This window comes from Sciurus carolinensis, chromosome 5, assembly GCF_902686445.1.
Source record: "Sciurus carolinensis chromosome 5, mSciCar1.2, whole genome shotgun sequence".
NCBI lineage: Eukaryota > Metazoa > Chordata > Mammalia > Rodentia > Sciuridae > Sciurus > Sciurus carolinensis.
In genome coordinates this window covers 41276462-41563837 of record NC_062217.1, presented here as the reverse complement: position 1 = coordinate 41563837, position 287376 = coordinate 41276462, and the positions used below count along the sequence as shown (strand labels likewise).

Sequence of the window (287376 nt, the reverse complement as noted above, 5' to 3'; positions counted from 1 at the left end):
CAGCTCTCCAGCTTGGTCACAAATGAGCCTACCTGACAGGCGGATAACTGAGCATACCTACCCAAGGATGGCACCTGACAGAATGTATGTGACCAGATGCCCTGAGGCAGTGCAGACATCCTGACCCAGAGTTGTGGGGACCAATGACCAGAAAGTAGGATTCAGAAGTTGTCTTAAAGGGTGAAAAGTGAAAATCAGAATATTCGATATCACTCTTTGTAGGTTCCACAGTTTAAAGTCAAGCATTCTGCACGACTCAGGTTGTCAGTGGGGTACTAAAGGACAATATGTAAAAGACAGGAAATAAGTCAACATGGACTGGCAAACCAAGAAGAAATTTTTAAAATAAAATAATGGAAATGAAAAAGAAACAATGATAAAAATAAAAGGTAATTTTTCAGCTTGTCCAATTAATAATTTGTCTTTCCAATGCTCTAAGACTAGGATATATCCATTCTGCATTTAATTTCCAGAAGGGGATTCTGAGTTCTGCATGAGTGATTGTATGTCAAAAGTACAACAACTAAATCTTTTCAAGACTAAAGAAAAAGAAGAGTGATTTGCATGAAAACGTCATGCTTTGACCAGTCCTCTAATAGATTTACCAGAGAACTTGACGGATCAATTCATCCCTGCACCTCTCTGTTAGTAGAATGTAGAAGCTCATTTTTGTTCTGATAGACCTGACCAAGTGTATCAAGTCTACCAGAGAGACTTGATCAAGTCAAGAAACTCATTAGGATCACTCAAAAAGAATAAATCTTGTCAAACTATCATGATGCAAATGTTAAGCTATTTTAATTTATATTAAGCATTTTAAATGTAACATTGAAGCTATAGGTGCATTTGCATAACATTCTGCTTTAAGAAATTTACCTTCTTGACACTGAAAGACAAATTAACTATTTCACTTTTGAATAAGAATATTTTTAACTTGAATTAATTAGCAGCTTATGTTGCTAAGAGCTGTGGGTGGTCCTACTTTTTCTAAGAATTCAAGCAAAGTTCAACAGCCGCTTGTAGGTAGGTTATAATGTGCACATGAAGCATAAATTAGCAGCATTTTAACATTTTTTTGAAAAAGTGAAATAAAGCCCAGAACCATCCAATGAACTTTCCTTGCTAAAAGGAGGGAAATACAAGGAAGAAAGTTAGAAAGAAGACACTGATGTTAATATTTATTAGGCAACAATTTTATACTAAGAGACTTCACAATAATAAAACTCATGAGGAAATTGAGTTAAATGCAGATCCACATATCTGTTAAGCTTTTACTGTTTCCTAGTTCCACTATGCTATCAGTCAGAAAATATTTTCTATAAAGAGCCAAATTGTTCATTTTAGGTTTTTTGGGCCACAATCTGCCACAATCATGAGACTCTGCTATTATAGTGAGAAAGCAGTCATAGGCCATAAGCAAAAAAGAGAACATGATTGGGTTCCAATAAAACCTTTACAAAAATAAGCTGTGGGCCAGATTCAGCCCAGGGACCATAGTAGACCAACCCCAGGATTATATACCATCCAACAATATTAATAATTACAACAACTACCACACATACTGCTGCTACTATCCCATTTGAACCGCCATTGAATGTTAAGTCATGTGTTAGTTACTTTAATCATTTCACTAAGTCTTTGTAACACTGATACTGCATACTTTGAATTATCATCTCCATTTTATATGCAAGGAAACTAGAAATTAAGGAACTTGCCCAAGCTCACACATAGTCAGTGACTGAGCCAGGTTTGGATTTAACACCCTATTCTCAGCGACTTGCTGTTTCCCCTCCTACTCCTGAAGTGTCAGAGCACAGCATCACCCAGGCCTGTCTCACGCCTGTGACTGGTTGGCCTAAGTTTGACTGAAGAGTGAAACTCAACAGAGCTCTAACCTTGGGAAGAACCCGTTCCTCCTGAAGTCTCTAACTTACTATGCAGGGTAAATTAGACTTTGCTGCATAAACATATTTTCAATCCATAAGTCTAGCTGACTGTCAGCATGACTAATTCTCAACATAAAGGATAATTCTTGATCTGATTTGACAGAATTGTGGCATGTTTGTTGCTGTCTCTTCTCTTGGCTCTTCTCCATGCTCAGAGAATGTATCTAACCTTAAGTTCCAACTAAATGAAGGAGGAAATGCTTACATTCTGTGTCCTTCATGCCAGTAGAAAGAATTATGTTCAAAAAATAAATGATATGCTTTCTCTCCTTCCTAATCAATAAAATAATATGGAAAATAATATTTTAAATGAATATTCGGTAAGCTAATCAGGAAGACTGAAAAATCTCCAAGTTGCTTTAGAGAACATGGAGTTTATTGTCAGGATACAAATGGCAACCGGTAAATAGGAATCACTGATGTCAAACAGACCTTACAGAAAGGCAGAGAGACCTAGCTCACTTTACACTAAATCCAAAGGTGCCTGAGGGATGCAGGCACAAGTCCCTTCATTTTCAACAGGGACCTCAACCACCCTATCTCACCCTGTTCCTCTCTTACTCATCTTCCTCCTACTGAATCCTTTCCTTCTACCTTCTTACCTATAACATGTGCTCACTCATGGTCTGCCATGACTACTCTCTACCTGGTGGACTTTCATCTTCAACTGTTGCGACAAATAACTCTGTACAAGGGACTACTTCCAAGAGAGGGTTGATCAGGATCAGGTTCTCTGCATAGAACAGATTTTGTTCTAAACTCCGCCACGCCCCCCACTTTGTAGACTGCAGACCAGATTCTGGAGGATGCCCTTTCCAGTTTGATCAACTGTGATGGGCTATGTGGAGTATTCTCCCAAATGGCCCCTTGACAGAAGTGTTTCAATACATAAGGGACAAGAGGCGTCTATCACTGGGTCTAAATACTAATGGATACCTCCTCTGACAAAGGGGAATCCACTGACTTGCTGTTCTGGTAAGGGTAGCCATCTCTTTCAACCAGTCTTCCCATTTTTTTTTTCCTTCGAGTGTAAGTATTTCCAATTTCTTGTCGAAAAACTAGTCTGCAAAACAGAACCTTCACAGTAGTTGACTCTTTATTAACAAGAAGTAAGTCAGCCAATTTCCTTTTATGTGGCAATCTGTAACACAGTCATCACTAAAAAAAGATACAGAAGCTTGAATATGAAACCCTGGGGAAACAATGGAGGGGAGATGAATTGGGCTCAATGACGCTTCTCTGATGCTTGCCCTGAGAATCACGATTCGATGACCTCAGCAAGCAATCACAGCACACTGTGATTAAAATAGCCACATTACAATCTAAAGAAAATTGGACAATTTAGGAAGAAAAATCTGCCAAACCTCAGTAGAGGAGAAAATCATTTGGTAACTGAATTAGAAACATTTATGTCATTGGGTTGACAATAGCCCTCCAACCACCGGAGCCACTGATGTTACAACCTTTCAGACAAGAGGAAAGGCATACAATGACTCCTGTGCCTATGGCCTCTGGGGAAAATGCCCAAATTATACCTGTGAGCAGAGGGAAGAGATTTAATTCTCCACAGACCAGAATTCTAAAAATAAGTGAGAGAATTGGACAGTAATAGAAATAAGGAAATAAAATGTTTCTTCTGTAATTCAACAAAAAACGTTTGAGCTATTCCATATTCTTCGGGTTCACAAGAAAAGAGTGATATAATAGAGCTCAAGTAATTTATTTTTAGAGACTATCACAATGACTCAAAGTTCACAGGAATGACATTATGCAGAGGCTGAATTTTAAATCTAATGCTAAAAGGAGACCATGGTCTTAGAAGTTACATGGACAGTACTTTAAATTCTGTCTCTACTACAACTTACTGACTGAAAAAACTGAGCCTCACCTGTTAAATGGGGGATAATTGTATTTGGTAGAGTTATAAGAATCTGATTGTTCCACATATAGTAGATTGAAATCGAATCCCTATATCTCATCCTATACAAAACTCAACTCAAAGTGGATCAGGGACCTAGGTATTAGACCAGGACCCTGTTCCTACTAGAAGAAAAGTAGGCCTAATTCTCCATTAGGAACAGACTTCCTAAATAAGATTCCTAAAGTGCAAGAAGTAAAATCAAGAATCAATAATCAAACTAAACAGTTTCTTCACAACAAAGGAAACCATCAAGAACGTGAAGAGAGAGCCTGCAGAATGCAAGAAAGTCTTTGCCACCTGCCCCTCAGATAGAGCACAATCTCCAGGATATACAAAGAAACTCAAAAAACTTAACACCAAAAAAAATAAATAACCTAATCAAAAAAAGGGCAAAGGAACTGAACAGGCACATCACGGAAGAATACAAATGGTCAAAAAATATGCGAAAAATGTTCAACATCTCTAGCAATTAGAGAAATGCAAATTAAAACTACATTGAGATTGTATCTCACTCTAGTCAGAATGGCAATTATCAAGAATGTAAGTAACAATAATATTGTCAAGGAAGTGGAACTCATATATTGCTGGTAGGACTGTTAATTGGTGCAACCATTATGGAAAGCAGTATGGAGATAACTTAGAAAACTTGGAATGGAACCACCAATTGACCCAGTATCCCACTTCTTGGCCTATACCCAAAGAACTTAAAATCAGTATACTACAGTGACACAATCACATCAATGTTTATAGCAGTTCAATTCACAATAGCCAAGCTATGGAGCCAACCTAGATGCCCTTCAAAAGATAAATGGATAAAGAAAATGTGGTATACATATACAATGAAATATTACTCAGCCATAAAAAGAATGAAATTATAGCATTTGCCAGTAAATAGATGGAACTGGAGACCATTGTGCTAAGTGAAATAAGCCAGTCCCAAAAAACCAAAGGCTAAATGTTCTCTCTGATATGTGGATGCTAACCCATAACAAGAGAGAGTATGGAGGGGAAATATAGAAGTTCATTGGATTAGACAAAAGAGAATGAAGGAATAGGAAAGACAGTGGAATGAGTCAGACATAACTTTCCTATGTTGGTATATGAATACATGACCAGTGTAACTCCACATCATGTACGACCACAATAATGGCATCCTAATTGGAATGGATTGTACTCCATGTATATATAATGTGTCGAAATACACCCTACTGAAGAATGAAGGATCTTTGGATTGAACAGAGGGGAGTGAGGGGAGGAGTGGGGGTGGGGATGGGAGGACAGTAGAATGAGACAGACATTATTACCCTATGTACATGTATGATTACACTACTGGTGTGACTCAGCACCATGTACAGCCGGAGGAATGAGAATTTGTGCTCCAGTTGTGTACAATGTGTCAAATTGCATTCCACTGTCATGTATAACCAATGAGAACAAAATAATAATAATAATAATAAAATAAACAAATAAATACACCTTACTGTCATGTGTATCTAAAAAAAACAGATAAAAAAAGAAAAAGGATCAGATTGTTCAGGAAGCTCTTCTTGAACCAGAGCTGGCTCCTAACAGAATATAATATACAATGGGTAAGAGCAAAGAGCTAACTCTGCCACTCCGTAACTCTTTTCAGGTGGCCTCCTAACGACATTTCACAGACAACCAGGACCAAGATAAGGGCAAAGGGACCCTTGCAGCTAACCAGCCTGAGGAAAGTGGGGTCTGGCAAGCCTCTCAAACATACCCATCCCCCTCTTGATTTTCCCTTAGTGTATCTACAAGCTGAGCTGCCAAGGGGGGCGGGGAATGACAGGATGTCACTTATATATGGAATCTAAAGCAATCAGACTCATAAAAGCAGAGGGTAGACTGTTGGTTGCTGGGGACCGGGGAGTGCTGTTAATGGGGAGACACTAGTCAAAGAGTAAAAACTACCAGTTATGGCATGAAGAAGTACAAGGGATCAATCACACAGCATGGTGACTAGAGTTAGCAATACTGTACCCTCTATTTGAAAATTTGAAATTTGTTCTTTCTGCGTACAGGCACACATATACATATAATCAGTAACTTTGTTATGATCGTCATTGTGCTAAGTAATTTGACTGCAATAATCATTACACCTGCATATGTAAGCTAGATCATCACTGGGTACACTTTGAATCTATATCACTTTTGTCAATTATACCTAATAAAACCAGAGAAAATTTTGAAAAACAATACAGTTTATCATTTTTCTGGACAATTCACAGTATATATTTATATCATAAAGGTTCTGAGAAATCCTGCAATAAAGAAAAATGTAACTTAAAAACATTATAGATCATTGTTTAGGATTCTTTTCAAGGCCTGAGCTTAAAGCAGACACATCTCCTTTCTCCATCTCCTTCTATTTCAAAAGGTCTAAGGACTCCTTCCCATGAGGAGCTGGGAAATACACCTTTCCGACCCATTGAGTTGGTTTCATATCCCAAGTGATGAACACTGAGCTTTAAATTAGTTAGTGTAACAGCCTGACCCCAGTGCTTCCCGAGAACTGTAAATCTGACATTGAGAGTGAAGGACAGAGAGTGAAATAGCAACGGTTAGGGTAGAATGTCCAGGGAAGGGCCAGATTGAAGGCAACTCCAAACTGCCTAGGAAGAGTACTGTGAGCACTTCTCCAAGTGAGAAAGCTCTGCACCCTGCTCCATGCAGGATCCTGGAGTTAATAAAGCCTCTGCGAGACTGCCAGTGAATGTCAGAGGACAGAAAATGAGATGTGCTGGTCAAAGAACTCCAATCCAGAGCCTGGCATGGAGGGGTGGACTTCCCAGCCTCCCAGTGTCCCACCACAGGGTCACAGGCAGGAGCATCTGGATGCTTCTGCACCATGACCTTTGCCCTCATAAAGTGAGGGCAAAACCAGATTCTCCATCAACCTCCAGGGAAAGCTGGAATCAGACCCAGATTTACTGTAATTTAGAAAAATAGACTGTTTTTCTCTCAAGTTTCATTTATAGTAATAAGAAGGATGAAGTGAAGTCACGTCTCCTTTTCAGATCTGACCTGGATGATGTAACAGGTGCAGAAGAAGGCCTCATTCCTTCCTGGCTAGGCCATCCCTGGGCAGTGCCATCCCCCATGGAACAGAGGTCATTGTCCAGCACTGGCTGATTGGCTGGGCATCAGCTGTCAAGCATCCAGCCCTCCAGAACAGAGTTAAGGAGAATGGAGGTGAAAGAGCTTCTGAGCAGCCAAAGCAATGTTGGTCCAGCTCCACGGATTCATGTCTGCCCTTAATTCTATAGAAAACCTCCTCTTGTCCTGAGGGGGAGTCTACAGAGGAATACTGCTACCCACAACATACAAACTGGAGGTTGTCAGGGCATGAGGAGCTGTCAATTACTGTTGTCTGGTTAGACTGGAATCAGAAGACTGGAGAATAACGTGGAAAGAGGAAATAAAGGACAGCTGAGGTAAGTGACTGCCATTGTCAAGGCAGGTTGGGGTGAGGGGGCAAACCACAGTGGGTAGAGAAAGAAAATAACTTGAGGTCTAATAGTTTCATTTGGACAATAAATCCCACGTGACTCAAAGGGCCCTAGCACCATAGTTCTCAAATCTTCAGAAAACCTGGAGAATAGATTTTAAGTGCAGATTCCAGAGGCCTTTCCCAGGTATTCCGTTTGAGGGTACCTAGGGTCAGGTCCAGGAATCTAAAGCTTGTTCATAATTCCCTGATGTTTCTGTAACAGTTAGTCCTCGGACCCCTTTTCAGGACACACTCACGTAAGGGTATGAGGACACCCAAGTTATCCATCCCTTCAACGATATTTGTTTAAAATGCATCTGGGAATTACAGAGAGGGAGGTAGCAAAGGCATAGCCCCGCCCTCAGGAAGCCCGCAGTTTGCTTGGATACACAAACAGGTCAATCAAATCTTCAATAGTGGGGTCACTGCTGCACAGACAAGGATGTGTGTGTGTGTGCTGTGTGCACACTCACGTACCACGTTAGTAACACAATAAACCCTACTTTGGCAGGTCTGAGAAGCTTTCATTAATGAGGCGAAGCTGGAGCTGCATGGTAAACAGGATGAGTTCACCAGCTGACATGAGGGAAAGAACATTTCAACAAGTAGGCCCTGAGGGTAAGAAAGTGAGGACATCAAACTGAGGTTGAACTGTAAATCTGACATTGAGAGTGAAGGACAGAGAGGGGAATAGCAAAAGCTAAGGTAGAATGTCCAGGGAAGGGCCAGATTGAAGGCAACTCCAAACTGCCAACTTTCGTGTGAGGAAGCTCTCTTGTGGGCAGTGGGGACCACTGACATTAGTGTAAAAATGACATAATCAGATTTGTGCCTTTGCTCACTCAGACTCAGGTGGGATCATACTGCTTGTGATGAATAATCTGAATCGTCAACTTGATTGGATTAGAAAATGTCTAAGATTAAAAGCCTTCTGGGTATCTCAATGAGGGAGTTTCTAGGAATGATTGGCATGTGGGATAACAAACTGAAACTGACACCCAACCTAAGTGTGGGCAGCACAGTCCACTAGGTTGGGGGCTTGGAGGGAACAAAATTTGGAAGAACGAGGAAGCAGCAGCAGACACAAGCTCAATTCTTGAATGAGTTCTTAATTGCCGCTGTGATTGCCTGAGAACATTGTACTCTGTTCTTTCACTTGTCCAAAACAGACTCTGCCAGTGACTCTCCAGGGAGTTTCCATGTCTTCCATCCTGTGCTCAGGCTACATGATTGATCCTTCTTGTTCTAAGGCTCCAGCTTCTTGAACTGAGCAGCTATTGGATTCTCCAGTTCTTCAAGCTGTAGATGGTCATTGTGAGACTATCCAGCTTCTGGTTGTATAAGATGATCTAATAAATCCCTTTTTTATAATCATATATATATATATATATGCATAATCACATATCATACATATGTATACAATCATATATAGGGGTGTGTGTGTGTGTGTGTATCCTGTTGGTTATGTTCCTCTAGAGAACTCTAATATACTACAGAAGATAAAGATACTGAAGGTGAAGTTGATGCATTTATTTAAGTAATGGTAATGGTGGAGAAGCACAAGATGCTGCAATTATTTGGTAATATAACAGATGAATTGTGGCTGGGAGAACTGTTGTATGAAGCCCTTGGGAAACCATCGTACTACAGGCCCACAATCTTTTAACCTTAATTCCAAAATTATATATCCTCCTCAATCCCAGAGCCAAAAAGTTCTGGAAAAAAAAAAAAAAAACTCCAAAATTATAATAATTGATTTGGTAGCAGCACCTGACCTGACCTAAAGCAATTTGTGACAAAACCTGCTTTGATCTAAGATTCTGACAATTTTTCATTTATCCCATGTAGTGTAATCATTCATATATTTCACTGCTGAACTATTAAAGTATTTGGTTTCTGGGAGCTGTGTTCTATCTTGTTGGGGATGTTGTGAAACACATGGTTTAGAGCCCAGATTTCCTTTCTAAAATCAGAACAATCCGAATTCACATACGCATTGGGCTACTGCTGTTTTGGAACAGGAATTTTGGATCTGTGAAAAATAGAGCAAAGATGTTGCCCCTACCTAAACACCATAGCATCAAATCAACGAGATGCGGACCTGGGCATGAAGAAAAGGAAGGAATCTTATCTCTGGTTTTGGTTTAGGACAACAGAGACTATCACAATCCCGAATGAGGAAGATTAAAGAACATTCAGTGGGAGTTTAGACTGAAAACTAGGAATTTTAAAATTTAATTATTGATTTTTAAAAAGTGTTTAAATGGGTTCATTACACATGTCTAGAAAATCTACCTGTCTTGGAATACCTCAAACTTCTTCGAAACTACATAAATTAATAATAATAATAATGATGATGATGATGATGCCTGACTTTGGTAGGGCATGTCAGAGCTTATCCACCACTTTCCTAAAACTGTTTAATTCAGTTCTAAACAACTCTAAGGCATTTTTGTATGCATGTGCTCATGGACTGAGCTAAATCTTAATTTCAAATGAGAATTCAGCTTATTTTTACATATGCAAGGTTTCAAAAACTATATCACAACCAGAAAAGTCTCTACACACAAGGAAAGGTTTGATATCCTGGAGGAAGGACTCTGTAGAGCCACGTGGGTTCTGACTATGTGGACCTCCACACCAATGCAAAAGAAGTCTATACAGAGTTCATCAAATAATACAGCTGTGTCAGTCAGCTTTTCATCACTGTGACCAAAATCCTGAGAAAAATAAAGGAGGCTAGATTTATTTTGGCTCATGGATTCAGAGGTTTCAGTTAATGGTCAGCTAACTCCATTGTTTCTGGGTCTGAGGAAGGCCATTATGGCAGAAGGGTGTAGCAGGGAAAAATTGCTTACCTGTCAACTGAGAAGCCCAGAACAGAGAGTGTTTTACATCCATGGGAAAATCTCTCATGGTCCAGACATCATAACTGTAGCAGACACCACTTGCCAAGGAGGCACTTTGATCCTCAGCACCACATAAAAAATAAACAAATAAAATAAAGCTTAAAAATTTGTTCAAAAAAATAATCCATCAGTCAACCAGAAATTATTAATCATCTACTACTTAGTACTATGCTAGATGCTGAGTAACACAAGCAAATGTGAGAATGGGTTCACAATTAACCTGAGATTGATCTAAGAGGCGAAAACATAGGGCGTGCACACGTGAGGCAGAACAGAGTTTCTGTTAAATCCTAAGTGTAGAGGTGGGTCAGCATGGGCCAGACTGAGGGCTGTGCTCAGCAGTACCCGGATGGAAACCTGGCTTGGTTGGGAGGGGGCAGACTGGGACACAAGAGCATTTTAGGCAGGAGAAAGGAGCAAAAGGGAAAATGAGCAGAGCCAGAGGGAGGGACAGTGAAGAAATTAGCTTGGTTACAGCTGAGGACTTGGTAGGGAACTGTGGAAAATAAGGTTGGACAGGTACAGCATGATATGATCCCACTATAAAAGCCAGGCAGAGGCATTTGAACTCAATGTAATAAAAATAGGGATGGAGGCAGATTTTTGCCCTATTTTATTTTGGTAATTTTCAAACATCAAAAACCTGAAAGATTTGAACACTAAACACCCTATGTGCATCGTATCATGTGGATTCTCAATCTACACATTAGCATGTTTATTCTTCTCTCTTCATCTCTGTACCTATTTATCAATCCATCTTGATTTTTTAATGTTTATTTTTTGCAGTAGATTTTTCATTCTTCTTCCAGATGAAACCTGACTCATTTTGCCAATTTCCGCAAGAATACCCTCAGAATTTTGATGAGGATTACACAAAAGTTTTAAGTCCATTTGGAAGGAATTTACAATTTTTAACTATTTACTTTTCTTCCCAGGAAAATAACCATGATGTTTTATATTTTGAATTTTTTCCTTGTATAGGTTTCTCAAATTTATGATCCAGCTTATTCTTATATATTTTACTGATGATGTGAATATACCCCACCCCCATTTTTTGCTTCTAACTGGCTGTGCAGATCTTTTCCTTCACACTCATGATTAACCAGACCGTGTTCATCTCATGAGCTTCTCTTATGCAGGATGCCACTATAACCTGACCTCCCAGTGCCAGATACAGAACAGAGATGAGAGGCAGAGTTTTTAGACACAAAGCAACACTTCTCTCAACAGTCTACTTTCCAATTATCATAAAAAAGACATTTTTCAGTATGCATATACTTGTTTGCTTACCTTAGGGACAACAATTCATTCAAAAACTTAAAAAAAGAGTTAAGAGAATAAAAGGCCCAAATATTAATAAAAATTAAACAGTTCATAGTAAACATAGGGTCTTCTTTAATTGTTGGTAGCTTTCATTTCCTGAATCAATTATTTATTTCTTTACTAAAAGCTAGAATACAGAGCATGGCTCTATTAAATCAAAGACAAATGATAATATGTATGATAAAATGCCCATTTGCACCTAAAATAGAAAAGTGGAAGGAAAGCTCAGTGGCACATAATCACAGCAGCAGAAGGTCACCTTTTGTCATAGAACTTGATTCAGCTATGAATAAGCTGGTCTTTCGAAAATCAAACAAATATAATTAGGAATATTACTGCTTCCTGTTCCCTCACATTCACACTCTGGAGTACATAAGCAGCCCCTTTTTTACATTTTGTATATCCTTCCAGTATTCATCATTTTATAAAAAGTAGCATCCTGCATACATTCATCTATTCTTTGTTTTCTCTCAAACTAGAGATCAGTGTACATTTGTAAACACAAAACTCCATTATTCTTAAGTGAACCTGCCTATATTCCCATTTTGTGATGTACCATTTTTTATCTAAAGAGGCTTTGGTTGGAAAAGACTTGTCCCCCCCCCCCATTTTGCGATTAAAAAACAATGTTACAACGAATATTTTGACGGGATAGGATTTCATACATTCAAAGTCATGTCTGTAGGAAAAAGTCTGTCAGTATTGGATCAAAATACTAATGCATTTGTAATTTTGATATATGTCATAAAAATCTATCAGTATTGGGCCAAAATATCAATGCATTTGTACTTTGATAAATATCATTTATAACATCACAGTGGTTTCCAGCATCTGTTCTACCTTGCATTCTCACCAAGAGTGTATAAAAGAATTTGTTTCTCATGACCTGGCTGCAGAAAACTGTGTGTTATCAACTTTCAAAATTTTGTCTAATAATTAGGTAAGAAATGGTGTCTGGGTGATTTTAACTTATACTTTCCTTATTATAGGTGGAATTGGGCATGTGGAGACCTAAAGAAGCACATGCATTTATTTTCCTGGGACTAACCTTTTGCTCCCCAACTGTTTTATGTGTTTTGGGGCTGAACTTCTTCCGTTTGGTTTCTAAGAGTCCTTTACCTATTAGAGAAAGGAAACCTTAATTTACAGTACAAGTTAAATACAGTTTTCAATTTTTTCCTTTTGATTTACTTATGGTGCTTTCCCCCTCTGCAGGACTGTTATTGTTAGTGCAGTCAAGTTTAACACATATGTTTGATACATACGTTTATTTTTGTTATGACTCCTAAATTTGGATTTATGCACAGAAAGGCCTTTTCCACCTAAACAGTACAAATAATATAAATAACATTTTTATAATTGTCTATTTTTCCTTGAAGTACTTAATTTTATTTTTAAAATTTAAATCTTCAATGTTATCTGTTGTTTAATTTTGAATTAAGCTTATTTTTATTTGAAAGTTAAAAATTACTACCTAAAGTAGGTAACTATTTATATTACTACTTTTTATTATTAATTTGAACTCTATACATGGGGAAATGTCATTCACTGTATTTTTTGTTGTAAAAAAGACAGTCCTCTGAATGTGACAATAATAGTAATCAAATGGGATACTTTAAGCATGACTTGCCTGTATTGTTAAAAAATGTTAAAGTCAAGAAAGATGAAGAAAATCTGAGGAGTTACTCTGGATTAAAGGAGACTAAAGAGACATGATAATTCAGTGCATGGTCTTGTGCTGGGAGATGTAGAACACACACAAGTGTACAAACACACATATGCACAAACACAATGCACACTTCAAATAATCAAAAAGAAAACTGACATAATTTAGATATAAGCTATGGAGTTGATAATAGTGTTAATGTTATTTTCCTGATTTCTGTCATTGTTTCAGATCATTCAGAATATAAGAATTAGATGTCTCTAATAGAGCAAAAAGGACAGACAGGAATTTTTTGGATTATTTTTTCAATTTTTACGAAATTTTAAAATTTTGTCACAATAAAAATTTGCTCAACAATGAATATCCCAAGTTTGCTGAAATCCCTTTAAAGTCTCTTCTTCCATTCTTACAATAATACCTCCGTAAGACTGGGTTCTCTACTTTGATGCTAGTAAAACAAAAGCACTTTGAACAGTCCTTTAGCCCCTGTGGGAACAGGATTATTAATCTATCCTAGATTAGATAGAGAGACACAAAAAGCAAATTCATTTGTCTCATTAAAGCTTATAATATAGATATGTATCAAAGGTATGCATGTAGGCATTTAATATGTGTGAATCACTGATTCAACTTTTAGCTCACTTATGATTGTGGAATTTAGAAAGTGACTGGTGCTTCTATTCATTCTCCATGAACACATCCAATAAAATAAATTTTCAGTAATTATTTTCTTTTTTCCTCTTTTGTTGTTCTGATTATATTTACTGAAATGTAATTGATATCTGTTGACATCTAATCATTAAAAATTAGAACTTATATTTCTGCCTTTGTGGGGTTTTTTTAATTTTGTTTTTTCTAGAAATCCATTTTTATTATATTAGTCCATGACACCTGAAGTTATACTTACATATCCATCTACTCCAGATAGTTTGAAGTACTGACTTTCAGGACTAATTAATGCATAAATGATCCAGCTTCCCAGGAGCTATTTGCTTTCTGGAAGGATTTGATCTCTTACACCAAAAGAATGAGGTATCCAATATATTGGTTGTTTATTTTTGTTCATTTGGGCAAGTATTCCCACTATCACTGAATTATGCTGGTTTCTATGCCCATCTTAAGGAATGGTGCTAAAAAAGCCCACATCTTTGAAAGAAACTGCTGTCTCACAGATTGTTCAAGACCACAGACCGCACACACAGAACTACAATCATCTCACATACACTAGTAACTATACTGTATACTTAGATCAGTATCTGAGGATCTGGGGAGTGGGAAGTGGGGGCACTGTTAGGAGGTTAAAATCATAGACTCTTAAAATATATTTAGAAATTTCTTTTTAATTTTGCTTAACTGTAAAACTTTTTCCCAAGGATTCTCATCAAAAGTCTTAAATTTCTGCCTCTGGTGGTATCATGCTAGGCCTTTCACCTGGCAAGCTTAATCCACACAATTTCATCTCCTCTCTGGTACCAAGTCCCAGACATGGTAGATGTAGAAACAAAGCAACAAGCATATTGGTTAAATACATACTCCCAGTGAAGAATCAGTTACTACTGTGAAAAACTGTCCAATGTTTTAAAATAGGCAAAAGAGATTACTGGGAGTTCACTCAGCAGATGTGAGCATTGTCCAGTGGTGTGGGGGTCTTAAGCCCCCTTGCCCTTCTCGACCAGCGGCAAGGGAAGGGGACACTCCCCAACAAGGTCAGATCAGGATAGGTAGGGCCGACTGACCGCCCGCTCCCAGCCCTCCAGGCGGAGGACAATCAGACACGTCAGGGAGACCCATCTCAGCAGGAACTCCTTTATTGAGCTTTTATGTAGGGTGGGGGCTAGGCGGGAACCAATCAGTTTAAAGGTCAGCAAGGCATGGGGTGTTAGCGCAGGCAAGAGTCCCATTGGACTATATGGCAAGCGCGAGCTGATCACGTTCCCGGAACTGTTGTTAACCAATCCCTGACCGTGGTCCGGTTTATCGTCATGAACCTTTGAAACCTTTGAGGCCTTGATCTTGCTCACTTGACAGGGAGTAAGAAGTCAGCCTGAGTTAGTTAACGTGTTGTTAGTCCCAACACAGTGGGTACTCTGGGTGTTGTCTGAATTATAAAGATGCACACCTGTGCCTGACTTTCTATTGTCCAGACTGTTTTGCATCTGTGACAGGGTTGAGATTAGTTATAGAAAACAGAGATGCAAATGATTCCAGTTAATTGCAATGTAAATTATTCCTATTCACAGTAATGCAAATTCATTTTATCTACTGGAGACTCAATTACTTATATATTTTTTAAATTATTACTGTTCACAGTAATGCAAATTCATTTTATCTACTGGAGACTGTGCTGTAGTTTGGATCTGAAGCATTCCCCAATGACTCAAGTATTAAAGGCTTAGTTGACAACCTGTGATGCCATTGGGAGTTGATGGAACATTTAGGAGGTGGGGCCTAGTAGAAGAAAGTTAGGTGTGAGCTTTAAAAGGGATATTGAGACCCCAGGCTCTTCCTCCCTCTCCCTCTCCCTCTCTCTGCTTCCTGGCTACCATGAGGTGAACAACTTCCTCTCTCACATCCTCCCTCAATTCTCTACCATGATGTGCTGCTTGCCACAGGCCCCAAAGCAACAGTCAACAATAATGAACTGAAACTTCTGAAAATATGAACCAAAATAAATCTTTTTTCCTAGCCTGTGGGACTCCAGAAATTTTGGCAGATTTTCAAGAATGGTCCTTTCTATACATGTCAACCCAGACTAAATGATAAAACTATCACTGTTTTCCTTATTATTTCCAAAGAGTTCAAAATAATCTTGGCATTTTTTTTCTAGTTTCTTCTAGTTTGAATCATGTTCCAATCTATAAACCTCTCTTCTATTCACACATTTTTATCTCATGTTATGTCTACAAACTCAATTACTCATATATTTTTTAAAAGTCCTTTCTCCTTCCCTTATTGATTCCAGTAAAAGCATTTTTACATCTGCTCATTACCACTGTCTCCTACTCACAACATAATGCTTCTCAAGCATTCACACAACATTGCTGACTTCCAGGTTTTATTGTTTTTGTTAGTAGGAGGTAGATTGGAAAAGACCAGCATTTAACAATTACTGGGAGATAGAGGCTATGCCTCCTCAAGTTCAACTGAACTAGTCTAGGCTTGATGTAGTGATTGTCAAACAGTTATTAGGGTTCATTCCATGGGACAGATGTTACTTCTCTTGCAAGACTTGGTCTGCTCCCAGGAATTAGATTCACCCAGTATTTAGTTTGGAGCCAGATTACTCGGACTGATACTCAGTCCAGACCCTAAATCACTAATGTTACAAATCAAGAACATAATTTTTATAGATTAATTTATCAGTTGACCATTTCTCTCCATCTTCTAAAAATGATTGAAGGAATATTAAACTCAATAAGAATCAAACATCACCTATAAAGGAGAGAGAAATAAGGAGGTGTACTCAATTGTTGGAAAAATAAACTTTTATCTAGATCAGGAGAAATACCTGTAGTATACCTTATTAGCAGTCATTGCACTATTGTATAAATACCATTCAGAGTTATTTCAAATGCTATATATTTTTACTTCAGATATGTATATATGAAAATAATACCAAAGCATTGTTCTCTAAATGTATCTGTGGAGGTGGCAGGGGTATAATGGCAGGTGATAAAGTCTAAGCCTAGAGGTTTCTATTATCATTAACATATTGTCCACATCAAAGAGACACTGCATTCATCAGACACTCCATTCCCAGAGAATTACAACTAAGAGTTAAAGAGTTCTGTGTGATTTATGAGTTTCTACTGGGAATTTGTAGTAAAAGTGCTTCAGGTTATATATTACAAAATACAAAGTTTCCACTATAGAAGAATATTGCCTGATGAAAAGAGCATAAGGAGATAACAGGATGTGTTGGTAGAGAAATAATATGGCATAAATATTCTAGCTGATATTTTGGCAATCTGTATCAAGAGGTTGAAAAAAGAGAATGAATTTTGACTTAGCAAGTCTACTTCTAGGACTGTGTCTTCAGAAAATTATTAAGAAAGTGGACAGAAGTTTACTTACAATGGTAAACATCATGAAATTATTCATAATAATAAAATTGGGAGCAACCTAAATGCTCAATAACAAAGAATAGTAAAATATATTGTATGGAATACATGGAAAGCTATTCATTTAAAAATTTCTGGGTAGAAAAATATTTTTTATCATGGAAATATGTTCAAATAGAGATCAGTGTTAGAAAAGGAATGAAGAAATATTTTATTTCATATGCTGAAAAGAGTGAGTAAACTGTCAAAGCCTGTGAGACTAATTTTAGGTAGATCTATCAAAATTCTAAATGTGCTTACTTTGCAGAACAGCAATTGTATTTCCAGGAAATATACCTTGCAGGAATACTTGCTGTGTGCACAGAGTGGTTAAATGTGTACACATATACATGACTCCAGTTTGTGAAAGTGAGAAAGAACAAATACTGCATGAACTTTCTAGAAAGCAAATTGGTGGTACAGTTCAAGAGCAGTAAAAATATCCAAAACAATTCGCCCAATAATTCCTCTTATAGGAATATATCTTACATTTAAAATTTTAAATTCTTATGTAAATCCAAGAACTACTCTGAAAATGTCAACAGAAATGGAAAAAAAGAATCAAGGGGAAAAGAGAAAGAGTGCAAATACTCAACACTAACATAACAAGAAGAAATGTGTGATAGACAAAGATGAGGAGATATTTTTAATAGTACAAAAACACAAAATCTAGGTAAAATCAATTACCTTTTTGGAAAACATAAATTATCAAAATTTACCAAAAAGGTATTTTTAAATTGAAATAATCATGTTACAAAGTTAAAAAAAAAAAAAAAGCTTTCACTGCTTGCTGCTTCCAAAATATTGTCAGGTACAAAACATTCTGTACGTAAGAGTTTTCAAAACTTAAATGAACTGAAGAACTATTAAAGAAATTAAAATTAATTTCTCTTTCAACAGTATGATTATTGGTGATTTGATCAATTTTATTGCACTATTCTACATTTTCTAAGTGCTCTACTTTTCAAATATATTTCTGCTATTAATATAATTAACACTACATCTATTACTATAAATAAAATTTAATTTAAAATTGTAATGGAACTAATTGAAATCATGAAAGTAGGGAAATATAATTTTTATTGTATTTAAAGCATTGAAATACAGGCAAGGGAAAGGTGGAACTAATTTGAAGATTTTTAAAATATATTTTTTAGTTGTAGATGGGCAAAATGCCTTTATTTTATTCATTTATTCTTATGTGGTGCTGAGGATCGAACCCAGTGCCTTACATATACTAGGCAAGCGCTCTACCACTGAGCTACAGTCCCCGCCCTAATTTGAGGGTTTTATAAAAAGACAAGGACAGCAATGTACCCTAGAATCAGGGGAGTGGGGGCCAGCGCCAAAAGCTCATGGCCAGGGCATCATAGGACCCTTCTTTGATGGACGCCTACTTTTTATTTTTTTAAAAAAAGAACATGTATAAATCAAAATAATGTAAATGACTTAAATTAAACCCAAGTCACTTCACTTCATAAATTATTTATTTAGATCTCTACAGTTCTAGATATATGCTATTCAATACAGTAGCCATTAGCCACTAATGGCTATTTAAATTATTTAAAATTAAATAAAATGAAAACTTCAATTTCTCAGTACACTACCAAATTTCAATTTCTTAGTGATTGCTAGTAGGTCTATTGGAGAGTACAGATACTGAAAATTTCCATTATTTCAGGAAGTTCTCTCAGACAGATGTGCTGAGATCCCCCACTTTATCTTATAATTTATTCTGACCTTTCAGAAATAAAAACAAAAATCTATGACCTATTAATTTTTACAGTGTACTCCACTGACCTGCTATATAAAAGATACAATATGTGACTCAAAAATGCATGTCACCAGACCAAGCCCTGAATTTATTGATTTTCCAAGCTAAGCTTGTATTTTAGCACAGGTTACTAAACTTCGGTTCTGGATCTCCATTTCACATGTCACCTAGTAGATATCTGACAATGTCTAGACATGTTTTGGAAATAGAAGCTTGTTGAGGGAATTTCTGGCTTCTAGCTGGCAGAGGCAAGGAATGTCACTAAATAAGACTGAGTAAATATTTGTGATCCCCAAAATTCATAGATTGAAGCCTACATCCCTAATCTGACAGCATTTGGAGGTGAATCTTTGAGAGGTAATTATGGCATGATGGTGGAATCCTCACTAATGGAACTATAGTGATTATAAGAAGATGAAGGGTTCAGAACTTGCACCCTCCCCAAGCCAGGTTATAGGAAGAAGGGGTCCCCTCCAAACTAGGAATAGGTCCCTCACCAGAAACAGAATTAGTGGGCTCCTTGATATTGTACTTCTGAACCTTCAGAATGGTGAGGATTTCATTTCTGTTAAGCCAAACAGTCTATAGTATTTTTGTTATAGCAGCAATGGCTGACAATCTTCTTTCCCACAGAGTTTAAGTAGACAAGTTTATCTCACTTTCATTTCATTCCTTTATTGTCTTCCTAAGATTGTAATCTTACTCATTTTAGTTCAAACTGAGAGTTCCTAAATCTGTCACACATTTACAGATACTTTTTGGATTGGTTCTTTAGTAGTTAATATTTATCCATTTATATATATTTTTTCATTACCAGAAAAGTCAATCTTACTTTCTGATTTCAGTTTACTTTTCTTCCATGTCCAAATAATAATATATATTCCTAATATGTTAAAGAAATAGAATTTTTGGATCTATTATAATTTTATTTATGCTTAGTGAAAGAAATTTTAGTTCTGATTATTATCACATCACCTTGACAGAAGTATCCTGTAGGAAAGGATTTCATGCTTAAGTAAAATTTTTCATCTCAATGCTTTCTTAAAATAAGAACTTTATTTTTGCTTAAACATCATTTCCAGTCTGAGTCCCAATTGATCTGCAGGTCTACAAGGTAATTCAGTATAAAGGTCATTATGGCAAAATGGACCTGAGTCACACAACAGATACTGGCAGGTAATCTGTGTGGCAGCTCATCCATATTTATGTCGATTTCCATTGAGGTCATTTCACCCACCACTTCTTATAGCAAGACCAACTACATAATTTGCACGGCCCAGAGCAAAACAAAAAGGTAAGTCTCCTTAAAAAAAAAAAAAAAAAGCAAAAACTATTGTGAAAATAAAACCAAGCATAGGGTCTTTCTGACCTAAGGTTCTTTTTGCAAATGCATCGGTTGCCTGCCCATGAAGCCAGAAGCAAAGATCTATTAGTCCAATAGTGAAACAAGACAAAAAAACACACTTTAGCCCTTTCGAAATCATGTTTAATTTTTTCTCAATAGGCAAGTACACTGACAGTTAGTTGGCTTAAACAAGAAAAGCAGAACGTCAAAGGGGGATTTGCTAATCATTAACCCGCAACTCCTGCGCAATTCAACTTTTAATGAGGGAAGAAAGGAGATCATTTTGACACTGACGGAGCTCCCACTCCGTGTCTGCCACTGAAGATTTCAAATGCCTCTTAATCCATTGACCGAGAAGGTGAACTAAAAAGATTCGGGGGTGGAGGGTAAGGGATCTTAAACTATTCTTTGGCTTCTAAAAACCGTACAGTGGTACACAGAAACCCTTTCCACGACTTAAGTGGAGACAGCCCTCAGGTTGTTAAAGCCTCAGTTTCTTGCTGACTTCTCCCGGAAGGGTCAGCGCGCGCGGACAGTCCCTGGATTAGGAAATGGAGTACAACCTTTGACACCCTCCACTGACCCTGCAGCGTAGTGGAAACCGGAGGCATAGAGGCTGCCAGGAAGAGCGGAGGAAGGGAGCGGGCGGGCCCAAGGGGGAGGAGCCGCGGGGGTGAACGGAAGGGGGCGGGCCCTAGGTGGGCGTGGCCGAGCCGGTCCCGGCGGCCATGTTGAGGCCCCGCCCTCCCCTTCCGGCCGCCTCTTCTGTCCCCAGCGCCACCCCTGCCGCCGCTGTAGGTAAGACTGGGTACGGGCACTACAGCGAACGTCCTCGGCCAGCTTGGGTCTAGGTCAGCAGCTGCAACGCGGGCTTGGTCGGGCAGACGCCGAGGCCTGCGGCTCAGATGGCGGCGGGCAGGAGACTGCGGGCCAGAACGCCACCACACCCGGGCGCGAGGCCAGACTCTCCCGGGGCACGGCGCCATCCCTAATCCCTTTACCTTCGCCGAGCTCCCAACAGTGTGTGACCTGGGGCGCTCGGCGTGCTGTATCCCAGAGAAGCTCCCGTTTGCCTAGTCCCGCTACACCGTACAGCTTTTCCCTTTTACAAAGACCGTTCCCGCTCTCTGCATGCGCAGCCACCGCTCCTAGTAGAAGTATTCGCATTCATTCTACGGTGGAAACGGGCCTTGCGCGATGGTGTTGCCCACGGGGGTCCAGGAAGTAGCCGAAGGGGGGCTCCACAGACCTCCCCAGGGCGCGGTCAGGCACCTGCAGAAGGAAGTGCCCTGGGGACCCTGCATCTCTATTCAGTGATAATAGTTCAGGTTGTAAAAGGACCTCAGAGTTCAGTAGGAAGCTGGAGACCATTTGTGATGGGGTCATCAGGGAGACAATATTTAAATTAAAAGACTACGATTTTTCGTGTAGGTCCTGTTAGACCTGAAGATGAGCTACTTATAGGGCTCCACTATAAGTGGATTAAATTTTAAATGGATTAAAATCCTAGATTAGGATTGTAGTGGGACATACTAGAAGGAAAGTAGAAGGCAGAGTTTTAATTTCTTATATATAATTGGGATGATGGTAGTGGGAATTAAAAGAAGAAAGGGCAGTGTTGAAACATTTCAAATATGAACAAATAAATGGTAGCCAGCAGTCGGGGCACTGACATGTGTTGATTTGTGAAGACTTGTTTAGGTTAATAGCCAGTAGAGTGGGACATACTGAAAATGAAGTGGATAAAAATTCAAGGAGTCAAAGAGAATAGTAACCAAAAGCACACGTAACAGTTGAGTGTCCCTTATCCAAAAAGCTTGGAACCAGAAGTGTTTTGAATTTCAGATTTTGAACTATTTGCACATACATAATGAGATATCTTGGGGATGGAACCAAAGCAAAATTCATTTGTTTCATATACACTTTATATACAAAGTCCAAATGTAATTTTATACAACATTTTAAATAATTCTGTTCATGAAACAAGTTTCATGGTGCAGAACTTTCCACTTGTGGTATCATGTAGGCACTCAAGTTTCAGATTTTGGAGCATTTCAGATTTGGGGATAATTGATGCTCAGCCTGTAGATACATAGAAAACTTTTGAGACTCATGATAAAATGGAAAGAATGGGCAAAAATACAAAGAACCTGGATTTCTGGATGACATTTAGCTTCAATAAGAAAAGAGAACCACAAGATTTGATTCTTTGACCTTTTAGAGAATGGATATGTTATGAATAAACTATTTCTTTAGGTATTTTACCTGATTGGCTTGACTTGTTCAGCCATGTTCAGTGAGTCTTTCTTTTCCAAAAACTCTTTTATGAACTTTCTAGAACAATTGGATATTCCCACTGGCACTGTAAAATGTTTTGGTTTTGAAGTTTTTTGCGGGGAGGAGGAATTGGGATTTTTTTGGTGTTTACCCTGTTCTTAGCACCCCATCTATCTTACAAAATCTGTTCTAGACCTAAAAGAAACATATGTATCAGACAAAAGACATGTGATACTTGGGGATTTCCATATGTGTATTTTACTTAACATCAGCCACTTTAGCATCATTCATAAGTCAGTCTTATCACCATGCCCATTCTGTGTGATCAAATCATAAAACTTCAGCCTGCCTCTCTCCTTCATCTCTTTTTTCCTTTTTCCTGCCCACATTACAAATTTGACCTACCACTCTTAGCCAGATAAATCCATCTTCCTCTATTCTCTTAGTTCCCATTTCTGTGGGGACTTCACTCTCAGTAGTTGACTACATCTCACATTAACACTTTAACACTTTTTTTATTTGTTTGAAAAAGAAAAAAAAAAAAGTCTTCCTAGTACTTACTCCAACAAAGGTTTTGACCAGTCACTGGGGCTTGTGGCAAAATAGGTGCAGTGGTGCATTGCTTAACACTGGGATGTGTTCTGAGAAAAGGATCCTTAGGTGATTTCATTATTGTGTGGATATCACAGAATGTCCTCACACAAACCTAGATAGTATAGACTGTACTGTACTCCTTGCCTGTGAACAGCATATTACTGTAAAGGTACTGTAGGCAGTTGTATCACAATGGTAACTGTTTGTATATCTATAGGAAAGGTACAGTAAAACTATTTGTATATATCTAGGAAAGGAACAGTAAAAATATGGTATAAAAGATAAAAATGGTATACCAGTATATGCTACTTGCCATGAATGGAGCTTCCAGGACTGGAAGTTGCTCTGGGTGAGTCAGTGACTGGTGAGGGGATGTGAAGCCTAGGATGTTGTATATACTGCCATAGACTTCCTAAAAAGTATTTTTCTTCAATAATAAATTAACCCTCGGGTCCTGGGGTTGTGTCTTAGTGGTAGAATGCTCACTTAATTCACGGAGGCCCTGGGTTCAATCCTCAGCACCACATAAAAATAAAATAAAGGTGTTGTATTCACCTGCAACTAAAAAATAAATATTTTTAAATTAATTAATTTAGTTTGCTATAATTTTTTTACTTTATAAACTTTGTAGTTTACTCTTTTGTAAAATACTTTAAAAACAAACATGTTGTACAGCTATATAAAAATATTTTTTCTTTATATCCTTATTCTAGAACTTTTTCTAATTTTTATTTGTTTTTTGTTTACTTCTTAAACTATTTCATTAAATATAAAGGCACAAACACATTAACCCAGGCCTACACAGGATCAAGATCATCAATATCATAGTCTTCCACCTTCATATCTTATCCCTCTGGAAGGTCTTTTAGGGCAGGAACACATCTAGAACTGTTGTCTTACTGCCTTCTATGTACCTCCAGAAGGACCTGCCTGAGACTTCTTGAGAGGTGTCACTTTTCAGAAATATGTTCATGGTGATTAACTTGGTTTTCTTTTTTTTCTTACTTTTCTTTTTTAAATCATAAATTTGTTTATAAATAGATAATACACTGTGAGCATTCTCTTAATGAAAACCTTTTAGTATTGGAGCGCATGTTTTCAAACTTCAAGGAGTTTATTGAGGTCTAGAAAAGCTACTAGATCCTTCACTGTGAATTTTCTTGAGGATTCTTTTCCTTTTTCTGCAGTTTCCTTTTCTCTTGCATCTTTAGCTCTGTGTGCACTAGACAATAGGACTTTTTCAGCTTCATCATAATCTTATGGGATCACCATTGTATGTGTAGTCTGTACCCTGACCACACACATACTCGTTATGCTACATATGACTGAATTAAGGTTATTAGATTAAGGGCCAAGGTGAAATGGTACTACATTTTCCATGTTGCCATATCCAGAGTAGAATTACCAACCTTAAGAGAAGAATGTCTCTGCTGGGATTATGCAGGTAGCCATAACCTCTGCAACCTTGCTAAAAGAAACTTTGTCATTTATAATACATTTGGTCTTTTTTCAGGATCACCTGCCTTGCTGCAGACAAAGAAAAACAAGTAGCAATTGAACCGGTAAACTTAATTTTCATAGTTCATGTGTTATTACTCAAAATTAAATGAAAATATCTAATAACTTGGTTTAAAACATCTATTGTTTTTTACATAGAAAATTTCTATTGAAAAATATAACTACCTAGTGTGTTATAATCACGTATCATATCATATCTAATTCTTAGCTTACATCCCTTTTTTTTTTGTTAAACTTAACATTTTTCTTAATTTGTAATTGAAGGCAGTTTACAAAACAAATTATTAAAGGGAAAAAACTTTAAAAGACTGGGGTTTTTTAAAGCTTTGTACTAATTTTTTAACCAAGTATTTTAACCACGTTTCTGACCGGATGAACAGTATTTAGTTTTGAATTTTAATTAAGGAATATTCACAGAGTAGAAATAGACCTCTGTGGTTTATTGAAATTAATGAATAACAAAGTATAGAATAATACAAATAAAGGACAAGCAAATTTTTTAGAAGTTTCACATAGTATCCAACAACTTCAAAATAGTATTCATAAATTTAAAAAATATAGTAATTATTAGGTGCCTCTTATGTACCATGTATCCAGTGTACCATATTTTGAGAAAACCTACATACTTCCTGTAGCTTTAAGAAAATTTCCATGTAGGATGATCAAGCAGATTTTATTCTTTGTTCTTATGATGTGTGTATATAAAAATTATACAGTGCCACCCTGTATAATTTTATTGTTTAAGGTAGGATCATGAATAAGAAAAACTGAAGTAAATATACAATAAGAAATAACATGGAACAATTTGTCATTTAAGAATTTTTTATTAGATTGAAAACAAAAAGTAATGGAAGAGATACTAATTTCTCATGTAATACCCTAATCCTATGGAATCAGTCAATCTTTGGTTGTCTTTTTAAAATTAAAAGAGTATTTAATGATCCTGTACAAGGGTAGGACAGCAAAACAGCTAAGAGTATGTGCTCTGATGTCAAACTTCCTGAGTTCAAATCCCAGTTTTCTAATATAAGACTACATATTTGGACTTACTGAAGGAATTGCTTGAAGATAGGATTGAAACTATTCTCACTTAGAATTTTGCAAAGACATTTCCAAATTTGCTTTTTCAAAATTATCATTAACATATCTTTGTAAGAATAATCCTAAAGCTTGCGGCTGATCAACCTATTAATACATTTCACTGAGAAAAACATCAGAGAGGTAATATTGGATCCTGGTATCTGAAGCTTTTTATTTAGTGTGTAGAACTTATCAATTTATATTTTAATGTAGTGCTTCTAGGAATGGGAAGGTACTCCTCCCTTGAGAAGCACACATCAGAATCAGTTTCATTCCTCTTTGCTCACCGGGTAATGATAAAAGTAGTTTCCCAATTATTTCCATGTATTTACTATTAAAAGATATTGTGTAACATTTTACATGTAACTTTAAAATTACTTTTATATGAAAGTTTAAAAGATCCATTGGAGAGAAAACAAGTGCCAAAACTTCAAAGTTTCCTAACAGCAAGCTGTTCTTTTTATTCCCTAATAACAGATCTGTGTTGTACTTCTTGATTTGGTTTAAAAGGAGAAATATTAGTCTAAAATTTATGTATCACTTTTTCTCTGAAGTTCTCAGAGGATGAGTAATTTAATCTGGTTTAGCATATTGAAAAATACCTATCATACTATAAGTGACCAATAATGTTTTCTGTAGTTATCAGTATAATTATAGGTACATCATCTTCATCCTGTTTTAAAATCAACCATAATTAAAAATACCAGTTTCTTGACTTCTTTGTTACAGTTGACATGTAGACTGTTGATATTTTTTAATCTAAACTAGTCAATTAGTAACTTGAGATTTAAAAAAAAAAAAAGAATTTGGGACAGTCTGCAGCAATAAATTATTAATGATATGCCAAGGTATTAAAATTTTCTAGAAACAAGTATGGGTAACAAGTATAAATGTGAATATGAAAGTTTCTTAATATTATTTATCAGAGAAAAATGGCAAGTGAAAGTGAAAAAAATTATAGATGGATGACAGTTGTGTGTTTAGATAAGTGATCTGGAAACAGTTTTGTTTCAAGTTTTTCAGAAACTAAGTCTTAAAAATTAATGAGATTAATCTTCACTAATAGGAAAAGAATGGCATTGAAACAGATTTCCAGCAACAAGTGCTTTGGGGGATTGCAGAAAGTGTTTGAACATGACAGGTAACTATTAAGAAGATGTAGACAACTTTAGATCTCTCTCATTCAATTGTATTTGTTTTGCCTAATTTTAAACAAATCTTTATATATTTTGATATACCATTTCACTTTTAAATATGCTTTCTCTTTCTCTGGTTATCTATATGACCATTTTACCAAACTTAATTGTGTAGGGATTGGACTGTGGAGTCTGACAAAGAATACCTTCAAGTTTTGAGTTGATAGCATTCTAAAACTTTATGACACTGTATTGCCATTAAAAATTCTGAGAACATTTTTAGCTAACATGACTGGAACTTGCTACATTGGATAGTAGAGATATAGAACATTTTCATTACTTTAGAAAATTCTATTGGATAGTACTTGTTTGATGGAGGTTTTATTTTTAGAAATGAAATAGAATTAACTGTATTTGAGAGGAAATTTATGAAACTGGGGGAGGGAAATTTGATGTTGAAGTAGTGATAAGATAAAACTCATTATAATTAATGTCACTGGGAAAGGGTTCAAGGAGGTCCTTGGAAGGAGGGAACCTCAACTCGGGACAACGAGATCCTCGTGTCTCCAGCAAGAATTTCATAACACATCAGTAAGAGGCACAGGCTGATTTATGAAGCAGAGGCAAAGCAGTTAGTAAACACCCAAAGAGACAGAATTGAGTGGAGACATTGAGGAGAGATGCTCTGTGTTCTTCAGCTTAGAGAATATGTATGGTCTCTCAGGTATTCTAAGATGCGTGACCTAAGACATTTGTCTAAAGTTAAGCTTTGAATTTTACCATCGGTTAAGAAGCTTATAATTACCTTGTGGTGTTTGTTTTTCTACCTTGAAGTCAGATCATTTCCTCTTTCTAGTTAAGCAAAAACTATGAACTGAGTTTCTCTCTGTAATCTACTTATTATGTAACCTGTGTCATTTAGAGTTATTGTTTAAGAATTGTGCCAGAATGTAATCTGTTGTGTGTTCCAGGAGCGTAGAAATGATCTAATAGTTTTATTTCTGCTCTGCTCCCTTTGAAAGTGAGGGTCCTTGAAGAGAGGTACAGCCTTAATTTTTGTGCCTGGTTGCATATGGCCCAATCCTTCTCCCTCTCCCCATCTCAATAGCAAATTTCTATGTATGACATTCTGTTCTTTTAGTAATTGAGGAGCATTGTAATGACATGATGGGGATAGAAGTTTCTGGTTATTAGATAATTCTGGGTTTTTTTTTCCTTTTATGATAGTGATTATCATACCACTGTTTGAAATATGTTTCAGACCTGATTTATTACAGAGCTGCTTGAGATAGGTGTTTAAAAAAAAATTGTATTGTGGTAAAAATACTTAAGATGAGATCTACCCTCTTACCAGTTTCTTTTGTGTGTGGCACTTACTTTGTGTTTCTTTCTTTTCTTAACATATTTTTATTGCTCTTAACAAATTTTTAAGTTTACAAGAAATGTTTTAAGGCACCAACTATCCTGGAGCACGATTATGCACTCTCAGTTTGGCCAGTTGATAACAAATATCCTGGCATTGGTCATGGATCTGATATGGTATACCATGAAAGAAGACATCTCAATTTCCCTAAGAGGAGTTGAAGACCTAAAAGCAGCTGCCAGAAAAATTTTATGACTTCTAATCATCCACAGGAAAAGACGTTTAAAATAGGGTAGAAAAATAAAATCAAAACATTTGCAGAGAATAGAAGGGAGCATACAAAAACTTCTCAATAGCATTGATGGGGCCTTTGTGGGAGTCTGTACCTAAAAAGTCAGCACAGTCAAGTAGCAAAAAGAATTAGAAACTCAGTGAAACAAAAAACATTAAAAGGAAAGTCAGGAGGGATCCAAGATGGTGGACTAGAGGGAGGTTGTGTTCCTTGTCGCTCCATAACTCCGGTTTCAAGCAGAGGATATCCGTTTCTTGGTGAGGCAGTTTTTGCTGCTTATCGATTCCCTGGTGTTTACCCCATTTGTCTGCTATGATGACCTGCAGTCTGCCAGCATATTGATGCCTTTTCTGAGTGCAGATTGCTCACTGTCAGGCGCCTATCATCCGCCATTTGCCTGCCTCTGGCCAGTCCATCGCCTGCCTTACACCTATCCATCACCCAATGCACAAAGTTCACCTCCCGACCGCCAGCTGCCTACTGTTGCCTGGAAATTCTCTGTTACAGTACCTGCAGGTTTGATTACATGTGGCTGCCGCCATTTTGAGACAACAGCCAGGACCTGTAGGACCCCTGGCCGGACTGACTGAGCCCTGTCTCCAGGATCCCTCAGCCCGACCAGTCACTCCCTGCCTCTGGGGCCCTCACATCGACTGACTGCTCCCTGCTGCCAGGACCCCCAGACCAACCGACTGCGCCCTATCACCTGGACCCCAGACTGACCGATTGCACCCAGCCTCCAGGATCCCATAACCACACCAAACACACAGGACCTCCAGGACCCCTGCCTGACCAAACGCATCCCTCCTCCAGGACCTCCAGCTGACCACGTCCACACCCTGAGCTGCAGCTCCCCATTTGCCAACACATTTTGAAGCCAGAGCAGCCATCTTGGATAATCCTGGAAGCCATAGCTCCGATCTTTAGGTGGGGTAAATCCCATCCTGAGATGCCTGCTGGAGACTTGAAGCTCATTGTAGGTACCTCTCATGCATCAGGCTACTGAAGACTGGGAGGTTTCATTACTATATGACTGTTATACTGTAGATTTTCTTTTTTCTCCTTAGAGAAAAAATTTAAGTTTTTATTTCTTTACTTTTCTTGCTCTCTTTTCCTTTTGTTTACTTGTTCCCTCAGAGTCTCTTTCTCCCTTTTTTGCATGCTAACATCCAATTTCTTTTGATTACACTCTCACCCTTTCTATTTTCTAGAACTTCTGCATAATCTTTTCTTATCCCATTAACAGCCACATTCTGCATCCCTCTGCATCCTCTTTGTCCTTCATTAGAAACTGCAGACCCTATTGCAAATCTGTTTGTTTTATTGAAGATAATATTTTAACTCATTCTGTTTATTATGACAATTTTGTTATTGTCCTCATAGGGGCTCTTTGGTCTAGGATTGCATAGTTCTGAATTGGGCACTGCTAATGTTGATCTCCCCTTAAAGAAAGGGTTTTGGAAACCTGTAGGGCCACTATAAGCCTATAGGGGGAAATCTGCAATACCCCAGATCTGCACTGCTAGAGGGGAAGATATGTGAACAACATGAAAAAACAAGGGAAGAAAATGATCCAAACAAATCTAGATTCTATATTAATAGAATCCAATGACAGTATGTTAGAAATGTCAGAAAAGGACTTCAGATTATATATGATTAAGATGATTCGCAAAGCAAAGGATGAGATAAGAGAGCAAATGCAGGCAATGAATGATAATACCAATAAGCTGAAAGAGCACCTGCAGGAAGAAAAAGATCATTTCAACAAAGAGATAGAGATTCTCAAAACAACAACAACAACAACAAAAAAAGAAACGGAAATCCTTGAATGAAGGAAACAATAAAGCAAATAAAAAACTCAATGGAAAGCATCACCAAAAGACTAGACCACTTAGAAGACAGAACCTGAGACAATGAAGATAAAATATTTAATCTTGAAAATAAAGTTGCCCAAACAGAGAAAATGGTAAGAAATCATGAACAGAATCTCAAGAACTATGGGACATCATGAAAAGACCAAATTTAAGAATTATTGGGATTGAGGAAGGCACAGAGATACAAACCAACCAAAGGAATGAACAACCTATTCAATGAAAAGGAAAGTCAGGTAGTTCTAGCATACTACATGGTCCATCTCTGAATATCCATTTATAACTTCTTAGTATTGATCAATGAAAATTATATATTGAGAGGATGTAGGTAGGAGGTGCAAAGAATGTAGGGAGGTACAAAGAGCAAAGGCAGGGAAGTTATTTAACTAAAATTTTTCCATGCTGGAAATTCAGTAAATAATAACTAAAACTGAAAAAATCAAGGAACAAATGAAGACCTATTATTTAGATATAAGGGTAAATGCCAGAAGAATTAACTACAAGAGGTAAATTGATCACCTTTGGAATGTGACAAATGAAAAGGTTGTGGGGTAGGGAAAAACTAGTTTCTTGCAGAGTTTGTACAAGTATTTTTACTGTTTGTTGTTACTATCTAAAGTATATGTGTAACTAATTTTTAAAAAGATAGCTATTCTGAAGCAGTACATTTAAAACTACCATCTGCGAGGTCATGGTTGTATAAATTCCTGTTTACATGGCAATGTCCTATGGTTTTTATCAAAATTATCTTATTCACATGTGATAATAGTGATTATGATAAATATTAGTGATGAAAAAGCAGATTAAGGATGTGGAACATTTCAGTGCTCATGAACAAGCATGTAATTTAAGATCTTTGGAATTAATTTTTTATCAAAGCTGATATATTTCATACATTCGTTTAGAAATAGGAACAATTTTTCTTTTAATAATAGAAGTGCTACAGTGGGTTCTACATTTATTTTTAAATTTATTTTACCCAATGTGACTATGTGCCTTTCCAATCAGCCTCAGGTTGGTTGATCAGTATGCTAAATAGGTTTTGTTTTCTTTAAGGGACAGTATATTCATTAAGCCTAGGTGAAGTACTTGGTTTAGACATTAAAGCACTTTTGAACCTATATTATATGTTTTACTTTTTACATAGTCCTTAATTATTTTGTCTCTGTCTTGATTAATAAAGGGCATTAATATTTTGTTGTGGTGGTTGTTGTTAAAACTATAGTGTTGAGCTGAACTGCAAAATGAAATTTGCTATCTACTTACCACCAAAAGCAGAAAGTGGAAAGTGCCCTGCACTATATTGGTTGTCTGGTGAGTATTATACATTTGAGTTTTATAAAGCAATTTCCTTTTAACTGGCTTATCTTACCTTTTTCACTTTGACTTACCGGTGTGCTTTCTGAGCCTCTTATAAAATAGAGGCTTGTCGTTGTCTGCTTTGTAATTTTATCTTGAGAATATCTTCAGACTTAAGGAATTACATTTATATCACTCCTTTTTCAATTAGACCAAGTTACTTGGTAGAGAACGTGTAGTGGTAAGGGTAAGGGCTTAGAAAAGTTACTTAATTTGTACCTGCCAAAGCATTTCTGCAGTTCATAGAGGTTTTTCCAGTCAACTAGAACAATATTAGATGGAACCAGAGCACCATGATATGCTAATTATAGATCACAGACAAGTACCTCCCTCCTGTGTTCTCTGTAATATTTTAAGTGGCCTCTGTAGAGCTTCTCTGGCAACAGTCTGTAAAGTCACAAAGAATTCTAATACTTCTTAATCAGTGGTTAATACTCCTAATCATACCGTAGAATAGATTTGCGAGAGAGTAAGACTTTGACACTAGTAGTTTTGAATTTCTATGCTAATTTCTCTTTCATAAGCTATTAGCACTTCATATTTATAAGGAAAAATTACAAGGAGAAAGTTATGGTACCCAGATTATGTCACGAAGAGTTCTTGTTTCTTCAACGTAGGTTTTTACAACATGTATATAATAATTCTTCCCTATACATGTTTCATCATGGAGAAACCCCAAACACCAATTTGAAATGAGAATAAATGTTTCACTTTAAAAGGTAAGGCTTAGTTGTAGATCTCGTTTTAACTCAACAAAGCATCTCCACGACCAAATGAAGACCACCAATTTTTCTAGGAAAACATTAAATATTAGCAAAAAGCAACAGCAGCTAAATTAGATATTTAATTGTTTTAGAATACATAGTAATATGTAGCTAGATATCATGTCATTCATGGAAAGAAAACTGAGGCCCATAGAAACTGAATACTGCCCAAGGTCACATACCAGTGTAAGGTTGAGCAGGTTTTCTGACTCACAGTTCAGTTCTAGTGTATTCAGCCTTTTCTTCTGTTCTTTTTGCATTATTTCTGATGAGGGCTACTAAAGTTATAACTTTTGGTTAAAGACTTAATCTCAGATCAGATTAATTTCTGACCAAAATTGAAATGTATAAAGATGGATTATCTGAGCTTTATGAGGTAAAATATAGAATTTTTGTTTGTTTACATTAAGTGGCAGAACAGTTTCCTTAGTGAGATGCTGAAGAACAGGTAAACCTTGGAAATTAAGTCTTGATTTTCTAAAAAAAAGGTAAGATTGTCTGACCATTGCACTTGAGAAATGATGACAAAAGGATTTCAGAATGTTTATTTACCAATAAGTTGCTAAAGTTGACAAATTATCTAAAAATCAAAACGTCTAAAGAAGTCCTCAAAGATAGTCCTCTTTGGCAAGTTGAGATGACTGTCACAACATTCTTTCATTAGCTATATACCCAAGATAATTGCAAACATATGCACACACAGAAATATAAATATTCATAGCACATTGTTTGTAATTGCCAAGAAGTGGGAACAAACCAGGTGTTCTGTCAGCTAATGAAATGATAAATAAAATGTGGTATATCCATATGATAGAATATTATTAAGCAACAAAAATAATGAAGTCTTCATATAAGCTAGACTGTGGATGTACTTTGAAAACATGCTAAGTGAAAGAATCCATCCACCAAAGATGACATATTGTTAAATTCCACGTACGTGACATGCCCAGAATAGGCAAATCCAGAGGGACAGAAAGTAGAGTAGTGGTAGCCTGAGGCTTGAGGCCAAAGGTGGACCAAATAGGGAGTGGCTGCTAATGGGCATAAGGTTTCTATTTGAGATGATAAAAATGTTCTAAAATTAGTGGTGATGGCTGCCTAGCTGTGAATATATTAATAATCATTGAATTGAATTGCTCAGTAAAGTTGTTACCAAAATAAAAAAATTCTCTCTTCATACAGATGTAGTTGATTGAGTAGATTTTTTTTTTTTTTTTTGTACACTTAACCACTGAGTCATATCCCCAGCCCCTTTTTTTTTTTATTTTGAGACAGGGTCTCACCAAGTTGCTCAGGGCCTCACTAAGTTGCTGAGGCTAGGCTACCTTTGAACTTGGGCTTCTCCTACCTCAGCCTCTGGACCTGAGTGTATTTAATTAGTAACTTATCTATGTACTCTTGAAGAATAATCCTTCTGGTTGAATTATCTTCATTTCTTTGCCTCTGCAATTCACTCACTCTACTTTAATCAAAGAATTTGCATTCTAACTAGAAAAATAAATGAAATTTTTCTCTGGTACCTCAGAGATTTACATTTCTCAAGTACAAGGTACTACACAGTCTGTCCCAGACACAATTCAAGGGTCATTACATCTAATCACATTTAATCTTTTTACGACATAGAAAGAGGCAGTACTCTCCATTTTTCAAATGAAGGAACTGAGGCTCAGAATATTTTAAATTGGTTAATAAAAGGCTAAGTGAACTTACACTTAGAAACAGATCCTATCTGAAATCCAAAACCCATGCTTTCTACACTATTACCCTTCCTCCTTTGAACACAGTTACATTGAGGTCTGCAAAATTTCAAACTTTTACAGTAGTTGGGGCAGTTCTTCATCATGATATGGCTTCATTATCTGGAAAACATTGGCAAGGAATGGTAAACAAACCACCTTGTTGTTCTGCCATGACTGGTAAAAGTCTGTCCTAACAGAGTTTAAGCATAAAGGCCCATAATGATAATTGTAACTTTGTGTTGTACATTGATTATTAATCTAACCAATATATATGGGCAAACACTTTTTAAGTCTCTGTGCTCTCTATTGTGGGATAATTAGCAACTATAAAAATGATTTATAGCCAGTTCATATTACCTTATGCATATCAATAAGCTTTGATGTTGCTAATTATCAGATGGAGTAGAATATTTAGCACTGACTGCTAGAAAAGGGCTACAATACCAGGTGGTATTTATTTCAACCTTTTATTTCTGGTTCATTCTTGGTTATTCTCACATCATCATAGTCTTAGGTACCTATGGTAAGAGAATGAAATTATCCCTTTATCACATGACTTGAAAAGCACAGAACTAGGAAAAATGAGAGAAATTGTTCTAAAAACTGGGGCTAAAACAATTTAAGAAAGGTTTTAAGCTTACTATTGTTCTCCTTTTAGGTCAGTGAGAAATTAGAATTTTTTGCTGAGAACTACCTGTATATAAAAAATATTAAGTTCTTTGTGTTATGATGGCCATAGTATTAGCTTATTTACTGTGAATATTTAAATTTTTATGCAGATATAATAACAATTTCAGCTTATTTATCAATTTTAGTAATATAACAATTGGTGTAATAGTTTTGTAATTGTTTTCCTTCAACTTGCTGGGCATTAAACCCTACTGGGTTTGTTTTCATGTTGGGCATATGCCCCATATTGCCATTCTACAGTTTGAAAATTTCTGATCCAAAGAATTTCAGTAATTGAAAATTTAGCAAGTGACTGTGAAAGGATAGTGATGGAATCATTTAACCTAAGATGGTTCTTAGATTTATACTATTATAAATTTTGTTAAGAAAGGGACTTAAGTCTTACTCAACTTATATCTACAGCAGAGTAATAATAAGTGAGCTTGTTTTCCTGTACTATAAAAGGTTAAAGTTTGCTGGGCACAGTGGCGCACGCCTGTAATCCCAGTAGCTTGGAAGACTGAGGTAGGAGGACTGTGAGTTCAAAGCCAGCCTCAGCAAAATCAAGATGCTAAGCAGCTCACTGAGACCCTGCCTCTAAATAAAATACAAAATAGGGTTGGGGATGTGGCTCAGTGGCCAAATGTCCCTGAGTTCAATCCCTAGTACCAAAAAAAAAAAAATATATATATATATATGTATGTATATATGTATGTATATATGTATGTATATGTATGTATATATATAAAATATTCATGTTATAACATGAGATAACAGTACTTTTGATCTTCAGGTTTAACTTGCACAGAACAGAATTTTATATCAAAATCTGGTTATCATCAAGCTGCCTCAGAACATGGCCTTATTGTCATTGCTCCAGATACCAGCCCTCGTAAGTATTCTTACTCCACAGATTCTCTATAAAAATTTAAATCTTTAAGGACTAAGTTGTCATCGGTACTGTATACATTATACAGTCTGTGTCATAATTTTGCCATTATTTCTTAATCTTTCAAGTGACATCATGACTCTAAAATCCCATGCTCTGAGTGAAAAGGGGAAGCAGAAAGGAATTATTCCAGAGCACATTAGAAGACTTTTTCTTCAAGATAGTAAATTGAACACAATCTGGTCACAGTAGTAATGAGGAGAAGTATTGGTAGAGGCAGGTCATTAGGGAAGGGATCTCCATATAGTTCTGAAAGATAAACAAACCTCTTTATGGCCACTTACTATAAAACAGTGAGGAAACATATATTCAGAATCCATCGATGGAATGTCATCAACAAAGAAAGATAATGGGCCTTCCCTTGGCACCTGAATTGTTTGTCAGGTCATCCCCTCTCACTTCATTGGCCGGAACTAGTCACATGGTCCCCATTCAAGACCAAGAGGTCCAAGATGTATAGTACTACCATGTTCTTCAAAAGACAGAGAGCTCAAAATATTTGGTGAACAGCTGTAATGCAAGTGGATTTGCATATTCATCTAAAAGTACATTATAAAATAAATTACCATAGAGTGGATAAAAATACCAGGTTTTTCCTTGACAGGTGGCTGTAATATTAAAGGAGAAGATGAGAGCTGGGATTTTGGCACTGGTGCAGGGTTTTATGTGAATGCCACTGAAGATCCTTGGAAGACTAACTACAGAATGTACTCTTATGTAACAGAGGAGGTAACTTAATTAGTATTGTAATTATTGATGGGTAACTGTCAAGAGTTTGATTTTAGACACAAAGTTCTTCTAGTCCTCAGAATTTTAAACTAGGGTATTGGTATTGGCGAATCTATTTCATACATTTTTAGGAACTACCTTTATGTTCATAAAGTTTACTAGATTCCAGAGTTTACTAGTGTTATATTTGCTGTGGTTTAAATTAAAACTAAGTATGGATTTAAAGATTTTAATAATTATATTGAGAATGCATATTACCCAGTTTATCAAAGAAAATAGTATAAGAAACAACCTTGATTTCTTGACAGATGGCTCATTCAAATATATTTTATAGTGATAAAACAAGGCTTAATTAGGATAAATGGTAAAGCATTACTTTTATTCATAATATTTATGTATGGTTCATACATTTTTAAAATTTTTATGATTTTATTATATCATAAAAACTCAAACAATAATTAAAATTTTAATAACAAATAAGTCTTACACCCTAAATAATTGTTTTAGTATGTTGCAGACTTTTTTCTGTGACTAATTTTCACATAATTATAAATTTTTTATGCTATTCTTTAATTGTAGAAAATATTATTCTAATTTTAGTAATTAAATAATATTCTGCCAAATGAAATCTTTTATTTTTTCCTAATTTAGGATATTTATGTTTTTATATATAATTAAAAAAAATTTTTTTAGTTGTAGAGCAACACAATACCTTTATTTTACTTACTGATTTTTATGTGGTACTGAGGATCAAACCCCATGTCTCATGCATGCTAGGCAAGAGCTCTACCACTGAGCCACGACCCCAGCCCCTATATTTTTTTACCATAACAAATGATACTGTATTGATTATCTTTGTACAAAATTTTTTTTCCCTAGGGATTTTTCCCTTGAAATAGATTCTAAAAAGTGAAACTACTAGGCCAAAAGTTGGAACATTTTAAAGGTTCTTTCTGCATCATCTTCCTAAAGTTGCTTTTAAAGAAGTGTATGCCCTGTGTTATTGTTAATAATCATTGTTTACCTGAGTTTTTATTTTTGTTTTCCAGTAATCTTTATCAGCTGAAAACATGTTAACAATGTAATTTGGAATATTGTGTAATTATTTTATATAACTTTGAAAAAGTATAAACTTACTTTCTCTGATAATTTTTGTCATACTTTAAATTCTTTCTAGCTTCCCCAACTCATAAATGCCAGTTTTCCAGTGGACCCCCAAAGGATGTCTATTTTTGGCCACTCTATGGGAGGTCATGGAGCTCTGATTTGTGCTTTGAAAAATCCTGGAAAATACAAAGTAAGATTACCAAAGCCTAGGGATAAATATTTCTCTTAGTAGTATATATTAGAAAACTCTCAAATATGAAAATTATGATAATGTTGTAGTATTGTAACTAAACTTTTCCTTATTGTTGATAATTTCAGGAGGTATTAAATTTGATGAGATGACATGCTGTAGAATCAGAAGCATTGGAATTTCTTCAGAGTGGTTTCTTGTTAGCCTACTAAAAGTATAAAATGTAGCTTATCTTTTCTGTTACTTTTATTCAAACTTTAGTTTTGAACACATTTTCTCCCCAAAGGTTGTTATATTTGATTAATGTTATTGTGATAATTTGTGTCATTTATTTATACTTTTGCCAGGAATGTTTGGAAAATTAACTTTTAATTTTTTGAGATAGAAGAAAATACTCATGATTTGTAGAAATTTGAGAATTTAATGTTCTTAAGGTCTCTAGATGAAAATTAAAATGGAGCTTGATTGAAAAACATCATTTTCAGCCTTTCCCATTATTTGAAATTTTATAGCTTTACATTTTTGTTTGTTTGCTTATTTGTTTAAGTGATCCAAGGTCAGTAACCACCACATGCAGAGTGTCATTCTGTGCAAAGTGTATTACAAGAGTTGAAAAAGGAAATGTCAAAGCATCTTAAGATTACTCCTGTTTTTAAAATCACAGGGCTACTCATTATAGCAAGGTTTGTTTAACCCATTTAATTCCCTTAGTGAAAAAGTCTTTTGTTTATTTCTCTTTTTGTGATGATGGGGATTGAACGCAGGACCTTCTACAAGTATAATAGAGACTACTTACTTTAGAAGTGCTACTGAGAAATGAAAATATTTCTCATAGCAATTTCATAGTATGACAGTAGAAAATAAGAATTTTATTTGTGAACATAAGGCATTTAGTTTATTGTGTCTGAGGTAGAAAAGTAAATTTAAATTTTTTGTCCTTTTTTTTTTTTTTTTTTTTCCTGGTACTGGGGATCGAACTCAGGGCCTTGTGCTTGCAAGGCAAGCACTCTACCAGCTGAGCTATCTCCCAAGCCCCAAATTTTTTGTCCTTTATAAAGATTATTAGATATTGTTAAGTATATACATTGATAAATATTCTAAAGTTGAGAGATTCCATCTTTGTACCTTTATCCAGTGGAAGACAACATTGTACAGAACACAAAATTTGAGATCACAATTCTGTCATGTTAAAAGTATTCCTTCTCACTGCTTTCTTGACACTGTTTAAGAGAAATAATGTCTCAGATGTAATATGTTCACTAAGGTAAGGATGAGCTATTTCATATTATTATGAACAGTTTTTAGGGAAAAAAAAGTAATAGAAACTCTGAATATAAACTTTTATTTAAATTATAATCCCATGGTTTTATGTTATTTTGGCACCTATATTTATTAGCTGAGTATACAAAAGACTATAATGGAGAGGTCCACAATAGAGTCCTGTAATTTATCATAAGGAAAATTATTTATAGGGATTTTCATTGCAAGTTAGTTTTTAAGCCAGTTGCAAATATCTATTCATATTTGATTTAGCAAAATTAAACTCATTTTTAAATTTCCTTTATTTCTGAAGTCTGTGTCAGCATTTGCTCCAATTTGCAACCCAGTGCTCTGTCCTTGGGGCAAAAAGGCCTTTAGCGGATATTTGGGAACAGATCAAAATAAATGGAAGGTAGGTACTGGATGCCTGTATTAGTACTTTTCCTTAAGTTTTCAGATTTTTTAAAAAGCTGTATATACCATAGATTTATGCCTAGCCCACTCAAGTTAAGGCTTTAGAGCAGAAAATAAACTATCACATGCATTGTATAAGCATTCTAGAGATGATTTAAAGAATACAGAAGAACATGTGTAGGTTATACACAGATAAGGAACTTTAGCATCCACACTGGTGTGTATGAGAGATCCTGGAAACAATTCCCTGCAGATACTGAGGGATGACTGTATATAACAACCATCAAAAAACTAATTTCTAATTTTTTTGTATAATGAAAGCTGCTGTGTGGCTACTTTTTGTTCTGCTAATGGTTAATTTATATTTTCATTTCAAAATCACCATTACTTCTAACTTAACATAACCAAGAAATATCACTTTATTACTAAAATTTTAAATCATATGTGTGATGTAATCAGCCTCAGCTTAAATAACTTTGAATTTCCTTTTGATTCTAGCATAGTATATTCAGAAGAATCTCTTCTTGGGCCCTTTTAAATTTAGTTTTCACTATTCCCTCTCTCTTTCAGACATATGATGCAACACATCTTGTGGAGTCCTATCCAGATTCTCAGCTGGACATACTAATTGATCAAGGGAAAGATGACCAGTTTCTTCTAGATGGACAACTACTCCCTGATAATTTTATTTCTGCCTGTGCAGAAAAGAAAATCCCTGTTGTTTTTAGATTACAGGAGGTAAGTACTAGGAAACCTTTGATGATCTAAATAATACAACTGTAAAAAAAAATAAATAAATAAAGGGCATGATTCCATAGTAATTTTTTAGTTTAGAATATAAAGTACTATCTCTAATCAAGATAGTTTATCTATATTAAGACTCTAGAAGTTAAAACTTTCCTATTAAATTCATGATATCTGAGATCAAATTTGATAGAAATAGGAAAGCTTTTGGCAGTGAAAATTATTTAATTTTCTCCCTATTGTCAAGCCAGTAAAAAATGTGAACTTTAATGCTTGAATGATACTGAATTGCTAACATAAGTGGACATATCTTTACACATGTACCCTGTTACAGTAGAATAAGGACAAGCTTCTCCCTTCATTATCTGCATTTCATGTGCACATCCTAGCCTTAGAAGCTGAGCATTGTTCATCTCATATGTGTGCTTTACATTATTTGACCTTTATGCTACTCTATCTATTGTACTACTTGGAACTCCCAGTAGTTTAAGAATAATTCCTGAATTTCAATTGGATTGCAAATTTTCCTTGACTAAAGTACTTTTGATGATTCACTACTCAACTATTTATGTTACTATCCTTTTAAGTAAAGAAATTCTGCTTTTATTTTTTTTTAAAGTATTCATAAGCTTTGGAACATAATATAAAAAGTATTTCAGGGTGAGTAATGAACACAGAAAATCATACACAATCCTGATTTTTGAAAACATTTTTGATTCATCTTTAAGAGTAATGTATTAGCCATGCTGACCTAAGATGTAATTATGATGGTAAATGTTCAAATAAATGTAGTCAGTATATAATGTGGTTTATTATAGTTCACAAAATGTTTTCACAGCTTTAACTTATTTGCAGTTGTTATACCACCAAATGAGAGATCATTTCTTCCTTGTCCATCTGTCTTACAGATGAGGAGACAGGCTCAGAGAGGTAGCCTGTTTATCTAAGGTCACACAGCTAGTATCTGGTAGAACCACGACTAGAAGCAAGGTTATGACTACAAATTCTGTCCTCCTGTTATCTGTCTAGCCATTCCCAGGCAACATGGTATGATCCTAAGGAGCAAAGGAATGGAGTAAGAGCTACTAGCATCAGGAGAAAATGTGCAGAACCTGCTGCCTCTGTAGTTTATGTAGTAGATCTTAGCAACAACCCTGTACAAAGATATTTTGAATATGTGAAACTATATACATATATATTATTTTTTTCAGAAATTTATTAAAAACCATTATATTATATATCTTGTTTTCTCTTGAATTTTCATCCTTAAGTAATGGAATATTTTCTAAATTTATTTGAATATTTATCATCACAATTAACACTTTAGATCAACAACCAACCTTGAGAAATCCAAATATCCAGTTTGATTATAAATGTAGTAGTGTGTTTAAGTATATTAACTATGACTATAAGTTACGTCCTGCACCATGTTTTTTTTCCCCAAATGACCTTAACTCTTGGCATTAGACTGCCTTGTCCTGTGTCAGGAAATTCTGTTGTTTCTACAGACAAAGTTCCTGCCTGCCAACAAAATCTGAAAATTTCCAGAGTTACAAAAGCAGCCTCAAGTTAGGACACAGATGACATTCTTGGAGGGGAAAAAAATAAATCTACCTATTTTTTTCTGCAATTTGTATATCCCAATCCTAAAAAAAAAAAAAAATGTGGTTATCTGAGCCAGGCATGGTGGCACACACCTTGTAATCCCAGGAATTTGGGAGACTGAGACAGGAGGATTTCAAGTTCAAGGCCAACCAGGCAACTTAGTGAGACCCTGTCTCAAAAAATAAATAAATAAAGTTGAAAAGGGCTAAAGCGCTGGGGATGTAGTTTGTTGGTAGAATGCCACTGGGTTCAATCCCCAGTACCACAAAAAAAAAAAAAAATTAGTAGCTGGTTGTACTTACAGGGAGTCAAGACTGAGCAATACATTTTTCTAAAAAAAATAAAGTATTAAATTCACAATTACAGTCTTGAATTCAGTCAAAATTTTTTGTTCACTTTCCTTAGCAGCAAGGTAAGGAAGAGTGAACTACATGTTCTGAAGCAGACTGGATTTGTTGTAATTGGATCAACAACTTAGTGGACATGCCTGAGTAGTGGCTCCAGAGAGGCTCCCTTCAGATTTTGGAAAAATTTCCATTGACCTCAGATTACCTGAGGTCAGAGAGTTTCATCACTGCTTTATCATTTGATGATAAGTACAGTGTAACTGTGTTTCTTTGTGAAATAGGAGCTGTGAGAAAAATAAGCTGAAAATGACAAGGTGTATATATACATAAGTGATAATAAAGGGGGAGAAAGAAAACGGTGCATGATTCCACAAGCCCATTCCTTTACCTCGTATTAATGGTGTTAAATGCTCACAGTTTTTATTTATACTCTGTCAACTATTAAAAAATTGAGAGGAATTAGTGCAGAGGACATATATTAGGTTTTTTTTGTATAATTTTTCTTTTTTATGTCTTGATTTCAGGTAATCTAAACTAAAAATAGCAGATGGCAGCAGAATTCTAAGAGCTGGTATTCAAACATCAGATCTTGGCCTGAAAAGGAAGGGCCTAGTGGGTCTTATCTTTAGTTATTGAAGTTATGTAATGAAAAAAATTCACTGACCTAATACTGACGAAACTTGCAGAAATAGTATTCCCTTTTAGAGACCAGGAAGAGAAGTTATCCTGCCACCTCTAGTCTCAGAACTTTTTTAAAGATTCAAAGGCTATTTTGGCAATGGCCTCTTAAGATCTTAAGATTTGATCTTTGTATACTAGTCATCAGAATTCTGTTGCCTAATTTTTTTCCCCAGATGCCAAAATATAAAAAGGAAAATTATATGAAAAAAAATCCCCATACACTAATTCTTCTCTCTCAAACAACTTTTTTTGACAGTTGAGAAGAGTATATGTTATAAGCATTTGACACTATTAAAGAGGTAAAGGAATGAAGTTGGGTAAATCATACACATGATTTGCCTCTTAAGAGACAAAAAAGAACATGCAGAACACTCCAGAAATATAGGACTTCCACACTGATCTTTGTATCCCCTTAGCACAGTTAGCTAGCATGTGGACTCTCGGTGTTTATTAAGTAAACAAATGAATACCTTTGAACAGACTGCTGCTTAGTACTCTGAAGAGACATAACAAACTGGAGATTCATATCCCAGCTTTTGAGTCTGGAAAATATGTAGCCAAGTGCTCCCTGTTAGAATAAATGTCCATCATAGCTGCTGAAGCACTGCTTCCTTTTTGAGAGTTGAGTGAAGAATGAAAGAATGTGTTTATTTTTATACTCCTGGAGTCAGAGTTTTACTTCCAAGGATTTTTCCATTTAAAGTGTGAGGTGGAGGAGGAAAGTAAGGCCCCTTCAAGTGTCATTAAGTATAGGCAGTTGCACAAGCTGCTTAACATACCAACCCAACTCATTAATCATAAAACTGAAGGTACTAAAGAAAGCCACTTAATAACAACTTTAAACAGGAGTTGAAACTAATCAAGTTGGCTCTAAATGTTTAACTTCAGCAAAATGCCAGTAGTTCAAACGTGTTCTTTTGCCTTTATGTTGACATTAAAAAAAAAAAAAAAAAAAAAAAAACCTTTCTTGGTCCCTCATAGCTAGCATTTTCTATTTTCTCATAAAAATGAATTTTCCTTTAAATATCATTATGGAAGTTAAAGACATTTGATTTAGATAAAGTACTGTTATCTTGCAGTACATTCCTGAGAACTCAAAACTGGCACTTTCTTGTACCCTGGAACTTCTCAAAGAATCATAATAGTAAAAGCAATAGTGGCTGATCCATCATGTTGGAAACTGCAAGGCCCTTAGCATACATGAAACTCAGGGTAAAAACAGGGCATCCCCAGTCCATTAGGGTTTCTCTCACACAAGTCTTTTGAGGCATCTGTTCCCTGCATCTGTGCCTATTTTCTGTCAGATCCATCTTTTTGATGTGTGAAAAATGGCAGATATTATTTAGTCCTGAATTGCAGAGGCTTTGTGGCCTAGAACTCATGTACCTGTTTAACTCTCTAACAATTCGTAAATTTCTTTCTTGATAGAAGAAGCTGCTCTTTAGCTCTAAATTTAACCAACCGGAACTGGCCTGAGAGATGTCACACAAAGTAACTCCCAGGTCTGAGCCTTTATCTTGAAAACTTCCTGTCAGATTCACTTCCACAATAGAAGACAGTTTGCTTTTAAGTTACTTTGATGATTTTACACTAAAACTTTTTAGTAACTACTGTTCCCAAGATATACATTCTGTACAACTCTGAAAGTAAGAGATGGAAAATCTTTACTGATTCATCGCAACCTTGGGGATTTGCCTTATTTCCCCAAAACTCCAGTGATATTTTAGATCTATTTTTATTTCTTATGTTTTAGAAAAGTTTAACTAGTAAATCCCTCAGATGATTTTCTAGTTTAAAACTTTAAAAAAGAAATCTAAGACTTTTATCTCTTTCAGTTTATTCTACCCTTGTTTCTTAATTATGTTTTGTGTGGGTGGCCATCTACAAAATTATTTGGTGTTTAACATCCTTAGAAATTTCTTCCCACCTCAATATTTTTCTTCCACCTTTGAAGGCTGCTACTTATTTCATTCTCAGAAGGAAGGGATTGCCTCTCCATTTTGTACTTTTGTAAAAAATACATATATTTTTTAGTTGTAGCTGGATAATAAAAATATATTAATATATAATTAAAATATATTATTTATTTTTATGTGGTGCTGAGGATTGAACCCAGTGCCTCACACGTGCTTGGCAAATGTTCTACCACTGAGATACAACACCAGCCCTGGTTTTGATGTCCTGGTTTTAATGGATGGGTTGACTGAGCTCTGTTTCAACTGCTTGGCACCCCCCCATCCCCCCACCATCTTACAGTAGTTTTCAAAAGGTTTGCTGAATTTTTATCCAATTTGATATATTGCCAAAGAATGTCAGGGTTTAATGAGTTGCTCCTCAAGATTATGATATGCTTTTACTATGTAGGAAGTAGGGTTCTTTATGTGGCTGTGTTTGGCTTCCTAAACCATAGAGCTTTGGGGCATTTTTTGTTGTTGTTCTTTTTCTGTATTGTTTATATGTGCTTATTTTGTATTTTAGTATTGTTAGTATGCATCTTTTGTCAAGTTAAAATGTCTTGCTCATGTTTCTGAGTTCTAAGTTTATTGATTCTTTTAATCCTTATCAATATGACCATGTCTACTCTGCACATGTAATTAATGCATTATTTTCTCTTTGCTTATACATTGTAGCATTTAGAAAGGAGGCTGTGTAGGATGTTTCATTTTCCTTCATGTTTTGACTGTTCTTTTAATACACAGTGAGAATGTTTAAGTACAAGTATGACAACTTTGATTTTGATTAAACCTTGCTTATAATATTTCAGCTATTTATGAACAAATTAAATAATAAAAGAGATATATATTGATAATAAAATAATAAAAGAAATTAATATTGATGTTTCTGAATGGTAAATAAATGTGTTATCATCCCTGTATTTTGTCTTCTAGGGTTATGATCATAGCTACTACTTTATTGCAACCTTTATTGCTGATCACATCAGACATCATGCAAAATACCTGAATGCATGAAAAACTTCTGACAAGAGAATCTCTTCAAGATTATAAAAATTATAGAATTGATGAGGGAAAATATCTCAAAACATTGGATTTCTTAATGCTAAAAGAACTTCATTGTACTATTGAATCACCTGAATAAATATATAAAATTCACTTCGGATTGAAAAAGTTATTTTACTAGTGTTCACATAGGAAATCTTTAATACTTCATAGCCTTTTCCGTGTAATGTAGAAATCCTCGTTGTATTAACCTCAGGTCACAGAATATGAATATAATCCTATCCAAATCATAGAGTGCAAATTCTGGAACAGAGGATTTAAAAGTAATTTAGCCCAAACTTCATCTTTTCAGAATTTCAGCCTCTGGCTTGGACTTGGTCATGTTCATTTATTATCTCTATTATCTGACAGGTACTTGATCTCTATCAGGCATTTAATAACTATTGTTGGCTATAGAACAGGAAAGTAGGCTTAGAAAAGTGAAGAGAATGGCTTGTTGCTACAGCTATCTGTGACACAGCTAGGCTTAGAAGACAGGTTTCCTAAATGCCAATTCAGTGATTTTTTTTTTTTTCCTTGTTGAACTGAATAGATGTGTGTCTAAATATGACTTTCCCTCACCAGAAAAAAAAGATCACCCTCAAAAGCTCACATCATATGGATCTATCTCAGTGACTTTATTGTAAATAAGAAATAACAAAAAAATGACCTCCCAGTTTTGGGTGCTTCTAGAAATCATCTGACAAAATCAAAAAAAAAACAAAACAAAAAAAAAACAGGCAAAGGAATTTTATATAATCTCCTAGGTTATATAAAAACCATATTTAAGAAATAGTACCATACAGTAAAGCCATCATTAAGGGTAAAGAGGCAAGCTATAAAATGGGTGGAAATGCTTACAATAAACTGACCTGACATCTAGAATATATAAACTCCCACTAGCTTATAGAAACATAAACCAATAGAGAAATGGGCAAAAATTTGAATGGTTACTTCACAAAATAGGAAATATGGCTGATAAGCACATTTACTTAAGATGGCAAATGCAAATAAAAACTGCAGTGAAATGCCAATACACACACCTGAGCAACTAAAATTAAGCAGAACATCCTCCTAAGTGTTGGCAAGGCTTTAAGGCCACTGAACCATCATTGTGCTAGGGGTAGGGGACAGAGGTGTCAGCTAAGGTTGAACATATATGTGTGTCCCCAAACAAAAATTATATTCTTAAGTATAACCAACACACACACATATAAAGCCTGTATTGAAATGTTCACAGCAGCACTATTCATAACAACCCAAATCTGGAAATAGGCTGATTGTCTATGATAGAATGGTTAAAATTAAAGTTATTTATACCTTGAGGTATTCTACATCAATGAAAACACTACAAGTACATGCATCAATATGGAAGAGTCTATTAAATAATCTGGAGTGATCTTGGTATTTACCCTGAAAAATTAAAGTCATCTTACTACAGTGATACATGCATACCCATGATTATAATAGCATAATATATAATAGCCAAACTATGGAACCAGCCTAGGTCCATTAACAGATGAACAGATAAAGAAAATGTGTACATATACACAGTGGAGAGCTTTTTTAAATTTTTATTTTTACAGACTGCATTTTAGTTCATTGTACACAAATTCTTCATTTGTATGACTACACAATATAGATTCACACCATTCATGTAGTCATACATATACATATGGCAATACTGTCTGTCTCAGTCTACTATCTTTCCTTCCCCCACCACCTCCCGCCCTATTTTCCTCTGGATGTAGGGGAAAAGACACACTCAAACATTGCTGGTAGAGTTGCAAATTGTTGCAGTCCCTCTGTAAAGCAGCATGGAGATTACTCAGAAAACTTGGAATGGATTCACCATTTGACCCAGTTATCCCACTCCTCAGTTTATACCCAAAGGATTTAAAATCAGCATTCTACAGTGATGCAGCCACATCAATGTTCATAACTGCTCAATTCACAATAGCTAGATTGTGGAACCAACCTAGATGCCCTTCAATTGATGAATGGATAAAGAAACTGTGGTATGTATACACAGTGGAGCTTTATTCAGTCATAAGAAAAATGAAATTAAGGCATTTGCAGGACAGTGGATGGAACTAGAGACCATCATGTTAAATGGAATAAGTCAAACTCAGGTTAAGAGTCTCATATTTTCTCTCATGTGAGGAAGCTAGAGGAAAAAGAAATGAAGGTGGGGGTGGATCTAAAAATCAAAGGGAAATCAGAAAAAAGGAATCAAGAGGTAAGAGGCAGGGAGGGGGGAAATGGGAATGATATTGGCCAAATTTTTATATTGTGTGCAAGTATGAATATGTAACAATAAATCCCATTAGTATGTATAATACATGAACAAATAAGGGGGGGAAATAATATGAAGTGAAAGAATCTAGATTCCCCCAAAAATATATTCTGCAGAAATCACTTGGTACCATACTTCATAAATGTTCAAGACCAGGCACAACTCATGGATGGTGTTACGAATTAGAACAATGTTACCCACAGCAAAGGTGGGGTCCAAGGGAGAAGTGATTGAAGCACAACGAGAGAGTCCTTGGGATACTGGTGAGAGTTCTCTTTTTTCTTGTTAGATGAGCAAGTTAACTTCAAAAAGTCATCAGTTGGTATACAAATTTATACACTTCTCCATTATGTGTTATGCTTCAGTCGTTATACTCTGATGAAGTAAAGACCTCTACAATGAAAACTACAGAACACTAAAGAAATTAAAGAAAACCTTAGAAGATGGAAAGATCTCCCATGTTCTTGGATAGGCAGAATTAATATTGTTGAAATGGTCATACTGCCAAAAGTGCGATACAGATTCAATGCAATTCTCATTAAAACCCAATGATGTACCTCATAGAAATAGAGAAAGCTATTATGAAATTCATTTGAAAGAATAAGAGACCCAGAATAACCAAAGCAATCCTTAGCAGAAAGAATGAAGCAGGAGGTATTATAATTCTAGGCCTTAAACTATACTACAGAGCAATAGTAACAAAAGCAGCATGGTATTGGCACCAAAATACACAGGTAGAGCAGTGGTAGACTAGAGGACATAGAGACAAGCCCACATAAATACAGTTATACTACACAAAGGTGCCAAAAACATACAATGGAGAAAAGATAGCCTCTTCAACAAATGGTGCTAGGAAAACTGGAAATCCATATGCAGCAAAATGAAATTAAGCCTCTATCTCTCACCCTTCACAAAACTCAACTCAAAATGGATCAAGGACCTAGGAATTAGACAAGAGACCCTACACTAAATAGAAGAAAAAGTAGGCCCAAATCTTCATCATGTTGACTTAGGACCAGACTTCCTTATCGAGATTCCCAAAGTGCAAGAAATAAAAGCAAGAATCAATAAATGGGATGGATTCAAAATAAAAAACTTTTTCTCAGCAAAGGAAACAATCAACGATGTGAAGAGAGAGCCTACAGAATGGAAGAAAATCTTTACCACATGCACTTCAGATAGAGCATTGAATCTCCAGAATTTATAAAGAACTCAAAAAACTTTACACCAAAAATGCAAATAACCCAATCAATAAATGGGCTAAGGAACTGAGCAAACACTTCACAGAAGAAGATATACTAGTGATCAACAGACATATGGAAAAATGTTCAACATCTCTTAGTAATAAGAGAAATGCAAATCGAAACTACCCTAAGATTTCATCTCACCCCAATTGGAATGTCTATTATCAAGAATACGAGTAACAATAGGTATTGGTGAGGATGTGGGGAAAAAGGTACACTCATACGTTGTTGGTGGGATTGCAAATTGGTGCAGCCACTCTGGAAAGCACTATGGAGATTCCTCAGAACACTTGGAATGGACCCACCATTTGACCACTCCTTGGTTTATACCAAATAACTTGAAATCAGCATATAACAGTGATGCAGCCACATCAACATTCACAGAAGCTCAATTCACAATAGGTAGATTGTGGAACCAACCTAGATGTCCTTCAATAGATGAATGGATAAAGAAAATGTGGTATATATACACAATGGAATATTACACAACCATAAAGAAGAATGAAATTATGGCATTTGCTGGTAAATGGATGGAGCTGGAGAATATCATTCTAAGTGAAATAAGCCAATCCCAAAAACCAAAGGCCAAATGTTTTCTCCGATAAGTGGATGCTGATACATAACGGGAGAGGGAGGAGGTAAGGGAAGAATGGAGGAATGTTGGATTGTATAGAGAGAAATGAGGGGTGGGAGTGGGTGGGGGGAAGGAAAGATAATGAAATGAGACAAACATCATTACCCTATGTACATGTATGATTATACAAATGGTGTGACTCTACATCATGTACAACCAGAGAAATGAATAGTCATACTTTCCCAAAATAAAATTTTAAAAAATGTATTAAGTAGTTATTCTGTGGAGATCATAAAGATACTACTTCACAAAGAAGAAAAAGTGCTGATTTTATTATAAAGAATATTTATCTCAGGGTATAAAATTTCCCGAGGCCACATCAATCAGATTCAGTAACATTGTATCTCAAAGCACTTAGAAGTGAAGGCGATGAACCAAAAAGTGTTCCCAGTGATGTCACTGATTTTGGAGATGCAAGTGAAGAGTTTAGATCCAATTATTTCATGAACTCTCAGAATGGAATAACATTTTTAAACTGACATCTAAATATTTTTAAATGCCATATGCAACAAGCTATGACAAATTGACATGATTTTATAATTAGTCATTTATAAATGTATTCAAAATAGCCAAACAGTTGTTTTAGATTTTAGCATTAGAGAAATGCCAATCCCTTCAAGTTCAAGGTCGTTTTGTATTGAGGTTCATTGAGTATACACAGTGCAACAGATGATGTTATTTTATGAAGCTTAAGAAAACAAAACCACTTTATTGAAATTAAAAGTGCCAGGTATTTTTTTTTCTTTTCTTTTTTTAACCTTTCATTTTTGAAATCTCTTTTCCAAGTAGCCAGAAGAATCAGGGTTTGGGTGAAAAAAGAAAATGCTACCAGGGCTCCCTCACCATTGTGGGTAGCAACAGCAGTGAATGGAGAGGGGCAGAGGCCCTGGGGCAAATAAAGATGCAGTGATGGCCACAGCGGCACAGGCCACGGTTCCCATGGATGACAAAGTATTAGAACCTTTAAGAGTTTAATAAAGTGGCTAGAAAAAAGATCAACATCTCAAAATCAACAACTGTCCTATAAATCTAACAGAAATGTATAATAAAAAAACTCCTAGTCACATCAAAAAATGAAAGTACCGAGGGATAACTCAAGCAAGAATTGCATAATTACCTAGTGAGTCTTGGATGCATAGAGAATAATATATTTGTGGAATAAAAGACTCAATATTGTGGAGCTATGAATATACCCATGGTCCATCTATAAATGCAATGTAATCTGAATTAAAATCTCAGTATTGTTAAGGGAACTGGATGAGCCAATTATAAAACTTCCATGGAAGAATATGTCAAGACAGTCTGAGAAGAGCAAATTGCTCTGCGAGGTGTCAGGGCATATTATAAAGTTCTGCTAATTAAAACGGGTTTGGACTCAGAGAAGTTCAATAGATCAGACAGTCCCACCACAGACCCACGTGGGACTTCAGTGTGTGCCAATGGTGGAATCTCACATGAGTGAAGAAAACAAGCATTTCCGTAAATAGTCCTGAAAAATTATTTTTTAGCAGCTTCATGTAGAGATGCAGAAATGGAGAGCTTGCAAGAGCATACATAGGTCACAGCCCTATTATAGTAGATCAAAGGGAAAACAACCAGACATTTATGAATAAAAATAAGCTGCTGAACAATACACCTAATTTATTACTATTGACATTTTTAAACACCATCAAAACAGTATGTATATTTCCTATGGGTACAAACGTATTTCATAGGAAAAGATCTGAATGAAAACAATGGCAGTCAATTCTGGGATAAAGGGGTGGGGCTGCAGAATTGAGGAGGAGAGTCTAAGTGGCTTTACTTCTAATGATGTCATTTTTATAAACAAGTCATTCGTGTGTATTTTGAATTTTAAAATATAAATTTTGAACATTGTTTAGTGAAAACCAGAAAAAATAAAAGTGGTTACACATCTTCAGGATTCTTACTTTGTTTCTACTCCAGAGAATTTAAGTTTTGATTCAAAAACACTTTTTTTTTTTGGTACCAGGGCTTGAACCCAGGGGCACTTAACCACTGAGCCACATCCTCAGCCCTTTTTACATTTTTATTTTGAGACAGGGTCTCACTGAGTTGCTCAGAGCCTCGCTAAGTTGCTGAGGCTGGCATGGAACTTGAAATCCTGCCGTCGCAGCCTTCCAAGCTGAGACTTACAGGCGTGTATCACCGTGCCCGGCCCAAAACACATTTTTTGATGGAATTTTTGCAGTTTACTCTGCAACAGCGAGACTTTCAGAAGAAAACCTGATAAGGGTCTTTCCATTTCAACATTCCAAGGCTGGCTCCTCATCTGAAAGTGGAGTAAAGAAGAACCCCACACCCACTCACTCACTCACCCGGCTGTGAAGCGCAGCAAACAAGACGCCCATAGGGAAGCACTGTCACCTGTGCAGATGTTAGTGACTAGCTACAGCTGTGCTGCTGGACTCCAGCTGAGGCGCGCCTTCCTTGGGGGGTGCCAAAGACCATGAAAGCTCTCTATCAGAGCTTCTGTGATTGTTTTTATTTCATCCCCTTCTGTTATTATGTTTTTGTGTTTGCTTTGTACTATACATAACATATTGGCATGGTACAATATACCATTACAAATGAAAAGCCATATATTGTGGGTTCACATGAAGCACAACTATTCTTTTTTTTTTGCTACAATTTTTTGAGCATGAGGGAAAAACCCTGTGCGGTACAACACAGAGTATCTGCTGGGCTCTGCCTGGACCATGGCTGATGATAGAAATACTTTGTAAACTTCTCATCCTTTAGTAACCGTGGCCAGCCCAGCAGAAAATGTCCCTTAGGTCTTTGGAGACAGAAAAGGAATACATGTCCTCATATCTTGCCCACATCCAGGACTCCAAGAACACTGAATTTCCAGCTTTAGAAGGTGTTGGCCTTCTGTGTGGTGGTAACCAACAGTTCACTTTCTGATCATGGTATGTAAAGACAGAATCCTAACCCTTCCTTTTTTGGATGATACTGGCATACATGATCAGTCAATTAAATTAATATTTTAATCTCATTGGGTTTACTAGACAATTTCAAAAAATAAAGCATGGAGGTAGGAACTGGGTGAGGCAAGAGACTTTTTATTTTTTTAATCCAATATATGATTTTGGTGTGTGTGTGTGTGTGTATGTGTATTCAAACTCTGCATGGAGACTTGTAATATTGAACACAGGTTGTTCAGGCAGTGAATTGAAGGCAGATTGCCTTTTTGGTCACTGATGGCTGAGTAGGCTTATTCTTAGAATTAAATGTACTCATTTTGGGTCCCTTCTGAAATCATTTCTGTAAAAACATTGCCACCCAGTGTTTCAATTAGGTGAAGCACAGCAGACTGTGCACTCTTGAAAATAAAATTTTCCAGAGTGAATAGCCACAGTTTATTCCCTTAGCTATACAGAGAGTCCCTGTCTTATTTACAATAGACCTTTGGGATACATACATTTCAGACCCAAACTGTGTCACTATGTTGTTGCCGTCCACGGATATTTATTACGGCCCATGGCAACAACTGTGTGGGTATTTATCAAAGGTGGACTGGAAACTGAGCTACTTCTATTTCTGAGCTGCTTCCTTCCTTGCTTGTTTATAGAGGATAGAGGAAATGAGGCTTACTTGCTTTGAGAGGAGAGAGAGAGACTTTGCATAAGAAAGAATCTTTGAGGGTAGAGAGACTGAGAGAAAGAGAAAGAAAGGCTTCTACACTTATCAGAGATCTATTTCTTCTTAGGCTTCTGCAGCTTCTTCTTAAAGGTGCATCCTGCATCCTGTGAACTAAAGGTGCATGCTAGGAGTATGTGCTAAAGGTGCGCTGCTTCTCTCTACTTGCCGCTGCCCCTACTCGCTGCTTCTCTTTCTGCTTGCCGCTTTTCTCTGCCTGCTGCTGCTCCTTACTGTCGCGCCCCGCCCACTGCCTGCTTATATTCCCTCCAGGAGGTGGAGGGTGGGGCCACACCGGTTGCGATCAGGCGAGGAGCCAGCTGCCCTATCATGGCAAGGGTTAAAACGAGCAGGCCCAAGCAGGCGCTCCGGAACACCTGTGCGCGTTGTGCACGTGGACTTAACTGAATACGGCCAGTGATAAATCACCTGAGTGCGCTTATGTTAACTAACCTCCTCACTGCCGATGTGATCAGGCGCTGTTCTGGCGCCGACCGCATGGCACAGCCCCCAACACTACGTTAGGTCTATTACAATATCTTCATGCTGGTTTTAATCAGCATGATAATTTATGATGGGTTTAATCAGGATGTAACCCCAGTATAAATTGACCCTCTATAATCAAATATGGCCTGACAGACTAATAGAACATTTCTTGCCTTAAACAGAATAACCCAGCCCATAACTGACTGCATAGGACAGAGAGGCTATCATCCCAGATGTTGGAATGATCCTTTGATTTTAAGCATGAATTCCAAAATAATCCTGCTGAGATCCCAGCTTTACTCAGTTGTTCTGACCTTGTTATAAAAAGTCAAGGCTGAGGATTTGTCACAATTTGATCCGTCCCTCAGTCTTTCTCCTGCAGCATATCCACTCACCCATCAAGAAATGATCTCTAGCACTTTTCTAAGCAACCTCAGACAGCCACCCTTTCCTGCAGGGTTCCCACCTGGGAAAACCGTGTCCTGTGCCTCCCAAAGAGGAAACACAGGTTATTTCTAGGTCAGGACCTGCCCTCTGCTCTGCTACCCCAAGAGCCCAGGATTTGTCAGGAATGTATCAAATACCAGATCCTTATGTCCAAAATTCCAAGGAGCACACACTGCCTTTCTAGTTTCTTCCATTCCATATATGGCGAAGTTATAGATGTTCTCCCCCAATTTCTTTTTACTTTCCAAAATTTCCATAATAAACATGGGTCACATTGATAAACCGGGAGAAAAATCCCCAAATGAAACAACAACATAGAAATAGCTCATTAAATTCGGAGAGAAAAAAATGGCAAGGAAACTAGAGGTCTCTGCAGTAAATCCCTTTTTTCTTTTTTTGCTCTGGTCTTGATTTGTCTCAGCATCTTAACCAGCCCAGATAGGCTCAGTAGATCTGGTTTTATAGCACAAACTAGGCTTTCTTTTGCATCTCCAAAGAACTTATTGTCCAGTATTTTTACTTTTTGAACACTAGAGATTTCAATTTGGCCAGACCTGCCGGAAGCCCTCTGTATAGTGAGAACACACATCTGACCTAGCTGAGATGAAATCTACTTGCTCTGTGACCCTGAACGACTTACCTCAACACTCTGGGACTCTGCTTCTCTGTCTAGTGTGCATTCCTCATTAGAAGTGATAAGGCCCAACAGAAACAGATTTTAAGCTAAAAATCATAGCCCCTTAGAAGTCTTCATGGGAAGTTTGAACTTCAGAAATACAGGGCTTCGTTTTTATTGGACCCAGGTGTGCAAACACAAGGGATTTCTCTGCTGGGTCTTATCCCTGCTTTCCTTTCCATGTCAGTTTTCCTCCCTAGATCTTTTCTAGGTTTTATGTCTTCTATCCTCAGGTACCAGGAAAAGAAAGAAAATCCTGGGTGTCTTAGTTCATTCCATGATGTCATACAGAATACCTGAGATGGGGTGAATTAGAATGAACAGAAATTCACTTGGCTTACAGTTTTGGAAGCTGAAAACCCCAGATAGAGGGACAGGATCTGGCAAGGACCTTCTTACAGCATCGTCCCTGGGGGAAGGCACACACAGGCAAGAGAGAGTGCGCTAGACAGAAAGAGGATGCTGAACTCACCCTTTTTAAGAAACCCACTCCAAATGTAATGAATCTACTCCCACCGTAACAGCATAGTCACGTTTTAAAGGTCACACCTTCCAACACTCTTGCATGGGGATTAAGTTTCCAACACGTGAACTCTGGGGAAACATTCAAACTACAGCATTGTGGACAGATTCATTAGTAAATTGTGAAGTGGCTGCTCCTGAACCAATAAGGTATAGCCAGGTGGGCAGAATCAATGCAAGGACCACAAAAGCCTCAGGGTAGAAGCTTGTGGCATGGGGTGGGCAATCTCATAAATGTCCACTAACTCTCTTCCTCACCTGGTTATGTTTTTTTTTAAATTTTTTTTAGTTGTCAATGGACCTTTATTTTATTTATTTATATGTGGTGCTGAGACTCAAACCCAGTTCCTCACACAAGCTAGGCAAGCGCTCTACCACTGAGCTATAATCCCAGGCCCTATGGTTAAGTTTTTGAACTATCATACGTGGTTTTTCTAACTGGCTTCTCTTCAGTACCGACTTCATGCAAGCACTGTTATAGACACTGGAGAATCAGCAGAGAACAGAGCAGATGGGCAGACTTGCTCTGAAGTTGCAGCACCTGACTCAATAGTCACCTGCTAAACACTGGTGCATGGATGAACAGAGTGGCTTGGAGTGGAGACCTGCTTCACCTATGTCCCCATGCTCCACAGTGCCAGTTCCTAAGAGAATTCCTGGACTTCATACCATCCCCAAGACCCAGACTTACCTGGAATGGATGTCTGCTGGCTGACTTCCTGTGAAAGATGGAAGATTAGGGGTCACTACAGCCAGATCTTTCAGTCTTGCCCAAGAAGAACTAGGCAGCTCCCAGTTGCTGCTGTTAGCTAGGACGGGGTGTCTGGGGCCTTCCCCAGCTGTGGCCAATGCAATGAGCTCAACTGGATGGTCCTGATGCTTACAGGGCCCCCTGCAGGGCACATGCTCTGCTGCCATCCCTCCCTTTGCCTTTCTAGATTTCTCAGTTCTCCAGTCTACTTAAGCCTGATGAGTGTCGGTGAAACACCAGACTTCAAACAGGTGCAGAGGGATGACTGAAATGGTGGAGCTTGGCAAAGCAGCAGCATCTCACATCAGAACATCATGACCCGTGAAGAGACTTTCTCAATGTAGTAGATGCAGACCTTAAATACAGAGGCCCTGACACCTGTCTGTGCAGTCCCTGCTCAGGCTAAGGGTCCTGGGTCCCATGTGTTACAGGTAAAAGTGGGGCCAGAAGATGGAAACCACCTGCTACCGTTTCACTTGACATTCTCACGGAAGCTGCTCTTTGACCCAAGGACTGCTGGATGCATAGGGAGAACAATACGGGCCCAGATTGAGCAGAGGAGTAGCCACTTCATTCTGGGGGTCCAATTCCACAGGAGGCAGTTGAAGTTGGAGGACCTGACCCTGTGGTGGTTTTTACACAGGCTAAGGAACCAAGGTGTCCTTAGAGATGCCTCAGGAGCCCCAACCCGTGACTCTGATGTGTCATAACTATATATTTTCTGATAGCTACGTGTAAATAACTATTAAGAGTCCTATTTTTAATATTTTTGGTGATTACACTTTGATAGCTATATGTGCCAATATATGCTATTTTTCTGATTCCCCAGATTTTATATCCATATATACATTATATAAACATATATATATTTTGCACACATATATAGTCACCATTATGATTGCTACAATCTGTTTTGTCAATGATTTTTTTTTTGTATGTGACAAGAGCCAACCTTTAGATCATACAGGTAAGTCAATCAGGAGATGGTTTACACAAATTCAAAGTTTTAATGGCTGTTAAATAATAAAAGGAAGAAATGTGCACTATATACACTGTCTACTTATGGTACTGTCAGCTGGTCATGCACATTTTATTGCACATATAAACAGTATACAAGGATCTCGTAGACATCTTAGCTATACAAGAATTGGTTCTCAAAGAAAAAAAAGTCATTTTACAAAATAATGAAGCCATTCATATTATACAGCCAATGTCAAAAAATACTGAAAATTAATATCCAAAGAAATATTTTAATTTTGAAAAAAAAACTCTGAAAACAATGATTACAGAACTTCATGTTGCCTTATATACATGTACAAAAATACTTCAGACCCTGCATTCTGAATGCCCATGAAGGTGCAGCCATCGAAATTCCTATTTATATCATCAACCTCTGAATGTTGCTTAAATTGTATATGCTCTTTGTTCAAAATGTCTTTCATCTTTACATCATTACACTATTGACATTTGTGCAGTACAGGAAAAATATTAAAATATATTTTAAGTTAGGTTAAAGTGCACAGTACATTTGATAGGAAATAATTGCTAGCTGCCAATCTAAATTTCCATGTTCAGAAACCTCCGGCCTGCCCAGTGGAGGGCGGCCCTGGGGCTGGTTGATGTTGGTGTGTGTTCAATGCACACTGTCCTCTTGATGTCTTTTCTCTCGCATTCCCCTTTACGTTTAATATGGCTACTGCTGCTCTAGAAACTTCCCATGGCTTTCCACAGAGGTGAAAGTGCAGTCAGCATTCACAGGACTTTGAAAAATTAGTCACCGGGGTCACTGTCACTGCAGCATGAGTGCACATGCCTGTAACTGCCTGACAGGTGTGTGACCCGTGAGGCCTTCTGTGAATCTCAGACTAACACAGATGGGTCCTTCCCTTGGCTGGTTCCTCTTGTCCCGTTCTGTCATGCTTGCGTCCTCCCTGGCCACACAGCCTCACACCCTCCACTTACTTGACCTCTTGGCTTGTCTGTCTTTGTGGTGCAGCTGCCCACGGGCTCACTGACGACCCACCTGGCTTCTCGGGTTTCACACCAGAGACCACGGATCTTGCAGAACTTTCCAGACTATTGTGAAAAACATCAACTACATTATAATAGACAGAGCATATCTACATCTCAGAATCATTTCCTCTTTTAAAACTAGCAATTTTAAGAAGTGCTGGATTCCTGATCCAGGTCCTATGTGCCTCAGGTGATTTCTGGTCACTCCGCTGAAGCTTCCCTTCAAACTTTTTGGTTAGACAATCCTCTTTTTAATCATCCCTACTCTCCTAGATCATTTCCTCATTATCTACCTTTGGTGCTAGACTCTCTTTAATTACACAAATTACAGTGCAAAACTATACTTCAAGACCCACGATGTTAAACACTTATGACTTGGTGTTAAAATGTGAATGTTTTGTGCATAGTAAAAGAAGTATGAATCCAAAAAAATAATTGTTCACATTTTATCTTCAAGTTTAATATGTCTTTTTTTTTTTTTTTAATCCATCACAGCTATTTACAAATAACCTTGGGGTGCTCTCTTGATTTCAGTCAGTTCATTATATTGGGGGACAGTAGGGCTGCTGGAATGTAGGAAACTGAATGGAATGCAGAAATATAAATAAGACCAATGTTCCACAAACCAAAGTGTAACTAATGCCTCCCCAGAAAAGAGTTCTTTGTCACAGAAGCACCTGTTTTTTTGATTAATTTTTTTCTGAATCATATACACCAGAAAACATGATTGAGACCTAGACCTACCGCACACCAAAGAGGATAGAAAATAACTCAATATTTATAATATTAAAATAAAGTGTTTAACCACAAAAAAGCAGTAATAAAATAGTTTCCTAATTTACAATTTGCATCCAAAGGATGAATAACAACTCACTAATAAATAATATTTATATAAATATTTTGTATGTCGAAAATAGTTTTTAAAAGGCAATGGTCTCAAGAAACTTCTTGAAAAATTTGGTGGTGAAAAACCTGATTGTATCCCTCCCCCCCAACATCCATAACGAGTTTGGTTTTAATAAAACAGATGTGTCTTGCTGCAAAACAGCTGTGCTTGGCGTTCTGGTAATGGCAGTCGGTGAGCGTGGAAGGTGACGGAGGTGGAGAAAGGCAATGATGTGCTACTTAGTCCTCCACCAGCTCCCTCACTGGTTTCCGGATGAACACCTGTCGAGTCTTAATGGTGGAGGTCAGCTCTGAGAGGTAGGAAATCCTCCCTGAGACTAAACCTTGTCAATGCAACTAGAGTTGACAGGCGGCGAGTGGGGGAGAGGGTGGAAGAGTCCAAGATCCCGGATGGGAGGACAGTCCCAGCTGACCCAGAGGAGAGGGCTTGGTCTCATGTGAACAGAGCCTTTGAGATGGTGACATCAAGTAATGCTTGCACAGTGATGCCTACTTTGACCAGGCCTTTCTCTTCAAGGATGTGGTGGGGCAGACAGAGTTTCTCCTAAAAGGAAGAAGAACAAATTTTAAATGACTGGACTTGAACTGGAAAACCCTGCTGCATCTTTGATGGGAGCTAAGTCATCATTTGCTTGTTGGATCAGGCAGGCATACGCCTGTTGGTCTGTGCTCCTTCCCTGGCTATTAACCCAGCACAACGGCCTTTTTTTCTGTAGGAAACATCATGATTTGTCACATGTGAGAGTTGTTCCAGAAAGGCTCCTAAACCCTTGAAATCTGCAACGGATCTAGACATTTAAGCAACTTTCACATTAAATAACTGAGCTGCGTAGTTGTTTGGAAAGCACACACCAAGACTATAATGGCTTCTGTTCTTATAAAGCAACATTGCAAATCACCTCTCACACATTTTAAAGGAACTCAAGTCCTCACTTATAAAGACAACACACCATTGTACTGACTGTAAACCCTGATTTAATTCATTTTATGTCCTGTGGTCTCTGAAATGTGGGGGTTTTGGAGGACTGGCATCCTTTCTTCATGATTTAAGATGTCTTACACATTAGATATTTTAACCACAGTCCTCAGTAGCCTCTCTCTCTCTCTCTCTTTTAATTCTTTTAGTTGTAGATGGACACAATACCTTTATTTTGTTTATGTAGTTTTTTTAATGTGGTGCTGAGAATTGAACCCAGTGCCTCATGCATGCTAGGCAAGTGCTCTACCACTGAGCCACAACCCCAGCCCAGTAGCCTCTCTTTTAAGGCTCTTTCATAAAACTGTTCAAGACACAAATGTCCCACTACTTTCTCAAGTTGCATTTTTGCTCTTGGGAAATGTCCAGGACATATTCCTCAAGAAAAATAATCCATGAAACACTTCTTGAGTGTGGAGCTTATCATGCTCCACAGAGCAGTTTATAACATGATGAAATAATTTTACGTTATCCTTTGGCCAAGTCTGACATCATATAAGGAAATCTCCCAGGGTGTATCTCCTCAGCCAGGAAAAGACCTCCCAGTAAACTCTTATTCACCTGAGAATGGTCTGTTTTCCACAATGGTCACCATTTTTATTATCTTTCTGGGTTTTTTTTTTTTTTTTTTTTTTTTGGCACCAAGGATTGAAACCACATCCCCAACCCTTTTAAAAAATATTTTACTTACAGACAGGGTCTCACTGAGTTTCTTAGTGCCTCACTAAGTTGCTGAACACTGGCTTTGAACTCACAATCCTCCTGCCTCAGCCTCCTGAGCTGATGGGATTATAGGTATGCACCACCATGTCTGGCTTCTTTACTTTTTTAATTTACTAATAAAAATTATATATATTTATTGTGTAACATGACATTTTGATATAAGTATACATTGTGGAATGATATAAATCAAACCAATTAACAAATCCATTCCCTCACAGACATTTTTTTCTTTTCAGCGAGAACACTTAAAATCTACTCTTAGCAATTTTTATTTTTATTTTTTTGCAGGGCTGGTTATTAAACCAAGGCCAGGCAAGCACTGTACAACTGACCTACTCTGAAGCCCAGGATTTCTGGGCTGTCTAGATTATTAACTGTAATCACCAGGCTGTACAATGACTCTCTTGAGCTTCTTCCTGTCTGAGATTTTGTCTCCTTTCACCAACAACTCCCCACTGGGCCTGCCCCCCAGCCACTGGTAGCCACGGTGTGACTCTCAGCTTCCATGAGATCGGCTTTTGGCTCACCACATAAGTGAGCATGCAGTATTTGTCTTTCTCTGTCTGGCTTGTTTTACTTAATATACCATAATCTAGGTTCATCCACATTGTCACAAATGACAAGAGTCCCTTCTTGAAGGCTGAATAGTACCCTGTCAAGGTGAATCTGAATGGGACCTGCATTGGGCCCAGTGGAGTTGGTGCTTGGCATGAAGCCATGTCGCCGCCCGTGGCAACAATTGCACAGGTATTTATCAGAGGGGCCTGGAAATAAACTATTTTTCCTATATTCACTAATTTATAGAGGAAGAGAGACTTTGAGAGAAAGATAGGCTTTGCTTAGAGGAAGAGAAACTTTGCTTATCAGGAAGAGAGACTTTGCTTAGAGAGAAAGTTTTAGAGAAAGAGAGGCTTCTACGCTTATCAGAGATCTATTTCTTCTTAGTTCTGCTGATTCTTCTTAAAGGTGTGTCCTACATCCTGTGAACTAAGGGTGCGTCTATCTGAGGTGCTTCTTAGTGATGCGTCCCGCGTACTGCGATCTACCTATCTGTGATCTAGAGGTGTGTTCTCAATTCTCCGCTCTGTGATCTGCCTTCCCCTGCTGCCTGCTGCGAGCTGCGTCTATCTGCTTGCTGCTTTTTCTTCTTCCTTTCTGCTAGTGGCTTCTACTCCTCTTCTTTCTGCTAGCTGCTGCTCTTACTCTCGCGCCTCCGCCCACCGCCCGCTTATATTCCTTCCAGGAGGCGGAGGGCGGGGCCATGCCAGTTGCGATCAGGAGAGGAGCCAGCTGCCCCATCACGGCAAGGGTTAAAACGAGCAGGCCCAAGCAGGCACGCTCCGGAACACCTGTGCACGCGTTGTGCGCGTGGACTTAACTGAATACGGCCAGTGATAAATCACCTGAGTGCGCTTATGTCAATTAACCTCCTCACTGCCGATGTGATCAGGCGCCGTTCTGGCTGGTACAGCCCCCAACAAAGCCACACACTTGGCAGAGGACCACATCCTTCTGCAGGACCCTCAGACAAGCCTTCCAGCTGCTCTCTCAATGCTGGATTCTCCATAAATTATCATCACAGATACAGGGATCTTCAAAGTCATGCGGTGACATCTCCAACAACTTGTTCCACTGTCTCAAAATGTCAGTGAGTCCTGCACTCTCTCTTAAATCCCTTATCCCCCGTCTCCACACCTTCCCTAACTTGTGGTAAGTGTACCTCATCTCAGACTTGGACCTCAGGTCTTAAGAAATGGCCACGTGTACCTGGGTGCCCACCTACTTAGAAGGCTGTGGCAGGATGATCATGAGTTCAAAGCCAGCCTTGGGAACTTAATGAGACTGTCTCAAAATAAAATAAAAAGGGTCTGGGGATGTAGCTCTGTGATATAGAGTCCTTAGGTTCAATCCCCAGTTCCAGAAAAAAATAAAAAGAAAGAAAAAAGAAATGGTCACAGGTGGTGGCGCATGCCTGTAGTCCCAGCTACTTGGGAGGCTAAGGCAGGAGTTCCAGGTCAAGCTGGGCAACACCCTATCTCAAAATAAGAGGGGCTGGGTATCTCAGTGGAGAGTGCTTGCTGAGCATGCATGAGGCCCCAATATCACACACACAAAAATAAAAATAGAAATGACCACATGTCCACAGATGGCAGTCGATTCTTTTTTTTTAAACAAACTTTTAAAAATATATATTTCGGATGTCAATGGATTTTTTTAAAAATTTTATTTATTTATATGTGGTGCTGAGTATTGAACCCAGGGCCTCACACATGCCAGGCAAGCACTCTACCACTGAGCCACAACCCCAGTCCCAGGGGAGCTGGTTCTTTAAAGCACAGTTTTAACCATGATTTCACATAGTTGACGTGGATCAAAATAGCATGACAGTGGTAGATTAGGGGAACATACAAGTTTATGCTGCTTGCCAATTTCACGGCCAAAAGTCAATGAGAAAAAGTGCGGCGGTTGTGTCTGCTTTGTGAGTCATGAGCCAGGCTGGGATGTATGATGATGACTCCTTATGGCATAGTGAGGGGACATCGGCAGCCACCTATCAGTGCCCACCCCTTCCTGCCATCATCTGCCCTGGGCTTGGGAAATCGCCTGAACTGGGTATTTCTCTGCTGAGGCTGGTTCCATAGGGACAGGGACATGAGTCCTGATTCTTGTGGCTTCCACAGCACCCAAGTCAACCTCTTGGCTTGGCAGGAAATTATAAGTGGCTACTAAGTACAGATAAACTCCTGGTGCCAGGCACTAATGCGGGGGCGGGGGGGGCGGGGTAGGTCTTCCCTTAATACCAAATATTAAGTCAAAATTCTTTAAAATATAAAAATAGATTTCCCCCCAAAAGTAAATATTTAATATTCTCTCTAACATATGGATGGGGAAGGATTTTCTAAGCTATTAAAGAAATACAAAAAAGTCACAAAGGAAAAGATCAAAATATTGATTACCTAAACATTTAAAGCGTCCATGTGTGAAAAAACCTGTGAAGGTTAGTTGTATAATGCAGTGTTGACTATCTCATGCAATTTAAGGAAAACTGTAATGAAAGTGAAAAAGAGAACTACTGTTATGGGTATTGCATATGGACCATTATGAGGTTGAAAAATTGTAAAGTGAACCATCCCAAGTCAGGAACTATCTATAAATAGAAGACATAAAATGGCACCCCCTCCATCCTTTCTCCCCTTCTGTTTTCATTCAGCCTCTTAAAGATACCCAGAGATAACCTCAGATTACGCTAATGGAGCTGGAGTTACCTAAAAAGACTAGCAGAAGAAAACAGACATCTTTTTTTTTTTTTTTTTAAGGAAGGCATTTCTGGTTATTCTGTCATAGGAGTGAACTGAAGACTCGAGGAATTTCCAACCCTAGGTGTTGGGTGGAAGGTGGGCAAGGGAGCCCTTCCAGAACTGGGAGGTGAGGATACCAAGGAGCGGTCCTGCCAGAGCATCTACCCGACTCCATCCCTTGGACTGCACTCTGAGGTTGGAATGGGGACAAACTGCTGTAGAATTGGTGTAGATGAGAAATGGCACAGAAGAGAAGGGTCTCGAAGGAACAGGAAGGTGTGGTGGCCCCTCCAGAAGACCCCTGTACATAATGAACTTAGGCAGAAGTAGTTGCACACGTGCACTGAAATTGCTGCGTTATGGGATTCTGGAGGTTTTGTTGGGGATGTGTCAGCAGCAGTCCCATGTGCCCATGGACTTCTTTGGTTGTGTGTGTGTGCGTGCGTGTGTGCGTGTGTGTATGTGTGTGTGTGTGTGTTTAAAGGCACAGAGTAGGTTCATAAAGTAGTATCCTGCATAAAAATAACACTTCCAACTCTGTTTGAAGAACTAACGCTCTGTGTGACCTCTCTGTTGTTGGATTCAATTAGGTTCACTCACATCTCTGACCAACTCCTCTTTGGTGTCACAGGAAACAGGGTTAGAAAAGGTAGGTAAGCAATGAAAACTAAATGCTAACTGTAAAGACTTCTTGGGTACCTCCATATGCCTGGCACCAATTCTACAGATTTGCATTCATCATTTCTTCATGAAAATCCTGCAAGGTAGGCATTACTATCTCCATTTTTATAGGTGAGAAATGGAGGAGTGTTCAAGGTAACCTTGCTTTTGTCACACAGCTGGGAAGTCCTGAATCTTAGAGCCTGGGTTCTTCCCCTGACACCATGCAGCTTCCTGTAAGTTCTCAATCAACTGAGGATGTTAAGTCTTCAGTCATGATATAGGAAGAGGTCCCTCAGTCCCTCAAGTTCTTTGATGACAAGTCCCATCAACCACATCAAGTGGGACCAAGGAACCCTCAACTTAGGGGAAGGTGTCGGTTAGCTCTGGTGGCCCTGTCCCTAGCAAGAGCTGGACACCTTGCCCCGGCAGAGGATGCCTCAAAGGCACAGGCTGGCTTGCTGTCACTGGCTGGCTCTCCTCTCCCTGAGGGTTCTTATGCTCCCAAAGAGCTGCACCCTACTTCCAGGCAAGCCACTAGGCTAAAATGAAGTCATTCATTCCAGTCTGTTTCCTTTTGTTAAATCTGTTTCTTAAATGTAATGTTCTGGTACCAAATTATTTGAGCCTTCAAACTATATGTGTATTATTTTACATATGAAAGCTTCAAGTTCCATTCCCGTCATTGAGGGTCAGTTTCTTCCGATGTAAAATGGAGAGACCATGTCTCTTACAGAGAATTTGTCTCTTGATTCTCTAATTGGAGCCAGGCTACCCTCTAGTCCTTCCTTTCCCTGCTTCACCTGGCTATTCCTACACATCTTCTAAGTCTTAGTGTAAGCATCACTGTTCCAGGGAGCCTGAGTGGTCTCCAAGGCCGTATCAGGGTCAGGATCCCTTCTCTGCATGTTTTTTACAGAATATGGTACCTGATCTTCTTGGGCCCTTATCACCTAAATTCCTCTTTATTTTCTAAGGATCCACTTGACTTGAAGGCTAATCTAACTCACAGTATGGTTTTGTCAATAAAGTTTTACTGACACACAGCTACACCCATTCTTCTTTTATATCATTTATGGTTGCATTCATCCTACAAAGGACCCCTAAGTGTTCCCAACCGAGACCATATGCCCTGAAAAGTCTAAAAGGTTTATTATCTGTTCCTTTCCAGAAAAAGCTTACTGACCCCTGGTACAGACTATAAGCTTTTCTGAGAACAGGGCCATGGGTCATGGTCATTTTTTTTAATGCCAGGGTCTCCCATGAGGCCTTGAACGGAGAGTGCTCACTCAATATTTGAGGAATGACTGAATGAACACAAGAATGAACCAAGTTACTGTGAAAACCAAGGAACTGAACCCTGAGGATCTTAGAGAAGAACAAAGCACACATTCTGAAAGTCAAATTGACTGTTTATTGAAAACTACTTTTGAAATCTGAAATCTAATTTTTTATAAAAACCAAATTTCCTGAAATAAAATCATATTAAATTTTTTTTTTTCAGGGACTGGGGATGTAGCTCAGTGGTGAAGTGTGTGCTTAGCATGTGTGAAGCTCTGAGTTTAATCCCAGATCAAAAAAAAAAAAAAAAAAAACCAAAATACTAATATATAACCCATAATTCATAATATCTACATAAATCATAATCACTTTACCACTTTCAGGCTCCAGAAATTGTAGTATGTCATTCCTACTTTTCCCCATAGGTTAAACACTCTTTACCCTTATGACTTATGGGGGGACTGATGTGAATTTTAAAAATAATCCAAGCCACCACACACTAAATTTAATTTTTTTTTAAACAAACAAATAGCCTTGGGAGAGCAAGTGCCTTTACTTATCTATTTTCAGAGATAAAATCCTACTCAAATGTCTTAGTCAGTGGTTTAATAGGGTTCCTTCATTTCCTGAGTGGGAAAATAAGTGCATACAAACCAGAAGTCCATGAGCAAAAGGAACTATTAGAAATTGTTAGTTGTCACAAATTTTGGAAATCCTGACTCTGGCTGGAGAGTTGCTACTGATAGGACGAATTGGAGACAGAGAATACAAATGGCCATTTCAAAAAGAAAATGTGAATAAATAGCTGCCTCTCGATATCATCTATTAGAAGGAAAACAGTGTTTCTTGTGAGAAGATGGAGATTTAGACACTAAATCACACAGATGAATCCCCAACCACCTCCTCAGGCTCTAGGGAGGTCAGCCAGGCATCCCCAGTAGATTCCCAGGTAACCCAAATAGAAATTAATGGCTTGGCAATGGGAAAGGAAGTTCACTCAAACTTTTGCTTATAGGGTTGAATTAATTCTGTTAGCTATTGTACTACTTAATGGAAAAGCATCATCCAACAAATTCCAAGAAGGGTCGTGTGGTAGGGTATGGATAAATTAATGACATAAAAAACAAAAGTGCACCCAAAGAATCCTTTGGATGTCAGGATTGAAACACAAATGTAGCTAGAGAACTATGCCAATTCAACACTAAAAAAAAAAATCTAACTGTGAGGAATTGTTCTCCTTAGTTTTTATTGATAGTAAATTTGTTTTCAGGTGACAACCCCGTAAGTTTTCTCTTCTCCCCTTTTCCTCCCATAAAGAAGAGAGAGAACCAAACAGTGGTGAGTGTTAAAGGGAAGCAAGCTGGATGGAAACACAGAGACCTACTCTGGGTGTACGTGAGAAACTTAACAGTTGGCCAATAAAAACTTGGAATTATCACCCAAAATGTATTTATTAAGCAATTTATGGCTCAGGGTGCTCATCAGACATTGTACAATGGGATTTTATTGTGACAGATCGAAGAGTACACGATAGCACCAAAAGGCAAGTCAGTACATCTGTGAGTTATAGAGACACAACTGAGGTTCGATAACTTGCACATACCCTGTATTTCACCAATCAACACAAAGTCAGGAGGGGAAATCTCAGGTAACTCAAGATATTGTCATGTAAAGAATGTTTCCTGTTTAAAAAAAATCTGATCTGATTTAGCAGCAAGGAATCTTTATAAATATATTCTTTTCACTCTGTGGCTTTTCTCATAATCTCAACTTCCCTGGATTCATGAAAATGTTCAGAAAAATAAGATCATCTTCTGCCTACATCTTAGTAATTTATCTATTATCTTTTCGATCCAAGAAATAGCATTTGGCAAAAAGGACGTAAAATGAAGCATAGAGGAAAACAGCTTGGCCTGGAGCAGGGCCTTCTCATTTTCTAAAGAGACATCACAGAATCCAGGAACATCCTGGCCTAGATAAAAGTCAACCAGTTTTTTTTTTTTTTTTTTTTCTTTTAATTACAAACTCGCCATGTTGCTTTAAAAGCCAAGATAGTTGATATGTAGTCCTTTAAATTAAATTAAAAATAAAAGTGTGCTAGATAATATCACTGGAAATTAAAGGTTAAATGGCAATTCCAAACAATTAGAGAAACTACATTCTTCTAAAATAAGAGCAATCTTATTATTGTTTCCTGCCACAGTCACCCAAGCCCCAGGACCAAGAATGTTCCATGACTCATGGCTTTATTTGAAAATAGTCAAATCCATCACATTCTGGACCTGAAATGTGATGTGGCAAAAAAGCAAAATGATCCATGACATTGTTCAAAAATAGAAATCCCTTCTGCAAAATGCTTTTCTTAGAACTTCAGAGCGGACCTAACAAAGAGCAAGTAAAACTGGTGTGTAAACGAATCCTCCACGTGGCGCCATATCAGGAAGGGGCTTCCTTAGAGCATGGCTGCCTGGGCAGAGGGCTTGCTGAGGGTCCAAGTTGGCACCAGCCCTCCGCAAGGCCACTCACATCCCCCTTTGCAGGAAACAGGGAGGAATCCAACTGAATGGCCAGCAAAGCAGTTATCCTCCAGATGGTAGTTTTCAGCTTGGTCAACAATGGTATTATTCAAGATTTTTATAGAACAAATTCGGCCAAAATGTTGGTTTTCTGTCTCTTTTGCAAGGTGACCCCTCTACAGTTTCAATTGCCCAATCCTGGAATTAGGACTGGAGTTAAATGGCAAGACTTCCACATGGTAAACCCCATCTGTTCCTGTCCCGGAGCCCTCTACCCCCTGTCCAGCACAGCAGGAGCTCACCGCTGCTGTCACCATGTGGATGGGGGAGCATGAGGTATGGACACGCTTTGCTGTCCCTGTTGATTTTCAGTAAGTGAGAGAAATTACTGAATGGGAACTGCATTCTACAGAGTTTGTGCTTCTGGAAAAATCTGATTTGCAAATGTTCAGCTTCAAAACTCGAGAGATTACTGGAGAGATGGCAAGGATGGAAGTTTGCAAGACAAAGGCTCAAATGGAGGAAGGAGCCTGGAATGGATCAGGGGCCAGAGTAGAGCATTTGGAGGCACATGCAGACGTTATGCGGATAGAGCATTCCAGCAGTAAGTGATATAGACCAGCACTATAAAGAGAACATGGACAAGACAGAAGCCTATAAGGTCCCTGGAGCGGAGGGCAGAAGTTGGTTGTGGGGGTTTCTCCCCGAGTGCCAGCAGAGTGTCAACAGTCTTTCGAATGTGACGAAAATCCAACTGCAGGATGTCATACGGAGAGCAGAGGTCAGCCTATTCCGAGGGCAGCCATTAGAACAGAAAGAGACAGTGCATACAATTAAAAATACACAGAAGAACAGCTGGAAAGAAGCACACATTTTTTTGGTTACTAGCAAATGGCAAGAGTAACCCTTTATTTCAAGCAGGCCAAACCTCCTCCACCATCTAAGATTTTTAATCCATTACAAAAGAAAAGTAGAATACCCAAAGTGCCTTATGAAAATAGGTCAAAGAACTCCTTCACCTATAATTTTCATTTATACAACATTCTGGTTTCAAATAGTTTTAAGATTCAAGTGGCATCATGTGCTCACAATGGCCTAAAAATAAGAGCTTTTCACTTGGGACATTTAGGACTTAGCCTGACTAAAAAGGAAAAAATATGAACTTTAAAGTTCAATTCTCACTACTCTCTTAATGTATTTTTCATGCTAGTTGATGTAGACTTTCTTTCTGAAAGTTAACATATACCTTTAATTTTGTTTTAGGACTATTGATAAACTGGAGAATGCTAGTTCTAAATATGTCCTACTTGTGTCCAAAGGTGCATTAAGTTGAATATGTTGGCAAATACATATTAAACAAAAGCCTAAAGGAGGCTTCTGGGATGCCCAGTTTGAATGAGGGTACAATCCCAGGTAGGGTCATTACAGACATTCCTTCATCAGTACCCATGCGTGGTGGCAGGAGGCCTCTATTCAACAGTCAACCCTGTCAGGAAGCAGACACCTACTCCACCAAATCAGTGCAAAAATGAGATAGATGCTCAGTCTTTTGAGTTGACCTCTGGTAGCCTAGGGCTGTCAGGAAGCAGAGTTTTCTGATATGCTGAATTCCTGAACCAGAATTTTAAGCTATGGAACTTAAAATTAACAGTGATTATAATTGATAACAGTGAGAAAGAAAAGCTGTGGGTTTGTTTCAAATTAAACAAGGATTGAAAATATCTGTGGTATTAGCTCTTAAAGGCAGTTTTATTTTCACATTAGGTAAAGCATTGAAAAATATATAATACATATATATATATTTTTACATACATCACAATAATATTGCCCTTTGATTTTAGCCTCCTTGCTAAGTGGGTACAAATCACAGAGCAGCTGAAAATTCAGTCTATAGTTAGAGGTTCTGTCTTGTTCGTATCCTCTGAAGTTAGCTTGCCCTCACATAAACAGAAATACAAGATCAGGTAGGTTGAATAAAAATGTTCTCTTTTATTTTATTTATGAAGATAGATATACTCTTAAAATGTTTTTAAGATCAATAATCCATATTCCATCTATTCAGGTCATACATATTTTCTCAGCACATCTGGAGAAAACAGGCTTCCATTGTTAAGAGTTTTCCCAAGAACTAAAACAGCTACACATATGCTGGATTACACTGAGGCAGGGGTGGGGCAGATTCTAGTCAAGGAATACCAGATAGGGGAAACATCTAAAAAATAAATTATCTACTGCAATGAGAATTTTCATTGCAATGTTGTGCTTGACCAGGGAGATCCCAGCAAAGCAGACATGTGCTGGAAAGCTTATACGCAAAATGAAATGTGATTTTTCACAAAAGTTGGTGCTTCCATGTTAATGGTCAAGCCTTCTATCTCCAGCAAGTACTTCAGTCCACATTCCACGGGACACAGCATGTCAGCAGCACCATGAAAGGACTGCTGTCCGACCACCTAAGCAGTTTCCAGGTGCCATTCAGCAGTGCAGACCTCAGAGAGGAGGGAAGTGCAGAACATCCCTCTCATCCAGGACAGTGTCACAATGTCACAGAGGCTGGGCTTAGTTCAAGTGGGTCACTCCTAGAGCCAAAACCTCTGGTAGTTTAAATTAAATTATGACATCCAAAGGAAAATGAATGGGTCTAAGCCTGGCTGGTAGGCAAAATCTGAACTGTCACAAGTACCATGTGGAATGTGGCTACTGTGGCCACCTGAGAACTGCTTCAGATTCAACTCACATCACAAGGCCAAAAGCAGCTAGTTCCAGCCCCTGACAGGAGCCCAGGAAGCAAACCAGGACTGACATTTGCAAGGGAACTTAGAATTTTCTGATCTTTGTGCTCTCAAAAATTTAGCCCCAATGAGAGGGTCTTAGAGATGATATTTCTGAAAAGTGAAATAGGAAAAAAACTAAAAACCAAGGAAATTTAAAGAGCTAAAACCTCGCCACGTATTTACAGAATATCTGTAAGGACTGAAGGTATTTGAAAAACAGTCAATTCTCTCAAGAGTCACTAGAAGCAAGTGTGGATGCTAACTGTAATTCCAGTGAGCAACAATCACAATCGGCAGAGGTTAAATGATCTGCTTACAGTGAACACAAGTGACTGAGATCGGCTCAGGTTCGCCAGATGCTGTGGACACAAATAGAAATGGAGACACATCTGTCAACGGGGTCTAGTTTTCATAGATGTCTGGGTGTCATACAGTCTCAATTCTAAAAGTTCATCATATGTAAGCAGAAATTTTATTTGGAGTTTTGAAGTACATTTAATTTAAATATAGTTTTAAAACTCAATATGCTTATAAAAGTGTTTTTAGTCTAAAATATCATGGCACAGTAATGTTGGTAGTCATCCTGAAAATTTAAAGTTCAAATTCACAGACATGTACAATGTGGCCAAGGGGGAGGAGAGGTAGGGAGGATTTCTAGTAACTGCAAAATTTATGAACTTAGAGGGTAACTCTAAATTAATCAGTAAGCTAGTTTATCTCAAAACATAATTAAAAACTTTTTGAGGGTGCTACTTCTAAAATGATTTATTTTCAACCATGTGCATATGAAAGGCCATTAGACCATTAACCAGAGGTGACCACAAGGCATATATCCCAGGGAAAGGATGCTTACATGCACAGTAGCACAGACTACCTAAAAATGAAGCACTGATTTTACAAGCTAGAGATGTGATCTTTTAAAAATAAATTTACAAATGGGTGTAATATAAACCTTACATTTAGTAAGGCCAAGTCCTAAATGTCTACATCTCTGGTTACTGAACCTGGAAATGAACCAATATAAATGCAAGACTGAAATAAATATTGCAATAATAATTCCATTCCCCTCCTCCCCAAAAAGGGGTGGGTTATGATTTAAAATGCTACTAAAGACATTGATTTACAGGAAGAAAAAAAGAGGTGCAAGGCTCAAGAAAGAAAAGAAACTTATTTCTCATTGAGATGAAAGCAAATAAAAAAAAAAGCTTTGATTTATACATTCTTTGAAAAACAAAAACTGTGACCAGCTACATAATGTATATGACCTAACTCTCACAATAGGTGTATAATAGGAAAACTATCATTATTACTTTCAGATATAAAATCTTGCTATAAAGCACAACAAAAGTAAAAAGAAAAAAACTCAGCCATAATTCCACTTACATTAAAACCATCATTGTTAGGCTCTGAACTATTTTAAGCTTTTAGTTTTAACTCCATTTAGCTGGTGCAGGAGCTGATGGACAGCAAATGACTTGTGCTTGTGGACATGGATGAAAATCTCCCACCTCCTACAGTCTTCAAAGGACCCTGGGCTGCCCACACAGGCAGGCAGGGGCCCAAGACTGTCACGGTGTCTGCCATCCACCTCAGCAGAGTCCCTGTGCTTTCTCTCTGGAGAGACAGAGGAGCTGGAGGGCCAGGCAGCTAGAAAACCAAGTACATTTCTACTTCAAGTCCCTGTTCAACTGAGGACCTTACTCCTTACAGAGTTCTGAGATCAAGGCTACTTACTTACTTAAAACTGAGTAGACTAATTTCCCTGGTGAACCAAATACCTATGCTCCAATACTTTTGAGGTTTCAAAAATTCAAGATTTCTTTCACCCAGAGAGAACATGATCAGGAGCTCTAAAACAGTACTAAGTTTGGATCCATTTGGAAACCACGAATCTGACATAGAGATTAGAAGCCAGGAACAACCAAGCTGACTCAGAGATGGAAAAGGAAACTCAGCATGTCTATATATGGCCCCATGAGCCCAAGGCCTAACTGACTCAAGATTCATGAGTGATACAAAACTTTCTCCTGAAGAATTGAGAACATCAAGCCCTTTCCTCCAGGCCAAACTGATTCTAGCTAGCACTGAGGTCAAGGGCTGCTGTACGATCTGACCGCCTGGCATCAGCACCACAAAGGATACAGATGCTGCTAACGATGCCTACAAGTCGGAATGGAGCCAATGAAAGAGGTCATGTTTACAGAAAGCCAGTCCAGAACCACTCTTTCCCACCTGACTGTAAAAACTGGATTTAAAATTTCACTGAAGGACAGTCTCATGCACTGCCCTCTACTATTTATTCAGTGAATTTAGGTGCTATTCAGCTCATCCTGCATAAACCCACTTCCTGGATGCTCAACAAACCACAGGCTGGTTGTGTGGTTCCAGTTGCTACATCACACATAGCTGTTTCATGAACCTTGAATGAAGAGCTGGGATTGTGCTCATGGGAACTTCTAAAGAAAATACAATGAACTATGATAGGAACAATGACTTCATACGTAATCGTTTAACCAAATCTGCCCAGCTACTGCATTCCACCCATATGCACCTGACAGACCATATAAGCTGCTTAAATGGTGGTTCTATTATTTAGGGTAACAAACATAGGCTTAGAGTACACCTGCGAAGTTTTAGTCTTTACAGTATGATATATCACTGTTAATTAGGTATTGAGCTTATAAAATGCAGAACTCAAGATCTCTGGGGTGTGTGTGTGTGTGTGTGTGTGTGTGTGTGTGTAAGCTATGGATAAAGAAAGTAGAAAAATTTTGCAGAGTAGAGAGAATTAATCATGTTGATTACTGAAAATTAATGAATATCTTGTGACCCAAGAATTAAGTTTGATTCAAGTGAAAAAAGTAATAATGTAAGTCCTCTTTGTTTTTCAGTACTGCTCTTTTAAAATGTCTAATTGTAGACGGAATATTTCTGCAATGTTCTTGTGATACACTACGTTTTTAGTGTAAATCATCAGTCATACTGAGCCACATGTACCCTCTTAAGAAGTAGAAGGAGCATATGTGTTTAAGAGGGAGGAGGTCATTTGACCCCACAATTCATTGAGATAGTCCTAGATGGAAACATGTCTTCATGCATTCTGTGAGATGAAAACATGCTTTCATGTTTCATGCTTGGAACAAGATTTTCCATTTGCCTTCCATTTGGGAATTTCTGGTTTGCCACTAGAATATTTCTTTCTCGTTTTATCATTCTCATTAAAGAATTTTAACTGGCCACCGGCTTTTTCTAGTAGCAGTGACCTTAAAGGAATCTAGGCACCAGTAAAATGCTGTTGCATCATCCACCAGGATGGAAATATATGTGAATACACACACACATACACACATACACAGACTCACACACACACAGTAGACTTGAAAAATACTTGGAACCTTAAGAATAATTTTTTTTTTTAATCCCAAGTCATTTAATTTCTTACTAAGCATAGTTCATTGGGACATTAGCAAAAAAAAGTCATTCCATTCCTCTATTTTAACCTCCTTGGGAATTATGAGTTACCTATTAGAGTTAGGAGCACTATGCTAGAGGCATAAATCAGAAATTGTAATAAATCTTGCTCTGCATTTTTATGGTAATTTAATTTCCTTTTTCCTACTTTAAAAGGAAACTGTAATTACCAGCTTACTCATAACAAATGGGTAAGGGCATCCCCATTTCATTTTGTATCACTGTATGCCAAAAAAACAAATCCATAGTGATGAGTTTTAAATCATCACAGGGGGCTAGCTCATAACTCTCAGTGCTTTGTAGTCCAGACATGAATAATCTGTCATCTGGAACTTGGCATGGGAGTTTTGATTCACACACAGGAAATCTTACCAGGCCAAGACAAAATCAAATTATTAGTAAATGTATGAAAGAATTTTCACAAGTATTCAAAGCCAAGGATGTACATGCAATATTGAAATGCACATGTACAACATAGACACAGACTCACACTACTGGAAGCTGAAAGCAGAATTGATCACAAAGATATCTGGCCTATTAGAAAAAGGTTACAATCTTTTATAAAATGAATTTATAAGTCTCTTAATTGATATAGCTCTGACTTAAGGATGCTTTCATAATGCTCTCCTTTTCTTCGAGGAAGATTAGAAGTCTACCACTAACTCCACGCCACCTCTTAACCCCACTAGAGGGGTAAGAGAAAAAGAAGCAAGCAGGGGAAGAAAAGAGGGGAGAAGGGTAGGATCGCTTGGGTCAATTCCAATGACTCCTATTGCTGAGTAGAACTACTGAATTTTAATTCTTTCACAGGCTCAAAAATAGTATCTCATGACAGATTTTTACGTTGCTCTATCCTGGAGCCTTAGGAAAGATAGAAGAAATCACAGGAAATAAAACTGCTATCTATTTCTATTTATTACAATGATGAGAACCGTCTCAACTCCTATTACTGACCCCCAGATTCTGAGCGGATTGGCTCATGTCGCTTTATGTTACTAAGAGCAAAGCCTTTGAACTGACCAATTTTCTGAGCCTGAGCCTGAGCCTTAGCCTGGGGCTGAGCCTGGGAGAGGAAAACAGTAATGAATCGTGTAGCTGGCTGGCTACAGAGAACTGCCAACTGGTCCTACAGCAGACCAAAGGAGAAAAGGTAAGTGTGAACAGTTAACAAACCATAAAGCAACACACAAGCATTGTTATTATTAAGGATAATAACAATAATTATCATACTTCAGTGTTGATTAGTTTGATTCATGTACTTGAAATGCAACTACAGGGAATGGAAATCAACAATTACTAGAGGTCTCTGCTTAAGAGCTCTGGATAAGGAAGCTGTCGGCTCCAAAATTCTAGACTCAGGAACTCGCTCACTTGTAGCCGCAGCAACTTCTGCTCTTAGACTAGAGAATCTACTAACTCTCATTTATCCAGATGATTAATTTTTTTTCCAGCTTGGAATTTCACATTTATTTCAAGACCGTAAAGAAATTATGATCCCTTTTCCCTCAGAATTGAACATACTGTGTAAAGCCATATTAACATCACTGCTCATGTCCCCCAGGAAGTAGAGCAGCTTAAATTAAAATCTTATATAACAAACTAAAGATTATTCCTTGAGAAAGGTTGAGACTATAAAAGAATGTGCAAAGCTTTACATGTACTCGATGGTTCTAGTATGTATGTTAAATAACATCTTCACTAAAACACAGTTATTTTAACAAAGTTTGATGTTACCTCTGGTACTCCCAGTTTTCGGCATGCTTCCAAAAAGTTTTCCACATTTCTTCTGCATTTGGCCATGCTAAGTTTGGGCTATAAATGAAAATGCAAAGAAAAAACATATTAATAAAATAAAAACATTACTGAGAAATGTCCTTCTAAAGATAAAAAATTATTACTATTTTGGGCTGCTTCTTCCAGACATTGTGTGTGTGTGTTTGCTTACAGATGTATAGTCATATAAGTATTGATATGAATATATAAGATGTATATATACCAAGATGCATATGAAGTTTTCTGCAAACATATGTATACATGTGTATGCATGCCTGCGCACACACACTCCTACACACAGTTTTTATGGGAACACGCTGCTGTGTAACCTGCTTTATTTCACTTAAAAATATACCCTACACGTCACCTTTCTGCATCAACAAGCGTATTTCCATAGGAAAGGCTGAAATTCATTAGGCTAAATAATCTCCTTCTCAGCAAAGCCATGGATTTAATCAGAAAGAGGCAATGAGATAAACCGCGCCAAAAATAGTGGGTGTTTAGGATTTAACCCAAAGCATCGCACAGCTGAGCTGCTTCTATTACAGATGACCTTGAAAGTGTGGGATGGATAATAGGTATACTTGATTCATATGCTAAATTTTTTCATGGCAAATTTTAAACTCTTTCCTGCTAAATTTTAATATTCCACTAGTAGTTTCCTTCCTTAGGAGGAAAACAAGACGTATGACTGACCCCAACAGTCCCACGTAGAAGCCATGATTTACAAAGACTACCCTTATCCTGTTAATAGTGAGAGTAAAGTACATCTGTGCATCTTATGGGGACACAAACCAATCATCACTGAAGTCTAAATCTGTGCAGGATTTATTTAAAAAAAAAAAAGAAAGAAAGAAAAGAAAAGAAAAGAAAAGGGACTGTCTTGTCCTCTTCTACCTACAAAGAAGAAAGAAAGCGTGTTGGCCCAGGGAACAACTAGGCCAGAAGGCTAAACGAATACTCTCTATTGTCTAGAAAGGGAGTCGGGCCCCTCAGCTGGGCTGCATAAGATGAGGCAAGCAGCTGCCCCATGGTTCTGCCTTCGCCCCAACATGTCTTGGGACATGCTGATGGTGCGGCACAACCATATTTACTGTTTCCTACACTTGGAATAAAGAAACAACTGTAAGACCTAAAGACCATCATGTGGTCACTTAGCTCAAGTGTAGCTGGAAACATTAACAAGCTGAAGGAAACTGTAATATAGAATAGGATGGTTCTTAGTTGTGATGGAGTTACTGGAAGGGAAAAAAATACAAAAGACAAGGAGATCTGGTCGTAAGGAGTCGAGAACGGTTTGCCTCCTGTGAACACTGAAGCAGACGAGAACAGAGCTGGGGATGCTGAAGGCAGAGCAGAGAAGGGCAGAGTGGGCAGCAGCCTTCGGGGCAGAGAAGCGCCTGCCCGCAGACTGGAGTGGAGAGCAAAGGCGCAGACTGGAGATAGTAAGCACCTCTCAGTCAGAGGTGGCTGGGCCAGTCAAGAAGAGCTTGAGATGCTCACTGTTGAATGGGTATGTGGAAAGCAACTGTATTTCTCCAAAGGAAAACCATAATGTAACAGCATAGGCTAAAATATGTTACACTCCTTAAAACAGATATTTAAGGAGAGTTTTGTTTTTGTTTTTTTTTTTTTGCGGTGCTAGGGATTGAACCCAGGGCCTTGTGCATGCAAGGCAAGCAATCAATCAACTGAGCCATATTCCCAGCCCTTAAGGAGAGTTTCAATGACAATTGGAGAATATTTAAGTTTTAATAATAAATTTTATAAACTACTAAAGAGTAGGCATGAAAAAGAAGCTCATAATTCAAAATGAACATACAGAAAATGTTAGTAGTAAAGACAAAAGGCTAACCATGACTATCTTTGGGTGGTAGGATGATGTATTTTTCTTTTTTTCAATTTTTATTTACTTTTTATTTTTTTGCTGTGCTGGGGATTGAATCCAGGGCTTTGTACATGCCAGGCATGAGCACCATCCCCAGTACACTCTTTTGTTTTTCTTTTATTTTCTCTAATCAGGAATTATTTTCTCATAATTTTTTCAATGAAAAATGTTAGTACAATAAAAAGTTAAACCAAAAAAATTTCTAAAATATCATATTAGTTTTCTGGAAAAATTAATAAAATAAAGTGTATAGGTCTGTGACTCAGTGTCCTTTGACACCTTATCAAAGGATAGCTGGGTGTTCTAGTGGGAGGCTGAGGGCTCACAGTGTCTCCTGCATAACGGGAAAACAAAATAAAATGAGGATATGGTGCATGGCTCAGGCAACTTCCGGCTGCTTGGCCCCCCTCTGCGAAACAAACTAGAACGTTCGTTTTTGATCAAAGGGTGGAATTTACTATCCTCCACTGAGGCTGCTAGGGGCAGATTTGAAAGAGATGAAAAATTGGACTCCCCAGGCCCAATTTCTGAGGCAAAACGAAGTCATACTTTTAAAAGGAAAAAATACATTCAAAATTCTAGAAAAGAAACCAACCGTTGAAAATGGATCATCAGCTCACATTTCCTACATCCAAGAGAAGAGAAAATAGGATAAATAATACCATCATGAGACCTTCCTGGGCAAAGGGACAGGGGACAGGGCTTCCCAGAAACCTTCCCCAGCTCACTGAACACGTAGTATGTTGAGTTAGGGGGCTAAGGATTCTGAACGTCTGCTCTCTACACAATCACGAGTGGTACTAATGGTCCCCTTTTATGTGTGTACTCTCTGTGGTACCTCCTCTCACCCTGACAAGAACATCTCTATTCCAGAGAAGTGCAAACCAAGTTTTAAAGACAGAATTTACAACTGGCCCAAAGGCCTACATATGACTTCAGACACAGACCTGGGATTTTCATCCACTGTGAGGACAAATTCTTCTTTCTTCTCTATCCACCTAAGTTCTATGTGGGTTTCAGAGGCAAGCTTAACCCTGGTTCCCTCCCTCTCACCTCAGTGGCCACAGAACTGACAGCAGCTCTCTGTGGCTCCTATGAGGACAAGGACCCCAAGTGCAGGTTTCATCTGCCCTGCAGGGGAGATGAGGATTTGGGGGGCACTGAAGGAGCCCCACTCGTCCTCACCCTCCCTGCTGTCTCCAGCAAGTCCCTGGCGTGGTGAGACGGAGGAGTTGTGGAATACGTGGTTGGCTAACTGACGTCTGGTTTGACGGGTCATTAATAATTTCCCATAGAACGCACATCTTTTCAGGACTATCCTAAAAGCCCAGGGATGAACAAGGGGAAGAGATTCTATTTGGAAGGGAAGCCACTAACCACAGGAGTTTCTGAGAAGACCCTCACTGTTGGAATAACCCTGTGTGAGATATGAATCCTTACATTCTTCTAGTCTTCAAATCAGCATCTCGAGCCTTAATTTCTTTAAACTTGAGATTTGAAATAAAGTTTTCTTTGCCTCGCCATTTACATATTTAGTTTTCAATATTTTTCCTTCCTAGGGAAATGCTGCTTCACTGAGACCCATTCTGGTGTTCTGTGCTTCTAGTCGTCAGGTGCCCAACAGGAAGGATCTGAGTGGGGTCCCAGTGATCCCTCGGGCATCCTTAACCAGAAGCACGGTCTAAAGAGTCTGCTCATGGGGGTCAGTGGTACTTACAACTGCTGGGGAGGGGACATGGATGCTCGCGACAGACCGTGGGCGAATGTGATTGACCAGGTGGCAGAGCACCACACCATCCATGAGCGCCGCCCCCAGGTCTTCGTGCAGAGTGACCTTGAGCCGCATCTCGATGCTCTGTGGGGGAAAATCAGAAGGGAGCCAGTTGCTGTGGACACTGAGGCAACAGAGGGTAAAATACAGGGACAAGGATTCACCAGTCGAGTCCTCAATCTCTTTATGGGGACAAGGATTAAGAATGTCTGGAAAACGCTCACATTTACGTCTTTTCAAACAACATAAACAATCTCTGGGCATAAAAATAAAATTTTAGTTGTGTCTAAAATTTCTAAGTGGAATGAATGACAGGGACAACGGGATCCCTTCTGGAGTTCAAGGGTTCCTCCATCTCAGCTGTGAAAACACAAAAAGAGAATGCAGTGATCAGTCAGAACCAGACCCGAAAGTGGTTCAGATCATCTGCAGGGGGGTGGAGGAGGGATTCTGGGATGACTTGCTCTTAGACGATGTTTTAGTTGAGAGACATCAATTATTGCCTTTTTTCCAAAAATAACTCAGTTATTCTTCCTATTTTTTACTTCTTTGCTGAGATTTTCTAGTTCTTTGCTGAGGATTCCATTTTGTATTTTGTTCTTTCCTGTAACTACACTCGTCATCTCTCAAGAAGCATTTTTATGATGACTGCTTTAAAATATTTGCCAGGTGGGTTGGGGTTGTGGCTCAATGACAGAGCACTTGCCTAGCATGTGTGAGGCACTGGGTTCAATTCTCAGCACCACATAAAAATAAATAAAATAAAGGGATTGTGTTCATCTACAACAAAAAAAGTTGTTGTTGTTTTTTTTTTAAATATGTATTTGCCAGGTAATTCCAACATCTCTGCCAGAGCAGTGTTGCCATCTGTGTTCAGTTTTGTTTCTTCCTCTTCCTTGGTGTGGTGAGTGATTTTCAGTTGAAACCTGGACATTTTCATACTATGTTATGCGACTCTGAATCCTACTCACCTCTGGTTATTTTTTTGAATGTTGCCCTGGCAAGAGGGCAGTAACCATCTAGTTACTGCCAGGTGAATGTAGAAACCTAGGTTTTCTATTTGGTCTCAGTTGGCCAGCGGGTGGAGACGGATGGAAATCCAGGCTCCCACGTGGTCTCCACTGGCTGTGGATTGAAGATCTGGGCTGCCCACTGCCTTCTCTGCCACCAGCCCAGCAGGGCTGAAGTTCACCCTCTTGACTCGGCTTTGCTGAGTGTGAAGATGGGACCATGGTTTCTTCCCTCTGGGGTTTAGCTGGAGTACAGCATTTACTGTGTAAAGGTTTTCTGTGTTGCTAGATTGCCCGTTTCCTGATTTTCTGGCTAGTGGAAGCAGGGTTTTTAGGGTTTTTTTCTTTTTCTTCTAAATATGTGCCTATTAGAGTTTCTAACTCCTTCAGCTTCTGAGATATTTGAGGCAAAAAGAAAACCCGTAGAGCTCACTCATTCCTCAAGTCCCAAAGACCTCAGGCGGTCTCCCATGGTCTCTTGACCTTTCAGAGCGTACCTAGATGTGCTTGGTGGGAGGAAGAGGAAAAGGTGTGTCTCCTCCATCCTCTTGGAAGCAGAACTAGAGAAATCCATTTTAAGACCTGGAATACAAGTTTATGCTTTGCAACCAAAGCTCCTTTTAACTGGAAAATTGTTTATGAATGGTTGGCTTAATTTGATGGTTTGCAATAAAGAAAAACTTGAAAAACCATGTGTGTAATGGAATTGTATAAATCTCTTTCAGAACTCTCCTGTGTGTGGACACTTAATATTTTCAGGCACTCCTTCAGTCTCTAATTTCATATCACTAAATTAAAACGCACACAGTCAATGTGACCCAAGTTAAAGATAAAATAAGATACTGCTCTTTGAGAGGCTCATGGCAGTTTCCTGATCTTATTTTCACATATACTAGGAAGTTGACCTTCCAAATTTACAGCACATCCAAATACAGTGGGCAAGTGACATCCAAACACTCTTTGTGCTTCTTGAATCAAACACAGTGACTTAAGAGTGGTACCAAGAGTTTTTGTTTTTGTTTTTAATTTCCCTCTTGACTGCCTACTAACCCACAGGTGGAATACCATTTGCATAACAGATGTGCTGACTTATCTTGACTTGGTTTTATTTATAGGATTCGTTGCTCCTTTGCAAAATTCATTGCTATCTGAAATTGCATATTAATATTGAAGTCTAGTTCCCCATGGACTACAGCCTTCATTAGAGCTAGGACCTTACTGATCTGTTTAAATTGTGTGTGTCCTCCTGCTTCAGTGTGAGTAGATCATATGTCTCTAGAAAGTTGTCGATGTCTTCGAGATTTTCTATTTTATTTGAGTATAAATTTTCAGAATAGTTTCTAATTATCTTCTGTATGTCAGTAGTGTCCATCATGATATTTCCTTTTTCATCACAAATTTTAGTAATTTGAGTTTTCTTTCTCTTTTTCTTTGTTAGTGTAGCTCAGGGTTTAGCAGTTTTATTTCTTTTTTCAAAGAACCAACTTTGTGTTTGGTCAGTTTTTTAATTGCTTCAATTTCATTGATTTCAGTTCTGATTTTAATTATTTCATGACTTCTGCTTTTGGTGTTGATTTGTTCTTTTTCTAGGGTTTTGAGATGTAATGTTAGGTCATTTATTTGTTGACTTTTTATTCTTTTAATGTATGAGCTCAATGCAATAAAGTTTCCTCTTAGCACTGCCTTCATAGTGTCCCTAGAAATTTTGATATGTTGTATCTGTGTTCTCATTTACCTCTAAGTATTTGTGTGTGTGTGGGGGGGGAGGGGTGCTAGGGATTGAACCCAAGGCCTAGGGCATGCAAGGCAAGCACTCTATCAGCTGAACGATATCACCAGTCCTTTACCCCTGAGTAATTTTTTATTTCTTCCCTGATTTCTTCTGCTATCCATTCGTCATTCAATAGCATGCTATTCAGTCTCCAGGTGTTGGAGTAACTTCTATTTTTAATTTTATCATTGATTTCTAATTTCATTCCATTATGATCTGATAGAATGCAGGGTAGTATTTCTAATTTTTTTGTATTTGCTAAGAGTTGCTTTGCAGCATAATATATGGTCTACTTTAGAGAAGGATCCATGTGCTGCTGAGAAGAAAGGGTATTTGCTCCATGATGGATGAAATACTCTGTATATGTCTATTAAGCCTAAGTCACTGATTGTATTATTTAGTCCTATAGTTTGTTTATTTTTTGTTTGGAAGATCTATTCCGTGGAGAGAAAGGTGTGTTAAGGCACCCAGTATTATTGTGGTGTGAGCCACTTGATTCCTAAAATTTAGAAGGGTTTATTTGATGTATGTAGATGCTCCATTGTTTGGGGTATAAATATTTGTTATATCTTATTGGTGTATGAGTTCCTTAAGCAGTATGAAATGGCCTTCTTTATCCCTTCTCAATAACTTTGGTTTTGAAGTCCACTTGTCTGACATGAGGATGGAAACTAACCAGGGGCCTTATTAAATTCTTTTCCATTTTTATCACCTAGAATATAGCCTAACATAGCCTGGTGGTCAGTAGACATTTGTGAAAGGAGATTTAACATAAAACTCACCTCCTCCAAGAAGTTTCTTACCCTGTCCTAGGTTATACTTCTCTTGAAATGTAATGAACTTATGTCACAATTCATAAAGTGCTGCCTTTAATAACTAATACCAACTTCTTCTTCAGTGACTGATTCTTGTACTGTTATTTCACCTTCCATGTATTCATATACAATCTTCCTAACTAGACAGAAGAACCACAAGGGTACATAAATACCTACAGAGTTCCCAGCAGGAACTGGAAAATACAACAAGGAACTAGACAGCCCTGGTCCCTACCATTAGCCAAGCTTAAAATCCCCAATGGCACCCAGTGCAAGACTTCATCTTTTGGAGGAATTAAAATGGTTTGCCTATTACATGATTGATTTAAAACCTCTGACCAGTTTGGGGTACAATGTGAAGACCACTATATACATCTTTAAATTCATGGAAGACTATTACTAAGCAAACAAATAATGATGTGTTAAAGTATACCAGAATTAAAATAATGCTAGCATTTATACATATCTATTAAGTATTTCTATTTACAGCATCTCACATATGCTTCACAAACCCCTCTAGGGAGATCACAACTACTTTTTGAGTATACAAAAATACTGAAACTCAGGGTTGATAAGTGACTTGCCCAACATCCATCAGCCAGTAAGTAATATGGCTAGATTGAAAACTAGGTGTTTTTTTTTTTTTAATATAAAATGCTGCTTGGGTTCTGAAAATTATTATTTAGTTATATAATACTTTTTGGGTACCTCACGGAGTTGCTCCACCAGTTCTTTTTCTTCTCTCATCTGTTCCATTTTCCTCCGAATTGTAAACTGTGGGTCTATAGATTCCAAATTTCTCTGAGGTCTTAGAAACACTACAACAGAAAGGGAAAAGGTCTTTAGGCACTGTCTTGCCTAGGTTGCCATATGTATATAATAATTTCTTTACTCATCCCAAATAACTAATTTGCCATGCACAGAAATAAAGAAATTCAGGGGAAAGCCTTATTCAAACAGTCTAAAGGAGATTATATTGTAAATTATTCCGAGTTGTGTGAACTAAGAAGCTGTGACTTTTGGTGATGATAAACTGAACCCGGGAAGGGCCTGGGTTGTGGAGACCATTCCAGGCCACTTCTCAGATGTCGTCTCACATTTTTCCACTGTCTTCAAAGTTTTAACTGACACTCAAATGCTTTCATTAAATTCAGATAATTTATCTCAAATAAGAAGACTCTAAGATTGCTTTACATGCTAAAAATGAATGTAGGTTAATGTTTTTTCTTGACATAACATTTTTATAAGCTTTCTTTATAAGAAAGAAGTGATGACCCGGAGGATTACGTATTTGAGCGTGGAGTGGAAAACTTCTGCTTCTATCATGTCACAGACCAGGTATCCAGAAAGCCAGCCCACTGGAGATGAGCACAGACTACTTTTAGAAAGGCCGGTGGGATTGGAGGCAGCTTAAGAGATCATCATTGGCCTCAGATCCTTAAAGTTATAACCTCCAAGAATAATAACTAATAAGGATGTTTCCTCTGGAAGGAGTTAAGAAAACATATGTTCTCTTGGGCTGTGGAGCATCTCAGTGACAGAGGGTTTGCCTAGCATGCATGAAGCCCGGGGTACCATCCCCAGCATTGCAAAACAACAAGAAAAACACAAGTCCTAGACGAACTTTAAAAAAAATGCCATCTTTTAAAGGTCCATCAAGAAGGTAAAAAATATTCCGTATGTGGAAGAGTGATTATAACAAACATTTTAATTAATTTTTAATAATACAAAGCCTAAAGCAGATTTATATTTACATTTTTTTCTTGCTGTCAACTTTCTATGTACACAAGAGGGAGTAAACAGCTATTGAGAGCTTTACTTGGTTCTTCCTGTCCTGTAGATTTTCAGACTGGGGCAGCAGGAAGAATCCTCTAGGAAATTTTGTGCTGAGAATTTCCATGTTAGAATCAATACTATGTAGAAGGTTGCACTGCAATTAGCGCAATTGCTAAGTAGATTCAATCACTAGAATTTAAATAATGCCAAATAAGAAGAATATGCAACTTTGATTCTATCCTGACAAACATTTCTAGCCACTTTAATTTTGCTGATTTTTTTTTTCTTTTCAGAGATAGGTGGGGTTTTGCTGTGTTGTTCTCAAACTCCTGTGCTCCAGAGATCCTCCTCCTAAATAGCTGAGACTGCAGGTATGTGCCACCATACCTGGCTCCTATGGGACATTTTAAATATTACTTTAATATATTAGGTTTTTTTAAAATTAAATATGGTTTACAGATATAATACTTTGAATGAAAGGTCTTGAGTCCACTCCATGTAATTAAATACCCTTGAGCTCATCTACCTACATCATTATCATCTCAATTTTGGATTTTCTTTCTAAATTCTCATGCTCTAGAAAAATGTTAGAAAGTTGACACATCTTAAATCCTTGACTCACAGTTAGAGAAGGAGGATGATCTAACAAGCATGAGGCCTTTCCCCTGCTGGAAATCCAGGGAGGGGTCAGCCTGTGGCCTGGACCTCTGCTGGAAGCCACCCAAGGAAGTCACAGGCAAAGACAGTCAAAAGCATGTCACAGAAGAGCTGTCACCAAGTCCCACAAAAGCCAAAGCCCACAGGAAGTGAGATCAATTGCTTAAAAAATAAAGCCAAGACCAGAAAAAGAAGAACAGAGCGACCAGGCAGGGAGAGAGGAAAAATCCACAGAGCAAGGGGAAACAAGGAAAAGGCTGAGAAATTCAGAAGCATGGAAAAAAGTGGAGAATGCATTAAACTTGCCTATCTACCAAATCAAGTGAACAGAAAAAAAAACCTATCCACTGAAGTATAGCAACTAGAAGAGAACTATTTTAAAATGCAAAATCTAGAAATAATCCATGCCCTCCATTGGTTGAAAAGAAGTCAACCAAATTTATGGAAAAAGTCTATGAATGTGAGTTGAGGATGGGTAGATCAGTGGCCTAATGTGTGAATGAGGGAGGCTTTGAGTCCAAGCCCCAGTTTGGCAGAAAGGAAAAAAATGTCAAGCAATATGGGTAGAGTTGGGCAATACACACATACGCCAGCAAGGGGCGCCATAACACCGTTTAAATAATGTAATGTTTTCTTTGGAGGTTTCATTTTCCTTTGCCTTTTCTCTGGGGCAATCTTATCTAATACAGCATACTTAATATTTTCAATATGTTTTTATTGGCAGATTTCATTCTGAATATGAAACTATCAGGAAGTTAAATGAACCATGAGCTTTGGTTTAGCAGCGCACAATTCAAGCATCTATGCCTTACTGGAACCCTCTGTGAGATCAGCACAATGCAGTGGTATCTGGGTTTTAATTTCCTGGTCTTACTTTTCATTTGAAATTCCTGTGCATCTTAAAAACACAACATGCACACTTGGGTATTTGCTCTATGAAAGTGAAGCAATCAAAATTAAAAAGAAAAACATTTCTGCTGTGGTTTTAAAAACAAACACTCTGAATAAACATAAATTTATTAGAAATCATGACTACACTACTACTGGTTTTCTAAATGTATTAATTATCAAGGAATATGTGAGATTTTAAAGCAAACTCTTTAGGTTCATAATAAATCTGCCAGCTTATTTTGCTGGTTGACAGAATAATTTTACTGGAAGCATTAAGATGGCTCTAATTATAATCTTTATGATACTTTTTTGTTTTTGTTTTTTTCCCTCTTCTATCAAGTACTATTTAAGAAATAGAGTCAGTGACCAATCTGGGTCAAGACTTTAGGAAACTGATCTGTGGAATAATTATTCTGGTTTTTGTTTATTCCATATCACTAAGTTTAACTTGAGAATATAAGACAATGTTAAAAAGTAGCCCCACGCTGGGCATGGTGGTGCACACCTATAATCACAGTGACTTGGGAGGCTGAGGCAGGAAGATTGCAACTTCAAAGCCAGCCTCAGCAACTTACTGAGGCCCTTAGCAACTAAGTGAGACTCTTTCTCAAAATAAAAAATGAAAAGGGTTGGGGATATGGCTCAGTGGTTAAGTGTCCCTGGGTTCAATCCCTGGTACCAAATCAAACAGCTATCCTGACTGTTTAAACATAAATAAGAAAAAAAAAATGCAATCAATTAGGGGTGGGCATGCATTCACAGGAAGAGAGAGGACAAATGATTTAAGATGCAGGAAAAATGAGTTCTTAACTGTTTAATTATTATATATCGAGTTGATAACATTTAAAACATGGAAAAGAAGATCAGTTCATACAAGCAGTTTATTTAGCAGAAGAGACAAATTTCTAAGCATGGCCCTGGAGGAAATGATAAGTGTCCTTATGAAGAATATCAAATCCATCCACTGATATTTCCCTTTTCTCTACATTTTCCCTCACTCTCCTCTATCTTCATCCCTGGGTTGAGATTAAATTGCTGTCTCTTAGGAACATATAAAATTCTATCTCTGGATCTCTTTCATTGTACTCATCACTTTCTCTATGATAGAATAAACATTTTGACAATATAAGCATCTGTTTATTTCCAATTTGTATCCTTAACCAGGCTCCCAAATAGTGAGTTTAGCAGCTTTAAGTTTGTTAAATGAATAAATGAAACAAGTGTTTCAAAAACCCGCTCATTCAAAGATCAACCTATTTGAAGACCATCTTTGCCAGACTGATTATCTTGTCCTGATAATCAGTCATCTGAATTTTCCTCTCTTGAAAAATGTCCTAAACTCAAGTTTCCAGGTCTAAATCCTAATGCATTCTAAAAGTTCCATGAGTTTTTCGGAGTTCTCCCTCATGAGCCTCATGCCTAGCATATAGTAGGCACTCAATGATATTTAAGGACATGCACAAGAAACAGTTAAGCAAAGAAAAAAGGCTCACTGCTCTAAAACTTTATCATTTAATTATTGCATGCAATGTACTTTTTATATAAAAATTATCAATCCATGTTGTTAACCCTTATTACCTAAACCTAACGAAAGGAGACTGAGATTTTGAAATTTTGCTCTGACCTTCTCTTTGGAAGTTAAGAACCTGGACTGGATGGATGTTTAAGGTATACAAGTTCAAGGGCAGCAATACAGCGACTTAGACGAAATGTCATGAGCTTTAGATTTAGGCTACCTTGAGTTAGAAATCCGACCAGCTCATTCATTCATTTCTTTCTTGTACTCAAAGTGAATTGGACACATTCTTTGCCCTTGAAATGCTCAAATTTCCTCTCCATGGTTTTGCGCAATTTACTAAACCCAGTAGCTTTCAAACTTATTTGTACCAAACATCATATAAAAACCAGTTTAAAAAAAAAAAAAGATCAGTGTTGTTTTTACAAAAGCACTTAAAAAAAGATTAAATTTAATGCTACACCAAGTGTATTAGCATCCTTGAGTCTGGAGCCAAAGCAATTCTTCTATAAAGATAGTTGAGAAGTCAGAGTTGAGAACTGTGGAAAAACTTGACATCCTATTTCCTCATTTCTGTAATGGAGAGAATAATACCTTAGTGCAAGATGATTATAAAAAATATGGAAAATGTCTGTTAACTGGCCCAAGATGGAACTGTCTGTTCATTCATCCTCCGGTGATCACTTAAAAGATCAATTTTAAATAAGTATAAATTAGTATCCATCAATTCACTGCCCATGAAAAAGCAAAAAAGTGTTTCAAAAGAAGTTAAAAACTTTAAAGTGAAGGGGGAAAAATATTGAGTCATAAGAGGGCATTAGAGCAAGGGAAGAGCAGGAAGTACATTTTTGGGATAAGGACAAAGGGAAGGTCCAGCTGCCCGTCCAGCTGCCCATATCCAGTGCCAGAGGAGGGTAGGCCTACAGATGAACTTCCTCATTATCCCTGAGGAGGCAGAATTTGGGGGGTTCTGGGAATTCAAACTCCCAGGGATCTTCTAGCCTGTTTACCATTTTTAAAAACTCTCCATGAAGAATATATGAAGAGAAAATGGTGAAATTAAGATGAGATCAATTTTGAGTGAAATATTGGCAAGAATTCAAATAAAGGAGGGATTTTTATATAAAGCAAGGCAGTGAATAGGTATAGAAATTCCAAGTTTGCCGAAATTAAAACTAAAGGTTACAATATGTTAGGCTGAGTTGGCAATGAGATGTCACTTATTTGCAAAAGGTTGAGATAGCTGTAGCTTTTGGATAGCACCAAGGGATGTGTTGATCAGCTCTGAAATACCCAGAGAGGGCTGCTGAGTAGAATATTCTACATAAGAGGAAGCATCAAGAACAATGTAAAAACTAGCCACTATTCCTCCTGCAGTGGTAGCTCATCTGCTTGTGTTCATACAGTGCAGTTTCTACAATTTGAAAATAATTGGAAAACTCATTCAAATTACGAGGCCAAGTTGAGCACAAAGAGAAGGAAGATGTGCATGAAAGATTGGATCTGGGAACCTGCACAAGTACTTCTGCCAGAATATCTTTCATATCTCTTGCCTAGGTCATATTAGAGACCGATTACAAATAAAGAAAGATAACAACCACTGAACATCTGGCGTGATTGACCAAGTCAGATGAATGTCGAAAATAATCATTTTGTTATTATTGTGCTACAGCATGATAGGAACACACACAAGTCCCTGGAATTTGCACTCAGGGTAAAAATGCCAAGTAATGAAAGCAAGGTTGTTTTTGCTGTTGTTGTGAGAAAGATTTCCATGATGATTATTTGCTATGGAAATCTCAGAACTTTTAGTAAAAAGAAGGCAGCCTGGCTTAGTATCTCAATGAACATCTGCAGGATGAATGAAGACTTGCTTGAGAGGAGTCATTCAAGAATTAGTGCTCTGCGTGTGGCCACGTGGCACCTCTATTCAACAGGGTGGCCCAGGCCATTCACCTTGCCTCTCTGATTTTAGTTGCTTCATCAGTAAGAACAGAAATTCTACTGCTATGTAAATACCTAATTCCCAGCTTTAAAAAATAAAAGTCTTTTGGTTTCAGATATCATTCCTAAGGAAATACCAAATCACACATCACTCTTACGTACTAGACTTTATTTCCTTGAAACAACATCATACCCATAATTATCCATGCTTTCTGAAAAACAAAAATGCCTCCCTTCTTTTATTTCTAAGTGAAGGAACACTTATCTAGAAAGCTTCCATTTAGCAATCGTCAACTTCCAGAATTTCAAGCAGGATGGAATTTTATTTCCTGCTTTTTAAAATCATGCTTATTTAAAGCTAACAATTTTTGACATCTATCAAATGTTAATATTCCTTTTTTTTTTTTTTTGTGGTACTGGGGATTGAACTCAGGGCCTTATGCTTGCAAGGCAAGCACTCTACCAGCTCAGCTATCTCCCCAGCCCTAATATTCCTTTTATAACTAACCTGCCAGAGTATACATTCTCCTTCTACATAAGGAAGTTGTAAAAGCATCTTTGAATCTTAACCAGAAATCACAGCAAGTGTTTTAAAGACATATTTTCCAAGTGGTAGACATAACATACTTAAGATTAAAAAATATGTATTATCAAAAAATATATCCCCCATTGGGTTTGCAGAGTGGTTATATCTCACATCTCACTTGCTTCCCTAGAAATCATGTTATTTCATTTAACATTCCTTTTATCACTCTGTATTTTGAAATGAAATGTGTAAGGTCTGAACTAATATTAGACTAGAATGGAGATTCAGATAGATGTGGCATGTAGATCTAAATGATTTTATGTATTTTATTTGTCTCTCTTAGGTTACTTAATGGCACAAAATTGAGATGCCCATATTAATCCTGATGGCCTCAATTTTTTATTGATACAAATAATTCCCAGACTAACTTCCTATTCTTGAATATAATACAAATGAAATACTCAAGAAGGCAAGTGATTTCTCTTCATTTTTAGAAATTTCTCAACATTAACATTATTGCCAGTGCAATGCTCCAGGGTTAGCCACGGTACATTTAATTATCTTAAAAACTCATGTGGTAAGCATAGATATAAAAGGTCAAACTCTAAGCATTAGGTGCAGGAGTGAGCAGAGATAACACAAATGTGCAAACCCCAAATCCTTGCAAACAAACCCCAAACCCCAAGCAGAATAGGTAGAGAAGAAAGAATTTAAAATCCTCCCCAAATTCAGGATACACAAGATAATTAAACTGCAGTTGGACTAACTGCGGGAAAACAATTCACAATTGGCATGCACTTTTCTGGACCTCGGCTCCCTGGTTTGCTCGGGATTTCTTGCATCAAGCATGCAGGTGAACACAACCCTCTCTCCAGCTTCCCATAAAGGAAGGTTCAGTACATTCACTGTCTTATTCACGAACATTGAAGAAGAGGTACAAAGCCACCTACCATTGTCACTGTCTCCTTCAGAAGGAACACTGTAGCTAGAGTTGTCCCATGTTTGTGCCTGTGTAAGTTTGTTGAAGGAGATAGGAGGGAGAATGAGGGCTGGGTCTGCAGGAGGGCGAGAGCCAGGCCGCGTGTAGTTGCACAAGGACCAGGCAAAACCAAAAGGGCCGCAGCGTTTCACGAATGGCATAAGGTTTCGTATGGAAATGAAGTGGATTTCATTTACATGGGGTTTAATTTCAAATGTACAATATAGGAGGAGAATGAAAGATGGCGCATGGAATAAAAAGAATGATAAAAACTGAGTGTTAGTACTCATCAGTCATACACTTTGCATGCAGTTAATATCGCTAATCACAACAGTTCCGCAAGCCCGCAGACTTAAGAGTACTAATGGGTCGTGTCAGGAGAAAGAAAGAGCACCTGGAGGTTATGCAGATTAATCAGCAAATGCCCTACCATACACCCTTCTCAAGGCTCTTGAAACAGCTAACAATCTTAGCAAAATGATTACATGATTCACACAAAAAAATTGGGCAAGTGGACAAAACGTAATATGAAAAATATATCTATTAGAAATAAAACTATTATAGAATCACTGTTTACTATGAGTGGTATTTGTTCCCAAGGTAACGTAGAATTTCCTTCTAAAGACATCTGTGAGTTTACTAGAGTGCTTTGCTGAGAGCTGAATCTAGTCAATTCTTCCTCTTGACATACCTCTCAATAGAGTTTTCAATATTGGTCAGTAAGCAATAACAACGACAAACCAATTTTGGATATCAATAGAGTCTATTTAACAATAACTAACCAACAGATGACAATCATTGTTTTGAGAACTTCTGCGTTGGCCATTTATGAAATGATAACTTGTCATGGTAATATATTATGATGTATCATAACAACTGATGTTTTTGCAATATCCATATTGTAATGTCATATTTATTTAGGAAGTATTCATATAACTTTTATTCAATCATAAGGCAGGGTCACAGTACAATTAATGGGCATAGTTTTAGGAGTAAGTTTTTGGGTATGTGCACTATCTTCCTTTGGGAGGAAAACAGAAGAGAAAAAAATGTTTCTTTCGAAAAAAACTCAGTTTAACAATCTAGATTCTTATTCCAACTTATTTGCTTGAGCAGTCTGTTTTTATTTACACCACAGAAATCACACAAATTCACATACTTAATTGTAAAATAAAAAGTTTTCTGCATCCCAAAGTTATTCAATCAAAATCATTTGCTATCTTTTGCAATCATATGATCTCCAATTTTGATTACTGCACACATTATTTTCCAGAAAATATGAAAAATGCCTATTGTAATATTTAAAAATTACTATATTAAACTTCAAAATCCTCATACATACTGCTAGTCTTATAATGTTCCAATACGTCACCTGATGTCCCTGAAGATAAATCAACATTATTTACAGCAACCAAACTCCACAAAGCTTTCAACAACTAGAACAATTTCCACTTTAGCTAGTCAAGCTTTCCAAGGTTGGAAGCTTGGAGAGGAAATGATCTTTGTTTTCTGCTATTCAAAATAAGTACTCCATTTGTTTTTCACCACTGCAAAGAATCTGAAATGCTTTACAATACAAGGCCAATGTAACCCCTAACTATAGTAAGTTGAGGGGGGACTCTGTAAGAGGAAGAAAAAAGTCACCGAAACAAATTTACAAACAAATTGCAAGGTTGCATGTTCAAGAGAATATTGCTCTGTGGAGATCCATTCAAGTATTGATTTGCTTAATTAGGAAATAAGTTAAAATTGTATCAACTGCCTAGAAAGATTAAGAGAGTCTGCAGACCAACATGAGGTCTTCAATGTGTGGAGACACATCTCCTACTGGTCCTCACACAGGGCAGGTGTGCCCGAACTCACCTCCATTCTTCTGGGGACCCACCTGAGACCATGGAAGCGGAAGCACAGTTCATATCTAGTCACATATGCTTATTTCTATACATGAGGAAGGTGACTTTTTGACTCCCCATTAAACACCCATGAGGGTGGGGTGTAGCTTAGTGGTACAAAGATGGCCAAGCATGCACAAAGGACTGGGTTCCCTCCGAAGCACCGCAACAAAAACCAAAATAAACAAACACCCACTAACTCTTGCCACATTGGAGCGTTTTCTTAAATGGCTTTTTTTTTTTAAAGCCCATTTAAACTGCCAGGAAACCATTACACCTGGCCACATGTTGCCCATCAATCAACTTGCTCCAAGAACAAAAACATTTCCTTTATTAATGAATCATCTTTGTTTGTTCTTTTTCAAGCTAGACAGATGCATAACCTCTACTGTTGGAAAAGGCTTTACTGGAAAATGCAAGAACATATGAGTTCTTTATCAGCTTTTGATTAAAAATACCTGAGTCCTTTATTATACTGGCTTAAAAGCATTAGTAGTGAGTATTCTAAATACCAAAGAATCAAAAAATAATAATAAAACAGAGAAGAACCTATAAGAAGGAAGATAGCACCATAGCTTGAAATAAATGAAAAACAAAAATTAGGAAAAATGTATTTTTCTGTTCAGAATTCTTCTTTTTAAAATCCATAGTTACTTGGCACATTGCTATAATTTACTTTTGTGAATACACCAATAACAAATTAAAATAAAGTAGGTCAAAGAGAAGAATACTTTCCAAAAGATTTTTTTCCATGACTCCTGATCACTCAGGCAAGCCTGTCACATGAATAAACATATAAACCTTCCCAGGCACAGAAAGCAACTGAGGCCATCTCAGAAAGGGGTTTCCTGGAACTCAATAGGTCCCCCTGGGGAAAGGGGGACCTATTTTATCTTCCTTGGGCAAAAAAGTTCAATAGAAATTTCTTCCCCACTTACTGTTGCCACCACTGTTTTTCCTTTGCTCTTACTCAAAAGAAGGAAAGCCATCCATTGCCCAGAGCAGAGGCTGAACAGCTGGTGCACTAAAAACCACAGTGCCAGTCTCTCTGACCTTCCCAAAGTGAAGCAAGGTGAGGAGGTTCTGATGCCAGGATTCCCACTCACCAGAATGGATAACGTTCCCATTACAATCGCGTGAACTTCAAAAGGCTAGAGGGAAACCACAGAGTTACTTAGTGCAAGAAGGGATTGAGATTTTAATTTACCTGATCGAGGCTTCAGGCCAAACGGAGCTGTGCTGTTTGTGGTAGGAGAGACGGGGGCAGAGTTCTCTCTCATCTGTGGGGTTAGAAGGAAAGGAAAGGAGGAAAAAAAATTGAAGTAGAACTATGGATGGCTTCTCTATGATCAAGTATTAATACAAAACCACTCCCTGTCTGTATTTGCTGCGAGGAAATGAAGTTCTAGCTAAAAGATCAAATGTTTTCAGTGATATCATAGACAGAACATTGCTACATGACCCACTGATTTTCTTTTTATTTGCTCATTATAAATATTTTATGATCACATGAAACTGTCAATCCATTTCTCCTCCAGCATAGTTGAGGATATGGCATGCATAAGTGTGCTCCTACACCCCAAAGAGGACACCACTAACGAAGACTCTGCGGGCACCAAGAGACGGAGAAACAGATAACACAGAACAGATCAAGAAACCACATGCTGAGTCACCGAGGGATGACAAGACTTCTAAATGATGCCTATTTGAGTGATTTTTGTTGTTTTCTATAAAGATGTTTCCATATTTGGTTTCCAAATTATCTCATAAAAATTAATCTTTAATTATGAAGAGAACCAGTTAAGGCAATGATTGCTAATGAGAATGACTGAGCTAAGGAGTGTCCCCCGGAAACTCTTCAGTTAACTTAGTAACCACAGTGTTAGGTAATATATTTCTGTAACAGGTGTTCCAATTAAGTCTTCATGGTACACCTCAGCTTCCATTAATCTTCAGGAAACTTACCTCATTTGGAGAATACTGGCTCCCGTTACTCTGTAATGTCAGATCATGTTGCACCTTAAAGAAGAGAAAAAAAAATGCATAGCATGTTTCATTAGACTGTGAAATTCACAAGAGAAGAACCATGTCTGATTTTCATCCTATCCCTGGCACAGAAGCACACAATAAATATGCAGTGAATTAACTGGTATGTTAAATAGGCTAAGGAGGTCATGCTTACGTTTTCTAAAACTATGCAGCTGTATTCATAGCTGTGGTACCTGTAATGTGTTACACAAACTAAGATAAGGATTTCCCCAGCATAAAGAGCTCATTCCCAAGTATCTGTGGACACTGGATTACCTTGCTTCATTGGTTATCAGCTAACAGGTAACCACCTCCACTTTAATTATGGGCTTTTAGAAATGGTCAGTCCAAGGCAATAGTTCCAAAATATGTAAAATCACACTAGGAACTTTTAATAATTATGCACACCTGGACACCTGGGCAAAGTTCATATAGGCAGTTCAATATCAGCTTGCCTTGGCAACAACTGGTACGGTGTATGGGATTTACAATTGGCTGTGGTTTCCCCACTCAGAATGCAGGAGCAGTTTGAGGAAGTCGGTAGCTTCTGTGTGGCCATGTTCGGCAGGAAAATGAAAACTGAACGCTAGAGGAAAGGTGAGGGACTTGGAGCATGAGCTACAGATTTCAAAGTCATTATTATTTACAGGATGCTTGGGGGTAGCCAGATGCCCCAAAGGGAGACAGCATGGAAGGGAAGAAAGAGAGGCTAAGGGCAGAATTCTAGAAAGGGACACATAGGGACAAGGATCCCACAAGAGGCACACTCTAGCTTATTATTTTCCCAGGTTGCCTTCTTTATATGATGATCAAGACCCCATCGGTAGCCAGGCTTGGGGGCCACTCCTGTAATCCCAGCAGCTCTGGAGGTTGAGGCAGGAGGTGAGGCACTAAGCAACTCAGTGAGACCCTATCTCTAATAAAATACAGAATAGGGCTGGAGATGTGGCTCAGTGGTTGAGCGTCCCTGAGTACCAAAAAAAAAAAAAAAAAAAGAAAGAAAGAAAGAAAGAAAGAAAAATAAAAAAAGACTCCATGGGTGCACCCTAATAAAAAATTTGGTGCTAATATACACATCTTTATGTAAGACACCAAATCAAAGATGCCCATCTCTAATCACTCTTCAAGAGTGCTATTTAAAAATATTCCCAACTTTGATGTAAATCCAAAGATAAAATACTTTAGAATAAAAGGTCATTAATGTCCTAATCCAATTGATGAGCTTTATTAGAGTTGCTAATAAGTGACTTTAGATTTGATCACTTTATCTTCCTATAAGCAATTCCTTCCTTCAATTTTTCCTGTTGTTCCCCTCAATACCCTCCTCCATTCAATATGATTTATGCATGAACAGGCAATTTACATTTCTTCCTGAATGGAAGCCAGTGCTACCCAAACGTGATGTGGATCTTCTAAATATGTCCAAGGTCAGATAATAAGATGGCCCACCAACCGCCTTCCCATTCTGTCTGGTCGGTTCACACTTGGTACTGAATGTGCCGCAGCTCTACCGACTGGCACAGCACAGTTTCCTGGCTACAGGTGCAAATTCAAGACAGTTCAAAAGGCACAGTTCACTCCCCTGTGAATTTAAACTCGTGGTCCCCTCTCCAGTCTCCCAGAGGATTAAAAAAACACTCTCAGGATGGCAGACTATCTCATATTCTACTTTAAATTTTTTCAACATCCATATCTTCTTCCCCTGCAATTTCTAAAACTCCTCAAAACTGAGAGCAACTTCTTCTCTTCCACATTCCAGTCTCCTACCCCAAAACAAGCCTACCCCAGCTGGGTACTCAAAAAATGTTGCTGTATCAATGCAACCTGTGCAGCAGGATGCTGCTTTCCTTCTGCATGAGAAGGAAGAGAGGGTGTAGAAACAACCAAATCACAGGAGGGTCACATGTAAGTTCTGCATGATTGTCATCACCACCCTCGGGAATTCACTACTTTCTTTTCTCTTCCTTCTTCTCAGGATGACCTTTTCCCACCAGAGCCAGCTATCTCCCCTTCTTTTTTAAAATCATGGAGATCCGTCCATCAAGGACAGAGAGTTGTCCCAAGAAGACATGAAGTAAAAATATCTTACACCAAATATGACTCCTCATTCAACCAAAGAAGAAAAACTTGTATTAAAATAACACAAAACACTGTAAGTTGAAAGGAGACAAAGTACAGGTATCTTTTTTTCCTAAAGGTTTTGGGTCTTTCTGATACTCCTAGAATCCTGGACACAGGTATGTTCCTTTTTAAAATATCCTCAAGACTGAAAGTTCAAGAACATTATAGGGAGAAGGCCCATTCTGTGTGTTCAAGAATACTAACACAACCTGTCTGGCCAGAGCAGAAAATTGACTCTGGAGAAAAGTGCAGTGATTTGCTCAGAGACCTTCAGGTTCCCAGCACTGGACCTTGTGCAGGGCTGAAGCTCAGAGTTCCCTACTTTAATGGCTAATTGGCTAATGGAAGAAACAACTGGTTATTAGATGCAGCTGGGCTGACTGTGCAACTTGAATGATTGACACATGACTTGGAAGTCAAATTTCCTTCCTCGGGAGGACATGGCTTTTCCACATAATGTAATGAGGGCAAGTATGGGTAAACTTGAGGAAAACCCCATGAAGCTTTAGAAGGCTGCAGCAAAGTGTCAGATCAGTTTCAATGTACACAAGCACCAAGATGCGTCTTCAGAGGAACACAATATTTAGTTTTCTTTAAATGATGGAGTGTTTCAGCTACTGTATCAGTTGAGATTCAAAGGTCTGTACATCAAAGGGGGATGCTGAAGTTTGCAGACCAAAGCCACTTTCTAACATCTGTTTCCCCTCTCTCTCTCTTCCTCTTTCCCTCCCTTCCATGAACCCTCACTAACCACTTGCTGTTCACTAGGTACTGTGCTAGGTCCCGCTTCAGGTGAAATGCTAAGTGCTTTCTCTTTACGGAGAAAGACAAAGGGGGAAACAAAGACAGGGTCAATATATGCAGTAAAATTCCACTTTGAAAATCTAAACCTGACTGTAAAGATATGGTTTGTCTTTGCTGATGAAACAGTAAGAGGAAGCTGAAACTATCTTGGACTTACATGAAGGGAATGAGACGTTTTAAACATTTCTTTCTAAACCACCAAAATGCTTAATATTAATAGCAGTTCTTAATTACCATTGGAATTGGCTGGGTTTGAGGTTCAGTGCAGCATTCAATGTTCTACATGAAATATTCAACATTTTATTATAAAATAGGCTTTGTATTTGAGGATTCTGCCCAACTGCAAGTTAATGTATGTTTTCTGAGCACACTGGCAGTAGGTTAGGTGTATTAAATGCATTTTTGAATTGCAATATTTTCACCTTCATTGTATTCATTTGGTTATTTCAACTTCATGTATTTATTTGGTGTAACCCCGGTGTAAGTCGAGAAGTATCTATAATGATAATATCTCAGATACAAAGCACATGGTCCAACATTTAGCAAGACTTTTTTTGGTCAGGAATACATGCATTTTAATAGAAGACAAAAATTATTGGAATGACATCCAATTCCCCACCAGAGATGGAGGAGAGCTACCTTCTGTCTAGAAGTTTTGTGACTTCCTGACACTCCTGAAACCATGCACACAAGTGGCCACTAGAGTCAAAAGAGAGTCTGTAGCAGGATACTAAGATGGTCTTAAAGTACCTCTCTCTATAGACTGCTGATTAGTTGCAAGAGAAAAATGAAATAGTAATTATACAGTGGAGAAATGGAGTTGCACCCTCACTTGAGTGATCAAATTAAAATCATCCATGAGGGACAGATGGACATAGTGTGCCCCAAACATGCCAAGAGGGACATACATCATCACCTGTGCAGTACCCCAAAGAAGAGCACAGGACCTCAGGCCAATCACACAGAAAGGTCAGATAAATACCAAATGAAGGACATTCTATTAAAAAGGGGAAACATGAGTTCTTTAAATTTTGAAGGTCATAGAAATTAAAGGTTTCAAAAATGTAGCATAAAGGAGAATATACATGTATCTGATATATATATGTGCATGTGTGTGTGTGTGTGTGTGTGTGTGTATATATATATGATATATAGGATCTAGTCTAGTAGCATGTATTGCATTTAGTTTCTAGAGTTTGGATCGTATACTGGATAGGGAAAAAATGATCTGAAAGCATCTTAGAACAGTTGATAAATCTGCATGTATAAGTGGTAGATTGAATAAAAATAGGTCATCAATGTAAATTTATGAGGTCGATAACTGGCATGTGTTACATAAGAAAAAATTCATATTTGTAGAATATATACACCAAAATGTTTAGGGATAAAAGGATGTTGATGTATAAAACTTACACTCAAATATGAAAGAACAATATATGTGTACAGAAAGGAGGAGGGGAGAGAGGAAATGAACAAATAATACAAGAAATGGGGTAAAATGTTAATATTGGTTGAGAATCATTTATCCAAAATGCTTGGGACCAGAAGTGTTTTGGATTTCAGATCATTTTGGATTTTAGAATAACTACAGATACATAATAAGGTATCTTGAGATGGGACCCCAGTCTGAACACAAAACTCCCTTATGTTTCACATATGTATTCTACCCTTAGCCTGAGGTAATTTTATACAGTATTTTTAGTGCAACCCATTACATGAGGTCAGGAGTGGAATTTCCCATTTGTGGCATTACGCTGGTGCTCAAAAGTTTCAGATTTTAGAGTGGTTGGATTTTGCCTTTTCAGATTAGGGATATTCAACTTGTAATCAGTAAACCTAGGTATAAGATTTGTAGTTTTTTGCAACATTTTATAGAACCTCATAATTTAGTTATTTATTATTTATCTTTGCCATCTTTTGTAAGATTAAAATTATATTCAAATAAGAAGATTGAAAGTAAAAAAAAAAGTGAGTGTGCAGAATACCAGAATCAATCTCAAATGGAAACTTGAGGCCATGAATCCAGGACAGCCTGCTAATGAAAGGCTTCCTGATGCTCCGCTACTGAGTAGGTCAATGCCACCTCCACCCAGGACAGGGGTGGTGGTACCCGACTCCCTCTGGAGACCACACCAATAACAATGACAGAGCAGGAGAAGAACAGCCAGCACTTAGGCGCCCTGTATTGTGAGACTGTTCCCGAATCATCTCATTTGAGCTTTACAATAGCTATTATTATGATCCCAATTTACTGAAAATGAAGGTTAAGTTTAGAGAGGTTAATTAACCAGCCCAGAGTTAGCAAGTCTTTGGGACGGGGCTGATACCTCATATCATTCCAAGTCACTGCACTTAACAACGACACCACACTCTCGGGGAACAGTTCTCATAACTCTTTTCACAGTCCTTTTTTCCGTATTTCTTTCACACAGGACTTTAGATAGTTAAAGAGTATGAAGTTGCTTTACCATTAATCCGTATGTAGACACCACGGGGGGCATAGATAGGTTTATATACAATCTTGATACCTAAACTAGCCATCCCAAGTCCATTCACTAAGAAGGGATGAAACAGGTTGTAACTCCCAAACTACTAGTGCAAACCTCTCTCTTCATAACTGGGGTAAAAATCTTTCTTTGGAACCTTTTAGGTTCATCTCTAGTTTCAGGTCAAAACTGCTTTCTCTATAGCCACTCCAACTGCACCCACTTTTAACTCTACCCAACGTACCCTCACCTGTTCCCACGCACCCCTACCAGTTTATAATATTCTCTTTCAGACTTTTTCTTTTTCTTTCTTTCTTTTGAAGAATTAAACTCACTGGCACTTTACCACTACGTTACATCCCCAGCACTTTTTAATTTTTTATTTTGAGGCAGGGTCTCTTTAAGTAGCTCAGAGCCTTGCTAAGTTGCCAAGGTTGGCCTCAAACTGGTGATCCTCCTGCTTCAGCCTCCTGAGTTGGTAGGATTACAGGTTTGTGCCACCACACCCAGCTTGTAATATTCTCTTAACCTCCTAGACACAGAAATTTAATTGCTCTTGCCTTTCAGGTCTTTTTTAGCTAGACTTCTTCATTGGCTCCAAAATCTACATTTCTTTGTCCTACCTTCAGTTTCCAACAAAGGGCAGGTTCCCCCGTGTATCATAGTGGCCAACACCTGACCCAGTACACTAATTTATAAAAAAGTTTAGAAAATCTATGAGAAATATAGCCCCCTCTCATCTTTAATGGGAGATGAGGTATGAAAGAGAAACAGAATTAAGAGTAGGAAATAATTAAAACACTGAAAAATTTGTCTTGAACAAACAAGGATATTGACCTCATAAAAATGTCTCTCCCTGACAGGTCTTTACGGAATGTGGTGGAATATTCTGGAAGAGTACTGCTTAGTTTTGTGGCCTTACCTCACACACTGGAGATGTCTCCAGCTGCATTTGACCACTGTAGGGACAAGGAAAGAAAAAGGAAGACATTAGGTGGAATATAAATCATAAATACTTCAATGTCAAAAGAGAAATATCCTTAGTTATAAAAAGGCAAACATACTTAAGTGCTGAATCTGGTAGTTCTAAGGCTTCTGCTGATCCCATAGGGTATAGATTTAAAACACTTCTTTCTGTGATATCTGCACTCAATCTAAAAAGTAGGGGTGAAAAGATGTCAGTATATTCATTGAACATGTTAAAAATTCTCTAAGTCATATTGAGGTTTAAAATTTTAATGAAAAGCGATGTTTATCTTTAAAATTAAGTAAAAAAAGACAAAAATGTCAAACTGAATGGCATTTTCCAACCAGAAGCCAAAATAGAATTTTCCAACTGTTATTGGTATTGAAATTCAACTGATTTACAATATAGTAGTAATTCCTGATAAAAATCACAATTTTCATACAAATTTTATTCTAGAATTTCATTAATTTACTGAAGTTGCTCAGAGTACTTATTAAAATTAAGCCTTTCCTCTTTGTAAGATGATCTGTCTCCGGTATTGGTTACAGTAACAGAAAACTGACATGCCCTGTATCACTCCACACCATCCCTCTGGTGATTCTCGGTCCTGGCAGCAGAACAGAAGCATGAGTTGACCTCAAGACCCAGGGGCAGTGCCTGGCATCTGTTTTGAAAAAGTTCCACACGTGGTACTAGATCATGCTAGCCCTCTGGGTACTGGAGCTTTTCCAAACCAGCTTCACTTTCTTTGGCCTCCATGTCTTTCCCTAAGTTTCTTTTTTTTTTGAAATGCAAAATCAAAATTAACAAATGTTAAATTAAATGTTGACAAAACATAGCATGTCAAGTTCATTAATTGTTATTATGAATATTTCATATATTTACAAATAATTTTTTAATCTTTTCTCACTTTTCAGAAATGCTCAAGAATGCATGTGATTTCTGAGGCATCACAGTAAATAAATTATTCATTGGCAAATAATTTTAAAATCAAAATTTAGAAAATAATTTCAAACTTTTTAACAGGAAATGAAGAGGTTATTAGATATGAGATTCATTTTAATATATGCAAGTTAAGTATTAAATGGAGATAATATTCTGAAAATAAAAGTATCCAAACCCTTCAGAGTCTTAAATTTGAGAGCCCAAGAGAAGTACTATCCCCTGCCCCCAAAACACTGGGTGAATCAGAAAGAATTAGGATTTTCTAGGTGTATGTAAATGCTGAACTCTGCAAACAATCTACTACTGGGAGAGTTTTTTATATGAAGTTTCCCAATCGAAGGGGAATTACTAGAGTAACTACTGAGAACTTCTTCTACCTTTATGAATTACAATTGTCAAACAAGAAAAGAGTTGAGAATTGACCGGATCCATAGGATCAGCTTAGTGATTTATCAGAGTCCTTTCTGCTGGTGCTGGTGATGACAGTCCACTTTACATATGTATGTGTATGTGTGTGCGTATGTATTATATATATAAACTATATTATTTATATATATGCACATATATACATATTTGGGGGTTGCTGCTGTGGATCAAACCCAGGTTTTATAACATTGATGTTTGGGTCTAATGATTTATTGCATATGACACTAATTCCCAGGTCACAAAAGAAATACACAAATTGAACTTCATTAATATTAAAACATTTTTTGTGCATTCAAGAGCACTATAAAGAGAGTGAAAAAGCAACCACCAGGATGGGAGAAGACATTTCACCACAGAAAAATTTTGGGTCTATTTCTCTAGTTGTCATGTAATTATTACCTGATACCTGCTATTGTCTTACTGAAAAATATTCTGTCCATGGGAATTTCATTATCCTTAGCTAAGAAACAAACAAAAAAATGCCCACTGTTTATAGTGTGTGCTATTGACAAAGGCCAACTCAAATTTAAAAATCCAAATCTTTAGAAATATATTACTTAGGTAACATATCTGGCACTATCAGAAATAAAAATAGTAATGGTTATTTAATCCTCATTTTAGAAAATTTTTCCTTGTATTTCTGTAAATTATGGCTTCAGCTTTATGCACTTTTGCCACATTTCTGTTTTCTAAGTATTATACCAAAAATCCCATGTGGATTTCATGAGAGGTGAATGAATTTCATGAAGGGCTAAAATGTGGAATTGATCTCCATCTCTGCAAAAATCTCTTTCACTTTTGAATCTTGGGAAACAGGCAATTAAAATGACTTTACTTTGCAGTGGTTATGCAGCCACCAAAATGTGTGCATAAAGTTTTTACAAGTTGAAATAATATACTCATTAGATTTGGTAAACATTATCTACACAGGAAACCTGGGCTAAAGGAAGACAATCATACCCATTGGGATCTTGCAGCAAATCTACTGCTTCTCTCAGCTGCTCAATCATCGCTATATCCACATCCTGATCTTTGGATGAACTTATTCTGTAACATAAAACCAAGTATGAGCATGAAAATTTGATCACTAAAACATAAGTATCATCTAGGTTCTTAAAAGTGAACTTACAAAAATCTAACTAACAAAAATGATTTTGCCAAATTCAATATTATAATGAAGACATGTTAACCCTGCGGGGTGGGGGGGGGCAGGGTATCAAGGAGCCCCTGAGTGGGGAAAGCTCAGCTTACTTTGAAGTCCCTGGGCCCTCAACTGCACAATCAGGCAACAGACAGGAAGGGAGAGCCTCACAGTGTGCTTTCCTGAGTACTGTGGGGTTTCCTGGGGGCTCCACTGCACCAGTCTGCACTACCTCCAGCCTTTGAACTCCAGTAAAGCAGCTGGGCTCAATTTTGTGGCTATCACACAGTATGGGCTTCACATTGCATGGTGTATGTAGGAGAGTGGTTCTCAGCCCAGGCTTTATGTGTAGCAAAACCATTTGTGTGGCTTAAAAATCATGCCAGTCCGGATACTCTCAGGTAGGTCTGACCCCAAATAGGGTTGGTCATTTTATAAAGCTCCACAGAGGATCCTGATTTATAGCCAGTGTTGTGAACAGTAGATGTAAGATTGAGAACAGAGTTTCTAAAGCTTTATCTAATTTTAAAACAACTCTCTGTTTCCCTGTGAGTCGAAGACTCTGTAATAACAAGGTTCAGTGGAAGGTTCAGATCAACATCCCAGATCACGGAAAACAAAATCCTGGGAACAAAAAAATCTAATCTATGTCACATGGTCCAAACTCAATTCCCTCAGAAATGGTTCATCTGATAAGATCACTCAATCCAGGGCCAGGGTTGTGGCTCAGTGGTGAATCACTTGCCTCGAATGTGTGGGGCACTGAGTTCCATCCTCAGCACCACATAAAAATAAATGAAGTATTGTGTCCATCTACAACTAAAAAAATCACTAATCCCCCTCCTCTGTAAATTTTATCCAATAAATATTTTTGTCATTAAGAGAGTGGAGGGAATATTCATTTGATCAAGATTCGCTGGGGTTAATGTTGGCCCTCTGTGACCTTGAGGGTACAACAGTCAATTTCTCTGTGCCCGAGTTTCATCATCTTTGAAATAGAGAAAAATAGGACTTATCTTCATAGGTTTACTGTAAAGACCAAATGAATTATGAACCTGAGAAGTATTTAGGACAGTGCCTCCTTGTAGGTAGTGTTCAGTAAGTGTAAGCTATGACAGTTATCAGACTTGGGACCAGGACATGAGAGATAATGTTTTCCCCAAACCAGAAGACCCTGGTGAAGAAGGAGATAAGCACTATGGTTCACTTTAGGTCTAGCTGTTGGCTTCTTCAGGCAAAGGACAATCTCCAATCTAGACATTCTAGCTAATTCTCTGAATTACAGTTCTACCCAGAGCCTCAAGGCCAACTAAGAGGTCCAACATTTGCACTGTGCTATGATTTGAATGTGTCCACCCAAGTTCATGTGTTGTAAACATCATCTGTACGGCAAGAATGCTGAGCTTTGATGAGGATCAGGTCATGAGGGCTCTGCCCTCATAAACAGGTTAATGCCAATGTCATAAAAGCGGGCTCTTTTTCTCAAGGATCTTGGGCTCCTGCTCTCTCTCAAGCACTCTCTTGCCATGTGATGACTTCTGCTATGTTATGATGCCCCAGGAAGGTCCTCACCAGACACAGCCCCCTCCATCTTGGATTTCTCAGTCTCCAGAACTGTCAACCAAACAAACTCCTATTGTTCCTAAATTACCCAGTCTGTGGTTTTCTGTTACAGTGGCATAAAACAGTCTAAGACACACTGTATTGCCCAATGGTTCTGACAAGCATCAGACAGAGGAAAATTGGGAACTTCTTAATTAATATCCCCCAAAGAAAAACAGGTCAAAAGTCTATCAGGACGGGGCCGCCAATGTCTTTGAAAGTGAACTTCCCAGGGATGATGACTCATAACTGGGTCTCGGCACTCACATTCCCTCTGTCTGCCAGTGTGCATCCTCTTCTATCCGTAACAGCTCTTCACAGTCTTCTGCCCGGTCCTGTGGACAGAACACATGGGTTTCTGAGAATCACTGGCTATTCCATCAAGAGTTAAAACCTGTTCCAGCCCACATCCATGGCAGTGTTATTCACAACAGCTGAAAGGTAGAAACAAGCCAACCGTCCATCAATGGATGAATGGATAAACAAAATGTGATACAGACATGTGAAGGATTATTCAGCCTTAAAAACGAGGAAACTCTTGCATATTCTGTACATATGGGCACTATGTTAAGCGAAATAAGCCAACCACAGGTGGACAATACTGTATGGTCCCACTCATGTGAGGTACCTAGAGAGTAAAATTCCTAGAGACAGAAGTGGTTCCAGGGGCCAGGGGAAAGGGGAGGGGGAGTTGTTTAACAGGTACCAAGTTTAAGTTTTCCAAGACGAGAAGAGTCCTGGAGATGGTGAATGGACTTATCGACACATTCCAAACGATATGGTTACAAAACGGCTGAGATGATAATCTTATGCTACATGTATTTTACAATATTTAAAACTCAGAAAGTTAAAAACAAAAATAAAAACAGCCTAACTACAGCACTTGTCAGCCCAGCACCAGAAATCTAAAACTGAACCGGGTTCCTCGTTGCCCTCTTAGCACCTCCTGGTGTTGACTAATGCCTCCCTTGAGCTCCTGAGTCACAGGTGAATGTGCATCTGCATGTTTGTGAGAGGAGATGAAGGGGAGGTGTGCCTCTGTGTGTGTGTGTGTGTGTGTGTGTGTGTGTGTGTGTGTGTTGGGAAAAAAGAGAATATAAAGTATTTAACAACAGAAAAATGCCTCAGAGGTATCCAACAGCCCAAAAGCTTTCATATATACATCATCCAGGCTTCACTCAAAGAATGTTCTCTCTGTAACCCCCTCCCAATGTTCCCCGAAGAGACCCCGGTGGGAGTGAATGCTGAGAAAACTGTGACCCTGGGGGCCTCCCTTCTCTGCACAGTCACCTCTGACACAGAGGAACACTGCTTTAACCAGGTTAGTGCTAGAACGGAAGCCACCCCAGAGTGGCAAGGAACACAGACAAAAAGGCTGGGGGTGGGGCGCATCCTTAACTATCTCAGGACCAGTAGAGTCTCCAGCTGTGTCATGAAGATGAGACTCTCCCTGAGGAGGGGACCAGGCCCTCACTGTGGCCTCTGCATCAAAATCACTCAGGCCAGTCAGCTGGTGAGGTGGTGCACCCCTGGAATCCCAGCAGCTCAGGAGGCTGAGGCAGGAGGACTGTCAGCAACAGCAAGGTGCTAAGCGGCTCAGTGAGATCCTGTTTCTAAATAAAATACAAAATAGGGCTGGGATGTGCTCAGTGGGCACTAGACCCACTGAGTTCAATCCTCAGTACCCAAAACCACTCAGTCTTTGCTGTCCTGAGTGTACTTTCAGTACAATAAAGTTAACTATATAAATAGCTGTGCTGCTCTCTAAATGACAGGGAAACTCATAGGTGAAAATATACTATCAGGAATGACCCAGGTAGCATGGTCTAGGTCTTCTTACTGGTTTCAATTCTAGGAGACAGGGGTGTTTCCTTCCAGTTTTCAGTCTCAACATAAAAAGTAGCTGAGAATAAAACATCTCGTTTTTTCAAAATGCAGAACCAGCTTACTGAGTTTCTTTGGCTAAGTTGGATGGCTACATAGTAGATTCTATATTCGTAAATTTGCCTACTCAAATTTGTCGGTAGCCGCCAAACCAGTACTCACTGTGGTGCTTCTGAGCCATCTGCGGACATGTGCAGGGTGGTGAAAGATGAGTCCAGAGACACCGAGGTGGGACAGGGGCATTCTGGTTTCAGTCCCTATGCTGTATACAAGTGTGCTTGAAATGTGCCCCATTTTCATATTTTTATGCATTAAAAATTTTTTTGGTGACTTCACTGTTTATAATGATCCTGGCATAGTGCTGAATGCTGTCTAGTGTTCCTGAGCCCAAGAAGGCTGTGACATGCCTTACAGAGGACACACATGGGCCAGGTAGGCATGTGCTCCAGTGCTACTGGTCGTGATTTCAATGGTAACAAATCAGGGACAGACTGTATTGTGACACATAGTGACATCTCAGTCAAGGACATGCCGCGTACACAACAGTGGCCCCACAGTGTTATATCACCCAGTGATGCTATAGCTACCTTGGTTTCTGGGAGCACTCTCTGTGCAGTTTTTACAAAGATGAAACTGCTCAATAACATGTTTCTCCAGACTCATCTCCATCACTAAGAGACACATATGTATGGTGTCTTTAAACAGAAACACGTAAAATAAGGTCACTCATTGACTGATGGCAAATATGGGACTGACGGCTCACAGGCACCGGACCTTGTTTTTTCTCTAGAGCGATGGCTCAGTACCAGATAATTTAATGTGCATTGTGACATCACACACTATCAACCATCATGAAGAATGAAAATCAAGTGCAGTTACAAAATACAAGATGCGCACTTGGCAAATACGACAGGATAATGTAGAACAGAATACTTGCTGGTCCAGGCACTGAGTGGTGTGGCACACTTGGTGGCTGCCAGACACATATTCATAGATGCTAAAGTGGTGGAAGTCAAGCCTGACCTGGCCTGATTTTCAACATACAACTTTTCCTTGTATTTATAGATTCAGGGTTTACTTTATTACTAGCATTCCCCTCTTGACTTGTCAGGACAAGGGTCTTCCAGGAAACATCTGCCATACTGACTTCCTCATCCTTTCTCGCTGCTAGAATGTCTGGCCACAGGATCCTGTCCCTAGAGCAGACAAGTTCATGGGGTGCTTAGATTTCCTGAAATCTCCAAATCTAGGGAACTTCATTTTTCTGAAATCGTATGCTTTCCTTTACTAACCACTGTCCCCTTTAGAACTTATACTCGTTGGGCCTGACTAATCCCAGTGACAGGAGGATTGCCAAGTTCAAGACTAGCCTTGGAAACTTACTAAGACCTTCCCTCAAAATAAAAAATAAAAAGGGCTGGAGATGGGATGTAGCCCAGGTATCCCTGGGTTCAAACTCCAATGCAAAAACAAACAGACAAAAAACATTTAGATTTAAGCATCTTAGAAATACATTCTTCAAAGTTTCTATCTTTAGATTTTCAAGATGAATTCTTGATAAAATGAAGAAAAGAACCCCTCTAATTTTCCATGTTTTCCTGGTTGAATTGTCCCACAGAGCTGATAGATAGGCGTCAAATCTGCAAGAGCCTTGTGAGAACCACTGGCTTGAGAGTGATGAGATTTGTACTTCAAGAAAAGGTTTAGTGGCAGAACATTAAGCATGTGTGTGTGCGCGCGCATGCTGCACAGAGTGGTGCGGACCTGGAACAGGGCCCCTGCAGCCATTAACATAAGAAACAATGAGGCTCAACCAAAGCCATGCCAATGGGCCAGTGGAGATGGAGAGCAGAAACGAGACTCGATGGGTTAATGACAAAGTTGAGACAGAGAGTAAAGAGTTAAGCTTCCTATTTCATCCGTCTACATGCTTTTGTAATCATCTTTGATGGTTCTATTCCGCACACAGATGGCAGGTCCATTAATTTTGTCTTGATGGCCTGAGTACACAGATCTCAAGCAGTGTAAGTCAGTCTGTCTTCCTCCTACTGTCCTCCAGGGTGACGCCCAGAGATGCTGGTTTAGGCTGAGTCCAGTCCTGCTGACAGGAGCCTGAGAGACTAAGGAGAGGCACCTGGAGATCCCGTTTTTGGCTTCAACATAGTAACTCGGAGACCAGCGTGTCTCACAAGTCACAGTGACTCTTTATTTCACCAAAACAGCAATCCTCAACCTGAACCAAAAGGACTGGCAGAACATACCAGGGTGCCTAATCAGATCATGAAGCAGAGCCCTTACTACCAATCAGCACAGAGCTAGTTTTTCTGCCAGAATCAGGGCTGCCTGATACTTGGGGACATCACTGCCCTTTCAATACCTCAGGGCAACTACAAAGTGCAGGAATACATGTCTTCCCAGTGACCTATCCAAAAAGGGAAGAGAGTCACCTCCAGATTTGAAGTCTCCTCTTCTCTCTGTACACTATGGACATAGAAGGTTGTACATCATTGATCCAAAAATCTGAAATTCAAAATGCTGTGAAGTCTGAATTTATTTATTTATTTTTTCTTTTTGGTACTGGAGATTGAACCCAGGGGTACTTTACCATTAAGCTATATCTCCAGCCCTTTTTATTTTTTATTTTGAGACAGGTTCTTGCTAAGTTGCTTGGGGGTCTCACTTGTTAAGTTGCTAAAGTTGGCTCTGAACTTCTGCCTCAGCCTCCCAAGTCACTGGGATTACAGGTAGGCACCACAATGCATGACTAATGTCTGAAACACATTGTGAGGTTCCAAAGTCGGAAAATTTTTCTCAATAAACTTTGAATTTCAGACTTTGGGATTAGGGATGTTCAATCAGTAAAATTTATGTAAATACCTGCAAACTTGAAAACCTCCATAATCTGAAACACATCTGATCCCAAGCACTCTAGCTAAGGGATGCTCCATCTGTATCTCAAGTTAAGTTTTCATCTAGAACATATTGAGCAGAGTGAAACTGTTTTAGTTTTTACTGAGTGAGTGGTAATGGTAATTCTGGAAAGTTGACTAACTCGCATGATGTAGTGAATAGGGAAAAACTGAGTAATATCTGAAAACAAAATCCATACACATAGGCAGATATATGCAGAGGCATACCTGGCTGGAACCAGTTCCTAATGTCAGAAAATAGACATGCTGAGCTTTGAAAGATGTGCTGGAGGCTTCGGGAGGCCACAGTCAGTTGGACTTTGAAGGTGATGGATTAGAAACCTTGAACTTAAATTCTAAGGTGCCCGACAGAAGAAAATGAGTAACTAAAAGTTAGCTGATCCTCAAAACCTCACCTTAATATAGTTCATAAAACCCGAATGAAGAACATCGGCCCCATCAGCAAACTGGTCTCTTTGTTTTCCTGAGTTGTTGTTGTCCCCCAAAAGGGAAGGCTCTGGTGGAAATTCCTGATGAAATTCCCCTATTAGGAAAATACAGAGAAAGGAAGAAAGGATGATTTAATGACAGAAGCATAAAGCACAGCCCATCCTCAAATGGGTCATCTAATTGTCTTCATCTCCTCTCTCACCTATTGTGGTATATGATTGACCCAGATTTTCTCTTCCCTATAGAATCTGAGGAAAAGATTAAAAAAAAAAAAAAAAAAAAAAAAAAGAGGGAGAGGAAGAAAAGTAAAAGAAAGTCTCAAACTGAATTTACAAAATCAAGACCTCTTCATGGCTTGGTTCATTATGAAAGAAATAAAATTTCCTCTTACTCTTTTAAGGAATAGGAAAAAAAATTATGAAAGAGGGTTTCTGAGCCCTCTTTTTTCTAATTGTTTCAAATTCGAGGTTCAACAAATATTTCATTGAGCAGCTGCTAACTAGCAGGTATTATGCTGTGCACTTGGGGGCTTAAAAAAAATCAGTCAAATATGACTCTTGTCCTTAAAAAGCAAATAATCTTAGGCAAGACTGTAGGACAGGACTAGAGACAAGAGCCCCCAATCCTAAGAAACAGAAGTGACTGCAAAAGAAAGCCCCACAGAGGTGAAGGCACAACTCAGGGGACCTTGTTCCAAGGGATGAAGGAGAAGCCAAAGAAACAGCATGGGGAACGCTTCTGACCAATCTGAGGACTAAAAAGGATCATCCTTAAAGCACTTAAACAGCCAGCAAGATACCCTCACCCAGAACGGGTTGGGAAAGAGGCTCGCTAATAGCAGATTTCCTAATTCTTTCATTTGAAAATTCTACCTAAAATACCCTCATATAGTACATATTATCACAGTGTTTTGTCTGAATTAATACAGAGGCAGTTATCAGGCAAGGAAATAGTTCGATTTTTGGACAATGTATGGTTTCTGTCATAAGTTTATTGCTAGTCTCATTAAGTTTAATGATAAAAACTGCTAAACTTAAGAAGCAGAAGTAAACATGAAACAACTCTCTTGTTAATAAGAGCATGTTTACAGAGATAATCTGTACATTAAACCCTGTTCTTTATTTCTGCATCATGAAATCCTTACTGCCACAAATCAAAAAACATCAGAAATACTAAAAATACTTTTATTATTTTCCCTAAAAGTCACTGGGAAACAGTCATCACAATACTGCCACAATGTAACCTGATATGAAAAAAAGTTACAAGAATTTTGAAGGTTTGCAAGCCTCTATGTTTAGAGATTATTTCGCCATTATTAAAGAGCAACAGAGCCAGGCATGGTGGTGCACACATGTAATCCCAGTGACTTAGGAGACTGAGGCAAAAGGATCCCAAGTTCAAGGTCAGCCTCAGCAACTTAGTGAGAGCCTGAGCTACTTAGTAAAACCATATCTCAAAATAAAAAATAAGAAGAGCTGGGGTGTGGCTCGGTATTAAAGTCCCCCCGGGGTTCAATCCCTGGTATTTACAAAAAAAAAAAAAAAAAAAAGGAAGAAGAAGAAGAAGAGCAACAGGATTTGGGAGCTATGAAGTTCAGCAGTTACCTAATCAAATGCCTCATTTACAGGGGAGGAAATTAAAGTCAACTGACTTGTCCAAAGACAAGAAAGTTCCTGAACACCTCAACTATGCTAGCAACCCTCACTTGGAGATCGATGTGGCTGTGGACTGAAGTCTAGCTTGAAAGTAAGTAATGGGCACTCTCTCAGATCCAGCTCTCCAGAAACAAATGCCCACTAGCAAACCTCCATGTTCTTCCCCTTCTGGCTTAAAACAGAGGGACACAGGAACTTGGGAAGTCCCGTGTTAACAAAATAGAGTCACAGGACAAAAGAAAAATAGGTCCTTGAATCAATGCGTGGAGTGGAGTTCCCTGTACATCACTAACTCACTAACTCCCATTTGGACTTAATTTGGATTATGTTAAAGTCACTGAGATCTGGGACTTCATGTGTGACAGCAAATAGAGTTGTCCTAACTAATACATTTACCATCTCAAAATTTTCTTTCCTAAAATGGACATAAAGAATCTTTTATAAATCCTCATAATGTGAACAGTTCTACTATTTACTATAGGAACTGGTACTGGCTGTGTGACCACTGGCTCAAACTCTCTGAGACTTGGCTCCCTCGTGGATAAAAGGGAGATGGGTAGAATATCTATCTCAGCATTCTGAATTTTAAATATCATCTTTCCAGATGAACACAATGCCTGAATCAGAGGGGAAATGTGCAAAAAACATTAACTACAATCACTGCCACAGTTGTGCATGTGTTATTTTAAACATAACCTCAGAAGTTTAAAAACAAGACTGCCCTCTTCCCTCAGACCTTTATCGGGGCTAAGGCGCTGGCACGGGTCCTCCTTGATGATCTGGTCTTCCTCCATGATATTTGACATTGGCACATTGAGGCTAACCGTGTCTTCATCAGAAGGCTGAAAAAGTACAGCACACAGTTTCGTCCAAGTGAATTTTATCAAGGGGAAAAAAGAGAACACTGCAGTAAAACAACAGCCTGTGATTTTTGCAAACACTATGCTGAGTAAGTGATGCCAGACGCAAAGGCCAACTCTACCTATGGAAGTTGAAAACCAGAATACTGCTCCACAGCATCTGGACTCAGGACCGTGGGTGCTCTCAGGGTGAGGGTGGGTGCATGAGCGAGGCTTGCTGGTAAAGTTGTTTCTTGATCTGGCAGCTGGTTACACAGGTCACTAACACTGATGGTAGGCACGCACTTCTCTGACGTATGCTCTGAGCTGAAATTCTGTCAGCTCCCTACCTACCTTTTTCTACATTAAAACCCCTAATAAGGTTACTAAAAAGGACTATGTAATATTCAACACAACAAAGGAATAATGATAAATATACTATCACATTAGGCCTAAGTTCAACCAATCACTTTAATAGTACTTACACTCTGAGACCTGACCACCAGGCTAACTTACCAAAATTACATGCAAGTTTCACCTAGCTAGCCATAAAAAGCTGGCAGTAAAGATGTGTGACAGTATCTTATTTACTAAGCATACATTTTACGCGTGACACTGAACTTCAGTTTATCTCCCTGGTTCAGGCTGAGGAGGCTGCACTAAATATATGTAAGAAGAAAACAACTGCAGTCATTAAAAAGAGCATGTGTTTTGTGATTTTCAGAACAAAGCTTAAATGTAGTCACTGCAGTCAGTTGGTCCTCTCAGAGGGCCCACACCAGCTGATGAAATTTATTCAGAAAAGCTATCAGAAATGAAATATGGAGCCTCATTTATTTTCCTATCTCCATTTCTGTGTTGCTTTTTAGTGAAAAGCTTTCTAATTCCCAGGGACCAGGAACCTCCCCAGAACACATTTCAGGTGATTATGGCCTGCTCCTAAATTCCTGAAGCTAGGACGTTTAGAGTTTGTCCCTATTTACTTTTGGACACAGGCACAGATAGTTTGGAAACTGGCAGAAAGCAAGCATGCATTTCATTCATTAAACAAATATTCATAGGATCCCACAAATTCTTGCTTATGTAGATTGAAAAAGTAGATTTTTAATTTCTTCATAACAAATGCTAAATCAATCAGACAATGACAAAAGCCAAAGGAAGGGAATGAGAAGTGATTCCTGAGTCCCACAAAGAAATCTTAGTGGAGGAGGGGGTGACCTTGGATGGTAATATAGTTGCCAAAGAAACAACAGAACGATACACAGGAAAATTAAACACACTTGTCAATCTACAAAAACAAATTTTTTGGAGGCATTCTTAGGTAGTAAGACTACAATGTGAGACAAGAAAAGGTCAAAGAGAAGGTTCGTAGGTTTTATTCTGCAGAATAAAATGCCTTCTATAGACTCTTTTCCCTCTGCCACCCCCATCTTAAAAATTCACCAAAATTCCAAAGAGATGCACTGAATTAAAAGGGAGATGATAAATCCTTGGGTCCCTCTTAGAATATTAGCATCCTACTTAAACTAAGAGTAACAGAAGAATAATGAACATCACTGAGTAATGTTTTATTAATGAACTTAATTAGCCTTAGAAGGGAGATAAAGGATAAAGCAGAGTCTGTTCTAATTTAATAGAAAATAAGTATTGGGAGAGTAGTTTCTATAACAATGGTCCATTTGAGGGGACTCGTGAGTTTTAATAAAGCCGAAGGGGATGAATTAAAATACAACTTAGAAAGCTATGTGTTTAGTATGCCCACCCCACCAGGGAACCATAGTAAACTATTCAAGTGGCTTCCTGTAGGTCATTTTCTTTTACTGACACTGGTCTTCTTTTTCTGCCTACTAACTCTTCTTCCTTTCAAAATGTTTTGTATTAGAAAAATGTTAAGGAATCTTTTCTTTTTACTTTTTTTTAGTACACTGCTTTACAGAGCGTTTTGTGGAAAGTAAATCCAAATACCTTAGCTACCTATTAAACCTTAAAGACCTGGGAACTGAGGAAAGGCTCCCCTGGAGTCTCACAGCAGAAATGTGATTTCCTTAGATGAGGTGACTGCCCTATTAGCAACAACTCCGAAGAGGATTATGATGTTTCAGGACTCAAAGAACAGTAAAAACTCAGTAACTTCCCTCAAAAAAGGAAAGAGTATCTGATGAGCTTCCCTGAGCACATCTATCTCTCCTCGTTCCTTCAGTCAAGAAGCTCCATTTAATGGTACGTGAATGTAAGACTTGGGCGGGGGGCCCCAATACACAGTATGAGATAATAAATGTATTAATGAACAGTGATCTGTAACCACTAGAGAAACACTAGCTTGTGAAGACTCTTAACTTACAAATTAACCAGACTTTTATCTAACTATACAGAACACAATCTGTTTCAGAAAAACAGTTATTGTTATCAAAACTGTAACTACTCATAAATGCACCTCCTGTCAGTAAATTACTAAAATGCAATGAACATTTGACTCCTTCACACTGATGCATGCATATAACAATGCTTTCCTACATTCCTGTCACTTATAAATTATCATATTTTAAAAGTGCTTCATGGATATTTGTATGCCATTTAGTCATTTCATAAATATTTATTAAACATTCAAGAATATTCCAAATAATATGTGGGAGACAAAGAAATAGGGTCTACTCTTGGGTATTTGCAAAATATTACAGATGCAGAATAAGCTACCATCAGCTAATATTTGCAAAACCCTTAGAGGATTTCAAATTGCTTTCACAAACATGATCACATAGTCAGTCTCATGCAGATATGTCAAAGTCCTTTTCCAGAAAGGAGTTTAACCAACATGAGCAGAGATATATCCAGAAGCAGAGATATATCCAGAAGCACAGAAGAAAAGAGATGTGGTCACTAGCTTTACCTCAGTAGCTGATAATCGCTTATCTCCATTATCGCTTCCAACTCCTGAATCAGAATCCTTCTTGCTGGGATAGATGTCATCAATATTGAATTCATTTAGGAAAAATTAAAAGCACAAGTTCACACCAAGATATATCAATTATATTCTAATAATGACTTTCCTATATAAATTTTTATTATCATTATAAGGCAACAAATCAGACCATATTAAATAATATTAAGATTCAGGTCCTACAAAAATTAGAGATTTGTACCACCTAAATACAAGATAAACTCTTTGTGTCCATTTTTCCCACTCTTAGACTTCATGTTTCTTTGAAACAGTTACCAATTTTCTGATTTTAATTATTCTAGCATATACAGAAGCAGTAAACTATATAACTGCTTTTACTTCTTAGCTCACAAAATGTTATTTCAATAATTCTGTTTACTTTTATTTGGTGATTATGTAAATTTGATAAAATCTTTACAAACATAAAATAGTGGATACATACTTGAAACATTACTTCAAAGTACTCTTAGGGCAGTCTGAAATTTTAAGTTGCCCTGTTTAACAAAAAGTGAGAGAAAAGACTTCTACAGTGAAGATGCCTCTGAAAGGACCTGTATTTCTCCAAGTGTGTTCAGTGTGAGAATTCCGTTCTTTGGAAGTTCAAGGCCTGATTTATACCATAAATGACCCAAGGACAAGTGAAAGGATTCTAACACTTGCACTTGAAACAGGAAGTGGTAAAAAAAAACTATACACATTGCATTTTTTAAAAACAATTTTAAAAAAGCCTGTGTTCTTCTCAACAAAGTTTTGGAGGTACACTGAAAAATTAGTAATTGTTAAAAGGGCATGTCTAAGCTTGCCTGACTGATAAGTAAAAAATACCCACATTTATATTATAGATCTTATTTATAGGTATCCACACACTACTCAAGAAGGATAGGTGTTGATTAGGAAATGGAAGCTAAGGTTTAAGAGATGCCAAAGTACTCTCAACATTCTTATTCCAATACTTTCTAAACTCTGAGTTATAAAGTCGAATTGGTTGAGTGAAGCAAATAGATCTTTGTTAGTCAACTGAACAGGTCTGGCCTAAGCAAATGTTACTTTTTTGTTTTTGTTTTTGTTTTCCCCTGTTTCAAAAAGGAATAGATACATTTTTCTAATTTAAAACAGCATAGGCTCAGGGTAAAACCGCTGACTACTCACATGAGGGTAGGAGGGTGGTCACCAGTAATGACAACAGGCAGTAATGCCCTCAGTTTAAATCCAGATGCGAAGCCTCCTAGATGTTTTTCTGTGTTCTAAACAGGGTTCTGAGTGAAGGCCTCGACTTACCTGTCTTCAACATGCTGGTGCAAGTGAGGTCTCTCCATGGTGTGGAGATACAGGGAGTCTGTCGTCTTAATCTGGCACGCTTGTATGCTCAGATACTTAAAAATGTGCACTTTGCCCTTTGTGCAAATCTATGGAGAAATTAATAAAGCCCATTCATCTTTCAATGACAAAACAAAATTTAAGTGCCAAATACATAACCACATATTTTACACAATTTCAGTTTAAGTAACACCCTAACAATGCACACTAAATTTGAACTTTCCAAAATGTGAGGATTTGGGGAATCATTTCCTACGAATTCTACTTTGACTAGGAAACCATGCTCAAGAAACTCCTGACTTTTTAAAAAATTAAATTTCAAAATTCTAACAGATATGTATTTAAGTAGAGTGTAATAACAGTCAGATAACTCGACTAGCAGCATTCCAATTACAAAAGATGACACAAGGACAATTATTTTCAAGCCCATAAGAAAGCAATTAACAGTTTATAAATTATTATAGATTTAAGAAGTTAAGTCATTTGAGAAAGAAACTTTAAAACATTTACACATGTACATCTGAAAGAACATATACTTCATATGTTCAGTTTCATATCTGAGCTTGAGCCCTGTCTCTAAACAATCAATAATATTTAAAGATGTTTAAACTCCATTTTGCAGCTAAGATTCAAACAAGGAACATATTGCCCCTTTTGTAAATCATATGCTCCATGAAAAAGTTTCAAATGTATGTACACATGATAAAAATCAAATACATAATTCTGGGGCTGGAATGATCAAAGAGTGAGCCAAATGCAAGTAAAGAGATTTGATTCTGCAAAAAGTAACTTAGCATAGTCCGATTCACCCAAGGTTTCATCTTTTCAGAGATGGCGCTTGCTTCTGATCATGTCTAATAATATAGTATTATTCAGCAAAGAATGGAAGTGGCCCACCTGGGCTGGCGGAGACTGCAGGGGATTATTCTCAAGCAGCAACACTTGCAGCTGCTTCATCTCTCTAAAACAGATGGGAATCACCAGCACTTTGTTGCAGGAAAAGTCAAATTTTACCAAAGGAAGATCTACAAGTTCTAAAAGAATAGAAAGAAAGAAAAAAAAAAAAAAAGAAAAAATTTCAGAAAGCAACCTAATCAAATGGCTAAACATTCTCAACTTCTTCTTAGTGGGAAAAATATCACTTAGCATATCAAAAGCAAGTTACATGTCAGGAATATATGGTATGTATAACAATTTCGCTAAATGGGAGAAATTTCACTGGGATCTCTCTTAATTGGTGTTAGTTCTGGTAAGAGCTGGAAACACTTGATATTTACAATGTCTATTGTTTAAAAAGTCCCTCCCCCTTTTTTTCCAGCAAAAGAATCATGCAAACCATGTCACACAGGATATGTTTGTGTTGCAACTTCAAACTGTTTTCAAGTAGCGCTTGCTAGCACATGAATAATATGTTAATTACAGAATATTCTTATCTATTCAATGTATCTGGGTTGGCATAATCCCAGAACTAATTTACATAAATAGGTTTATGTTTTATCAAATGTTATCTAATTTAGGATTTTTCCAGTGGGCCCTATAATTCTGATTTGATGAGGCTTTATTCCACTGCTTTTTAAGTCCTGTGGAGCTCTGCTAACAAGATGGAACATTATATTTAGCTTAAAATCCCCACCCAGGGGCACAGTAAACACTCAGTAATTTCAAGCATTCAAACCGACATTGGCAGCTGCTAGAAACGAAGTCAAATATATTCCACAGAAGCAAAGAAAGGCTGAGCCACGCCAGAATCTTGGGTGATGCTGGCAAATCACTGAGCACTTTGTGTGAGAGGCTAAGGGAGGTTCACTCCAGAATAGGACTCTGGCACTTTTGTTAAGGGACCGTTGGTACTTTAAAATATTCCAGCAGTTCCAAAGCGGAAGGAGGCAAGAACCAGATAAAGGAAAGGAACCAATCAATGGGGAGGAAGAATTCATACTCTCTCTCTCTTTCTCTGTCTCCTCTCCATCCCTCCCCACCATGCCTGAGGGCTTTTTACTTTACTTGGCTATACTGCTTAAAATTCCACCACCAAAGATTCCCCTAGTCAGAAGTGTCTTCTTCCCAGAATGCATCATGCTCTAGGAGTGGAAGGGACTTTCCTTCTTTCATACCTTAGTGAATGACTTGGTCTTAAGGAAAGAAGTGGTGGGAGTGAAATTTTAGAAGGAGGCAGGAACGTGTCCAACTCCCAGGTCCCAGAGTCAGGTTCATGATAGGTGAGTTATGTAGGAAAACTCAGAAAGTGTATTTTTAAAACACAGATCCCTGGGCTGGAAGCCAAGGAATCTGTATTTTCATATTGTCCTCATCAGTTAGTTCATTGTTCAAACACAGCTCTCAACCCCACTCACAGGAGGAAGAGCACCTGAGGCCACATTAGTCACTGAGATTGTTTGGATGAAGAGGCTGTAAGTTGTGAAGTGAAGCAAGAGGTAAGTGTGGAGGACTTGGAAGCACAGAAGTGAAAGGAAAAGGGAAGTTCAGATGCAGCCCCCACCCCCCCACTGCTTTGGTTGGTACTGGGAATTGAACTCGGGGTGCTTCAACACTGAGCCACATCCTCAGACCTTTTTATTTTAAGATAGGCTCTCACTAAGCTGCTCAGGGCCTCGCTAAATTGCTGAGGCTGGCTTTGAACTTGCAATCCTCCTGCTTCAGCATCCAAAGTTGCTGAAATGACAGGTGTGTGCCACCATGCCTGACTAGATGCCCTTTCTTCTTCTAGTTCCTAGAATGCTATGAAACAGGGGGATTACGATAGACAGATTCCTCCCAACTGCAATGCCAAGTGCTCACCCAACGTAAGGTGTCAAATCAGTGGCAGAATGTAAGGAGACTCCAGATCTTTGCCGCTTAAAATGCAGACCCTGAAAGAGAGACTAGAGGGCTAAATTCATGGAATAGCAGGATGTAACTTACAGGGAAATTTGAAAAGGAATGATTCGAGAATGATGATTTTTCTTTCCTTTAGTTTCAATTTGGAAATGCTGAAATCTGTAGTAGTTTTGGAAGACCAGAACCCAACAGTTTCCCAGCAATAAAATGAGGGACTACAAAGACAGTCCAAAAAAAGGTTCGAAGAAACAGAGAAAGATAAAGAAGAAAAAGGATGAAAGAGGAGGGGAGGGGAGGGAGGACAAGAAGAAGGAAGAGGAATCCCACTTCTCTCTCTCCACTGCAAAGAGGGACAAGGAATGGCTATTTCAGCCCTCTCTGTTCATTCTTGTCCCAGAAAGAACAAAATATGGTCTCCTCATTGTAGTAGTTGTCTAAAACCACCACAAATTGATATGCATAATTAGGCCACAGAGTTCTCTTTTCTCTCCCTCCTTAAATTGAAAGCATATGAGGAGGGGTATCCAAAGAGGACACTCGTGTAAGTGACATGTACAGTTCCTGATGCACTCTGCCTGAAAGCATTACCAACCAATGCTACGTCGTCAACAGAGCTCTCCGGAGTGAAGGATAAAGAAACTTGATATTCAGGAAATCAGTTTTTTTTTTTTTAAAAAAGGATTTTTCAAGAAACTAAAGGTGTAGCATTGAGCCTATTTTTAAATTATCAAAACTGCGAAAACATAATTATAAAATGTGGAACAATTTGTGACTGACCTTTTTAGGGAAGGAAATACTTCTCAGGTGAGAGAATAAGAAGTGGCAAGAGAAACAAAAACCTAGATTTTGGAGGTGCACTTTTCCCCCCGAACACTGCTAGACTATTACAGTCAACTGTAAAATGATGTCATTAATTTTTCCTTTTGGAAATTGGAGTTCGATTTTTTGTGATACTTTCACAGTGAGTGTGGGATCTCAAATTTAAAGGAAAGTTTTCTTTCATGTGTGAAAAATGGATGTGTATAAATTTGCTCCTTAATAAGAAATTTCCCCCTTGTAACTTGTCTAAGCCAAGAAAAGCTTTCATACATTCCAAAAATGTGACTGCACGCTGACAAAATGAAATATCACTATTTTCATATGAATTCATCTCAAGTAATAAATTAATAAATCTTACACTGAGATCCTTTCTAATTCTACTTCTTTAAAATGCAAATCACCATGAGAAAGGTGGGAGGTGGCTGGTGAGCACCTGAACTTCCAGCCACCGAGCACCATGCATTTTGCCAAGTTCTCTTCCAGGATTCCATGAGCTATTTTCTTCCCTTGGAGAATGAGGCAGCTCAAGCCAGAGATCAAGATGCAGAAACAGGACAGTAAAAAATCAGGTAGCTCTCAAGTTGGTGCATTAATGTCAGGGGAACCTGATACTGACCACTTCCCAAATCCTGCTTTTGATTTCAGGTAATTTTTTGTTTTATTTACTTTTTTACTTGTTCTAATTAGTTGCACATGACAGTAGAATGTATTTTGACATATTATGCATATATGGAATAAAACTTCTCATTCTTGTGGTTGTACATGATGTAGAATTACATTGGTCATGTAATCAGATATATATATATTTTTTTCCTCTAAATTTTTGTTTTAGTTGTAGGTGGACACAATACCTTTATATTACTTTTTATGTGGTGCTGAGGATCATACCCAGGGCCTCACGCATGTTAGGCAAGCGCTCTACCACTGAGCCACAATCCCAGCCCAATCAGATATATTTTTAAGTATATGTTTGAAATCGGGTATGTCTGGAGTCCTCAAACCAAAACTACGGAAACCAAGGTGATCTCTGAAAACCAGAATGTGTAATTCAGCCTTCTGTTTCTCATCTATTCCTTCCTGACCCAGGCCCAAACCCAAATATGAAATCCACATCCACTACCCACAACAGGCCTGCTTTCAGGTTCTTCATGGTACAACAGTTCTGAATGAATGTTATCTTTTACGTGAACCCTCACGTACTGTACTAGAGGGACATACTACAGAAGCCCACAGCTGCCAGAGGAGGGCTATCTGAGGGACTCTGTTCATGCTCGGGGCCAGGGAAAGCCAAGTCTCAATACTAAGGCTATGGAGCCAGTATGGTGAAATTCACCAAAGTTACCACTGATAGATACCCTTTAAAAGATGAATGGATAAAGAAACTGTGATATATATACACAATGGAATATTATTCAGCCATAAATAAGAATAAAATTATGACATTTGCAGGTAAATGTATGGAGTTGGAGAATATCATGCTAAGTGATATAAGTCAATCCTAAAGAAGCAAAGGCCGAATGATTTGTCTGATAAGTGGATGATGATACATAACAGGGTGGGGTCGGGGGAGGTAAGGAAAGAAAGGAGGAAGGATGAATTGTGTAGAGGGAAACAAGGGGTGGGGAGAAGGTGGGGGAAAGGAAATATAATATAAATAGAATGAGACAAATATCATTACCTATGAACATGTACGATTATGCAAATGGTATGATTCTACTTCCAGAGAAATGATAGTTGCACCCCATTTGTGTACAATGAATCAAAATAAAACTACCACCGACCCTCAGGGATAGCAGCCTCACCAAGAACCCAATCTGAACACTGGGGGTTCCCAATCAGGTCTCCCAGATCCCCATGGCTAGAAATCCTGCTAGCCGGGTTCTGCAGGATTCAGGTCTAAGTGTGTCCCCTAAACCGTTGGCTTCATTTTCCAGAAGACCATACACCTATCCAAAAACAATCCAAGCTGCTGCTGGTACAGACTGGTTTGTGTCCCCCCAAATCCTAACCCTATATCAGATTATAAATGTATCTGGAGATAGGGCCTTAAATGAGGTCATTAGGGTTTTTCCACTGGCGTCCTTGTTAAGAAGAGACTAGGACTCAGACACACACAGAATCTTAGACTTCTGACTTCCAGAATTGAGAAGATAAATTTCTGTTATTTAAGCCACCCAGTCTAGATTTCTTTATACAGCAGCCTTAGCATATTTATATGCCCCCACAACACCCTCCACAGCTATAGACAGGGGAACGTTTTTATTGTAGCCCTTGACTGAAGTTACAACTTGAACATCACTTTTCTGTTACCTGTATGTGAAATTCAAATGATTAATATTAATAGGCATACACACAAAACAAGATCCACCCTCTTCAGAGAAGTAAATAAAAAAAAATAATTAATGTCTCCCATTTTCTTTGCCTTACCCTCCTTTTTTAAAAATCCTTACCTGGTGGCAAAACCTTCAGGTAATTCCTCCTGACGTTCAGCTCCCGGAGAGACTTGAGCTGGCCTATCTGTGGGGGCAGGGCTGTGATCTCGTTGCAGCTCACATCCTGTGTGGAAAGTCAGGGGAGAAACCATCAGCACCTCTTCTCCCAGGAAATCAAGCATTGTGTGTGAATTCGCCTTCGGGAACTTAAAGAGCTACACAGGTGCACTTTTATCCTGGTCTCCAGGTCCCTAGCAAGTCAGACTCAGCACAGGGAAGAAAAAAACAGCTGTAAACATCCCAGGGAGAGGGGAAAGAAGGGAGAAAGGAAGGACGCTAATACTCCAGAGCTGCTTCTGCCACATGCTTCCATTTAATTCTCATGACAAACCCATGTGACAGTATTACTAGCCTAATATTTACAGATCAGGAAAATGAGGCTCAGTGGCCCAGGGCCTGCAAGCGCCATCCGTGAAGGACGGGCCCAGTGTTAGGTACAACACCTCCTATCTTACCAAACCCTCAAGTTCAGGAATGTGGGTTGTTATGGTTTAGATGTGGTGTCTTCCAAATGCTGACATGTGAGATGATTCAAGAGGATTTGGAGAAGAAATGATTGGTTTACAGTCTTAACCTAATCAGTAGATTAATCCCTCATGGGATTAACTGAGTGGTAACTGCAGGCAGATGGGGTGTCCTGGAGGAAGTGGTTCATTGGGGGTGTGGCTATGGAGTATATATTTGTATCTGGAGCGTGGAGTCTCTCTCTGCTTCCTGATCACCAAGTGAGTTGGTTCCCCCTGCCACACTCTTTCTCCATGATGTTCTGCCATGGTGCCCCAAGGAGTGGAGCAGGCTTTCTATGGATTAGGACCTCTGAAACTGTGAGCCCTTAAATAAACTTTTCCTCCTCTATAATTGTTCTGGTCAGATCATTTAGTTGCAGCAGGGAAAAGGCTGACTAAAACATGGACTTACTGTCTGGGTGCTTATTTATTTAAAATAGGGTTCTTACCAAATGGCTGGTGACCTCGCAGCTCATGAGCAAGACTGTGGGTAGGCGGATTTTGTCCTCTTTGCTTGAGAAGACTAATGCCTTATTCATCTTTATTGGAACCATGTCTTGACACACATAAAATGAAGGCCATGACGTGATAGCCTTATGTTTCCTTATTAGCTCACTAATCCCGCTCTGCACTTCTCCCCTCCCCCACCCCTGCTCCTCCTTCAGTCTGGACAACACTATCTCTCATTGGCTATGGCAACCAATGATCTCCTGATGGGTTTCCAAGCATCGCTCTCCTCCTCAGATCCATCCTTCACAGAGCTGCCAGGGCAGGTATCTCATTATGGTGTTCACCAGCTTAGATACTTGCAGAATGTTCCAGCCTCTACAATGGGTCTGTCAGTTCCTCCTTGTATCCTACACTCAAGCCCTGGGATCCCAACTTGCAGTCTTCAGTGTGTGCCACAGTTTAGTGGTCCCACAACTTATTCATACTTGTTCCCTGCCTGATGTCCCCATCCACAATAATGTCATCTTGTCCCACCTGCTCATCTTTTAAGAACTAATTCAAGTCTCAACCTCCTCTTTGAAACCATCCATGAGCTTCCCCTCCCCTCGGTCAGGTCACTCTGATCCAACGACTGAAAGATGGCCCATCCTTCCCTCTCAGGTCCCACAGAGTGTGTGTTACTGTCATTCGCTGGCTTACATGCTTGCCTTCCCCTTTAAGCCTGTGAGATCCTAGCAGAGAAAGATGGTGTCATTTTCACTCTGTCCTCCTGGTATCTAGCAGAGTGCCCGGCACAAAGCAGTGACCAGTGAATGCTGAATGAACCTCTGAAATTCATTTATGCTGAGACTTCACGATACTGGGACTCCTTTTCCCTTGTGGCTGGGTGCCCAGGATGCTCCAACATACTCACTTAAATTCCAAGAAGGCCCTACTTGATATCAGAGATATCCAAAGAGAGAGTCAAGTTGTAAATGCTCTCCATAAGACCACATTCTTATATTCCACTTTACGTTGGAACCTACAACCCAACCCCACTCACCTTCAAAAGGACCAAGGCCCATGTACCAAAAATCCATTTTGCTTTCATTCAGATGAAGTTAACTCATCACCGATGAAGTCCCTGAAGCCCCGGGACCCTGTTAGACCAGAACTATACACTATCAGTGGATCCCCACCCTCTTAACTATTTCATTTAAAAATCCTCAGGTGCCTGTCAGGGTCATTGTGCTCAATGGATGAGAAGGAATAATATCGCCGCTACTAAAAAGAGAATGATATTGCAGCCAAGAAGCCTGAGTGGACAGGATATAGTCAACCCACTGTAGTTTTCTGTCCTCAGCTGCTGGAGCAGAGAGGTAGGATGAGACAGGTTAGAAAATGGGGTGTACAAATTGCTAATCTACCTTCAGAATGCAAAATAAGAAGGATTTATAATAACAGAATTAATCCAGGGATTATTAAGATAGGCAATGCTCACTTAGAGAAAACAATATTTCAAAAAAGACTAGGAGCATCACCCCCAAGCTGCTGCATTGCTCCTGGTTCAGAAAAGTCACACACAATTTTAAGAAAACCACTCCTAGTGTTTAAAACAACAGAACTCCATGAGCACACCTAAAAAGAGACAAAAATGTCAGGGGAAGCCAGAATGGAAACAGAAGTTGGCACTGGATCATCACAGAGGTCAACAACCAAAACCTTCCATTGAAAGCTGTATCTTTCTTTGCCTTAACTAAACAAGAAATAAGCAAGAGCCACCATTCCATTCTATTTTAAAAGACACCTGTGGAACACAGGCAAGCCCCAGAAACACATGACAGCAAATCGTTCTGCTCCACTCCTGGCCTGGCCTGTCACTTGGGTGATGGTGCTGGTGGTGGAGGTGAAGATTGTTGGGAAGAATTAGGTGGAATCGTTTTCCATCTGTAAGAGAATTTATGTTATTGGATTCTAAAATAAGTTTTTTAAAAAATTGTTTTATGAATGACAGCAGGAGAAAGACTCTTTACAGATCATGGAAAGCATAGATTTTTGAATGTGAAACTGCCAATTTTCAGAGGTTTCACAGGCACCATTTTCTCCCAAAAAATGCAGTGTAAAGAGGAAAGCAAAAAGATAACCTATAGAGTTAGTCGGCATATTCACAGCATGAAATCTCCTGACATGAAACTCACACTTATTCCATTTTTTAGCATGAACTATACATATATGTATGTATATACACCTTGCCCTTTGCTGGTCATACCTAGGTTGACCATGAAATCAAGGTAAGCCATCTCTCTAAATGTAAGCTAATGTTTTCCAATATATTTCTAACATAATGGCCTTATCAAAGAAAATCAACTTCTCTCAGCTATATTTAAATACTCACCAGCATAGAAAAGAGTTATTCAATAGACCTACACACATACACACTTCACATAACAATAAAAACAAAATTTTCCACCTATAAGATAGGACATCTGTAGACAATTTGAAACACAAAGTCCAATTGTCTATTCACAGGTTGAAGGATACGGGGTAAAAGTCAGATTATTTTAATAGTGCTCTGCATTCTTGGTTACTTCCTCTGCTGACAAAATAATGGGGGGACATTGCCCTGGCAGATCTAGCCCACAAGGGAGACAGAGACTTTGCATCATTGTACAATCAATATTGCAGAAAACAGTGCAAAACTCTAATCCCCACAAGTCATTGAACCTTGTCAAATTTTAAAGAGGTTATGAATTTCATCGCAAAAATAATACCCCATGGGTAATTATGTCTTAATTAGCTGGAGGAGGAGGAAGAAAGAGGAGATAATAGTCTAGGTGTCTGGGGATAAGAGTACAGTTTTGAAAATATGCAAGCAATATTTCTAGAATGATCCCATTCTTTAGAACATTGTTATCCAAATTTAGTTGAGGACAAGGTACAGATTTTTATCTTGATTATTTGAAGAAGATAATATTTATGAAAATAAATTTTAAAAGTAAACAATGCTAATGCCTCACACTTCTGCAGTTAGTATTTGTCAGGTTATAAATTCCAGGCTCGCTCACTTAATGAAATACTTTTGAATTTTCTATTAAACCTAAGCTATGTCTTTGGAGAACAATTATTCCAAGCTTCTGTGAAATAAAATTACCACATATTTAATGTTACCATATTACCAATAAACAAGTAGATCAAAAAGAATCATGAATATGTTATATTTATCAATTTTATTCTTTTTGATAGAGAAAATAAATCTAATTATCAATAATATCAATACTTAAGCTTAAGTTTTTCATGGACCAGTCTGTCCAACTTTGTCATTCTCATAAAAAAAAAATAGAAAATTCTAACTAAGATTCAAACTCTACCTATTTACTGGTTTGAACACCATATTTTAAAACAACCAAAAGAAAAGACTTTGGAAATCAAGATTCTCTCCTCGTCACAATAATGGAAGTCTCTAGAAGTGGTAAGTACGGGTTGGAGAGTAATAAATTTTTGTTACTAAGTACAAATTACTAATCTACCTTCAGAATGCAAAATGAGAAGGATTTATAATAACAGAATTAATTCAGGGATTATTAAGATAGGCAATGCTCACTTAGAGAAAACAAAATTTCAAAAAAGACTAGAAGTGTTTTTAAAGCAGGGACATCTAACGAAAACCATCATAAACTCTGTGTCAAGATGATCTTGGTTACAGCAGAGTCTGGGGAGCCCAGGCCACAGTGTGGAGTTGCAGGTGGTCTCTCATAAGCGACCTTGCTCTGACATTCAGATTTTTAAAAACTTGGTGCAACTTGGTGCACTACTAGCCTAAATAGAATTTTTGTAATAAATTCTGATGATTCCATTTAATTGATGGAATACAATACTCTGACAGGAAATGCAGGTTACTAACAGCTCGCCTCCTGTCATGTATCCATGTCCTTCCATAGAAATCCCCTCCGTAGGGCTTACTGTGCAACGTTAAGTATCACTCACCTTTTCTGTGCCTATAAAGTAAAAGGTGAGCTTTGAACAACTAATTTTCTTCCAACATCAGGAAGACCCATTTATGATAGCAGAAATAATGAAAAGACTTTGGTTGAAACACAGATATTTTGGTTTTGTAGCAATGAAAAAAGAAAAACTCATTGCTTGGAGGTCAGAATTTTAAAAAGCGCAGGTAAGGGAAGAATTGAGGAACTCTGGATTGTATACAGGGAAATGAGGAGAGGGGAAGAGATGGGGGGAAGAAAAGAGAGTGGAATGTAACAAACATCATTACCCTATGTAAATGTATGATCACACAAATGGTGTGACTACATCATGGACAACCACAGAAATGAGAAGTTGCACCCCATTTGTGAACCATGAATCAAAATGCATTCTGCTGTCACCTGTAACTCAATAGAACAAACAAGAAAAAAAGAATGCATTGGTCAAAACGGTAAATTGTTAAAAATGAGTATGGCTCTTTTTTCAAATATTGATAATTTTATCTTCCAGATGGGCATTTCAGAAGGAAAAGAAAAAAAAGAACTTTAAAAAAGAAGAAAAATCAAAGTGTCTGTTTAAACATAAACCACCTTCCAGCAACCTCTAGTTTGATAAACCATCTCAATATCAGCACCTCTCTCCAGTATAAAACTCTACTTCACACCCCTCCCCACACCCACAAACCCAGGCTCCACCCTGCTCCTGTTCCTAGCAAGCCCCAGGTTTCCTACTGTCTCACAGGAATCACAGATGTTAGGAGGCATCCGAGGGATCAGGAATGGCCAAGTGGTTATGGAGGACACCTGCGTTTACCTCTCCATTACATGCCACAGAGTTTGGGATGTTATGCATAAAAATAATCAAGAAGGCATTTTCCTCAGAAGCTGCTCAATACCTGATGGGTTTAGAATCAATCTTTGAATTCAAATTCCCCACACTACCAAATATTTCATGAAAAGTGAATAACAAATAGTGTGTCTGTTGAGGGCCAGGAAACACCTTCCAACTCATTATCACTTGAGCCAGGTCTTCTGAGCTTTTGGTTGTCAAAGTAGGTTTCTAAATCAGTGACATTTCGTTCTCTTATGTGAAGGTCAGAGCTAAAAAACACGATTTTCACACACTGCGAACCGGTGGAGGGTGGAACTGAGAAAATCCAAACAATGGCTGGAGCCGAGATGGACTCCAAGCAGATAAAACCAATGAAAAAACTCCTCGATCTCTGGCAAACGCCCACAAAACACTCTCAGTTTTACTGTGCTCTGACTTGGTGTGCTGGTCTTCACAGCTGTCTGTTACCTACAACCTGTGGCATTGAGACAGCACCTCTCACTAAACACCTCATCCCTCTGCAAGATTCCTCCGTAAGAGCCAGGTTTCCAATATGTTCAGAAGGACTGGGCAGGTAAAATAAAATTTAGTCAACATGGGATAAAACTATAGACCCTATCTGACTTGATTCCACAGTAAGAAAACTTTCCAGCACAGGTGCCATTACTATGGACTCCACGGGAAGAAATCACCAACTGCTTGCAGCCTAGCTAAGGTGACAGAGGCTGCACTGTGCTGTGGACCTTTTGTTATCTTCACTTTTTGCAGTCCTGGGGAATGAACCCAGGGCCTCACACACATTAGGCAAATAGTCTACCATGAAGCTACGTCCCCAGCTCTGTGGTATGAACTTCAAACCAGACAAACCTGCTTCTGACCCCAGGTGGCCACATAGCTTTGGGTACATAATTTCTAAACTGACAATTTGTCTACAAAATGTAAAAATGATACAGGCCTTGCTGGGTTACTTTCAAGATTCTATGAACTATTCCAAGTCATGTCCTAGCAGACAACCTAAAATAAGGAGGTACTCAGTACATGTTAGCACTTTACCTCCTCCCCTTACAGAAAGCAGACGCAGAAACAGGCTCACAAAGCAACACAAACGTACACTACATTCATAAGATGAGAGCAGGTAAGAAGTCGTTTGGAGTGGCCAAGGTCAGAAAGTTGTACATTATTCCCATCAGAAATGACCCTCAAAGAACCAGCTCCAGAGAGCTAAGATTCCACAAGATTTGCACCCACAGCAATGTGGTCACACCACCTGGCCAATCTTCTTGGTTCAAGAAGAAGGACATCTCCCAAGTGGCTTCTTCATGGGAAGAGAATGACCACTTTTTGACATTTCCTGGACAACATCAAATGACTGGACAAGACTTGACTGTACTGGGAATGCTTTTTGTTTTAAGATTCTTACGTAACTGTGATATAACTAAAAAGGTAAGATAATGTTCTCCGATTTTATTCCCTTCCCAAAGTAAGAAAGGACAACTCTTTTCCTGTAGATGGCAAGGTGTTCTGGTTTGGTTTTTCAAGTGGATGTTCACTCGAATGTTCGTCCACACTTGGAAGAAAAGAGTTTACAAACTCAGTTTGAGGTACTCTGACTCTGATGTAGAATTAAAAAACATCTTTTTCCAAAATAGCACACAATGCTGAGAGAAGGATAAACTGGGTCACTTCCTCAGCATGGGGAGCATTGAACTCAAACATTCTGCCCTGCGTGGAAAGCTCATGATTCTGTTAATAAATTGGTAATGTGTGACTACAAAACAAAAGTTTCCTGCTATAATTCAAGAATTGCTTTAAGCTCTGCAGGGGATTTTTTGTTCCAATTGATAACTAAAAATAATCTGACATGGTTACCTATAGTAACACTACTATTTTAAGCAGATATCAAAGATAAATGAGAATGGATGGAAAATAATCTTTTTTTAGTCTGTGACCTTAACCAAGGCCAGTCATTCCTTGTGGTTAAATAATGTCAACTTATTAACTTTTCGGCTACTTCACAAATAAATGCTTTTTACAAAGAGCACACTTGCTCAGACACACAAGGTGGCAGAGAGGGAACTGCAGGCTTGAACAGGGCCATCTCTGGTCATGCCTGGTGGTTACTGAGCACCAGAAATGTGGCTGTTCACTCTGCGATGTGCTGTCAGTGTAAAATGCATCCCGGATTTCAAAGCCTTGGTGTTAAAAAATAAATAAAACACCTCAGTATGTTTGATTTGTGTAACACAAAGTAGTAATATTTTGTCTATGTGGAGTCAAATAAAATATTATTCAAATTAACTTGCTTCTTTTTACTTTTTAAAATGTGGTCACCGGTACATTTAAAATTCCATCTGCTGTTTACTTTTCCACCATACAGTGTTTGGCAAAGGTATTTCAGCTTAGGTGACCAATTAGCAAGGGTGACCTTCCACACGTTGCTGTCGCTCTGATCTGGGTTTCCTCATTTGATCAAGAGGTCAAGTGCTTGGACTACGTGGCTTTTACAATCACCTGTGGAGTTAACATTTGAGAATTCCAGGGGCCAAGAGTTAGTGCTGATGGGGAAAAGTCATAAGACCTGAGAGAAGACAGTACAGTAACTAAGACACAGGGCACCCTCACCAGAACAGGGCTCAGGACAGGAACCTACGAAAAGTTCACGGCAGCCCTTAAACCACCCAGCAGCTCGAGTGAAGAACCCTGTTCTTTCTGACTTAATTATATGCCTTCATACATTGTGACCTACAAATTTATTTGCAGATTATTTCTTTGGATTAGCCATCATTTTTTACAATTTATATATAATCTGAAAAAAAATAACTACAATGTGATAACCTATCAACCTCAGGAACTATTAATTCTGCAAACTTCAGGAACTATAAACTACAGGAAACTTATAAATTTCAGGAACTGTCACAGCAAAGCCACAGCTGCTAGTGCCATGTCGCTCCACTTAGTGTCTTGTGGATGTGGTGTATTCAATGCTTAGTTCCCAGTGTGGTGGTATCGAGAGGTGGTGGAACGTATAAGAGGTGGAGTCTAGTGGGAGGTGGTAAGGTCACTGGGGGCACTGCTGTCAGAAGGGAGTGACACGGTTCTCCTGAGATCCCGATAAACTCCCATGAGAAGCTGCTATGAAAAGCAAGAGTGGCCCCTCCCTGCTCTCCAATTTCTCATGTCACCGTGAGATCTGTCCCTCTGGCATTTGCTCCCACCTCGATGCCACCAGCTGTGTTGTGATGCAGCCGAGAGGTCCCTCACCAGAGGCAGAGTGGATGAGGATGCCTTATCTTGACCTTTCTGCCCCTGAAACTGGGAGCTAAATAAACTTCTTTTCTTTATAAAGTGTCCCATCTTGGTTATTTTGTTATAGCAATGGGAAATGAACTAATAGAAGCTTCTCCTTACTCAACTATAGCAAAAGTCTTTCTGAACACCCTGACAGATCATGATCAGTCAACAAACAAAAAGAGCATCTTAAAAATCAGTAACATACCAACTCCATTAACTGTTTGAGCTGACCTATCTCTTCTGGTAGTGATCCAAGTTTGTTGTTACTTGCGATTAAGACTTTGAGAGGCAGACCACACAGGCAGGCAGGCAGGGCAGACAGCTGATTTCGACTGTAAAGACAATACAACAGAAACACACATAAACAGAAAGGCCACTTCATACTATCTGTGAACACACTTTTAACAAGAAAAGAAAAAGAAGTGATCTGAGAAGATGTTTTTCCAAATACAAAAAGTCCAATACATTTTCTGTGTCCATAATTACTCAAATTACAAATACAGAAGAAAACGAAATGCATTTTTTAAAAAAGAATGGGGGTGGTGGTGGAAAGAAACAGATTGGATAACAAGTACCAAAATGAACTTACATAGGAAGAATAAATTCCAGTGTTCTATAGCACAGTAAGGTGACTAGAGTTTACAACAATGTATTTTATATTTCAAAATAACTAGAACGAAGAGTTCAAAGGTTTTGAATGCAAAGAAATGACAAACTTTTAAAGAGGGGAAACACTAACTGCTTTGATTTGCTCATTATACGTTACTTACAAGTACTGAATTATCACACTGTATCCACCAAATATGTACAATTATTTTGAGTCAGTTATAAATATTTATAATGGCCAGTTCTAAGAGATGGAAAGATATTGGATCAATGCAATATAGAAAATCATCCATATTTGTGTGTAAGTCACTTTTTTCAATCTCTTCCCCACACCAAGTCCTTTTCCCAGCTACCAAGAAAAGAGAAAATTCTGTTTTCCTGACTTATTTTCCCTGCCATTCTGCTGATGAAGCAATGCCACACAGTGAAACACCTAAAAATCTGTACATCTTGTGGCTGCAATTATTTAAAACTTCTTTGTATTTGTGCACACATGCATAAAGTTTCAAAAGATTGTATCCTCTGTGTGTGTGTGTGTGTGTGTGTGTGTGTGTGCATGCGTGTTTATTGGGATGCATATCTGTTTATGTGTAAAGAGGAGAGACAGATTAGAAACACACCTACATATTACCAGTGGTCATTTTGGGGTATGAGTACAGTAGGTGGTTTCTCTTTCCTTTAGTATATTTTGCTGTCTTTTACAAAATTCCTAGAAGAGTTTTTGTAACCAGCAAAGAAACATCTGCACAAGATAAATATAATCAGGTACTTGTTGCATGGGTCCATCTGTTTGAGGAAACTCACTATGATGTATATTTTGTGAGCACTTCTCTGTATGGATGCTTAACCTAAGGGCATGTCTAACTAATGGGTTCAGAAAATGCAGGGGCTGAATTATAAAAAAGATCCATTCTAATCTGGGCCTTCTCCTGCCAACACCCAAATATCACTCCTATTCCAGGTACCCCATATCCAGATATTTAGTTTTGGGGAAGAAATGGTACAGCTATATCTTCACTCCATTGCCCAGATATAAACAAACAAACAAAAATAAAAGCTATTTCTGGAAAGAGGTAGAAGAGCTTTCTCCATAAAAGCCTAGCAGAGGGAGGGAGGAGACTGAGAGTCCTCCTGGGGGTTCCTGGCACTGGAAGGACCAGCTGGTACTTCACTTCCCTCGTTGCTGGGCTCCACTGACTCTCCTGGTCACTGGGAGCAGTGGAGGGGGCACCACGACCACCATTCTGCCACTCTGTCTTTTCACATCCTTCCTGCTGTCCTCTCTAGCCTGTGGGGACCCAGTGGGACTTTTTTGGCTGGATGAGGGCTCTTTCTGGTACTCGGCTGATAGGGCTTTCAGGTGCCAGAATAAGGCCCTGTAGGTACGCGCTCTGGAGAAGAGAGCTCAGTTTATTAAAAGACAGCAAGTGAACAATCCAAAGTATCATTTGTGGCTATAAAATAGTTACGAATATACCATTTCACAAAATGAGGACTGGCAAATGAAAATGTTAATTTAACAAGGTCATTCTATTATCTTTGGAGCCATATTTAAATTTCCTCCTAAAGAGAGGATCATGGGAACAGAGATTAGTATTTTCAGAAATTTCTACATTCCTGTTTCTACAAGATTAACAACTACAGGTTGAGATATTCCTTTTGCTTTTTTTGCTTGGAAATGCAGCATGCAACTATTCCCAGGCTCATTCCCTTGATGCAGGCATTTAATCGGATTAGCAGATCTGGGATTGGGAGAGTCATTCATCATAGCAGTCGAGGCAATGCAACAAACAACAGCTCTACTCACTCAGGCTTATTCTTTCTGGAATTCTTCCAGGGTGGACACTAATTTAATAAAATAAAAAGTCAGCCTGTGGTCTCTTTCATGGGAATGCGTGCTATTTACATGAAAAGCTGCTGAAGGCGCAGGCGCAGTGTCTCTCCCACTGGTGCCCCATACTGGTGTCCTCCTAGACACTGAGTTAATTAATTACCTGTGGACCTAGCAAACCCACCACGCCAAGAATTTCATCATAACACAAGATGCCCTAGACCTGGGGCAGACTCCTTCCACTTCATCCATCTGTTCCCTCAGCCTCTACTTCATCTATTTTATCACAGGATGTTCCTGTATTTCTTGCAACTTCCCTAATAGAAAAAGGAAATACAGATGCATACAAAACCCATCAGTTCTCCAGTGAATATTTATAATGGAGAGGAGAAACTGCATTCCCTTTAATCCTGAACCCACTCCAGACCACATCAGCAGCCTTTGCTTTCTGAAACCACTCATCTGGCAGCAATTTTTCTCAAGCAAATAAGTGCCTCGGGCCGCAATCTACTTTCCTACCCCCACTTGTCTCCTGTAGGCTTCTGCTATAAACAGACCCTGTGCAGAAAGAACGTTTAAAAATAAGGCCATATAGCATCTGATAAGGTAACGGTCAGTATTTATTTTCAAACTCACCTTGAGTCACATCGAAAAGCAACATTTATTTATTTTAAATTTTTGCTCACTCATTACAAAAGAGGAAATTTGTAGGAAAAAAAAAAAAAAAAAAGGGCTATTCGTTTAGAAGTAGAAATTACAGATTTGGTCATGGTGGCCTGAGATTTTTTTGCCCTCACCAGGGAGGAGCCTGCCCATCTACTCTTGCTGACACTGGAACCTGCCCTGTCTGGGCAGAGGTGGAGCTGGGTAAGAAAGGGGAGTGGAGGGGCCTTTACTGGATCCATGTTCACTGCTTAAGGCTTTGTCTTCCACCTTTGTCAGTGGAATGGTTCCCAGCTACATTTGTCTATTTCCTCATCTCAAGATGCAATGAGGTAGCTCGACGTAACTAAACATTTTTGGTCGCCTAAAAGTGTACAAGATACACTCTCTTGAATTCAAGTATCAGTGTCCCTCACTTAACTCTGGAATTAATACATTTACAAGGTAAGTCACTTTTTATGGTTTGACTTTAAGAGTTTATTTTAATGTGTTTTATCGATGGCACTTATTAACATTCATATTTTGAGACTCAATGTTAGTATCTGACATTTTTTATTAGTGACTTATCAAATGCTTACTTTCCTTAAAATGTGTAAAGATAGAGATGTGCTATATTATTATATATGATTTTATTATTAGGATACAATACATTTTAAAAAATTCTACAAGAACCTACCTCTTTATTTTTATTTAATGGAATGTAAAATTCACTTAGAAAATAATTTGTAGAAAAATTTCTGTAACAGATTCACCTACTCCACTCGCTGCATGGTGTCACAGAAAGGACTCCAGTTATGGAATCAGAAGTCCTGGGTTCAAATCCCACCTTTGCTATAAATCACCTTTCTGACTATGAGCAAGACCTTTAATCTCTTTGGATTTGTTGGCTAGACAACAGATAATAAGACTTACTTAATGTGAAATTATGGATACAAAAGTGCTTAGTCCAATACTAGATAAAAACTGAGCCATCCATCCCCAACCAATAACATGGCAAGGTACTAGACACGTGACCCAGAAGAGCATACGTGTGCTTAGCTTCATTTCATTTACTAATTTTTTATGATATTTCCTCATTGCTGAAATTTCAGTTACTTTTAAAATACAGATTCATGTTTCACTCATTGAAAATATCTACCAATTAAAAATAAAGATGACTGCTCAAAGACATGCTGGGGAGAACCAGGCTGGGATATAACATTTCAGGCCAAAACAAGCAAAATACCAATTTCCGATCTGGATAACCAAGACTAGAATATACACATAATCATATGATCGAGTGTTTCCCTTCTGTCTTCTCTAATTCCAGGATTCCATCCTTTCTCTGAGAACACGAGAATACCCAGGAGTCGCCATCTCTATTTACTACTTGGTTTTCAACAAACAGTAACAGACATAAGGACATGGGGTCATTAACCTTCAAAAAACTCCGAGGACACAGGGCCACAGGGAAAGCATCCCTCAGCCAGGACGCTTGGCTCAACCCAGCAGAGAGAAGGGAACTAACACTGACCACAAGTAGTAGTCACTGTTTTGTTTGGTTGAGTCTCTGCTTGCCATCTGACCTACAGTAAACAGCGGTTAATCTCACTTGGGCCAAGTCAGTTGCCCCTTCCACTGGCTCCCTCAGCTATTTTTGTTTTTATGTTATTTTGTGCACATCCTATTTACCTTTCATTAAAAGCAGAGTAACTTCTTTTTCTGTTTTGCATATGACACCTGTTAGCTGTCCCCATACACACACACACACACAGCAGTGAACAATATCCATAGAGAACCATTTCCTTTTTCCTGCTTAGTTCATTCTGAAAAGTCCACCCTGTGAAATTTCTCACCCTTGTTTCCCCTAATGATCGAGGACTTCCCTCCGTGCCAGCCCTCGCCCTCCATTCCCACCATCATTGTGTGATTGAGACAATAACTGCCACCAAGGACAACAGCTTTGCTTTCATGGCCTGGTGATATTTTGGTCCACTTTATGTTACTAAGTGAAAATCAAATTGAGACTACCTTTATGCTTCACTGTACAACTGAAAAATAATATTTTATACACATTTTTAACACTGAATTTTATTTTTTTAGTTGCCAATGAACCTTTATTTTACAAATTTATTTATTTATTTATATGTGGTGTTGAGGATCAAACCCAGGGCCTCACATATGCCAGGCAAGCGCTCTACCACTGAGCCATGACCCCAGCCCCCTGAATTTTATTTTTAAGTTATTGTTGTTGTTATTTGGTGCTTGGCCTTGAATTCCGGGCTTCCTGCACACTAAGCATGCACTCCAACTATTATGCTGCACTCTCAGCCCCAAAGCAGAGATTTCATTGAGAATATATGGCCGCACTGAGACTCAGAGCCCAAGTTTAACTGTGACAGCAAGTAAACTAACTACAACCCCAGTGTGACAGCCACTGGAAAACTTAAAATGTTTCAAAACTATAAACATAGTCCCATTGTTTCAATTGAATCATGATCAGTTCTCAAAAGCCATCCCAAACAAGTTCGCTCTCCTCGCATGTACAAGCTGTTTTGAGAAAATAAAGGACTAGAAATGAGAACTCTAAGAAAAGCCAGCGACAAAGAGCGAGGCTTTAAAGCCACCGGGAACCCGGGCAGATCTCTGCAACAGCTGTTCCACTGCATTTTTTTCTGTGCACACCCTCACCATATTTGGCTACTGCAACTAAACTGTTTCCCCACGGTAACAGCCTATTGGTCTCCTCTTGAGTAAAAATAAGTGATTACTTAAAATATTTCAGTTTTCAGCATGCCTAACAGCCGGCAACCATTGCCCCTGATGTCTATGGTTATATTTCAAAGGACTATTACTGATAACTTGCTACATCTCGGTTACTTTCCTTCATTTCTTCTAAGAGTACTTTAATTTCAAAAGGACCAGGCCTATGTGGTACTCTACAAACTCTTACTTAAAATTTCTTCATTTAAAATGCTTAAAAATCAAGGCGATGTTCAAAGAAAACTCAACATGCAATGCCAACAGGAATATTAATTTATCAAACTGCTTCGGAGACAACAATGTAAGTCTGGGGTTTTAAGTGTTAAGACTGTGGCTGCTGAGCCCCATATCCAGAAAAGTACTACTGTCTTCAGCCATGGTGCTGGCACACAGGATACCAGCCCTAAGTGGCTGAGAAAGATTGTCTTGGCACTGGTGACTACTCCCACTTTTTGGAGCTTTATTCCAGGTAGAATAGATTCTTCCTGTTACCAGGAAGGTACCCCTACCTTCTTTTTCCATACCAGCCCATCAAAGTCAAGGGGGAAAAATGTATATATATGCACATGTTTATTTTTTATTGCAACCTTTTTCCCCCACAAAAAATGGGGGATACTGATACTGACTTAAATGAACACAGACTGCTCAGATCAATTTTTACCCAGGGACACTGAGTTAAAAATATTTGTAACAAAAATTAAGATGCCTGAATATTATTGCTAACCATTTGAACCCAAGTGCCTGTCCATCTTTTTCTGGGAATTTTTGAAGACATAATATAGATTCACTTGCATGAATATTAGCATGTCAATCTTCCTTTTCTTACTTATCCTTCCAAGGAGGGGACTCCTCAGAGAGCTTCTATCATGTAACAGCTACTTGGTTCTTCTTAACTGCTTTGATATTTTTACATTCCCAGAGCACATTCTCTTCACCAGTACCACAGGACTCACTTTCTTTACTCAGATACAGAATCTTTTACCACAATTTTTCTTACCCCATATTGCATCTGCATATGTAACATATAACAAAACTTGATTCAACAATTTAACAAACATTTCTTGAGTAGTTACTATAGTAACTACTGGGCTGGCATTCAAACAAATATTTTATTTATATTCACAACAATCCGTAACATGTTAATACCCCATACTTTTAAGGCACAACACTGACACTGTTCAGAGAATTCACATAATTTGCTCTGTGTTGGCTGACTAGTGAGTTGCTCTGTGCTACGGGTTTGAAACCAGGTAAGTGAGCTTCAGACCAAAGTCTGTGGTCTCCCATTCATACGACACAAACTTTCCTCATTTTCTCTGGAATAAAAAGTGTGGGTGAACCAGGAAAACAGCAGGAGGAGGGCAGAGAATTCTCAGCAAGAGGTAATGCAGATGCTGGACTAACATCTAATGGCGGATTTATGCAAAAAGGGATAGAAGAAAGTGGTCAAAAATAAGTTAAGGGATCAAACTGGGATTTCTAGACAAAAAGAAAAGAAACAGAAACAGAGTTCAAGATATAGTAGAAGCAGAAACAGAAACGTGAGTTCAAGATATGCTCTTTTGGAATTCTAAGACGTCAACTGGACATCTAAGAAAGAATGTTAAGCAAGAGGGGACTGAGGGCTGGCATTCAAATAAGTCAAAGGGATGAGGAATAAATTTAAGATCCATAAGGCATGAGGTCTGAAAGAAGATTTAAGGATCAAAGCTTTCGACCACTCCACATTGAGGTGCAGGAAGAGAAAGAACATCCAGACTTAGGAACAGAAAAGAAACAAAAAGGCAGATAAGTGACTAGGATAGTATGTGACCAAAGCCAAGAAAGGAAGAGGTCGTGGAGGCCAATAATGAAAAGAAATACCCTGATTTCCTACACCTTCCAGGTGCCTGCTCTGTTCAAGAAGATATGACATGCACATGAATCCTAAAACTCCACCCCTAACTATCAGGTAGCATCACTTTGAGCTGCTATTCCCTACATCCTACCTGAACATGGATGGTATATTTTTAAAGTACTGTAGCAACAGATATTTTCTACTGGGTTAAGTTTAAAAATCTGCTAACTCCAAAAGATTAAAGAAGAGAGACTTCCTTTCTGGATCTTATCATGTAAGGTGGAACAAAAGGATTCCATGTTGCTCCTGAGGATTCTTTACTTCAGTACCTACAGACCTGGGTACCAATGTCATTAGTTGTCTCAATAAAGAGACCCTGGTACCTCCCATCACAGTAGTCTCTTTCTGGGACTCATCTACTAGAGGGACCACCTATCATAACACTTAAATTCCCTGAAGATCACCCCTCAAATCACTGGCCAAGCGAAAGCCAATGCCAAGCTCTCGAAGCATATAGGACCCTCCTCAGCCCCAGCCCCACCACCCATCCCTAGCATTTAGGATACAGGATTTAAAAGGAAGAGTTGACAGACCCCACTAAATGTCAGTGCACTGTTTTTCCTAACTATTATTCTATTCAAATAGTTCATGAAGTTGCATAACTCTTATATGTGATGATATACATTGGAATTATTGAGTTATCAGGAAAACTTGTGAATGATTTCAAAATGGGTGGAAAGACTGCTGAGTGTCTAGTCCAGTGCACCCTTCTCAGTTATCTCTGCCTAGACATCAAGGGTTAGGGCAGAGGAGATGCAAACCTCCAAACTAAAAAGTTATACTTAGTGGATTTACTAGATTCCATCATATAACACTTAAGAGACTACACATACTTGTTTTCAAGTACATGTGGAATATTTATAAAGTCAACTATGCAAGGCTATAAAACAAATCTTAACCAATCTAAAGAACCTATAGCAAACAGAAAATGTCTCTGAAACACAGAAATTAAATTAAAAATAAATTTTAAGACATAAAAAGAAACCTTTTCCATACAAATTTAAAACTCTTGGGTAAAGAAATAATAGTGAAAACCAGAAAAGATTTAGAAGTGAAAATAAAAACAAAGAAACAACAAACCAAAAACACTTCCTGCTATGGTTTGGTCCATGTGTTAAAGGCTTCCTCCTCAGGGTGGCACTATTGGGAGGTGCTGTGGACTTTTAAGAGGTAGGTGGAGCCTTATGGGAAGTTTGAGGTCATGCAGCCTTCTCCTGCCTCTCTGTTTCCTAGCTTTAAGAGGTAAGACTAGATCCACTACTTCCTTTTGCCATGATGTGCAGCCCTCACCAAAGGCCCCAAACTATGGGGCTGCTGGTCTTGGACTAGAAACTCCAAAACTGTAAGTCCAAATAAATTTTTTCTCTTTATAAGTTAATTGCCTCAGATATTTTGTTGTAGTAACAGAAAGCTGACTATAACATTGCATATCAAAACTTTGAGTCAGTCAAAGCTCTATGTACAGGGAAATCAATGCCTCAAATGTTTCTGTAAAAAAAATAAATAAATAAAATAATTGGAAGTCAATGAGCTAAATATCCCAAACTCTGGAAATTAGAAAAAGAGTAAGTCTATAAGAAAATTAAGGAAAAATAATTATAGATAAGATTAAAAAAAATAATGAAGTAGAAAATAGAGAACCAACAAAATAAAATCAAAAGCTGGTTTAAATACACCCCCCCACACATACACAAATTAAAATAACTTCTGAAAAATGAATGAATAAGAAGAAAATGTACAAATTTAGAGTTTTAGGAATAAAAAGACATAGTAGCAACTTTAAAATGGGAAGATTTTCTCTTGTTTAAATACTTAAGGAATTTTACTGAACAATGATTTTCATAATTTTGAAACTGTTCTAAGGGGCATGGAACTCAAGGGAGATGGTGTTCAATAAGACAACATAGGTGAAGGGGATTAGCAAACTTTAAAATATCAAAGACATGCATCCCACTTGTTTCTATTATTTATGAAATAGGGTGGCTTAGGGATAAGTCATGTTCCTGTTTCCTAAAGACTAAAGACTATAGAAGGCCTCAGACATAATGTTACAATGGCTCAACCCAATTCAGCTCTTAAGTGGTGGCAGTGATATTGATGATGATAATGATGATGATTCCAAAAACCCACGCCTTTTAGAATAGTCGTCATAAGTAGGTTCTTTTTATAGTTCACCTTTTCTTTTCATGAAGAGCCCTTGTTATAAGCCTTGGTAAACTGTGATAATCTTAGAGGAAATGTAATAAGTTGACTAGTGATGAATGGCAGTGTTTCAAAGGATTTTGAGCTGTTTTAATTAGAAAAATAAATGTAATTTGAGCTTGTTCATTTGGGGCTTGCAGGATAAACTTTGAAAATTACTATAAACCAAAAAACCTATACTATGATGTAAGATTAAGTATTTGCCTCATTTCCAGAGATCTATTCTGCAGCACAAAGACCTTAACATTTCTATTAAGATCAGAAACAGAACAGAAAACAAAACCAACAAATTCTGACAGCGCTCTATCTATCAAAGACATAATATCCCTTTTGTGTCACTGTTCTTTCTTCAATACCAACATTGAACTAAAACAACATCTGTGATCAGGTGGTGTGCATAATGGAAAAATCCTCTTAGGAAGTCTTGCCAAGTATGGGCTATACTAAAAGGAATGGAATTTGATAAGAGATATCCAATTATTAACTCATCCATGCTTAATAAAGTCCATCAGTTACCAATGCCAACAGACAAATTTAACAGGTACACATTGAAAGTTGTAGAGAAAACTGGCTATAGGTTCCTCCTGGGAAGCAAGTGACTGAGGAACACTAGAAAAGACCAGACTTAACCCATGGGTGGTCAGCGGTGCATGGACTGGACACTACTAATCTATGAAAAACATTTCCAAATTTTAAGATTAATACTTCCAAACTCCAATACAGCTCACTGTGTTTGGGTATCTTTCCTACCATCTGCCATTTCATGAGATTAACCTGGTTACCAAAGACCAGCCCCAAAACATAACATAGACATAGTCTTCCCATTTTCCTTTTGAATGAGATAAAATCTTCACAAAAGGATGCAGTACATAAGTTCGTGTTGCACTAAACAAAACTCCTCCTCCTGTTCCAATTTAAGAAGACACCATCAATTTTCTCGTTTTCTAGACAGAAGAACCCTATCTTGCCTTGGATGTCTTCTTTAGAAATGTCAGCATGGGGAGAGGGGACAATGAAAATTCATTTTTGGCTCACACCAACCAAAAAAAAAAAAAAAAGAAAACATAAAACCTGTGTTTTCCAAGGCAGCCACAGTGTGCAGGATCCTTCATATAGTGATATTCTGAAAATTAAAGATTATTTCTCAGAATGAGACCCAGAAGAATGTGGGCATACAGGTTAGACGATTATAGGAAGTTGGCTCTTTTTGCACATTGTTTAGCAGCCAAAAAGGATACCAGGCTGCGGAGAAAGCGGCCAAAACACATTCCTTTTATGGTGTGATAACAGTTTGTGCAAGAAACTGCCTTCTTTTCAAGCAATGCCTCAGAACCCAGTCCCAGCAGGCAGGGACCGATAGGGGCTTCTATGAACAAGCCAGGCCTGGCTGGGCCAGTTTCCCCCACAGAAAGCAAAACCCTTTACCAAAGTTCCATAAAGAACTTTCATTTTTTGGCAGCCTCTACCCCTGAATCTCTCTGAGATGAGACTTTGAAGCCAAGGTCCCTATTTCAGATTCACAACATGCCAACAGTTGCCAAGAGTTTTGCTACTCCGGGTCTGTTATTGTCCAAAGGTGTATTTTCTTAATGAGACATATCAACAACACCTTAAAATAGATTTTAAACTTTGTGAGGCTTTCCTGTGAGTTTCAGGTTCAAAAGTGTTTGTTCCCATATAGGAAGAAGTCTTGCTTAATCATTTTTATTGCTCTTGGCTGCATTTCTTGGATTAAGATACTTTATAACAGGAAGAGACACAGTGGCACATATACTAAACTAACATAACTTTTTGTTGTGAATACCAAGAAGCAAAGATTAAAAGCCTAGATCCTTTAAACACATGCTACATAAGCAGCAATAAATCAATATTTTCCACAAATAGAACATTTCCATGATGTGAGGAAATGTGGAAAACAAGTGTTTTTGAAGGCATTTCATAGTGAAGATTGTTTTCATGTGCAAATTAAACCCATCTCTAGCTAAAGACATGAATAAAGCTGTTGGCACCAAGCAGCCATTTGACATTTAGAGATGACACTGCTGAGACAGTGTGTCAGCCAAGAACCAGAGCAGGCAGTGACATACCCACCCCCCATTATCATCATCACCAACATCATCGCCATCACCATCAAATATTTATGGCTGTTTACTCTGCTGGAATACAAGATAGCCCAGAGGGTATAATCAACTTTGAATGTTTCCCATAAATTCAAAGTACCTTTCTATACTTCGCTCCTACTTTGGAATGTTCAAAATTAGTAGTTTCTATATGTGATTTCTTGAGTGAAAAGAAATTTTAAGTACAGCAGACTGGGGATATAGAGGTAGCTCAAGTGTTAGAGTGCTTTGCATACAAGATGTCTTGGGTTTGAGCTTAGGACACAAAAAACGGACCTGTTTACATACAGAAAACACTGTGAAAATCTAAAAGCAGCCTCTACACTATATTATCTAACAACACCTTCTTCCTAATTAGTAGAAATGAGGGAAAATCTTAATATAGAAAATGTTTTGGGCTACTTATAGAATTGGATCATTTGACCTATTTGTTAAAGCTCTTTCAGAATATGTGGTCTCAAAAGTAATTTATGTTACTTATTTAATTTTTTTGAAATTTATACTGACTTCCCCAATATATCTAAATTAACAATAATGGAAGGCTTCATTTATATACTTCCATCATGAATATAAGCTTCTTTCTTTGTCATATATAACAATTACAGAAAAAAAAATAATGAATTAGAGGCAATTCAGTAGCTCTTCCACAGTGTGCTTGCAGCATCCTGAGTCTTTGTTTCCATTTCAAGCAAAAGGATGGGGCAGCCTGTCCCCAAAGACAAAAATTCCACCAAGTCCACCATGCCCTACACGATGCCCAAGAAGAAATACATTTCATTCTATTAATATTCATGAGGGGCAGAGGAGCCCACGACAACCAATCCTGGTTGTCATGGAGGAGGCTTATGTCATGATCACACACAAGCACCAAGTTATTCCACACTCCTCCTGGTTACCAGCTTGGGGACAGCTGGGACTGGGGGGTGGGAGGGTGACAGTGTGAGGATCAGAAGAACTCACAGACAACACTGTCATGTGGAAGATATTACTGAACATCTTAGACTTCACAATTTAATTAGATGCCACCAGTGTTGTCTAGATACTATTACATATTTGCCAGTAAAGAGATGTGACAGTCACCTCCTATTTCAGAAGTCACAAATAATCTTTCAGGTAGGAACTCTACTGCATTCTACCTCAAATCACTCCCAAACTGAGAAGCAACTCAATTTCCAGGTCCAATTCCTAGGAAAAATGGCTCAACTAAATGCAGTGATCAAACAGGAATTAAAGACATGTAAATCAATATCGCAAAATGACAATTTTCCTGATGCCTTTAAAACTTGCCCTTATTACTATTTTATTATTTTATCTTTTTAGGTTTTATATTCAGGCATTAAATTTTATAGGAGATATCAAAAATAATTAGTACCTGCTTTCAAAATGTTTAGATGCTATCCATGTATTTTTTTATATCTCTTCTACAACCTTTTTGGGAGGTAAGAGATAGACTTTTTCTTTATTTTTCTCCAAGTAGTCATCAAATTCCTTCAAGGAGCATAAGATCCAACACAAGAGAACAGGCCTTACACATGATCACATTAGAAGTTAGAAAAGGGAACAAAGAAAAATAGAACAAAACCAAAAATTATCAAAACAAACAGGAAAAGAAAGAGATAAACATGAAATCAAATGATTATGAATGACAGAAACAAGATTTAAAGAGTTGGGTGCTGAATGGTCCCTTTATTTCTTTCTCTTTTCTAATTACCTACAAATTTATCACAAAACTCTGTTTCTAATGTACCCCACAGTCTTCTTGGACATTGTCAATGACTCCTCTGTAAATGTTTCCATATCTCCTTGGCTTTTCATAAATAATTCCAAGATCCATACTCTAATATAGTCTTTCTATCCATCTGAAGACAGCAGTAATCTTCTCTCAACGAGGCGCAACATGAAAATCATCAGTGACAAAACAATAATAATGCCTTAGAAACAATAAGATTAGATTATCCTATGTCTTTAGAATTTTAGCCTATGTCATCCTAGAAGAAAAAAAATGTCATCTATACCCCAAGATTTCTCAGTGCATATGGACTTAATTAACAATGCAAGGTTAAATCTATTTATCTGTTACATGCAGGGCTACTAGGAGTAAAAATGCAGGTTGAGAGGGCACTTAAACAGACCAGCAGCACTGTGCTTTCGGAATGGTTCCCCTCCATGGGTTGGGATTAGAGGACAAAAGTCTTGGGGAGACACTGAACCAAAATCTACAGACACCACTATGCTGGCTTCACCAGGCAATTCCAAGGAAACTAACATCCTGCAGAGGTGGAAATTGCAAGAAAACTCAAAATATCAGATAAATTAGAAAGCTGCAGAAGTGAAGATTAGATAAACTTCTAGATTATAAATCATATCCAGTAACCTACATCTCTAGTAACTTACTTTTTATTTACCAAATATTAGTTAGGACAACTCATAAACATGCCTAGGACTTCTTTCAACCCTGATGAAAAACATATGCACTTTATGGAGATACGATGGTAACCCATTTTTGACTGTAAAGAAAGCAGAAGACCCAAGATTCAGTAACTAAAATAAAAAGAAAACCAAAAAAAAATGAAAAACCATTGACATTATTACCTATTATAAAGTGAATGCTCTACCTGAACTTTAAATTGGGCATACTTGTTACACAGCACAAGCATGACTAATCAGGTGCTATCCTTTACACACCAAGATGATACACCTGACATGAGAAAGGCTACACTCAGGCTGGTACCTGAGACATTGTCCTTACTTTTATAGGAGAGAGAGATTTAAAAGTATATATATATGTATATATATATATGTGTATATATATATCTCCTCTCCTCCCTGTCTTGAAATCCCATATTTAAAGCAAGGATTTAGGAGACAAGGAGTCAGAATCTGACCAGAGCATCCAACTGCTAAGTCTAAAACCAAGACCTTAAATTAACTGATTTTCCTAACTTCAGAGGCATTAACATGCTACACTGCATTATGCATGATCAGTAAGTCAACATAGACTACCAAACTATTCTCAGCAAACACTGACCCAGTTGATGTCTAAAGACATCACATTTTATATCTGGCTACAGTTGCTCAGTGCTCCTCCTTGACTTTCTTCAAATGAATGGGTTCAGTCATCACTAGGCAGCAAAGGACAATGGTGCCAAGAAACCCCAAAGACCAGTAAGGCCTTTTTTTTTTTCTTGTCCCTGATTTGTCCCAACTCTCCAATTCTTTTTCACTTCCTTTACCCTTCATTCTCCCAAATCTACATGACTGTCTGAAGCCAATATACCTAACAACCTTACAAGAACCAATCAGATGAGTAGTATAAATGATTCTATGGGATTCTTTAAAAAATAAAGAAAAAAAAAAAAGAAAGGTGTCACACTGACATTCAGGGAATGTCACCAAGAACAAAATTAAAGGCACTACAAATTTATTACAGAAGATATTTCTTCAATGATCCCTGTGTGATTTACTTCAAAGAGTGATCAGGAGTTACCAAAGAGGAAAAACACAATAGAAATGAATGTATAATTATTTTGTATTTCATCACTGAATTGAATTAACCTACCTCAAATTTAAGTATGTCAGCATCTGCAGATTAATGATGGCCTCAGGAATGACTCTGATACAATTGTGATACAGATTAAGAATTTCCAGTGATACAAAATGGCACAATTCCATTGGAACTTCGACCAGTCTGTTTTTAGATAAATCTGTGAGAAAAGGACAGAATAGTTTGTCAATTAATCTTCAACATACTCAATACAATCTTATCAACCATAAATACTATTTCTCTTAACATTATAATGTAAATTTAGATCAACATCACCTATTCCGCACCTGTGTCATGCTGTGATGTGTATTTTCTAGCCAAATTCAAGAATGCAGGGTATGGAAAAGCAAAAATACTGCTAAAACATTTTATCTTTCTAAATTAATTTGCAAAGCTAAGCACGTAAAGATGGGGGAACTTCTTAACTCTGTCAGAAATATGTCTCAAATTCCTTCTACCCTAGACAAGGATACACAACTGTACCCTTTAAAACATCTGAATACATACGTGTTATCATACTTTTTTTTAAAGATGGGATCTCAGTGTGTTTCCCAGGCTCAAACGATTCTTCTGTTTTGGTCTCCCAAGAAGTTGAACTGTAATTATTAATTCAATTTTGCATTCATCATATAAACTATTTCTCCAACTAAGGTATCATCTTTTCTACATGCAAGGAACATGTCTTTTAGATATTCTGAAAATGAACACACATCAGACACTAGATATTTATTCACTGGAGTTACTGAGCATCTATACTGTCCAAGGCTGAGATAAATCAATCATGTGTCTATCAAGAGCCAACACTGGGTCTGCTGTGTGTCTGCTGTGAAACCAGCAGGAAAACAGAGGTCCACTGGCCAAGTGTACAAGGATGGTCTGCAGAGCGAAGTGAACAAACAGTATGGTTTACAGCATCACCACCTACTCCCCAACAATAAAACAATGGAAGAGTCCAGAATATCCACACCTGGAAATGGTAGACATGATTATCAAGTACCCCAGGGCAAGAACCACCAGTTTTGAAAACAACAATAACTCAACAATTAAACAGCCCGGTGTGAGTTGGGGAGATAGCTCAGCTGGTAGAGTGCTTGCCTCCCAAGTACAAGGCCTTGAGTTCAATTCCCAGTACCGCAAAAAAAAAAGAGAGTCCCTTGTCCTGTCCTGTATTAGGAAGGTCTCAACAATATGAATGAAAAGATGTTCAGTAAATAACAGGTAACATATACTTAAGGAACTATATCCTGACTAATGGGGGAAAAACACATCGAAAACATAAACAGGTCAATACCACAGATAAAACAAGTCAAAAAGTTCCCTTTTCTGACCGTCCTTCCATAAACAAATGCACAAATCAACAGAAATTGAACTACATGGTTTCACAGGAAGAATTGGAGCAAACTTTGAAGGAATGATTCTGGTAATATTTAATCTAGTCCAACCCATATGAAAAAGAAGGTAAGTTTCCAAATTCATATTTAAAAGGTGAGGTAACATATTAATACCATCATCCAACGAAGAAGAAACACCAAAGGGAAACTGCATACTAATCTCTCCCTTAAATACTGAAGTAAATCCTGAATTAAAAAAAAAAAATTAGCAAATAGATTTGAGCAGAACATAAAAATATCAAGATACTAGGAAAAAGTGGAGTTTACTCTTGGAATGTAAGAACCTTATTAAAATGATTTACCATTTCAATGGAGCATAAGTGAAAGAGCATATGATTATCTCCATGGATACATAAAAGGCCTTTGATAAAGGATTTTGTTCATTCTTTCTTTAAACCTTATTAAAATATATTTTATTTATCAAAAATTTGATCATTCTCAGCTTTTAATTGATTAATCTCTGGTAATTTTACTGGGTAGTGCATTTATCACCATGTCTCAGTTTTAGAACATTTACATTCATTGCTTAACAAAAGGAGAACAGTTGGATATTTCCTTTACAAACACACACACACACACATAAATGAGAGAGATAATACTTTAAATTACTTCTAAATCATGAAAGACTAGAAATATTACTGTAATGTTGAAATAAGACTTCAATACTGCCCTTATTACTAATTTGTGTCATCGTTCAAGCTGTACTAGTCAAAGACATGAAGAAAAGAAAGAAGAATAAAAATTGAAATGGAGAAGACAGAATTATCATGATTTGCAGATGATATGACTGTTTTCTTGGAAAATAGGAGAGTACTAACAGGAAGTCTATTACAAATGATGTAAGAGTGTGATAAAGGTACACAGGAGAAAATTAATATGCTGAAACAAGTGTCTTTACATATACACCAACTAGAACAGAAGAGGCTTTAAGATACTAGCAGAAGGATAAAATACCTAGAAAAATCATAAGAAATATGAAAAGCTTATATGAAGAAAACTTTAATATGCAACTCAAAAGTCAAGTCAACTAAAAAGATATCCCCTAATTTTAAATAACACTAAAAAAAGACTCCACATCAAAAATGTGTCAGTTATCTCTAAATTATGTCTATATGATTTATGCACTCCTAATTTTAGAAACATCGATTATTTTCTAATTTGCAGTTATTAGACAAGTTGATCCCATGGTAAAATTGTGCAAAAATAGTGAGATATCTCTCTAAAAAGATGAACATGGAAGGAGATCAGCGCTCCCAGACATTAAAAACACATGGTAAGGCACTGTGGTAGATAAATGGGAATATTAATGGGACAAATTATAAAGATAGGAAATGGGTCAAAGATAGATAACATATGGAGATCAAGTATGGAATAAAAGTGGTATTTCAAATCAGGGAAAAGATGTGAGGTCAGTAAATCATATGGGAAAATCAGAGAGCCATTTGAAACAAGCAAAAACAAAAGGAAGGATTACTATAAACCTCTCACACCTTTAATCTCTATTAATCTTGGATGAATCAAATGCTTCTCTGTGAAAAGTGAAGCTATAACAACAGAAGGGAAATGTGTTGATGATCTTAGAGTGGGGAGAAGCTTCCTGTGAGTGGCGTGAAGCCAGATTGCAGATTTGACACATAAAAGTGAAACTTATGATTTTTACAATAAACTCTACCATAAACATAAATGATAAGAAATGGGGATTGGCAGGTGGGAAATCCTTCAAACTATAAACCTAAAAGCTGATCTTTTATAAACATAAAAAGCAGCAACCGTCAATAAGAATAGGACTGGGGGCTTGGATGTAGCTCACTGGTAGAGTTTGTCTAATATGATTGAAACCCTGGGTTCCATCCCCAGCACTACCTTAAAAAAGACAGAATGACAGAAAACCAAAAAAAAAAAAAAAAAAAAAAAAAAAAGTCCAGAGAAGAGGGAACACAAATATCTCCTAAACTTAGGGAAAAAATGTGACTGACCTTACTTGAATTAGAGAATGCAAATTACATCAGCATAGGATAGTATTTTTCACCTCTACTGGACTGGAGAATATTTTAAAAATTGATAAAGAGACTTTAAAATTTTTTAACATTAAATAAAAATTTAGATTAAAAAATTTAAATGTTATATATTATATAAATTATATTATAAAACACAGTGCCAAAGACATAGTGAATGAGGGACATGTAAATGAAAACCTTTTAGCAGTGTCTATCAAAATTATAAATGGAAGGGCCAAGGAGAAACAGAGAGGTTAAGTCAAAGGTATAAAGTTGCAGATATATAGGATAAATAAGTCTAGAGGTGGACTATACCACCTGAGACAACAATTGATAATGTACTGGAAATTTGCTGAGAGTAGATTCTAGGTAGGCTTCCCCCCCCCCCCCCCCCGACACACAAAGGTAACTATGCAAAATGACAATCTCTTCATTTACTTGACTCTAGTTACAGTTTCACTATGTATGCATATATCAAAACGCCAGGTTGTATTCCTTAAGTACACACAATACAAAAATTACAAATGTGCATGCACTTCAACCTAGAAATTTTTTTTCACTTACAGATATACATGTGCAAATGACACATTCTTTTTAGCAAAGTCTGAAAGAATGCAAGATAGAAAGCAATTTAAATATCAGTGGAGGGCTGATTAAATATTAATATACCATTAATAAATAGCACAAATAATACTAAGGTCAAATCAACCAATAAATACTACCATGAATTCCATTCCACATGATGGAATGTAACTTTCAGCATCATATTCTATAACACAACACTAATACTACACAGGCATTAAAATGAGTGAAGCAGCTCTCTATGGGCTAACATGTGGTTTTTATGGATATTTCCACAATTATTTAGGTATAAATTATCTCTTCTGAGATAAAAGTGGTCGTTTCCAGAGAGAGAATCTCTGGCTGGGAAGTCAGTAGTTTTTGAAAAGGCAGATGTCTTCTCACTGTGGATCCTTTTGTACCTTCAGAAACCTGAACGCACTGCTTATTGGATTAAACATATGATATGTAATGTATACATATTATTAAAACATAAAGTCCATGTATGTGTGTATATGTACATATATATATATATACACACATACTCTTTTTAAAATTTGTCATTGCTTTTATTAATAAAACCCTTAGCTCTTGTTTTGCATCTTCCAAGGAGGATGAATGCATCCTCATTAGGCTGTCTTTGGGAGCCTGGGAAGGGGGCATGATGGACATGAGGAAGTGGGTTGGGCAGTTGAATGTCCATCTCCTGAACTTGGTAAGTGCAAAGCAGGAGCATCCTGCTGGCAGAGCCAGGACACAGTTGTGGGCAGGACTCGGCTTTAGTTTCTCCATTTCTACCTTCTGGTCCTTGTCTTAGTCTTCTCTGACCAGCAGGGCATGTATATTTCAGTTCCTGCTCCCCATCCTAACAACCGATATTCCTATCAGCATTCTTATTCTTTTTTCCCACATTTTTTAATTGGTGCATTATAATTGTACATAATGGTGAGCTTCGTTATGACCTATTCATGCATACACATGACATAACAATATAATTTGGCCAATATCATTCCCCAGTATTTCCCCTTTCCCTCCCCTTCTCCCTCCCCCAATCCCTCCCTCTACTCCACTAATTCACCTTGATTTTCATGAGTCCCCCCCTCCCACCTTTCTTTTCCTTCCTCCTCTCTAGCTTCCACATATGTGAGAAAACATAGGAACTTGACCTTCTGAGTCTGGCTTATTTTGCTTAACATATGTTCTCAAGTTCTATTCATTTTCCTAAAAATGACATAAATTCATTCTCCTTCATGGCTGAATAAAATTCCACATTTTCTCTATCCACAGCATCCCTATTCTTTATCTACACAAAAAATTTGTATCTGACTTGAAAAGAGTTAAGGAGTCGGAGTAAACTAAAAGAGCCTCATATTAAATTAAGGGAAAACAGGAAGCAAACTACTTTTCATGAATGTTAAGGACCACAACAGAAAAATGTTCCAGAAATCTCTTGAAATTCTTTCCTAGACACAGAGATCTTCATGTGCTACAAAGCTAGAAATTTAACCAAAATATGTATGTGTTGTTTCCTTCAGGTTCAACTCAAAGAAAATTCCACTGAAGCACATACAGAAGAAACTACTGTGATGTAGTCTGGTACTGCTATTACTATTTACAACACAGATTTTATTTTCTCCCCTCCCTTCTTATCTTCTCTTCCACAGCCTGCAGATTTCAGGGGAAAGTTCAATATTTTTTCCTTCCTGGAATTACTTCCCTGACAGTTTGACTTGCATCCTAGCAGCAAAGGCTGTGCCGAGGGCCAGGCAGAGCCTGTCTAGAATGGGACTAGTCCTGCTTGCTAAAATTGGGAAGAGGTGGTACACTTGGTAAAACCTTAATTTCCTCCTCATTTTAAACTGTATTCACTCTCTTCTCTTAAATTCCTGTTTTTGGTTGTACTATTCTGTGTGTACATTTTCAGGAATCCTTTTTTGAAAGGAGTCAGGCTACGCATTACAAAGAAATAAAATTATAAGGTGATAATAGTGGGCATCCAACATGTCACCCACCAAATGAGCAGATCTCTATCCCACTGAGTTAGTGAGACTTCACCTATGCCATGGGCCCCCTATCATCCTGGGGTTGTGTCACTGTCTCTACATTAAAAGGAAAGAAACTGCATTACACAATCTATACACAGCCTAGACACTTTCAATGCCCATACAGAAACGGTTGCCTATATCAGCACTGCTGAAGTTAGAGAGGGAGGAAAGCTTTCCTGATTTCTTTGTTGAGGTTGATTAATCAAATGTTGCATTACTTATGTGTTCATCAACATTTTCTAAAGATATGGCTTCCACAGAAATGTAAAACCACACAGGCCTGCTTTCAAGGAGTGTGAACTTGAAAACATGAGACAAACCCAGAGTGAACTACAAGGCAGGATGTCTCTAAACGTGCTTTTAAAAAGGTCCAAAGAAAAGGAGATGAAATATATCTGGCTAGGTTCACCAGCAGGCCAGACACGCAAGTTTCACAGGGGGCACTTCATTTAAACCACTGCATGGGCCCCATGACTACCAACTACAGACGAAGAAACTGAGGCTCACTTTGGATTACTTGTCCAAAGCCGCCCAGGTAACTGAAGTTTGATTTCCTTACACAAAACCACACTTTTTCCATGGAATAATGTCAGCAAGACCATGATGTGTCCTCTTACTATGTAACTGGAAAGATACAACAATTAAATCTTCACTGCAGGGCACTGGGGAATGTGGCTCAGTGATAGAGCATTTTCCTGGAGTGCATGAGGCCCTGAGTTCAATCCTCAGCACCACTGGCGGGGGTAGGTGGGGATCTTCGCTGCATTTTGATTGGTCCAAAACAACAAAAATAAAATCCACATGGTCTGCGTAGAAGCCCAGAGGGCAAGAAAGTTATAAATATTATGTACAAAAAGGAAAGTAATGCAAATAATATGTCACTGATGGGCTTAATTCTGGAAATGACCACAGAAAGCTTGCTAAGTGGAAACACTGGCTTGAGCTGCTAACCATACCAACATTACGGAAAGGCTGTTTCACTGAATGGATTTTCAAATACATGGCTTGTTTTTTCCAACTCGTGTCTGAGTATCATTTAATTCTCAGTTAATGTTGTTACTGGAAGACAGAGTGCAAAAGGAATGGGTATGTTCGTTTTCCTATGCTTTACTTAGGCTAATGTGGAAATCATCCTGGATCTTTGGGAACAGACTAACCCACAATCAGGAAGATGCCCAGAAAGGAAGGGCAGTCAGTCTGGATTCAGATGTTTTAACTCCGATAATAAGGAATGGATAATCCCAATACAGATGGTGGTGGGGGATCACATTGAAATATGTTCAAAATGTTTCCAGTTGCCTGAAAACAAGGAAATAAAACCAGGTCTACTAGTGGAAGAAGGAAAAAATGGGAGCGGAAAGGAGGAAAAGAGTGGGGAGGGAGAAATGGAAGGAAAGTGGAGAAGGAAGGAAGGAATTAATTAATTTAGGACTTAGTAATTAAAGACATGAGCTGGTGGTCAGTTAATGTTGCCACAGGATACTAATGTCCCTAACTAAAGGCAGATCCCTTTCAAAGGCAAGAGATCCCCAGCAGGGGTGTTATCCTCCTCTAAGTATCACAGACTCATGGAGGTATAAGCAATGAAGATTTTCCTACTCAGGAAAGACTGAAAGCATAAGAGCTCATCAGCAACAAGCAAATGTTAGGAAGGCAAGTGGTATATTTTTCTTGAATGACAACAGAAACTCAGGTTGCGTGAGGTCAGAGTCATATCTCAACAGATATGAGTGATGGAGCTAAATATGGATAAAGAAGTGTTTAAATTTGTTGTGTATTGTTCTAACTCTATTATAAAGATGTAGAACTATCAATGAATCAGCTTAGGAGTGTTTCCCTAAATAAAATGTCTGCCTAGTGTTTCTCAATCTTGTTAGCACACTGGAATCACTTGGAGAGGTTTCTAAAATCCTGAAGCCTGGCCAGAAACTTTAGGGTGAGACTCTGACGTCAGGATTCCCAAGAGGTCAGTTGATTCCCACTCTTCTACAGCAATCTCAGGAGAGGAGAGGACCTGGCCTGTGTCAGCCTTCCCCATCTAAACCAGGCCTGAGCAGGTGGCACTCTCCAAGGGACAGAGGGGATGCACAGGAGGGGTCTATTTGGGACACCAGGAGAATACCTTAGCAGGTATCCTAATTTGAGAAAGGAAACCTTACCCAAACCATTGCTAGATTCAATTCTTAACTTCAACTTCCTTCTCAGATAATTTCTGAGACATTCAGAGCAATAAAAATCTAGCCTGGAGTGGAGTTTTGCATATTTTGAACTGGCCATGAGCATAGAAAAGTAGTTTTATTACTTCCTCATTTAATCCTCACCTGAACCTGGTGAAGCAGGTGTTACTACAATTCCCAGCTATGTGCAGACACCAAGGGGCAGAGAGAGAGTAGAAGCTAGTAAGTAACAGAGCCAAGAACTAAATAAGGTCAGTATGACATCAGAGTTCCTTCTTGAACCTTTAATGACTGGGCTCTGTAGGACTACAGTACAAAGAAGATTGGTTGTTGATATTCTTACAATTTGCATAAAGAATAAAAGTTAACTGACCCACTTCAGGTGGCTGGTGAGCAGGCATTAAAAACATTCCATAATTCTGTTCTAAAAGTACGTGACCTCAGCCCAGGTCCCTCATATTTTCTCCAGAAAGAAGAGCACGTACAGCTTGTGTCTTTGTCCCACACTCAGCCCAAGCTGGGAACTATCCTTTCTTGCTGGAAGCCCACCCTGGGGTCTAGTGCTGCTGTGGGGAGCCAGGTCCACTGCAGCTCTGTGCAAACCTCCCAGGCAGCAAACCGGAACCCCAAAACCATGACCTCCCCTCCCTCGTCCGCTTCTTAATTGAAGCATTCACATGAAAGCTGTGCAGCCAGAAATAAAACAATAAGTGTCACCCCTGCCAAAATAAGCTTTGCAAACCCTAAAATAAAGCAGCCAAATGAATAAAAATAAGCAGGGTAGAGTAGAAAAACAGTCAGTGGAATCCAGTGCAGTCAGCTCCACTGGTGGGGTGGGGGGGAAGGCATGGTGCTGTTTTTGTTTAAAAAAGGAAAGTGGTGCTTGGTGAGGAAGGGACAAGACCCCCACATGCCTGCAGCAACATCCTGAGTTTCCAGCCACCACAGCCACAATGCACAAGCGCTGATGGACTGGGACAGCTGGGAACCTTGCCTGCTGGTCAGATGAAAAGGCCCAGTCTTGGAAGTCAGTCTCGTACCCAGTTCCAGCAACACCAAAGGAGACCATAAACATGTTATGGAAAATTAATTTCAGAATTCAGCAAACCCGCTTATCAGAGAGAGATACCCCCCAGATCCCCAGTGGTTGCCTGAAACCACAAACAATACAGAGCCCTATGTACGCTATGTTTTTTCCTCTACATACCTATGACCAAGTTTAATTCATAAATTAGGCACAGTAAGAGAATAACAACTATAACTAATAATAAAATAGGACAACTGTAATAAGACTAATAAAATTATATAAATGTGGTCTCTCTCTCTCTCTCTCTCTCTCTCTCTCTGTCTCTTTCTCGTGACTCAATGTGAGTATTAATATTTTGGGACCAAGGCTGATCATGGACAACTGGAAATACAGCAGATAGGGGAAACTACCATATTAGAGCTAACCACGACCTCAATAACTAGGTGAGGTGTGTGTCCTTCACATACAAATCTGAAGTCCTGGCTCATCCATGTGCATGGGACCTGCAAAAGTTCCCTAATACTGAGGAGGGATGCTCTCTACTGGCTCTCGCCTGGTTCCTCCTGGGGTCAGGGGCTCTGAAGACAGTCCTTGGGTGGTAAGATAGTCTGGCATCACCTGTCCTTGTGGACAATCTATATTCCTCATCACCTAGGTAGACAAGGAAGGAACTCAGGTATATCTTTCTATCTGCCCTGAACTTCCTCTGCTTTGCAAAGTCCCCGGTGTCACTCATTTCCCCTTGCTTCCCATTCCTCTCTCCACAGTCACCTGACCTAGGCCCACGTTTCAGCACCCAATCACCAGGGGCACACATTCAGAAAGGAAGTGGGGTAAGGGAGGGTGACCCCAGGCAATGGGGCAGAGCCCAGGCTGACTCATCCCCAGTTCTGTACACAAAACCACCTGACAGCAACAGGGTTAAACTGGCAGAAGTAAGAGACAAGATTCCCAAAAGTTTTGGGTGAGTCCAGATCTCAGGCAGCACCTTTAAGGGATCCACAAAGCAATCGTGTCAAACAACAATTCCTCAATGTGGGCCACGAGTGTTTCTCCTGATCACCTACTTAAAATTTCAACATATCTGTTTTAGCCACCCTACTCTCTTCTACAATTGTTTTTTCTTTAGCTCTTAGATATTTATTTATTCATGTATTGTGAGTGCTAATTTTATCCCTTCCCTTACTCAAATGTAAGTTCCATGAAAGTTAGGATCCTGGTATTGTTCACTGATACGCGTAAGAATTTAATAAATATTTGTTGAATGGATTCAAAGACAAAGATGGTAGGGAAACGGGCTTTGGGGTTGAATTCAAATCTTGGTCCCACCACTTAGCAAGGTAGACTAGGAAATAATAATTTAACTTCCCTAGGCCTTGGTTTCTTTGCCTGTAATGTAAGGATAACGGTAGTACTGAGTTATTGAAAGGATTAGATGAGATGATACACATAAAGCCCTCAGAGCAATAGAGGGAAGCACTCTTGGAACAACCTAGCAATCTGATAGCTATTCCTGGGTTCCATGACACATCAAGAAATAAGGTTTGAGTTGGAGAGAAGCTTAAAATTTAAGCACACAAAGCATATTCCATATGCAAAAACAAACTAATCATGCTACTATATAATGAATGAAAATCTGCAAAGGCTTCCCTTTCCACTAAATTGGCACTCCACGTTTTTCTCTAGCTGCATCCTTGATGAACATATCCATTCCCTCACTTACCAAAGAGCAAGCCAACCATGTGTGCTTGATATATTTGCATCTCACACACCTAAGACTCAGCTTCAGCTCTAACAATCTCACAGGGCAGAAAGAAAGATACGCAACTCAGCAGTATAGAACTGTACAGAGAATTGTGGGTACAGGCAAGGGCACAGGTTACTGCAGAAATGGGGTTCCCAAGGTACAGAGGTGCCCCAGGGCTGCTTGGCAGGTACGACACAGTTTGAGCTCCACTGGGGACAGGGTACCCCAGCAGAGCAGGCTAAGGGCAGCTGCTCAGCATACGGGAAGGGCAGGAGACTTGTGGTCCTCTGGGGTGGAAGGAGAGAACAGGACTCTGGAACTTGCCATTGTGAGTCCCTTCCCTATATCACTTGATGAAATATTTGAATTGTAATAAATACTTTCCTGCTTTATTAAGCTGAGTAGCTGATAACAGCATTTTACCAGCAGTTCACAGTCTCTGTCATACAGTAATTGGAAGAAGAGTCATTCCTAGTGATTAAGGGATCCCATAATGCCTCGAGGAGAGCCATTTGGGGAATACAAAGAAAGCGAGCCCCAAGGACACTAAGGAACACTGACTCCCACATGTGCAAACCTAAGCTTTGTCAGAGTGGACTTTGTAATGGGGGAAAGGCAGAGAGGCTGGCTCTGTGGACTCAGGACTGAGGCTTGCTATCAAGAATGAAACATAAAATACCAACACTCTCAATGATAAACACGTACATTTACTAGGGGGGAAAAAAAGCCCTTTATAACAAAATGACCAAACCATAAAATTTTCCCAGGACCTTTACCTTGGTTGATAGCTTCTGTAACCAAATATACTGTGAAACAGTCTCTTAAGCTTCCATTCACTATAACCCTGATTTTCTTTTACTGTAAACTTTTAAAATAGCAAATAAACCAGGTGCAGCGATGTGTGCCTGTGGTCCCAGCTACCAGGGAGGCTGAGGCAGAGGATCCACTGAGACCAGTTCAAAGCCAGCCTGGGTAAAATAGTGAGACCTTGTTCCAAAAGAAAATAATAATAATTAAAAAGCAAGTAAAAACAAGAGGAAAGTTAATACTACCCCTTCAAAAGTAGAGTGGATATAAAACTTTTATGGTTTACAAAAAACATTCACGTATATTATTACTATTCACATATGATTATTGATTATTGTGGTAAATCAAATATTATCTTTTATTAAAATATATTATAAAAAATCTCCAGTAGGAAATGATCATCAAAGGTAAAGCTACTGTCTCTCTCAGACTTTAATTTAGCATAGAAATATGTTAGTACATTTTTAGAGAGTTCTAAGAGAAAGAAATGCATCTTCCCTTCTATCTGGACTAAATTGTAGATCCATCAGTCAGATAACCTGTTACTCAAATTACCAAACTTGAGGAATGGGTCATGTTAAAAATAAAGTAGAGCGAAGGTGACAACATCATTTTGAAGTAGAAATCATGCAGAATTTTAAATTTATACCACATGGTGTTAATTACATTAGTAAATTTAATCTCAAATGAGGCCAAGACACAAGAGCTCCCAGTGGTTCAGTGCCAGTTTCAATATGTTCCTTAAAGACGTCAAAGAATCATCACCATAAATTTTACCCAAAAAAAAGATCCTCAAAGATATTACCAGTGATATTTTCAGTTGGTTGAAAGTTATATAGTTAAGCTTAATATCCCATTAGAAAACAAATCTTACCATATGTTTATTTGAAAATCCACAGTAATTTTCTTGTATATAATGAAAGTAAAATTCTTAACAGTAGGGACATTTTACAAGTGTAAAAATGTTCAGCACAGCCTAACTTATAATTTTATTTATATGTCCTTGGAAAACAGACATTATTTGGGGGGATTTTAAATTCAGCTTTATTATTATTTGGATGAAATAAAACCTTGAAATTTCAATTGAAGTCGTTGGTTTTAAAAGAAGGAAAAGAGTAATTATGCTTTCCTGTACTGAAAAGGAGTCTTCTTTAATAGGGTCACTTGACAAATATTTATGGAGCACCTACTAAATGCCAGATTAGCTAATCACACTGTGAAAATTTGGCCTTTCCCGGCCATTGGAGGGTTTTGAGCAGGGTCAGAATCACCTTTAAAAGTGTCTCACTAGAGCAAGGACAGGGGAAGGGAGACCAGAGGGGAGGCTGCTGCCATCACCCAGGTAAAGGAAGATGAGGGTACAGCAAAAGCGACAAGAAGTGACCAGATTCAGGTTGCCTCTTTTGAAAGCCAAGCTAACTGAATTTGCTGACTGGATACAGTTTGAGAGAAAAAAGGCAGACAACTTGACTCCAAGTTTTGGCCTCAGGAATTAGAAGAATGGACTTTCCATTCTCAGATTGGAAGCCTGTGGACAGATACATGAGCCACCAGGGCAAGGGTCATGTTGGAGCCATTCATATCTAGATATCCATCAGGTAGGGAGTCTTGCAAGGCCAGAACTCAGGGAGCAAATGTTGGGAGCTGTCTGAGTATAAATGGTATGCAAAGACATCAACTACAACGATCAGCAAGGGACTGAGTGAAGGCCTAAGCAGAGAGCCAAGCATGGAGCCCTGGGACACACCAACCCACAGAGGAGGGAAACTGAAGGGGACCAAGAGGGAGGTGTCTAGGAGGAAGGAGGAAACCAGGTAGCTCCTGTCCCCTGGGAATCAAGTGAAGAATATGACTCAGAGGAGGAAGGAAAGGATCCACTGTGCCCAGTGCCCCTGCTAGGCCAATAAACCAGAGGCTGAGAAGAGATTGCTGCTTCCAGCCAAGTGAAGGTCACAGGTGACCTTGAGAAGAACAGTGAAAGGGAAAGTAGGAGCAAAAGCCTGAGAGAAGTGGGTTCAAGAGAGAATGGAAGCGGGCTAGCACTGTGACTCAGGGGTAGAGCCCTTGCCTGGCATGTGTGAGGCACTGGCTTTGAGTCTCAGCACCACATATTAATAAACGAATAAAATGAAGGTCCATCAGCAAATATTAAAAAAAAAAAAGAGAGAGAGAGAGAGAGAGAGAGAGTAGAAGGAATAGCCCAACTTCTAGAAAAGAGGGTGGTGCTTACCAGGAGCTGGGAGGAGGGAACTTTGTATTTAATGAGTAAAGAGTTTCAGTTTTGCAAGATAACAAATACTGAGGAGAGCAAAGAAAAGTCACCGCCAGCCAGTTCAGTCTGTTCAGTAAGATGTCATAGGTGCTGGAGGGAGGCTCACAGCAGCTCAGTGGCCGCTTCCCAAGCCTTCCCACCTCTGGAAAAGCCACCAGCTCATTCTCTCATCGCCCAGTCACTTACTGGATATCTTCTGTGAGGCATATACCGCACTAGATAGCATATACACAGACATGAGTGAGACTCAACTGATACACTCAAGTAACTCAGTCTGACTGGGGAGGCAGGCAAGTAGACCAAAGAAAATGGACCAAGATGAGAACTACCTTTATCAGCATGGTGAAATCTCAACTACAAAGGTTGGAAAAGGCTTTAAAAGACAGGGACCCGTAGGCTGAGTCTCTGGACAAGTCTCTGGGAACTTGCCAAGGCAGACAGGACAGTTCATTCTGGACTGACAGGTCTGGTCTGGATAGGCTGGAGGGAGCGGGTGGCTATTGGAGGAGCTGCAACTAGCATGGGCTTGAGGCCCAGGTGGCTGAGGCCCATGTACTGATGTCCAGCAGGATCCATGGAGCCTGCCTGCTGTTAAAGAGCATCCACAAAGATCCAGGGGTAAGTGAGGGGACCGGGAGTAAGGGGAAGGCAGCTGATACGGAAAGGAGGAAAGGACAGGGAGACATTTGTGAGGTAGACCTGGCAGAGTTTAGTAACCAGTGAAAAGTGGAAAGTGAAAAGAAAGAGGGAGCTCAGGGATCTGGGAGTTTCTGGTGTGAGCTAATGCCCGGAAGTATGCTACTTGCTAAGAGAAATTGCAGAAAGGAAGTGAGTTTGAGAGTGATGGGGGAGGAGTCATCAGAAGGTTTCTTTCCCTCCCTCCCTCTCTCCCTCCCTCCCTTCCTTCCTCCCTTCCTCCCTCTCTCTTTCTTCTTTCTTTTTTCTTTTGATACCGCAGATTGAACCCTGAGGCACTTAACCACTGAGCCACATCTCACCTTTTTTGTGTTTTATTTACAGGCAGGCACTCACTGAGTTGCTTAGGATCTCCCTAAATTCCTAAGGCTGGCTCTGAATTCGTGATCCTCCTGCCTCAGCCTCCTGGGCCACTGGGATTACAGGTGTGCGCTGCCATGGTGCCCAGCAAGAGGTTAGTTTCTGACACAATGTATTGAGATATCAATGGGACCACCAAGCATTTTGGTCACTGGACTGTGGATCTGAGACCCCTGAAAAATAGCTCAGCTAAAATGTAGGCTTGGAAGACATCAGCACATAAATGAAGTGAGGTCACATGTGACGTCATCCTAGAAAAATGTGAAAAATGAGGAGAGAGAATGAGCTAGGAAAGAATCTCCCAACAGCTGCTGGCAAGAGGTCAATCCTCTCTCTTCCCATCACAACTTCTCCAGGTGGGAGGGCTTGGCGAGTTCTGGAATTCACACCTCCTGACCAGTGTTATCTCCACCACAGCACCCGGCCCCACATTTATGACTGGATTCAATAATAATGATGGTGTTACACTGACACCCAGACCAGGTGTGTGTAATTCAGTGACAAAATTGAATTGCTACACATCACTTGAGGAAACAAACATACTCCAAGCTTTAGAAATAAGAATTCATTCAGTTATATATAATTAGGGTCACTATCAATTCCCAAAACGAGAAAAATACTGCAGGCTAAATCTTTAGCCAAAGCAACTAAGAAGTTAGACTTCTTCCAGAAATACTTCCTTAGGCAATTTTTTTTTCCTTAGCCCAAAAATATGAAACAAAGGATGAACTGTTTGCAAAGTGCCTGGTTTTCCAATTTTTAAAGTTCACGTTTAGCTAGGGCAGTGCTGATAAGAAAGGCATTTTTGTAATGGTGACTGAATATAGTATATCCCATTGTGGGAACATGAATTTTAAAGCTAGAAATAGTGCACTTATTTCAGATGATTCCTGCCTTCTTTTTTACAGATGCACTTGGAAGCATTTTGGTGAACCAAAAAGTAGTAAGAATGCTGACTGTAAGTGGAAATTGTTTCACATTATTTATTTATGAGAAACCACAGTAGAAATAATTTATTGAAATAATTTAATTGGGATATAATTATAATTATATAATATAATTTTCAAATATATCATTTCTCAAAGATTTAAGTGTAAACAAAATGCTTATTCTCCTAAGACTTTTTTTTCCCCTCTCATTTTGTTCACACAATTTACTCATCTAGAATTCATGAATAACAAAAAATTGCTCACATTTTCTTAAAACAAGAGGTTTTCTCAAAAGCTCTGAAAAGAAGCACTGTTGGTGGAAAATATTCAGAAGTGTACCCCCTTCAAGTCTTTTGCATTATGCTTTAAATTTGAAGATGAATAGTTTTTATCTTTTCACTATTAATTGCTCTGTAAACAATGTGAAATTCAAATCTGTTAAAAACTCTTTTTCTTCCCCTGAAATTCAAGCTGCATATTAGTCCTGTGCTGAAGTAGATGCAAAAATGATGCAAAACTGCCCAACGTGTGCAATGAAAATTCTTTAGATCTTCCCCGTGATTCAGTGGGTAATAATTGCCACCACACAAGCACATGCCTGAGGCATGCATAAGCCATCAGGCTAACTAACAAATGGTGTCCCGCTTATACTACATGCAGGCCACTACCATTATTGAGCACTTACTGTGTCCTATGCACAACAAGTGTTTTCTCTTGGTAATCTCATAAAAACTTGCTGGGTGCAGTGGGACATGCCTGTAATCCCAGTGACTCATGAGGCTGAGGAAGGAGAATCCCAAGTTGAAGACCGGCCACAGCAACTTAGTGAGGCCCTAAGCAACTTAGTGAAACCCAGTTTTAATATAAAAAAAAAAAAGTAAATAAAATAAACAGAGCTGGGGATGTGGTCAGTGGGATTCAATCCCTGGTACCAAAAATATAAAGGATAAACAAAAAAAAAAAAATCTTACTGTGCGTGTTATTCCCACTTGCAAAGGAAATCAAGACACATGAAGGTAAAATAACTAGCTCTCTAACACACAGCTCAAAGACTTAAAAGTTGTGAATGTACTTAACGCCACTGAATTGCACACTCAAATACAAATGCCTAAGTGAAAAATTTTTTTCATATTTTAATTGGTTGTTATAGTTGCACATATTGATGGGATTTGTTGTTACATATTCATACATGTGCACGTACAACAGCATAATTTGGCCAATATCACTCCCCTACACTTCCCTCCTCCCTCCCAGTCTTCCCCACCAGGTCTCTTTCCTGTACTGATCTCCCTCTGATTGTCAGGAGATCCACTTCCATCTTTGTTTTCCTTTTTCCTCTCTAGCTTCCGCATATGAGAGAAAACATAGGACCTTTAACCTTCTGAGTTTGACTTATTTTGATTAACGTGACAGGTCTCTAGTTCCATCCATTTTCCTGCAAGTGTCATAATTTTATTTTTCTTTATGGCTGAATAAAACTCCATTGTGTATATAGACCACATTTTCCTTATCCATTCATCCACTGATGGACAACTAGGTTGGTTTCACAGTTGAGGTATTGTGAAGTGTGCTGCTCTCATCGTGGGTATGCATGTATAAAGTGAAAATTCTTATGTTTTTATCACTGTAAGACAATCATTAAAATCATTTTTAAAAAGAAAAAATAGCTAGATCCAAACTTTACTGTTCATACCAAAATAAATTCCAAGTAGATTAAAAAAATTAACAGCGAAGAGAAAATAAAATCACTAGGGATTAGAAAAAGGCAGAAAATCTGGGATTCAAACCAAGCAATCTAGCTTCAGAGTTCATGCTACATACTAATGGTCTTCCACAAATTGCTAATTTATGGGTAAAAACTACCCAAAGTGTTATTATATAGACCCACTTCATTATCATCAAATTAAGTTTCATCATAACTCAGTATTTCATGGCTTGCTGGAAAATATGGAATACAGCAGGCATGTCTGGAAGTTGAATATGTGGAGGCCAAACCCTGAGCCAAGGTAGGAAGCCACGTATTAACTCCCAAAGCATGGTGTCTGGTTTGCTCACCAAGGAAAGTCAATCTCAACCAGCATGAGACTGTGCACCAAGTGCACTGGAGAACCTACTTCTGGAGCCTGTAGTTGAGGGAGAAATGTTTGCTATGGAAAGGACGCAGAAAATAATCACACTCGTGTTTTAAGAAACCACATGCATACAGCAGAGAACAAACCAAATTACAGTTTTCCAAAATACCTCGGAGTTGAAAGCTTGCAAAAAGCCTCAAATCTTTCCTGCGCATCTAAAATAGAATTTTGAGAGAAGAAGGTGGGGCAGAGCCATCGTGAGGTCTCCCTGTGGCCTTCAGACAGATGAATTTCCAGACCTGGGGAGCACTTTCCTTTCTGGAGGCAGAACTCAGGGGGAGTTGGGTGGGACCACAGAAAATCAGAGAAGGCCAGATCTCCCGAAAGCCTGAACTTAGAGTGAAGATACTGAAAATGTTTTTCATCTACAACTGCCCACCTTGTGGATTTTGCCATCTTTTGTATATTAAATTTACCAGGGCTTTCTCACCATCGTTCTGGATATCAGCTTAGCTGCATTTTATAGAGGAAGACAAGTCAAAATGCAGCTCTTGATATGCATTCAAAACCTCAATGCTGAGTCTAATTTCCATTGAACAAACCATGCAGTCCTGCCCCAACCCCAATTTCTTAATGCACACAAAAGCTTGGTAGACAACTTAAAGAGAAAGGGAAAGAGGACTGACTGCTTAGTAGCACTCTTACCCAAATCATGGTACTTCAGAGATGAAGTAAATGCACCTTAGATTCTTATACAACTGGTCGTGCTACCAGAAGAAACAGTGATCTACAGACTCAGACCCTGCTTCACAAAAGTCTTACGTCCACCCTCACTGAATCTAAATAATCAATATCATTCTTGGCTCAGTTTGCTGAAGGAGTGGTAATAATAAATGGTGATAACCTTCAACAACTTTGGAAGCTAGGTCCATAAGAAGAAATTCCATTTTTATAACTTATAAACAACAGTCACTGATAGGAAAGAAAAGAACAATATTGCAGTTTCAACCATTGACTATGCCCCAGGGACCCAAATTCTGAATAAGCTCTGAGACTTTCCATATGGCCATGATTATCAATTTACAATGAGTGCTCATTGAGTGAATGGCAAGAATAAGAAACACACACACACACACACACACACACACGCAGAGACACACAGTCATCAGTTACCCCATGTCCCAGGAATGAGATTCACTGATATTGTAATTATTATCCTCAAAAGCCCAAAGGAATATCTCTACATGTTTCCTATCCAGAATTCCTCCTGAAGCTCACTTTCCTTCTCTTCCTCTAACCCTGTCCATTCTTTAAAAACCCACTCAATCACCACCTCCTTGGGAAACTGTCATCCAGCATAAGGACATCTGCTTTTCCTAACTCGTTTTTGTAGGGTGGACCATGTGAAGGCGCTTACCCACATAGCCCTGAGACCAAATGGTGCCTGATAAAGTACAAAACCAAGTTAACTGTAGGAAGTGACATGGGACACCAATTCAAGACTGCATTGCTGGCTCCTATTTATATATCTGCTGCCGTGTCTCCCCGTTCCTCAGTCTTCACTGCTGGTTCCCATGGACTTACAGAGGCACAGTTCATTCCCCAGCCCCCCATGGTAGTACCAAAGAGCCCTCTGGGGAGGCTCATGAGGACAGAACAAAAAGGCTCCAATCAATGGCCCACCCACAACTTCAGTCAGCTGCTCACCAGTAGCCAAAGGCCTCATTCTTGTTTATTTTTATCTGTGCTCATCACACAAAGTGACATAAAATATCTTTTCACAGAACTAGTATAGAAAAGTTTAAAAATTAAAGTAATAGGTAAAGCTAAGAAAAAACAGACAGAAATGGGTTACAAACTCTGAGAAGACAATCGGTTTCCATTGATGGTTTTATCACTTGGGGAAAGGTATCTCCCCCCAACCCCACCCCCCATAAAGGATTCTATTCTGTTACCTCCTTGGCTCTTAAAATCACTGATTTTGTCCCTGGGACTCTGCAACTTTGCCCTCAGGCTTTTGCAAATATTTCCCACAGCTTACTAGGAACGTGGCATTGGAGTTCTTGGGAAAGGCCCTCTGAAATATCTTTATTTTCTGGAGTTCAGGGAGATTTAGCAGGCAGCCATCAAATTCAGAATGAATAATACATACAAAATAACCTTTTAAAGTTACGAGATGGATAACCCAATGGGCTTTGGTGCTGTCTGGCAGCAGTAGCAGGGCTAAATGTCATCTGTCGGCTCCAGGACGTGTTTCCATGATGGGAATTAGACTGGTAATAGGACCAATGGGGGCATAGTGCAGAAGTCACCCTGGTTCATCCGGATTCTTCTCACATATTACTTCTGTACCTCGAGGTAACAGCAGCTGGATGCAAAGTGAGAGCAAAGCTGACCAGAGAACTGCACATGGCACCAGACCTCACCCGGCATGTTCTTCTCGAGAACTGAGCCTGCGGGGCACTGTGCCCTCTTCTGCACAACCCTTTGTGTGATGCCCACAGATCTTTGTGCATTTCACTGGCTTTATATCCTTCTTACATCCTTCCTTACATTTCTTAAGAAAAGTCCTATTTGCCAACGTGTATATAGAGGCATTCAAAGTCTTTTGGACTGTGCTACTGTTTCTACTATAGTTTAGACTGTTTTGTTCCTGCTCTGGTTGCAAAGTAGCATAAATTTAGACTGGTTGTCCCCAGTCCTATAATACTCATTGAGTCATGTCATTGTGAATATGATTTTGTGGAACCCTGGGGTTTCAGGTATATGAACATTATTGGGGTTACAGCGGAAAGACTGTAATGGTAATACAGGTCAGGAAAACGAGGAAAAAGAAAAGAGAATGTGGTTGACGCAAGGATATTATGTGGGTCCAAAGTCTATGAATAAAAAGGAAAACCTAGAAAGAGGGAACTATATTTAGCCCTAGAAAATATGCTGTTGCTGTTAAGTGATCAACAACCAAGAACCAGGTCCAGCCAGGAACAGTACTGGCAGCTCCAGTGGAAAGGGAACTTGGACAGAGCACCCTTCTTGATCTTTGACTCAGGGGTGTGAGTGAGAGAGTGTGTGTGTGTGTGTGTGTGTGTGTGTGTGTGTGTATGCTGAAGTCAGGTGGACCATGGTTGAAAGAGAAGAGGAGAGAAAGACTAGGAAAAGGCAGGCAGACAGGGACATAATGAGACAATAGAACACTGGATTAACTCTGTCTCCAATGAGTTCAGGGACTTGCATAATTTATTTAACTTCTCTGGGCCTCAATTTTATTTCTGCCAAATAAAAAGCTTTAGCATATCTAAAAGTCTATGATACTAAGCAAGAGGGTTAGAAGCAGGCAGAAACAAGCTTACGTCACCTCTACAGTCACAAATACCATCCTTCACCAATCACACAGAGGCTCACAATACAACATCAGACTTTTCACATACCCATACTTCTCAAACTGGTCAACTGGGTTAAACTGGATCTTTCTGACTGGTCTATGAGATCAGTATTATTTCTTCTCTTTCCAAGCGGCACCTTTACACGTAAATGGCAGAATCAAAATGCACATTTCACCCTGACAAATTCAAAGCGCTTTCCATTTCACCATGCTGTCTGAGTAAAAGACGTAAGAGGCATGTGAAAGTATTCAACCCTTCCTCGAACATTAATTTGAGGAGCATTCATCAAGAAATGAAAGGAAAACACTGCCTGGTGTTTATCTCACTTAGAACGAAACAGGGTGTCTGGATACTAGTGTCACTTTCTTTTCCTTTTTTTGATTTTTGTTTTCACTTTTGCATAAACCCACAGATGGGGGAGTTGTTAATAAAAGAGACAAAAGTAAATATGGTTATTTATTTGATACTTTAACAGATGTTCTCCTTCCTCTATGGTCCTTAATTCAAAAATAGAAAGTCACTATACCTGCAGCACAAAGTTTATTAGGTTATCCATGCAATAGCTGCAGTGCTTAATAATGTAACAAAATCAGAATCCTGCCTGAGAAGGAGGCGTTACCACTCATATTCATATATGAAAAGGTTTAAAATTGACCTAATGAAAAATCATATCTAGTACTACACATCGTGCACATATATGACATTATCATGGTTTCCTGGCTTCAAATGTTATCAACAAGGAGCTAATCAATACACAAAGGAAGTGGTCTCCCTTCACAACCCCTTCAATTATATTGAACATTACGGAATATAAAACCCATTTGTTAAGCACAGTGGAAGATATAAAATGATGAGAATTTATTAAAATATCACTTTATAAGTTCATAGCCTGTTTCTCAATCGCAATTTAGCTTAACTCAACCCATATTTATAAAACTCTGTGCCAATTGTTAACCAGTGAGTACTTTAAAATAACAGAGCTCATTTGTGACTTGCCTTTAGGATGCATGTCACTGGATAACCCCATTTGCCACATGCCAAGCCCTTTGTTACATTTCAGAAATGAAATCTTCCATCTAGTAGAGATAGTTATCACTCATCCTTCCATCTATCCATTATTCATTCAACAAACATTGGGCCTCAGGGATTTCCATACAGAAAGTCACTCTTCCTGTCCTCAGGTTTTCTAATCTGGTAAGAAAAGAGACTAGAAAAGCCAGAATAACTGTAATAGCATGCTGATTTAAAAATACGTCTTCCACTGTACCCAATCATGGTAGCATTACTCACAAAAGCCAAAAGGTGAAGCAGCCCAAGTGTTGATCAATGGATAAACGGATAAACAAAATGTGATAAATACATACTAATGGAATATTACGCAGTCTTAAAAATGGAAGGAAATTTTGACACACGCTACAACATGGATGAACTTCAAAGACTTAGGCTACCCGAAATACGCCAGTTAAAGAAAGACAAATATGTAGGATGCCAATTTTAAGAGGTACCTAGAATACAGAGAATGACTAGTCATACTCACAGAATGCTCCTTACCAGGGACTGGGGGAAGAGAGAAAAGGGAGCTATTGTTTAGTGACCACAGAGTTTCAGTTTTGTACCATGGAAAGATTTCTAGAGATGGACAATGGGGATAACTGAACAACAGTGTGGAGCTACTTCATGCCACTGTATTGGACACAAGACTAAGATGATACATTTAGAGTACATGTCCATTTTGCCACAATTAAACAGAAGAACTGGTAGGGGGATTCATATTTCCCACATTCTCTCCCACTCCTTCCATCAGGAAGTGAAATCTATGGACCTCTCTGTTCTGCCCACCCCAAACGTGAGCAGGCCTTTGTGACTATCTCAATGAATATAATGCAGCAAAATAACTGTGTGACTTCTATGCCTAGGTCGGTTCTGCCAGTTTCTCTTGAACGCTCACTTCGGGGGCCTTCCTCCATCCACCCTGTAAGAAGTCCTGAGGCTGCCGCGTGGAGAGGCCAGTGGGGAAAACACTGAAGAAGATTCTCCAGGAGCCTCAGCCTCAGACCTGTGGGCAGAGAGATCTATGGGTTGAACTCGGCTCCAGCCACCCTCTGACGGCTCCTGCGTGAGAGACTCCCAGCCACAACTCCCTACCTGGGCCCAGCCAGGCCCCAGGGTCACTAACAAAATAAATCATTGTTATTGTTTGTCTTTGCTCAGGCCCCACAACAGACGAACACAGAGGAGGGGGCTTCGCCAACAGTTATTTCTCACAGTTCTGGATTCTGGGGAGTCCAAGATCAAGGCACCAGAGGATTCAGTGTCTGGTGAGGGCCTGCTTTCTAGCTCCCAGACGCCATCTTCTTCCTGTGTCCTCAACTGTCAGGCAGAAGGGACTCCGCTGGTGCCTGTTTACAATCCCATTCACGAGGGCTCGGAGATTTTAACGTGTGAATTTTATCCCATTCAGTCTACAGCACTGGTGGAGCCCACTGTTTGGGGGTGATCCATCCCATGACCATAGCTGTGTGGAACACAGAGGGACAGCCATATCAGGGGAGGTTAGACTAGAGCACTCCTAACTGGGACTGAGAGAGTCAGGAACACTGACACACTTAAGTCAACCTGGATGGGCAAACAGGATGTCACTAGGCATCTGGGCAAGGAGAGGGCTGGGAATTCAAACAAATAAAACAGCACAGTCGCAATGCGAGTAAGGGACACGGTTCCAATGTGTGCTAGGACAGGAGTGAGGGCGAAGACAGGATGAACTGGCTGTCCACGGTCTCTGTGAGTATGGCTCAGAGACTGTGGGCTAGTGAAGGTGTTTTTTTGTTTTGTTTTGTTTTTAATGTATCATTATAGTACTGGGGACTGAACCCACGGGCACTCTATCACTGAGCTACATCCTCAGCCCTTTATAAAAAAATGTTGTGTATTTTGTTGAGACGGGGTCTCACTAAGTTGCCTGAGCTGGTCTCAAACTTTTTTTGATTCTCCTGTCTTTGTCTCCCGGTTGCTAGGATTACCAGGTCTCTGCCACCATGACTGGCCACCAAAGGTTTTTAAGTGAAAAAGGAACAGGAAGAACTTCAGTGGTAGGAAGATGAACTGATTAGAATGAATCTGCCTCTAAGACAAAATTCTGCTCCACAAGGCTACTGTAACAAGTGTATTTTTTAAGTGCATGTTGAAAGAGTAATTAACATACTTAGAGCTGGCAGAGTAAGCCATCATGACATTAATAATGTCATTTTCCCCCTTCATCTTGCTAAAACCAATTGCATCACCAACATGAACAGCTGAAGTCTATCTTTGCAAGGAGACACACCCCACCACACACCTCCCCAAGCTTCCATCTGTCCCAGGACCTTCTCCTGATGCAAAACCCCTCATGCTTCACTGATTCCCTGATAGACTTTTCCCCTCTGTGAATTCCCTAAAGTCCTCAGCAAACTCCAACCACCATTTTAAAAGGCATTCTTGTCCCTCTCACCAAGGAAAAGTGAAAGAGCCTTCCACTGCAAATGGAGAATGATCAGTTGCAATAGCCCAGGTCTTGATGAGGAAAGGGTCAGGAAATTCGAGAGATGGAGGGACTCTCAAAGCACTGTCATTCCAAAACTGAGTGGGTCCTGGCCAGTTCTCAAAGTGCTTTCCTGAATGAATGGAACATCTCCATTCTCCATCTGCAGACCAGTCAAGTCAAACAGCAGAGAAGAAAATGAAGGCAGGCAGCTCTTACAAAGGAGGGCACTATTGTGTCCCCAGACCTCATAATCTTTTATCAATTCAGTCTTGAAGAAAGTTGATGGCAAGCTAAAAACAAAGACGGGGTTGCATAAATTATTCTTTGAGTCAGGAAAAGTGGGTGGGGTAGCAGTGGCAGGAAGAACGATCAACTTAGCACAATCACTAATGGAAGATGACAGCTTAAACACATCTCTGGAGGAAAAGGTTATCCAAAAAAAAAAAAAAAAAAAGACCTGCCAAGGATGACTGTATGTTTTTATAAAGGAAGTTAAAGATTGGTTGCTTGGGTGCTTTGCCTTACTGGTACTGAAAAGCTAACATTTCACAGACATTTTATTTAAGACTCTTAAACTAATCCCATTTGAGGCTTTCCCCATCCTGCAGAACGCTTGCCTTCTTCCCATCAGTAACCTTATATTAAATACTTGCCTTCCAACACTACCACCTTTTTGCTAGAGCCCCTACTCAGTGTGCACAGTCTAATAACCACAAGCATTATCTTTCACCAAGATGGTGCATTATTATCATCATTAATAAGAAATTGCTCCCAAGATGAGGCAGGATTGCATTAAACACAGCAGATGATGGGTCCCCAGCTCACACGGAATCTGCAGCCTGCTACCAGCTGCTCTTAGTGGAAGTATAATGTAAAGCTCAGCCTGAAACCACTTGCCCAATTACAGCGGATGCAAATGACAGACCGGCATCTTTTAACTACACTAAAAGCTTCCAGCCCTGCTTACTCTGGGACACGTGCCAGTTGGATCAGTTATTACACCGTGGGTCTCTCTCCAAGCGCTGTTCTCCCAAAAGGCTTCAGCTCACTGAGCAGTATGACACAACAAAGCTGCTGTGCTGAAATTACTAAAGGCAGACTTCTTAGAAAAACAGAAGCAAATGTAGAAAGTTCTCAATGGAAATGCCAGCTTCATCCCAATATTCCTAAATGCTGGAAAATGCTGTGGGTGGTCATGTTCAAATTAGAAAGTAATCTTCTGAGTATAAATTAATTTCAGTAAATATACTAGCAAAAAAAAAAAAAAAAACATACTGGAATTCCTATTTCCCACTCATCTTACAGGTTCTTTGGCTCTTGGTCAGCTTCTCTTGGGTTTATTTGAGTGGTACTCATCATACGAAATATTCTAAGACTACACTTTCATGGCGGCAGGAAAAGAGCGAGGAAGCTCTACAGCAGATACTGGAAATACACTCCACTTTCAAGGGTTCTGCAAGTTGATACCTGCTGCTAGAGACAGTGTCAGGCTTTGCACTGATTTTTAATGAGCTTCTGCAGGCAATCCTCTTGCAGATGCTTGTCAGTTAGCAAAGATGCAAATAACACCCACCCAACTGAAGGGAATTAAAATCTACTTAATAGCCAAGATGGTACAGCAGTAGATTACATTTTATGCCCTTTGTAGGGCTCCAGTGTCACTCACCAAGTTAATCACATACTCTATTAACCAGGCAGGGGGTTGGCCAATTGGAATTCAACCAACACAGAAAACCCAGGATACCTTCCTGGGTCGGGGGTGGGGAGGGGGAACCTTAGAAATGCTTATTTGGATTTCAGTTTTTAAAAGTTCTTTATTATACAAAAGCTTCATCACGGGGCTTCTTTAAATAGCAACTTCTGTAAGCACATTCCATTTGACTCAATTTACTCAGGACTGATTTACACACAACCTTACATAAACATTTCTATTGCATAAGGGAGAATAACGTACTGTTTGTTTTATGTTTGGAGTCCAGTGTCTGGAACACAGACATAATAAGCCTGTGTGTTATTCAATTTTTAAGCCCCTCCAGCATCTCAGAGCACAGAGAAGGGACTAGATAAAAATCTACAGGATCAAAAAATGAAAGCAAACTTCTCAAAGCAACACCGTCGCCCACCTGATGAGCTTTCCATTTTATAACACAGTGTACAAAAACATCGACTTAAAATACATTTATTGATTATAAGGCTTTACTAACTATAGTTCCTTAATATATTGGGCTTTATGCAATTTTATAATTATAATGTCACATTCACTCAATGGAAAATACAGTAAAAGTCTGATATAAAATTGACTTTTTTCTGACAACATCTAGTTAGAGCAATGAGAAAGAAGCAATCCTCCCTTCTCCCCTCCAGGGCTCCCTTATACGTGGTCAAAAACTTCCTAAGTAATACCCTGCCCATCCTCCCCTTTTCTTACACCACTAGAATTCACTTGTTAGGATGCACATGAAAGCCTGTTACTCAATAACCTTTGATTGTTTCCTACTGCCCCAGACCAAAGTCTAAATTTGATTCTCTGACATTCAAGCACCTTACACTTTTTAGACTTGAGCTCTGGTGAGTCAGCTGCATCTCCATTCAATTGACTAACGTGCATGACATTTCTACCCTGTGCCTGACTCTACAGGAAAAGCTCAGCACTGGCCCTCAAGGAACTCAAAGAATGTGGGAAAGATCAATGTGGGAAAGATGCAGAAAATACACTCTGGTACCTACAGCACACCTCCCAAGGAAATATTTGATTCGCTGTGTTTACACGACACTGCAAGAAATCATGTCAGAATAGAAGAGACAAAGAATAAAAATGTGCTCAGACACATCCCTATTTGAGGACCTCAAACTGTCCTGGGTGAAGTGCAAAACATGAAGGGCAGGGTCTCCTGGGGGGAGGGGCATGTGTGAGGGGTCGGTGCCTGAGACCCATCCCTGTTCTCTGAGCCAGGATGCCTACAATACCTGCCACACAGTGGGAACTCGGTGCATGTGACTGCATCTCTTGTGTGGGCCAAAAAGGTAACGATCAGTCCCCCCGTAACATTTCAGTGCAAGATACAAAGCAGTTCATTATCTTTGGTAAATTATTTACTCCATGTCTCTGTGAAATGGAAAAAGAATAAATGTGAATTTAGTACTAACTAAAATTCAGATTAAATGTAAGCAGGGAAATGTCCAACTCCAAAGGCAAAATTTTCCAAAGATCATAAGGCAAATAGATCCTATCAACTCTGGCTATAGAACTCATCACTGCTCCAGAAATAAGTGGCAGATCACATCTACACAGCTTCCTGTTCTGGCTAATTACCTAATCCAGGCTTTTGTGACAATAAGAACTCACTCTCTTTTGAGTTCCATACCCATTTCTAGCGGCAAATGCAACAGATTTCATTTTATTCTGTATTTTCATGGTTTTTTTTTTTTTGAAGAAATAACATAAATGTACACCATAGAATAGTAGACAGGCATCATTAGTGTAAAAACAGGAAGAAAATAATACACCGCTGTTTTTGTTGGTATATGCCAGGAACCCATAAGACTGGTTTCCCCACAGAGAGGTGAACTGGGTGGCCGGGGAGAGATCTGGAAGAGTCTGCACTCTGCCCCTTTTCATTCCTGTCAAATTTGGAAACATGTCAAAATATTTTAACAACCAAATACAGTCACTATGATTACATTAACTCTATTCATAATTGAAAATTAGTTCTGAAACAAAAAGGAAATTAAATATACTCTCTCCTTTAACCATGATTTTAATCCAATATTTAAAGAAATAAAATGTATGCACGTCTACACTTTAGAAAAAGTGTTCCTGGCAGTAACTCAAGGACTGAATATGTGAGGACATAGTTGAAATGCTTCAACATAAGGATCTATTTTAGCTACATTTCTGAACACATGAAATCTATGAGGCTCACAATTTACTCCATCTTCCAAAGGAATAAGTAGTAATAAAACTCAAGCTAACCCAACAACCTCTTCATTCAAATGTTCACTTTCCTTTCCTCTGACATCAAACACCAAGCTTTGTGTGTGTGATTTCTTTCTAAGAATGAAATTACCTTGAGATGACTTCTGCAGGTTCCAAAGTATCTTTTCCCTACAGACCCTGACCCTTTCTTTGGCCCTCTCCTAAAAAGCCAGGCTCTCACTTTCAATCTGTTCTGCTGAAAAAATCCATTCCTTAAAGGATTTCCTGAAAATGGTGGCTGCCTTAAACCCTACCTCTTAAGAAAAAACTGAGAAGAAAAAATTGTGAATAGGAACTCTGGACATCAAACTAGTCAAAAGGTCCCAAGAGTCAAGCAGTGCACGCCTATGTTCCCAGCAGTCTGGAGGATAGCCAAGTTCAAAGCTAGCTTCAGTGAAAGCAAGGTGCTAAGCAACTCAGTGAGACTCTGTCTCTAAATAAAATACAAAATAGGGCTGGGGATGTGGCTCAGTGGTTGAGTGCCCCTGAGTTCAATTCCAGTACCAAAAAAACAAAAAACAAAAAACAAGTCCCAAGAACTTGGCAGGATTCTTCTAAAGTATCTGTCAACTGTGAAGAACCATCCTTACAATATTATTTTACCTAAGGGAGAGTTTCATCAAAGGAAATTCGCCTCCTTTTCACAAGCCAGACCCACCCAGGAAAAATGCAATGGAGGCACAGACAGAAAAGCAGTAAGGTTATCTAAGTGGCTACTAACAGAATTCAGCTCTGAGCTTCCTCGTGGAAAAAAATAAAAAGGAAAACATGACTAGGTAGAAAATTCACAGCTATAAGGAAAACAACAACTTCAAGTTCCTCAGAGTAACCCAAGGTTGTGGAGGTAACTGCTCTGTGTATGTGACTCAGGCCTTCAAGGCCCACTGTGAGCCTTAAAGGGGGCCATGCTGTGAGATACCATCCAACATTCTCAATGCCATCTGAATGGAAAATGCAGAGTTTTATAACTGTAAATGGTTCCGTATTTATTTATTTTTGTAGGGAAAATACCACAGCAAAATTCAGTGCAGATTACACACAGGATCAATTTCCCCATGCACCAGGCTTTGTTTAATAATGAAGTAGTTCCATTTTTCTACATATGAACACATATACACACAGCTTATGGAACACAGCAAGGGCCTCGCTCTCAGAATAGAAAGTTTCTTAAAGATGGGGACTATGTCTTTTTTATCTTTGTGTCCCACTCTCTGGTATTATTGGGTGCTCAGCAGATTCCCCAAAATAGCTGTTGGATAAATGAACAAACAAACTAAAAGCAAAACGAGAAAATGACCTCCTATCATAAGGGGATTAAAAAAAAAAAAGGTCTCAGGTCTATCTTAGATGAGAAATTTTACTGTCCTCCGGGAACTTTCCTAAAAATCTCTAAGGAATATGCTTTTGTTCTCTAAGAAGAATCTAAGTAAATAAGACTAAGAACACTTAACTGCCACAGAGGAAAGGCCTGATGTGTGTCTTTTTAAAAGAAGGGTTAGGTAAGGACAGAAGACATTCAAATTCCCCCTGCAGAGCAAAGACAATGATGAGACCTTCAAGGGACTCCAAGTTGGACTCAGTTGATGAAGATCCTTGCTCTGAGCTTCAGGGCAGCTTCTCTCAGCCTCCCTGGGAAGCAAATAGCAATGCGCAGCTCAAATGACCTAGCTCCTACTTCAGATGTTCAGGCTCTCTGCTCACAAAAACAGTGCTGAAAGGGACCACCCAGGTTAAGCAATTTTAGAAAAGGAATAAAAAAAAGAGAGAGAGAGAGAGAGGTTGAGACAAATGAAGTGGCTTGCCCACACAGCTGGTCTGTGACTGGTCAGAACAGCAACCAAATTCTCCAGGCCCCTGGTCCAAAGTTGTATCCAACTCAACACACTCCTCTTCCTGAAATGAAGGGCTGCTCCCTGCCCATTCCCCTCCAAAGCATCCAATTATGAACAAGAAAAGACTCCTCTGCAGACAGCCAAGGACACCTGAGGGCTAAACTCTGACACTGAGATATGACATGCAGAAAAAGTACTTCAGATCAGTTACCTTTATAAGAAATAAGAGATTTCTCCTGGGTTGTGTTTTGCAAATAAAAACTGATTTGCTTCTGTGTTGTGGGGATTCTATCTGTTTTATTTTATTTTTTTTACAACGCTAGGAATTGAACCTGGGGCCTTGAGCATGTCAGGCAAATGCTCTACCACTGAGCTAATCCCCAGCCCTTGCTCCTGTTTTTCAACACTACTTCTTAAGAGTGTCCTGGAATGGCTCCAGAAGCACTAAAGACATTGCTGTTTAACTCCTCATTTTTAGAAACTGACTAAATAGCTGGGCACAGTGGTACATACTTGTAATCTCAACAGCTCGGGAGACTAAGGCAGGAGGATCTCAAGTTCAAAGCCAGCCTCAGCAAAAGTGAGGCCCTAAGCAACTCAGTGAGACCCTGTCTAAAAAAATACAAAATAGGGCTGGGATGTGACTCAGTGGCCAAATGCCCCTGTATTCAATCCCTGGTACCTGCCCAGCCCCCCGCAAAAAAAGAAAGGAATTGACTAAACAATAAATACATTTCTGCTTCTACCACCTCTAGAAATCTGTATTTACGGTGCTGGGATTTCTACAGGTCAGGCCTATGCCACCAAGCACTCAGGAACAGGGAAGGGACAGAAGAAAAGTTAGATATTAGAGGATGGTTGTGATTTAACTTATTTTGACAGCAAAGAAATTATTTTTATGCCATAGTGTAAAAACCCAGTTCACAGGGACCTGTTTCTGTTCACTGCCATTTACTTTCATTCTATTTTAGAAGCTGGTCTTGTGCGGGGTAGACTCATCTGAGGAGAGTGAGTACTGACACAGGGCACAGGGTCTCACATTGTTCCAATTCACTGAATAAAGCCATTTTCCTTATCTGCAGAACTGAAACCCACTCCAGGATATTTTTCTTTTCCCGATGCACAGTTCCTCTGCCAAATGCATTACCGCATCATAACTCTTATCCCGTGTTTACTTTTCCAAGAAACAATGTTTAATTACGCCAGAAGCAAAATGTAAGGGAGCTTTTCAAATTGTTAACAAACCAGAGCTACAAGAGTTGCCTTACACAGAGGGCAAAGGAAAAGGCAGGAAAGGGGCAAGGGCCAAGGCTACATCACCTGATGTACTCTTCCTCACTACTCAAGCAGAAAGCTTTCTGGGAAAAATTGCCATCAAATCCTTAGTAACAATAATGGTTACTTGGAAGACCATCCACATAGACTGTCATAGTTGGGCATGTCTGTACGTGTCAGAAATAAATGGAGAAAATACAATTGAAAAATATCCATTCTTGGGCTGGGGCTGTAACTCAGTGGCAGAGCGCTTGCCTCGCACGTGTGAGGCACTGGGTTCGATCCTCAGCACCACTTAAAAATAAATAAATAAAATCAAGATATTGTGTCCATCCGCACAATATTTAGAAAAAGAAAAATATTCACTCTTGGGGACAAAAACTTCACTGAAATGCTACGTTCAAATTCCCTTTTAGAGATGGAAATGCGAATTACTCAGATCATTACACACCACATATAAGTATGGATTTAGCACATTGTAACCTATAAATATGTACAATTATTATGTGTTGATTTTAAAAATTTAATCATTCAATAATTAAGTCCCTTTTGGTCTCAAGAAATAACAACACAAAAGCAGGTCTCAGAGCATCATCACAATGAAGGTTCGATAAGGGAATAGAGCAGGTTCAAGGCTGGGTTTTCAAAAGGCAAAAATTGCTATGGTGGCATCTTATGTCACTTAGCCATGGGGGGAAACATATTTAAGAATAAGAACTCAGTCATCAGTAGTAGTAACTCAGAGTCTTGCTATTCACCAAATCCATGGTGTGGGTAAGAAACCCAAACCCCAGAGAGCCCTAAAGACAACAGCATCATCACAATACAATTGATAAGGGGGGGTGTGGCCATGGAATGAGGTCAGAGTACAGACACCCAAATGTCAGCCTGTAACTCCTAGATGGTTTCCTATATTAAAATACAACTGCAACAGGATTTTCTGAGTCACTGCCTTCTCTTCCTGGGACAGAATGTTTTGATACAGCACTGTGATACAGAGTAGGATCTTCTTACGTCATACTCATCTCTAAAGTCATAATACCCTGGACCTGAGTCTGACAGCCCCAGGCAAAGGGAGTTAACACAATAATACATGAGGGAAGGGAACCAAAAATGTCAATCAGAAAATATGATTCAAAATAAAAGTCTAAATATGATTGGGAAATAGTACCTACCATTGGAGATTGGATTTTGTTGACTTTCTTTTTACATGCTTCCTTAATCGTGCATTTGTTTCCCTCTAAGAACAGTTTGCTTCATCTTTTTAAATTCAACATTTCTTTTAATTTTTTCCTTACATGGATTTGTTTGGCAGATGTTTATGACTTCAGTTTTGCACTTTTGTTTATGTAACATCTTTAAGTTCTTTTTATTTTCTTTCTTCTAGTCTTTAACAATGGTATCTCCCTAGAACCAACCAACAGGCCCCCAGAATTCTGGGGTGGTCAACTATCACAAAATATTGCCTTTTGATGTAGGTCAAAGGTGCAAAGATGCAGTTATCTTGGGTAAGTCTAAGAATACAGTTAATAATAGCGTATCGTATGTTAGAAATAGCCTGCGAGAGTAGATGTTAAGTACTCTTTCTGAAAGGAATGGAGGAGGAGAAGAGGGGAGGAGAGAGACTGGGTAGGGAGAGGGGAAATTATGTGAGTAGATGGTCATATTAATTTAATGACTGTGGTGATTACTTTATAATGTATAACTGTATGGAAACATCATGTGTACACCTTCGATACACACAACTTAAAAAGAAGGGAAGGGAAAGAAGCCCAAAAAGGCCAAATTAAGAAGCCAGCCTCAAGAGATTAAAAACACATACAAAAGCACAGAATAAAGCAAAACATCCTTCTAACAGTTTTAATGCTGAAAAAGAAGGCATTTGGACAAGGCCACTCCAAAAGTCTGAGAGTGGAAGGTAAGAACTTGAGGATACTAAGGACACACTGGACTTTGACAATAAATTCTGTGGTCACCCTGCTAAGGTTGTACCTATTCAAATGGTTTTGGTTACAAGCCACAGAGAACCCATTTATAAATGGTTTAAGCCAGGTCAGGCACCCACCAATTAAAACAGAATCTCTGGGAGCAGAGATATCTGTATTTTAACACTTCCCAGGTTGAGGAATCCCAGCTCTGGCCAATCCTGCTTCAGCACTCAGGTCTTCAACCACTTACCTAAAGCACAGGGAAGACAGAGCCCTGATCAATGCTGAGCGTTCATTATCAAAGAATGGGGGATGCAGCAGGTGTTGCTGGTGGATGGGAAGGAGCAAAGAGGATAAGAAAAATGCAGGAACTTATAGGGTTTTTTTTTTTTAAAGAAATCAAAAACTTGATAACATTTATTATGGTGCTGTGAAATAATGTGCAAATTACAGGTTCCTACATGGTTTTTATTGTTGTTATTGGCTTTCAACAAATTACATTATCCATCAGATAATGTGTACAGATGTGTACGGAAGTAGGAACGTGTATAGTTACTTAATCATTCCATTCTGTAATTCCAAAAGGTGAAAATGAAATGATTGCCTTAAATTTTAGTTCTTAATTGACCAGATGCATAAAGAACAAAAATACAGAGCCTTAAAGATGAGTAGGGAAATAGCTTTGCTATCTTCACACAGTAATATTGCAATCTTTTTGAAGATCATCTGCTTGTCTAGAAAGACATGTATAAGGAGTACAGAATTTTCCTTTTTTTTTTATCTTGTTTTGAAAACACCAAAATAAACCCACTTAAAACCTCCAAATGCTAGTTATACATTAGCCCCAAAAAAACACAAAGGTGGAAATGGAACGATTCTCAAAGTGATCAAAAGTCATCTCAAAAACAGCGCGTACCAGTCCATGTTCCAAAGTGGGAGGAGTCTCAATGAAACTGTGAGCTCTTCTTAAGAATTTACACTGGGAGCCCAAAATACAAGAGGCAAGGTGCCAAACATGGCAGCATGTCATGTTACTTCTTGTTTATACATATTTAAAGCTACAGAAGAGAAAGACAGGACTATTGATAAATACCCATTGATATGTTCCTATCTTTAAAACTGTATATAAAATCTGACATTTTATTGACTTTTAAAAAAGCTAGGAACATAAAAGACATTTCTTTACTTATTTTATGTCACAGCATCATAGATCAGTGATTAGCCAGAAAAACTGCATTCTATGTCACTTTTCCTAAGACATTTTCAGTCACTTTTGCAAATAATGCTCTTCACTCAGATGCCCTGCAGTGTAGGGGAAGGAGCAGAACAGGTCAGATGAACACAGATCTGGAAAGATGTTCCATTGTCTCTGGGAGGGAGATTTTGGTGGATAAGATTAACAAAATTTTACACGCTCTTAAAGGAAAAACAAATCAGTGACCATATTTTTCCCCAAACCAAAAGGATAACATGGTCTCAATGATTCAGAATCCATCAGTACTACATTAGGAAATCTGCTTTCGAACATAAAATAATGGGAAAAAAAAAAAAGAATCCCATATAACCAGAGTATTAGAGGGTTTATATTAACTTCTGCAGATGATCACAGGAAGAAATTTTGAATTATCATTTCAAACTCTCTCCCAAATAAATCTTTATCAGAATTAAAGTGAGGCATAAGAAGTGAGCATCTGCATCCTCGACCTTCTTTTGTTTGACTCTGATGGTGGGATCCATGGACAGTGCAGAGGTCTGACTGCCCACCTTGAGAAAGAGGAACAAGCTCCTGGGCCCATGGCTGCACCTCCCATGCCTTGCCTCCTTCCTGTCTCTCCCCCGCTTGTCTAAGAATTCCAGAAGGTATGTGGGACAGGGTGGGTCCAGATCTCCTCTGGATTATTTCCTGCTCACTCTCCAGATCTGTTCAGATGTCTATCCTTGCCCTCCAAGCTCCATCTGGTCTGCCTCCCCAGGTAGCCTTTCAGAGTCCCTCCTGCCTGTCGGCTCAGGAAGATAACTGGGTTTTCTCTCCTAAAGAACTGTGGATAATGAAAGCATGCTCATCAAATACTGGTTATGAAAGAATTGTACAGCATGTTACAAAATATTTACTTCTTTTTTCCAGAAATTAGTCCCATTCTGTCTTATGATCTTTCCTCACACTGAGTAGAAATACAAGTCAAAGTTAGGCCAAGTGACACTGGGCACTGTCAATGGAAACTGTGATCCGCCTTGGAAACAGAGTGCAGTCCCTTTATAACTCCAAAGCAAATCATCTCTAATGGTGAGAGTGCCATCTTCCACCTCAGTCTATACCACATCCGAAGAGACATGCAACATGTCTGGATTTCTCTTCTGTCTGCTGACTAGACTCAATGCAACAAGTCCCTGAACTCTGATGAAGAGACATAAATGTCCACTGGATCCCAAGTTCTGACAACTTTGGAAAGGCATCTGTGACCTATGACCCACTTCACCTGGATGGCACCACTAGGTCATGGTGCATCCACCAGCAACTCTCAGCTCTCTCTCTCAGCTCTGATCAGAGGGTGACTTGCCACCTATAAACTGGCTGCAGCAATATCCCCTTAAGAGCAAAGTCAGAAGGCCCTGCTTCCATAGCATCCTCTATCCTTGGTTCTGTTATAAGACCAGACAGTAATTATTCATTGTGTTAAAGATGAACAGACCCAGTAAGTGTGGCAGGTCCTCCTTCCCAGCTGCTGTCTCCATGACTGAGGGATCCACACCTCTCAGCATCTCCACTCTTCCCCACGCCAGCCTGCCCCACACTGGCTGCTCATGTGGTTAAGAGACAATAAACGACAGTCATTTTCCTATGGTGACTGAGGACCTGAGTTTTATATTATGCTTTAAATGATACCAATAAAAGTGCTTAACGTGCCATATATAATTTTAAATGTATATATGGAAACAAGAAACTTTTAAAGGAATGGGGGTTGGGAAGTTAGTTATTTCTGGCAGAAAATGGTTGACAGTAACAAACTCCTGGAAGGTGATGGCTGTATCTTCACATACATAAGCATCTTTTCAGGGTCTAGGGCAGCATCTGCACACTGGAGGCACAAAGATCCTCCTAAGTACAGGCGTGTGGCTGTGGTGGGGTATGTTGCTGAGAAGCACATGGGGAGGGGTTTTTCTCTGAGCACTTGAGATTAGAGAGAAATCAAAATGCCCTTACCCTGGTATCATGGGCTAACCTCTTCTTTCTGTCCAAATTTCTGTAACACTCATGGCCCAAGAGAATTGAAGAAACTACAGATTTCTGATGCAGACTGTACTAGTTCCTACTGATGCTGTAACAAATAACCACAAGCTCAGTGAGTTAACCAGCACACATTCAGTATCTGACAATCCAGGAGATGAGATCAGAAGTCCAAAATAGGTCTGATTAAACTAAAGCCAAGGTGCTGGCTGTGTGGCGTTCCCTTGGCAGGCTCACTCCTTCCCTTTCCCAGTTCCTGGGAAGCTGCTGGTATTGCCTGGTTAGTGACACCACATCACTCCACCTCTACTGACATCCAGTACCACATCTTCTCTGAATGACTCTTCTACCTCTCTTTTATAAGATCCACATCATGTTGGGACATTGGGAAAATCCAAGGTAGTCCCTCCATTGTAAGATCTTTAATAACATCTATAAAGGCCTTATTGCTATATAAAGTAACATCTTCAGAGTCAAGGAATTATGACACAGAAGACTTTGAGGGGTCTTTCTTAAACCTACCACACCTACCAAACCTACCATGGCTCATACTTCAGTGTCATCCATGAAGCCCTTGACGTGTGGGATTTTTCATTCAAATAAAAAATTAACTTCAGACGACCTGCAGACAAGATTAGGTTCAAGTCTTACTGATTCATTATTTTGGCTATACAATTTTAGTTATCCTAAGCCCCCTTCCTCTGCCTTAGTGCCTCCATCTCTAAAAGTAGATTATTCCCATTAGTCTGAGAAATGCTGAGCAGAACCTGTCTATCATAATGTCTTATAATACTTTAAATACTTAGAGGCATTAACATGTACTATAGATAGAGCACAGTTTCATACATACCTGGAGTCACTCGGCAGATAGTCTCAACTGCCAAGAAATCCAGCAGGTAAGCCACAGTGTCCATGGCAAGCCAACACAGATGCCACTCAACAACTATTTCTATCTGGGCCTCTCCTGCATGCAAAGCTCATCCCTAGACACTGCAGAGAATGCATGAGACCATAAAAGACTACACCGAGAAGAGCAAAGAAAACGCACACCGAGCAAATCCAAAAAGTGGTAAGTGCCATATTGGAAATATGAAAAGGTTACTTCAGAGTTGGAGCTGAGGAAGGTGGTCAGAAATGGCTGTTCTGATAGTGACCTCACAGTAACAGCGGCATTTGTACTTGGTTTAAACATGGGTGGAATTTTTCTACAGAACTGTTCCAACTAGAAGAGAGAGAATGAATCATGGTCCCAGGGCAAGAAAGTTCTCAAACAGAATCTAGTTCTTCATTACTCATGCACATGTGTCTCCAAATAAAGTAGCTTTGTTTCTAATTATAAAAATATTTAGTCTTTGTTTTTTTAAAGACCACAGTTAAAGAAAAGTCCCCGAATAAATTAAAAATCTACCAGTCCTCCCACCTCCACACAGACACAGACACACACACACATACACACACACACTCACAATATAACACATACTCTTCCAGAACTCTCTATGAAAAATACACAAAATATACACCTTCCAACAGGTTTGGGTAAGTGTTTTCTTGGTTGACCACAAATTTAAATGCAGCAAAGTGAGTCTGGGCAAGTGTCCTGTGTTTTCTTAGCTTCCATATTTATATGTTTGGTGTCCATTAATCACAGGGCCAAACCGATGGGCCAAAGTGGTTTCCATCTGCACTGCAATCCAGAGCCTGTCCGCTGAGCCACCTCCTTATCTAACTCTCACATACTCAGCCCCTATTTCCCCTGCCCTACATCACCTGAGCACACAGCAGACAAGCAGAGACCCCCAACAGCTCAGTCAGTTGTGGCTATTCAAACCAGTCAATCCTAAGCCGCTCTCCCAACCTTCCCAACCTACTTCACTTTCCATACAAAATCCCCATAAAGCTCTGGTCTAGGCTCCCCCTACTCGCCTTCCTGTTACTGCCTTCTGATCAAATATTGGTGACTACCCACAAGGCCCTGCCTGGCATGGCATGACATGCCCTCTTCTCTGGGAAATGCAAGTCATAAAAATCTGCTTTCAATGGCGCTGACTCCTCTGTGGCATCTCTCGGTCATCTCCATAAGTTAAAATTTTGTGGGGAGAATTCAGACAGGAGAGAGGAAACTTTATTATAAGTAGCAAAAAATGACAACTGACAACAAGGAAGGGTCCCCAAAAGCCATAAAATTGATCCATGCACTCATGAGCCTTGTCATGCAGGAGTCTCAATATAAACAAAGGCCCAGAGTTCTAGAAGCTCCTAGCAGCAAAGTATAAAAATTAAAAACAGCCAAGGCTCACAGAGCTGATCATGATAAGGCTGAGGAACAGTTTAAATTATGTTTTACAGAGTCAAGATTTTAGAAGATTAATGACTTTAGAACAACTTTCAGAGGACAGACGCTCAAGAGTAAAGCAAACTCAAGGCCCTGAGTTCAATCCCCAGCACCCAAAGCAGACACATAAACCAAAAAAACTCAAAAACCAAAAAATCTGTTTAATTAGTTTGATTACGTAAGGGTATTTCAGTCCAAAAAATTAGATAAGACTGAACTCTTTTTCTCAATGAGAGGTGTGCTCTGGAATCAGGCAAAAACAGGTATTGACCCCAGCTTCACTATGAACCATCCATGTGGTGGAAGTCTCCATGTCCTCTGAGGGAGAAAACTGAACCAAATCATATCTGACATCCCTTCCAGCTGTGACATCTCATATTAAAAGTGAATTGTCAGCATTAAATTTACAATGTAAATCCCAATCACATAACCGCTATCACACATTGTAGGCTTCCTTATTTGTGCCTTATAGCCAGAAATATAATATCTGTAGCCAGAAAAAAAAGTGAAAGAAAAAAAAAAAAAAGAGAGAACCCAAAGTTCAAACCACCCCAAACTTTCCTTAAGGAATTTATCTCATGAAGAAATACCCCACCTTCCTCCCCCCAGGCAGGATGTTTAGAAATCCTAGTCAAGAATGCCCAACAAAAATATTTACAGGCACATGACCAGAAAACACAAGTTGATGATTATTTTTTTTTAAATTAAAAAGCAGGAGGGGGAGGGGAGAGGGAGGGGCGAAGGGGAGGGGGAGGGGAGAAATGAGAAGTCCCCTCGTTCTCAGCACATATACACTGTAGACACTAAACAGAAAGTACCCCACAAGTTTGGAACCTCAGCTCCTGCAGGACACAAGTATGTTTTCAAAGTGGATATGAAAGGATAAAAGGCACAGGCTTCTGTAAAATAAATACATAAAGTATCATGGAAAGAACACATTATTGTTCAAGAGTCAGGAAGCCTTGGAGCCCAGCCCAGGAAAACACTCAGTCACCTAAGGTGCGCCCTTCCAAGTCGTGGTCTGTTTATAAAGGGCTTGGAGATAATTCCAGACATGTGTGACTTTGTGTCAATCCAGCTTTCCTCGGAGAAAACATGCTGAAGCTCAGAACGGTTGCTATTTGGAAGGGGAAAGATGGGGATTATTTCCACCTACTTTTTAGTGTGGCTGCAAGCTAAGAAAGCAGATGTCTCCTGGAATGGCTTCTCCAAACGGGGTCAGCTTCTTGAGGAAATAGCACCATGACCTAATTGCCTGTCACTCAGCTCAACAGTTTTCTTGTTCATCTCAGTTGTTGCTCATGAGACCTCAACCAATACTGAATGTGGCTTAAAAAAATTCTGAAGCACCTTTTTCTCTCATCAAAGCACGAGGACAAAGAGTTTCTGAGATGCTAATTTAAGGCCTTTATTCATTCCTCAGAATAAAGGCTGAAAACATTGTGGATAGTGCTCTGATAAGATACACAACAGAAAATGACTTATGCTCTAAACTGTCCAGTTGAAAGCACTTCACGAAATCCTGTCAAATTTTTTCACTATACCTCATCCTTGGATAATGAAAAAAGATATTAATGAGTAAGCCTGGAAGGAGTCAGAGACTGAGGACAGAACAAGACCAGCAAGACCTAAGTTCCGCTCCAGCTACAGTGCCATGCTTGTGCAGTGTCATGGGGGAAAAGGCAGACAACTGGGAATTAAAACACGAGAGTAGAGGAAACTTTTCCAAGAGCCTGGCCCTCTGGGTTCCTTCAGAATTAAGCTATCCCCTCGCCTCCAGACATCACCAGCATCCTACTCTGTGTCACAGGAGAGGAGGCACAGGGCCGGAGACCCAGGGATCAAGGTCACCCTGCGCAAAAACTCCCCTGACCCTCTGACACCTATCCTCTGGCCATACCCAGGCCCTCCCTGCCTCCCCACACCAGTTGGTGGGGTTGCCAGATAAAATACAGAATGCCCACGTAGATCTGAATTTCAGATAAAGGACAGAAGGTCCCCTGACCTAAAGATGGTCTGATGTGAATTTCTCGCTGTATCATGGGGATGAAGCACACCCACACGAACACCCTGCTTTCCACTTACAATACAGTACGCAATAAATTACATGAGGCCTTCAAGGCATCAGGCTGTGTGTTAGATGATCTGGACCAACTGGAGGCTCATGTAAGTGTTCTGAGCACGTTTAAGGCAGGCTAGGTTAAGCTATGATGTTTTAAGTTAAGTTTAGCAAATGCAGCTCAGACTTTGAATATTTTCAACAGTATTTTCAATTTACAATGGGTTTATCCAGAGGTGATCCCCTTATAAGTGAAGGAACACTTGTACTTTCTTAAGTAAACCTATGTCCCAAGTATTGCATAGAACATATTTACTAGAAAATCACTGTCTGTATGAAATTCAAATTTAACTTATACTTTTATTTGTTAAATCTGGCAACCCAAGCCCCCCTGATTTTTTAATATTCTTCCAAGGTGTTCTATAGTACAAAAAGACAAATTCTGGTCCAGAAAACAACTGGCAGGTGGAGAGGAATCAAGGAGCTGATTAAAAGAAATAGTGAACAACAGCAAGAGAAAACGATTTTAAAACAATAACAGAAAGTTGTATGCCAATGAATTAAAGGGTCTACCATCATTTGAAATACCCAACCACAAAAAGGTACTGCAGATCTGCAGAACATAACCTCTTTTCAAAGTACTTTGAATATCAAAGTACACAATTATAAAGATGAAGGGACATTAAGAAGTGTTTTAAAACAATGCATTTAAACTTTACCAAATGCTTATACAGTTGTTGTCTGTGGTAGATGTCTTCTTTTTCATTTTTCTTTTTTTCATCGTGTGTGTGTGTGTGTGTGTGTGTGTGTGTGTGTGTGTTTTACTGAGGATCAAACCAAGGAGTGCTCCACCACTGAGCTACATCCCCAGCCCCCTTTTTTAATGCTTTATTTTGAGACAGGGTATCACTAAGTTGCCCAGGTTGGCCTCCAACTTGCAATCCTCCTCCCTCAGCCTCCCAAGTAGCTGGGATTACAGGTATGGGCCACCGCACCCCGCTGGTAAATGTCATTTTAAGATTCACTGATGGCTTTCAGTGTTGGCGCCACTACTTTCCACTTAATTACTTGCTTTAGTGACACACATGAATCCTCCCTCAATTCTTTTCTGTGTACACAGAACACCTCTGCAACACTGGCCATGGAAACATAAACTCTGGAAACTCAGTTGTGTTATATAAAGAGGGCTGCGGATAGAAAGAGAATGGACTGGGGCTAACAGAGTATTTCAGGGAAGACTTGAGTCAGGGTCAGGAGGAGGAAACTGGATGGGTTCCCAGTGCCTAAGATCCACAGTGTGGCTTTGTTATCCCTAGTGATCAGACACACCCATGCTCCAAACACAGGGCCATGCCAAAAAGAAGTAATCTGGAAACTGTCCATATCTGTTCCATGTTTACAATGAAGGAGGAGGAACCTTCTCCTTCCCAGGTCACAGAAACTGCAGGAGGTATACAATGACGAGAGGGAGTCACAGAATGCAGACGTTCTATTATAAAAGTATAGTCATTTATTCAGCAAGAAACGAATACATTTAAATATTGGTTGCTTGAGTGAATAAGTGCTGAGAAAGGGCTATTCACTACTCTCTGATGGTGCACAATTTCAGCTTGGGGTTATCAGAGAAGAGGTTGCTGGTAAAGAGAATCGAGGATATATTCTACATCAACCTCCCATTTTATCTTATGACATCAACACCCTTTCATTCAGAAACAATAAAAGTGCTGAATATTTTCCAGGTGCCAGTTACTGTGTTGACAGCATGACATAAATGTATCATCTCATTTAATGCTCACCGAACCTCAAAGCTAAACAGAATCCTTATTTCTATTGGCTGTCATGGGAAGACGATGTCTGAAAGAAGTTAAGTAGCTTGTCTAAGGCTACCGACATGGTGAACTTCAAGGGAGTAATACAGATCCCCTGGAGACAAATCCAAAAGCCTCACTCCTCATCCTGAGTGAACACCCATCTCAACCCCTCTCAGATTAAATGGCATGTGTCTCTGGGTGGTAATCGTGACACGGTAATAAAGGGGTGAACCATTAAAGAGAAGTCAAGTTCCTCTGGTCCTGGCTTATACAATGAAGCTAGATCATCTCCCAAAGGCCTGCCTTCCCAATGTCCAGAAACCCAGGCTGTATTCAATCTGAACTCATACTGTTCAAGGTCAGTGCTATATATTTGTATTTAATCTTCCTGAAACCTCTGAGGTTTAGAGAAGTTAAGTGGCTTATCCAGAGTCTGATCTTTCAGATCTGCATGCAGGACAGTCACCATTAAACCACAGCCGGACTTATAATCTCTGATTATGTGATAGTGTTGGAAGATAGAAGATGTAAACATAAAACCACTCAGGTTGTAGACCCAACTACCATGCACCAACTATTAATTCTTAGATTTGTCAAACAGACTCTTGCCAATAAAAGAAAACATAGCTGGGTGCAGTATGCACGCTTGTAACCCCAAAGGCTCAGGAGGCTCAGGCAGGAGAATTGCGAGTTCAAAGCCAGTCTCAGCAAAAGCAAGGTGCTAAGCAACTCAGTGAGACCCTGTCTCTAAGTAAAATACAATGAAGGGCTGGGATGTGGCTCAGTGGTTGAGTGCCCCTGAGTTCAATCACTGGTACCAAGAGAGAGAGAGAGAGAGAGAGAGAGAGAGAGAGAGAGAAAATAATACAAAACTCAGGGTCAGCGGTTGGGTATGGAGAGGCAAGCCTAGTTTATGTCTTTAACATCCCAAGCACTGGTGCCCACACAGGGAGGTGAGCTACTCTACCCCCCAACCCTAAATGCAACCTGGTCCTATAAACAACAAAGTTCCGTGATGCCAGGACTTGGTGTTTGTTAAAATACACAACAAATGCATGACTTGTGGGTCACAAAACTGATTCAGTGACCAGCATTTTAGATAAGAACAGTAAGGACCAAGTTCCAAGGAAAGGCAAACAAAAGTAAACTAAAAATAAATGCTTCCCTTGAAGGACTGATCATAGGATTCACGACCCTGACCCCAACTCCATTCCTCTCAGCTTGAAGTAATGCAACTGTCTGAAAAAATACTGCAAAACACTGGACAGACTGTCCAACACAGGTGTCAGGAAGATGCACACCAAAACACAAATAACCTCAGGTTTTGAAAGAATGGCCTGCCATGTTCCCAAATAAAGAAATTACTAGAATAAAAATGTTTGTTACTGTGTTTCAAAGCCTAGAATAAAAATGTTTGTTATTGTGTTAGACAGCCACACTGCAGGCATGAAAGTGTATGTGGGGGGTGGGTGGGTCAAAATATCAGAGAAACAATATCACACAAACACAGCCTTAGTGTGGGAAAAAGAACAGGATTCTTCTCTTTCAAAACAGTAACACATTTACCCAAATTATCTTTTTAATCTATTAAATGTTTACATTTAGATACGCAAAACAAATATTTTTGTTTTTTAAGTGGCTACAGAGATAACAAAGAGCAGGACTAAAACACATACCTTACATCTTCTCCAATTCCATTATGTGTCTCCACAGCAAGTAACAATAACTGTCTTCATGGTCACTCATTCATTTGACAAAAATTAGTTGAGCACCTACTAAGCAACTTCCACAGTTCTAAGGTCATATAAGGCAAACTGGTTCTGTCTGAATTTGTTTTTACCCTACATGACCAAGGGACTAAAAACAAAGAATATAAAATAATCCTAAAGTGAAACTATCACCCACAGATGGCCAAAATTTCTTGTGAGGACATTGTAATAGTTATTCGACAATGTCATTTGGTTAGGACTATCAGACAACTAACAACAACAATGACAACACACACACACACACACACACACACACACACACAAATCTTGTGCCACATTGGTGGGATTATAAAATCTTGCAGCTGCTATGCCAAACAGTGTGACAGTTCCTCAAAACATTAAAAATGGAATCCACATGATCCAGCAATTCAACTTCCGGGTATATATATAGAAGAGAATTAAAATCAGGGTCTCAAAGAGATATTGGCAAACCCAGATTCACAGTGGCATCACTCACGATAGCCAAAAGGGGAAGCCTTTCAAGCATCCATCAACAGAAGAATGAAACAACAAAATGTGGTATGTACATAAAAGGGATATTACTTAGCATTAAAAAGGAAGGAAATCATCTGTAATCCCTACTGGGGAGGCTGAGGTAGGAGGATCCCAAATTTGAAGCCAGTCTGGGCAATCTAGTGTAACTCTGTCTCAAAATAAAAAGGACCAGGGATGTCTCTCTGTGGTAGAACACACCTGGGTTCAATCCCCAATAACACGCGCACACACACACACACACACACACACACACAGAGGAAATTCTGACCCATGACAAGATGGATGAGCCTTTAAGATACTGTGCTAAATTAAATAAGCCAGACTCAAAAACACAAATATTGTATGGGTTCACTTTGGTAGGCTGTCAAATTCATAGCAATGGAAAGACAGTGGAGCTCCAGGGGCACATTGGTTAGAGTGCTGTACTTACAAGAAAGGAGATGGTGGCTGTAAGGGATCAGAATAGGGAGAAATAGTTATTGTTTAATGGACACAGAATTTCAGTTTTTCAAGATGGAAAGAGTTCTGGAAACTGAATGCATGACAATGGGACTATACTGAACACTACTGAACTATAACTTCAAATAGTCAAGATGGTAAGTTGTGTGCATATCTTACCACAATTAAATATACACATACATACATCAGTGTTCAATGCTGAGGTTTATGTCCCTCCCAGTGTCCCACGGTTCTGCAAGCAGAGAACAACTCTTTGAGGGTGCTGTGGAAACTGAACCCAGGCCCCGCAGTGGCCCTCATTTCCCCTACACAAAGCCCGTCCCGGAAGTTCTGACTCTAATTCATTGTCTAACCAAAGAGCCTCACAAAACCATTTCCTCAAAACTGCTATGCCAGGGCTGTTTTGTTTATTGCTTTTTTTCTTTTTTTAATTGGTAAAACTATAAAAGAAAAAGTTAATGGGAATGAAGAAAGGTAGGCAACTTTTCCCCTTGAATTTTAAAAAATTAAATTTTTTTTTGAGAATTTCATCCTGAATGGGGTCAATCCTCAGTACTGAAAAATAAAATAAATAAAATAAAATAAGATTTTCATCCTGAAACTGGTTTTTGGTTGCTGTTGTTGTTGCTGAATCTGTAGACTATTGTCCGTTTGAATATGAACTCTCCTGTAAATCTGCAACCAAAGTTCTCCATCCCCCAGACAGGCAGATTCCTGTGTTGCCTATTTTTACACTGATTGTACACTGAACTGGGGCACCCCAGCTGCAGGAGGGCCAGAGGAAATAGACTCAAGACTGCTCAGAAGAGACCTTTTTTTGCATATAAATAAATAGTGGTGTTTCTGGAACTTCTGGAGGAAAGAATACACTACACACCGATCTACTTTGAAAACACCCCAAACTGTGGAGTTTAAACTCTATTATTTTACTCTACTTATGGTTCTGGATGAACATACCCACACATATCCACATATGTAGTGATACACCAGTTATAAGATGGTTTTTGAGAACATTTATGACCTGACCGTGCTTACAGATTTTGGAGGAACTGGGTAGGACTGAAGCAGAGGAGTTTCAGCATACAGTAGGCCTGGCTGCGCCTGAAGGAAGTTCTACTCTACAAAGTTGCCTCCAATACCGAGTTAGCAAATAACAAACCACTGCTGCCAGGAGAAATTCAGGGTTAGGCTCCAAACAAGTCCATGGTCACATATGCAACAACTGATGAAGACATAACCTTGCCTCATGTATGTTTCTGTTGTTCAGTTATCCTTTTGGAGATGATGTTGGTTCATCAGCATTGGACACAGGAAGAACAGCAGTATCTCTCGTTCTTAAAGCTTCCCAACACAGCATCTTTATCCTCTGGAGCACTGGACAGCACATGTGTCCTATGGTTGGGGCCATTTCAAACTGTGAAGGTACAAAAATGCAAAACCCCAGATGCTAAATGGACTGTGCAGCAAGAACACAGGTTCACAGAATGAGAAGCAAACCAGACAGAGAATCACCTTGTTCCACCTCAGCCGGGTATGTGATCACTGAATTACTCAACCTTGTTCCCTGCATGTCCATCAAGGACCGAAAACACCTCTGGTACTGATATGATTAGAAATAAATCTTCAAAGTTCACAAATACAGAATCTTTAAATGATGAGGATCTACCATCTTAGCTGATTTGGAACTTTCCAAGAACTAAAGGCATAGTAATAAACAGGAAACCTATTCAAACCCACCAGCAGTGACCCTTCCAAAGATCATCGACAAATGAAGTTTCCTGAGCTGCATACACTGTGCACCAGTCACTGTCTTCTGGGGGACATGACCTGTTCCCCCTACACCCCCAATTCAGTAAGTGCAGTGTTGATCAAATGGTCAACTGCTTAGGGACCCAGCATGCTGACTACCAGCAGCAACTGCACAGCCTCTGCACAACTTTGATCCAGTTGCAAACTGCTCCTCTACCCATGATGGGATTTCCCACAGCTTCCAGAAAGCACTTCCTCAAAATCACTCCGGTTGTCTATTCACGCCTTCAACATCTCATCTGAATGTTAACTTCCAGGGAGAAGTCACTGACATTCTTTAACATCCTAACAAAGAGATCTCTATTTCAAGGTCTCTATTTCCGTACCAGAAATATACTTAAAATAAAATCCATGATTTAAAAAAAAGACCAATCTTTTCCAATTTGCTATTCATGATAACACCAAGCATCTTATATCATAAAAATTGAAATATATGCTGGGTGTGGTGGCGCACCCCTGTAATCCCAGTGACTTGGGAGGCTGAGACGGGAGGCCAGCCTCAAGCAAAAAGGCGAGGTGCTAAGCAACTCAGTGAGACCCTATCTCTAAATACAAAATAGGGCTGGGGATGTGGCTCAGTGTTCTAGTGACCCCGAGTTTAAACTCCAGTACCAAAAAAAAACAAAAAAACAAAAAAAATTGAAATATGTGATAGACTCGATGGGCTGGGGTTGTGGCTCAGTGGTAGAGCACTTGCCTAGCATGTGGGAGGCACTGGTTTCCATTCTCAACACCACATATAAATAAGCAAATAAAATTAAGGTTCATCAACTACTAATAAAAATATTTTAAAAAATATATAATAGATTGGAAACACATGACAGACATAGAACAACTAAGACAGGATCACTACAAAAGAACCAATGCTTGTTTACCTTCCCTGAGAAGTAAGGCCACTTTGATTTATAGTAACTACCAGACTGCACCAAATGGTGCAACTCTCTTGAGGTACAGAATGGGCCACAGGACCGTGTTCCTGGGGAGTTCATTAGGACCCCAGTATGTCTTCAGCATGCATGAAAGTTCAGAACTTGACAGCCCAACACTCCTGGAATAGAAGAGCCAAGCACCCAAGATGCGTTCCCTGGGAAGATACCATTCTTATCATGTCACCTTCCTCCCCCACCAAAACCAGCCAATCCTCAGCTCCTTCTCCTTTCTTGTGGTGCTAAAATAAGAGACCTTGCTCTTGAAAACTTCTGCTTTTTGCAAGTCTCAAACTGGGTATCTTTTTTAAAGCCTTTTTGACTCAAAGGCTACAAAAGCTTTCAAACTTTCATTAAAAGTTAAGATTACTGTGTTTAACCTTAAGACACATTCGCCATTCTTAATTACTTTCCCGATTTCAACATCCCTTTCCTACACAAAACAGTCAGAAAAAAAAATTGGGGGCTGTTGCTTCGGATTGCATGGGGCCGATTTTATTCTGTGCCAGTCACCAGCAAAATTGTGTGTCTGAGCCAACTGGTATGTGCCTCCAGCCTCCCTTGTTCCTTTGGTTTCCCTGGGCCCATTCCTGGAAGATACAAATGCCCTAGAAGTGTGAAATTATGACAGGGGAACTCACTGAGTCACAGCTAGAACCCATCTTCCCTTCGGAGTTCACAATTAACAACAAAGTCTAAAATTACACTTAAAAAGTTAGGTGGAAGGTGAATGTGCAGCTGTGGCCTCAGTCCTTGCTGGATGTGCCCAGGGGAACAGATGTCAGTAATAAACCGAGGAGGGCTACAGAGTTAGTTTCCATCCACCACAGGCCTGAAATGAACAGGCCAACGTGGATATACAAGGGTCCCGCGCTTGCCTCCCTACCCTATCTGAGGGTGCCATACAGGAAGAACAACCTGGAAAGGGTCCAAAATGGTTGGAGCTGCAGAGTAGGTCGGCCACATTGGTGATGAGGAAGTCGGAGTGTTACATGGTTCCGGCAGTTTCTCACACAACACCATCAGGAAAGCTCCTGTTTCTTCTGACTGCTGGCACCAGGCCTTGGCATCTTTTAGTTCCCCAGAGAAGAGAAAATGCCTGACCCATTGTTACGTTCATTCAAGTAAGCCACAGGAGATGGACGGTGTCTGCGAGAGGGGAAAACAGAACTATAAATGGCCAAGAATGGCACAAAATTAAACCTGAAGTGACCAGGACCGAAAGCAAAGCCAGAAATGATCACCATGAAGATGGTAATTAAAGACTGAAAACCCAGAATAAGGTAAGAGAAAACCCAGAGCCTGAAAGGATAGAGGAAGTTAGTGCAGTAACACTGCAAACAGGGTCCAAGTGGCCTAGATGAAATCTACTCTGGAACTTTCCTGGTAGATACAGCCTGTAGTCTATGGTGGTATAACCTATAGTCAACCAGGGTTTTCTACGGGATGCTGTTATTACTGGGTCCCATGACAGCATTCACACTACACTGCAAGGTACGTTTTCTCTTTGGAAGGCAATAAGTGTGCACTTGAAAGCAGGGACAATTTTCTTTTTCGTATGTTGTAGCCAGGCGATTTCATTCACATAAGCTAAAGGAAGCAGTCACTGATGAAGTCATAGGACAAACTTAGCCCAGTCTCCTGGACAAACCCGGAACATTAAATTCTGTAACATGACAGCTGGAGGTCACCTCTCCCTCCATCAAACCAGGGACTAGCACCTAGTTTGTGTCCTGAGCATCCTCTACGCCAGGAGGAAGCATGATCTGTGCAGTCAGTCACAACAAGAAGCCGGAGCCTTTGCCCCTCCAGAGAGACTAAATATTCATTTTTTTTTTTTTTTTTAAGAATCCCTTTGCTGGTATTTTCTTTGGGTCAGTAGTACTCATCAGAAAACAAAGATCCCACATCTGTCCTGCAGTGACTTTCTTAAAAACTTTATCGACAAATAGATGTTTAGAACAATTTGCTGTTAGCTTGGACATTTACTACAGCGTGTGTTTATTTTACTTAGTGGTTAAACAGGCACTTTCCCACTTGATTTTTCCTGAATTAAAAAAGGATCCAGTGCCAAGCAGGAAGAAAACACTAAGAAATGAAAAAACAATTATTTTGACTTGTCTTCTGCAGTCAGATTGCCTGCGTTTTAAATCCCAACTCTACCAATTACTACCTGTGTGATCTTGGACAAGTTACTTGCCCTAACTGTGCTTCAGTGAGATAACAGCAGTCATTACTTCACAGAGTTGTTGTAAGAATTAAATGGGTCATACTCCATATGCGGAGCACTTAAAACTGTTCTGGTCACATGGTAAATGAGAGTTTGCCATTGTTTTTACTATTATTAGTTACATGGCCATCGCATCCCTACTCCTTCATCAGGTAAAAGTCATAGTGCTTGATCCAAATATAATGATGCCTTTACCTTTTGCTATATCAAATTAAAATGAACATTACATAGGAAATGATATATGATAATAACATCTAAAAGAAAAACATCTGTGAAGTTTTTCTATATCATTATTTGGAGATCAACTTAAGCCACAACTGCCTCAATCAACAAATAGGCAATTCGATCACAGGGTTTAAAATTCAGCAGGGCAGAAAAAGCTGGTGAGAGTTCGGGAGCCTCCCCAGAACGGAAGGCCCCACCTGCTTGGCTCACCCAGCAGGCAGTGTTGCAGGTCAGCAGCAGGACCAGCCGCTGGTGAGCTGGGCAGTCACTCTAATTCACCCACAGAACAAGCTTACTGAGAACATCATCTCACTTACATGAGACTGATTTACTCAGATCACAGTGAGGTCTCACTGAAGTCACTTGGGCTCTCTCGGTCCTAAAATCCAGTGATTCTCTGCAAAGGCTTTTTGGTTTCTAACTCTTTAATTTCCAGCAGGACCTAGTCAGCTAGCAGGTACTAGGATTCCTAGAAATGTCTGAAGAATGGCATCATGTCCCCATGAGCCACATTTGTCTAGTCCACTTAGGGACTGAGAGGACTAAAAAAACAAAACAAAACAAAACAAAAACAGAAGAAAAAAAAACTTGGGCTGGGGTTGTAGCTCAGTGGTAGAGTGCTTACCTAGCACAGGCGAGGCACTGGGTCTGATCCTAAGGACCACGTAAAAATAAAAAAAAAAAATACAATAAAGATAGTGTGCCCGTCTATAACTAAAATATATTTTTTACAAAAATTTAAGGAAAAACAATTTTGCTTGCTTCAGGTCTTGTTGAAAAATGGCTGAGAATACACTGACAAACTTATATCCTGAACACACAGAAGTAAGTACTGAACACTGTTCCATGTTTTGATGACTTGAAGCCTAAAGTTTCTCAGGGTTTTAAAAGAGCAATAAATAAAAGGTTAGCAATCCAAAGGGGGACATTACTTCTAGTTTGCAGGGGAACAGGGAAGGCTACATCAAAGCACAGGCTGAGACCCATGTCCCACAGGGGCAAGGGGGATCTGAACAGGTGGAGATTGGAGAAAAGGAGGGACAGGGGAGAATGGGTGGCAAGGGAGTTTTAGGGAAGCCATAAGCTCAAAAGCATGACCCATGTTCTCTATGTCAAGCATGAAGGGAAGAGATTAGTCCAGAAAGGTAGGGTAGGGCCAGATCAGAAAGGGCCAGATGCCATGACAGACTAAGGAGTTTCATTTTAGCCCCAAAGAAAATTGGTAATTAATAAAAGGTTTTGGATCAAAGAAACAGACATTGCGAAGAGGGTGATTTGATCACATGAGTGGTGGAGAATGATACAATAAATGAAAATGTAAATCCATGGGTGTTGATGCCAACTACCATTTGTGACGTACTTGCTAAGGGTTAACATCCTTTACCAATTGAATCTCTTTGTACAGATCAGACTGAGACATGGAGGAATTAAAAAATTATCCAGATCAGTGTGGCTCCACAGGAAAGCAGTAGAGAAAACCCAGTATCCATGTAAAGAGCTTAGCACCATGTGCGGTACACAGTAAGCGCTCAATAAATCTTAGTTCTTTCCTCCCTGGTCCTTGCCTATCGCCATGGGAGATGGGAAATGCAGAAGATGAAAGCAGGGGACAACCCAGTGGCAAATCTCATGGGGACATTGTCACAGGTATTACATTTTGGGGATGTAGTCTCCTGAAAATTGTTGCCTATAAGCTGGGCAGGAGAGGGCCATCTGACTCAGAAAGACTTTGGTTTTTAATAAAAATGAGCAATCCGAGGTCAAGAGACGCTCCTCCTCTGTGAACAGAGGCCTCAGTGAGATGATGCACTTTGAAAGTCCACCCAACCTTGCATTCCAGTGAAAAGATGTGCTGACCCTGCGGCACTGCCTGGCTCCATTCAAAACAAGGGCTTGAGCTGGATGTTCGGTGGGGCGGGAAGTTTTGCCGCTTCTGATAGTTTGAAAACAGAATTCTATTTCCGACTCCAAAACCACTTATGGTAGGGAAACCTTGCAAGCCAGAGACGTTTTTCACCCACTTCCATGACAAAGTTCAAAAAGGACCCCATGGCAAATACTTGGCCAATGGATGGTTCAGCTACTGTCATTTCTTATACTGTGAATAAGATTTTCCTTGCTAATAACCTTCCCTTGGCCTTTTTCATTTATTCAAAATACCATTACTGTCTTCAATTTTTTTTTTTTAACCAGTTAATAGTTAATATCTTCCTTGCCTATAGGGAAGGGGCTTGATTTGATGAATTTCTGGGGCTATTCAGGCTATTCAACTCTACGGAGTCTGTCAGACTGAGAGCTCTTCAAAATCATGATTTTTGTCTTAACTGAACAGAGGAGCCGGGGGCTAGTCTGGCACACTGCCGAATAAATGATAATCTTAAAGCGAATGCTGAAAGCTGCCTTTCCTATTTCATCAAGTGCACATTCAAAGTAATTCTTGACTAAAGTGTCCATTGCATTATGCCTTCCCACAAGGCAGTCGTGATGAAGTCTACTGGAATTATTTTCATTCCAACAAATTAGATATTACCCTCACAACCAAAGAACGGAACTAATTCATTAAGAAAATGACTAAGGCACAGACGAGCCTATCAAAGGCCCCTAAAATAAACATTTTCATAAGAAAGCTGTGTTTTTCGGCTCTAAAATTATTCCCAGCATTTGGCATGGAGCCAAGACAATTCAGTAACTTTGCCATTTATAGCAAAGTTTAGGCTAAGTTGCAGGGCAACAGAAAAGAATACTTGCTCAACGTTCTAAGGCCACAGAGCAAACTGGAATGTCGATGAAGGAGGGGACTTTGACTATAATAATGAGCTCTGTGAAAGTGAAACAGAGCCCACGTATTTGCAGGGGTGTACAGCTGGCAGAGCACTTACCAGAAACAAAAAGATAAATAAAAGCATGCCCGAGGCAACGGGAAAATAAGTTCAGAGAGGGCACACCTCAACTTCTAAAAGGGGAGTTGGAAGATAAAATAAAGGGATTTGCTCCTGTTGAGCCTGTCTTCTCCCTTCACCTGGTCTAGAGCTGTGGGACAGTAGCTAACCCTAGGGACACCAGAGAAGGCAAATCCATGCCACAGTTGAGAAGGTAAATTGCCTACCAAGCAGAGGCAATTCAGTTGTGGATCCAGAAAATTCCTCCCACCATAATTTAAGAATAAAGAGTTAAATGGAAATAAAGTAGCCTGTGATGACATTGAATTGTGTTGAGCTTCAAAAATTGGAACAACTAACACCACCCTTGCTGTCAGTAGCTCACAAGCTGACGGGCAACACAGAAAAATAAGCAATAAAGTTGCCACAGCATGTGAAAATGCTCTATTGGTGGAAGACACTCATGACCATGGAAGGCCAAAGAAGAGACAGGAAGGAATGGGAGACAGGATGCAACCTGGTCCACCTTTAGGTTAGGTCTTTTAAAATAAGGAAGAGACCTTCATCAGAAGCATACAAGGATCACCTTCCAACAAAGTGAACATCATTCTCCACTTTCTCAATATTATAGAGGTCTGAATTTTAACAACAACAAAAAAAAAATCACTCTTACAAAGACAAAGTTGAGGTTTTTCTTAATATCTCCAACTCATCTCCCCCCGAAAACATTAAAAGAAATAATAACCTCAGAACTCCTGGTCTAATTTCTGGTCTACAGGGTTGAGAGAAAACTGAATAGGAAGCAATCAATCAAAAGTATCCTCAAGGTGGGGAAAAAGGTTCACTCATACATTGCTGGTGGGATTGGAAATTGGTGCAACCACTATAGAAAGCAGTATGGAAACTCCTCAGAAAACTTGGAATGGAACCACCATTTGAGCCAGTTATCCCATTCCTTGGTATATACCCAAAGGACTCAAAATCAACATACTATCGTGACACAGCCACATCAGTGTTCATAGCTGCTCAATTCACAATAGCTAAGTTATGGAACCAACCTAGGTGCCCTTCAACAGATGAAATGAATAAAGAAAATGTGGTATATATACACAATGGAATATTACTCAGTCATAAAGAAGAATGAAATTATGGCATTTGCCAGTAAATGGATGGTACCTGAGACCAAGCTAAGTGAAATAAGCCAATCCCCAAATATCAAAGACCAAGTGTTCTCTATGACATGTGGATGCTAACACACAATAAGAGCAAATTCCATAAGAAATGGGACAGAAGATTTCTAGACTCTTGAATAAATGTAAGTAAGATTTCAGGGCCATAATGTGCATTGTAATGTATAATCTCAGTTCAGGGAAATAGTAAATAATCATCAATGCCACTCTGAAGACAACTTGGGAAAATCTGAATATGGACTGGATATCAGCAGTCATGAAGAAATTATTGTTAATTTTTACATTTTGAAATGTCCTTGCAGTTATGTAAGAGACTGCACTTATTTTAATGAGATAAATGTTCAAGTATCTAGGAGTAAGCATCATATGTCTGATTATCCCGATTCAACCCAAATTGTTCAGAAAATAATATACACTTCCACAAACAGACAAAGAAAATGCTGCACAATATTAACCATTACTTAGTCTAGTTAGCAGGTTTGCCGGTATACAATATACTGTGCTTTCAATTCATCTACGTTTAAAATTTTTCATAATAAAAAGTTGGGAGTTGGGGGAGAAGAAAATACCGCTAAAACCTTAAATATATCCAAAGAACATAGTGCATCTATAAGGAAGCTTTTTTTAAAAAGTGAACAAGGAAAGTCATATATTGTTTATCATGAAACTAGCAAAGACATCTAATCACGCTAATAGGTTACTTATTTATCTCTGAAAATTGCTACCACTTTCATTATCTCAGATTTGTAGAGGTTTTCTATTACAAGCTATCCCAGATTTATTATGTAAATAAAATATATTTTACGACTTCAGATGGTAGCGAAACTGCATGGTCCTGGTTTTTATGCTTTAGTGCACAGCATGTTGTAAACATCAATGACTCCAAGATAAGTCAGTCGGGAAAGATCAAATAACTCAGCATGTACAATTCTATTATAGCTGCAGTTTCCATTAGGGAGAAATACAGCCTAGAGTTTGCACATTCCGCTGACTTTCTCACATTAAATTATATTTAAATATCCCCATAATGCTAATGGTCACAGCCCTGCCATCCCTTAACTGCTCTGTGGTACCAAGATGAAATGGAAACCCTAAGAATAGTGTCAGCAATGGAGAGGAGGAAGCAGAGATTAGTTCTCATCCAATGTGTATAATAATGTAAGTGACATATGCATTTCACTGTTTCTCGCAGCTCCTCGAACCCTTACAAAGGTTAAAATAACAAGTCTATATCACCCCTAATGTTTTAAAGTTGTTTTGATTCAAATTCTCACCAGTAAAATCAAAGGCATGTACTGAAGTATATCTTCAAAAGTTTATTATAAAACAACAATAAGAACAATAAGCTCTTCAGAAATTTATCTAATTTCTAACTAATCCTAACTATCAAAGGAAGGATTTATTAAGAGACTCATTCAACAATTCAGGACAAATAATTTGTCTTGGGTCAAACACTTCCTCTCAGGCACGCACAGTACATTCCAACACCCTTACTAATTTTCTTCTGAACAGTCTCTTGCATACTGTTAAGGTTATCAGGAGTGTCCTGAAAGGCTGCCTAATGTGCCTTAATTCATCAGTGCCAAAAACCAATTCCCACGTCTCAACATTTTTTCACTTCATCAGTATTACTGTCAGCCCTTGCAGAAGCATATGACAAACGAGAGGACAGTGTATTTTTTTTAAAGGAATTTGCCTTTCCACTGGCTAAAGAAAGGGTACCACATATACAGAGTCAAGAATGAAGATGACGTCCAAGGCCATCCATCCATTCTTCTCTAGAATCAGGGTAACAGAGAGACGAGGCTTCACCCTGAGCAGGCAATGTCCTGTGAGGGCTGTCATTAGTTCATTTACAACTCAAGCAACTTGGACTGGTAGAGAAAGGTACAGACTTATTAAGCCTTTTCTAATATCTGTTATATGCTGTTTGATCCTTAGCAAACCACACAATACCTCAAGGGTCTGATCTAGAAGCCACTACTCTTTAATTACCAACTCCTGGTCCTCAACAAAGAAATGGATTCTTTGCCCACTGAGATTCATTGTCTCTACGGCCAAAGTTAAGACCACATGCTGGGTGAAATGAACCACATCTGTCCAAAATGTCTAATGATCCTTACTGCTTGGAGGGACCGAATGCTGGGAAAGATGTCAAGATCCAGAAATATGTGTATGCCAACAAGATATGGAGCATATCCCAGGACCCCATCCTGAACCTAATACTTACTACTGAAATTCAGTATGAGTTCTTAACACAGGGAGTGAACCCGATAGAAATCAACTGAATGAGAAAACCAATAAAGTTCCCCTTAGACTTTCTCTGGCTGTTCCTGGTTGCCAATTACATGTGACAGGCAACCTTTGACCCCATATATGACCCTTCCATGAGATCTTCCTGGGAGGGACCTTCCTAGGAACAAGTAGTGGTACAGGTTGAATTTAGCAAAATGTGCCATCTCTGTGGTCAGGCCCATAGGTCTTCTTCCCTGTCACTCATTCATATTCATATTATTTCTTTCTCTCTCTCCCCCCCAAATCATTTACTTCCTATCACCCACTTGTCAGTCTTTTTTCTAGATGCTTAACTGTCAGTAAACAGGTTCCACAGTCATTTTCTCAGCGTCCTGTGAAAAGTATGCATGAAGCTTTTAAGGTATTAAGACTCAAAATGAAAAGTAAAAAGAAGTTTTAAAGTGCAGGTTCTCCCTCCACTATTGGCCTCCTCCATGATTGAGAACAGAGGCATTACAAAATGGAGAAAACTCTAAAAATGAATACCTGCAGGGCATAACCAAATATAAATGTATGGTTTAGATTTAAAGAGGAAAAAAAATATGAAGACTTAAACCGCAGTCTTTGTGGTTTGTTCCTTCAGCTGGAAAGGATTTCTTAGTCCTGCAATTACATTTATTATATCAGTATCCTAGGAAGGAAAAATGACAATATTCATTCTTAGTCTGAGCAAATCCAGTTACAACCAAAAAAGATAGGTAACAGTAAAAATGACCTGAGTGGACAATATATAGCTAGGTAAAGCACATTCAGGACCACTAATTTCAGATCCTGCTTAATTTCCACAACACTGTTGCAAGTCCTAGAACCCCTGAAGGCATTCTTATGAGTAGCAGAAATAAGTGTCAAAAACATCTTCCTCAAGGAGCAGACTCAAAATTTGTTTTGAAATACATGTCAGAAATTCTAAGTCATTACTACTCATCCCCCAAACCTTACTAATCATGACAGAAAGGCATCTGTTCATTTTTAAAGCTGGAAATGTTTTCCAGTTACCTATGAAAAATGTAGTTCCCTTAAAGAACAACTTCTCAATGTCACTCTTACCCCATAAATTTCCCTTTACTTTTCAGTAGTGAGGCAAATTGAGAATTCTCTGATCTTTCATTGCTTGGTTATATGGAAGCAGTTTGAGGTAGGAACTTTTATAGCTGACCAAACCACACTTCTCCACCAGTTCCCAATTAGCACGCAAATTCCATCCATATTTTACATATAGCTTCATCTGGGGAAGATCCACTCTTTTCATAACTAGTGGTGCTTTATAAAACACTGTTAATGAATTCCATGTGGATTTTAACTATAAAATTATCACAGTCTGCAATGGCATGTTAAAATTAAGAAATAAAAAACTATGAAGTTCAGAGGTTGGAACTGAGCTCAGTGGTAGAGTGCTGGGCTAGCATGTGTGAAGCACTGGGTTTGTTCCTCAGCACCACATAAAAATAAATAAATAAAATAAAGATCCATCAACAACTAAAAAAAAAAAATTAAAAAAAAAAAACCAAAGGGACAAAACCTTAAGGGACAAAGCCTAATGAGGAACTTGGAGTGCAGGAACCATCGCACTGCGATGGTGGCTGAGGAGGCTCTGCATCAAGGTGGGAGAGAAGACAAAGGTCACATCTTTACATCAGCAACACAAACTACACCATCCAGACTCAGGCTGCAGATCTACTGGCTTTGCAACACCAGGAGAAATAAATGACTTCGGTGTCTCAAGTGATGTTCTTCAAACTTTAATGTGCACACAATTCACGGAGCATCTTGTCAAAATGCAGACTTTGATCCATGAGGTCTGAGACACGGCCTGAGCTTCTGCATTTCTCTTAAGCTCCCAGGTGAGGCCAGTGCCACTGGACCAAGCGTCACACCTTGGGTAATTACATGTGAAAAACAAAAAAAGGGATGCCATGAGAAGGAATGAGGCTACGTGTGCAAAGGACTTAGATTTCCTGGAGGAAAGCCATGGCATAACAGAAATTTACCCCAATGGTAAATCAAACTGTCTTAATTATCCTGTCTTTGAGTACAAATCCTATTGCCTTGAATTTCAATTATATATACTTTGGATAAAGTAATAAAAAGATAAGTTCATATGAGCAAATGGAATGTTCCCAACTTTATGTGGTTTTTCTGAGAGTTAAAATGATTTCCTAACAAGAGGCATGTGTATCTCCTGAGATACTAGAAAACATAAATATTTCCTTTCTAAGCTAAATAGCCTGCTTTTCAACCACTCTTGGACAAGATTTTGTTTCCCTATTTCTTTTACCTACTCAGAAAAATCATTTGTACCTGTCCCCGTGTGTCACTGTCCTAGTTATTCTTCAAAATCTACACACGACAACTAATAATAGGATACCAGTTAGCATTTACTGAACATGTACTGTGTGTCAAGCTTTGGGTGGATTATTCCTCTGAAATTTCCCACATTCCTGTATCATTCCCATTTTACAGTATAGGGAAACAGGGTCCAGAAACAGAGACTTGCCCAAGGTCACATAGCTAGCAAGAGGCCAAGGCAGGATCTGTGTAAGAAGGAGACTTCTGAGCTCCATGTCCCTACCCACTGCCCACCCACCTCTCAAGCATACCTAGAAAATATTCTTCTTTATGAAGGGAAAACACAATACATGAAAAATAAGTTTCCTGATCAAGGACTTTAAAATGTACAGTGAAAAGGAAAGCAAAATTCCTTAGTGGAAACATTCACAAACAATACAAAAGGGTGATTAAGTTCCAAAGTTTATAGTAAGGCCATCCAGTCAGATAAAATCACAATGTTAACATTTATTCTATTAAGTGGAAGAAAAACCTAGCTGGTTTAGTTATTTTCACTTTCCTGGAATCTATAGACCAGATAACCTGTCCAGAGGTGAGTAATGACACCAGTGGATGTAGCCAGGAATCTGAAGTCATCTTTGGAGTCTTGTGTTACCAGAGGGGCTTTGAGTTAGGGACTTGCCATGCAAAAGAGCAGAAGAATGTCCCCAGAGCAGGGGACAAAACTACACTGACAGATATCCAAAGGAGAACTCTAGCACAGGATACATCCTTGACTTAAATGACCAAGGAAAATGTCCTGGTGCAATAAATTTTGATGTGGCCAGTGTTCTCACTGGCTATTTCATCAGTAATCTGAAACAAACAGACTTCAGTCCTACTAGATGCCTCATTAAAAGTGGTCATGAGGGTATAGCAAATACCACCAGAACTTTAGAAAATGGGAAGCAAGAACTGACTTATCCTGGTAGCTGTCAAAACTAAATATTTCACATCATAACTGATGAACTTACAAAAGATATAAAGGTTTTCAGTTTTTGGTTCTATGACATTAATCCAGTAAGTTCCAAGTTTTCAATTCTGCAAATATTTCAATAAAATTTACACAAGTGTATCAAAATAGGTTAGAAATCAAAATCTAGAGCTTATTTATACTTGGAAATACATATAAGAAAAAAGTAAAGTTTTTTCAAACACTCTAATCATTCACCTATCATTTTTCTCAAAAGAATAGAACTCTACAAAAAATATTTATTTAAAAATAACCACAAGTGGTGCATTTCTCAGTTTAAGTTTCTTAGGTGTCCTATGTAAAGAAAAATGGGACCAAACAGGTTAAGAGTAGTCCTTGGAGACTGTCACAGAATATTCCTGGAGAATGCAGTGTACAGAAACTATATGGTCTCTGATATTGACCAAAGTGGATTTCTTGGGAATACATTGATATGTTTCTTGAGAAATATATTATGGTCCTGACTCCACCCTCCATGTGGCTGAACAGAACTGTCACCTGTTCCTTCCTGAGAGAGCACTCCTTTGTGGTGCAGGGTGTTACGGGAGTTGGGGTAGGAGCCTTTATTCCTAAGCCCTACATCCTCTGTGAAGGGCTTGGTTGCAATGGCAGTCTAATTCCATCAAACAGCAACACGTTCATCTCCTTGAAGAATCTGAAGGACCTTAGAAACAACCACGGAGAGTCTCACTGTTCTCAGTCTCTGGAAAGATGAAGAAACAACAAAAGAAAGACAGCAATAGTTCTTTTCCTGTTGTTGGGAAAGCTGGTAACAAGGGTCCTTTGTGTCTTGTGACTACAGTGCATTCAGATTGTTTTTGAAACTGTCAAAGTTCCTTGAAATGCAAATTTTTAAGCCAAGTCCTTTATTTTCTTAAAATGAGGGGAAAAAATGACTTTGGATTTTAAAAAGGAAGGACAATCAATAATTGAATGGAGGAGAGAACAAAAACAGGAGTATGTGGGCGCATGCCTATAATCCCAGTGGCTCGGGAGGCTGAGGCAGGAGGATTGCGAGTTCAAAACCACCCTTAGCAAAAGTGAGGTGCCAAGCAACTCTGTGAGACCCTGTCTCTAAATAAAATACAAAATAGGGCTGGGGATGTGGCTCAGTGGTTGAGTGGCCCTGAGTTCAATACCCAGTATCAAAAAAACAAATAAACAAACAAACAAAAAAACACCAGAAGTATGTGACCTGATAAGGTAGAATATTAATGGAGACAGGTAGAATAATCTAAAGGCCCAAGTCACCTTTGGTTGTGATTTTTGTCCCACCTTTTCCCAGTTTGGTTATACAGTTAAGGGCATCACCTAGAGTCAGATTGCTTGGGTTCAAACCCTGAAACAACCACTACCCGATGTAAAATCTACTTGCCCTCTTGGGTTTCCCAGTCCTCATATTTGATATGGGGAGGAGAATCATGGCACTTTGCCTTAGTGAGTTCTCGTGGCCTCAGATGAAAGCATACATCTAACATGCTTGGAAGCATGCCCAGAATGTGCCCCATGTCCATGGATGCTAGACGTTCTGACTGGACCTCTCTCTTCCAATTCCATCTCTGAATGCTCGGGCCACATTTCTTTTAGTCCCACTCTCAGTTCTCTTTTCGCTGGATTGTTCTGCATTTACTTCTGTCTCAGCCTCCCCACCTGGCCTCACTCTAAGTCTTTTCCTAAGAGTGCTGCAAGCATAGTCCACCCACTGTCTGTTTGCACCCAGAGGCTTGGGGGCTGAGTGAGAGGTGGGAGGCAAAACTTGCCAGCTACAGAGGGCTCAGCCAGGCCAGCAGTGAAAGAAATGGACACCAAGGGAGGAAACAAAACCCACACCTGCAAACTTCTCAGAGTCCCAGTGGAGTCATATGACACATGAACCCACCTTTGGGTACAGCCGGGATGCAGGGACTGGGTTTTACTTTATTTCATCAGGGCAATGCTAGATCCCTGAAGCCATCTAGCAGTTCACCCATCTATTATTGTATCTATTCCCAAAAAAGATGAGTTCTAGATACACAAAAATTCCATAAAATACTCCTACTACTAACAACAAAAAAAAAATAATAATAATAACCACAGGGACCCAAAGTCAGCCAGTCCTGTGCTGGCTCCCCTTCCTAAAGTTTTATAAAACTGACTCAGTACTGAAAACTCTGGAATATCTACCACTTCCCTCTGTGTCCTGTTCCTCTTTGTTACAAATACTCCAACCTGCTGCAATCACTGCAGTGCATTTAAGAGCTTCCATCTTGGTCCACTCCATGCCAGAGATCCCGTGAGTGACAGCAGGTTTTTCCACTATGCCCACGCTAATGGAAATACATCTTATAGGATTAAGAATGGCAAAATAGGGACTTTCCTTTTAGTTTCACAAAAGAGTTCCTCATACGAGCCCTGCTGCGAAATGTGAATGAACAGGTGGCTTACTAATCTTCCAGATCTGTCCCATATCAAAATTACATGTCCCCAATTACAATGTTAGGGCTCTTGGAGCAGAAAGCAGCATGCACTATCAAAAATGCTGGCATTACAAGAAGACATGGGTTCTTTTATGTTCTTTTGCCACTGTTGGGGGAGGGTGCACATAGCAAACTACCCTGGGGATGATTTCACATCCTCTTTCCAACAACCCAAGATTCTGGCAAGGAGGTATGGAGTGAAGGGCCCCTGTAAGAAGAAGTAAAATAACTGAGCTCTTTTTACTATTTAGAACTTTACAGAGAGGCTATCATCAGGTTACAATTTGATTACCATTGATACAACTAGTTTCAAACTCCACTGAAAATAGTACTAGCTTTTTGGAACTAGCTCATTATCAAACAAGAACAAATGAAGTAGAACTAAATTTTTTTTAAAAACTGGAAGCAGTATGAGGGGGCCTGGGAGAGGAATAAATGCTATAAAAAGGCCTTAAGCTAGAAACTCAAAACAAATGTTCCTGCCAAAATGCCCCTAGGGATCCCCTTGCACATGCTACTTGATGGAGAGACTTCACTTCTTCATAAAGCACTTTTGAAACCTGTCTTTCCCAGGAACTGACTGCAAGCCTTCTTGCACTTCTCTGAAGCTCCACCCAATTAACTTACAGAGCTGAGATTCTTCCCATCAAGCCCCTTAGGCTTTGATGTTTTAAACTGCCAGATGATGAATAATTTGACAGGCGTTTCTGAAACATGATTTGTTTTAACTGACAGTTATGTGGATGTTCACGTTGCACCAGTACATCAGCAATAAGGTCGCCTGCTGCCTTCCTCTGAGTTCTCAGAAAGATGGGACTCTGAAATGTACGGACAAGGTGGAGACAAGCAAAACGGTGATTTAGGAAGTTAGAAGATTATCTGATTATTGACCTGTTATCAACTCTTTATTATCTGCTTTATCAGATCCATAGTTATAAACCCCAGAAAAAGAGCTGGTGACCCTTCAAACTCGGCCAAAGAAGGATTCACATAGAGAAACACAATCTTTCTTTCCTGGCTTGTTACCAAGTGGGCATATATGAAAATAAGTTCCACAGACCAAAAAACATAGTATATCGATCCATCTACTATTGACTGACGTTTCATTCCATGGTATTCTAAGACGGTGCATTTTTCATAGTGAGTAATACTTCTCTGATGAGCTGAAAAAATAAACACAGATGACTGCTAACAGCTCAAGTTACTGAGTTCTGTGAGTCCCTATTGGGTGGCAATCCAGTCTGCAACCTTCTGTCATCAGAAGATGCTGTAGTTGAGCATATTAATGGTCCTTCTCCTTCAACCCCACCACCTACACACCACAGTTCTCCATAAAGGAGGGAACTTTTATTAGCCTTTTCTCTGCAAAATGGACACTGCAGACTAACTGGACTAATTAAAAATATTAATTAAATTAGAGAATGCCTTCCCCCCTCTCCAGAGAGCTCTCATAATGCACTTCCCGGTCCTTTCTGGTACAAGGGCCACACACCCTGTGTATCCAGCTCCCATAATGTTAGCATCTGACTGCACAATGCTGATGTTTCCAAATTCAAGTCAGCCACTGTCATCTCTGCACTGGCTCATGGAGACCGCCCAGGCTACCAAGCTGCTTCAGTTCTCAAGGGAGTTCAAAGGACCAGCATATTATTTTTGGAAAAAGTAAGGGAATTGAAAAACAAGCACAAGCTATTCTAAAAGAGAATCACATGACGCTCCTGACTGAAATGGGGTCCTCACCATCCAAAAAGGCACTCTGAATGTATCCAGTTGCTAATCAGAGGAGACAAAGGCTTTTTCTGTCTGTACATTACCAGGCTCCGGTCTTCACACTTTCCCCCGAATTTTAATGAGATCCTCCAGCTGCTACTAATGTGCCATCCTTCTGCCTCTGCGATGCACTAAAAGCAGCAATGTTTACACAAGGTGGCACCCAGGCCTTGGGCCTTCTGGGGACACAGGCCACTGTCTGCACAGGAAGTTCCCCAGGCTGGGCTGCGGGGTATCAATTCATGGAGACTTTCACCATGTGGACACCAAAAAGCACACATCTTTTCTGTTCTTCCAAATTAAACACAGACATCACAGTTCAGGTTGGTTTTTAAAGCCAATCACAGCCAGGAGATTTGAAATGAAGGCTTCCTTTCCATACCTAATGCAACTCACTGCCCCTGGATGTAAAGAGGCCATGTGTGCATGTTAAAGGGATCAAATAAAGACTCACACTATGCTTTTTCTTCCAGCCTAAGGCAGAGACTGGATCTCTGAACACGGAAAGCAAAGCTGAAGGAGGTTCCCTTTCCTGGCTCCTACCCCCTTCTGCAGTCACAGTGGCTGTGCTACAGAACAGATGGATATTTCGGTCTCTGAGCAGCAGGGATTGGGGGAACTCTTCTAGGAACCACCACCTGAAGTCTGCCCAAGACTTGTGATTTCCTTCCCCTCCTTCTCTTTTCCTTCCTTCCTTTCCTACTCTCTCAGCTCTTAGGCTTTCGTCTTAGAAATACCCGGAAGCAGTTCGCTAGTGGTAAACTGCTTGCAATTGCATTCTGCAATAAGGAGCTCAATACCTTCTGTCACTTGCTGTACCCACCAGCTGGTTGGTGTTGCCAACTATCAGCATTCATTCATTTCATATCTGTATTCATATCCCATATCTGTACCCCTAGTGGACTCATGCCATATAATCCCCTCCCCTGGAGTGGGGGGAGGGGAGAGAGGGACCTGTGAAAATAATGGGACAGCACTCTGATGATTATGTCACTTTATATGGCTAAGGAAGTTTGTGAATTTTATTAAGGGCTCTAATTTTGGCTGGGCACAGTGGTACATACCTGTAATCCCTGAGGCAGGAGGATCAAAAGTTCAAAGCCAGCCTCAGCAACTTAGCGAAGCTCAAAGCAACTTAGTGAAGAGTGAGACCCTGTCTCAAAATAAAATATAAAAAAGGATGCAGGGTGACTCCACAGTGAAGCACCCCTGGGTTTAATTGCTGGTACCAAAAAAAAAAAAAAAAAAGCCTTTAATCAGTTGACTTTGAATGATCGTGAGTGGCCCTGCCCTAATCAGGTGATACCTTGAAAAGAGGGACTAGGATCTATCCTGAGGTCTGAGATAATCCCCTGTTGGCCTAGAAGGAAAAGGGCTAACCACATAGAAATGAATCAGCCCAATAACCTCGGAAGCCAGGAAGAGGACTTGAAGCCTCAGATGATAACAGCCCAAGGCAATACCTTGTTTATAAGACCCTGAGCAGAGGACCCAGCTAAGCTGTGCCCTGTTTCCTGGCCCACAGAAATTGTGTGTTGTTTAAGCTACTGCTATAGTTTGAATCTTAAAAGTTCCCCAAAGACCCATGTGATAAAGACTTGGTTACCAGTCTCTGGTGCAACTGGGAGGTGACAGAACCTTAAAGAGGTGGAGCCTAACAAGAAGAAGTTAAGTCTTTGGGGACAAGTCCTTGAAGAGGATATTGGAACCTCAGCTCCTTTCTCTCTCTCCTTCCCTAATGGCTGCCATGAGAAACAGCTTTCTCCACCAGGTGCTGTCACCATTATGTGCTGCCATTGCCACAGGCTCAAAAGCAACAGAGCCAACTAATCATGGATTGATATCCCTGAAACCATGAGCCAAAATAAACCTTTTCTCTAAGTTGTTTCCCAGGTATTTTATCATAGTAACAGAAAGCTGACTAACAGAGTCACTAACTTTGTGGCAATTTCTAGCACTGGGCTGAGAGGCTAGGGACAATAGAGAAGTGCAATATAAGAAGGTGACTATGATAAAGAGAAAACACAAAAGTCCGGGGGACCACAGAAGGGAGCTGCTAATCCTGACTAGACAAAGTAAAGAACGTCTAGAAATAGGAAGTATGAATCCCCAGCTTTTCAAAGTACACCATAGTTAACATCATTTAAAACTCTGAGCTCTAATAAACAATAGCAATGGGACTTTATTGTGAAAACCCTCCTTGGTCTCAAAATATGTACAGATAATCAGCATAAAGAACGCAATTATTTCTGGCGAGTTCAGCAATACCTAACAACTTCAGTCAGGATTCCCAGTTATCAGAAGGAAAGGCATTTAAATTTTTTTCATTTGGGAATTCTAACAAGGTTTACACCAACAACCTGAATTCTACAGGAGAAAAAATTAGAAGTCATTCTCATCTAGGGCCTGTGTAAAGGGAAGACTGATCTTAAGCAATGCTGCCATGCCACAGAACCTAGCTAAATGTGCCTCTGACTTTACTTCTCTGGCTTAGGGTGCCGCCCTACAAGCTGCAGGAACAGAAGTTCCACAGCAAATGTCTAATCCAGCTGGCTTTTCCCTGGCCGTCAGCATGCCTCAAGGCTGCCACTTTCTTTGGTCATAAGAGCATGTGCCTAAGGAATGCCGATGAATTCCACCGTTTGTCCAGGCAGAACACAGGGAGGTAAATCCACTGCCAAAAATAAAAATGCATTCCAGAGTCAAATATTAGTCGCTTTGGGATAAGAAAAAAAAGAAAGAAGGGATTTCCTCCTCGGTTGCTGTTAAGCGTGTTCATTCATTTCCTCTCCCTCTGGACTTCTCAATAGATCTTCTTCACTATCTTAGCAGAAGCATGAGCTCAAGGCTAAGGAGCCTGACTCACTCTCTTATTGCAGCCAAAAAGAACTTTTTACATGCATTTCAGGAAACACTGAGAGAGGAAAAGGAAGATGAGGAGAGAGCAGAGAGAGTGGAACATGAAAACATGACATCCCTATATAAAAATTGGGCAATGGTTTCTGTACCATTCTATTCCATTTAAATCCATCCCACGAGCACACATTGATCTCCAACCATTTTCAAGGTACCGCCCAGGTTTAAAGTGTTGGTGACACCTAGTCAACACAAGAAGCTGAAAGCCACAAGCTCTATGCAAGACCTGGAAAACCCCTGCTGAGGATTTTTATAAGTCAGAATGAGACTTCCTCAAACCTTACCACAGGCACACATACACCCACTCACTGATGCAGATTTAGGCTGTAGTGCAATATGTCCTTCAACTTGGAGAGAGAATCATTTGTGGACATAACACAAGCGAAGGAAAGCCTCCTGGGCCCAGGTCTACAACCAGAGCAAACTACAGTTAGAGTTCTTATTTAGATAACCATACATACATCTTGTGGTGCCGGGAGTGTAAGTGTATGATAGGCTACCTTCATCGATATTTGGGGTGCACAGCTGAGCTTAACCTCTACATCTAAAAAAATTACTGATCTGCAGAAGCCACCACTCTTCATGCTGATAACAGTGGCAAGGACCAGTAGCATATTATTCTTCTAGCAGCTCTTCGGTGGAACAGAACCTGGTAGAACAGGAATGGAAAGAAAAATGAACCCTAACAAGGAGTTCCACCTGTTAAAAGAGGTGGTTTTTAATCCATCGGCATATTTTGGTTTGATTTTTTTCATTTATCTCACCATCCATTAAACAAGAGAATGGATAATATTGCTATTCAAATTGTCTAGAGTGTACTGGTAAATATTTCATTTAAACCTTATCCAAAGACTAAGACAAAGCAGAATCTGTATTGCTACTGCTGCCAAAATAAAATAAAATAAAATAAAATAAAATAAAAAGAATTTATTTGGACAGATAAGGAAAAGATTAAGAAAAAACAATAAACAGGCATCCACCAAAACAAATAAACAAACCAAAAAACTCCCAAAATACAAATTAATCCCAGGCAACCAAAAGTAAATGAGTGTTTCATAATTAGTTTTAAGGTACAGCTTTTAGGACCTCTTAAATTATTAGTTTGTTTACCTTCTTCTTTTATTTTTTAAATTTTAAAAAATTTGTTCTAATTAGTTATACATGACAGTAGAATGCATTTTTGACATACATAAATGGAGTATAACTTCTCATTCGTCTGGTTGTATATGATGTAGAGTTACGCAGGTGGTGTAATCACATATGCACATAGGGTAATAAGGTCCGATTCATTCTACAATCCTTCCTACTCCCATGTCCCCTCCCCTCCCTTCACTCCCTTCTGTCTACTCCAAAATACCTCTATTCTCCCCCACCTTATTGTGAATTAGCATCCGCATATCAGAGAAAACATTTGACCTTTGTGTTTACCTTCCTTTTTAAGAGACTCAGAACATCAACATAATAGTTCATATGTTTGAAGAGAGAATAACTGAGATGGAAATGCTTTACAAAGTTAGGAAGGGAACACAAATAATTATTTTAAGTCTTCAAATGCATGAAGGGAAAAATCTGTCCTGTTTGTCAGTCGATCTCCACAGTCTGAAAATGCTACTTCTCCCTGATCCTGCAATCCAGAACAGCATCACCCAGTTCTCTCCTTGCATGTCACTTGTCACCTTCTGTTGGTATGCCTCTAGTGCTCTCTTGCACATGATTACCTGGCTGCTCCATATGGCAGACCCCAGGTTTTGGTGCCTGGAGTCCACAGACCATCCGCCACTGAATCTGGCATTCATTCATCCATGCATTTGTTCATGCATTTATTAAGCCCAAATATGTACTAACTCCTAACATAGACCAGACCCTGTCCTAAGAATCAGGCATACTAGATACAAGAGAAAAGGAAAACCAAGGTCTCCCTCTCATCATTCAGTGATGGAAGGGCAGGATAATCAGGAAGAAGCAAACAAATAATAATTGCTCACATTTACTGAGAGTCTCTCACGCACCAGGCACTGCTCCGCACTGCCCGCAACCCCCCAAAGCCTTCTGAGATGGGGGCCACTAGCAAGCTAGATTACAGACTTATGTAATTTGCCCAAGGTCACTTGCAGAAACGATGACCCAGGCAAGGTATCCCAAGCCACTGCGCATGCACCTACCCTTATCACAGCCAGAAAAAGGCGGTGCAGAAGCAGCAGCTCACGAGCAGCTTACGCATGCTGGATGAATGAATGGATAGAATGAATGAATGAAATAACACAGCTCTGGGTTATAAAAGGGGGAGTGTGCATTCAGAACTTTAAAGTCTTTGAAGCCTGTGCAATGTCTCACTCCCGACTCTACCTTCTGCATGACTCCACAAGTTGGTAAAGTTTTGTTGAGCATTTGTCTTTAGTCAACATAATGAAAATAATGGTTATAAATTTTTTTTTCCAAACTACACCTCTTTCTCTCTCTTAAGAATCATCACTCTGAAGTATTCATATTACAGATGCAGAATTTGCTTTCGGATTAACCTACTCTCCATTCAGCATCTGTTTCTCTCTTCTCTCTCTCTCCTTCACTCACCCATTTTATATTTTACAAAGAGCTAAACCACCATGCCACATGATAGGATGCTGTCAAAAAGGGAAGTCAAAATTTAATTTTTGCCATCAAAAATTAAAGTCACAGAGTTTAAAGAAGTGTTTCAGTGAGTCCCAGGATGGTTCATGTGAGATAAATGTAGCTGATGAGAGGGCCACATCTTCAGAGGGCCTACACCTGTTTCTCAGGCAGCCCAGAACAGAAACTAAGTCCTCCTTCAAAGAGCAGCAAGCTCCAGGCTGGGTGGACACCAGGACAGGGAGTCCTCAGACACTGCCTGAGATTGGGGATGTAAGGAGGAAGAAGCCTATAGGAGTGGCCTGGCCCCGTGCTGGCAGATCAAGGGACATGGAGCAGCTGTACCAGCCATGAGATATGTTCCCAGACTAGTGACACAGACAGATGCAGGTCCCCACCATAGGTGGGGGTTGGGAACAGTGAGGAGCCCCTTCCTCTCTAAAAATAGCTCTCCCTGTGTGGGCATCACAGTTCAAAAAACAGCCACTAGCAATGTCATACACACACACACACACACACACACACTCACTCACGTCAAGGGTTGTGTACTTGAAATTCGTTACTTTCATCATCACAGCAACTCCATAAAATGTTTACAACTTTCACTTTACGGATAAAAAATTAGAGGCTCAAAGGGGTGTATGACTTGTGCCCCATCACCCAACAGTGTCACCCAAGTGGCAGAGCCAGAGTTTGACCTTCATCTGTTAGACTCCAAGCCCATACTCCAAACAGCTATGATATTTTAATCCCCATGGTGGTCACAGTAAGAAAGGCCTGGGAGTCATCACATAAAGACACAGTGACTGGTGCACAGGGGCATTCCATCCTGGGAGGGCCTTCACATCCAGCACATTCTAGAAAGCCTTGTGGCCTTTGGAAATAACAGGTCTAGTCCACTTGAAGAAACCCAGAGCACATGGCCAACTCTTGTCCAGATCCTGAGAGCACAAAGACACTGTGTAGAAGATAAAGCTGGTGCCCACCGTCCCCTGAATCTCTGGCTCTCGTGCTAATGTCCATTGCTGCACATACCACTGACAACTGTTCCCTGGGCAAACAACACCCTCAAGAGAAACACCCTGCTGATGAAAATGAAAGTGGGGGACATTCTCCAGGCCCAGGAGTGACTCCTGATGCAGACCTGTCCTTTCACTGTGCCAGGTACCTGTACTGACAGCCAAGAATTGTCCCTCCCAAGATGCACAGGCAGTTAGAGTATGTGTTTTTTTTGTCGTTGTTGTTGTTATTTTTCTTTTTAAAAATTTTATTTAGAATACCTACTTGTAGAAGTTAGCATGATTTTATAGATCATTAGAAAAATTCAATTCTTTTCTCTCAGCAAACATGTATAACAGGTTAGGAATAATAGATTAGAAATGTAATACATTACAAAACAGTAGCCTATGACTATCTGTACATTTACTAAGCACCTTAAGGAAAAGAATTTGATAGTGTGCTATACCTACACTGCAGATAACTGCAGTATGTGTGTTTTGACCACCAAAATTCAAACGTATTTTTAGAACATGGAGTCCCCCCTCCTTTTTTTTTTGGTAGGTGTGGAGTTACTTAAATGATAAATTACCCTGAAGGATGAATTCTAGGGTGAATGGCTGTGGTGTACAAATCCACCGGTGGAAAGGCCCAGCAAAACCAGTTGTTACCTTTCACTTCTGCAGCTGAGAAGGACAGGAAGAAAGAGGAACAGAGCAGGGAGGCTGGCCAACTGTTCTAGGCTAACAACACATCCACTGGACAACCTGAACAGGGATACGAAGTCACCTTCTCCTTTTTCTTTTTTAATTTTAGACACTCCTCCACTATAGTGAAAGTACAAAGTAATTCTCTCCAAAGACAAAGCAAGAAATTCTGTGACTGCCGTGCACATCAACTACCTGTGGTACCTTGTCTGTTTCTACACTGGCTCTTCAAAAACTGATTCTCTTTATGGGCTCTACACTTCCCTACTGAAATAGGTCTTACAGCTGCATGCTTCCAGGAGAACAAAAAATGTTTCTGTTTTGTTTTTGTTCTGTTTTTGCAAACAACCTATAACTAATTGAAAAGTTGGACTCATATCCAGTCCTGTGCTGGGCCATGAAAAGACTCATCCTGCACAAAGAGAAGGAATCCCTTAGGACAGAGACTCTGATTTAATTTGGATCTCTTCACTTATCAGCTCTGTGACCTTGACTTAATTATTCAAACAGAGCTGCAGGTTTTGGGGGACCATGACATCTAACTGAAAGTTAGGGTAGGGATCCCAGGAGATAAACTAAACTTCCTCCAGCACAGTATAGGGAAGGCTCAGCGGAGGTCAGTCTCCCTTCCCTTAGGCTCCATTGAGGAGTCTGCAGTCAGCAGAGTAGTCAAACAGGATTGGAATCTGTCTCTCCACTTAGTAACTATGTGATCTTGGGCATTTTCTCTGAATCTCAATTTTCCAATCTTGAAAATGGAGAGAAAAATGCATAGTTGCCCCCTAAGATTATTTTAGGGATTAAATGAGATAAGCCACATAAAGTGGAGAGTACAATATCTGACCTAACCAATAAAGTTATTATTATACTATTATTATTACTACTACTACTACTAAGTGGAGAAGAAAGACATGAAATTCAAGAAGCACCAGGGTTGAACTCAATCACTGTTAACTACCTGTTACAAAGCACAAGATGGAGATGAAGGGTGGGAGAGGCCGGAGCTGGGGGCACTGCAAAAGGATCAGGAGCTGAGAATTTGAGATGACTGACAGGGACTAGAGAAGTGGGGGATGGTTAAGAGAAAAGACACCTTAAAGGGAAAGTGAAGGCACTTAACCTGGAACAATGGGGACACTAAAGAAAAGGCAGCTGGGGCTGCAGAGGCCCTTGAGGAGGCAAGAGGAAACCCAAATAGGATAAGCAGGTGGCATCAGAGTCCAGAGGCACCAGAGCTCCTCAGGACACAGCTGAGCCTGGGTGGGCAGGCAGGGGAGAGCCAGGGGAGAGGCCTGTGCAGGAAGGGTGCCAGATCATAGTTGAGACTGTGGAAAGGTGGAAGTGATAGGTCACATGATCCGGGGTTACAGGACACAACCTGGGAAGCTCGCCAGAGTGTTCCACCTTCCCCAGCAAAGTGCAGTTCACACTGACAGGGCACGTGGTGGACAAGGAGGTTCATGTTTCAGAGTCAGACAACTGGGGTTCAAACCCTGGCTACTCCACTCCCTCATGGGGATCCTGCGCAAGCTACTTAACACCTGTGTGCCTTAGTCCCCATGTGAGGAAATTTAAGGCTGGGGAGGGGAACGTGAGATCATATCTGCAGTGTCTGGCATTCAGTAGGTACACAATGAATGCCTTGGACTTGGTTAGCTAACATCATTCCAGTGTTCCTGGGAAACTTGGCTCAGCATCAGTGTTTTCTAACAATAAAATAAAATGCCACTTGTTATAAACAAAATTGGAATATTTTATGAGTTAAGCCTATATAAAGAACATTAATAAGATACTTCAAATAAAAGAAAATGAGATCAAAGAACCTGTCCATTAAAACAGAAATATCTGTCTTCTAAAAGTGGGTATTGATTTGGCCATAAAGCTCCAGTTATCCTGTATTTTAAAACAGTTTGCCGCACACAGGAGAAGAGAGAATTTTTTTTTTTAATGGTGCTGGGAAAATTGGTTATCCATAAGTAGGAAGAATAAAACCAGATCCCTCTCACCCTGCACAAAAGTCAACTCGAAACGGATCAAGGACTTAGGAATTGAACCAGAAACCTGGCAAATGCTACAAGAAAAATGTAGAATCAACAGTCCACCACAGAGGCACAGGCAATGACATCATTAAAGAACTCCTAATGCTCAGAAAATAAGAATTAGCAAATTAAAAAGTTTCTGTACAGCAAAGGAAACAAGAGTGTGAAGAGATAACCTAGGAAAAAGGAGAAAATCTTTGCCAGCTACTCTTTGGACAGAGGATTAATATCCAGAACTATAAGGAACTCAAAAATGTTACCACCAAAAAACCATGCCCCAATCAATAAATGGGCAAATGCACTGAACAGACACGTCTCAAAAGAAGAAATTCAAATGGCCAAAAAAATTTATGAAAAAATGTTTAACATCTTTAGCAATCAGGGAAATGCAAATCAGAACGACACTGCAATTTCATCTCACTCCACTTAGAACGGCAGCCATCAAGAATGCAAATAAATAATAAACGCTGGAGAGGATGTGGAGAAAAAGGAACATTTTTACACTGATGGTGGGACTGTACATTAGTACAACCACCATGGAAATCAGTATGGAAGTTCCTCAAAAGATGAGAAATGGAACCACAACATGACCTAGCCATGCCACTCCTCGATATTTATCCAAAAGAACTAAAATCAGCATCCTACAGTGATAAATGGATAATCATGTTATAGCAGTGCAATTCACAATGGCCAGATTATGAAACCAGCGTAGGTATCTGTCAGTGGATGAACGGGTAAAGAAAATGTGGGCTATATATGCAATGGGGTTTTGTTCAGCCATAAAGAATTAAAGTATGCCATTTGTAGAAAAATGAGTGTAACTTGAAAGCATTATGTAAGGTAAAATGAGCCAAACTCAGAAAATCAAGGGTCCTGTTTTCTCACCTATGTGGAAGCTAGAGAGAAAAAAAGACTGGGGGTTGGGATGTCTCATGAAAATAGAAGGGAGACTACTAGAAAGGATGAAAAGGAGAGGATAGGAAGGGGAGGTGCTATGGAATGAAACTGACCAAATTATATCGTTACATTGTTTGCATAAACAAACATGAAACAATGAATTCCACTATTACCTATAATAATCAAGCACTAATTAAAAAAAAAATAAAATAAAAAAAAAAAACCCTAGCTTGTCAATTGGGAATTGATAGCAGGCACAGAGCGAAAAAGGTATTGGAAATGTTCTATTTTTTAAGTTAGATAGTGCATACATAGGTGATTTTTGTGTATTTTATCAAGGTATGATTTCCATAAAATAAAATGCACCCATTTCAAGCATCGCATTCTGACAGATGCAGGTACCTGTCCACTCGTCATAGCAAGGAACACTGCCATCATCCCTACACCCTTTTTCCAGGTGATCACCTCCCCACCTCCAGTCCCAGCTGTTTTCTGTCACCATGTCTGCTTCCTTATCATTATTTAAATCATGTCTACATGGTGTATAGATTCCTTTCTATGTATTTGATATTTCATAATTATAAAATGAATGCTATATTTTGCCAGCTAAAATTCACAACAAATGCCAAAGACCTTAATGAGACCTTTCTTGGCATGAAAATTAAAAGAGTTATCAGCTAAGTACTGTAATTCTTTCAAATGACAGCACTCTGGGCAACTGACAAAGATAACCAAGGATATGCTGGTTCCATTGTGGACCTGATCTGACAAAACCGGCTGAGGGACATGGGCAAGTTACCTCACCTGTCTCCATTTCTATTTATTTTCAAAAGATGGTATCTAGCCATGCACCATGATACACACCTGTAATCCCAGTGACTCAGGAGGCTGAAGCAGGAGGATCATGAATTCAAGACCTGTCTGGGCAATTTAGTGAGATCCTGCCTCAAAATAAAAAATAAAAATAAAAAGAGCGAGGAATATAGCTCAATGGTGGAGCACCTCTGGTTCAATCCCCAGTACCAATTAAAGAAAAAAATGGTATCTACCATCTGCCGTGCCCCATGTGTGGGATGACCGTATAATGTATCCAAACTGGGATATGTTAAAAGGGGGTGCTAATATATATGAGGCCAAGGCAAGGGATATAAACCCAGACTGCCCATGACAACCTGGACTGAGGATCAACATTACTATGAGCATCCTCTAAGAGCACCTCTAGCGATGTCCACAAATCATCTCGTGTCCTCTCAAAACATGAAAAGAGCGTGGCATGGACTTAGCAAAGTGATATCACCGAAAGCAGGCGTCTTTTATCCAAGGGCAGTGAAGCTGTTCCAATCCAATCCACCATGTGGTGTTCAGAGGTGACATACAGGCTGCTGAAGGAAAGGAGGGGTCTGATACACAAGGACACAGAGAAAACACACACTGGAACCATGAAAGCACTCCAGACAGACTGAGGCTGCCTGCTCGTGAAAGCTCTTAGCTGGGTTCCACTGTCTTTGTCACTCAGCCTCGGAGGCCAACATTAAGGGCTCTATTAGGGCATATTACCTCTGCACTCCCACTGTGCAAATGTCATATTGAGACACTGGGCCTTCATTAACATACTGATTCCAAGGAAGGAGCCTGGGATGGGTGGGGGACGGGTAGGACAAAAGCATGTCTTCACAGCTGCCCACTGAGTTTTATAAAACAGACAGATTTAGGAAATTAACATGCACAAAGTTACAGCGTAGCATCCTTTAAAGTACTGCACAATACACGTGAAAGCATTAATTGTAAATATCTGAACAAAGTGTAAAACTACTGGGATGACAGATACAACTAAAACCATTTGGATTTATCCAGGCTTCCTAAAGAAAACACACACACACAGACACACACACACACACATAAATGCCTTAAATTGCATGCAGAGATATTGTCCACACCTCCAAGGGAAATACACAAAGAGAGGTCTATTTACCTTCAATTGAACAAGCAGATTCCTTTAAATTAGATTCAAATTGCATTCTAGCAAAAAAATTTTGAATTTTAGCCATTTTTTGTGCATACTTTTCTGCTGCCCTGGTATTTCATTTATAATATTTTAAAAGAATATTAATGTACTGAATAAAACACATTTAGAAATGAAATCAATGATTCTTAATACATAAAACAGCTTTTAGAAAGTAAGCATTTGTATTACAAAAAGAATGCTTGAGAAAGAAAACTTGGTCTTTTACCCAACCACTGTGAATTTCTCATTGGAGACAATGAAATTTAGTAAAATGTCAATGAACTGTTCAATTAGGCCATATATTATAAAGTCCAATAAGAAAAGTTGGCACTAAACTAAAACCTAAGTACATATCTACATTTTTAAATAGACATCGTGAAGTATTTCTTAAACTACAACAGTTACTTACTTTAACACACATTTCTTGAATATGAACAATAAAAAATGCTCAGGGGGATGTGGAGAAAAGGAAGCACTTACACTGTTGGTGGGATTGTAAATTAGTACCACCACTATGGAAAGCAGCATGCAGCTTCCTCGAAAGACTAGGCATGGAACCACCACGGGACCCAGCAAAGCCACTCCTGGTCTATTTATCCTAAAGAATTAAAGACGTCATGCCAAATAGCAATACATGCATACCCATGTTTACAACAGCACAACTCACAATAGCCAAACTATGGAAGCAGCCCAGGTGTCCATCAGTGAATGAATGGAAAAAGAAAATGTAATATATATACACAATCGAGTTTTATTCAGCCATAAAAACAATAAAATTATGTCATTTGCAGGAAAATGGATGGAACTTGAGAACATTAAGTGAAGGAAAGAATTGCATGTTTTCTCTCATGTGGGAGCTAGAAAGGGAAAAAAGGAAAAGAAAGATGGTGGGGATTCTATGAAAACAGAAGGAAGATCTGCAGAGTACAAAGTAGAGAAAAAGAACCAGGAGGAAGGAAGAGGGGAAAGAAAGGGTATGTACAGGGAGATGTGCTGTTATATTGCATGCATGTGTGAGTGTGTAACAACAAATCCCGTTATGTACAACTACAATGCACCAATTAAAACAAAAGGAAAAAATAAAATGCAATGCTTAGAAATGGAGCTGATAGCTGGCCATTACAAACAGGTGAGGATCACGGCTGGAATTTCCAAGATAGACACCTGGGTACTCTGCTTACCTTCAGTTTAGCGCGGGGAATCACACGAGTCAGGAATCTGAGTGATTCAGGGATGAACCCCCAAATCTCTGGGCCGTCCCTAGAACCATCTGTCAAAATGCTCTGAGCTTGAGTCTCAAAATCTTGTCTGTTCTGTGCCTGTCGCTCTAAATATTTAGTGCCCTGTAAAACAGAGTGGACTCTGGCTCTTCTTGAGAGTTCGGGTCCCAATTCTGGCCCCATCTTTACTGGTGCCACAAAAGCAGTCAGATTGCCCAGCCACTAGGTTCCCTTCTCAGTGACATCGGCACTGCTGACCTCTCAAAGGTAATTTGGGGACTAAACGAGGAATCACTCTGAGGGACCCTGAATCCAGGGGTGACGCTGCTCAACAAGTGGATAGCCCCTTTCCTTTTCCTTACAGCATCTTCAGGAGGACGCGGAGGATCACAAGGTTTTTAATGAAATAACTTCAGATTAAATCTCAAAATAAAAGCCAGTTACCAGTAGAACAAAGAAAACAAGAGACAGATTTGGATCTTGGTTTTTACTCCTGAATCTCTACCTCCTCATAGGCATGTCCTCACTTCTTACAGAAGCATTGGATGTACATCCTCAGAGAGGTCGCTAAGAACATAAAAACCCTCAAATTGGTTTTCGTCAAGAGCACGAAAAAGTGATCAAAGTCTTTTCTTCCAATCTGGAGGAGCTTTTGATCAACTGCAGGACTCCTTCAGAAGGTGCAGAGATGGACCCCAAGTGCTCCTCTGAGAGCCCACTCAGCCCTCCTTCCCATCCCTTCAAGCCTGAGGACAAAATGAAAGACAGCCAGCACCTTCCCCCTAAATACCTAACGTGGCCCAGGAATGCAGCTCCCCATCCTCCACTGTGAGAATCCTGAACTCATTCTTCTCTATCAGATTAGATCCCCTTGGCATCCCAAGATCCTCCCAAGACTGTCAAAAGAACATAAACAAGCCCCCCACCACACACAGCACACACGCCCAAGCTTTCTGGATATCGAGATTATTTGATTAATGTCACAATATTACCAGGAAGTTAATCTTCCTGTGCCTTATAAGATTGAATATCTTTTCTAAAAATATGCAGTCTCAGAATAGTGGCAAAATCAGTGCCAGGCAGTGACCTGAGCACGTGACACAGATAATTCTTTCATTTCCTTCACACAATAATCCTGTGATTAGTACCCCCATTTTATGATGAGGAAACCAAGGCCCAGTGAAGGGAAGGACTAGCCACCATCTGGAAGAGCCAGGACAAAGCCCCAACCACAATCTATGCTCTCAGCCACCATGCTAATGATATGCTAACAATTTCCTACTTTTTATTTGATTGAAGAAAACCATGTCACATCAACCTGTGGGCATCAACAATAAAACGAGGCTTCAGTAGGTCATTCACTGGAGACCAGACCCGCTCAGGGTACTGCGCATTACTTTGTAAATCAACTTGTAAAAAGCAATTTTGCTTTTATCAAATTATAAGCCTGAGCTTCAGAGAGATGCAATAACTTCCCTCCAATTGTAAAATTAATAACTGGGAGATAATATAAGAAATAAAAAATTAACTCATGAAGTGTCTAAATCCTGGCTGTCCCCCTCAGGTAGATAGCTCTTAGCTCTGCTCCTCCCTGCATAGCCGGTCCCTCTGACTCTAGATCTGACCTCTGTGAACCCCTGACTTGTGCCAATCCTGGCTCCCAACACCAGTGTGGAGGGACACGCAGTTGCTGGACCCACTGACCAAGCAGCCTTGGGAGAGGGGTCAGGGACCTCTGGCTCCTGGTGAGAATGGCCAGAAGGTAGAGAATTAGTCTCCAGGGACAGGAGCCCACTTCACCAGATTCAGAGTATTATGTCAGAACTGAGGCCATAATTTTTCAAAGAAACAATAAAAAACAACCATTAACACAAAGGCCCATGTCAGCTAGGGCTGAACAGGTCTTCCTGGCTTGGCAAAAAAAGCAATCACTGGTTACTACATGTGTTTCCACAGGAAAATGTGTTCCCAGTTTTAAAATACAAGATCACTCTGAAAGACCTTCCATGGCCTCTGGTTTGTGAGTCAGGGGCTGCCCAACATGACTGTTAAGTGCTTGGAATCCAATTTACAAGGAGCCTATGCATGTCCCCCAAACTACAGGCAGTAAAAGCCTGAACTAACACGTTTAATCTGTAACCTCTGTCAGTCTCATGTCTTATTTTCCCCAGCTTTGGACCATATGTTACTAAAGGTTGCATAGCATTTTCCATTCTTTGGGGCCCATTGCATGGCTGTTCTGGGTGGGTATGACTTAAGAAGCATATGGTGGGGCTGGGGATATAGCTCAGTTGGTAGAGTGCTCGTCTTGCAAGCACAAGGTCCTGGGTTCAAATACCCAGCACCACAAAAAAAAAAAAAAAAAAAAAAAAAAGCATATGGGCATATGGTGGGGGGAAGTAGACCCCAGTTCCACAGATGCAGACCTTTAAAATGAGTCCCTGAGACTCTGCCTTGGCTCTGGCACCCACCCCACCCCATTCTGCTGTGTGACCTTGGCCAACTGAATAACCTCAGTGTGCTCAGCAACGAAATGAGCCAGATCTATGAATGGATGGTTTCTAAGTTCTAAACTCCCTTTTCAAACCCCGACAGAAAGACAGGGCTGGGAGTTATTTAACACCTACTATGGTTAAAACAGAGTACTTAACAAGCAATAAATGACATAACATGTATAGTACATATATTTACATATACAGCACTTGAAGCAAGACCAGGTGCCACCATGAAAGTACTTGATCATGTCTTCTGTTGTTATATATAATCTTTGACCCCCAAAATCTCTATAAATCATACTATTATTATCCCTAATTTGAAGGTGCCAGTTATCTGGCCAAAGCGATACACTCGTAAGCGACAAAGCCCAGACTTGGACCCAAGTCTTTGAGGCTCAGAAGACTCAATTTTTAAACACTAAGCTATACTGATGAAAACAGAGGCAAGAAGGCCCCTTTGGCTGAAAGGCTTGATCTGAAAATGACACTGTTCATGGAAATATTTATAAGTGAAAACAACTTTCAAATGTATTATTTCTTTAATCCTCACCAAATTTAGTTAAAACTGAAACTCTATTTTTTAATTAGGCATTAGATCCTGACATATGATTCATGCTCAAAGAATGTCAAGCAGCTTTTCTTTATTTGCGAATTTCTTTATTTGCTATGTGATACAATAGAATCCCTGCCCTTCTCCTTCAGAACTCATGACAACTCACTTGACTCCTGGAAGTCACAGTGCTTACCAAGTTGATGTTGATGAGAAGCAACCTCACCAAACCGAGGGAAAGATAACTCTAGAGACTTGTCAACCACCAAAGGAAGATTCTAAATCCATGAAGAATGGGGAGGAGGACCCAGGTAAGCTGGAGTAATCCATTTTTAAAATGTTAATGTGGCTTTTCCCTCATTGTACAGCAAGTTCAAGTGCTCAACAGCATTTATTGAGACTAACCACAGGCCCAGGTGAGAGTTAGAGAGACTGCTCTCTAGGTCCTGAGGAAGGAATGGTGTGTCAGTCCCATTTTCTGCTGTTATAACAAAATACCTGAGTACTTTAAAAAGAATAAAGGTTTGTTAATCTCATAGTTTTGGAGGTTGGAAGTCCAAGATCAGGCAGCCCCATTGGATCAGCCTCTGGTGAGAGCCCTCTTGGCTATGTCACACATGGCAGAGAAGCAGAAAAGGAAGCGGCTGCATGCAGGAGCAGCCAAGTGCACGGAGTAGCCTCATTTGGTAAAAACTCAAAGTCACCAGAACTAACAGGGATCCCACAAGAATACTAATCTGTTCTGAAAGTGTTGCTCTCAGTGAGGGCTTAAAGCTCTTGAAGGTTCCACCACCTCTCAACATCACCACACTAAGGAACACACTTCCAGTGTGAGCCTTTGGGGGGACACATTCAAGTCATATCCAAGCCACAGCAGATGATGAATGAGGTGGGTTTAGTCCCTAGCCTCCCGGAAGGGCAGCATTAAGTTCAGCCTTGTACAAGTCCAAGGTCAGTCTATCCAGGAAGAGGAGAGAGCAGCAGTTACCAGCTACCACGGGGTGAGCAAGAAGGTATTATGGACTGAAACTGTGTCCACCCAAAATTCGCCTGGAAGCCCTAACCTCCAATACCTCAGAATGCAATGTACCTGGAGAAAGAGCCTTTAAAGAGGTTATATTAGGTCATCTGGATGAACCCCAAAGCAAACTTGGACTCACAGTGAGACACCAAGGATGTATGTACACAGAGGAAAGGCCACATACTGACACATGGAGAAGATGGTCCTGTGCAAGTCAAGAGAGAAGCCAAACCCGCCAACGCTTTGATCTTGGACATCCAGTCGCCAGAACTGTGAGAAAGAAAATGTTATTGAAGCCCCCAGCCTGTGGTGTGCTATCAAGGTGGCCCGAGCAGACTAATACAGTGGGCGACGCTGAGAAGTAAAAAGACACCAGCTGAGAAATAAGGTCAGCATCAGGGGAACGAGAGCAGAGCTAAATGTGCACAAAGAGGGGAGAGGGGATGGCGCCATCCCAGATAATGGATGAAAAGTGCAGAGACCAAGGAGAGAAAGAGGAGAAGGATGAGCACCGAGGCCCATCTAGCACTTCCTGTGCCAGACACGGAAGGAAAATACAAAAATCAGGAAAATAAGCCAAATCTCACAGGCCAGTGAAGGAGGAAAAAGCTCAAATCCGGGGAAAGAATACTGGTTTTTCCTTTCCTGAGGGGGTTGGGTCCCAATACCCCTGCGATGCCTGAAAACATGGATGGTACTGAACCCTATATATTCTATGCTTTTTTCCCTATGCACGCATACCTATGATAAAGTTTAATTTATAAATTAAGCACAATAAGAAATTAACGATAGGGCTGGGGTTGCAGCTCAGTGCTAGAGTGTTTGCCTTGCATGTATGAGGCACTGGGTTCCATCCTCAGCACCACATATAAATAAATAAATAGGTATTGTATCCATCTACAACTAAAAAAAGAAAAATTAGTAATAATTCATAATAAAACAGGAAAACTATAATAACATACTGTAATAAAAGTTATGTGAATGTGGTTATCTTTGTAGTCTCTCTCCTAAAAAATATCTGTGTATAGTAAGTACTCACTCTTCTTGTGATGAAGTGAGATGATACAATGCCTATCTGATGAGATGAAGTGAAATGAATGACAGACACTGGGCTGGTGCATTAGGCTACCACATAAGGGTTACTTGAACACAAGCGCTGGCATACTGCATTAGTCCATTTGATAACCAAGATGGCCACTAAGTGACTAATGGGTGGGTAGTATACAGATCATGGAAACTCTGCACAAAGAGATGATTCAGTCCCAGTGGGATGGTGCTGAACGGCACTAAGTTCATCATACTACTCAGAACAGTTCATAATTTGAAACTTATGAACTGTTTATTTCTGGAATTTTCCATTTAATATTTTTGGACTACAGATGACTGCAGGTAACTGAAACCATAAATAACTAAAACCATGGATAAGGAAAGACAACTGAACCAAAAGAAGAAGGTCACAAAGAAAATAAGACAAAGATGCCTTAAGGCTATGCATGATTCAATGCTGAGATGCGCAAGGCAAGGCTGGCAGGGAGGTTGTTTTGAGCAGGCATGGACAGGATTAAATGAGAAGGAGGTGGGCGCAAGCCCACAGGGCAGTGAGGAGTGAAGACAGCAGATAAGTGAGCTGGAAAAGCAAGATGAAGACAGTCTAAGGAAGGCCAGTCAGAGAGTCTGTCAGTGATGCTCTCTGAATGACCACTGTTGCCTACAGAGATAAAGTGAGTCAAATCAGAGCTAAGCTAACTGGACCAGGTGGGACAGTGATGCTGTCCCTCACCCTATATAGCATAAACATCAAAAACAGGGAAGAATATTAGAGGAACACATCTCGTAGCACAACTGTGTATGTCACCCCACAGGGGTCAGCTATCAAAAGCAAAGCCAGAGGAGAAGCCAGAGGATTTGAAAAACTAAGATAGGAGCCTTTCTCTGCACATTTGTCAAGAACAGTGAAGAGGAAACTCAGGAATCACTAAGCTGCGGGGGGGCTCCCGCCCAGTTTCCTCTCACACCCTCCTCAGGTCCCTTCCAGCAGAGGGACAGAGGGATACAGTAGGAGGAAGAAAAACAAACATCAGGAAGACCCCACAATCAGGCTACATACCCTCCGTGATGTAAAAATGTTCTATAAGAATTTCGGGTAGAGCAAGTGCCTCTGCGTCAAAACCATATGAACACAGGAACAATAATTTCTTATTAAGAAAAAAAGCAGGATAGGAAGGATAGTAGAATGAAATAGACATATGTACATATATGATTACATGACCGATGTGATTCTATAACATATACAGTAAGAAAAATGAGAAATTATACCCCATTTATGTATGGATATAGCAAAGTGCATAAATGCATTCCACTGTCCTACATAACTAATTAGAACAAATTTAAAAAATTAAAAAGATAAAAAGTACTATTATGAGAATAAACATAGTTACTCTCCAATTTCATTTTTGGCTTTGTTTTTCTCCCAACTATACCCTCCTTTATCGTTAACGATGGAGGATATAGTTGGGAAAAACTATGAACATACACAAAAATCCAACTAAAAAGGCATTTCCCTTCTCTTGCATTGCTGGAGTAAGCAAAAGAAACCAAATTCTCACAGTTGGTCAACTTTCTGCTCATGTAAACAAAATCACTTTATTTTTGAATTACTTTATGGGAACAGATGGTTCCCACATGTACTATTTCTTACTACAGTATATGGAAGCAGTACCACTGAACTCTTAAATTCAGATGAAGCATAACACAGACATGATGGGCATAGTGGCACAAGCCTGTAATACCAGAAATTTGCAAGGCAGAGGCAAAAAGATCACAAGTTCAAGACCAGACTCAAATAACTTCACAAGATCCTGTGTCAGAATTTAAAAATAAGATTAAAAATGAAAAACAAAAAAAGAGTTGGGGATGTAGCTCAGTGGTAGAAGTTCACTCCCCAGTAAAAAATAAAACAACAAAAAAAGGCATACTGATGCTTGACTCTATTTTGACAGGCCTATTTTCCTAAATTAAGTCTTATTTGGAATTCTGACTTTTTTTCCCTCTTTCCTTTCTCGCAGGTTTTTGTTTGTTTGGTTTTTTTGGATCTTTATTTTTTTTGTTTTGGTCTTTGCTTTGTGAAACAATTCATGTTGCACGCACACACACACCCAAAACCTATCATACTAAAATTCTGATCTTAAAATACTTGTAGCAAAAGGATAATAACAACAACAGAAGCCAGGGTTCCTAAGAGTTATGCATAAATAAAAGCATCAGCTATGTAAACATAGTTGGGTTTGGTATCATACAACCGGAAAACTTTTATGATAGATTATAATTTTATAACTAGATAATCACTGCAAAATAATCACAGCAAAAATAATCTCCACTAACATAACCTGCTTTTCTCATTGCTTATGTTACAGGCTACTTTAAAAAAAAGGCAAGACCATACTAATCATATTTCTAGAATAATACCATACAATTAAAGGTGAGGAAACCTCTTGGTTTCCAATATATAAAAGAACAGCGTAAGGTTTGACCCTCATCCTCAAAATCTTTCTATTGAATAGACTATTTGTCATCTGACATTTATTTGATTTTAGTGGGTGTTTATTACGCCAAACTTTAGTATGCCCTCCCATTGAACAATTTTCATTTTCAATTATTGACTAAACAACCTTAATCCTGGCAATTGAAAGAGTTTACCAATTGGCAAACCAATCCCAAGCCACTTTTGCCTGATATCTCTCTGAAGCTGAAGTTCAATTCTCCAAAAAATGTTGAACAAAATCTGGAAACTAGCCTCACAAACAGGTTTTCATGAGACTTTGACCAAAGTCCAAGTGTCATGGCCTAATGAACTTACAACCACCTTTAGTAGAGTTGATAGCATTTCTGCATTTAATTTACTCAGTGTCTGAAAGAAAAAGCGCAGACCATACAGCACAGGGGCGGGGGTGGGGTTGGCGATGCCTAAGGGGAGATACTAAGAGTAAGTAAACACTGCCTGGCTTAAATATTTTTTTTTAAAAAAAGACTTTACATGTATGAAAACAAAGGTGGGTGGGAAACAGGAAAGTAAACCCAAAGAGGGGACCACTTCTGCTCCAACAAGCAATGAAGAAGTTGAGTGACAGGATAGAAAAAGTCTACACAGCTACTAGGACAGCAAGGGCAAAGGAAACAGATTTCTGAATTGATCAACATCGACACAAGGTTTCAAAAGGCATGCACTCTTAAATGTTGACACCAAAGATTTACTAAGCCACAGCATGGAAAATTTCAATTTGCTTCAGCAACTGAAGAAAAATTGTCAGTTACTGAAACAAAAATTGTTAAATGGTAGGATGCACCAAATTCTGGCCTAATGTATGCCCCTACCAAAAATCAAATAAGATGTTGACTGACGAGCTATCCAACAGAATCATTCCAATGATGAAGGGCAGAACCTTAGACTGTTTTTTTTTATAAAATGACACAAAACAAAAATCCCCCAGAAGTTTCCTGGCTTATAACTGTATACATGGTACTATTCTAGAAGCATGATGAAAAGTAAGCTCTTGTCTTTTCCATAAAGTAACCTGTAATACAAGCAATGAGAGGAGCATGCTATGTTGGTATAGACTGTTTTTGCCATCCCACAAACACATGGAAGCACAACTGAACATGATTCAGAACCACTCTCCATACTGAATCTTAGTGGTTCCAAAAGCTTTTAAATTGTAAGTCCTCTTACCTTAACAAGAGAAATTAATCAACAAAAGAAAAAAATTATAATAGAAAGGGAAAAGGCTATAACTAATGATTTACGAATGGCTGGATATTTAAAATACTTGTAATGAAAAAAATAAATAAAATAAAATAGAGGTAATGAAAAAACACATTTTTGAAGAATAGTGACTACCACAAAAATTGGTAATTACATCAATAATTAATACCTTTAATTTAACAGAATGAAATTAATCCAAAAATGGGTGCACCTTTAAAAGAACATAGAAAATACATGTGGTTTCAAAAGTTTCGTTACATTTAATAGTGAAAAATCTCTGTGACCAAAATTATGGAACAGAGTATGTTATAAAAATAGATTTCTTTATCGTGAATTCCAATGACAGGAAAGTACTAATATCCAAAGACTTGGTAGCTAGAGAATGACAGCAGGATTGGGGAAGTCAGCCTTCAGCAGATAAGCCACCCACAAATCTCAGAGAAAAGTCTTTGAATCTTAAAGACATCTGAGAGAGTCAGCTCAGGCACCAGGGTGTCAGTCCCACAGCTGACAAATTCCAGGCCTCAGCCATTTCCAGAGTCCTCAAAAGGTCATATGAGCCCTGCGTTGGTACCCCATTATACAGTGGGAGTGGGTTGAGAGGATATGACCAGAGGTCAGGCTTAAATGCCCTCTCTTCTTTTATTCAGAATCTCAGAATCTTAGTGACAGGCATTCACTCCACATCTTGGAACCATTTTTCCAACAATAGGATGTCCACGGGAATTTCCAACCAAATCTTATCCATCCTACAAAACCTGATCCAAATCCTATCTCTCCCATGGAAGTCTTTCCTAATCAACCTCACAGAAAGGACCTTTGCCTTGCATTCTGTACACAGTGTTTATCAATGCTATTTCGAGATTCACCTTGACCTGCCTGGTAGTTCCTCCAACTTCCTGGAACTGTTAGTTTCACATACATCGCTGTCTTATCCTTTCCGTCTACAGAACTCCATACCTGAACATAAGAAAATTACATTCAGGGCTGGGGGAAGAGCTCAGTGGTACAGCACTTGCATAGCATGCAGGAGGTCTGGATTTCATCCCTGGCACCACATACTCATAAAAAAAAAAAAAAATTCATACAAGTATTTTTAGCCACATTTTTATATTTCTACTTGGACAAACTCTTCATTTCCCATACAGTTGTTCCTGCTTGCTTATAGTTACCTCACAAAGACACTGACAGTAGCCAGTGTGAGGGTGCATGCCAGAGGTTGTGGCATGAAAATTGCAAGTTCAAGGCCTAGGCTGGGAGACCCTATCTCAAAAATAAATAAATGAATAAATAGGACTGGGGATGGGTTCTGTGGTAGAGTACCCTGCATTCAATTCCCAGCATCAGGGGGAAAATACTGATGATATTCCATCCTTAACAAGCTTTCAAAAAATGTTCCCCATACCAAGCCTAACTAAGAACTTTGTTTTTCTGTTTTAGAGCTTCAGGCAATTAGTCTCAGATTTCTTTTCTTACTCTTCTTTTCTATTCACTTTACTTCAGTCATACAAACACCCTTGGGAATTTCTCCATTCAAAATGACACTACTTAATAAATGAGCATAAAATAAAAGGTGAGCTTTACTGGTGGGCATCTTGTTCTTTTTATCAGATCCAATATTAGGCTTCAGTTTCTATCTATTGTAGTCATACTGTGCCCCTGTTACAGGCTACCACAAATCAATATAAACTGCCTGTGTGTCTATGAGGCAAGGATGCTACTTCTATCCTTAACTCTTCCTACTCATCCTGCAATATCAATTTCTTAATTTATCTCCTTGTCCCTCCTTCCAAGTGGAGTAAAATCGTCATAGGAAGGAGAACAAGCCTTCTTTTTTGGTAGCTATTCTATTCCCTGTATCCACTGGTATAGCTCAGTAGCTATTTGCAGAATAGATGGTGGTTAAATCAATCTCCAGAATGTCTCCCACATGCTGTCCTTCTCCACCCCTTCCCTTTGCTTAACCAGATTGTCAAAAACAAACAGGATCATGAGGCTCTCAGGATTCAAATCGCTAGCTGGCCTCTAAATAGGAATATAGTCTTGAGCCTGACCTCTCTACATCTCAGTCTCCCCACCTGTAAAAGAAACTATGACTAGGCTAGTGAGAACTGTGGTAATGCAGATAAAGTTCTCAGCACGTAAAAGTGCACAGAGAAAGTGCTAATTGTGGCTCTTTGGTTTTGTCCATCTGGGTCAGTGCCATCTGTGCCCCTGCACCTTTCCCCTTCTCGTCTGCCACAAAACTAGCATCTCACAGCAACACTTACTCTGACTGAAATAGAAGTAAACTAATGGGCCCAAAGTGAGAGCCTGAGAGTTTTTTCCTATGAATAAAGTGTATGCACTTGAGTGACAGGTTAGACTTCAACTGAGCAGTTCCGGCCTCTATGTTTCTGTGTTTACATCCTGATTTTTAACTCTGTTCAGATATGCTACACTGCCCAAGAGTTCTGCATAGGTGGTTGCCAGAAAAGTTACTTTTCACAAGACAGCAGAAAGAAAAAGCTTGCTGTCACTCTCTGTCTTTCAAAATTTATGAAAATGTCTTTAAGAATCTTCACATGACATTTTGATTTAAGAGATATTCTGTGAGCCCAGGAGAAACAACTGTCTTTATTGTATACATTACTACTCAAACTTTCAACTCCACTAGAACTCTTCCTATATAGGAAAGGTCAACACCAAGCGCACTGAAAACTGCTTTAACCCTCACTTTATTTTGCTTTTTTGCTCTTCCAAATAAGAAACAGTGCTCAACTACATATTTATTTAGAACAAAGAGAAGAATACATGTGGTTTATACCCAGCTTCTGAACTGAGTCAAAGATGATTGGCAGAAGCAAATCTTTACTACCTTTTGGGTATTCAAATTTCATGTAAAATCACTGGCTACTTTTTTCTCTTTGTTTAGTGCCTACAAACTCAGGTGACATCTCTTTGCCCCTCTGTCCCAAAAAACATTGTACTTTTGAATGAGGAATTAATATTAAGCTTCTGAATTTTAACTAGATTGAATTTTCTAAACACTAAATATGTGCAAGTAAGATTCATAATTAAAAACCTGCAAAACCCACAGCCTAAACTGGCCACAAGCAAGCAGAGAACAGGAAGGAACATTTTTAAGCAACCACCTCACATGTCAAGGTCATAACTGAAAGATGTGGTTCCCATTTAAAGCACTGGTTTTCTCAAATAAATGCCAACACAACAGACACATCAGGCTCACCTAATTTGGTAATGAGCATCGGCATAACTGAAGAAGAGGAAGGACTCTGAGCCCCCATGCAGAACTGGACAAAACCATAGTTATTATTGGTCCTGCTGGTCTCTGTTTTCTGCAGTTCTACACAACCATTCTATAATCTTTATAGAATGGTACTCTATGGTAGAAGAGAGGAAGAACTTAATAGATATTTTTTAAGTTAATGATTCAAGCAGTTCTTGGAATAACTTCTAACTTGAGAAGATGAAACTAAGAGGTCCTATGAAAAGACAGCCCCCAGCTGCTAAAAGCTCAACTCTGGAAATTCCCTGACTTGCCCATTCCAGACTATCCCTAAATCCAAATAACAAAGTTCAATAACCCTGGAGAGCATTTCTAGCCTCCAGTGAACTCAGAACTCCATCTAAATACTCCTTAAGCTTCCCGATAAATGTTTATTGAATCAAAAGGAGGAAAAGAGCACTGGAAACCTAGCATCCAAAAGTCACTGCCTGCTCCCTTGCCCCACCCCCTTCTTCCTCTATAAGAGAAAACTGAAGATCTTGACCTAAGGGTCAAGTCATACAGGATCCTGGGGGCCTGACACTCGGCCAAGAGGAGACGACAGCCAAGAGGTCTAGGCAATGGCTCCAAAATGGGGCACCCACTGCCCTTAAAATGCTGGTCGCTTGCCAGGATACAAACCGTCCCCCAGGGAGCGGAACCGGATGGTCGGAAACCAAGTCAGTTCTGTACAGATCCCAAGGCCCCACTCCCATTCCACCACCCTGCTTCCTGTTTATGGATCCCGCTCCTACAACTCCAACAACCAAAGAGAAGGCAGACGGCTCCGAAATATGTCAACACATGACATAACTTGAAAAAGCTGGCTGCTTATTGGCGCGAGTTACGACTTGCCGGGTTCACACAAGAAAACCGGCCCGCTTTAATTACTTTGCTTTTACCATGTCACGCTTCCTTTCCAGAACCCCCGCAAGAGGTCGGGTTACTGAGAACCACGTAGTCCGGGTGGTGGGAACCCTAATGTGTGGGCGGTGGGCGCAAAGCAAGGAAGGAGGGAGCGAGTGGGCTGCTTCCGAAGCGGCAGCCGACTAGGATTCACCAGGATCGCGGCGGCTCCATCCTGGCACAGGCGCAGGAAGAGGAAGGCTCGGCAGCTCCTCGCAGGAGGCACCGAGTTGCCGGACCGCTCGGGGATGTCGCCGAGGGGGACTAGCCGCAGCGCGCCGATGCCCTCGGGTCGGACGAGGGCGTGCCACCTTTGTCTGGCTTTCCCCACCAGGATGGGCGACGCCTCGGTGCAAAGAGGGTTTGACCGGGTTGGAGGCGCAAACGCGTCTGCCCACGCTGGGGTTCCCGGCCACTCTCGCGGCCCAGGAAGCCGGCGCAGTAGCTCGAAACCTCCCACTTCCACCCGGCGCACAGTGCACGCCCGCAAGTCCCAGGCCCACGGACACGTCCCTGGCGCCGCAGACACAGGGCGGAGAGCCCGGGACCCGCGCACTCGGGCTCAGCTGCCGAGCACATCCCGGCTGTCCTGGCAACGCACCGCTGGGTGAGGCGGGCCACCCGTGCCCCCTGCGCCCACGCGCCTCTTCCAGAGAACCCGCAGAGGACAGACCCTTAGCGCGGTCAGGTCTCACACCGGCCACCGCGTCGGGAAGACACGACAGCCGGCCCCCTACACCCACTGCCTGCCCCTCGGCCTTCTCTCACCTGCCTGCACCGTGTCCGAGAGGTCATGACCGGGGACCGCGGTCCTGGGAAATTCCTTCAGTTTCCTGGCGCTGAGGTTCAAGCCCCCGGAGTTGGCCGCCTCCTCCAGCGCGCGCTCCAGACCCCGGTTCAAGGGCAGGTTGAAGCCCCCGCTGCCGCCACCGCCGCCACCGGTCCCGCCGCTGGCTCCGGTTCCTCCGTGGTGCTGGTGGTGGTGGTGGGGATGATGATGTGGATGCAGAGTAGCCACGGAGAGAGCAGGGACGAAAGGTTGGGGTTCGTTTCCCGGCGTCGCCATCTTCTCCCGGGCCCCCCACCCCTCCCCGCCGCTCCTGCGGGGGGGTCACAGCTTTCCGCGGCAGGGAGACGGTAGTTGGGGCTGAGTCCCTGCCGTACTCCCCGGAAAAGACGCCGGGAGTGCAGGAGGAGGCTGCGAGCAAGCGTGCGGAATAGGGCGCGGGCCGGGAGGCGGCAGTGGCAGCTCAGTCTTGAAGGTTTCCTGTCCCCGGGAAGCTGAGGACTGCGGCGGCGGCGGCGGCAGCGCGCATGTGTCTCCTCCGCCTGCTCCCTCCTCTCGCCGGCTCTCCCCTCCTCCGCCGCCTGCTCTCTCCTCCTCCTTCCACCACGCCGTCTGTCCCGCCCGAGCCTACCCCCACGCGGAGCCGGACAACCCGCCCCGAAATCGGAGCTGGACGCCTGCTCCGGGGTGACCTGCAGTTAGGCGCCGAGCCCCTCTGGGCTTTCTTTTGCCACCCAGGAGGTTCAGGGGCACAAGAGGCTTTAACTGGGGTTGAGAAAACGGCGGCGAGGCAATGGATGATATTTGAAATACAGTGAGATCGTGGGGAGGAGAATTATTCTTGCTGTTGGATCCAGAATTCCCCCAAAGGCAGTTTTTTATATGGGGTTAGCCCACAGATGCCCCGGCATTTGGGGTTTATAATGAACCAGGCGCTAGTCTGGTCTACGTAAATTCTCACTAAATCCAGGAACTCCTTAAGTGGAAAAATTGCTTGCCTGCTGGGCGCGGTGGAGCACGCCTTTAATCCCAGAGACTTAGAGACCGAACCAGTAGGATCTCAAGTTCGAAGTCAACCAAAGAAATTCAGAGAGACCCAGTCTCAAAATAAAAAAGAGCTGGCGGTGTAGCTCAGTGGTAAAGCGCCACTGGGTTCAATCCCTGGTACCGGGAAAGAGGAAAAAAATGCTTCCCTCAATCTACAGAGGAAATTCAATTTATCACAAGTCACCCCTGCAATCAGAGGTGGAGCTGGACTTAACCTGTAGGGTTGCCCCTCTTCACTGTACCCCTGGGGCCAGGCTCCAGCGCAAATAGACAAATATGATTGGGGCAGAATGGTTGAGAGACAGTAGAAAGCTACACAGAAAGGACTTTTCAAAAAGGGTCATTTTATGATGGACAGAACACATTGTCAAAGGAGGGGGAGGGCCTGGCTAAGACCTATTGAGCCCCAAATTGGGTGGTGCCAGGAGAGGTTAGAAAGCTAGTGACCCTGCAAGTTCACAAGTCACAGTTTGAGCCTGAGCCTAGGTACCGCCAAAGTGTCCTCTAGAGCCGCTTCTCCTTTGCCCCTGTGAGGTATAGGAACTGATGAGTCTTCTTGCAAGCAAATGAATTCACGTTCTGCCGCCGGCGCCTGGGCCAAGGCTTGCAGGCCATAGGGGACAACAGAACATCTGTCACCTAAGGGCAGACCAGCTGGAAGACTAATAGTCTCACTCATTTCCTGAAACTTCAGGTCCAACTCTCCAGGGCCTTTATTTTTTCTCTATATTCAAGGCTTGATCGTCCCTATAAGGTGATTTGGCTTGGTGAAATGAGACTGAGTTAAGTATGAAAATAAAAGTCCACATTCGGAGCAGTGAGTAGGAATGCAGTGTGATGGCCTAGGACCAGGCTGGAACGTGTGACTTAAAGGACTCAGCCTTGAAGTATGGCATGATGTATGTCACTTCCATTGATTGCACACACGCATAGTAGATCTTAATTTCTATGGGGTTCTTGGCTGAGCAAAAGAATCTTCTCAGAAGAGACAAGCGCCACCTACTGGTAGACCCCCAAGCAACTACTCCTCCTCCTCTTCCCTTACAAACTCCTCTTAACCAGCTATTTGGAGGATGGCTGCAGGTGCTTTTCATGTTTTTGTCTTCATTTCATGAAGTAACGATCGAAAAGTATTGAGAAAGGGGGAAATAGGGGTATTTTCAGTTCAAAATGTTGACTGTTAGAAGAAAAATGATTAATCAACAGATAAGAATTTTTGAAGCCTTTTAAAAAAGTTATTCTAGCATTCAGATACCAGATCATAAGCCCTTTCATATTTAAGACCCAATTCAACTGGGCATAGTGGCACTTGTCTGTAATCCCAGGGACTGGGGTGGATGAGAGGCTGAGGCAGGAGAATCCCAAGTTCAAAGCCAGCCTGGGCAACTAGGGAGACCCTGTTTAAAAAAAAAAAGTATGTATATATATATATATATATATATATATATATATATATATATAAATGTATATATATTTACTTTATATATATATGTATATATACATATATATATAAAAAGAAAAATAAAATAAAAAATTTTAAAGGGTTGGGAGATGTAGCCCAGTGATAGAATGTCCTTGAGATCAATCCCCAGGTGGGAGGAGGGGATCTTCTAGTCTTGCTTGAAACATGGAGCTCTGAACCAGTTCATAAGAACCAAAATTACTAAGAATTAAGTATGGGAGACAGATTTGGGCGTGACTGTTCCCCACATGCATCTTTGAAAATCAGCAAGCATTCCCTTTCAGTGGGAACACACAGCATAGACTGAAGGGTGAGCCTCCCCAGGCTTGTTTGTTCCTTGTGGTTCCCAGGGTCTACTCCAGCCAAACTAACTGGGCAAGGAAGACGGACACAAAGCCCAGTTGTTTGCAACAGACGAGGTCACCCCTCAAACTCTCCGCTGAAGATTGAAGAAAAACACATGGAGACCAGAATCAAATAAAAACAGGCATTTGACCCCAAAGGCCACAGAATCAGGGCTTATTTTCATTTATTCACCCTGATGTTCTCTAACCCCTGTACTTCAGTTTTCTTTTTCCTAAAAAGGTGAAAGACTTTTCCCTGATGAACACCACCTTTTCTGGTTACTCCCTCCATAGGCTCTCAGTACTAAAATACTCTCTTTGTATCATATCTGTAAATATTTATCTGTAAATATTTATGTGTCAATAATCAGGGCATGTTATATTCATTAGCTTTCAAGAGTAGGGATCAGGTCTTTTTATTTTATGTGCTGCCTACATAATTCAATAAATAATGTCTGAGATATTTGTATGCTATAATGCAACTAATGGTACCAAAAAGAATTTTTGTAAATATAACAAATTTTACTATCTTGGACACGTTTCAGAGTTTTCTAGTATTCCATATCATCAATCTGTGAACCAGTTAGTTGGTGGCAAAGTGACTAACAAGATGAGAAAAATTAGAAATTAGAACCATGTCCAGTTTTTTATTAAAACTGGATTATTCAATTTCAAGAATTGCATATAATTGTGATAGTGTGTCTTTCTTATTTTTTTTTCTGGTAGAAAGACATGAAATAATGGCAATAATAATTTGTAGTGTTAGTATCCTTTTTGAAAAAATAAAAGTAGGTCACTAGAGTCTGTTAACAATTCTTTTCATGTTATTTATCTGTGAAGTCAAAAAGTCTAGATAGTATTTGCCAGGACTCTTGGTTTTCTTAACAGGGAGTTCCTCCTATGTACTCCAGACAGCCGCCTTCAAGCATTTTCTCAAACTGTGCTCACACCCACTGTGATTTAATGTAATGCCACAGATCTCTGTGGAAGTTGGTTTGTTTGGGCCTTCACCTCCGTGATCTTTTGTTTTATAGGCCTTCTTGATCTAGAAATTATCATAAGTCTGAAAAGAGAATGTTAGCTGCCTTTACATTTTTTAAATCTTCTACATTTGACCAGAGCCAGCTCTTTACCTTCCTACCCCAAAATGCACAACAGACCCTCGGCCCCTTTAAAGGGGCTTGTTACTCCTTCTCACGGAGCAAAGAAGCAGCCTGCCCTGGTCTCCTTATTCTCTCCCAAACTAAAGCAAAACACTAGATCCTGGACCAGACCTCCTTTCTAGGTCAGCTCCTAACAAATAAAGAAACTGTAGAATCTGGGCCATTAACAAATTCCCAAATAAACTGTCTTCTATAACCACTCTTTGAATGATAATAGAGAAATAATGCATGGTGACAGAATTATCTATGTCTTAGTCTTTATTTTCATGAATATTCTTGAACCCATAATGAAATGCCAACTTGGGATACGTATTATTATTTTCAAATCAATACCTTAAAAATTATGTATGAGATATTATAATCAATTATATGGCAGAAACAACATTCTGACCTAGAACTTGTGAGGGATAATAGCATCTTGAAAGAAACTGTGGGGAAAATAGAACCTGGACCACTGAGGATAAGAAGCTGATCACCACAAAAAGAAAATCTTTGTCTTAATGTGGTTGAGATCTCCTTAAACAACTTGTAAAGAAAAAAATAGCCAGCCCTCTGCTTCCTCAATAGTTTTTTTGTTTGTTTGTTTTGTTTTTTGGTACCAGGGATGGAACCCAGGGGCACTTAACCAGTGAACCACATCTCCAGTTCTTTTTTAATATTTTTTTAGAGGCAGGATATCACTGAGTTGCTTAGGGCCTCACTAAGTTCCTGAGGCTGACTTTGAACTCACGATCCTCCTTTCTCAGTCTCCTGAGCCACTGGGATTACAGACATGCATCACCAGGCCCAACCCTCAGTAGTTTCTTAAGAGGTAGCCAGAGAAAGTCTCCGGAAGATAAATGAAAGGTACCAGCTAACAGGACTTCAACTTTACAAAGAAATCCTTTTTAAGTAACTGGCTTTTTAAAGATATGAATGTTAATGTTATATTAATATTAAAAATATCTTTATCATAATTGATTCACCTACATTTCACCTATGCACCATGTTATTGATTTATAATATAAGCATATCATGTTATTGTCTTGTAATGTGATGAATACATGAATTTTTGGAAGAAACAAATTATCTGTAAATAAATTGTTGAACTTTCATGGATACACTGAAGTAGCATTACCCAGTGTGTGTCCCCCTAAAGCTTAGTTCTTTAGGCTGCTAGTAGGCATTTTGTCTAAGTTTTGGGGATGCAGAGTTAATTTAAAAAGGTTCAGGAGTTATTTTATTATAGGACTTCTCAGAGACTTTGGTGTGTTACCAACATACATTGTGAATATACATAAGAAAAGATGATTCACATGTAGTTTTCTCACATATATTTGAAACCAAAAAATTTATGTTTGAAAAATTGTTACCCACAGACCACATTTTGGAAACCCTAGACTGAGGTAATCTCTCTCACTGATGTTATCTTGTAATATATCACAGTTCAACAGATCAAAATTTACCACCCAATCAATACTTAACATGATACCAAATGTCACTAAATAGTATCTCCTCAGTTGATACTTCTCAGGCCTGTTGTCCATTAGGTAGATGCTAAAAGAAAGAACAAAAAAAAATTTCATACTTGCATAAAACTAGAGCATTAATTTATATATTCCCCAAAGGCAGTTTTTAAGACTATGGATGTCATTACAGGGATTTTTCCAATCCAAGGTTGTCATTAGTGCCTAGTCAGATTCAGAACAGTCTCCAGTGACTATTCTTCCTGAATTTAATAGGAAATGCATTCCAGCTACAGTATCACTAAGCATCCTATACCCAGATGATGTCATCACTGTTCCTATTATACATTAGATGTTGAGAACCTCAAGTTATTTCTCAAATCTTTCTGGTGCATCATTTAAAGAGGGGTCACACCTGGACTTAGGAAATAAGGCTGGACCATGAAGTGATAACACAGAAGCAAAGGGTCATGGTCATTTCATCCTTATCTCCTGCAAATCAGGACAACCCACCACAGTTCAGAAGCATAATAATAGGACTAAGCTCAATTTCTGGTTGATGCAGACAAAGTTAAGTCAGGAGTGGTAGGATTGGCATTAGGGGACAGAATGAGAAGGAGATTCACCCCAATGAGAGTGGACAGTAGAGGAATTCCCTTACCACAACAGTGGGTATTGTCTGAAGGTATGATCCTAGTCACTAAAAGCCCCAGACAATCTAGTAAGTGCAAAGACAGTAAGAGCCAGTGCCTGGGAATACATATAGTAGAGTCCATCTCTGAGAGAAGTGTCTAATAGATAAACAGGACCCATAGCCCAACTGTCTGGGATTCAAGACGTGGTTGTAGTCACAGTGGTGAGCTGTAGTCTAAACTTGATGCACTAGTGCAACACAGAATGTCTCTGCAAAGATGAACAAGAAACCAGTAGTGTTTGCTTATGGGGGGAAAAGAAACCTGGAAGACCGGAGGAGACCTTTCTTTGATAATTGTTTCATTTAGTTTAAATGTTTCACCTGTATACCTGTAACCTGTGTAAAAGTTTTTTTTAAGTTACACTTTTAAAATACCAGTTGAGGAGATTGAATTTGGAGCAATAGTCAGTGGCGAGATGGGGATAAGTCTCCAGGAAGGTTCAAGTGAAATTCTGCTTTTGCAGACTGGAAGTGAAGAAGCAAGCCAGAGTGCTGTTACAATGACGTGGAATGAGATAAGGAGTTCTTGGACCAAGATAAGGTACAGAAAGATGGATGGCTAAGAAGTAATTGGAAGGAAAATATCACAGGGCACCAGCGTGCAACAGCTTTGCTGAGCCACTTGTTCATCAAGGGCTATGTTTGTTGGTGGAAGTACAGTGTAGGGAAGTAATGTCTGAACTGCACTTTTACAAAATGCCAGAGGCAAGAGACATACAGAGAATATCCTCTGTCCTTAGAAGAACTCTAGAATGGCTTATGAATATCCAGACTGCAGAGATAAGAAGATGCAAAGGAAGTTGAAGTAGAGAATAAAACCTACTCTAAACATTTGGGGTTAAAGGGAAAAAGAAAAGATGAAGAGGTTAGTTTTAAGAAAGAAAGAAAGAGAAAAAGAAAGAAAGAAAGAAAGAAAGAAAGAAAGAAAGAAAGAAAGAAAGAAAGAAAACTGGTAGAGTTTTTAAGATAAGAAAGGTCTGAGAAGATTCCACAGAAGAAAAATTCTATGAGGAAGTTCAGAGTAGTGGAGAGTCCAGGTGGAGCAAGCAAGGATGAGGATGGGGTGGACCATCACAGGTGTGACAACCAGGCAAAAGATGGAAGAGATGAGAGATGGAGTTCAGGGTGAACACAGGACTCAGATGCCTCCTCTGAATCTGGAATAAAAAAGTTAGGAGGCCTAAGTGAAAATGTTAATATGCCAAAGTAACAATTCTGACACTCTAGGGTATATATCCTAAAGGATTAAGAATCTAAACACATGCCATCTACTGAGAGCAGAATTAAACCAGAAATTGCAGGGCAGTTTAAAGTGATGCCCTATTGTAATCAGAAATACTTCATCCTTGAGTTTTCTGCCCTAACAAGCATATGGAACTGTCACTGAATTCTTCCTGCTACTCACAAATGTTGGATTTTTTTTTTTTCATTCTTGAATGTGCCTAATTGCTAATATTCTACAGACTGAAAAAAACAAATCTGCCTTACAACATAGAGCGTGGTGTTTAAGATAGAAAAATAAACAGGTTTCTAATAAGCGATCAGTTGTCTCTAAATTCCCACCTGCAGATAAGACCACACTATAGAGCTTGGACAGAGTCTTTGAAGTCCTTGGTCAAGGAGGCCTTAGAAACCTAATCCAGCTTCCCCAGTCTATAGATTGGGAAACTGAAATAAATGTGAGAAGGTGAATTTCTCAATGTCATTCTGCTGGCCAGTGCAGAACTTAGACTGGCACTCAGCTTTGTAGTTTATGTCCAGTGTGTTGTCCCAGTTCTTCAAAAGAATAGAAGTTGTCAACTATACTATCACCTACCACTGTTGGGGATCTGCTCCTATTCTTCTGTCAATGTGGCTCATCTTTGTTCTACATGAGTATGTTCTTATTAAAGGAATATGGCCTAGGATGCGGGCTCATAGGGCTGGTGCTGGGTATAGGCTGTGGTCAAAGCTGTTCCAAGGAACCTGAGATGTCTGGCTACCTGACTCAGGGATAGGGCAGGATATGTGCCCTGGGCAAGGTAAGTATCCAAATGCCAGGCAAAATACAAAGCCATGGTTTAATGACATCTTCTTCGTGCAGTGACCTTTTAGGATTTTTTCTGTTGTGATCCCAAGGGCTAAGTTCTCTTGGCCTCTAGACCAGTGACAACAGTATATTTTGAGGGTGGCCAGATCTTCGGAGGGTTTTTTTTTTTTTAACAAGATCTATACTCTTCCCCCTCCAAAATTAATATTAACTCCTACAAATATAGTTTGGTATACAATTTCAAAGAGTTGGAGACTCTCTGAACCCTGTAGGACTGGTCAAGATTATCTAATCAACTCAGAGTGTGAAAAAACTTCAAGCCAGTGCCATGGTGCACACCTATAATCCCAGAAACTCAGGGGACTGAGGCAGAAGAATTGCAAATCTGATGCCAGCCTCAGCAACTTAGACCCTGTCTCAAAATAAAAAAAGGCTGAAGATGCAGCTTAGCAGTTCAATCCCCAGCACCAAAACAAAACAAAGCAAAACAAAACCTCAGAACACAGGCAAGTCTCGTCCTTATTACATATAGCAAATTTTTCTTCTCCTAAACTTCTGATACTTGCTTTGGGCACAGAGGGGATTGGGTGACATTGGCACTGTCTTCCAACATCTAAGTGGGCCTGGCAGTTAGTTGAGGTGATGCCGATGATGAAGATGCATCTATGCTGATCCCAGACTCCATTTTCACACTCTTAACCCTTATTTGGGCTTCTTTGGTCAAATGCCAACTTGGATCCCCACCCAGTCTCTCCTAATCACTTCCCACAGCTCAGGTTAGATTATTCGTGTGTACTCATGCCCTTTCCAGGGTTCCTGCCATCTGGCTGATGACAGGACACCATATGTCAGCAAAGGATGTGGGCACCCGCCCATGACTGAGCACAGACTTGCCCTCCTAAACAGCAAGGCTGCCCAGCATGTGGCTCACTCCCCAGTAATAAGAGGTATCTCTTGCATGCATCTGCAGCTAGGACACAAATGACTGAGGTTCCTCCCACTCCAGATTGAGTTTGTGGTGGATGGCATAAATGTATTTGGGCAACATTTAAGTTGATCGCCACCTTTTGTTGATATAAAACTTGGAGTTGTCTCACACGTAGGCACAGATGTTATCTAATGAAGCAATGCATTATTTCTTCAAGTTAAAAATCTCAGAAGGTATAGGTTTCCCATTGAATTCATTGGATTATCACCAAGATTTTCACACAACACCTTCCCCTACAGGTTTCTACTTTGTTCAGTGAATGATGGCCGAGGAGTTCTAGATAAACTTGAGAAGATTGGTGTCAAAAAAAGACATTAGGTGCCTGTATCAGACACAGGAATTTCTGTTCATTAGATGGGAAACTGGTAAACATGTAGATTACCTTGTGTGGTAGATTACCCTGAAGTGTGAAAAAGGGGGTGAGGGAAAAGAGTGGGAGCAGGATAAACCTAAAATGACAAACCCCCCAGACAGCGAATGGTAGCTCATGATCCAATAGGAGAGAAGGTCCTTGTTATTGATGAGGTTACACTGTTCCCCACTGGCTGTTTCAAATTATATGTGCCTCTTTCTACAAATGGAACTGTTTGGCTCCCAATGGCTGCATTAAGCAATATCTGTTTAGGGCTGGGGGTGACACTGTGTTCTCTCCCAGCACCAAAGCAAAGCAAAACAAAAACAAAGCAATACCTGCTTTACTTGATCACATCTGAAAGTTGAAAGTCTAAGAGATGGTCTAAGCTTAAGAGGTTTTTAAAATGAGGCCATGTTCATATGTGCTGCTCCTTTCAAACTTCCTTTTGACTTAAAAAATAATAATTTGAATGCAAATGAGATATATTAAATGCAGGACTCTTAATAATTGACTGTTTTCTTAGTCATTAACTGTTGAATTAAGTAGGCAAACAAATATGTGTTCAGCATCCATTAGCCAATCCCTTCCTAACTTGAGTGAGCTAAGAGAAAACCCCAGAAGGCTTTTATACTTGGAGGGAGGGGAAGTGTGGCAGTCATATGACTAATCCAGTTACTGAGAACAATAGTAAAAATCTGGCATTAACTTAAATACATTTTTGTAAGTTATCATTTAAATTTGCTCCCTTGGACCTTGCCCTTGGTTTTCCCCTCAAATAAGTAAAAGAAAAAAAAATTTTTTTAATTGCATGATCATAAAAAAGATCAGAGAAGTTAGTAAAATAAAGCATGCAGTTGTTATTCCTTAACTACTGTGTTAATTAGAGTACTTGAAGGCCAAGGACATTGAAATACTATTTGTAATGGGAAGAGGGCTGAAATAGGAATGAGGAAAGAGCAGCCCTATTTCTAGCAAGGTCTCCAGTCAAATGTGTTACTGCGACCAGGTCATTTAATTTCTCAAGAACTCAGTTTCCACATCTCTCAAATGAAGGGAGTGTTTAGTTTAGAGATCCTTTTTTCCCTCTAAAATTTCATTACTTTCAAAATTACAGTTTGATCAACTATTTCAACTTTTTGCTTAACTGGAAGCATTTTGATAATGTTTCTTATACAGAGAAAGACATTATTTCTAAAGGGTCCCCTCCCTAGTCAGAGTAGGGCAAATTGTGAATGGCCTGAAGTTGGGAAGAAGAGAAACTATTATCCTGAGTAATCCACAAAACAAATAATTACCAGTCAATCAGATGTGTAGAATACTGCAAGAAAATTCAGTTTTGAAATTCTTCTCTGCTAGACTACTATTGCGTATTCCTCTCCTAATAATATTTTACTTCCAATGCAGAGGTAGTGTTGGAAAAGGAATAGAGAGAAGGACGATCTCAACCATCAATCTCAAAATGCAGTTAGTTGGTCAGCCATGTAGATTTAGGGAAGGTACAGAGTGATCCAGATTTTCTGACAGCTTGATATACTGATGTTTCAGACTCATGAGTTAATGAAAAAGGGTCATGTTAATAAAGTAATTCTACCATTCTGATTATATTCTCTTTCTCTGTCTCTCTGTCTCTCTCTCTCTCTCACACACACACACACACACACACAATATGTTCTGTTGAAAGATCATTTTTAAGGACAAAGTCATGACTCTTACAAATATAAGATAAACATATGTCAAGGAATGTACTTAATTCATGGACTATGAGTGAATCCAGTAAGATACTATTGACCAGCTCAAAGGAAAATTCGAATGAACACATATATGTATAGGCAGGTAAGGAATGCTGAAAGGAATTTACAAGTAGATAGAAAAGTAGTCTGTCCACAGGGCACTAATCAATTGCCTCCCATCAGACACAAATAATTTGCAATTCTGTGGACAAGAATCATTTGCATTATTATTAGTTTTCTGTCATTACAGAGCTGTAAAATAGCTCAAGGCAATGAAAGAGGGAGATAACTCAGGAAGTATGCCAGACAGCTACTCAGTAATCACTTCCCTCCTCCCCTTGGAAGTTTTTCACAATTTTCCCCAACAATTCATAGTGAGGGTGTGTAACGTAGCTGAATGTAACAAACTCAGAGTACAGAAACAGTACTGCTTGGATTTGAATCTCTTTGTCAATTTGAGAATGTTCTGAGTCTGTTTTTTTTTCAGTAGGCTAAGGATGACAGTATCTACCTGTGAGGGTGTTGTGAAAGTTAAGATGGATAAACATAAAGAAATTAGTGCGATTCACCAAGTAGGTTCTGAGGAAGTGGCAGCTTTTATTTGGCAGTAATAATTACATAGGAAAGTCCACAGCATTCCTAAGAGATAATATGCATTTATTTATTTATTTTTAAATAGTCTTCCTGTGATTCAGGTACAATTTAAAGATGTAAATGAGTTTTTAAATTATAACATACTGAATAATGAATTAATTCATTCCTGGTAGGATTACAAAACGGTAGATACAGTCACGGTGGAAGACAGTTGGCAGTTTTACAAAATTAAATCTGCTCTTACCATATGATCTAGCAATCATGCTCCACAATGCACTATCAAGCCACAGAGAGATATGGAAGAACTTTAGCTCCTTATTGCTAAAGAAGCCAATATGTAAAGCCTACACCTGGTGTCATTCCAACTATATGACATTTTGGAAATGATAAAACTATGGAGATAGTAAAAAAAAGGGAGAGGGAAAGATGAGTAGGTGGAGTACAGAAGATTTTTACGGCAATGAAATTGTTCTATGATACTATAGTGATAGATATAAGCCATGCATTTCTTCAAATGCATAGAATGTACAACACAAAGAATGAACTGTAATATAAACGATGGAGTTTAGTTAGTATATCAATATTGGCTTATCAATGATAAAAAATGTACTACAACAAAGCAAGATGTTAGTCAGAGGGGTAAATTAGGAATGCAGAGATGAAGGAGTACATGAGAATTCACCATACTCTCCACCCTATTTTTCTATAAAGCTAAAACTGCCAGGTTTGCAAAAATATTGACAGTTGCCACACTGTTTGTGTAAATATTTGTAATATTATCCCTGCTACCTAATGAGTAGTAAGCCCTCCAGGAGTTATTGTTACTACTGTGACTATTTCTATTATTTAGATTTCATGCTTTGAGCACAGTTTGGTTTTTATCAAAAAAATGTCAATAATATTTGGCCAAACATACATGCCTTAAAACATATTTTTTTCAACTATGGAAAAACACTATTCCCAGAATGCAAGTGTTTTATGTCAGCTTTTAGTCTGGGCTCAACACTGCAAAAATTTAACTACAGGGTGAAAAAAGGCAAGGCAGTTGGCTCATGTAATCATGTTACATAATTGTTTTATTCTTAGTGTAATATTAAAGAGTTATTGGGAAATCATTGGAAATGAGAAACTTACTGATAAACTGATACAAGTGAACAGCCCCAGATCTAATTTGGGTGCCTGAACTTGCTAGATAGAAATCAAATGTTGTCATCACCAAGAAATAATTAAAAAAGGACGGTAGACTTCCAAGAAAAAACTGAAGGTAGAAAGGTGAGCCATTAGCGGGGGAATGTGATGATCTGAACTAGATTATCCAAGAGGTATGAAGCTTGCTTTTTCCTTAAGAACAGCTTGTTTCTCGCTGATGTGCTTTGAGTCTGACCAACTGACAACTGCCCCTTTCCCATTGTCTGTGCTGCCTCCAGGAAGGATTAAAGGGAAGTGAGCATGATCGAGGGATATAGTCAACAGAACAATGGCACAAGATCTGCACCAGCCTTATGGTAATCAGGCCTCTTTGCATTCTAAAAAACTAATGAGAGGGGACTTTTTTTGGTTAAACTAGTAGAAAGTAATTCACCACATAGATCAATCAATCCAATTGAATCACCTCAGGTAGAGGTACTCAAAGGTAGCTCACCCAGATAGAGTCCCACACAGGCTGCACCTGGCTCTTTGGCTGTTCCCATATAGCCAAGACCAGGGACAGTCATTGTCAACTCATATGCATTATTTGCGTGGCTCTTTCAGACAAAGCAGTGAGTTCATTCATCTCTACTCCTGGACCTGCGCTCGGACAGCTGGCAAGATGATAGCAGGGCAAAGGTCTTTTCATGAACACCATCTATTCTTTTGCCAAGGCACAGTTTGGGGAGCCGGGTGGCAGGGATAGAGGCAGCACATTTTCTTGCTCCTGATAACCGTACCTATGGAAAAGGACAGAGAGACACGCAGAGGTACAGTCTCAGGAGAAATAGAGAACGAATGTCACGACCCTATTTCAGTCTCCCCAGGTCTCTCTCCTCTGCCTCAGGCCCTGCTTCCACTGTGGTCTGATTCTCGCCCCCAGCCCTGGGTTGCTGTCCTGTGTTCTCTCCTTTCTGAGATCACTGACAACCGCTCCTCACTTACAGCACCACCTGGAGATTGTTCTCCCTAAGCTCAAGACTGGCCGCTGACACACATTCCAGAAGACTTTCTTCCAGGACAGTAAGGGGACCCTATTACTTCCAGGTTCTTTATTTGTTTGGCTGAATTTGTTTTGTTTCTTTATCCTGAATCGCACACATTGGCTATGCTTTCCTAAGTTCTGTTGAGTAGGTCTCTGTGGAAAAGGACTTTGTTCTCATATGATTCTAAACTATGAAAGGGAATTGACAGAAGCATTGTCCATGACATATCCATAGCTCTGGGTGGAGGTATTCCTATCAGCCTGATATGTGGAGGGAGGGGTCACATGACTTATTAAAGCTGACCAAGGGGACCTGAGAATCAGCCAAGACCAGGAGCTCCCCCTGACAGATTAAGTGCCCAACCTTTGTGGGTGTTCTCTCACCAAAACCATATTTGTGGGTTACTTTTTAGGGGTCCAATATTTGCTCTACTATCACATCCTCTTAAATATATTTTAAAGTTTGGTAGGAACACTCTTTATAGCACGTGCGTGCTCTTTCTCTTCCTGTCTCTCTGTCTCTCTGTTTCTGCCTCTCTCTTTAATTGCAGTGCTGAGGATTAAACCCAGGGCCTTTCAATGCTAGGCAAGAGCTCCACCCACAGCCCTTCTTCATAACTTTTCTTTTTCTTAATTTTCTTTGCTCTTTCTATTAATCTCTCCAAATGTATTTGATTATTGCTTTGTTTCTCCCTAAGACATTTGCTTATTTTAAAGGGGAAAATCCCACATCTTTACTGGCAGAAATCTGACAGTCACCGCCTTAGCCACCTAACAAATTGTGGGACAACCTGAATTGTATTCCAGTGGAAGGGTTCCCTTGTGGAATACATAATATGGCCTCAAAGGACTGCTGCTACAAATGTTAACCCTGAACCTAAAAAAACCTTTTGGAAACAGAGACTACAAGAACAAGTTGAAGTACTCCACAAAAATACTGTCCAGCGCATCCAGGATAAGGGACTGGTCTGATCTTTATAAAAGATTAAAGTTACTTGTGAAATATTTCAAAATTATAATAACAACATCAGTTCCAAAGAGCCAAAGACATGAGAAATAAAGGAACTGCTCTACCATAAAAGATACTGAAAAGACATACTAATGAGACGTAACTTGGAACCCTTGATTACATTTTGATTAAAAGGGAAAAAAGTAATAAGTGATATTTACAAAATAATTATGAAATTTAAACATGAAATACGTATTAGGGAGCTATTGTTAACATTCTTAGATATGATCATGTTGTAGTTATATAGGAAACTGTTCTTATTTTGAGGATGTGCGTATTGAAGTACTTAGGTAAAATGTAATGATACCTCCAACTTAATTTCATATGATTAAGCAATAATGCAAAAAAAATGTATAAAGTATTGTATGTATATATGGTATGTGTATGTATAGTTATATATGGTGAATGTTTTATGGTTTGGTTATGAGGTGCCCCCCAAAAGTTCCTGTGTTAATAAAGAAATATTCAGAGGTGAAATGATTGGATTATGAGAGCTGTAACCTAATCAACCCATCAGAGTTTGGATGGATTATCTGGGTGGAAACTGTAGGCAGGTAGGGTGTGGCTGGAGGAAGTGGGTCTCTGGGGGTATGCGATGAAACTAACCAACTGAACGCAACCTCTGAAACCATAAGCCAAAATAAACTTTCCCCCTGTAAGTCATTCTTGTGAAGTTTTTTTGACAGAGTAATGCAAACATAGCATGTAGTTGTATACATACATATACACATATAATCATATGCACACATACACATATATGAAACAAATATTAACAATTGCTAAATCTAAGCATTGGATATAATGATGATGCTCATTGTACTATTTTTGTCTGTTTGCTTAAAAAGGTTTCATAATAAGCACTTAAGTGGGAAAAACTAAAAATGTTTTGTGAAGTTTCCAAAACAGTTCTTCGAGATTTTGATTTGAACTGCATTAAAACAATAAGCTAATTTGGAAACAGTTACCATTCTTATAAAACTGAATGTCCCTTTCCAGGAACATGATTTCTCCATTTTTATTTCTCAATAAGTTATTTTTAGTATTTTTAATGGTGCTCAGCATATTTATAAGCTTGTTAGTAACAAAAAAAATGAAAGTGTTTGACTTTGCAAACTCCAACCATGAGTTTTACTTAATCACTTACAATGGCTCCTCAGAAACTAGAGCTCAAGGGAAACTTTGAGATCTGTCTTGTGATTAAAATACTGCAGTCTGTGTTGTGCATAATGTCTCGCAAGTATCATTTATGATGATGGGATGGCAGAGAGGAAAGAAAGTCATCCCAAACTGCATTTGCCTTTAATCATCTAAGCATAGATTTTCTTGGGAACTTGGTATCAGGTTTTTGCAGAAACCTACTCACTCAGCCAGTTTTCTTAAGTTCTTTGCAGGTTTGAATGGAGATGACTGTACTCACCCTCTCCTCCAGGTTCTAATTCTGTTCATAATAGGCCCAAGAAGCTGTAGTTGCAAAATGCAATACTAGTTTTATTTAAGGTAAAGGTGAATTGGAGAATGTGGCTTGATCCAAGTTTGGACTAGAACTTCCTGCTTCTTTTGACAAACCTGACAGCCACAGGTTGAATAGTTAGTGGAAAACTGAAGCAGTTAACTTCTCTAGCGAGTTCACTGAGGGAAAGGGGCATCTATGGAAGGGAGCATATTTGTACTCTGGCAGATGACAGAATGAGAGCTAAGAGGGCAAGAACCCAGCAGGAAGTGCCTAAAGGGTGGAAGAAGGAATACTTTGGATGAACCATATATGAAGACTCAGTGTGTAACCTTACAAGGCATTTTTGTAATGTTCAAAATTCAAAACCACAATGTTTTTAGTTTTTCTCCTCAACATTTTATTATGAAAATTTCTTCTTCTTCTTCTTTTTTTTTTTTTTTTGTCATGATGGGGATCAAATTCAAGACCCCATGCATGGAAGGCAAGTGCTTTTCACGCCCAGGCCTTTTATTTTATTTATTACAAAAAAAACTTTTCAAACAGAACAAATAACAAAAACAGTACAATGAATCTCCACCCTTTAAATCTGGCCATTATTGATCATTGGCTCTTCATGCATATGTGATACCATTAAAGGGTTAATTACTGTATTGTCTCCTCCACATTAAAAGCTGTCTATAAATTCAGCATAGAAAATCCCGGAAGTGAGGCTGAGTCTTCCTTCTGATAATCTCAGTGAAATGTTAGCTGTTTCTCCCAGCTAAACTCTAATTAAATGGGCAATCATTCTGATCGAAGCCAGGCAAGTAAAATTAATATCAAATAGACATGGTTGTGAACTTAAAATAGCATGAGAAAATCCAAATACATTTTTATCTTGAATAACTGTCTCTATCTCCCCCCCGCCCACCACATTTTTATTTCAGCAAGCAAGAGACACGTAGGGAGGAACTGCACTTACAATGGAGGGGAAGGTTTTACCCAGTGTATTAGATTTGGTGTAAGGAACAACACAGCCATGAAAGTGCAGTTCTAAGTTCTTAAAACCCCTGATTAAACCAATCAACTGATGATTTGTCAAGGAGCCCCACTTTTGCAAGAATCTGAAAGAATAAATATTTGTGGGATTGCACCAGTTAGGGTCTTTAAACTTTCACCAAGGAAAAGACTTAAGCAGAGTCATGGTATTCGATGAAAGCAACTTGGTAATAAAGGTTTTGTGATGGTTAATTTTGTATGTCAACTTGACCAGGCCATGGAGTCCCTTGATGCTTGAGGAGACATTATTCTGGGTGTGTCTGGGAGGGGTTTCTGCATGAGGTTAATGTTTGATTTTGTACATGGGATAAAGCAGATGGTCCTCCACCCTGTGGGTGAGCCTGGTCCATCCTGTGGAAACCTGAATAAAACAAAAATGCTAACTCTAACTCCAAATGGGGGAATTTCCTCCTTCTAAGTACCTTGACCTAAGACAGCAGTTTTTTCCTGCCTTCAGACTCCAACTGAGACTGCAAGTCTTCCTAGGGTTCAAGTTGGCTGGCCTTCAGACCAAAGCTGCACCATTGCTTCTGTGGGTCTCCAGCCTATTGATTGAAGATTTGGGGGACCTGTCAGCCTCCATAATTGCATGAGCCAATTTCTATATATTCTCTTGGTCCTGTTTCTCTGAAGAACCCTGATTAATAGAGGTTTGCATTGATATCTGTGTTCATTAGAACTCTACTGGTAGCAAGTGAAAGAATATTGTAAATTGTCTTGCACAACTGGAAATTCTTGAAGTATGCATCTTGTCTTTGGCTTCATATAGTAGTTTGAACGATGACATCAGAAACTGTTTTGATCCTCTCTTCATTTCTTAGTTCTGCCTTCTTTGTGTTGACTCTCCAATCTCACATGACATTTCTCTGTTGGTCACAAGATGGCTCATCTAGATTCTCCTTTGGCATGAGTAAGATGACTCTCATCTGGAGCAAAATTTCCAAAGGCTTTGTTTTGTTCTCATTATTTCTGGTGGGCTTACATATCCCTGCACATGACCAAGAAAACATGCTATTATTGAGACATGTGTGGCCCTGAGCCCCTTGCACATACCTGCTAGATGTGCCAGACTGCAGTACTCACCCTTCTGATATTGAGCAGCTCTACAGCTTATCACATAGGCAACAGCAGGTCAAGACACCATAATCTGACTTAGTTTTAATGGGGTGAGAGGAAAGGCATTTTTGTTGCTAAAATGTTCTCTGCCTGCTCAGGAACATTGGCCCTGAGTTTCTCTCCCACAACATAGCCCACAAGTGCAGATGTCATCTGGCCCCCTTATCACCCTGTGAAATTACTTTGGGGGACTTACACAAATATGCTGATACTCAGACTACTGCTTTTACTTACTGTGAGTAATGTGTATTGTGTGAGCATGTCTCTGTCAGGGACATATGACCGGAGATGGAGCATACCATCTTACAAACAGGGTAAGATTTCAGAATATCATAGTTTTAGAGAGAGGAACTGATAGACTTAAACCTAGATTGTCTATTCCAACTCAACTACACCTGGAACACAATGACTAAGAAGGGGAGAAGGAGACCCCCCCCCCCCCCAGAGGAAGACTGGGTACAGAACCCAGAAGAAGGGTAAATAGATGGTGGACAGAAAAAAAATCAGAAACTGTGCCAACTTGATCTGACCCTCATTTGCTCTACCTCCATAGTCCCATCTCCAAAAAGCAGAGATGCAATATTTCTTAGCTCAGTTTGACCCTTGGGCAATAGTACTTTTGGGTATGTTCATAGAACCCAGGACCCTACATAATTCTTTAGGACTCATACCCCCATGGCTGGACACAGGCCAACTGGGAGACAACAGCTATGTGATGAGATGCAAAACCTAATTTCTATTTTTCATTTCAAAGAAGCACTTTTAAAAATATAATTTTAAACACAACATCCACAGAAATTAAACTAGAATTAAAAATCCCACCCCCTCCAAAAAAAACCTGTTTTCATTTTAATTCACTTCTAGTTATTTTCACATATGTATATATTTAAAATAAAATTATAGTAGAAAGATATAAATTATCATTAATATTTTACCTTTAGCTTGTTCCACAGGCATTTACCCACATTTTTATTGGTCATTTCCATTATAATTAGTGCAAATATTAATGCCAAGATGTAAGCAGTTATAAATAACCTATATGCTATTCCCTTTTAAGTATGTCAATTATTTCCTTTTTCCCCCTAAATAACACAAATAAATAACATTTGTATAGCTTTAGGCTATCCTTACTTTATTTCATTTGGTTCCCTTGGCAACTCAGTAAAGACAACTTTGTTATTTTTTCCCCCTTTTTACAGTTGAAGGAAGAGAGGCCCAGAGAGTGAAGTGATCTGTTCTGCATCATGGAACCTGGTGGCCACAGGGCGGTGACTTGAGCCCACTCCTTCTAGGTCTTCTAGATCCCTTTACTTTGCATATCTCAGTGCTGACACTTTGCTACTTTAAAAACCTAACTGCCTAGTACCTTCCACCAGTGACACAAGTGTCAGGGTCAACAAGTGACACTGGCTTTATCAGGAAGGGACCTTCACAGTTCTCCAATGGGGTAATTTGAAGAATTTCAGAAGGTTTTTTTTTTTTTTGCCACCACTCCCCCCCTCCCCAAATCTCATCTATCAGGATAGAAAGCATTCCTCTCGGTGTTGGCCTTTTGGTGTTTAAGGAGTTCTTGTTAAAATCTCCAAAACATTGAGGGTGACTGAATAAACAGGTCTTGCTAAGCCCAGAAGTGGAGGTTGTTTTGCAGCCCCTGATGGGAGCAGATGGCAGCAGACATCTGCTGTTTTGTTTGCTGGCACCCCACCCCCACTCTCATTTTGTATAGTTGCTGCTTCTTCCAATGACTTTGTTATTTGGAAGGCATTTGGGTTAGAATAAGGTGATCTCTGATGATGATCTTTCTGGTGTCAGAAATGACCAATTGAGTCCTTCCTGGTACTTTGGAATGGAAGCTCAGAGGGAAAGCTTGCTCCCTCTCTCTCTCAGTCTCAATCTCTCTCTCTCTCTCTCTCTCTCTCTCTCTCTCTCTCTCTCTCCTCAAAGGCAAGATTCCTAGTCCAAACAGAAGGCAGAAAATTTTGTTCCCAATGATTGTGAAGACAAGGATTGAGCTCTGTCCTAAGAAGCCTTCAGAGGGACAGAATTAGAATATTTCAAACATGGCGGAGGTATTAAATGAATGACGGTGATCACTCACACATCACCACGACTTGTGAACACTTAATTCATCATTTATTCAATAAACACCAATGGGGAGCCTACTGTGAAGAACCAGAGATGAAATCATCTTTTTTAAGAAGCCCTCAGGTTGGTGAGAGCACCAGAAAAGAAAACAAATCATTTCAAGACACATGGCCAGCACTCTAAGGACAAAAAATTCTGTCGGGTAAGGTGTGGTTTTGGAAGAAGAGAGGAGCCAGCATGTGGTCAGGTTGACTTGAGGGCAAGGTTAATTTCTAAGTGGCTCCTGCCACTCCTGGGTGGGGTGGTGGTAACTTTCCCATGGAAAGATATTGACACGTAGGAGCTGGGGCTGTAGCTCAGTGGTAAAGCACTTGCCTAGCTTGGGTGAGGCACTGGGTTCCATCCTCAGCACCACATAAAAGTAAATAAATAAATACAATAAAGGTATAAAAAATACAATAGCATCACCCCTCCCCCAAATAAAAGATGTTGGCATATAGACTGAGTCTGGGCTTGTACAATGGTCCCTGTGGAAGCAACCATGTAGAAGGGCAGGATGTTCAAGGAAGAGAGGAGTAGAAGAATGTGGTGCCTGGCTAGACTGGCTTGCACTCTGCTGGGTAGAACCTCAGGGTGCACGTCAGGGAAGAGCAGGACGGGAAGCACAAGGACAGGAAAGGGCCATCCTGACAGGTCTCATGCTCTGGGCTGGCAGACTCCATCCCGTGTTTGAGGGTGTTCACTTTGAAAGCAGAAGGGTAGCAGGAGGCAAGTAAGGAGTCAAGTGCATGGGTTCTGGTGGCAGACAGGCCAAGGTAGAGCCCAGCTCTGATGCCTGAGAGCTGTGTGCCCTTGAGCAAACTGGTGACCTCTCTGAATTCGTTTCCTCATTGCCAAACTGGCAGTCACACGGTATATACTACCATACCAGAATACACTGACCAAAACATCTTCGTAGGAGAACTAAATGTCATGTTCTTAAATTATTTAACACCAGACCTGACAAATGTATTGACGGCTAAATTCTGAATAGATAGTACTAGTCATCTGAGCAGCAGTGAGTTGATACAATAAAAGGAGGCAGAGAAGCTTAGGGTGTGTCTAGTTTCTTCCAAGCCAGAAAACATCATCACCTCTCTTGGAGAGAAAGCAGAGTGACCTTGTTTACTAAAGACTGTTTCTAGTACTAATTGCTAATTTACTGGAAAATGTGTTTCTCAGTAACTTGATTTGAGAAAAATATGCGGGAAAAATTTCAGTGGAATATTTTTTATTAAATATTAAACATTCTATAGAAAGACCATGATAGAAACCAAAGGCAGAGGAAAGGAGGTTAAAACACATCTTGCTTGCATGGTTTGGGTTTCATGACACAAGAGAAAAACCAAGATCTCCTTTTCTTTCTCATAACCCAGCAGAAGATCAGGTTGACCTTTGATGCAGATGTGTCTAGTTGACTAAAGAGTTTGCAAAATGTGGGGATTTTTTTTTTTTCTCTTGCTTAGATGGGTCGGCAACATGAAAAGAAGATTTGTGCATGGAAAATAGTGTGGGAGCTTTTGCTGTGGGATGCTTTCTAGAAGCTGAAATATAAAAATCCATTCACTTATATGCAAACATAGTGTCTACAGGATGCCAGAAACATCCCAGTTTGTGTCAATTGATTAGACTATCAAGGATTATTTGGAGAGAGGCAATGAGGGATTCTCTAAGGTTCTTGATTCTCGTGACTGTGTAGGGATTTAACCACCACCATATTGAGTAAAAGGGCAAAGACCAAGACCACCTAGAAATGCCCTCAGTGTGCAACATCCATGTTTGACCAATCACAGATTCAGGAATCCAAAGAGGGCTTCAGTGTGACTGACCAGAACAGGGATGGCTTCATTGACAAGGAAGATTTGCATGACATGCTTGCCTCATTGGGGAAAAATCCAACTGATGCACACCTGGGTGCCCAGATGAATAAGGCCCCAGGACTGATCAATTTCACCATGTTCCTCACCATGTTTGGTGAGAAGTTAAATGATCCCGAAGATGTCATCAGGAATGCTTTTGTTTGCTTTGATGAAGGAGCTACTGGCACCATTCAGGAGGATTACCCAAGAGAGCTGCTGACCACCATGGGCAATCGGTTTATAGACGAGGAAGTGGCTGAGCTGTACAGAGAAGCCCCTATTGATAAAAAGGGGAATTTCAATTACATTGAGTTCACATGCATCCTTAAACATGGAGCAAAAGACAACCGTGACTGAAAAAAACTTCAAATTCCAGCCAAATGTTCCTTGTGGACACTTTGGGTATTTCTGAGATTTTTCTCTTAGAGTTTATTGCATGCTCTTTGCTTTACAGCTTTTGCTTCTCTCATTTTGTATTTGTTCTCAGCCATTTTGAGGCTCATGCATCTTTATAATCAGATTGGAAATGGGACTTTTTGTCATTTTCAGATTAGAAAATGGGTGATTTAAGATATCATTGCCCTCATCCCCAGTAACTGCAGTGTACACAGAGTCAATATACTTTTTCAGAGTAAATTATTCACTCAATTTTTTTCTGAACCATGATTAAACTTTATGATAAAAACAGGATTATTTGGCCAATGAATCAAAGTTTTGTTCTACATGATGCCTAACATCTGGATATTTGGAAGCAGCTGTTTGGCATCCTGTAGGCTAAATAGAAGCACCATTGTACTGCTAAGCCTGAGATTGCCTTCTGTTGATCTTTTTGCTGTCTCTAAGATCTAGTCCCAAGAAGACTGTTGACCAAGCATGGCCAGTACTAGTTCATGCCAAGGTCAGATAGCAAAATTGTAGGGAAAAGAACTGTTGGTTGGGATTTAGGCCTAAGGAGTAGGCGTAATTTATTAGGACGACCATACCTCCTAAACACAGCAGTTCATGAGATCACAGTGCATTGGAAAAAAAAATTGTGAAGTCAGGGTCAGAGTGACACCTCCTCAGGGTTCAGACAAAAGCATTTTGGAAGGAGGCTGCAAAAAGAGCCAACACATTGCATTTTCATTTTTCACTGAACCCATAGCCTGGTGGAGGGGAAAGAGAATAGGAACGAGAATTAAAGGACATGAGCTCTACTCCTGGCTGCAGAGGTTGTACATATAGCCATGCACAAATGAATGCTTTGAAACTTGGCTTTCTCGTAGGTAAAACAGAGATTGACACAACTGTTCCACAGAATCACTGAGAAACTCAAATGAAGTTATTGGCACTGCTTATAAATGGGAAAGTGATATCAAATGTACATTGTCATTGATTGTATTTTGATTCTCTTTTTTGCAATCATGTAAAACTTAAATTGATTAGATAAACGATTGGGAAAGTGAGACTATTTCAAAGCTCTTGGGGAAACGGATTTCCTGAAAAGTGCTAGGAGGCCTTAGTGGAGAAAAGCTTGAGGTTGGGAGAAAGAGATGTGGGTTCGAACTTCAGCATCCATGCAGCGCAGCTGTGCATCCCAGGGCAAGTCATTTCTTTGTGCTTTGATGTCCTGATTGCAAAGTGGAACTAATAACAGTAGCTACCTGTGGGTGTTGTTGTGATGGTTAAGGAGATAATGCCAGGAAAGCACTGTACCTCATTGGAAGTAAATGGAAAGTTCTGCTGGTATTATTGAGAGTAAGCTTCCTATCACAGAAAGGGTTGGAGGATAAATCCCAGTCTCTCCAAAGTGTTGATAGGGTGTAAGAAAAATGACTTCTAAACTGCCTTCCAAACAAAGTTTCTAGGAGTGCTGACAAAAATACACAATTTCAGGAAAGACTCAAGAAACGAATTTGATTCTCGAAAAAGCTCATTTCACTCATGTGCAAGATGAGAAACTGAATATGAGAGTAACATCAAAACTAGGCTCTAAAGCTTTTTACTGGCACTGAATCCAGGCCATTATTTAGTAAAGCCCAACACAAACAATTAGCAAGCTTGTTCACAATGGCCTGGACTTTGAAGTGTCAGGATTTCAACTTCTGCTCTCCTTGTGTTGGCCCCAGTTCAAGATAAGTGACCAGAGGATCTTGTTGGCAAGTTAAAGAATGAAAACAGAGACAGCAGTTATCAGTGTAACTGTGCCATTAGTCCTGACTTACATTGTAATTGCTGGCAGAACAGATAAAGTTCTTTGGGGCAGAGCTATCAATTTTTCTCACTTTGAAAACAAAACACTATTCTTCCTGGTAAACTCATCTCTTAGGAGAGAAAAAGGACAGCTCAGCTTTGGACAATGAGACAAGAAAAAGGATAAACTAGCTTTGGACACTGAGCCCTTGGTGTAGAGAGACAAATTCTCCTTAGCAGATGTGAAATTGTCTTTGTCAGAGGTAAAGTTAATTGCAAATCTCTAAAAACACAAGCAACTTTTAAAATTTTAAGTATTTTCCTTCCTTTATTCCTGGCTTCTTGTATTCAGTTTTGAGCACCAGTTATGTGTTCAGCATGTTGCTAAACCTTTTACAAGTTCTGCTGCATATTCTCCATTTACTGTTCCAGATCCACTTTCCACCTTGCCCTGGAACCCCAGGAAGTTGATAACTGTCAGGCTCCATTGACTACTGGTTCATAGTTGAGCTTGGCCACAGCAAGATTTATAAGGATAGGAGGAGAAAGAGATTAGCTCATTTATTTCCAACCTTCCATCTCACATTCTTTCCCTGAGTTTCAAGTACTAAAAATCTAGGACCTGGATTGGGCTGCTAGTAGCCCTGAGGTGCCTCCCTCTTCCCCATGGCTCCCTTCATCCTACTCACACCTTTGTAAATAATCCACTAAATAGAAGGCCTTTTAGAATCTGCTGTTTTTCTGCTGGACTTCTGACTAATACACACACTTATTTCTAGTAGACAGTAACTAGAAATGATACAGTCCCTTTGAGGTCAAAATAGTAAAGAGGCAGTGTGGCTTCTCCATTCATTAGGATGCTAAACCTCAAGAGGTCAGAGCTGCTGTTTAGAAGCAACCTTGGTCCTTAGTCACTTTGGAGAAAAGCCACCTTTTCTTCTCACTGTGATGTGAGTGAGAAGCACTTTCATCAGTTTAAGTCTTTGGACATGGGGGTTAATTTGTTAATGAGCAAAACCAATGCTATCCTAACTAATCCTCATATTTCATTTAATTCTCCTAATTGTCTGATGACATAGACACTGATATTAATCCTCATTTTATAGATGAGAAAACTGAGTTGAAGAGAGCTTAAATAACCTGCAAGACCCTGAGGAAGAAGAGGTGGTATTCAAACCCAGATCTTTCTAACTGTAAAGCCCAAACTCCAGAGGACATAGTGTGGGTTTTCTCTAAGCCACCTCCTTAATGTGGAATGGGAGAGTGTTTGCCTGTTCTTCAAGCTTAGAGAGATCCCTTGCTGTCACTGAATCTTTTTGATGGCTTAAACCCAGAAAGGACAACCTAAGCAGTCATTTCAGAAGACATCAGCAGAACTTCCCTGAAACGGGGAGACTCCTGATTAGTCCCTCAATACATTCACTTAACTCCCTACCTGGAATAGAGGGATATTTATTTCTCTAAGACTTGTACCATGATTCCTCTATAAATATAGCATTTCTACATTTTTCTCAGGAATAAAAATTGAACTCACTCTTTGTTGACTATTGAGGACATTGCTTCAGAGAGATTGAAGCCTCCTTTATACTTATTTATTTAAAAAAATATGACTCAACATATCTAATGTCACTGAATGGTATACTCAAAATGGTTAAAATGGTAAATATTATGTGAGGTGTATTTTTACCACAATAGAGAAAAATTGTTTTAAAACAGAATTCTTCACCTTGGATCGATGAAGGCACAGGATGGCATCCTTGCCAGGAATTATTTGCTTTTGGAAATGCATGTCCAGTGCATTTTCAGGGGTTCATTATCAGCTGGAGGAAACAGGCTTTGTCACTTGCAGGAAGAAATCATTGACTTAGGTCAGATCAGTTCCTTGCATTCAACAATAATGACTGTTTTTTCTGTTACCAAAGGAAATTCAGCAACACAGTGACTTCTGAAATTCTGTACATAGGAAGGAAAAGCCAAAGGGGCCCAAGCTGGAAATGTGACCTATTGAGCTTTCCTAAGGCGATGAGGTCACAGAAGTCCTTTCCTCTCCCGAGTTGGATGTGCTAAACCTCAGCAGTTTGCATTCCCTGGTTAAGAATGAACTCAAATGGTACAATTCTCACTCAAGCTCTCTGTTTGTTTTCTCATAATCAGTTAGCTTGGGTTTCCCTCATTGAGCTTTTAATGGAGCTGGAGTAGGCCTTTGTGTGTAGAAACCATTCCATCCCATTTATATTTTCTTTGACATGTCAGTACTCATGGCAGTGCTTGGAAAAGAACATAGGAATTTACTTGGAAAAGCCTGCAGGCTTATTTGGAATAGTGTCTGAACCAACACGTATTTGCCCAGAATTCTTTAAAGAAGGAGTGTTAAGTAGGAGTTTGGATCAGGTCCTCTGTGACCAAAGATAAAATAGGCAGAGAAGGATTAGGAGGTGGCCTCTGTCACCTCTGTGGTTGCCTTGGTGGTCAGTGTATCCAACAGCATGTACAAAGACCAGTTGTCTTTTCCCCATCCTGTCCTTAGGCATGACACGTTTTCAAACAGTCATGCACTTCTGCAAAGAGGATGAGAACTCTCAATCCAGTATGAGCCTCTTGCTCTATGGACTTAGGAGCTGTTATTTTCCACTAATCAACCCAGATTCATTTCTACCTTTTTCTGCTCTGCTCTGTTCCCTGGGAAACTGGTACCCATAGACTATATCAGAAGGGTCCCTTACTCTCTCTCTCTCTTCAATGGATTTGACTAACCCTGGTCACTATTGAGGGGAGACTCAGGTCAGGGTGTTCCTCCTAGCCTCCTTCTTCCTTGCTTTAACATCGTGGTTCTTGCAATAGTCAAGGGTTTCTTTCAAGATGTTTTCCCCCCTTGATGGCCCATTTCCTCAGGTTCCCATCCCTTGAGGCTTCCTGCTGTGCCTGTCCGTAGGTGCTTCTGGACCCTTGTTGGATCTCTTAAGTCTGCTCACACCTATGTAAGTAGTCCCTGTCCTGAAATTCTCTAAATCTCTACCTAAGAAAGTCTTCTGCAGCCTACAGATGACTTGACTGAGTGTCTTACTTCTAAAGAGCCCTTACTTCTTTGAACCAAAGTCTTTGATGCCACAGCATAGAAACTGCACAACCTAGAGACTTATAGAGCCTTAAGCCACATTTTACTCTTTCCATACTGATAGTGCTATAATTTATGGCTATTTAATTTTTCTCTGAAGGAAATTATGTTAGCCATTGCTACCCAAAGCATGGTCCAAAGATCAGCAGCATCAACATCACCTGGGAACTGGTTAGACATGCAGAAGCTGAGCCAGGTGAGGTAGTACCTGCCTGTTAATCCCAAAGATTTGGGAGGCTAAGGTTGGAGGATTGCAAGTCTGAGGCCTGTCTAAGCAACTTAGTCTCTGCCTCAAAATATAAAATAAAAAGGATCAGGTATATAACTTAGTGGTAGCTCACCTTGGGGTTCAATTCTCAGTACCACAAAAATAAAAACAAGAAACCAACTGAGGGTTCATCTCTGATCTACTGAATCACTGTCTGCCTTTTGACAAGATTCCAGTCCATCAAAATGCACAAGAAGCTTTAAGGAGCACTCCTATTACCCATAGATCATTGAGATAATTTTATATTACTCCCCAGACATATCCTAGCTCTGAAAGGATTAAGAGAGGATCATGGGTCAGTTTTGTGAAGTATTTTAATACTCCAGGCTAATAAGAGCAGAAGAAATTTGGGTTATAACACTTTTTAACACCCCATCTTCTCAGATATATCATGCAATCCTATTCTGTTATCCTTTTCCAGTCTAATTTCAAAAAATCTGATAAAGTTATTCACCCTATAATACAAATCAATTAGAAAATTCATTTTTATTTAATCAAAACCAAACCTTATTCAGGTGTCCGTTATGCTCCAAACAGTGCTATATAGCAGGAAACGATAAACTAGCAGTGGAAAAGGAGAAGGGTAGTGGGAAGAACTAAATATTTAGGAGATCAGATTGCTAGACGACAAGGTACTGGGGTAGCTGGGGTCAAAAGAGTGTGGAGATGAGATATTTTCTCAATTTTTAGCCTGTGTGTTTGGTGTTGGTCTTTGCCGTTACATAAATGAGGTAAAGAGGAAAGGAAAATCTGGGTGTCAGCTAGGCATTTACATACGTGAGACAAGCAGAACTAAGCAGCAAAGGGATGACTGATCCAGAGTGACAGTGTGGGGTGGGGTGGGGGGGTGACTCGTTCCTCTAAGTTCAAACAGAGAAGAATTGAAAATGCCTTCCTTAATGATCCATGTGTTGGTCGGCCTTTGTTGCTGTGACTACCTGACAAGGACAACTTAGAGGAAGAAAAGTTTATTTTGCCTCATGGTTCCAGAGGTTTAGTCCATGGTTCACTGACTCCATTGCTCTGGGACCAAGGTGAGGCAGAACATCATGGCAGAAGGGCAGGGCGCAGAAAAGTTGCCTCATTCATGGCAACCAGAAAACAGAGAGAGGGAAAAGGGGCAAGGGCTGCAGGGAAGATGGATGCTTCCAGGGCGTACCCCATTGACCCACCTCTTCCAGCCGTGCCCCACCTGCCTACAGTTACCTTCCCATCAGTCTGTTCAGACGAGGATGCACTGATGAGGTTACAGCTCTTATGAGTCAATAATTTCACCTTGAAATATTTCTGCATTAACAAGGCGCCTGGGGGGACACTTCATACCTGAATCACAACAGTTGGCAAGTTTGAGAAGTCTCAGGCTGACCCTGTGCTGTTTTCCCTCCTGGAGTAAAGTGCAGGCACATTCCTCTCATGCTTACAGTGTCCTCCCCAACACCACCTGTAAAGGCGCTGCCCCTCTGGGATTGGGAATAGGATGTGGCTACCCCAACTCCCCCATTTGTTGCTGTTTCTGGGCATCACGCTTATGACTTTGAATTTGGAGTTTTCACACCAATCCCTATAGGAAATAAGAGGATGAGATAAGTTGGAACAAAAACCAAAGTGGTCTCTTGTGTAGTATTTCTACTAGGAGTAATTAGATCTTCTAAGCCATTCAACTTGGCACCCTTCCTAGACACTAAAAGTGCCATTTGGGAATTAAATGGGAAAGAAACTTGTGTTGGCTGACTCTATTGAGGGTTAAAAACAAAGGGAATCCTAGTAATGAAAATGATGTTGTGTTTTCTTCTAGGTTTAATAGGTTGCTCTCTGACTTTTTTCTTTCTTTTTAGCTTTGTTTTGTTTTTGTGTTTCATTGTTTTGTTTTCTTCATTCTTACTTGCTCTTCTCTTGGGACCCAGTCCTGGCTCTTGTACAGAACCCCTTGTCTCCAGATCGCAGTCTGTGAGGTCTTCTCTTTGCTTTGGAGAATGAAATCAGAGACTCCAACCTTTGGTATTCTGAACACAGGCTAGAGAACTCAGACAAATGAATTCCAAATGCTGCCCTGGCATAAGGATTCCTCATACTAATCTGAATATAGAATTTATGTAACATTTGGTGCCGATAAAATATCACCAACCAGGCAAAGAGCTTGTGATTTCTCTGCTTTTTTTCTCAAATGACATCAATATTCATTTTCTCCTCTTTTTAACAAAGACAGGGAAAAAATTGACCATCAGTTCTACAATGTTTACCCTTTAACCCTCCTTAGAAGATTTCAGGCAGCACAAAGCAAAGCTGTGAATTTTTTTCCAGTGAAACTCAATAGGGAGACGACTGACGTGAACAATTTCTTTCAACTTGTGATCCTTTATCCTGAGTTATCAGGTTTCCAGGTGAAAGTCATTTTTCCTGAATTATCAGAACAATTGTTGGAATGTGACCTTGGTTTTTGAGAAGGCTTCTGGGGAATTCTTTTGAGATTTTTAAGTTGGACGCAAATAGCTGGGCATAGTGGTGCATACCTGTAATTCCGGCTACTTGGGAAGCTGAGGCAGGAGGATCACGAGTTCACAAGCCTGGTAATTTAGTGAAATTCTGTATCAAAATAAAAAATTAAAAGGTTGGGATGTAGCTTCATGGTAGAGCTTCCCTGGGTTTAATCCTCAGTACAGCAAAAATAGTGCAATTATTTACATATATTCATTTAATGGCATTCCTTGACACCCGTGTTAAGACACATGCTTGTGTGGAGAGGTCATTACCCTTGGGAAATACATGTTCTTGGCGGGAGACAGACATGTAGTGACAATAATCATGTGGTGAGCGATGCAACAGAATTATGTAAAAAGGGTCATGGGTCATAGAAACTAAGAAGCTCTAATTTGGGGGGCGGGAGAAGGTGAATAGGAAAGGGTCATTGTGGGGGTGACATTGAGGCAGGGACTTAACAGATGAGTAGGAGCATGGTGGGTGGCATGGGAGGGAAAGACGGTTCAGGCAATGGGAACAGAATTAGAAAGGCCCCGGATGAAGGTACCTGTGTGAAGGGTGGAGTTTGTGGGACCATGTTGTGATTGTCCTGTGGGTGAAGCCAAGGAGTTTGGGTCTTACCTCAGACATAGTGCTGAGGTGTGGGGAAGGTTTCCATCCCTCGATTGCTGCTTTCATTGCTAAGAAAATGTCCAGAACCTCTATTATTAGGGAAAGAAAAACCCCACAGGAACATATTCCCTAAGGTTCACCTTCCCTTTTGAGTGGGTCTCTGGTCATCAGTACCAACATTTTAGTCATGTCTTAAAGAGCTTTATGAACCAAGTGGTTGAGGATTCTCCCAATGATTCAGTGATTTCCCAAGATCTGATAAGGTCATCAAACAAGATTTTGATTCGGTGGTTAACTGAGTCAAAAGGACATTAAATAAAATTTTATTAAGCTCTAATTCTACAGAAATAAACAAATAATATGATAACACAGCTTATAAGACGCAGCTTGCTCTCAGGTCATGAAGGTCTCATCCTGTCCAGCTCAAGGACAGTCCTTGTTGGGTGTGCTTCCTATGTTTGCATGCAAATGTACTTGCATGTGTGGTATGGGGGCTGGAGAGAACAGAGACAGGGAGAAATGTTAATGGCCAAGGAGCCGGATGTATTGTCCCCAGAAAGGGATGAAGCCCCAGTAACAACCTCTGTGCTCTACGACCCTGTTCCCAACCATCATGGGTTGTTTTAAAGGAATACTTGTCAGTCATGAAAACCAATTAGCTTACCTGAGAATTTGAAACTTGGAAAAGAAAAACAATGACTGAAAAATCCTTTGAGTTCACTCAGTAACAGCAGAGTTTGGAGAGATACTGTTGAGGTCTCTGAGGCTGTTTTTCTGGAGACTTGTTAATTTCTTCCTGGGCCTCAAAAGAAGTATTTGTGCTCTTCCTAAAATTTTTAACAATTAATCAATTTAGTGGGTGAGAAGTAGAAAGAGTATAAGGATAGACCTAAAAACATGTGATCAATGGAATAAAGAGTCCAGGAATAAACCTTTGCCTTTACAGTCAATTGATTTTCAACAAGAATGCCAAGACAATTCAAAAGGGGAAAGAATAATCTTTTCAACAAATGGTTCTGGGATAGATAACTGAATATTTGCAGGCAAAAGAACAAAGTTGTACAGCTAGCTCACACCATATAGAAAGCTTAATTCAAAATTGATCAAAGACCTAAATGTAGGAACTAAAATTATAAAACTCTTAGAAGAAAACATGGGTATAAATCTACAGGGTCTTGGATTAGCAATGATTTCCTAAATATAAGAACAAAAGCACAAGCAACAACAAAAAATTAGATCAACTGGATAATATCCAGCTTAAAAACTTTTGTTCCTTAAAGGACACCTTAAAGAAAGTGAAAAGACAACCCACAGAATGGGAGAAAGTTTTTGCATGTGAAAATGACTTTGTATCAGAATATATAAAGAACGCTTACAACTCAATAAAGAAAGGATAAGCAATTCAATAAAAATGGGAAATGAATTTGGATGCTCTAAAGAAGTACAAATACCAATAAGAACATACAAAGAAATTCAACATTATTAGTCACTTGGGAAACACAAATAACATAAACAATGAGATCCCACTGCATGCTCACTAGAAGGAATAATATGTGGGGGGAAAGGCACACTCATACATTGCTGGTGGAGTTGCAAATTGTGCAGCCATTCTGGAAAGCAGTATGGAGATTCCTCAGAAAACTTGGAATGGACCCACCATTTGACCCAGCTATCCCCCTTCTCGGTTTATACCCAAAGAGACTTAATATCGGCACACTATGGTGATGCAGCCACATCAATGTTCAAAGCAGCTCAATTTACAATAACTAGATTGTGGAACCAACCTAGATGCCCTTCAACTGACGAATGGATAAACTGTGGTATGTATACACAATGGAATATTACCCAGCCATGTAGAAGAATAAAATTATGGCATTTGCTGGTAAATGGATGAAGTTGGAAAATATCATGCTAAGTGAAATAGGCCAAGTCTAAAAGACTAAAGGTCGAATGTTTTCTCTGATAAGTGCATGATGATATATATAACGAGGAGGGGTGAAGGGGGGAGGAGAAGAATGAAGGAACTTTGGATGGTGTAGAGGAAAATGGGGTGGGAAGGGGTGGGGGATGGAAAGATAGTAGAATGAGACAGTATTACCCTATGTGTATGTATGATTACATGAATGGTGTGAATTGACATTGTGTACAACCACAGAAATGAAAAGTTGTACTCTATTTGTGTACAGTGAATCAGAATGCAGTCTGTAAAAATAAAAAAAAAAGATTTTAATTAAAAAAAAGAAACATGAGAAGATAGGAGAAATCAGAACCTTCGCCCACTGTTGGTGGGAATGTACAAGGGTACAGCACTTTGGAAAGCAGACTGGAAGTTCCTCAAAACCTTAAACATAGAGTTACCATAAGCTCCTGCAGTTCTACTCCTAGTATATACCCAAGAGAAGTGAAAACGTATATCCACATACAAAATCGTACATGAATATTCATTCATAGCAGCATTAGTCACAACAGCCAAACCTAGAAAGAACCCAGTGTCCATTAACCGAAGAATGAATAAATAAAATGTGACATATCTACATGATGTGATGTTATTTGGCAATAAAAAGAAATTTAAGTACTGATATTTGCTATCGCATGGATGAACCTTGAAAACATGCTATGTTAAAGAAGCCAGACACAAAAGATCATATATAATATGCTTCTATTTATATCCAACATCCACAAGTGGCAAATCTATGGAGACAGATAATACATTAGTGATTGCCTAAGGTCCTGGGGGGCAGAGTGAGAGGAATATGTTGGGGGAAGCAGGGTAGTGACTTCTAATGGGCTTATTTTTATAGTGGTGACAATGTTCTAAAATACATCACAGCGATAGTTGCCAAGAATCACTGAATTGGTCTTCATGGGTGAATTTAAGAAATGTGAATTGTGTCTCAACAAAGCTGATTAAAAAAAAAAAGTCAAGAAGTGGATATCAAAGTGTCTTTCTGATGTTCCCAGGAAGTTCAGGAATTCAGTAAGGACTGCTGGGACCAAGAATCAAGTTCACATGTTTAGAAACCTGAGATGTGGTAAGAACCAGGCTTTTGCAAGCCTGGGAGGTACCTCTAAGATTGCTTTAGCAGGATTTTTGTGTCCAGCTGTGGGTGTGCCCTAGTCCCCAGGCTCTTGAGCTCCAGGAAATAGATAGATTTAGGTTTTGAACCTGAGACCCAGGTGCAAGGAGAATTCCTGGATTCAGCATCTGGTGAGGTTTCATTTGGCCTTTGACCTCAGCAGCTGAAGCCTAATATTCTTCAGGCAGGAAATAAATCAGTGCTCTCTAGCTTTGCTAGGATGATCAGAGCAGTACGTCATTACCATCTGAGGCCAGGGCTCTCTGCCATTAATCAGAATAATTCAGAATATCCAAGATGGATCTCTGTAGGGCCTACGATGTCATATTAATGAATGGAAGAAACAAACATCCTGTTTCCAGACCTGGTGTATGTAGTTTGAAAGCCTAGTCATGCCATTTAGACCATGTAATTCACCATTAATATTCTAAAGGAAAGCTCTCCAAACTGGGATGTGTTCATTCCAAAGGGCCACAATCAAGTAGGATGTGAGAGCATAGTATAGTTCCTGTATATGCTTTATTTCGTCTTTCTAAATTGCTATTTTAAAAATGCACGATTACATAATACTTTAGGAAAAATGTATAAGCGCATTGATTATAAATAGGTAAATGAATGCAAATGAAGGTGCTAAGATCTTTTATTTATAGTTATGTGCGATTTTTTAAAAGTTCAGGAGACTGCTGCTCTGAAGGATTCCTTGGCTTACTGCTAGGTGGAGGGTAAAAATGATGGTACTTTAATTTACTTTTGAGATCTATCCCCCCTGCCCAAAAAAGCTATCTTAGATTACATGTTTGCAAAGACATTTAATTTCTTTAAATTTATTATTATTATCATCATTATTATTATTAATTTATTTTGCAGTACAAAGGATTGAACCCAGGACTGTGCACAATCTGGGCAAGTGCTCTACCACAAAGTTACATCTCCAGTCCTTTTTTTAAAAATTTATTTTTCTTTTAGTTGTAGATAGTCAGCAAGCCTTTATTTTAGTTGTTTATTATTTTATGCAGTGCTAAGGACATAACCCAGTGCCCCACGTGTGCTAGGCAAGCACTCTGCCACTGAACTACAGCCCCAGGACCCTCCAGTCCTTTTTGATTTAATTTTGAGACAGGGTCTTGCTAATTTGGTGAGGCTGACCTCAAACTTGTTATTCTCCTGCCTTAGCTTCCAGTGTAGCTGGGATTACACGTGTACACCACTGCACCCAGCTAGGACATTTTTTTCTTAAATTTGCCCTAACAATTTCTAGATCCCTTCCCATAATGGATAGGGGCAGACCCCATGCTTCCAGGTCTGCTTGGCTCCCTTAGCTTCCTATCCCTCTTCTCCACTAATTGGACAATTAGACCTTCATGGTCTTGCCCTGCCTTAGCCTGAAGAATCTACTCAGACTCTAAACTGCTGGACTTCATGTGCTCTAGACCAATGTTCTCGGACAAAGTATTCACTTACCTTTACTACTAGTCTAAATTTTGGCCACATCCTTAATTCCAAGGGCTACCTTGTGTGTTGACCCTAAATGTATTTCCAATCAACTCCCTGGTTCTAGCAATTGAATTCTATATTGTTCCCTCTGTCTGAGTCTGAATCTAAAACCCCTACAGCTGTATTTTGTTTGAATGTATTTTTGCCTGTGTCCCCAAATGTTCATGGAATCATGGTCCCCAGCATGGTGATATGGAGGTGGTGGATACTTTAAAAGCTAGGGTTTAAGGGAAAGTTAGGTCTCTGGGGGCACCATCCTCAGAAGGGATGAATGTAGTTTTCACAGGTTCCTACAAGTGTGGTTCTTCTAAAAAGAGCATGCTTGGCTCCTGAATTCCTCTGGCTTCCTGTCTCACCATATGACCTTTTCCGTATGCACTCCCACCATAACGTGATATAGACAGGAGGTCCCCACCAAAACTGAGTGAATGCTGGTGTCATGCTCTCAAACCTCCAGAACTGTGAGCTAAGTAAACATCTTTTCTTTATAAACTCCTGGGCTTCTGTTGTTTTGTTAGAGTGGCACAAAAAAGAATAAGACACCCACTCAGTTTTGCAAGGACGGAGACCACTAAGTCCTGGTCAACCTTCGGGCACAGGATTAGTGTCTGGGTACTTGCTGACAGAATTTTCCGTGTTTTGGGTTCTTGGAATGGTTTACTTGTAGATGACAAAATGAAGCTTTGTGTAATTATCTAAAGTATCGTCATTTATTGATTGTTATCAATTTTTAGTAACCAGAAGGAATGTTCATGGTCAGTATTTATATATCTTCTTTAGTGAACATGCCTATCATTTTAAGAACACAAAGCTATTGCACAGCACTAGTGCCTTTTAATATAAAGCAAAACTAATGAAACTTCTGAGCACCTCCCATCTGGAGCCCAGAGACAGTTCCAAGTCACTAAGATCATCATTGAGAAGTGGGTGCTGCATCTGATGATGAGGAATTCACTTGTCAAGGAGAATCCATGAACTTTGAACACCTGCAGGTTGATGGCCTCTCTCCTCTCCCATGTCCAGTTGTTCCTCAAAAACACCCTTATGAATTAACTAGTTCTCTCTTTCTTAACTATTTTCACTTATCTTCTGCTCTTTGGATTAATGTAGATAGATAGATAGATAGATCTATCAATCTATATCTCTCTGTGTGTTTGCATGTGTATACAGCTGTAAGAAAGATACTCTAGAGTTGCCTTGATGCATTCTGAAGGACATTTAGATTCTCTTATTTGTACGTCCTGGTTCTTTTTTTCACTCCTTCACAGCCCTGACCACAGGACTATTTGGATTTCATGACTAAGAGAACTGGATTTCATTCTGGTCCAGGTGGCATCTGGCAGATCAAGACCTATCCCATCTCACTGAATCACTCCTATCAGGACGACTTGATCACCCATTGCCTAACGACCCAACATCTCCTGGAGGTGTGTCCAGAGGTTACTACAAACTGTAGAGTTACTTCATCTGTCAGTTTCCTCATGTCTTAAATTGTTACAATTACCTACCTCGTAGGATGATTATGGAATAGGGCTATAAAGACTGGAAAACAATCTTACTTCCCAGGCGTTGTAACAGCTAATCAACACTTGCCAGTGTCTTCAAATTGTTTATAGAATATTTCATATGGATATTTCTTCATACTGTTTTCATCTGAGCACATAGGGTTGAAAGTTCTTCTTGGTGTTTAACTTAAATTCTTCTTCAGTGATCCACCATCCTTGCTCTCTTTGGGAGTGCTCACCATCACTGAGTCCAGATCTTTTAGTGGGTACAGAAGAATCATGGCTTTATCCTAAGTATGCCCTATAGTAAGTACCATTCAGATCAGAAAGAGATCATTTGAAAGGTATAACACTCGATTCTGTATTTGACACCTCATTCTTCAGACATAAACCCCTCCAATGAATAATAAAATTGAAAGGGAAGTTAATGGAAAGATTTGAAATTCTGAGAAAAGGAACTAAAATGGAAGAGAAAGGAGAGCAAAACCAATTTTAGGGGAAAAAATTCAGTCTCTGATACTGGGAGTTGGATTTCCTGGAGGTACACCATCTAGCTATATAAACTTGGGAAGACTGTCTGATCTGAAAGCTGTCTGGTCTCCAAGCTTATCTGTAAAATGTACACATGATTAATATGCTGTAGCAGAGAGGTCAAAAGTACTTAAATGAAAGTGTAAGAATATTCTTACAAGAAATAAAAAACAAAAACACATAAGAATATAATATCTTTAAATAGAAATAGAAAAGCATATTTCTCATCACAATAATTTCTCAGTGGATCTTCAGGGTGATCAGGGGTAAGGGTGGGTCTGTTTTGCAGCTTTATTCAAGGATCCAGCATACTGTTAGTCCTACAAGTTGGTGGGCACAGAGGCCCACACCTGTATTCTCAGCTACTCAGGAGACTGAGGCAGGAGGATCACAAGTTTGATTGACTCTAGACTGGGTAACTAGGTGAGGCCCTATCTCAAAATAAAATTTTGAAAGGATTGGGGATGTAGCTCAGAGGAAGAGCACTTGCCCAGCATGCACTAGGCCCTGGATTCAATCTCTAATACCGCAGACAACCCCATGGGGGTGTGAGCTTCAATCCATTTTTCATTCTTTTGGGGTATGTGACTGCCCATCTATGCTGTTTCCTACTTTGTGACATGAAGTGACAAAGAACTTCTCAAACACAATATCTTTTTTCTTTCTTTCTTTTTTTTTTTTTTTTTGTTCTAATTAGTTATACACAATGGTAGAATGCATTTTGACACATCATACATAAGTGGAATATAACTTCTCATTCTTCCGGTTCAAACACAATCTTGAAAACACAATTTGAAATTTGACAAATTTGTTTAAATAAAAATTAAAATTTTTTGCAAAAGCACCATAAACAGCCAGGGTCCTACATAGAGACTTGTGCAGATGAACTGATATCCACTCATGGACACTTAAGGTGTAACTTGCTTACCTGTTACCCAGTACAGAGAAATTTGTTTCTGGTTTTGAGCAATTATAAATAAAATGACTATAAACATTCACTTACATTTTTTTACATGAACATAAATTTTCATTTCACAGGTGAATCTCAGAAGTGAGATTGCTAGGTCCTCTGATAGGCATGTGTGCTTAACTTTATAAGAAGCTACCAAATTCTTTCTGAACTGGTTGTACCATTCTGCATCTCCACCAGCAATGCCTGAGAAGTCTGGTCACTTGTTACCTGCACTTGGTGTTGCAGACTATTAGCTTTGTTTTTGAATTCTAGTTATGCTAGTAGGTGTGTACCTCATTGTAGTTTTAATTTGTGTTTTCCTAATGCCTAATGGTATTAGTAATGTGACCTTTTCACGTACTTACAAACCTTCCTTGGTCAAGTATCTGATCAAGTATTTTTTCCATCTTAAAAAAATATACATTTCTACAATGAAGTTTTGAGAGTTCTTTACACATTCTGGATAAAGTCTTTTATCAGATATGAATTTGCAAGTATTTTCTCCCAGTCTGACTTACCTTTTAATTCTCTTTACAGATTCTTTCAAAAGGTAGAGATTCTTAAAGTTCGGTATGGTTTTTTTGTCTATAGATAGTGCTTTTAGTGTAATTTCTACTATATACATTCCTAACCCAGGCCACAAAGATTTTTCTCCTCTAGTTTCTTCTAGAAGTTTTAGAGTTGTTATAAGTTTTACATTTAGATCCATGATATACTTTGAGATGTTTTCTGCTTATGGAGTTAGGAATGGATCATTCATCTTTTGCATATGGATATGCAAATATTCCTGCATATTTGTTGAAAAGACTTTCCTTTGTCCTGGGAATTGCCTTCCCATCTTTGTTAGAAACAATTTACCATGTAAGTATGGGGGTCTGTGTTTGGACTCTTCTGTTCTGTTGTTCTGTCTGTCTTTTCTCTAAAACTGTTCTCTTTTGACTACTTTAGTTTTAAAGTAAATCTTGAAATCAGTCAATAAGAGTTTTTCCCATAGTTTCTTCTTACACTTTTAACACAATACAGTAAAGGAATTGCAGAATAACAATTTTACTAACAAAACCAAATTACAGAAAATAGAAAGATAATAATTCATTATAAACTCTCACATGCCAGGTAAAATGGTGCAGGCCTGTAATCCCAGGAGTCTGAGGCAGGAGGATTACAAATTCAAAGCCAACCCCAGCAGCTTAGTGAGGCCCTAAGCAACTTAGCAAGACCCTGTATCTAAATAAAACATATTTTTAAAAAAGGGCTTGGGTGGTAGCACAGTGATAATTGTCTGTGAGTTCAATCCTTGGTACAAAAAAAAATTAAATAAATAAATAAATGAAAAACCTCTCACGTGTATAAAGCATGTTCCCTTTAAGGCAAAATATGATAAATATATATCTATACCAAAATTTTAGTCCTTTTTACACCATATAATATTTGTAAATTGATGTTAAAATAGAAACCATAACGTCTTGCTTCCTCGTATAATTTTCACTCTCTACTCAATGAAACACTTAATATTCAAGCAACTCACCTTCAAACATTCCTTTAATATATAGAAGAATTAAACAAAGTGCAACTTTTATTCTGCCACTGACCTCTACACTGGCACGTCATCCATTGTGATTTCAAAATAGCATAAAATGGAAAATAAGTTCAACTAATGGAAATAATTAATTAGAAATCATTCCAACTTTCACTTTTCCATGGCAGTGTTATTACTTTACAATTATTTTTAGACTGAAAAGAGAGATAAACTAAGAGGCTGAAGTCAGTCTCAGGCAATTTTAATAAATTAACATATACAATTATTTATTTATTTATTTATTTATTTATTTATTTATTTATTTATTTTTGCTGTGCTGGGGATTGAACCCAGGGCTTTGCAAATACTAGGCAAGTGCTCTGCTGCGGAGCTACATCCCCAACCCACAGGTATTCAATTTTTAAATGAAACCTGCAGCAAAGTAAGGAAGGCAGATGGCAATGTCAGCAGTTAGGCCCTTCGACATACTGGTGCCTTATCTACCTTTCTGACTTTAACCAGCACCTCTTTGAGGGTGGTAGGTCTAGTCCAGGGAGTACCAACCAGAGAATCTCAGTTCATTTTCTGTGATAAAGTAACAATAATAGTATTTACCATGCATAGCTGTGAAAAAGATTCAGTGAAATTAGGTGTGCAGAAACCTAGCATCAAGATCAATCCATATAAATTCTCAATAAATTATACTACCATGATTAGTTTTTTTATAATGTACAGTGTCTTCTGATAGTTGAAGTTGGGAGCCTGGATAGTAGGAAAACCAGAGATCTGAGGTCCGCAGAGGAAGTGGGATCAATGAACAGAGAATATGAGCAAGGAGATCCTTGGGTGGTTCATGAGGCAAGAACTGACTAGCAGTTAATGAATGAGTAAAGGAAAGATAGAACTATCTTTCTAGGTGTCTGGTTATTCCCTAATCAGTCTCTGTTGCCACCTTCTGCCAGTTTTGTCAATGGCCAGAGTGTCTCTTGGGAGGTCATCAAACTAGCCCACTAGCACCGGAAGGTATGATGAGCAAAGTAGAATTTACCGAATATTTCATAAGGAAAAGACGGAAAAAGTGTCAATTATAGCCCCCTAAGCACACAGCTTCATGCGTTCTCCTGGGATGATGGTTCTCTCAGTTACCAGCTCTTCTAGCCACCTCCTTAGCCCTTGCTTGCACAATGCTCAGTTTCTCCTCAACAGATCCTTGAAATTCAGTGGTTCAACATGTTATTTGAGAACAAAACTTGGAAGATTTTACTGTCTGCACTCCCAAGCCAAACCACCTACCAAAGTTATTCTTCCAACCATATACCTGATTCTCTGAGAAATGTCCCAGAAAATACATTTTCCTCCATGTTGTTTTATAAGAGAGGCAGAAAAAGGAAAGAAACTAGATGCCCTGCATGCTTAAAGAAAGAACCATTCAAAATAAGTAACACTTGAAAATGTTTAGAGGCAAAAGCAGACGGGGAGAGGACCACGGATGGTGGACCACGGACCTGGCATTGGACTCACTGGAGTCTGCCAATCCAGTGAGTGTCTTGTTGGTATTTTATAAACAGTAAGGAAAAGTATACTGTTTGGTTAACATACATCATCTCTTTTTATCTTCCCTAAAGTTCCAGGAGCTGGGTCACATCCTTCTTTATCAGAACAGGATACTGCAGTTTAGAATCTCAGTAACTTGCCCAAGTTCACACGGCTAGTAAGGAGAGGGCTGGAGACTACTGTTCTCTTCTGACTCAGCTGTTCAGTGTGATGGCTGCTACACTCTTCAGCCTTTGAAGAGAATAAAGATGATCTGGGGAGGGCAGTGTAATATGGGACTGCCAGCCCCAGGAACAGAAAATTGACTTAATGGCTTAAGCAATCAAGAGCCTTCTTTTGTTATGTAACAAAAGAAGTACAGAAATTGGGCAGTTCCCTGACTGCATTTCTACTTTTCCATGAATTCCTTGGTGATGGCCTGCTCCTTAGGCTGAACTAACCCTCAAGGGAGCCCCAGTGAAGTGCTTGAGGTATAACATTCAGATGATATCCATAAGAGGGAAAAAGAGTCATCTCTTCCAGTGAAAACTTACTGCTCCTCCATTCCAAGACTCTTCCTGTACCTTATTGAACAGGACTGGGTCACCTTCTCACCTCTAAAGCATTCACCTGGAAAGGGGACTGGAATTATTATTAAGTGACTTAAACCTATCAGATTTGACTATTGGAGTTAGGATAGTAAGGAAAATTAGAAACACTTTGAAATGAGCAAAAAAAGATGGTAAGTCTAGCAACTCTTCCAGGTTTTTTCCACTTTTCATTGTCTTTGAGCTATGCGAGAACTCTATCAGTTGTAGAAAATTAGTGATCCTTATCTTAAGAAATGCAAATAAATTATGTATAATGGAACGCAACTTATCATTGCCTTGTCCAGTTATGCATCTATTTGGAAATTCATCTCAGCAGTCCTTATCTGCCTGTATGCATGTGGTTATTTGAATTTTTTTTTGAACTGCTTATAACATCTTACTGGTTCCCTCCTTAATGAATGGGCTAAATAAAATTTTGATTAATGTTCACTTCGTGTTTAGATGAAACTTGTGATTTTTATACCATCCTTTTGATAAGGGTTGATATACACCATATTCCTTGAGAGCACAGTAGAAGCATTCACTATGGGGAAACTACTGCATCCATAATTATTTGTTTAGGTCTAACTGCAGCACATCAAAAAATTTTAAACTAGGGGATTAGACCACCAGTTTGGGCTTCAGCAGCAGTAGATGAGGCAGAGGTGACAGTGGTGACAGTGACCTGGATTAGGCTCAGAAGCTCAGTGACTGCAGCTACCCCCAGGGGTAGGGTGGAGATCTGGGGTTTGGTCCCCCATCTACCCCATAGTCACCTCAAGGGAGGTAACCTCCAGGACCCCAGCAGAGTCTGTAGCAGGGCCTTGAGCCCCTACCCAGGGGCAGCATGAGTGGAGCTATAGTGGGAGCCCCGGACTGCCATCCAATCCATCTCACTGTCACTGCTTTCTTTCTTCCCCAGATCACATGCCACAGCCCCTGAAGATGGGGAACGATCTTAGATCCCCCATCTCAGGTGACCTCCCCCTGCTTCATGAGTCTCAGTTCAAACTGGCTTGCTTCAGAGAGGGGACCAGGCGTATCAGGAGGTACAAGTTCCAGTTCCAGTTTATCACTCGACACCTGGCCAGATGTAGTTAGCAGCTCAGCAAACTGAAGAGGAAGGAATCTGGACAGTGCAAATAACAGGCCTACTATAACATCTGCCCAAAGGAGCGAATGACCTGCAAAGGATGGATCAGGAGAAATGATCCTGGAATGTGTGATCTGTGTGATGAACTTTGTTTATGGGGACCCAGTTCAATTTCTGCCACATATGTACATCTGTCACCTGGCTGTGTAGACAGCTGGTTGATGAGGTTCTTCATGTGCCCCTCCTGCGTAGAGCCAGTTGGTGCAGCCCTGCTTCCATCCTGTGAGACTAACTGAGCCAGGGTCTCTCATCTGACTTCAAGTGAACCATCATATTTTGGTGGTTTTGATTTTTAGGCACTGAACCCAAAGAACCAGGGATTAGGAATTGAGATCATGCATAAAATTTTCCTAAAAATTCCTGGATGACTGCAGATGTTGAGGAAAGTATGTGATATTTTAGAAATTTGGGTGCCGGGGGGCATAGTATGGTATTTTTATGTAAAGCCTTGACTCAGTGTTTAAAAATAAAATTGTATTTAGATCTTGTTATTGCTCCAGTACACAGGAATTGTGTAAAGTGTTACAGCCACTATGTTTAAACAGTGTGTGTTGAAGATTCGGAAAAAGATAGTGATTATTTTTCCTAATGAAATAACTTTCTTTTCTCCACCTAAATTCTTTTCTGAAGTTATTGGTGTTTGGATTGTGGTTTTATTAAAAACTACATTTTATAACACCAGCACACAAAAATGTAGCTGTAAGTTTGTTTGCACAATTCTTTCTCTCTTTTTCCCCATTGTAGAAGGAATTCATTGCCTTAGGTCTTTTTAAAAAATGTAGGCCAGGCGCCATCTTAGAGATCAGGCCACGGTGCGGCTCTGGGGCCCTCAGAGCCTGCCCCTGACAAGTGATATAAAGAAATTTGGATAGGCAGCCATTAAGGTGGGTCCTAAACCAATTTGACTGAGTGATTTAAGAAATTTGGATAGGCAGAGAAACAGTGGGGATGCCCCCAGCTTCCACACAGAGAAAGCCTTATGAAGACATAGTGAGGGGCCAAGATGGCGGACTAGAGGGCGGCTGCATTTCACGTTGCTCCAGGACGCAAGATTCAAAAGAGGAGATAGTGAGAGACTTGGGACCAACTCAAAGCCACCGGGTGAGTCTCTCCTGTTGGGGAGGCGTCCCGGATGGGGCGGTAGCCCCGGAACACAGGGAATTTGTGAAGTGGAGTTGCTCGGCGAGACGCCCCTCCCCCCCCTGGAGCGGTAAACACGGACAACTGGGATCATCGTAGAGGAGGCGGCTCAGCATAGCGCTTGGACTCGAGCAGCCACCGGGGCTCCGGGCGGCTGCCTGGGGAGGAGCTGCGTGGCGAGCTGTTT

At 39.5% G+C, this 287376-nt stretch overlaps 3 protein-coding genes, 1 long non-coding RNA gene and 1 pseudogene across 11 annotated transcripts; 4 read left to right on the top strand and 1 right to left on the bottom strand.

Annotated features, from left to right (window-relative positions):
- Positions 1-7089: 7089 nt before the first annotated feature.
- Positions 7090-8795, top strand: LOC124984532 (uncharacterized). The gene is made up of 3 exons (XR_007108703.1): positions 7090-7325; positions 7893-7999; positions 8551-8795. It is a non-coding gene; the product is annotated as an uncharacterized LOC124984532 (long non-coding RNA).
- A 12038-nt stretch (positions 8796-20833) lies between these two features.
- On the top strand, positions 20834-46296 carry Esd (esterase D). Of its 4 annotated transcripts, none has more exons than XM_047554088.1 (10): positions 20834-20856; positions 24883-24931; positions 27034-27108; positions 31855-31943; positions 35954-36052; positions 36714-36838; positions 38016-38135; positions 39709-39807; positions 40380-40547; positions 46075-46296. In XM_047554088.1, the coding sequence occupies exons 3-10, from the start codon at positions 27041-27043 to the stop codon at positions 46153-46155; spliced, it is 849 nt and encodes a 282-aa protein (XP_047410044.1). In that variant the 5' UTR covers positions 20834-20856; positions 24883-24931; positions 27034-27040; the 3' UTR covers positions 46156-46296. The 4 variants fall into 4 exon arrangements, with proteins under 4 accessions (XP_047410044.1, XP_047410043.1, XP_047410045.1 ...); XM_047554087.1 differs by lacking the exon at positions 20834-20856 and adding an exon at positions 20864-20884; XM_047554089.1 differs by lacking the exons at positions 20834-20856; positions 46075-46296 and adding exons at positions 21183-21296; positions 42564-42599.
- A 13009-nt stretch (positions 46297-59305) lies between these two features.
- Positions 59306-243012, bottom strand: Lrch1 (leucine rich repeats and calponin homology domain containing 1). 5 transcript variants are annotated; one of them, XM_047552652.1, is made up of 20 exons: positions 242412-243009; positions 150049-150193; positions 134634-134760; positions 125349-125454; positions 120139-120275; positions 119203-119330; positions 117874-117937; positions 114884-114989; positions 112459-112586; positions 107517-107584; positions 105467-105553; positions 103233-103322; positions 103091-103127; positions 96695-96748; positions 95937-96009; positions 92809-92913; positions 85257-85366; positions 80899-81036; positions 77255-77332; positions 59306-60364 (listed from the first exon to the last, which is right to left on the bottom strand). In XM_047552652.1, exons 1-20 carry the CDS (start codon positions 242707-242709, stop codon positions 60254-60256), a joined length of 2190 nt encoding a protein of 729 aa, XP_047408608.1. In that variant the 5' UTR covers positions 242710-243009; the 3' UTR covers positions 59306-60253. The 5 variants fall into 5 exon arrangements, with proteins under 5 accessions (XP_047408608.1, XP_047408610.1, XP_047408607.1 ...); XM_047552651.1 differs by lacking the exon at positions 59306-60364 and adding an exon at positions 67248-70062 and having other exon boundaries at positions 242412-243012; XM_047552654.1 differs by lacking the exon at positions 92809-92913 and having other exon boundaries at positions 242412-243007.
- Positions 243013-264900: 21888 nt separating this feature from the next.
- On the top strand, positions 264901-265410 carry LOC124985330 (myosin regulatory light chain 12B-like). Its single transcript, XM_047553967.1, has one exon. It carries the CDS (start codon positions 264970-264972, stop codon positions 265408-265410), a length of 441 nt encoding a protein of 146 aa, XP_047409923.1. The 5' UTR covers positions 264901-264969.
- Positions 265411-285832: 20422 nt separating this feature from the next.
- Positions 285833-286285, top strand: LOC124984377 (RING finger protein 11-like; annotated as a pseudogene).
- Positions 286286-287376: the final 1091 nt, after the last annotated feature.

What these genes read in the sequence shown, in the direction of transcription:
- Esd (XM_047554088.1), top strand. Translation starts at nt 27,041, where the DNA reads ATGGCATTGAAACAGATTTCCAGCAACAAGTGCTTTGGGGGATTGCAG. An exon ending in AAAGTGTTTGAACATGACAG is followed by an intron (nt 27,109 to 31,854) that starts GTAACTATTAAG and finishes TTAAAACTATAG; the next exon opens with TGTTGAGCTGAACTGCAAAA. An exon ending in CAGATCAAAATAAATGGAAG is followed by an intron (nt 39,808 to 40,379) that starts GTAGGTACTGGA and finishes TCTCTCTTTCAG; the next exon opens with ACATATGATGCAACACATCT.
- Lrch1 (XM_047552651.1), bottom strand. Translation starts at nt 242,709, where the DNA reads ATGGCGACGCCGGGAAACGAACCCCAACCTTTCGTCCCTGCTCTCTCC. An exon ending in TGCAGTCTCCGCCAGCCCAG is followed by an intron (nt 119,331 to 120,138) that starts GTGGGCCACTTC and finishes ATTTCTCCATAG; the next exon opens with ATTTGCACAAAGGGCAAAGT. An exon ending in GCGCCTTAGCCCCGATAAAG is followed by an intron (nt 112,587 to 114,883) that starts GTCTGAGGGAAG and finishes TTTTCCTAATAG; the next exon opens with GGGAATTTCATCAGGAATTT.
- LOC124985330 (XM_047553967.1), top strand. Translation starts at nt 264,970, where the DNA reads ATGTTTGACCAATCACAGATTCAGGAATCCAAAGAGGGCTTCAGTGTG.